The sequence below is a fragment of the Cyprinus carpio genome, chromosome B5 (assembly GCF_018340385.1).
Source record: "Cyprinus carpio isolate SPL01 chromosome B5, ASM1834038v1, whole genome shotgun sequence".
Taxonomy (NCBI): domain Eukaryota; kingdom Metazoa; phylum Chordata; class Actinopteri; order Cypriniformes; family Cyprinidae; genus Cyprinus; species Cyprinus carpio.
Window position 1 is genome coordinate 33,132,120 of NC_056601.1, and position 288,358 is coordinate 33,420,477.

Sequence of the window (288,358 nt, forward strand, 5' to 3'; positions counted from 1 at the left end):
CGAAGTCTTATAAATTGTAAAATTACTTTTTTCCATTCTAATAAATGTATTTAGTTGAAAAAGTTTGCAGTTGAGTAAAGTAACGTTACAAAGTAAGTACAAACCCCAAAAATAATAAATGCTGTAGTGAAGTAACAAATAATTATTTATTATTAGACTTGTATAAGACGATTGCATAACATTTTACAGTATAAACAATAAAAAGAGTAATGACCAACACGTAACGGCCGTTTCTCCCATGATCGCATGTTTACAATCCGTGCGTTGTTTGGAGCTATCTGTGCCAGAGAATCATTCATCCAAAAAAACGACTCGTGCATAAAATTGTTATATACTTCAAATTTGTGTAACGTCCACTTAAATGTCTTAATTACCATTATGAAAAATGTCGAGAGCAGGATACATAAATGGAGTATGTTTCCAAAGTTGAGTTTTTTTCGTCGCACAGTTGCTCCCATGCTCGGCGGTTACCCAGCATCCCGTGCTGGTCTTGTGTTAGTTCCACGTCCAGAGAATTCATCCAAAAACGACATCGGGTCCTTTCTAATCAAACGGGATATACCTTCAAATTTGTCAAACGCACTTACCCTGTCTTACTGTTTGAGTTTGTCTAGACCCGACATCTGGTAAATTAGAATTACTATTGCCGCCTATCACAGGTGATGAACGTACCTTTTGTACCACGTTTAATACAACACAAGCTCCAACCCAGGTGAACCATCCGACGCTCTTTGTTAGGTCCACTACACATGCTGCCATGTCCGTTCTCAACGGAAACACAAACTTTCGTGTACCGCCGTGTTTAGTTTGTGACCCTCTGTCATGAGACCTTCGCCAGTGCAGCCTATCCACATCGGAGAACGTCCCAACTTTAAACCACAATTTATGACCAACACAATCCTCCAACTTGAAAACACTAGCATTGATACCTTGACAAATGGCGGCTATACCCCTTTCGTGTTCCACGGTGGGACTTCACCTGACATGACATTGAGATCGGGAGGTCATTCCACAACTGGACAGTTCAGGAAAAGTCCAGTGGAGTGATTTTGAACCTCTTTTGTGAGCACCACAAGCGTCGTTCACGTGCAGTAGCGCTAGACTCTTCTGGAGGGTGCGGTAGATTGTAATGGAACTAGTGAGTTTAGGTAAGTTTGGCAAGCCGTGCCAGTGGGTCCGTTTTGTAGGCAAGCATCAGTACCTTGAATTTGATGCGAGCGGCTACTGGGAGCCAGTGTAACCTGATGAGGAGAAAGGAGTAACATGGGCTGTTTTTGGCTCATTGAATGACAACCCTCGCTGCTGCATTCTGGATCAGTTGTAGAGGCTTGATAGTACATGCAGGAAGGCCCCCCCCAGGAGAGCATTGAAAATAGTCCAGTGCTGGAGAGAACAAGAGCTTGGACAAGACGTTGGGTGGCTTGCTCTGACATGAAGGTCCCTAATCTTCATAAGTTGTATAAGGCAAATCCTGCATCTGACCGGGTCGTTGTAGCAATATGGTCTGTGAAGCTTAACCTGATGATCCATCACAACTCCTAGGTTTCTGGCTGGCGTCCTGGGAAGAAGTTATGGTTGACGACCCCAGCTGTATAGAGAAGTTGTGATGAAACGATGGGTTAACTGGAACCACCAAGGCAGTTCAGGATCTTTAGAAAGGATGAGGCTGAAGGTGGTGGTCATTCATTTCCAGCTAGAAATGTCACTCAGCAGAAGCGTAGAGTTTGAGGTGTCATCATCGTCGTAGCACATGAGATAGGAAAAGCCTATGCTTCTGAATGAGCAGATCCCTAAATGACGTCATGTAGATGGAGAAGAGAAGCGGTCCCCAGGACGCAAGCCTTGAGGAACCCCAGTAGCAATGTTGTTGTGACTTACGAACTTCACCCTCTCAAGACACCATGAAGGATCTATCAGAAAGGTAGATTAACGCCACTGGGAGTGCGGTTCCAGAGATTGCCCATCTTCTGAGGGTGGACAGGAGAATCTGGTGATTAACGTGGTGTCAAAAGCAGCAGACAGGTCCAGCAAAATGAGTACGAGATTTTGGAAGCTGCTCTTGCCAGTCGCAGGGCTTCAGTAACCGAGAGCAGGGCAGTCTCAGTTGGAGTGGCCACTTTTTGAAGCCAGATTGGTTTTGGCTGTCCAGGAGGTTGGTTCTGTTACAAGAAACATAGAGAGCTGGTTGAACACAGCTCGTTCAGAGTGTCTTTGCACATGACATGGAAGAAGGGATAACCGGGTCTGTAGTTTCTAGAAGTGCTGGATTAAGAGATGGTTTCTCTTTCTTCAGCAGTGTGCTTTACCCGAGCCTGCTTAAATGCTGAGGGAAATGTTCCAGAGTGATCAGAGGAGTGGATATCATTGTGAGTAAGTGAATAGTTATGACTGAAAAGAAATCGCTTGAAGGAGGTGAGTGGGGGTGATCGGATCCAGTGGCAAGTAGTAGGATGACTGGACAGGATTAAGGCAGTTTGGAAGACGTCCGTCTCTGAGAGTGGTGAGCAGAAGGAGAAAGAGTGAGCATTAGTCGTTTGTGAAGTTTATCCTCATGTTGCGTTGTGGAGAAATTGTGTCGACATGATGGTTTCTTGTCTATTTGTCTGAAGAAAACTGCAAAGGCTCGTCAGCTGTAAGAGTTGATGTAGAAATGAGGGTCGAGGCGGATTAAGAATAGAAGGAGAAGGTTTTGAAGAGTGTCAGGGGCGTCACAACAGTTTGTTAATCTTGTCGTGGTAATATGATGCAGTTAGCAGCAGTGGGGAAAAAAAGGACGTTTGCAGAGAAGGAAGAGAGGAGAGACTGATACACACTGAGGTCGTAGAGTTTCCTTGATTTATGCCATTTCCTCTCTGCAGCCCTGAGTTTAGAGCGATGTTCACGGAGTACATCGGACAGCCAGGGGCAGCAGTTAATGCATTTAAATTGTGCATAATGCACGACACCTGTAAGATGTCCGTGCGTGTTTGCAGAAGTAAATATGAAACACCTGCTCAGTTTGCATGTGTCGCCTCTAGACGGCAGTCAGTTTCCGTCTGAAGATCTGCTGCTGCTGCTGGAAAACACACAGACAGACAGACGGAGGATATACATGAAGAAAAATGAATATGAGAAAATGCATTTTATTGCTCCAGGCAGCCTGATATAAATCAAACAAACACGCGGCGTTATGAATGTGGCTCTTGGTCTATATTGCTTCATGTTTTGCTGAATGGGCCTGATGTTGTATAAAAAAAATACAAAGATAAAAAATATATATATATATGAGAAAAAAAATAAACACATCACAAATCAGATTTTGCGTTGACATTATGTGTGTGCGCTGTGTATATTTTAATGTATATATTAATACACACACATACATATGAAATGTTCCTGGATCAACATTATTGTCCAAAACATAGACCTAACCATAAACCTAACCCTACCAAAAAAATATAAAAAACATAATATAGCACCTAAATCTATCAATAACAATAAAACAGAAACATAAATCACTCTGTAAAACCAAAAACAAAACATTTTGCACTTGGTGGAATCACACACACACACACACACACACACACACACACACACACACACACACATTCTTAAATATAAGTATTTATATATAAATATACACAGTACACACACATATATAATGTAAACACAAACTTTGATTTTGAATTCCATTAATCGTTTTGACAGTTTGACAGCCCTAAGATGCACACATACTTGTCTGCCTGAACCTCTGATAAATTTTTTTTTTATCTTTTCTTTCTTTTAAATTGCTTAGGAAAAAGTAAATGGTAAAATCTTCTGTAACCGAGGCCTTTATTTTTTGGAAAACAAAACCACATTTCAACCTCCAAAAATTCCCAGGCAGCCCTGAAAACAATGAAACTAACACTGAGGGCATCAACATTCAAAGCTAGTGGATTGAAAGGCAGACTACCATCAAAACAATTGCACTCGGCAGAAAACAAAATGTACTGTGTTCAAAAGCCAAACTGACACCGTCTGGAAAGAGTCCAGTGAGGATGCAGAGAGACACTGCAGTGCTGCAGAGCCAAAACAAGCATCGTGAGAGAGCCGAGGAGATGTTCAAAGCACCGAGGAAAAACAAGCCTCTTTCTCCTACAACAAGAACTGAGAAAATCCATCTCCGGCTCCATGACTGTCACTCTGAATTAAGTCTATTGTCTCGGTTGTGGCGAGGTCTCAGGATATTTTTAACCAGTGTCTATCTCCGGTTCTCGTGGAGGGCAGAAAAAGATCTCTCAGGGGCCACAGCTGCAGAAGAACCTCAAGACAGAGGCGTCTGTAAGGATGTGTCCTCTGCCAGCTGGGCTCTGATTCCCAGCATTTAACCCCACAGGCAAGACGTTACCTGTTGTTGAAGCGCTGCTGCTGCTGCTTGGATCCTTTTTAAATCAAGTCAATTGGTCTTTTTCATTACACTGGAAAGTGAAATACAATCAGTGGTTTCCTAAACAGCATTCATGCATCTGATCTTGCGGCAAAAACTTTCATAATCTGACAAAATTCACGAACCCTGTTGAAAATGCAAACACTGAGGGAAAGATAAGTGCATTAATCAAAAAGTAGATATTAGAAATTCAGTCAAGAAAACCAGACAAAAGCAACTGAAAAACTGAAAATGTTGAGTCTCTTGCAGCATTCATATGAAACTGAACTAACATTTGCAAACAAAACACACAAGTGCCACATAGATAATAAAAAAGCTAGGATTTTGTCATTACAAAATTAACATTAACACAAAAACATGGACTAAAATGTAGTTAAACGTAACACTAAGGTAATCAAAAACAAGACACAGGCTCTTTGGACATCTGGCATCAACATGCTTTTTATAGACCTACTCAAACATTTTATAATTCTAATATATATCCTAATTTATGTAATTTACACACTTTTATTTAAATAAATAAATATACAAATATAATTTCAATTACAACAAAAAGTTTACAATACAAATACACAAAAGTTTCAATTTACACAAAAAGTTTACAATTTTAATATAATGTACAATTTAAATATACAATTAATTATATATTGGATATATATATATATATATATTAGAATATATATGGAGTATATATTTATATATTTTGGTAGCATGTAGACTACTTTTAAACTATTACTAATTTTTTTTTTTTTTTGGTAGCATGTAGACAGGAGGATCTAAATAAACTTATCACTGCATCTAAACCAACAACTTGGTTATTAGATCCTGTACCCAGTAAATTACTGAAAGAATTGTTACCTGTAGCTTCTCAATATTAACTCGACATTATCTATAGATCACGTCCCAAAAGCATTCAAGCAGGCGGTTATTAAGCCTCTTATTAAGAAACCACAACTTCCTTCCTGAAAAAAAGAAAAAAAAAGAATAAGAAGATATCTATGATGATTTTCAGTCGGGTTTCAGGCCCCATCATAGCACAGAAACTGCACTTGTTAAAATTACAAATGACTTGCTTCTTGCGTCAGACCTAGGCTCCATCTCATTGCTAGTTTTACTTGATCTTAGTGCTGCGTTAGATCATAGATCATGACATACTCATAGATCGATTACAAAACTATACAGGTATTCAAGGGCAGGCTTTAAGATGGTTTAGAGCCTACCTTTCCGATTGCTATCACTTTGTCTATTTAAATGGAGAATCATCTCAATTAAATCCAATAAAGAATGGAGTGCCACAAGGATCTGTCCTATGCCCTCTGCTATTTTCAATATACATGTTGCCCCTTGGCAATATTATTAGAAAATACGGGATTAGTTTCCATTGTTATGCTGATGATACTCTATACATTTCAACAATACCAGATGAAACTTCTAAATGAAACTTCTATTCAGATAAGACAGAGATATTACTTATTGGACCAAAAAACATTACACAGAATCTAGTAGATTACAATTTTCATCTAGATGGATATACTGTTACTTCCTCTACAGTCAAAAATGTGGGTGTTATAGTAGACAGCCACATGTCTTTAGAAAATCATATTTTCCATGTTACAAAATCAGCATTCTTCCATCTTAGAAACAGTATGTAAACACGAGATAAAGCAGCGAGTACTGACTACTCCTTGTTTAGTTGGGTGTCTGGCTCTCTTGAGGCCTGTAGGGTTGGTGGAGCAAAGCAAACAAAATGTGACAGAGGAGAAACCCGCACTAGCTGGAGGCTAACAAACGTTCTTGTCTTTGTATTAATGTCGCAACAAAGAGATTTCTCTATATTATACAGAGACCAAACTCATTCAGCGACTGTAAGAAGGAAGGGGACACCTCACTGCATTTGAATTAAAGGCCTGGTGTTAAAGTCAGCATGAAATCAACAGATCATATTTACTTTATGAATACAGTTTGGAGGTCTTATAGTTACAGAGATGCAAACAGGAAAGGGGGAAAAAAGGTGAGAACCGGGGGCATGCTCCACGTGGATTATTTTTTTTAAATACTTGTTTTACATGATCATTTGTAGTTAATTAAGGTATTTTTAAAATTATTATTACCTTATATGTCCAAAACTGTAATTTAAACAAAAAACAAACAAACAAACAACAACAACAACAAAAAAAACATTTTACAAAATTGTAGACTGAATATATTAGGTCAAAATCCCAGGTTATAAATGATTATTTAAGACAATATTGGTTGATTAGACGGCAATGCTGACCTAAAATGCAAAACGTTTGCCCTCTCTCTCTTCACTGTTCCTACATCTCAGACCTCACATACATCAAATATGACCCTTTTAAGACAGTTTAGTAAAGAGTAAACTATTAGAAAATACTATTCAAGAAAATACTATTCAAAACTTACTAGCAGTTGCCAAGTGGATATCAGTCTTACTTTTCCAATACAAATAAGACCAGTCTACCTTTTCATAACTGAATATAAAGTTACAAGTACCCTTGTAAGTACACAAGTGCTAAAAAAAAAAAAAAAAAAAAAAAAAAATATTATATATATAAATAAAATATATATATGGCAAATATAAGGTGCCTTTGAAAACATTTTTTCTTATTTACATAATTTAAAGAGTACAATGACCTGTCTACACAGGCAGCAACCTTTTATTTTCTAGCTGTGATATTAAAACATGTTTTTGATTTATAGTGCTCTACACAGATACTCAAAAGTGCTTCTTCAAGCAAAACACCAGTGAAAATCAACTGACTCCAATAATAAATTCTAAAATAAACCAAGCTATTTTTAATCAATAATTCACATTTATTGAATGAAATAACTGATTACTCATGTGCCGGCTTGAATGAGCATCACGTCCTAATGCATTCTGGGATTGCCTTATCTGTGAAAGATGCATGCAATGCTGCCTTAGAATTTGTCCAAAAGAAGCCATCTTAAAATGAAACAATTATGCTGCCTACCTTATGCGACAACATAAGTGCAGAAGACAAAATGATGAAAAGCCAACAAAAAGACACCAGGACAAATGTATCGTAGTTCAGTCTTTAATTAGAAAATCTACTTATATACAGTATACATGTACTGTAGCAAATATTGATTCCATAGGCCGCATGATAACCCCCCCAGGTCATCGGAATATTATAAATAAAGTTTTATTTGAAATGTCTATTCAGCTGTTATCCCCGTCACGGGAAAACACGCTCTCTCTTTGTCTATCCGTCAGCGCTGAACTGAGTATCAGTCATCGCTCTCCAGCTTTGACAGATGTAAAAAAAAAAAAAAAGAAACGAAATGAAACAAGATCAGTCAAGACAACATGGCAGTCGGAAACCTGAGTCAGAACAGTTTTGGATTGAATGAACACCCTGAATCCAGTTTAACAACAGCAGCGTTTGAAGTGGAGTTATAGAGCGAGAGTTTCAGGTTGAGACGGCAGACACGGATGAAAGGAACCTAGCGTAATAATGTAATCTTTAACATCTAGAAAGAAATGTGGCAGAGGCGGTCATACATTCCCATTGCAGCCCCAGAGGACAGTCAGAATAAACCAAAACATCCGTCGAAAAGAGACAGCGATTGGTTCGTTATAATATATATATATATATGCAATCCAAAGATACAATGCAGAGGGGAAAAACACATCACAGTAAAAAGTAGTTATTAATTTCATATTTGATCATTAAAAATCTGTCATTCTTTAACCTATTAACCTCCTCTGGTGGTAAAAAGAGTTTCCCGACTTAACCAGCGGACGTGTAAAATCTCGAAGAACGCATTTGTCCCATTGATCTGTAGCAGGCACTGAAGTACTATGGCCAAAGAGGGTTTGTCATCAGACCCTGAATGCGTTTGCTATTTACATTTTCGTAAAAAAAAAAAATTAATTGCGATTACGTGTCAGTGTCCGATGCAGTTTGACTTAACATCTTTGATACATACGGCAACAGCTAATACGGTTCGCTTGCTCTTTCTGGCTTGTAAGGTTCCGACTGCGTTCGTTTGGTGCGTGTTTATGTACAGTTGGTTTGTAGGCAGTGGAAGTAAGTCTGTGACGCAAACAGCAGCAAGTTCTCGGTCCTTGGCATTCAGAGTCCAGCCGATGGTTTTGTCTGGTCTGGGCGACGGCTGTGGCTTCAAACGTTAATATAATTGTTCAATTAGATTGTTGGTTGTTTTTGCTAGTACATTCGAGTGACAGCAGAGAGCATTAGTGCTCTGATATGATTAAGGACCGTCAGTCCAGGAAAGGCCGACCTTGAGAGGCTGATTTCTCCATCCGGATGAAAATGCATTTCCATCTAAAATTCTCGCCATCCTTCTATTCTTTATGTTTCCCGTCTATCTCTCTGCCTCTGTTCACGCAGGCCATTCGGTTCAGAGTCTGCTGATCGGTTTGGCCACTAGCTCTACTGGCCCGACTTTTTGTCCTTCTGGAAACTGAAGCTCGTGCGACGGTTCAGTTTGCGTTGTTTCTGGGCGAAGTAATCCGCCCTCGACGTGCTGGCACGGGACTCCAGAATGTAGTTCACCTGGCAGAGGAAGATGAAATGACACACTTCCTGTGAATTTGATCGAATTAATACACAAAAAGCAGTAAAAAACTATAAATCCTACCTTGAGCACAATCTCATTGACAGTAGCAGCATCACACTCGAAGTACAGGGCTTTGTAATCGTGGTTGCTTAGATATGTGAGCTTAAATATTGCATGACCTACAAAGAAAACCATAAAGATCTTAAAGTTACTTTCAGCAAAAAAAAAAAGAAAGCAAAGAAAAAAATTACCACCATGGTTCAACTTACATGTGCATGTGAGAAAATACTATTTGTTAAATTAAAAAAAAATATATATATATATAATGCTACAACTGTAATCATTTTTATTAATCAGAGTACTGAAGTATTGTCCATTATTTTGTTTTTTAGTAATTCAGCCCAACAGGGAAAACACAGTCTAATCAAAAGCTTCTTGCAATTTACACTGAATAGCAGGTGCCAATAGAATTTTAAATGTAGAATTTTTTTTTATCTTGATAATGAAGTTAAATAATTTAGTTAAATAATGATAAACTGATCATTGCATAAATAAATTAATAAATGCATAAAGAAAGAGAGATCTTATTTTTGCACCAAGAAAGCCTAAAACACCCCTGACAATAAAATAACCCAGGGCTATCAAAAATAAAATAAAAATATACACACTGTTCAAAAGTTTGGGGTCAGTAACATGTTTAATGTTTTGAAAAAAAAAAATCTCTTATGCTAATCAAGGCTGCATTTATTTGATCATAAATACAATAAAAACAAATTTTCAAAAACTGAATTTTAATATTTTAAAATTTGATTTATTTCTGTGATGCGCAGCTGAATTTTCAGCATCATTACTCCAGTCTTCAGTGTCACATGATCCTTCAGAAATCATTCTAATATGATGATTTCCTACTCAAGGCACATTTCTGATTATTATAAATGTTGAAAACAGTTGTGTTGCTTCATATTTTTGTGGAAACTGTGATACGTTTTTTCAGGATTCTTTGATGATTTTCAAACATAATTAACCTCAAATGTGAACTCTGGCATCTTTTTTTTGAACACACAGGACACACAGAAATAAACGGCCCTGCTCCAGAAACAAACGCTCAGTGACTGAGAGACTGGAGCATCTCCAGGCGTAGTCGGAGCATCGGTGTGAGCAGACTTCAGCAATCTGTCTGCACTTCATCAATCACCGTTAGCAGCACGCGTCTGGAGAGCTGCGCTCGTGGCCCTGTCATATCCGCTAAGAAGAGATGTCTGCATCACTTACCGATGCAAACCTTACAGAAAGGCTGCGTAAATAGATTTTGTTTTCGGTAACGGAGTTCCCTGTAAGTGTAATGTAATATAAATCCCTTGGTGAGTTTGCAGTGCTACACTGTATCTGTCAGTCGCCAGTGATGTGGGACATCAAAAGAGTTTCTACATAAACCAGAGACGTTTAATCTGAGGAGGCTAGAGAGGCAGTGCCTATTACTTTACTGTAAGTATACAAGAAAAATCATTTTTATTCCATTTTTAATAATAAATAAACAACAAAAAAATATTTTTTTTAAAGGATGCATTAAATTGATTAAAAGGGACACATTTCTATTTCAAATAAATGCTGTTCTGTAGAACAATGTTCATTAACGTATCCTGGAAAAAGCATCACCGTTTACACAAAAATATGAAGCAGCACAACTATTTTCAACACTAATCATAACAAGAACATTTTTAAGCAGGAAATCAGCATATTAGAATGATTTCTGAAGGATCATGTGACACTGAAGCAGGGTTATTAGTTAACTAATACTTAAAATAAATTTTAACTGAAATAAAATAAAATATAAAAAACTTGGTTGCCAGGGCAACATTTTTAATTTAATTTGGTTTGACTAAAATAAACTACAATAGAAAAAAACTATTAAGAATGACAAAAATACACACACACACACAAAAAAAAAAAAAAACTAAAACTTTAACCAAAATTAAAAAAAAAAAAAAAAAACGGGAAAATATAAACAAAAACTATAACAGCACTACAAATTAAGACAGGAAATTCAGCTTTGCCAACACAGGAATAAATTAAATTTTAAGAAATATTTTAAAAGAAAACAATAATTTCACAATATTAGTGTTTTTACTGTATTTTTGATCAAATAAATACAGCCTTGGTGAACAGAACAGACTTATTTCAAAAACATTTAAAAAACATATTGATATCAAAACTTTGAATGGTAGTTTATATAAATAAATAAGGATTTCATGCATAATTCACAAAAGTATGAGCAGAACTGACTTGGACTCTTCTCCTCCACCAGGTCACAGGCACACAGCAGATCCGAGTCGATGGAGATTGGCTTCTGTCGGATCCAGAACTTTGTGCTTGTCTTCTGATTTGTGACAGGATCGATCTCCACCTTTTCACCAGAAATTCCTGGAAAAGTGAGAAGGTTTTATCTTAAGAATAACTTACAGATAAATCTCAACTGTCAGTTTTTTTTAAAGTGTTTTTAAAGATGAACAGGTGTGTGGGTTTATTTTCCCTGTTATTTAAATATGAAAGGAGAACCGAGCCAGACTGACACTGATTCTGTATCAAACGCTGTGAGAGAGAGGGGTCTGGAATATTATTACAGGTCTATCTCAGAAGCACACACACAGTCTATCCATAATGGATGTGACAGCTGTCAATCATTCACACAACTTAAAAAAAATAGCATGCAAACATCAGTGTGCCAGAAAAAAAATTCCAGCCTGTCAATCGCAGTGAAATTCCTAAAGAGATTCCCTGGCTCACACAGGCTTCCTGCGCCTGGAGCGCTGCTGTAATTGGGATGGAGCTGTGACTGGAGCAACTGTCAAGTGTGCTGGAATTTTTTGTGTGTGTGTTTTCACAAAACAGTACTGTGTTTGATCTGAGGACCATCTGCCAAACCTTTGTTCATGAGTTGAGAAGTGGAGAAAGTGAGAAGTCAGGAGAAGTAAGCAAGAGAGACTCTATTATTTCTAGTATTTTGTGCCAAACTAAACTATACCATATAAAACAATAATATATATAAAATTGTACATTTACATGTATATTACAAAAATACACACACACACATACATACATATATATATATATATATATATATATATATAAATAATGATATACTTTTCTGTATTCCAATAGCATAATAGAAATTATTACTATTTATATAACTATACAACACACAAACATACATGTGTATATATATATATGTATACACACACACACACGTATGTTTGTGTGTTGTATAGTTATATAAATAGTAATATATTTCTATAATATATAATTTAACTAATACTATATAATACTAGTTAATACTATACAATAATAATATTTACTATACAGTAATGTAACTGAAAGAAAATTTTAATGGCACATTAAAATTTATTGTTTTTAAATTTGTATTTTCATTCTATTTTTTTATTTTACAACAGTGGCATACTTTCCTAAACCATACTTTTAGAATAATAATACTACACAATTACATACTATTATTATATGCTTCTACGCTATACAGTATAATACGATTTCTTACTACTAACACTACAGTAAAGTACTCTATTTCGTCTCACTGAATCTGAAGAGAGAACTCTTGTACTGAATCTGAATGTTGGTCTGTTTCGGCAGAAGTAGAGCCAGATATTTCATCAATGTAAAATACAGAGATCTGGAAACAGTACCTAGCTGCACGTCTGTGGTGAAGCGGAGCTTGTGGATCATGCTGATCTTGAAGGACTTGTAGTGGTGGCTGCTCAACATGTCCTGAACCGTAGTGATGTCTATAGGCGGGTCCTCCTCTGAGCTCTCCTCGCCTCGAGAACCTGCGGATGAAGACGGGACGGGGTGGAGATGAAGATGTGTGCATTAGGTGTGCATTTGTGCACTTTACATTTAATGTTGCTGCTGTTTTGCAACAATAAAGGTGATCAATAAAGTTCATCAATATCTATATGTTGTAAAAATGTTTATCAATGTGAGATGTTCAAAGATCATGCAACATCAGAAATGTAATCAAAACTCACTGTTTTCTCGGACCAAGCAGAACTCCATAGTTCCCTGGCTCTCCAGCGTACTGTCCAAATCCACCGGCAAATTCGGTTCGGTTTGCTTCTCCAGACGATACATGGGACCTGAAACGAATCACACAAGCGTTTGATTTGAGTCTGGTTTATTTGACTGCATTTGCACTCGGCTCACATGATCTACAAAATGCATTTCACTGCACTGGTCGAGCTCAAAGATCATTAAAAGCATAATAATATTCAAAGATCATGTCTTCATGCCATTAAGCCTTAGCGTTAACTTGATACATGAGTAAACCACACATAATACAGCTTCATTGTTATGCATTTTATCAATCATCAAACTATGCAAATTCTCTAAACAAATCATGCCTATAGGACCTCTAAGACTCTAATGAGAAATGCTTGCAGGAATCGGAATTTAGAATCTTTTAGAATCAGGAATTGATTCTAAAAACATTCTTAATGTCACATACAAAAATATAAATAATACAGATACAATTACAATAAACAGAAAACATATCTTTCTAATGCACTGTACTTGCTGCAATCGATAAACAAATGAATCTAATGAACCAGTTCTTTTACTGGCTCATTTTCAATCTTTGAATCAAATAAACTCACAGCTATCTGCTTGAATAAAAATGATTTACATTTACCTTTATTTATCAAATCGGCATATGAGAATGATTTCTGAAGGATCATGTGACACTGAAGACTGGAGTAATGATGCTGAAAATTCAGCTTTGCATCATAGGAATAAATTACATTTTAACTTATGTTCAAATTTTATTATTTTGAACTGCAAATGAGCATATTAGCCTTTAAGTGCCATCTGAAATTTTCATCTAAAATTAGCATTTTTCTCAGGCTCCTATGTTTATGTTCAGCTATATTACTTTAGTATCAATAAAAACAACCTATCAATTGCCATTAAAGTGAAATTTCCTGAGCCTGATTAAAAAATAAATAAATAAAAAATGCTCCTTTTAGAAGGAATTTTCAAATGGCACTTTATTTCACAATATTACAGTTTTTACTATATTTGTGATCAAATAAATGCAGCCTTGGTGATTTCTCAACAGCAGTATTGTTTTTTTCTTTCTTTCTCATAACATGAATCATCTCTACTATACTGACCTCGTATGTACTCTGAAGCTCTGAACAGTTTAATACTGTCATATAGAGCCCTTGAGAGAAGGCAGCCATCATAAATGACTTCAGGATGACCAGAGCCGTTCAAAAACAATCTGTTAGAGATAATGTGCTGGGATTTACAGCTTTAGGCTTCTCTTTATAACGTCGCTTGATTAATATTGCTCAGTGCAAACAATCTAATTTGACTTTTTATTGTCCAATCAGATGTTATCAACCCATCTAAGACCTAAAGACTGGTCTTCACAGAACTCTCTCTCTCTCATTTGGAGAGGTTTTTAAAGAGAAGTCAATAACTATTGCCTTGCAGGAACAACTGATGGTTATAAAACCAAAAGAGTGGCTGTTTATTTCTTGTCAGAAGCAGGGAGAAATGCCCCGAGGCAGGATTAAGTCTTTCCCTCGTTTTTTCTCCAGAAAAGAAGGGGGAAAACAATAGAGAGAAGCTGCCAATCTAAATAGGGCAAACACTCAGGGCAATATTTACCCTTTTGCAAATACCGTGGTTTTCCAAAATGTCACCAGAGCCTCCAAAGCTTACGACCTCTATGGAGAAAGAAATATGTTCACAACAGCCTCCAGCAGCACAATACGAGATGCATCAGAACACAAATGAAGCCGATGAGTGAATCAATTCTATACAACACTTCAGTTCTGAGCCTGACGTGCAGGAATCAGACTAGACGAGTGTTTGGAAGAAGGAGAGAGCACCTCTCTGAAATTTGAACACTGAAGAGCAGGAGACTGTGACTAATTCACAAACACACCATCTGACCTTTTACAAGCTTTCCTGTGACCCTGCGCTGATCTCAATGAGCTGAGAGGTATCTTCATCCGTCTGATCAATTAGTAAAGAAACAGCACACCTCTCACTGACAAGATATCACATGATATCAAATGATATTTAATATTTAGAGTTAAACCGGAGACCAGACGTACCATGTGGAGCTACAAATCCACTCATTTTGTGGTCATGAGCGTCATTAAAATACCGAGCCAAGTACTAAATAAAACAGCTGATACTAAATTCCCACAAATCCAGCGACTGCTGAAAATGTTCATCTTTGTATAATGTCTCCATGCATTCGCCCTAAGCACATAAAGCATAACAGTCACGGTCTGAGCTCATCTGTAGTTCACACACAAGCACACTGACCCCAAACCGCAGCCATCGCCGCCTCCCAAATGTCACCAACATTTACCCTGATAAGACCCACAGGATGCATTCAATCGCGCTTATCTCCCCCAACAGACCCACAGAGCTTTACAAACCCTGAGCCGCTCATAAAACTAGTCATATTTAACAGTGCGCACGCTTTCTAGTGTCCACACGTCCTACTGTTATATATTCACTCAGTTCAACTGAAGATCAAAGCAGTACCATTTTCCTTATTTATTTGACTAATTTTTAAATATCAGAACATGCATTTAAAGTTATTAAAAAAAATCTATAACATTAAATAAACAAAATTAAATTAATAACAATAAGTAAATAAATAAATAGGCATTTTAATCCCTGTTAATATGCTTTAATTATATTTTAATATTAATTAAACTTTAATTCTGAATTAATATAAATATTACTGTATATGACTAATATGCTTAATTAGATATGTTTTATTAAAATAAATATACATAATTTATATATGTGTGTATATGTATGCGTGTGCATTTAATCAATGTTTATAAGGGTTAATTACATTTTAATTTATATTTATATTATATTATATATACTATATTTAAATTTTTTCATTTTAATCATACTTTATATATTTAAATTTATTTTATTCACTTTTTCCAACTATTAGTATTGTAGTTAAAAACTAATTAAACAAACATTTAATTTATAATGTAATATTACACACACACATGAAATATATACATCTAATATTTTATTTAACACAGCATTTAAAAGAAAAAAGGTTTAGGTTAGTTTTTTGTTCCTTGTTCAGACCAGAAAGGACTAAACTAATACATAAAGGAAAAACAATTGCTTAAAAAAAGAGAAAGAAAATGGCCAAACAGTGAACGGCTGGTGCAGAAGAGAGTGGACAGAAGATTGGATCGGTCTCTTGTCTCCAGCGGGTAAATAAACAATCAATACTCATCTAAATGCAGATGAGAGCGCGGCCCGAACCGTCTAACGCTTCTCTTCTGGACCAACTACCCCATCACATCCACTCAAGACGTCTTCTGAGACACCATCTCAGACTAAAAGAGAAACAATCACCTGCAAGATGGGATGCTGGACCGGGACGGGGCAATGGCTCACTGCCCACGGGGCAATTCTGTAGGTTTATTTCCAATTAAATTCCCTCTGAGGGCTCTCTTGGGCTGCTGTCAAATCAATCCGTCTCTGATGAGGCTGTGCATCAAACACAAGTACTCTCAAACCACTGGAACTAAAGATGCTATTATAACTGAGTGTGCTCGTACTTTTAAGACCAAGCAGACATTTCTCTTTTTTTGAGGCATGTCTAAGATGTCACAAATCCGAAAAGAGAAACACTGGGTTTGTTTGTTTGCCCCAGAGACTGAGCTGGCTATTCCTCTGAACACGGTTCTCACAGAGACAGAGCATTTCTTTTTCTCTTATACTCCCCATCTTTGTTGTTTCTAGAAAAGCTGTCAAATACTTGCATGGTTTTTGCAGAAAGAGATGCCAATAGATTGCTTTTTACAACCCAAAATAGCTTCCGAAACAAGCTCGCGTTAGACTGTTTGTGAATTTCAAAGTGCTAAATGGTTTGAAGTGAAAGCAAATGTCACTGTGTTGGATTATCTTTAAAATTACTACAGACAGTTCAGTTGTACTAAAATAGCACATATTGTTGTCATGTGTGAGGAAAGTAACTGAAATATTGAGACTTGACAAAAAAGAAAAAAAAGGCATGTTTAAAAATCAAACATAAGAACTTTACAAGATGGCTTAATATATGATTTTTAAATACGATAAAATCGTTATAAATAGTTCAAAATATGTCAAAACATGACAAAACTTGCATAAACGAGGGAATTTTAAAAGTATGATTTCTAGACTTGGAAAAGTCACAGAAAATATTATTAAATATATAATATAATATAATATAATATAATATAATATAATATAATATAATTAATATATAATCCATTAATTTGAAATTAAAATTATTTTAATAATTCAAATATTTTAATAATTAACATGATTTTAATTTAATATATAATAATTATAATAAAAAATAAAATGCTTTATTTACTACAATTTTTATGTATGTATGTGTGTGTATATTGTATATATATATATATATATATATATATATATATATAATATATCGATATATATATATATAATAATACACATACATACATATATATAAACATATATAATATATATATAAAAAATTAGAGAAAAAACATTCCATAAAAAATAAATTATTTTTTATTAAATAATTTGAATGTAATTTATACAATATAAAAAACATTTAAGCAAAATAAATTAATAATAGATAATAATGTAATAATTTAGTAATAAATTAATAATTTATAATAAATAATAATTTGAACAAATAATATACAGTATAACAAAATGATTAAACATTAAAAATATTTACTACTATTTCAACCATAACTAATTTAAATAATGTTTAAATATTAATGCTGTCAAACAAATAATCAGAAAAAAACATGCACGTATATACAGTATTTAAGAAAAATGTTGTTTATAACTTAAAAAGATTTATATATAATATAAATTACATTAAAATAAATAAATACATGTAAATACAGTCTGTGTGTATTTATATATACACATAATAAATATACACAGTGCACACACAGTAAACAAAAACTTTTATTTTGGATGCGATTAATCGCAATTAATTGTTTGACAGCACTATTAAATATAGATATAATTTTTTTTTTATAAAAAGTTAATTAATAAAAATATAATTTTTTTTTAATCTCGGAAAACTGAGACCCCCCTGTCTTGGATTCACAAAGGCTGTGAACCGCTACGGACAGACAGTCAGTTTGGTGTTGATGAAGGAGTATGTGATCCATACTGATGAGGCTGTGTGGATACACATAAGACAAAAGCGAAGACTACAGCCTCTTTAAACTGACAGCGCTAGCCTCCAGCGTCCTTACTGAAGTGAACTTCTCTGGCTGTAGGCTGTGACCTCAGTGTGTGGTAAATTCAGGAGAGATGAGGCTCCAGTGGCTCTCCACGCGCCATCATTTTTACTGCGTTTCATCCATTTTCTCTCTAATATACTTTTGTTCCCGCACCATTGCTTTCCATTCTTTATGTGCACTTCTCCGTCTCAGAGTCAGTCTCCGGCTCAATCTCCTCTCCTCACCCCTCTTATCTCACGCTGCCCCGGCTCATCATGGCCGTCAAAGGGGCGATCCGTTACCGGTGACTTTTTGTATTAAAGTCTCTGGCCTTATCAGATTCCACCCCATTCAGCGATGACAAATTAGGACGGCACATTGCCGCGGTTATCAGGCCAAATCGCAGCAGATGGCTTCACTTACTTTCTAAGATTAAAACTGCACACACAAATACCAGTTCGACCGGCAAATCAAAGGCACCATTTGCTAGACAGCCAACAATACATTGTATGGGTCAAAATTATTGATTTTTCAATTACCCAAAAATCATTAGGATAAGTCAAGATCATGTTCCATGAAGATATTTTGTAAACTTGCATACCATAAATATATCAAAACTTAATTTTTGATTAGTAACATGCATTGCTAAGAACTTCATTTGGACAACGTTAAAGGTGATTTTCTCAATAATTAGATTTTTTTGCACCCTCAGATTCCGGATTTTCAAATAGTTGTATCTCGGCCAAATATCGTCCTTCTAACAAACCATACATCAATGAAACGGGTATTTAGTCATCTTTCAGAAGTTTTTTTTTTTTTTAAACTGACCCTTATGAGTGATTTTGTGGTCCATATAGCTATTAGACACAGCAATTAAAAATATAAAAATATGATTTTATATAAAAATATATTATATAAATTATATAAAAAAATAAGTATATTTTTACATAATAAATATATAAATGTAAAAATATAACTACTAAAAAATATAAAAATATAAAATTACATTTAAATAGCACTTTAATGTAGCTTACTTAGTTAAGGTTTTAAAATTACAAAAACTGAAATAAAAATAAATTAAAGCTTATTAGAAATATTAAAAATGAATAAAAATAACAAACTCAAGAATGTTCACACAAGAACGTAAAATTACCAAAACATAAACTAGAATAAAAATGAAAACTAATAAAAATGAAAGCTAATACAAAATATTACCATTTATTACTATAATAGTATATTATAAATACCATTATTTACCAAAATATATAATCCAGCATCACAGGATTAAAGGGTTAGTTCACCCAGGAATTTTTTCATACAACTCTGATTGGATTCTTCTGAAAGAAGAAAGTCATATACACCTAGGATGCTTTGAGGGCGAGTAAAACACAGGGTCATTTTCATTTTTGGGTGAACTAACCCTTTAAGAATATAAGCTTGAATATAAAACACATCCTCTTTTTCACATTAAGTGAGACATGAATCTTTGAGATGTCTCACCTGATCCTTTCTGGGAGCCCTTTCGCTTTTTGAGGGCCTTCTGCAGAATCTCCTTCATGGTGACTTTCAGGCTGTCCACTGGGATCAGGGAGAAGCCATGAGCGGCGTTTCTGTGGGCGAGGAAAGCAAATCATCAGTCATATTGAATACATCTTTAACGTTTCCATTAGATGCAAACTTCCTGTCTAACAGAGGCTCGACACTGAAATCACATCTTCAGACTCTCAGTATTCATGAATGTTTTTCACAGATAAACCTGAGGAAACTGAAACAGTAAAACTGTGAAATATCATAATTTAAAAACTGTTTTCTATTTGAATTTGTTCCTGTGATGCAAAGTTGAATTTTCATCAGCTACAACTCCAGCTTTTACTCCAGGTGTATGATCCATCAGAAATCATTCTAATATTAACTGTTCTCGACTCTTTAAGAGACATAACTTCCAGAAAGAGAGGAAATGAGTCATCTGACTGATTCACTCCATGATCCAGACCAATGACAGATTCATGACTGCTTCTGTTGATTCACCAAACAGATTTGCACCACTAAAGTATACAAATCAAAACCAATGTATTTATATTTTTGCAAATGTAGTTTGAGATTCAAGAGAATGACTCTTAAATAACAGTACCACCAGCGCAAGCAGCAAGTGGATACAATTGTGTCCGAAGAAAAGCTTGCACACAGATAGACTGCATAGTACTCAGAAGTTGGTGGCTTTCTTTAACAGAACGCATCCTAAACACAACAAGTCCGAGGGCCAGTCCACGAGTCAAACTTTGAGCACATGGACGCATCACTGCGACAGACTTTATCAACAGAACAACAACCCGAGGCCAGAGACCGGAGAGCGCACGCTTTCTGGACAGAGGACTTGCTTGTCCACTTCCATTTAGCAGTCCTGACCCGTCTGCCTCGGGCGAGAGCTTCTGACAGGCTTCACGTCAGGCCGGGGATCCGGCAGAAGAGGTCACCGGCCCCGATGGCCCACTGAGGGCCGAGCACTGGCTCAGTTCTCGCCCAGGGTCCTGCAGTGCCACATCATGAAGGGAGCATGCAGCTGACCCAGAGAGCTCTGAACACCAGCCCACGGCTTACAGATGATGAATAAAAAACAAATAACTACAGACAAAGACACGTGAAATGCAATGAAAAGTGCAAAGCAGCTGGGCCACAAATACAACAAATACAAAAAACTCAATTGGTTTATGCCATGGGCAAATGGCTACTTATAATGAAGTTATACTTCCGGTCAAAAGTTTGGCGTCTGTACGATTTTTTGTTTTTGAAAGAAGTCTTTTCAGCTCGCCAATGCTGCAATTATATGATAAAAATAGCAAATATTATTTAATGCCATAAATATATATTTATATACTACAGTGTTGTTAACTAAAACAAAATATTAAGGAATATTTACATTAATTAAAACAAAAGAAATGATTGCTGAAATTAAAAAACAAATTTCTAAAATTAAAATAAAAAATAAATACAAAATAAAAATAAAACTGCTTCTAGGACTTGTTTCATTAAGATACAGATTAAAATACAGTTAAATATTATTAAAATTCAAAATAACTGTTTTTTATTTGAAAATTTATTAAAATGTAATTTATTTCTGTGATCAAAGCTGAATTTTCAGCATCATTACTCCAGTCTTCAATGACACATGATTCTTCAGAAATCATTCTAATATGATGATTTGACACATTGCTTAGGAAACATTCTTAATATTACTGTTAAAAAACGGTTTCTTTTATTTTTTTTGGAAACCATAATATATATTAAAAGTAGTTTATTTGAAGAAAAAAATATATATATTTCAAAATTTATTTGAAGTATAAATCTTTTCTGTTAATTTTGATCAAATTAATGCATCCTTGCTGAATGCAAGTCTTAATTTCTATCAGTAAAAAAATCAATAAAAACGGTACTGTAATGTGTTGCTTTCACAGTTGACAAAATGATAAAGGAATAGAATAGTTCACCCAAATATGAAAAAAAAAAATCTCTAATCTGCATAACATCTCTTTATTTCCTAATAAAAATGTCCATGATTATTTGTTAATCGGTGCAAATGTCACACAACCTGAGCGAGTACAAGAAATCTGTGACGTATACAAACAAACTGAACTTCATTGTTAAATTCAGTATTACAGCCCAAACTATGGTTCCCTATCAAAGGCAGGACAATCTGGCAGGATGCCACTCAAATCCAATTAGCAACCTCCAATTAATAGAGGCCTCCTAATGCTCTGTCAGCCACATTAACTAAATAGCTGATTAGACATCGGCCCGAATGCACAGAAGACCAACAATCGAATTGAGAGCTCACAAAACAAAGATAAGAGCCTCATGGAGAGGCCTGTTAATGCGTCAGCCACATTAACCTAAATAGCTGATTAAGACATCGGCCCCGAATGCCACAGAAGACCAACAATCGAATTGAGAGCTCGACTTATTAAGCTGGCCAAGTATTTAAACCTCATTAGTTTAAGGGCTCATATGTGGGGAAAAAACTTCAACAAACTTCAGGACTGAGTGTTTAAGACTTATTAAGCTGGCCAAGTATTTAAACCTCATTAGTTTAAGGGCTCATAAGAGTCTTATCAGAGGCTGTGCACTAACTAGGCAAACTTCTAGATACAGGTGAAGAATAAAATAAGTTCAATATTTGACATGGTTTGTTTTACTCTTTGGAATTGTGTATTAAATCAACTATATACACTACCATTCAAAAGTTAGGGGTCAGTAAGTTCTTTTAATGTTTATGAAAGAAGTGTCTTCTGCTAACCAAGGCTGCAAAATATAGTTACATTTGATGAACAGAAAGTAAAAAAAATACAGCATTTATTTTCAAATTGAAATATTTTGTAACAATATAAATGTCTATACTGTGTATTAATAAAAAAAAAAAAAAAAAAAAAAAAAAAAACACTGACCCCAAACTTTGGAACATGCCATATATGTATTGTTTGTCAACAACAGAAAACTTTACTTGAATTATGTAAAGCATATTACGAAATTTGGATTTCCTTTAGATTTTGACCCTAAATGTATTCATTCTTCACAGTGAGACAGTAGTAGTAATTAGTAGTGATAAATTCTGAGTTAAGTGGCATTCTTACATTCGAACAAAGAGTGACTGTTTGGGCCCCAGTCCAGGAGATGAATACTTCTCGACCAGAGCCAGCGTACTGAAGCCAAACTTGTGTATGGGCTCGTTGGAGTCCAGCGGAGGGAAATCTGTGTCCACCTCCCCGTCATCCTCAGCGATGTGGAGGCAGTAAGTGTTGACGTTTTCACTGTGGAGTAAGAAAGGAGAAAAATTAAAGAGAGCGCGCTCAAACTCAAAGAGTGCTGCTGTCAATGAAAGCATGTTTGGTATTTCAATATAAGGTCAAATCCTGTTTTCCTATTAGCTTGTTCTATTTTTAAGCAACTAAGCATTTTAAAGACTCAACAGCGCGAGCGCTTCTCTTGCATTCACCACAAAAACAGATGTGCACAAACTGTAAACATATTTATGAGCACTTGCAAATAAAAAAGTCCTGACAGTCCTTAGAAAATTCAGTTATGAAATTCAAGGTAATCATAAATATCTTGATATAACAAACATCTTAATTATCATTTTAAGAAGTTTTATATTTGTCTATGAAAAAACAGGAATCGCATTACAGCTTACTGTTATTATTATGTGATTATTAAACTTCAAAAGGCTATAATTTCATAAAAGAAAATTGAGCTGCATGTTTTGAAAGTACAATTGTTCTTCAGGCTCAGACTTTCAGAGAATTTTCACAATCAATGAATACCAAGCATTTATGCAAATTATTGCTTGCAACAACTACTGCTGAAGAATTATGACAGTGTTACTTTATGGCGTTTATATATGAATATGTTATATATGCATTCAATGTATGTAGGTTCGCATAACTGATACAAAGATCAAACTGATTTTGCATTACAAGCTATACGTTACATTTTGGAAATATATGAATATTAGGTTAATAGTTCTTTAACAACCAAACAAACTAAAACCTAATTGAATAGTCATTACTATGGCTGCCCCCAAATAGTCGACTAAACGTTAGTCGATATGAAGAGGGCTGGGTCAAATACATTTTCATTAGGTGGTTAGTGGCAAAAAAAAAAGTCACGTGAAAAAATTACGCAATCAGGGGTTGCGCAGTCAGTGTATGACATAACATCAAAGCAACGAGAGATCAACGAGATCTCGTGCCTCGGCGGGTATACCAATGTTTTGAAAGTACAATTGTTCTTCAGGCTCAGACTTTCAGAGAATTTTCACAATCAATGAATACCAAGCATTTATGCAAATTATTGCTTGCAACAACTACTGCTGAAGAATTATGACAGTGTTTACTTTATGGCGTTTATATTATAATATGTTGTAGATTGTTTAAGAGTGTATATTATTTCTCCCTCACCTTCTGAATGAGCAGCTGGTAATAGTAAAGCACAGATATTACAAAATAAGAGTCCATGTGTACCTCAGGATTGTTTATAATTAAAAGTCTATAATATATTAAATTAAAAGTGTATAATATACAGTGCATCGGCATATAAATAATTACATAATTATTAAATAAAGTTTGAAGCAGAAATTTAACTTATTTTGCATTGTAATAAATTTAATATTTTTTCTTGTAAACGTCTTGTTTCCCTTTAAGGAAAAATACATTTTTTTTTAAATTTGCATTACGCCTGTTGCATTGCAAACCAACTATTTAAGTAACAACTATAATGTCTTAAATTTCATTGTAATGAATTTCATTCTTTCTAAAATAACTTCAGACCATTAAATCAAAACTATTAAATTAATTTTTGTAAGTTTTGTAAGCCAAGACTGTGATGTGCGTTTATGTAGTATGTAGTTATTAAGTTGAGAAGAAACATCTTTCGTTTTTGTCTGTGCAGAAGTGGTTCTGAAGACCTTTTTCTAAAAGCTCTGGTTTGGTGATAAAGGCCAACATCGCTCTCCTGACCCTAGACGAGAACAACAGAAACATTAAACAAAAGCACCCAGACACAATTTATGAGTCAGGGCATTTAAATGGGGGCTATTCATTGAGGGGCAAAATCACTGAGGACTTGTTGGGATGTAGCCTGGCACAGAATGAGTATGCATCAAAAGAGAAGCACTAAGAAGAGTTAACTTCATTGGTTTCATGGTAAGCCCTTTTGTTGTATGATTATATATAGTGTAAGCTGGCTATATTTGCCCAGGGCTTTGTTTTATATCAGAATGGATCCAGACTGATCCATCAGAAATACAAAACTAACAGCAGCCTCCTCCACAATTCATTCAGCGCAGATATGGTAAGCTTTTGTCTTTATGATATAGTTTTCATGCCTCGAGGGCAGTGCCTGCTTTGGTGTTTTAGTGCTTGGACGATGGCGTTTTAATTTGCTCTGACAGTCTGTCGAAATCCAGGCCTGAGCTGTAAAGACTAACTGTCATAGTGTTAATCAGACCCATGATCCTGCTCGGGCAGCCTGAGGAGATAACAGCAGACTCAGAGAAAATCCTGTTCCTCAAGCACCACAAGTTATCTTTTTTTTGTAGTTCTAGTAACATGCACTCCTTCTCAACATCACCTTCAAATTCTGGGCCATCCAAGACAACAAGCGACTCTTGAATATTTACGATCCTTGTATATCTTGTCTGGTTCTTAAAGCCTACCCTATTTGATGCGCAAATTTCTAATGCCTCTTAATTACCAACATGATCAAAATCAATTTATATGCATTCAATGTATGTAGTTCGCTATACTGATACAAAAATCTAACTGATTTGCATTACAAGCTATACGAATTTCAACGTACATTTTGGAAATATTAATATTAGGTTAATAGTGCTTTAAACAACCAAACAACTAAAACCTAATTGAATAGTCATTACAATATTCATTTCATACAATTAATAGAGAAAGCATTACAAATTTTTTTTTTTACAAAAAATAAATAATTAAATAAATAAATAAAAAATAAAATGCCTTTTAATTTAAGGCCTCAAGGCCATATTTTTTTTTTTTTTCTTTTTGAATCTGTGTTGAATCCGTTTTTTTTTTTTGGTCAAATAAGGTGCTGCACAACAGAACTATAATAGTAATATATTGCTATCATAATTTCTTCAAGTTAAACCAAATTTTTATTTTGGCAGTTTGCCATGAAGACTTTTGAGTTGCAGTGTTTTTGAGGACAATATGAGTCAGGTATTTTTTTTTTTTTTTTTGACTAACTATGACTTTAACTTATATTTTCTGGATTCTGTAGTTTTTATGATTAAACATAAAAGTATCACCAAAAAAGTGGCATTTATGGAAATAGTTCATAAAACAATTTTAAAAATTTACCAAAAAAAAAAACAACAAAAAAAAAAACACACTGCATTTTTGTCAAAATGCACAACAGAACTATAATATATTACTTTCATAATTTCTTCAAGTTAAACCAAACTTCTATTTTGGCAGTTTATCATGAAATCCTTTGATTTGCAGTATGTATTTGAGGATAGTTTATATATACAAATTTATCATCAAAACTGAGTCAAATGAAATTAATTCATAAACATTAACAACTTAATAAATCTTTTAAAATGAAATCAAAAGAAAACAATTTAGTGCTTCACAACAAAACTATACAGTATACTATAGTATACTGTACAAATAAAAAAAACTGATGAAAAAAAAAACTTCTTTAAAATTATTATTATAATGTCTGTTACTACTTTAGGAAGTACATTTTAGCATACAATAAAAATAATTTCTTTAAATAAAACCAAGCCTTTATTTTGGCAGTTTGTCAGGAAGACTTTGCAGTGTGTATTTTACGAGAATTCAAGGCATGTGTTTTTCCAACCCAATTTACACCTATATTAAGCACAGTCCACTTGTGACTGTACATCTGGATGATAATACCAGATGTCACTGACTACTCAGATGTCAAACTACTCAAAACCTGGATCGGCAGAACCATAGGAGTGAGGGAGATGGGAAATTGTTGGCTTGGCCTGACAGCGATCTGAACATCCTGAAAGAATCGTCTCTGAATTCAAAAGGGGCGTCCCTTTACCTTGATCCTTTTAGACAGCCTCCAGTAATGGCCAGAGCCGTACGGTGTTAGCTGACCCATCTAAACCCCACACAAGTCCTATATCTCTTCCACGCTACAGCCTGACCCTCCTCCAGAGGGAAAAGACTCATTGCTATGCCAATCAGGTCTCACATCAACCACCAAGACTGTCTGTGTGAGGCACCCTGCCCAAGAGGGAATCTTGCTCTTTTTCTGGTCTACTCTCCATTTTAATGGTCACCCTCTCCTCAATCTGAGGAAGTATAAATCTTCATATTGTACCACGTACCAAGGAGAAAATTCCTGAGCTATTCGGTCAGCAAACCTCGGAGACGTACTGAATGAGGAGATGAGAAAGAAACCCAAGGGAATCCCTGCCTTCGCTGGGAAAGGTCAAGACGGGCATTAGCAGCAGAGGTAGATGGGAAAGGAATATAAATGCCTCTGGGAAGGATCATTACTTGGAGGGTAGCACTTTCCAAGCAGGTTGATAACAAACATGTTTTATTTATGGCACCCTAAACAAGTATCCACTAAGCGGGGATCAACAGTTCGAGCATTTCACTCACATTTGCAACTAAAAATAGATGCATGCAAACTGTAAAATGTATTTAGGATACATGTGTGAATAAAAAGTAGGTTATTTTTCCGGAATTGAGATATGGCATAATGCAGTGTTATTTTAATTTTTTTAAATATACATTTTAAATTACATTTATTTTCATATTTTTTTTTGTTTTCATTTTAATTTTAGTTAAAGTATTGTGCATTTTTGTGTTTTTTTTTTTTTTTTTGAATAAGCCTGTATAGTTGTTCCCTTTGCAACTAGCTGATATAAATTAAGTTTACATTTTTATATTTTACTTTAGTTAACATTTATTTTAGTTCAAGTAACGCAAATGTTTTTTTTTTAAATTTGTATTAATTTTAGCTAACCATAATAACCGTATGTTTATTAAACTTCAAAAGGCGATGATTTAATGAAATAAATGTAAACGCCGTACATTTCAAAGTCAAAAGGCAGCACTGTTGCACGTTATAGTCGCAGATTCACATCAGCTGGCAATTAATGAATAACGTGCATCTATGTCAGACGACTGCTTATGTTCTACTGTTAATGAATTATGTCTGTTTACTTTGTGGTGTTTATTTTGTAATATGTTTAAGATGGCTGTAAGAATGTATATTTTTCCTCCTCATCTGTTGGAACGACCAGCATTTTAAAATAAGAGTGTGTATTTTGGGCTTGTCTGTAATTAAAAGTCCTGCATTATGCATAATATTGTTTCTGTTTACACAACTTCAATGTGTCTCTAAAGTTCTTTATGCACACCTAAATTTTTCAAATGAGAAGTGTCAGGCCATGCAGTAACCTTCTCTTTAACACTTCATGCACTGAAACACATGGATATATCAAATTCTTATATAGGATGCATGTGTAAAAAGCTTTTTTCTACTAACGTGAGCTTGGGTTCACGGCCCTCAGAGGTGTACTGCCAGCAGATGAGCCCAATAAGATCGTGGACCCGAGCGTTGGCCATCGTGACCACCGTCATGGGGTGAAGCTTTTCTTGGGTCGATTGCATTGAGAGGTAGACATCAATTTTTTTGGTTGCCGTTGTACCAACATGGCCCTGAAACAGAAAAGTGAAGGAAACGTTTATATAAGAAATTAAACTGAGCCTTGCTGCTTACGCAGTAGACAGGGGTTTGAATCTGGTTTGTGTCAGGTTCTGACTTCATTAATGATCTTTATTAGGTCATTTTGTTTCCCTTTCAATTTAAACACAATTATAAATGAAATTTTTTGTCATCTATAATATATCATAGATGATAAAAAAATTTACAGAATCAGAAATTTTATTATAAATAAAAAAATAAATAATAGGGCTATTGCTAATATCACTAATATCACAAGATTTCACTGAAAGTGAAAAAAAAAGACTTTTTGCATTCCTGATAATTTCACATCACAGAAAAACATGTGAGTGTAAAAACATGGATCTAAAGAGCCAAAGGGGGGTTAAAGAAAGGGATAAAGACAGCTGTAAGTGATGCACAATGACAAACTACACATAAATCTCCAAGATTGTCAAAAAATTAAAAACAGCAGTCTTTCTCTTTTCTGCGAAGGTGTAATAGCCTGGAGCTGATCCTAATGCAAGGAGACAGGAGAGAAACCTGCATGACACCAGGCGTTTCTGTTCTGTGTTTAAGAAAGAGCTTGCTTAAAGGGTGATGAAAACACTCTGTAAGCCATCCAAAAATGTTTTCAGACTGTTTTCATTCAATTCGGCCATTCACTTAAAGCTTTACATATTTTTCAACAATGTCTGTTAACGGTGAGGTCTGAAAATTCAGTATGGAAGTGATTCCTTAACCATGTTAATTGTTTTAATCATGCAAGAGAGGAAGCATTCAGCGCTGCATGATGACCAATTAATAATAATTAGGGTTATTACAGTTAACTAAAACAGAAACAATAACCATATAAAAAAGTAGTAATATACAAATTACAAAAATACCAAAAAAAAAGTATATATAAATATTAAAAAAAATAATAAGTTAACTTGCACAAGAAATAACTAAAAATGAAATACAAATTAATAAAAACTGTACAGAAATGTAAAAAAAAAAAAGATTAAACTACTAAAAACAAAAACACACAACAAAATTACTGAAACTAACTAAAAATGGAATATAATAAAAGATTATTTTAGCTAACTAGCCAAATTATATAGCACAAATGAAGGCAGATGGATGCTTGTATTTTATTTCTTTAGAATAAGGGACAGGGACAATTATTAAGAAAATCAATTCTGATCTCATGTTGACTTTGATAAACCTGACCTTTGAGAAATCCAGCATGTAATTTTAGAGGAAAAGTGCTTAGTGTGGACACAAAAGCGCTCACCTTGCCATCAAATTTGGAGTACTCATTGAAGGGGTTGTTGAGCTGCTGAGGACACTGTTCTAGCCGCAGCGAGAGTGTGGATTTACTGCCTGTGCTCCGGGGCCTGTCCCTAAAGTCCTTCTTTTCAAAAAGCGAGCTCAAGTCGTCTGCTACAAAAATCAAGACAGAAGAACAACATATTGAGAGGACAAAAAATAAAGACCTTAAAGTGAATGCAAACTTCTCTTTTGAGCACGACTACTGTACCTGATTGTGACGAGCTTCTCTCTTTCCACTGGATGTTTTTGCACTTGATCTGGTTCTGTCGTTCTTTCCTCAATCGCTCCAATCTTTGAGCTTTAAATGAAAAGACTTTCATCTATTAACATTGTCAGTGGTGTGACCCCATTACACTTCAAAGTGGTCAACGAAAAACATTTCACGCATATTAAGGGCTGAATTCACCTGGTGAAAAAATTATACAACAGGGTTTTGATACATGTTAAGTGATGATAAATGTTTTTATTAAATGCAGGTTATTATTAGACTGATTATTTAAATATTCAGTCACCTGTCATCTAACAAATCAATGTCAAACTTGATCCACTTTTACACTAATCTTGCTTTTCTTCGTCAATAATCAGCCAAAAAAAGTGTTTGGATGAAGCTCACAAACAAATGATCAGGTCACACACAATGTACACTATATTTTACATGAAGAAAATATTTTTTTCCTTTTTTTTTTTTAATTGTGACATTATTTTCAAGACAATAAAACACAGTTCCCCCTCAAAAAACCTCATTCTCATTACTGTTATGTAGAAAAGCTGCTAAACCTGTCTCAATCATTGTTTTTTTGTTTTATTTATTAAAATCAGCATGAATTCAATATACTTCAGCAAATACCACCTTGATGTATACTTAAACGTTTGTACTTTACAAATCTAATTTAATATCATATCACTATTTTTCCCCATTACAGTAATGAGAATTTTTTAATGTCATGAAAATGTCACAAAGAAAAAAATTAAAAGGAATGGAATTAAAACACTTGATTTTCTGACTATTACGAACATTCCAGAATGTCTACACAGAAGTACAAGACATTTTCCATTTACTTCATGAGGTCTACAGCTGATCTACAAAGTATTTTATTTTCCAAACACTTAAAAATGCATTTTAAACTATATGCATATATGCAGTTCGTAGACTATAAAAGATTGCATATATGCATATTGTTCAGTATGCATTTTATGTGTCTGGAACATATTTAAACTAGTCCAATTTGTACACTTAAAACACTTAAAAGAATCGGCCAGAGAGCACTTGGTTGGTATTCTGAGAGTACAAATATGCAGCACTTGAACTTGAAGTGTGTATGCAAATGTCACCCCCTTTAATTGCAGGGCAAAGGTTTCTCTTAAAGGGTTTTTCCTCTTATACTCAAGTCAAAAGTGTTTTGTTGATTCTGGAACTTCAACATGAGTGGTCTGGGACGTTCCACATGAAGGTTTTTTATTTTTAATTTTTTTGCATGCATGCATTATATGATATAGTAACCACAAAACATGAAACTTTTTACTCTATTTGCAAATATGCGAAGGCAAACACTTTGCCATTAACAACATTAGACATCTGAAGTAGCTCATACATAGATATTTTCTATTTCATAATGTATATGTTAAACTATTGCTTGCCTGACAGGAGTTTTGAAGTTTTACAATATTGAATACTGTTATTAATTACAAGATAATAGACAGAATTTTTTTATTTACTTTTTTTTTATATTATTTGTGTTTAACTTTGGTTGCATCAAAAGTGATTTTTCAGAATAACACATATATTACTGTAAAATGAAACAACATACTTATTCTGACAAAAAGTGATTGTTTAAAATGTACAGTATCATTTAGATTTATATTTTAAAATATATTATATTTTCTAAATTTTATTATTTTTTTTTTACCCCTAAAGGATACATATTAGTACCATAAAGATACCTATTAACCCCAAAATCTACATATCAGCCACATATCGGCCCAGAGAGAGCTTTTGTATACTTTTTTTTAGAGTGACGATTTAATCAGTATTCCTAAGGGTCTGTGGGACCTAGTTGGATTTCAACCCAATTAAAAAAATAACAACAACAACTATGTAAAACAATTAAAGTCATGAAATGATTATAAAAAAGTCTTCTATCCAATTAAAGAATGTCCTTTTGAGATTACACAATGAATTGATGAAATTCAAACGGAATTTGATTCACAGATAAGATTCATCAGATTCATATTGATATTTTCAGCACTGTTTCCTGTCCTGTACACTTGCTTACCAGCAGGCTCAGGTCTCACGAAACTGTCTTGTCGTCCTGGGCACAAGTCGTTCAGATGGTACATAATAGAGAAATATTTCAAAGATCCCCCTCCCCGACAAAAACATCCCAAAAAGTGCTAAGCCACATCCATTTCATCAAAGTCACAAAGCTAGAGTGCTAGTGATTATCAATCCCTAGCCCAGGATTAATGCGCATTTCAACAGCTGCCAAGACAAAAACTACTGACTGAAACTGATCGACTCCAGGAACAAACTTTAGCATAGGTATTCTTTACACTGACCAAAAACTGTTTGAACAAGCATAATATAATTAGAGCTTCACATTATTATGGCTAGTTCTGCTTTTATAATTGTGAAATTGTTCCCTTAGCAAAATAAAGCAAGTATAACTCACCTGTAATGTGAGAAACGGACTGTTTTCCTCTTTGAATTTAATTAGAAAATCACTAAAAGATATTTCAATATAAAACATTGTGTGTTTGCTGCGATCTACTGCAAAACATTGTCACATTTGTTGAGATATTCTCTGCAATATTAGTCCAATATCAAAACACTAAAACTACCTTTTGCTCATACTGATGATTTTGAACAGGATTAATACTGAAAAACAAGAAAGATTTAGATTTATTTGTTTAAAGAAATCATCAGATAAGCTTAAGACAAAATATCTGATTTTTAGCACTGGAAACAGGTTTGCAAATACAAGATCATCTAAGAGTACAAATCAATTTCAGTCAGTTTATATTAACAGCCAACAAGCACAATCAGATTAACCCTTGATCACAGAAAAGGAAAATCAGATAATAAAATAACAAATTCCCCCAAAGAAACATTTCATTTAAAATGGTACCAATTGAGATTTTTTTGCAATTTCTTTTTCATTTGTGTAAACATTTATCAAGCCCCAATACAGATCATTTTTCCTGCTCATTTCTGAGTGGCTGGTACAGTAAAGACTAATGTAGCTGCATTAACAGGAAAGCTTTAAGGGAAAGACGAAGCAGCAAAAATATAAAGTGTTTAAGTCCAGCCTAGCTTTCTGCTTTGTTTTGCTCCAAGGTTTCAGCTTATTGATAATCAGTAAGTAAGGAATAGTAAGGAAACTAACGATTCTGGCTCCGATTCAGATTCCACTTAAAGATTCTGGTTCCTTGAGGATTGCTTTAACAATTCTTTCAGGTTTTCTGAATAATCGCTATTTAGGAAGCAATTCTTTCAATTGCAATCAATTGCATTTAGGGCCTTCAGCAGCCTGTCATCAGAAGAGTTCAGATATAACACAAAAATCTAAATACACAGAACCAAAGAACTTCCTCGAATGTCATATTTTGCTAAATGAATAAATGTTTTAGATCAAAAACAAGTTGTGGTCTGGAGAGGTTATCGGAAAAGGATCCAGTTCTCAATTCCCAACTTTAATAAGCTGTGATTTCTGTCCATCTGCAAGCCATGCAGCAGTTCAGATGACGAGCAGACAAATGCAAATTGATATAATGATAACATGCTACACTTGTTGTTGTTTAACATCTTTAAAAGCAAGTTGTAGCTGTATTTCCAGTTAGGGACCTAATGGCTTCAAAGGTCACATTTCTCAGCAACATCAACCGAACTGCTTTAAGCAAAGCAATACAGATAGAAAACACGTTCAGAGAGAAAGAGAACAATTCATGGGCTGACACCACAGAGCAAACTGAAGCAGAAGCGTGCAAGGTTAAGTTTAGGCCGGCATCCCATTAGCAGATTTTCAACATTGTGCATCGGTTAGTAAACTCTGGTAGTGACCAATAAGCATCTTCTCACACTGAAAAACTGACGAGCCATTGTCATGCTCATATCTGATCCCTCTGCAAAATGCAAAGCCACATACTGAAAATGCTGAGAGCGCAGGATAAGAATGAGCACTCTTAAAGAAACAGTTCACCCCAAAATGTAAACTTTGCTGAATATGTACCCACCATCAGGCCTTTGGAGAAATGTAGCATTATATCGCTTGCTCACCAATGGATGCTCTGCAGTGAATGGGTGCCGTCAGAATAAGAGTCCAAATATCTGACAAAAAATCACGATAATCCACACCACTCCAGCCCATCAGTTAACATCTTGTGAAGCCAAAAGCTGTGTGTTTGTAACAAGCAAATCCGTTAAGGCATTTTAACTTTTAACTGTTGCTTCTGGCCAAACTTTCAGTTCATAACCCATAATAACACTTGCTCTAGTACAGGAGTCCTCTCATTTCAAAATCCCCCAACATATTTGTTTAGTTTGTTTCTTAACTATTTTTGCTTGAAAACGATGATTCTACTATACATATCTTTCTCCTGATTCAGACATGATGACTTTTTCACTGGAGGAAGCTAATAATAGATTTTGTGTTTTTTTTTCAGCCATATTTTTATTTTATCCTATTATAGCTGTTAAAAATGTCTTAATGATGGATTTGTATCTTACAAACACAGTTTTTCGCTTTGAAAGACATTAACTGATGGGGTGGAGTGGTGTGGATTATTGTGATGTTTTTATCAGCTGTTTGGACTCTCATTCTGATGGCACCCATTCACTGCAGAGGATCCATTGCTGAGCAAGTGATATAATGCTACATTTCTCCAAATCTGATGAAGAAACAAACTCATCTAGGCCTACATCTTGGATGGCCTGAGGTTGAGCAAGCTTTCTGCAAATGTTCATTTTTGAGTGAACTATTCCTTTAAGTTGTTCTACCATTTTCGATAACACACGGACAAATTGACGCACAATAAGGGAATAAAATAAGGCATTGATTAATCAATACTTGAAAGAGTTAAACCCTTGAACTGTTGTTCTGGTGAAAAACTACAGGGAAGCCTTTCAGGTTTCTGTGACAGCAGGTTTACAAACGGTTCTCATTCCAAATCTAGCCAAATGCTGTAATCGCACAAAAATTTAGGAATATACACAAATGTAAAAATAAAGCGTACACGGGCAATATTTGCTTTTCTAATCTCATTTAACAATCTTAACTCCAAGTGTGAGAAGGTTTTGGGCGTTTCGTCTTGACCTGTACCAACCACATCAGTAAGCTGGATTCAGGGCCCCGAAAGCAGCAAATTCTGAGAGTCAGACAGCTACTTGCCTGTGTTGGAGCGCCGTCGGATGCCAAAGTCCCAGCTGGAGGTGATGTCGACAGACTGAGAGAGATCGCAGGTCTGGCCGTCTCCTCCACCGCTGCCGTCCACAAACGAACCCCCCGACGAGCTTCCGCCAGCAGACGCCGCAGACGAATGGCACTTCTCCAGATCCACGTCGTGGTCGATCAGGACCATCTCGCACATCCCGGTGTCATCGCTGGTCACGTGCGACTGCCGGATGTGGGCCAGGATGATGGCAGGGTTGTCGAGGAAAGCCATTCTGAGCAGCAGCCCCTCACCCCTCGCCCCTCTGTCGCGCTCCGGTTCTCCGTCCGGATGTGCCGACCCTCAGTCGGAGTTAGAGGCTGAAGATTCCTCAGCGATGCAGCGTCTTCTTTTCCTTCTTTTTGGGGTTATTTTCTCCTCTCCATGGTTGGACATGGATGCCTGCCTGCAGGGTAATACAGACTAGACGTTTATCCATTAAGTCACAAATATTATAAGATGATTTGCGTAATATATATTCACCCTGTTAAAGCCTACTGCATTATATACTTGATATGCAAATTTCTCCACGATCAAAATTTTCACTACAAAATCTACTTCTGTCGTTTAAATGATAGTTTAACATTTTTTGTAATTAAAAGGTCTTTTAGTATAAACATCCACCTTCATCTTGTGGTTCAAGTCTTTTTGTTATGAAATCTTTACTGATTTTTATAAAGTAGCCCAAATGCAAAAATAAAGTTTATATTGTTAGTATTTCAAGATGAACACTATCTTAGGTTTACTTAATTACCTATACATCATTTTTTAGAAAAAGCATGATCATCAGGCTTTTGAGTAACGTTTATTTGTTCATCTCTCAATCATTATTGCATTGCATTGTATTATATGTTAAACTACAGACCTTTGATCATAAAATTAAGTAATTAAATATCAGCTTACTAAGATATTATTGGGAGATATAGTGACAAAATATATTTATATGCATTATAAGTATTCTGTTATATTGTTATAAAGTTCTGGCTGATTTACAAGCTATCAGAATGACATTTTTTGGCCAAATAAATAACAAAATCTGCAACAAATTGTACAATTCTGCTCAGTAAACTGTGCAAAAAAAGTTTTCACCAAACTGTTCCATTTTTAAACATATTATTTCATATGTCAAGCTTTACAGGAGTAAACAGAAATATAAATTAAAATAAATATTAGCTATCAATTCACATCATCACTTCTTTCAAAAAGTCAAAATGAAATCATTCAATCAACAAGTTTTACGACAAAAACCACGAGGGACACACAGGTATAACGGATAAACCAGTCTTCCAGGATCTATTACATTGTTCTTATGAGGATGTTTATGATATAAACACACAGTAAAGCAAACACACACAGTGGGTTAGTTACTAAACTAGCAGTCATGATCACCGGAAACCCAAACAACAACCTTCTTAACTAGACTACGACATAAGAAGGGACACCCATACCATATTGTTACACCACACGTTAAAACGTTTTAAAAATCTTGATTTGTAAACAATATGACAAGTGATGATGCTAAAATGCTAATTAGCCAGCAAGCTAACAGTTTCTGATCAATAACCACATAAAGCGTGTTCATAAAGTGCGAGCTGGTCACAAATGTACTCTCGTTGCTGTCTGAAATGAATAAGATTACGTTTGAATCATTTTTTGGATGAAACACGTGTAACTAAGAGCTGAGTGTACGCGCTGGCCAGGCCCTGCTAATGCTAATGCTAATCTGCTCGATAAACCTCCAACAGCAGCGCATCATTACCTTCATTCATGCCTATAACAGCGGCTCAAACCATCACAGACGCGCCACACCGTCTGAGCGAGGCACTGACTGTACTGTCTCATTTCATAATTATGGAGATATCGTCCCAGAAACAGAATAAATGTGTCTGTTTACTCTGTTGTTCCTGTGTTGGTGGTCCAGTAAGCTACTTCCTGCGGGTTTACCCCTCATACCGGAAGTACACCGCTCTGGGAAACACCCTCTAGAACGAGCGATGGACAAGACATGCGGCCAATCAAGACTCAGAGAATGTTAACAACAAATAAAGTAGATAGACAGACCGCGATTTAATTTAATTTAATTTAATTTAATTTAATTTAATTTATTTAATTTAATTTAATTTAATTTAATTTAATTTTTCCTTGTTCGTTTAAATGTTTATCTTTCCTTCTTTATTTATATAATTTCTTTCATGGAATAAAATCTGATACCTTAGATGTTACCAAATCAAGTATGCTTTTTAATTACTAACATTTATTTATTTATTTATTTATTTATTTATTTATTTGTTTGTTTGTTTTAGCGCATACAAATTTATGTATGATTGTATACAAAATCAAAGTTATTTTGTAGCTGTGTATAATATTTTATTTTTATGACGATGATGATATCAAATCGAATGCACCATGGATACAACTGTTAAAAAAAAAAAAAATAATAATAACAATAATAATAATAATAATAATAATAATAATGAAAATGTGCAGTAGTTACTGTAATGATCAGAAAATGTGTTTAACCAGTTAGATTGATTAGACCACCTGTTTACAGTGTTACTGTTTAAATTTGTTTGTTTGTTTTTATTTGATTGTTTATATATTTACACCTACTTGTTTATTAATTTATTTTGTAATTATTTATAATTTTGTGTTTTACCTGAACAGATCTATAAAAAATTTTACCTAAAAATCAACAATTCAAATTCAATTAGCCAAATAGATTCAGATCACTCCATAGGATGTGTGGCGTTTTCATTTTATTTATTTTTTCCTAGTCAGCAACAGTGCAATGTCCAGGTGCTAAATAGTTTTTGGTTGCTATTCATGAGCGTATAAAGATGGACTTTTAAAAACACACTGATAAATATTCGCCTTAGTTTAAAAAATGTGTCATGCGAAGCTTCGTATTAATAAATCATTATTAAGTTGCATTAACATGGGCAGCAATGTAAAGTGTCATTTTAAATCTAACTTTGTCCGAGCCTCGTCCAGACTCTGGACATATAATGTCTGTAATGGTGAGCACGGATGCACACTTGCAGACCCCGGGTGGGCGGAGCCGCCTGTCTGCGGGCTGTTGTGCAATGGGAACATCATCAGGAGGAGCTGCTGCGCACGAGGCGCACACAGGAATCTCACAACCCATTACATCTGCTGTAGATCATCCAGAAGAGCGCGAGGCGCGTTTAACAACCTGTCTGCGTTATTCCACAGCTCATCAACAGGAAGAAAGAACTCTGGAAAGCCAATGGCTAACTGCAGCTCTTATGCATCCCATTTTATCACTAATTTAATTTCTACTTGAGGATATCAAACATAGGGGGATTTTCTGAAGTTTTGCAGAAGCTGCCACTGGACTGCATGGAATAATAGTGTGAAGAAACATTGCAACGAGGTAAATGACGAACAGTAAAAGCATCAAAGTGCACTAGACGGTTTTTGATTTTGGAAATCAGTGGATCGTTTTATTAGAGCACTTTTTGTTTTCGCGCACCCTGGACTCTTGCGCATCCGTCATTTCCATTGCATTAATTCAGGAGGACGGCATCAGCATCTCTCTTGTGTGGATTTTAAAAGAAACCAGAGCTGTTTGAGTCAGAGGATGGAGGAGCAGAGTCATCTGATGCAGACCCTGGGCGGCGTGACCCTCGCCGGACACCCGGTGGCTTTACCGGTGCCTCATGACGGAACCGACGCGAGAAACAAGCAGGACATCGGAGACATTCTGCATCAGATCATGACCATCACCGACCAGAGCCTGGACGAGGCTCAGGCAAAGTTAGTTTTACACTGACACTTTACAATGCTGTCTCTGGTAGCGCAATTTATTAATAAGAATAAGGTGTAGCCTATTAAAAAGCAGCTTCGAACGACACACTTTTTCCTCCGGCCAATATTTATCAGTGTGGTTTTAAAAGTCTATTTCTACAGACTTGAGCACAAAAACTATTTAGCACTTGCACTGCTGTTGTCCAGGAAAATAAGATGCAATTCATTTTAACACGCCACGCTTCCTATAGCGGGGCATGTTGTCACACGATCACAGTGTGATATTAAACAGCCAATTGTAGGCTTTTCAGGGAAATGTAAATAGTAACATAATTATGAACAACAAAACAACTCGGTAAACAGGAAATAATGTACAAAGTAACATGCAAAAATCTTTTATGAATTCATTATAATATTGTAATATAATAAAATAAATGTTTAAAAATAAATACAAACATTTTTTAAATATTTAAAAATAGATAAAACAACAAAATAATACATGAGACAAGAAAAATGTGAACTGTAACATGCAATTAAAAACATTATAATAATATAATATAAAAAATTAATTACAAATGACATTTTATTTTAAATATTTTTTAAATAAACACGACAAAACAAAGCAAAGCAAAAAAAAATTAAAAGTAACATGCTAAAACATATTGGAAAAAGTATATAATGTTATATAATATTACAAAAAAAATAAATAAATTACATATAAAATATATTTAAAATATTTTTTTAAAAAGTATATAAAAATATGTCCTACATAAATTAAAATGATAAAACACAACTTAGCCCGACCTGAAAAATAGTCAGTGTTTATTTAGAACAAACAAAAACATTATTAGCTGCTAAAATTCAGTTATGTGTCTCAGTAAGTTGGTGTTTAATTGTATTAACAATGTAGAAAATATTCTATAGCTTATATACAGTGTCATTTGTTGCAGACCTCTTTTGTAGAGACCAATGCACCATACCACATTGATGTTGGTTTAAACATAACAATATGGTTTTATAAAAATGTCTTTAAAACAATAAAAGAAAAGTACTCCATAAATGCACCTGAAACATAATAATGTTCCTGAACTCGCATGGTGCTGTGAGGTGCAATCAGGTGGAATCAAGACGATACATTTAGTAGCACAGCAGAGGAACTATGAATGTAAAACACTGTTAATGGTATGTATGAGTGATTAGTTATTCTGAATCCTTCCTGTTTTTCCTTGAAAGAAAGCATGGGCTGAACTGTCACAGAATGAAACCGGCCCTGTTCAGCGTGCTCTGTGAAATCAAAGAGAAAACAGGTAAGTGCTCCTTTATGCCCCACACAATACGCTGCCATAATACACCTGCACGGATGATGCTCTTCAATACAGACTGCTGTTACATTCACAATAGCACCAGCAGTCCTGCAGAAGCTCTTGTTTATTACAGACAATAGTGTGTTTTACACTGACAGATGCTTCCTTACCAAAGTGTGAATGAGCTGTTTTCTGATGACGCATTTTATAAAGTTGTGGTTGATATCTGCAGTTCTACTCTGCAAAAATGCAGATTGATTGCATGTTAATAGAGCACTGTATATAATTAAAGTGGGCTGGAAATGTTTTTAATGGCATAGCAGAAACACAGAAGTTTAGAAATGTGCATCTCAGTAGATGCTGGGCTTTAAGTTTTAAATGCATATTAGAAATTTTAGGCCAAAATGTTATTATGAGAAAGAAATTTTACCTGATTTTTTTGGAGACATGTCAAATATATGGCCCAAATCCTATTTTTTTGGCATAGTTTGTATTTTCTGTAGTTGAATTCTTTTGATGGGCCTCACTGACTTGAGTTTGGAAAAGAAAGATAGTTTTTCATATATAATCTTCCTTTATTGTGTTTCTAAAAGAAGATTAAATTCATTTTACAACATGTATTTTCAATGTATTTTTATGTCTGGAAAGAGAAAAACACATATATTTGCATACGTTGTGCTGTTATAATTTCTGCAGATTTGTGCAACTTAGTTGAAATCTCAATTCACACCCTTTCCTATTTATAAATGACAATGATTTAGCTATATTATTAACCAAGCAACATATTTATCTTCAACCTATTGGTTTAGAAATAAATTCATTCAAATTAATAAATATTTGTATGTTAAAAAACTTAAAAAAAAAAATCTCACACACATTTCCCCATAATAATAAAAATAAAAATATTATACACAAAATTAAAAATATTAAAAAAAATTACAACAATTATTTATTTTTTTAGGCTGGAACAAAAAACATTTTGTCAGAACTTCTAGCAAATTACATATCATTAATGATCATATTTGTAAATCGGAAATAAATAGTTTTGTCCAGAAACTTCATCTTTATTTAAAATCATCGATTTATGCAGAATTGTGCACTTTATGTCAGAAAATGTCAGGCCTGAAAAGGTCAGATAGGTCAAATCAGCTTGATGATATTTCATTGGCTTGATATTGCTTTCTAATTAAACTTCTTTGTAAGTAATCAAATGCCTTGGAAAGTCATGGAAATTCTTTTGCTCTGTGGGGCAATTGGTTGAGTAAATTTAGTATAAAACATTATTTAGCCATGACAGCGCACTCTAGTGCAGTAAACATTCAGACATTACCATGATAGTCAGTAACTCCCCTTTCAACTCAGCATGCTGAATACACTCACAAAAGCAATTTTTGCAGTGCATGCATATTTGTAAATATGCATCTCTCATTCTGTAAAATCAATTGTCAGATTGAAGTACAGCAAAGCAATTGCTTTTGATTCATTAGGCTGATTTACAGTCATGCTTTATATTAAGTAAGCACTTCTGAAGTCTGCTGGGGGCATTTTAGTATTGACGCACTCTGACAGAGCTAATGAGTGAAATCAATCACGCTGAATATTATATATCTATTTGGGCAATAAAATTTAATTAGAAGCGACTATAAAGCATAACAAATAAATAAATATCAACATAAACATTGATGCTGGCTGTTGTGTTAGCAATAGAGATAATATATTCATGCATAAGTGATTTACTAGTAAAGCAGTAGTTGCATTTTTGCATTTACACGCAGGTTCACCCAAAATGAAAATTTGCTGAAAAATTTACTCATCTTCAGGTCATCCAAGATGTAGATGAGTTTGTTTCTTCATGGGAACAGATTTGTAAAAATATAGCATTGCATCACTTGCTCAGCAATGTATGCTCTGCAGTGAATGGGTGCCGTCAGAATGAGAGTCTAACAGCTGATAAAAACATCACAATAATCCACAAGTAATCCACACCACTCCTGTCCATCAATTAACATCTTAATAAGCAAACATCTGTGTGTTTGCATGAAACATATCCACCGTTAATGTGTGTTTCAACCGCAAACCATTGCTTTCGGCTAACATAGAAGCCCTCTGTCCATAATAATGCTTTCTCCAGCACCACTTAATATGATATTACCATGATCACAGTTTTAATATTTCTAGTATAATGGCATTACAAAACCATGAACATGACTAAAAAGTGACCTAAATCTGATTGTAGACATGCATCTGAAATATCAGTCTATGTATGCATATAGTACACATTCCCTGAGCATTTGCTGCAGTTCGTGTTCGTTTTGACTATAGCAATGAGTTGTGCAATTAACTGGGCTGCACAGTGGTTAAGATGCACTTGACTGTGGTGGGTGGATCATTACACTCTCTCGGCCCAGGCGGCTTGTGTTCAGCTTGCTTACCCCGTAGGCTGTGGAGGACTGTCAGAGACGGGCAGCATGGATCAGTGGCCTGGAAAATGGACACGAGAATGGAGTATAATTGATTTAAATCCCTGGCGTTCCTTCCCTGCTTATGTACTTCTATGTCGGTGTAGAGCTAAAAGCACAATGTACGTTTCTTGAGCAAATGTTTACTGTGCTCGCTGAGTAGTAGAACCAAAAGCATTCAACTAATGTCAATGCATTTTGAGTGTGCATGTTGTCTTTTATAAAGAAAAACAGCTGAAAACTTTACAAGCAAAACAAAAAAAAAAATGTGTGTAAAAAAATCTAGTAAAAAAAAACGATCTAGTGCTGAAAATGAAGATAAAAAGGATTGTGGAACTTTGTTTCTGAAGCATTATAGCCCAGCTAACAATAATAAGAATGTTATGCTGATTTTCTTGTTAAGTTATGAAAACATAACCTCTGAATGTTCTCTGAATGTTCTGAAACACGCCCAGTTTTTTAATGTTTCCTTGGTCATGTGAACGGTAGAGAGACATTCCATTTTATCAAGAGAACATTCCATTTTATCATTTTGCAAACATTATAGGAAAATACTTTTGAATGTTCTCTGAAACATCTAAAATGTATTTTTTTTTCTCTTATTTTTAATGTTTAGTTCAACGTTTTCTGAATGTTCTCTAAATGTTCCAAATGACCAGTTTCAAACTTTCTTTATTATTGGAATGTTAGAGTAATATTAATAAAAACGTTTCATTTTATGATTGTGAAAACATTATGAGAAAGTTACTTTTGAATGTTCTCTGAAGCTTGTATTAGCATTTTTTTGAAAGTTCTCTGAATGTTCAAAAAGTACAGTTTTTTTCTTGATGATATAAACATTAGAGAAACATTAAGGGAACGTTTCATTTGCAAAAATTATGGTAAGGTTACTCTTGAATATTCTACGAACCATCTGAAACTAGTAAGTATATTTTCTAAATGTTCTCTGAATGTTTAAAACATACAGTCTTTTAAATGTTAAAAAAAAATGTGTTAATTAGAACATTAGGAAATACATTAAAGGGTTATCTCACACAAAAATTACAATTCTGTCATCATTTACTCACCCTCAAGTTGTTTCAAACCTGTATGAGTTCTTTTTCTTGCTGAACACAAAAGAAGATATTCTGAAGAATGTGCAAGCAGTTGCCGGTAGCCATTGACTTCCATAGAAGTACTATGAAAGCCAATGGCTACCACCAAATATTTGGTTACCAACGTTCTTCAGAATATCTGTTTTTGTGTTAGTTCAAAAGATGAAAAAAACTCATGTGTGGAACAACTTGAGGCTGAATTAATAATGACAGAATATTCATTTTTGGGTCAACTCTCCCTTTAAGGGAATGTTACATTTTATAATTTAGCAAACATTATGAGAAAGTTACTTTTAAAAGTTCCCTGAACCATCTCAAACAAGTATATTAAGTAATAATTTTTTAAAAATAGCTAGATGAAAAATGTTCCATGAATGAGAAATATATAACATGATTTGCTAATGTTCTGAGAACATTATGAAAGACCAGATATAACTTTAAATTAACATTCTGTTAATGTTACTGGAAGAATGTTCTAATAACTTTGAGAGAACCTTGTCAGAACATTCTGAGAACATTCTCTGTTAATGCAATGAACTTGAGGAGAACTGATTTCCTACATTCACTTACAATCACCAAAACACCTTCATTTAAAAGCCATTAAACAAAAATGATGAAGTCTGTTGTCAAGACGACCTGAAAGACACTGATTGTGTTCTGTCAGCACAACCTCACACTCTTGACAGGTTAACTGAACTGAGCTAAAGTATCACTCCATTCATATTTCATTTCCCTAAAGTAAACGCTACACACCCCACCTCGTGTATTTTAATATTTTACACTTCCCCTGTGACGTGCATGCTATATGAGTACCATTTGTGATCTGCAGTCATCCATAATTTTTCCACATGGGATAAAAGCCTGAGAGGGAAGGGTCGTATATTTTATAGAGCGTAAATATAACAAGAGTCGGGCTGCTCAAGACATCACATGTGTGTGACTTTCACACAAGGTTGTTTCCTCTTTTTGTCATGCATTAGGAGGTTGTGTGTGTGTATTTTTCATTCATAGTAACGCAGGTGTGTTCTTAATTTTTTTTTTTTTTTTTTTTTCAGGTGCAAAACAGAAATTATGTTCAATCTGTAAAGAATATCCTTCATTTTGCTTGAGTTAAATCTTGTGCCATATTTATGACTTATTAAAAATGGAACTTATTGAAAATGTTAGTGCTATTATATTTTTCAAATAAAACATTAATAATAGAAAAGTTTTAAAATTTTAAAACTTCAATAATATCAACTCTTAAATCATAAAAAATTGAAATCTTGAAATATGAAACTTAAGATTTTTCATCTCAATAATGATTTTTTTATCGTATGACCTTGAAAAATGGCCTTTGAGGAAAAGAGGATAAGCTAACAGTCACTTTATTTGATAAAAATAGTTAAGAACTGTACTGTTTCTGTTTCTGAATTAAAAATATTTTTTACTACTACAAATACTTTGTTTCCACAAAAATGCAGTTGTTTTCTAAAATGCTTGGGATGACAGCAGTATTGGAGACAATGATTTGTGATTTATTATTAAAAAATTAAGTAGAAAAAGTGCAAAGTATATATTTTGGGGATTTTAACACTTTTTAAAATATATTTCTATTAAGTATATTGTTCATCACTTTGCTAAAATGACTCTCTTAGACTTTGCCTAATGAGAAGATGACAAAAAAACAACTTCATACAGCTTATATATGCAATCATTTGTGTAGTCGGCAATGATTGACAATGATTGACAGGCAGAGAACTGGCTCCAAGATTTCTGATTGGCTAACAGAGCAGTGTCAAAGAGGTGACTTCCCACAATACATGTTTCAGTGATATCTGGCAGGTAGTAGAGCTATTTTGTTTGCTAGCCCTGAAATAAATAAATAAATAAAAATGAAAACTGAAAACATTAAAAGTAAAAGCTTAGAGATAGATAGATAGATAGATAAACTTCGTTTTTTTGATGAAAAAATAAGGCAACAAATGGAAGCTTGAAACTTTTCTGCAAAGCACAACAGTAGTCTGCAATTAACAAATTCTTCAATATTTACTGAATTGTATTGCAATGTATATATAATATAACATATGCAGTATAAGGTAAATGCACTAACCATGTTATGTAATAGAGTTAAACACATTTATTATAGATGCAATAACATAAACCTCTGTATTCAAGGAATTTTGTATATAGCCTATGCAATATACAATGATTCAACGTCATGTCAAAATTTCACTTATATTTCGTACTTGTTTAGTTTTATGCACAATTTAGATTAGATTTTTTAATTAGTTTACAATAAAAATGTATTTCAGAGTTTCTTCATTTACTGAGAAACAAAAGTTCTGCTGTGTTTGAATCTGAGTTGGTCACCTGTGATGGTTTGCAGGTCCAGTTTAGACCAGTGTGTCGATATCATTTATGAATATGATTGAGATCACCCTGGTTTGTTAAAAAGAGGAGCTCATAAAATCTTTGCACTGGGCTTTATTTTCCCACGGTGCACTTCTTCTTTTCCCCTGTCTTTTATCATCGCAGCTCTTTTATATTGCTGTTTAGCAGGTTTGGTTTATCTATCAGTCGAGTCAATAGAGTCTCTTGGGATTCTCATAGTTGGAGTTGATTAGATAAAGTTTAAGGGCTTTTAACTGATATGCATGGTGCTACAACATGATAACATAGTGCTTATGCTGATAAATAGAATATTCTAAAGATTTTGCGACTATTTGAGCATTTTTTGTTTGTTAGTTTTAGCAGTGATTAATTATTATAGCTCATATCCAACATGTTAGTCTAATGGCTTTTTTAAATGACTATAAAATTATGTTTTTCTTAATAATATTTTATAAGAAAAATAAATTTTTCAACAAAACCTTTTATGTGTATTTTTTTGTCTTTTTTTATAAGAAAAATATATTTGTCTTCATAATCTTTTATTAAAATATTAACTTTTTTAATTAAATCTATATACATACACCAACCAAATAAATCAAACAAAAAAAAAAACAAATACACCAACAAATATATATAGTGAGACACCAAATGGTGAAATGGTTTTTACCTGCATCACCATATATATATATATATATATATATATATATATATATATATATATATATATATATATATATATATATATATATATATATATATATATATATAAATTGCAACTTTACTGGAAATTTGCATGCATTAACAGGATAAAGCCATGTTTAAATTCTTGTATTAATTTTGTTGACATATTAGAGTTAGGTTTTTACTCCAAAAATCAGAAAAAAATGCAAATAGATACATCATAATAAAAACCTAAATGTGTATTTTAGATGTTTTCTTTCTGCTAGTCTGAAACAAAACAAGTTTTGGAAGAAAAATAGCCGAAAAAACATTGGTTTTGCCTGCAGTGCCTTGCCTTAAAACAGTAATTTAACATCCGTTTCTCCCCCAAACACATAACTGCAACAAGTGAGATTAGAAGCAGACAAGGACACGGACAGCGTGCTATTACACGGCTGCGGTGTCATCAAAGCGGCCTGGGAAGGAGTCTCGCACTCTCCTGTCACGGGGAAAAAAATCAATAGTGCAATCCTCCCCATTCCTGTCTCGCTGGCAGTAATTTAAATAGAAAATCAAATGAGCGGCGAGCAGATAATTGTTTTATCAATATCCTCCTGCCCGCCCTCCTCGGGTCAGTGGCGCATGATCACCGAGCGCTGGATATGACGAGGACGAAATGTGAAATTGAACAGCTCGGCTCTCGTTTATCAGACCTGACAACTCGGAGTGACCGACTCACGGTACGGCTGGACGGCGCAGCTGCTCCCATCTGCTCAGACTCCCGCTTAAACATCTTAACATGATAAAGTGGCTGCTGTCGTCAGCGCTGTCATCGGACCAACAAGATTTGAATGTATTCTTGCTCAAATATGTCCTATAGTTGTACTGTAATGTGAAAGATTACAGTAATCAATGGACATGGCTACTGCACAATAAATATGGTTAAAGACATTTGGATCACACAACTATGACCTCTACTCAGCTAACAACACCACCATTAAGATATTCAAGAGTTGTTTGTTTTCAGAATGTTCAAAAATCCAGTTTTTAAAATGGTTACGTGAACGTTCCATTTATGGTTCCATTTCATCATTTTGAAAACATTATTATAGGAATGTTACTTGAATGGTCTCTGAACCAACTGACAAATATATATTCCAAGAATGTTTTGCCAGTATTCCCGTTATGAAAATGTTGGTAACACTTTATTTTAAGATGTCCTTGTTAAACATGTTACATTTAGGCTACTTACTATTATAATTACAATGCAAGTAACCCTAAGCCAGACGCTAACCATATAGCAACATGTAGTTAATTAATATTACTCAGTACTTAAATGTATAATTACACTGTAACAAGAACACCTTTAATAAAGTGTAACCAAAATATTTTTTTCTGAATGTTTTCTAAACGTTCAAAACATCCAGTTTTTTTAAATGTGTCAAAAAACTTGTTTCCTTGGTTATGTGAATGTTAGAGAAACCGCAAGGGAACGTTTCATTTGTAAACATTATGGGAAAGTTACTTTTGAATGTTCTCTACATCCAACTGTAATGTTTCAGGAAAAAAAAAATGTTCAGTGAATGATGTGTAAATAACATTTTTGTGCTAATGTTTTGAGAACATTATTAACTTTGAAGAAATGTTCTGTTAACATTACTGGAAGAACTGAAAAAAGAAAAGTTTACTTTTGCAGGTTTTTGCATGCAATCTTTAGCAATTTCTTTGGTATAATATTAAGTAAAATCTACCCAACTTTGTGAAATAATATTGAATATGAGTGAGTAAATTAATCTTATTTTCAGATCTAATACCATTGTAATTAAAAAAAACCTAGAAAAGCTCATTTTGTTTAATTTGAAAATAGGAATGTAGCCATTTTTGGGCAGATTTGGCAGAAAATTTTGAACAAATCAAAATTTGATATTCCACATAATTTTTCAGTAATTTCTGAAAAATTCAAAGATTTGAACAAATGCACAATCTTCCTCATGATATTCCAAGAATTTCGTATGTGTCACTTAAGAAAGATGGATGTAATTCAATATTTTAAACAAATACATGATATTCTGTATGATGTTTCAGGAATTTCTTGTATATTCTTAAGAAAGGAGGACAAAATTCAAGAATTTGAAAAGAAACTGTTACTTTAAAATCCAATAACAGAAAACACTGACACTTGGAAAGGCAAGGTTCATGTGAAATGATACTGGTTTAATGACATTTAAACAGTGATGGTAAAAATGCCATTCTTACTCTGTGATGTTCATGGGAATGTGTATTATGATTGATACCATGCTTATAAAAGAGTCACATGCATGACTTACAGCAGTTCGTGTCCGGTTTTGATTTGGGTAATGAAGAGTAGCAGTAAATCTTTGGCTCATACTAGTGTTTGTTTAAAGATGCTGATGTCTGCTCGATTGCTTTAATTGCTCTTCTTTACTCTTGACCCTCTTGAGGGGCTGTTATATATCACACACAGTCATAATGAATTAGTCCACTTCACACACAGCATATTTCTATATGATAGATAACACTCTGGAGAAACGACCTGTCTTCATTGACACCTCACAGAGGGGAGGCGAGAAAGACCAGACGAGGATGTATGGGTGTATGCAGGGAAAAAAAATGTTATCCAAAATCAGACTGAAGCTTTAGTGCTTTTTTTTTTTTCAAACTTGCCAAACTATCAATTCTGGCTGAGCTGCATTCAGTGGAGAACCTGTGCATACACATTCTCTAGTCATGAGCCAAGTGCAATCTGGAAGTTTTAAATTAATTTTTATTGGAGTTATTTAATCAGATTATGTTTATTAATAAAGTAAAATGTTTATTGAATATAATCTCAAGTGCTTGAAGGCATCTTCCTTTATTAAAATGAATGCAATAATACAATTCCTGATTAAAAACTCTTCTTTGGAAACTGGATTCATATGAAATGCCTACACAAAAAAACAAAAAACAACAACAACAACAACACCAAAAACAAAACAAAAATGTGACATTTACGGTAAAATACTGGCAGCTGTGGTTGCCAGAACTTCACTGTAAAAAATATGGCAACATTTTAGGTTATACAGACTTAAGTTAAATTCACAATAAAATACTGTATTTCATTAACTGATGTAATGTTAATAAAACAAAATTTTGAAGTACTAATATCTGTTTTGAACCATTGTAATGCACTGCTAACCACCAAAAACTGGTGGTGATAAGAAAGTCACATGATGAACCAAAGCTCATCACAAACAGCTTTTCTACGAGCTGAGAAGGGCAATACTTATATATATAGAAGGCCCACAGTGTCATTCACACAAACACTAAACCCCAACATGGTGACACACATGATACTGAAATAATGCAATAAACATTAATTTAACAACATTAGATGTAAGATTCAACCCTATACACAACTGATAAGACAAAAACTAAGAAGAAACATGTTATTTAAAAAAATCATGAAGGGAATTCTGGGAGTGTCAATTTACGGTTTGACACTGTAAATTATACAATGACTTTTTATTTTTCACTTCCAAAAACCGTATTTTTAACAGTATTTTACTATAAAATTACATTACACGTAATTACATTTATTCACCAAATATAGTAGGGAAACTTACTGTTAACCAGTTAACAGGTTTTTACTGTAGCATTTTTACAGTCTTTTACTGTTAAAATCCATTTTTTTACAGTGTACTTTGCTATTAATTTAATTAAATATCCTGTTTTACTTGTAAATGCATAACGGAAGTAAATGGGTTGTGAACTCCATTTAATGTTGACTTTACTCCTACAGGTCAGCTGGAAATGACTGTATGGTTCTTGGCTTGGCAGCATTTTGCTATTTAAAACATGCTCTCATGCAAATCCAGCCAAAAAAAAAAAGAGGATATTTTAGAGGTTTCATATATATAAAACAAATACTTGCATTATAAAGTTAAGTAGATTTAACTATTGACTCAAAATTGTGTGCAAAAACCTGCAAAAGAAATTAAGTATCTACTTTACCTTGCAACATAATATAGAATAAATGAAGTACATTTAACCTAATGGAATAGTTCACCAAATTTTGCCATCATTTACTCACCCTCATGTCATTCAAAATGTATGTAAGTTTCTTTCTTATGTTGAATACAAAAGAAGATAATTTAAAGAATTTTGTAGAACCAAACAGTTGTTGGTCCCCATTGACTATCAACCAAAAAAAAAAACCAGTTAAAAACAATCAAAATACCACAAATATATATATTATTAATATTAAAAATAATTTTTTTAATTAATTGAATTCATAATATATATATATAATTTATGTTTGAATTAATTTTATTGATAAAGGGAATTTTTTCCCTTGTTGCTATCCGAAAGAAAACAAAGTCTGACATTCTTGATCAAAAATTTCTCTAAAATACAAAACAAGAAATTCTCATTTAAATCCTTTCCATTTTCCATGTTTTAATTAATTGATTTTGATCTGGTTAAACTATCCCTTTAATAACAAAAAAGACAGTATATTAAGTTCACCCATTTTTCCATCTCAGGTGTAAATGCACGATTCAGTATTTTCATGAGGACGTTTTAAGAGCACATTGTTATTCAGTCTGTCAAACACACGCGGTTCATACATTTCAGATGAGGGCAGAGGAGTCAGGTGTGGTTCAAGCGCACACATACCCATTATATGGTGTGTTTGGGCTTTTCAAGCTCTTGTGTGCCAAAACCGTTGTGTACGTCTGATCAAAGCCATACGCTCCACTGGAGACAAGGAGCGCAAAACTTCACCTTGGCTCTGGTGCTTTTCTTGGCATCACCTAAAAGCAGTCTTTGTTCCTTGTTCTAGATGAAAGAATCAATCCCTGACAGCTACCATACAGGTGAGACAACTACAAGAGAAACCAAGACTGTTCGCTTCAGGGACAACACTGTTTATATTCGTGTTTGCTGCAGAAGTCGAATGCAGAGGGAGTCTTCGCAGCTGATTTGAACACAATTTTCAAGGAGCTCAAGCATTCATACAGTATGGCTGCTTACAAAAGATATCAAGAAGTCTCAATGAAAATGTTTCTTTATAACCTGCTGATTTACAAATAATAGTGTTTTTATAGACAATATGCCTTCATCTCTTTCCTTCATTGGGTTGTTGGAGAAGTTAAAATGAAGTCTACCTAGTACAATAGTTTAACATTTGTTTATGTTTCTAGCTTATTTTAAATGTTATAGCATCAGATCTGCAAATAAAAGTTATCTATTAACAGTGCATTTGACCAGGTTTAATGTCAATGCCATTTTTGCATCTTGTAACCAAATATGATGCACAGGAATTCTCTCCATTGATCTAACACATTATTCTCTAAAATTTGGGGCTGATTAACCCTTTCCACCCCAGACACAGAATATTTTACTTCTACATCACCATCTGGATGCTTCATATACAATAATATTACAATGCATATCATGTGTTCACTGTATGGAAAATACCAGTTCAGAGATTGCCTTAGATATTGAAGAAATTCATACAGGTTTGGAATGACCTCCTTGTAAGTATATCTACATTGTAGATTCTACAACAGACTGTGTTAGAGTTCACATTTGCACAGTGGAAAGCTGTAGTATTCAGAGGGTCCTTGAGAGAACATAAAAAAAAAAAAAAAAAAATGGTTTGTTCCCCTCCTACACCCAACTCAGAGGAGTCTTGGGAAATCATATCGATCGATAGTTCCTGTTCCAGAAAGATTGCTGCACACACACTAACGGGCGATGGACGTTCTCAGTGGCCTTCATTTACAGTTTCCATCAATAAATCTTCATGACTAAGCATGAGTGTCAGAGGTGAATTACAGTTCACATTGGCTTCCACCAAGCTTCACGGCTTGGCCTTTCTTCGGGAATGACCACTCCACATTTACCAGTTAATCTGGTTATGATTGAGGAAATGTTTTGAAATGTGACCATGCAATGCAAGCAGATTCTTAGAAAAATGCTGGCTAAAAACTGGCCAAATGTTGGCATTTTAACGAACATGATGTTACACAAACAGGGTTGTGCAGAATTCAGAATTAGTGCGAATTTGCATCAAATTGGCCAAAACGCATAAGAAAATGGACTGGAATGACAGGAAGAAGAATTTACTGAATTGCAATTTGAAGAAATTCAATGCAGGTGATGCATTCTGGTAAATGAAGCGTTCTTCCACTCTAGTGCACAAGTACTTAGTTGTTACTTGTATATATACATAGAGAGAGATAGACAGACAGACAGACAGATATCTATCTATCTATCAAGTCCAAAATAGTTTTTTTAAAAGGTGTATTATGGTAGTTTGATCATTGCATCAGGATAAAATGTTTCTCTTTGTGTTTTTCCAGTTGTTTTTAGACACAAGAACATGTCAAGTACGAACAGCTCCTAACATGCAGCAAACAGACACGTCGTGATTAGCGCCTCCTCATTAGCCTGACATTGGTGACTGTGTTTCTTGGATTTATGCTCCCTAAACGGGACATTAACAGAATACTTTAAGCGGCGCTCTCCTGATTAGCATAATTAACGTGCATTCCACTGAGAATCTGCCATCGTTAACGAGGTATAGCTGGCTAATGAGGCCAAGTGAGTGAGCTTATATCAGGGATCTGATTGGCTGGTGTGTGTGCGGGTTAGTTGTCCTGATTCATGCACTGTATGAATGTCCATCTTTGGCGGCTTCCCCATTTTCCCACCCATTTCAATTCAGTGTTTCTTTATGGAGTGTAAATCAATACATAACTAAATACTTTACTAAAGCAAGGTTTTTTTTTTTTTTTGGAAGCAAATTTCTCTGAATAGTTCCCATGTGTTTTTAAAACAGAAAGGGAGTAGTGATGGGAAGATCAAATCATTTTACTGGCTCTTTTATTCTATCTCATCTATCAAAGTGAACTAATGTTTATTCACATCACAATCTTGATCATATTCTGAATTAGAAAATCATAATAATAAAGATAAATAATAAAAATAATTTATGAGGTACATGAATTATTTGCCTCTAAGTTTTTTGTTTATTTAGATGTAAAGTCAGAATTCTGAGAAGTAACATCAGAATTGCAAGATATAAAGTCATAATTGCGAAATGTGAAGTCATAATTGTGAGATATAAAGTTACAATTTTAAGATGTAATGTCAGAATTGTAGGATATAAAGTTAGAATTGTGATAAATAAAGTCAGAATTGCAAGAAGCAAAGTCAAAATTTCAAGATGTTAAGTCAGAACTGCGAGATGCAAAGTTAAAATTGTGTTCTATAAAGTCTGAATTACAAGGTATGAAGTATTTATATAATTGCGAGATGTAACATCAGAATTGTAAAATGTATAGTCAAAATTGCGAGATCTATAGTCAGTTATACGAGATGTAAAGTCAGAATTGTGACATCTAATGTCAGAAATATGAGATGTTAAGTTAGATTTGCGAGATCTAAAGTCAGAATTACAAGATGTGAAGTCAGAACTGCAAGATGCAAAGTTAAAATTGTGATCTAAAGTCAGAATTACAAGATGTAAAGTTAGAATTGTGAAATCTAAAGTCAGAATTGTGAGATCAGGCTTCAATAATCATGGCATGTGTCTGAATTATTGCATGCTATCTATGATTTGTGTTCTCAGATTGCGTCTGGTATCAGTGTTTGGATTGGCGTGTACCAGTGAAGCATGCTTTCAGTGACACAAAATCGTTGCAGTGCTAAACCTGCTGTTTCTCTCATCAGGCTGTGTTTTGACAACATATAATATCTCTGCAAACCCCTTTGGAAAGGTTTCTGTGGGTCGTTTGCCTGCAGTGATAACAAGCGGTCACACGCTTTAGCCATGAAATGACTCCTCAAAGACAAAACGACTTTCGAGGCGAAAACGACTTTCGAATTGATCTGTCGCTATCGACAACATGCCACTGTGAGCTGGTCATTATTCACGTTGTTTTGCACAGCAGGTCCAAACGTCTGAGACTGCATTGAGAAGCTGGGATTTTTTCATTTAATACCTGGAAAGAAACAAAGGTTTAAGATTTAGAAACACACAAATCAAATTAAACTTATTCAACTTTTGCCCAATGAAAAACAAAGATTCTGTTCTGGTCACTAAAATAGAGATATTGATTTGTTGCCTTTGCCCAGACCGAAATGAATATACATTTTATTCAGATTTATTCACATTGTTGCTGATAACATATTTTGTAATGAAAAACTGTACTGCATTAAACCGTTAGGTAAAGTTAAAATGAAAACTAAAATGAAAAAATGTTAGTCCAAATGTTTTGCTATCGTATCTTAGGATCATGCAAGGTTTATAAACATTTCATAGCAATATGTCTACAAAATAGCCTGTTTGGGATGTTTCAGTAGTAATTACTGAATTATTAATAATTAATTAACAATTATTAAAATATTTTTCTCTATTCAAGCTTAACATGTAAAGACTATAAAGCCTGTTTCTGCCACTGAATAAAAAATAAAAGGTATTGTGACTATCTAGCAATTATGACTTTTTTTCTTAGATTTGTGAGATATGAACGTGCAGTTGCGTGTTATAAAGTCAGAATTGTGAGATAAAAACTTGCAATTCTGAGAAATAAAGTCAGTCTTTTTTCCTCAAAATTGGGATTTATAAAAAAGTTGCAATTAACTATTTTTTATAGTGGTAAAAATAGGAATCCTAAAAAAACAACTAAAACAAATCAACCTCATCCCTATTAACCAAAAGCACCAAAATTCAATTCTCTGTATGTACTGTACATGTGGAAGAACTGACAATAAAACAGACTTGACTTGACTTGACTAATACACTTTAAAATAAAATTAAAATATTAAAGTTAAGTATTCAAATTAATTTAAATTTCACAGATAATTGGCAAGTAAAGCACTGGTTATTTCCAGGGTGTTGCTATGGTGTTCCTGGTTGTTGCTATGGTGTTATAAGTTGTTCCATGGTTGTTGCTGTGTCTTTGCTAGGGTATTATGGGTTGTTTAAACAGTATTTCTTTGTGGTCGCTATGGTGTTCTGATTTGTTTCTAGGTTGTTGCTGTGTGGGTGCTGTGGTGTTCTGGGTTGTTTCTAGAGTGTTGCTATGTGGTTCTAGGGAGTTCTGGGCTGTTTCTAAGGTGTTGCAGTGTTGTTCCAGGGAGTTCTGGGTTGCTACAGAGCTTCCAGATTGCTAAGGTGTTCTAGGGTGTTGCTATGTCCTGCATTCTTAAGTCTCTGTAACCAAGGATTTGTGTAAAATGACTACCCTTCAGTTTGAGCAATAGTTATATTGACGCTTGACTAACAGTCAAAAATAAATGCATAGAACTGATTGATACAACAGCTCAAATTTCATCCAAATGTGCCAATATTAAACCAGTTTGAACTGAATATAAACGAACACTCTTGCATTTGATTGACAGATGCTTCACACTTCAGTAAGAAGACATGCATTGTGATGTAAATTCACACGCTTCGAAGCGTCTCTGAGAGCTTAACCACGGTGTGTCGCGTGTGGAAACCAGCAGCAGCCATTTTCCCGTTGATTTGTGATGAGCTTATGTGAGAATAATTAATGCCAATTATCTCTTAATTACAGTGATTAGAGCTGCAGCTGTAGGATCCTCATCTTGTAGTGAAGATAGAAACTGATGCGCTTTAAACGGTTAAAGTACCCACAGTGTGTGCGTGTGTGTGCGTGTGTGTGTGTGTGCGTGTGTGTGTGTGTGTGTGTGTGTGCGTGTATGTGTGTGTGTGTGTGTGTGTGTGTGTGATGCTTGTGTGTGTGTGTGTTTGTAGTGACATATCAGGACACAACTTTGTATAATGACATGGGTGATTACAAGGACGAGGGTGACTTATGAGGACATAACCCATGTCCCTGTTTCAAAACGCTTATAAACCATACAGTATTAGTTTTTTTTGAGAAAGTAAAAAATGCACAAAGTTTCCTGTAAGGGTAGGGTTAGGTGTAGGGTTGGTGTAGGGCGATAGAATATACAGGTCGTAACAGTTAAAAACCATTACGCCTATGGGATGTCCCACTTTTCACAGTGTGTTGTGCACATGTGTGTGTGTGTGTGTGTGTGTGTGTGTGTGTGTGTGTGTGTGTGTGTGTGTGTGTGTGTGTGTGTGTGTGTGTGTGTGTAAATAAACTGACCCATAAATGTGGGAGATAGTGCTAAAATGAGAAATATAGATTATTATTATTATTAAGTCACCTCAGGTCATTCACTTTTAGAAAAATCCAGTCTAATGAAAGGAGAACATGACAAACGCTTGTTTCATTTAATTTACATTAAAGATAAAGTATGTTATTTCACCACTCACTGTGGCACCAAAGTTCAACAGTTTAAAAAAATTAATTAATTACTTGATTAATAATGTTTCAAAACAGTTGAATAAATACTGGTGCACTCTGAAGCTTGGTTAATAAATAAATTATATATATATATATATATATATATATATATATATATATATATATATATATATATATATATATATATATATATATTAAATTAACATTTTTGTCCTTTTATCCTTTAATCATATCAAAAACAAAAAAACAAAAACAAAAAAATATAAAATAAAAAATAAAAAATATTTTTTTTAGAGAATAAATCATGAATTGAATGTATTTTTTTGCCCTAAGCCAAAATAGCTAAATTTCATACTATAATGTAAAAAAAATGTAAATGTTAATTAATTTTTTTTTTTTATCCTGTAAAAACATTATGAAAGCTATTAAGACATGTTTGAATATATGTTTCTTACTTATAAATAGTTAAAAAAAATTACATTTAACAAACATAGAAATAAAAGAATAAAATACAAATAAATCTTGGCCTGGGTAAAAAATACCACACTATTGAAAAAAAAAAAAAAAGAAAAAAAAAACTATATCTACACTGAAAGATATTGAGATTTGTTTTCAGAGAATAAATCCTATTTTTTCTCACCCAACTGGCATATAGTTGGCAGACAGGAAGGAAAGAAAGAAAGAAAGAAAGAAAGAAAGAAAGAAAGAAAGAAAGAAAGAAAGAAAGAAAGAAAGAAAGAAAGAAAGAAAGAAAGAAAGAAAGAAAGAATAAGTAAACAAACAAAGAAAGAAATGTATTCAAGTGCAATTTAAGAAATATATTTTTCTTTCCCAATTGGCAAATAGTTTTTCTAACTAAATAAATAAAATGTAAGATTTTGTTGTTTTTGAGCCAGACACATCACTCTAAACACTATGTCACATAACACATCTGAATGTGTGTTTATGGTAGTGGATATTTAGTTTTTCTTCTGTTAAGAGCCTCAAAGAAAACTCTTAATATTATTAAAAGATTTGATTCGACTGCCCTGGCAAACTTTCAGTGATTAGTTTTCTCAGAAAAGCTCTTCGTATCGGCCTTGAAAACACAAATTTGTTTCCTGGCAGAGCCTGTGATTTTGTCAAGTGTTCAGCTTCTTACACTCAGTTTGCCGCAGGATTTGTTAATATAGCTGGTGTTTGGCAGCAGGAATTAAAGCTTTAATCTGAGTGTATTTTCAAGCTATATTCATCCAAATTAACCAGTATGACTGAAAGACTAATTAGAATACAAATTCTAATTAGCAAATTATGAAGCTTAAACCCACACAAGCATGTTTTAGTAACAAAGTGTGAATAAATCAGGACAAGGCATCTATACTGCTCTCTAGAAAACCGCATTAAATGCCTGAAACTACCCAGCGGGCGTCTATTTTCTGACATAAGAAGGTTTAACGTGAAAAAAAAAAACCTCAGTTTTTTCTGTTGCTGTTGGTATAAGCCCACTTATTTTCGATCCCGGTGCTAATTAGGAGCAGGAGAGCAGGCTGTGGCTTTGAGAAAATTTTCTGAGCGTGTCGTGGGGGAGGGAACACCGTCTATTAGAGTCTTTATATATCAAATGTGCATTTCAGCGATTGGTTTTGCTCTGTGAAGAAATCCAAAACCACCCACCGCTCCCTCCAGCTGTACAGTAACTCGGGTTTAAAACTCTTATTTAAAACTGTCATTCCTCAGCGATGAGACCGGCTTTGAGCAGATTAAATTAGACTTGTAAATGTGGGGTTGTGAAGATTTCAGAGCTCTGGATTATATTTATTTTAGAGAGAGACCCCACTCGTGAAGGCTTATGCAAGTTATGATTTATGATTTATTTCGAGGGTCTGTTAAAGGAATAATTCACCCCAAAATGAAAAGTCTATCATTTATTCACCCTCATGTCATTCCAACCCCTGTATGACTTACTTTCTTTGTTTAGCAGAAAGTCCTGGCTTGATTTTCCTACAGTGAAAGTCAATAAGAACAGATTTCAATATCCAAAAATAACAAAAAACTAGTGAAGGATTAACTTTGAATTAATTTTCACTCAAAAAATCGAAACACAGAAATGGCAAGTAACACATTGAATCAAACATGACATTTTGAAGCAGAAAGACTGAAATAGTATTTTCTAGTAAAATGTACACCAATTACAACCTTGAAAAATCATTTTTACATTGCATAATAGTATTCATATGCCTCATTCCAAGTCTTCTGAAATTATACTTTGTATGTAGAACTGATAAAAATTTAGATTCAATTGGCTGAAAATCTGAAAATCCATATAAAAAGAAAATCAAAATTTAAAGATAAAGACAAAATGAAATCTAAATCCAGAAATTAATTACTCTTAGCATTTGATGACTCGCACAAACCTATAGAATTGCTTCAGAAGATATTAAATAAAGCACACATGTAATAAGGACTACTTTTTATTGGTGGTCATTTTTAGAGCTCATCCCAGTGGCAGAATAAAATGGGGTAACACTTTATTTTAAAGTGTCCTTCTTACACATGTACTTACTATTACAATAACAATAGATTATGCATAATTACTGTACAAGTAACCCTAAGCCAAACCCAAACGGGTATAATGATTCACTCGTTTTGTTGATGCATTGATGACAAATCATATACTTTAACATTTTAAAATAGTAATTTCCAGACCAAGAAAACTCATGGAAATAAATAAAATCATTTAAAAATATGGATTATTGAACATTTTATTTTATAAACATTTTAATGGCACATTGCATTCTTTGTTAAATTCCATGTGGCCAGTATGCACAGATTTATTATGTGGCTTACAATAAACAGTCTTAAGTAGTTCAATAGTGTCATTTTCTTTTTCTTACCAAACACAAATTAGTAGAAAAATGTACATAATCCTATGAATGCTTTTAAAAAACTACAGAATTACCATGAATCAAAATCTAATCATATTGGGAATCAGATCAAACTGAATCATTCTGAATTAGCAAAAATTGTTCCTGATTCGAATCAAAAACCTATGAATCATCAATCAAATCATTTTGCTGTCTACCCAAAGATTCACATCCTTAACTAAAACTAAAAATGTTCGGTAACTAAACTAAACTAAACTAAAATAATTAGAACTTAAACCTACAGAACTTGAAAGTAAATTAGAATGTTGCTTTGGCATTGAACTGAAAAAAGTTTAAGTACTAAAATGACTATAATTAAAATTGAAATAAAAATTAACTCTAAAAAATACTGGGTTGTTTCAACCCAGCTTTGGGTCAAATATGGACTAACCATCCACTGGGTTACATTTTTACAATAAATTGTTAACCCAAAAGTTGGGTTAGTCCATATTTGACCCAAAGTTGGGTTGAAACTTAAAGTGTATATAGAAATCTTAAAAAAAGTAAAAAAAAAATAAATAATAATAATAATAATAAAAATGACAAAAGCACATACCAAAACTACTAAAACCTAAACTGAAATCAAAACTGAAAATATAAAAATAAAAGCTAATTCAAAATATTACTATAATAGTATAAATAATACTGAATAACTGATAATAATACTGAAGTCTTTGTTTTGGCCCTGCGTGTCTCTAAAGCATAACGCCGCAGGAATGTCTCTTCAAAACTCTCTGACTGAAAAACAGCTCAGAGAAATACCTTGTATCCCCCAACAAACAAACAAACACACACAGACGCTTACCTTACACTCACATGCAAATTCAAATACCAATAAAAAATAAATATCATTAAAGGATAGTCTTTGTTTGACTAATCCAGATTAATGGCATTGAAGGATTAATGCACTTGTGCTTGAACTCATGTGACCCGTCGGAGCTTCCAGCAGTCAGTAGATCCTGCAAAAGGACATAAACATCACAAAGGTGGCGTGAGGTCATGGATTAATTCTGTAAGATCTCTGAGGTTTTAACAAAACCTGTCTAATCTACAGCAATCATCTGATAAAAACACACCACAGGTCCAAAACCTGCCATTCAACTCCTCATTTACAGCATTTTAATACGGCGTGATTCAAGAAAAAGTTTTCTTGTGCAGTTTTTTTTTAGTACAAGAGGCTAGATGATCACAATGTTTGAAAAATCTGCATCCACACAAAGAAAAACACTTTATGTAAATGTAATACATAAACTTGGATTCAATATTTTCTTTGACTATATTATATAAATATATATATATATATATATATATATATATATATATATATTCTTTTATATACAGGTCCGTTCTCAAAAAATTAGCATATTGTGAAAAAGTTCATTATTTTCCATAATGTATGATAAAAATTAAACTTTCCTATATTTTAGATTCATTGCACACCAACTGAAATATTTCAGGTCTTTTATTGTTTTTATACTGATGATTTTGGCATACAGCTCATGAAAACCCAAAACGTCCTCGGTCTCAAAACGGGATTACTGCATCGATCATGAAAAAGGTTCTCTAAACGAGCTATTCAAACAGTAATCATCCATGGATCGTGCAGTGCTATTAAACAAACAAATTGCTTGGCAACTCTAAACACCGAAGCCCGCCGCAAAAGATATGGGCTGAGAATCTGCTTTTTGGCCGCTTCGCCAAAAAGGTTACTTCGACAGCCTGGTGAGTTGTGCAGCCTACTCAAAAACCACAATCATGGGTAAGGGAACTGCGGACCTGTAACTGCCTGTCCAGACTTCACTCGTACTGCCATCATTGAACACCCTCAAGCGAGGAGGGTAAACGACACAGAAAACCAAGATTCTGAAGAACTAGAATAGGCTCAATGTTACCAGAGTGCCTGTATCAAGGCGTCTCCTCAGTAGGGGAAGTCTGTGGGAAGGAAAAAGTTGTGGCAAAAAATGCTTCACACAACGAGTAAGCAGGTGAAGCGCCTGGGACCCCTAGAGGAAAATCTACGCACGATGTGGACGGCGAGATCCAGCCAGCCGCCCTCACAAATTATTTCTGCGATAGTCCACACCATTAGACCATGCCCAAGACGAAGACACTGCTCTCGTCGAATGGGCGCTCTTACTCCATTTTGGGCTTTGCAGGCCCAAAGAAGAGTAGGCTACCGATTCCACAATCCACCTTGAAAGTCCTTGGGGGGTACCTGCGGAAGCAGTGGACTGAGTCTGAAGTAGAAAACATCCAGAGCCACACTGGCAAAGGATTCAGTGTGCTTTTGAACGCAGAAACCAGCGTGCTCTAGAAGCGCCTGACATGCCGGATACAGAGACGAAGCCTCGACTGGACTGTTGCTCAGTGGTCCAAAGTACTTCTTTCGGATGAAAAGCAAAGAGTTTGCTGTTAGCGACATGTCATTCAGAAATCAAGGTGCCAGAGTCTGGAGGTCCCAAGACAGGGACGTGGGGAGAAGGAAAATGCCCAAAAAATGCCTGAAGTCCACCGTGTCAAAGTACCGCTACAGTCAGTGATGTCTGGGGTGCCATGTCAGCTGCTGGTGTTGGGTCCACTGTGTTTTGGAGGCATAGAGGGCAGGGTCAAAATGCAGCTAGCTATCAGGAGATTTTGGAGCACTTCATGCTTCCATCTGCTGAAAAGCTTATGGAGATGAGGCTGCAGATTTCGTTTTTCAGCACGACAGAACACTGCACTCTGCCCACAGTGCCAAAACCACTGGTAAATGGAGAGTTACTGACCTATGGTATTACTGTGAACCGTCTGGCGGGTGGCCTGCCACTCTCCTGACCTGAACCCGCCCTAGAGAATCTGTGGGATATTGTGAAGAGAAAGTTGAGAGACTGCAAGACCCAACAGCCCACTTGGATGAGCTTAAGGCCGCTATCGAAGCATCCTGGCAGCCTCCATAACACCTCAGCAGTGCCACAGGCTGATTGCCCGGGTCCATGCCACGCCGCATTGAAGCAGTCATTTCTGCAAAAGGATTCCCCCGACCAAGTATTGAGTGCATAAACCAAAATGAACATAATTATTTGAAGGTTTGACTTTTTTTCACCATATTGTATTAAAAACACTTTTTCTTTTATTGGTCGGAGGGATTGCATCCTGCCTGAGCGTTGTGAAATATGCCCCAAGGGGAGGACCTTTTTGAGATAGGATGTTTGGGGTTTTCATGAGCTGATATGCCAAAATTCATCAGTATTAAAACAATTTGAGAGAGGATTTGTTTCAAAGACTGAAATATTTCAGTTGGTGTGCAATGAATCTAAAATATATGAAAGTGCTTAATTTTCTATCATTACATTATGGAAAATAATGAAACTTTTTCACTGACAATATGCTAATTTGTTTTAGAAGGACCTGTATATATATATATATATATATATATATAAGTGATAGTGATGAATATCATGCAAATAACAAAAAAGAAAAATATAAAAGAACTATAATAATAATGTGATTTATTAATATCAATAGTGATAGTGATGAATATCATGCACCTAATTAAATAGAAAAATAAATAAGAACAAAAATGGTCATTTTCAAAATCCTGTAAGATTGCTAATAGATTTCTAATTAGATCTAAAAAGAAAAAAAAAAGTAGAACCAATTAAAAGAGAACCCTTAATAAAACCCTTAATTCTAAACAAATTGGATTTTCAGTTTATCTTGTAGGAGCTTATTTGCTGTTTACATGGTTATTATTTGACCATTTTAGGATTGGTACCAAATTGTAATAATGTATAATAAAATATGGTTCTAGATTTGACAATAACATCAACCTAAATAAGACGCTAAAAATCAAGTATGCATTTTTTGAAACAATCAAAAAGCATACATACGTGCATCATTGTACAGTCGTCGTACACAGAAATCAGTGTTTTTTCCAAACAAACAGTATTAGCCTGTGTGGAGAGCCTGATGTGAGGTGTCAGGTGGAGAAGTTAAACTGGCAGCAGCTTCAGCAGCACACAGCTGTTTACTCACAATCAGACCTCTGTCTGTCATCAGCATCTAATTACACAGCCAAACAGAGGATTAGGACCATGGCAACCTCTATTGTTTTTATGTTTGATAACACTGTAGTTAATGTAGAGTTGAGTGTGCTTTAAAATTGCTGAACGCCGTAAACAAGGCTCTTTTCAGAGATATATTATATAAAATATAAATAAAAATAAATATAAAATACATATATAAAATACATATACATACATTACACACACACACATACATATATTTTCATATTTATATATGATTTATATTATATATAAATATGAATATATATTACATATATATTTTAAATATATATACATGTATGTGTGTGTATTTACATATAAATATACACAGTACACACACATATATTATGCAAATAAACTTTTATTTTGGATGCAATTAATCATCATTAATCGATTTGACAACACTAATGTGTGTGTGTAAATAAATATTACACACACACAAACAAAATGGTCATTTCAACACACACACACAACACAAACACACACACCACACACCACACACACACACACGTATGTGTGTGTAGGATTAAAAAGTAATATTTAATTTGGAATTTAAATTTTTTAAAGTATATATATATTTGTTGATTCTGATTTCTTCCATTGTTCTCATTTGTAAGTCGCTTTGGATAAAAGAGTAGGCTAAATGATTAAACGTAATGTAAATATATGGAATAATTCAAACATCACTACAGTCATGAATACATTCGTCTATATATATTGTTCTCGTTCATCCACTTCTAACCAATTATACTTCATATATATATATATATATATATACATGCACCTCTCTGTCGATCCTGTTCTCGTTCAGTCACTGTTAACTAATTAGACATCTGCTTAAACTGAGAGCCTCTGTCATATATATGCATTACATCAGAATTACTAATTTCTGAACCATCACTACTTTGCCTCAATTAAAAATTAAAAACACACCAAACAAAAACTAAAATGTAGACATAAAAAAAATTAAAATAAAAACAAAACAAAAGAAACGAGATGGAATGGAAATGAGATTAAGAGCAGAGCAAATGTTCATATGTTCATGCTTTCTCTCATATTCACTCCTTCACTCCTTGCGTTTGTTTGCCTTTGTCTGCTGTGCTTTAAATGTCATCTTGCATTGACCTCATGAATACTGTGTGTGTGTGTGTGTGTGTGTGTGTGTGTTTCTGTTTATGGAGGGCAGTGTGTGTGTGTGTTCATGTGTGTGTGTGTGTGTGTGTGTGTGTGTGTGTGTGTGTGTGTGTGTGTGTGTGTGTGTGTGTGTGTGTGTTTCTGGAGGGCAGTGTGTGTGTGTGTATCTTATTCTAGTCATTCTGAGCAGCTGTGGTGTATTTACAATCTTGTCCTCAGGTTTTCATCTTCAAAATCACTTAAAACTGCAGAACAATGGCATTGCACTTAATGTTTCCTCAGCAGAAAGTTTGATTGCTCTTTCATAGCTTGTCTAATGCACACTAATGTTTCTTTAAGTATCAACATTGTCTAAAACACCTTGTGAGAAAAACAGACACCAGTGAGACAATAGCTAACATCTAGTAGAGTAAAGAGCTTTGCAGCTCAGATTACCTACCCCTGGGTGAATTTATTGAGAAATGTTTGAGTTCATATTGAGATCTGTGACTTTTGATTGCAGATTTTAAAATATTTAGGCCTAAATTGAATATTTATGTATTTGAATTTCATATAAAATCCTGTATATTATGCAACATAACCTAATGAACTTAACGTGATGCATATTTCTGCACCCAAAAAATCATGGATTATTTTATTATCTGTACCTATTTTAATTTATTAACATAAACATGCTTTCAAAATGCACTGATTAAAATTGCTTGGAATAAGCATAAATCGGTTTGTGAAAACAACTTAATTTATTCAGCTATAAAGTATGAACATGATTCAGATATGGCTAGCTGCCGAACAAGTAATAATCAATCAGGTATAAGATTGAAAAAATTTGATTTATTGATGATAAATATATAAATCTGGTTATTGTGTGTTTAAAACATTGTTTATTAATACTATTATAGAAATCTTAACCGTTTCATTTATGTATGACTGACAAATATGCACCACATTCAGTTTATGTGCAGTACAGATGATTAATTTTATGCCATTCAAATACATATATCTGAAATATAGTCCAAAATGTTTTATTTTCCATGGGTCTGTAAACTCTTTTAGAGATCAGAGCAGTAAGAAAATCAAACACCAATATAAAACAAACCATAAAAAAAAACAAACACAAAATGATAAAACGATCAATATAATCCCACAAAATGTTAAATTGTGCTAATTAAAAATTACTTTACTTTACTTTACTTTAATCAAACACACCATTTTCACCTGCTGGACCAGAAAACAGGTAACAAAACAATCCCACAGATTGTTTAATTGTGCTAATTAAAAATATATACATAAAAATAAGCAGAGTTAGAAAGAAATTAAATAAACATTAAAAGATTCCATAAAAATGAAGGTTATATCTGGGCTCACACGAGCATCCACTCCGCTACCTTCAAAATTATTATTCTTTTTTTTTTTTTTATTATATAAAAATATATCAGTTATATCAGCAGAGTTAAAGAGTTTGCAGAATGACAAAAACGTGAAATTTAAAAAAATCCATAAAATTAAATGCATCTTATCAGCACAGTGCATTTTTTTCTCCTGTACTTACATATAAATCCATAAAAATGACATATACCTTATATATTATATTTTTCTCCTGCGCTGACATAACCATCCATTCTGCTGACTGCAAAATCAAAAATCAAATGTGAAGTGCCAAAAAAGTCTTTGGTGTGGAATTAAAGGAGGCCGCTGGAGCACATCTTAACGGCTCGCGGTGCTTTTATTCCACCCACCTCAGTGAAGAGACCTGCCACTGTCAATCATTCTCTCGTAGCCGCGCTGGCACAAACACACCTCGACCTCTGATAAACAGTGTGTCATAGCAGACTAGTGCTGTGCCGTGTGTTAATGGTGGAGGACGTGAGGGGCTTGCTGTTCTGAGGTGGGCCTGTCTAGTCGCTTGTTCAATGTGGAGTGATAAGAAGAAATAGCCCACTATCTGAAACCTGCTTTGGGAGGTCCAGGTGTTCAAGAAATTGTCTTTGCATGTCTGCTCTGCCTCACACCTTTTTTCATGATGTAATACATTGTCTGCATTGCTCATCTTATTTCTGCATTTTTATATCTAGTTAAACAGATTGTTTATATATATATAATATATTATATATATTATATATATATATAATATAATATATAATATATATATATATATATATATATATAACTGAATTAATTTATAGAGTATTGAAAAAATATAATATATGTGTGTGTATTGTATATTATTAAATTTAATTATTGAATAAAATTATATATACAATTGTAATTTACATTTTATTAAAATTATAATTCTATAAATATTATGATTAAAACTTACTTTTTTATTCAGCAAGCATGCTTTGTCTTTTTCAGGATTTCTTTTTTTTTTTTGATGAAAAGCTTACTGTGAAAAATGCTGTATTGCATTTTAATAATGCAATGTAAAAATGCAAATATATGCAGCTTTGTTGGTTTGCTGAAAATCTTACTGACTCTCTCTATATATATATTAGTGCTGGGCAATGATTAATCACGATTAATCACATCCAAAAAAAAAAAAAAAAGAAAAAAAAAGAAAACTTTTTTATATAAAATATGTGTGGTGTGTATTATATAAACAAAACCTTTTAGAAAAACCTTTCATCAAAGTTTCATCAAAGAAAAAAACGGGTATTGTTTTGGTTTTAGGACAACTTTAAAGAAACGTTTTGATCCACTTCAAATGAATATATACTGCATATGAACCTTTTCAAGCCTTCATGTTTAGGAGAAGACACACATGAAAATATCTGAATATTAAGATGTAGTTCTTGTCTGTTGCATATCTCTATTTAAAATGCCTGCTTTCCCGTTTGTGTTGTGTCAGGTCTCAGTATCCGAGGCAGTCAGGATGAAGATCCTCCGGATCCTCAGCTCATGCGTCTGGATAACATGCTGCTGGCAGAGGGCGTGTCCGGACCGGAGAAAGGGGGCGGGGCAGCGGCAGTTGCTGTGGCAACAGCAGCCGTGGGAGTGGGAGCTGATAACTCCATTGAGCACTCGGACTACAGAGCCAAACTTAGCCAGATCAGACAGATCTACCACACCGAGCTGGAGAAATACGAGCAGGTCTGTACACCTGTGAACAACCGGAAATCCATCAGAAATATACTGCTGTATCAGAAAAACGATTATCGCTAAAATCAGTCAGACATCCTGGCACTGCTGCTTTGAAAAGTAGCTTGTTACTGTTAAAATTACACTATACTTTATAGCTAAGATAATTACTTATTTCATGTATTGAAAACATACATAATGAGAAGTGTTATTTTAGTATTATTTATATATAATTATAGGTTATAATTTTTATTTTGAATTAGCTTTTATTTTTATATTTTCAATTTAGATTACTTTTTAGTAATTTTGTTATGTGCTCTTGTTTTTTTTTTTTAATGCGTTTTTAATATTACTATGTAGTTTTGTTATTATTATTTCTTTTTTAACAGATAGTAGTTTTGGTGTCTATTAGTTTTTTATCTAATATTTCTATTTTATTTAATTTCATCTATTTCAAATAACACAAATGTTTTAATAGCTTTAGTTTTATTTCGTATTTATTTAGTATTTATTTAGTTTAGTATTTTAGAAATTTTGCTACTTATTATCACTTTTTTAGTCATTTTTCACTAAGTTAGTAAGTTATTTCTTTGTTCTGAAAACGCATAAATACACATACTGAGTAGTGTAATTTTAGCATTATTTATATTCTATTATAATTTTTATTTCACTTTGAATAAGCATTTATTTTTATATTTTCATTTTAGTTTGATTTTTAGTAATTTTGTTATGTGAATTTGTTTACTCTTTTTTAACATTATATTTAGGTTTAATAATAATAATAATAATAATAATAATAATAATAATAATAATAATTTTTATTTATATAGTAACTTTAAAGAACTTAACAAGGTCACTTTACAAGAAATAGAAAAATATAATTTTTTTTCTATAAGCAAGACAATTAATACAAAACAATACATAACATTTAATTTATCTATTCATTAATTTTATTCCCAGATAATAGTTTTAGTGATTCAACTTAAACATTTCAGTTAGCAGCATTTCTAATTTTCATTCAAAGTTTTTCATTGAATATTTCTATTTTAATTTATTTCAGCTTCAGCTGTTTTAGTACTGTTAGTTTTAGTAAATGAATTTGCATGATCAGTTATGAGTAATTTGATTGGTCCACAGGCCTGTAATGAGTTCACTACTCATGTGATGAACCTGTTGAGGGAACAGTCTCGCACGCGGCCCATCTCACCCAAAGAGATCGAGCGCATGGTCAACATCATCCACCGCAAATTCAGCTCCATCCAGATGCAGCTCAAGCAGAGCACCTGCGAGGCCGTCATGATCCTCAGATCCCGCTTCCTCGACGCCAGGTCAGAAACACCTTCACAGTCATGCATTTGGCAGACTGTGTTATCCAAAACATCTTGCATAATATGTATTGCCTGCATCTTGCCAGTATATGTTTAGAATATTTTAGTATTACTTATATAGCATTACATGCTATTAATATTTTGAATGAGCTTTCATTTTATTTTATTTGCAGTTTAGTTTAACATTTATTAATTTTGTTATATGCTTTTGTCAGTTTTCTGCTGTTTTTAATGTTACTATTTAGGATTCTTTTTTTTTTTTTTTTTTTTTTTATCAAAACAAGTGCTTCCTTGAATGAGGTGCAATCAATAATACACCTCATTTGAATAGAAATTGTATTTAGTATTACTTATATATTATTACAGTTTTTATTAATGATCTGAATTGGCCTATTTTTATATTTTCAACATAGTTTTTTTTTTTTGTACTTTTGTTACGTGCTTTTGTCATTTTTTCATTTTTAAATTACTATTTTTTTTTTCAATTTAATTTTTAACTAGCTTTAGATAAAGCAGCATTTTTTTAATAAAGAATAATTGTTATTGATGGTAAATCCATGTTTTTACACATGTAGGTGTTTTTGCGAGTGTGGGTTTGTTTCTGAGTGTATTGGATGTGCTGAGAGCGAGGCGTGTGTGAAGGAGTGGGTGATGTGGTAATATTTTAAGGTCTTGTGAGTGTTTTCTTAAACTGGCAGAAGGAAATTTGCCAATTAGTGTTGGTTGGCTTGCAAGGGCACGAGTTACTTAAATCAATGAGTAAATTATGCATAAATCTGCTCATCAGAAAGTTATTCAGCTGATGAAATGCAAATGAAGCAGACAGCGATTGGTGGGCTCAGCGATGACATCATAAAGAGAATGTGAGAGATTGGCTGCTAAAGCCAGATTTAATCTAGTCTCATTGTTTTAAGCAAATAAGTGGCCCAAAAATAAGCTTTTATGCCACATCAGGGACTGTTTATTGGATAGAATCGAATAATTGTCTGACCTATAATATGTATACATGCAATAATTCATACTTTATGTATTGTGTATTGTGGCATAACATTTAATGCTTGCAATTTTCCAGTATATGTTTCATTATGTGAATAAGGTGGAATCTTTAATACACCTCATTTAAATAGAAAAGGTGTTCAGTATTATTTATATACCATTGTAGTTTTTATTAATATTTTAATGCATGCATTTTTATCTTATATCTTTTCTACACCACACATGTTATCAACAAAAAAAGAAAAGACTACAAAAAAAAAAATAAAACTAACATCACACTATACTATAACCAAAAACATAGATCTAAGATTTCATCATTTTCCAATTTCAACTCGTCTCTTTCAGTTAGCACATGCAGGTTTTGTGGTTGTTTTTGGATCTGATTGACCATAGCCCTCATCGGTCTAAGCTTATGCAACTCAGTTTTTGAGTGAACATCGCCAAAATGATCCGCAAATAATGTTTATTTATTTTTATTTTTTTCCTATGATCAAATTAAGCAAAGGATTTTCAGCACAGGATTTAAAAAAAAATCTAAATCAAGTGAGTTTATGCATAAAACTCACCAAGAATATTTTTCTGTCTCTTTTGGCATATATTTTTTCTCGATTTAACCATAAACACACTTAATTTTGATCTTTTTTTTTTTTTTTTTTTTTTTTGAAAGCTAGACGCAATATCTTTTGTCATTTTGCTCATCAAGTACTTGCATATTTTATATAATTTAAGATGTTTAGATATTTGTATTGAAAAATGAGACAAAAATGCAGAGGAAGAAAGCCATTTTTTGGAAATACACACTCCACCTGTAATAACCTTTAACAGTATATCAAGATGTTGAAATGGTTGAGGATCTTTCAGTACTCATGATTCCTCTTTCTCCAGGAGGAAAAGACGCAACTTCAGCAAGCAGGCGACAGAGATTCTGAACGAGTATTTCTACTCTCACCTCAGTAACCCGTATCCCAGCGAGGAGGCCAAAGAGGAGCTGGCCAAGAAGTGTGCCATCACTGTGTCACAGGTCAGTCCAGATCTCGGACGATACTGCGCACACGAGCCTTCAGCTGTCAAACAAGGAGACTCTATTCAATCTGAGCAAAATAACTACCAAATTTGTTAAAGGTGGTCTGTGACACTGTGAAGGTGCAGAGAATTTGGCTCAGTAACAGTAACATCTCAACATGAGTGTGAAGTGATTTAAAACACAACAGTGAGTGCCCAGTTTTCTGCCGCATGGATCCTGGAAGTATTTTTCCCATTGATTTTCTTTCAGAAAGTTTCTCAATAAAGTTCAAATCGACTTTAGTAGAAGGCTCACAACATCACAAGATTTGTTTTGCAAAACAATGTGTGAAAATCGAATGACAAAAGGTCTGTTTTTGTGTAAAAATGTGCACAAATGTACTTCTGCAGGAATTAAAGAGCAACCACCATAAAGAATTGCAAACAACTCAGTCAGTTCAGTTGGTTGTTAACACAACTACAGTCTTTCATGCTCCAATGCTACAATTTCCCATATTAACCAACATTAAGTAGGTACCTAGTTAGTCTCAGTCTGCACACCTCTGAGCAAGTTAACATTAGTCACAAATAAACTACTAGATACCTGTGCGCAGAATTGTATATTCTGTTTATTAAACTAATTAGTAGGCATATTACTAATAGTAGTCATATTTTCAGCTAAAATCCACCCCTAAATGACATAAAATGAACTGTACAGTAGTTGCATGAGACTGGTGGACAGTTTTATTTTACCATTATTTATATACTATTTTAGTATTTTCTTAGTGTTCATTTTATTAGTTTAATGTTTAGTTATTTATGTGCTTTTGTAATTTTTCTTTTTTAAATATTTTTTTTTTTAGTTTTCAGTTTGAATTAGTTTTTAATTTGATATTTTCAGTTTTCATTTTAATTTTAGTTAAAGTTTTAGTTCTTTGATATGTGCTTGTCATTTTACAATTTTTTTTATTCTAAGTATTTTTCATTTATTTTTACTTAAATTTTAAAGTAGTTTTTATTATGATTATTTATTATTGTTTTATTTTATACTTTTAATTTAGTTTTTTAAGTAATATTCTTATTGGCTTTTGTCTTTTTTATTAGTTTGTTTAAAAACATTATATTTAATTTTTTATTTCAGTAATTTTACTATTTCAACTTCAACATATTTCTTTTTCACTTAGTTTAACTTATTTATGCATAACATTCTATATATATATATATATATATATATATATATTATATAATTTTATTGTATTTATTTTTTTCAATGCAGAATCAAAAACAACCTCAGAGCTCATGGAAGCTCATGAAAAGTCCACAAAAAAACAAAACAAAACAAAAAAACACTCTGAAAGGCATTTTTACTTCCAGAACGGACTGTTGCGCTCGATTGAGATGGACACACTTTGTGAATAATCAGCCTGTTTTATGTTTGTGTAACGGGTGGGTGTGTACAGGAAGTCGTTACTGTAAAAAAGCCCCTTCTTTTTGTGCCCTCAGGGGAAGGGAAGCACCATCACTGTGTCACAGGTATGTCACTAAAACATTCGTCCGTCCGCTGTGTTGTCTGTCGATGTTGGTTGCAGTGGCAGCCGTGTCTCTGTGTGCTGAACAACAATCGATACATCATAGAGCCATTTATCCAGCAGCTGGAATTATTCTTTATGGCCATAAGACACACACACTCAGCCAGCCATGCATACATTTCCTCACAGCTGCTGAGAGTTACATGCTTTCCTGCACTTGGATGGTGTCTTCCGGCTGTCTTTTATTGGATCCTGAGATTATGACATCAGCGAGGCATTTTTATAGCACTTCTTGAACTATCCCGCCTCACATTGGCAGTTTAAGGCCTGTTTGGAAATATTTTATGAAGGAGCCATTGCTCGGGGTGGATGTAATTTTAATATGTCTGGGTTTGTAGCAACGTTAATGTTCTTTTGCAAAAGGTTGGTCCATTTACAATGTCTTACAAATGTAGGAGAATAACAGTCGCTGTGGAACACATAAAAATGCATGCATTTTTCCAAGAAGCTGTGAAGGTTTGGTTTGCAGCACATATTTCACTGGACTTTATGAATTATATAAAAGGTCCAGTGTGGGTGGTTGTTGGGGGAGAATGCAAAAAAAATAACTTCAAAACTCAAAAAAAGAAACTGACCAAAAAAAATGTAGTTAATAAAAGATTTTGAGGTTAAAAACAGATATAATATTTTATGATGTATATTATAATATTTCTATAATATCTCCTCGTGAGATTCATCCTCATTTACTTTCTCTCTTTCGTTTTCATTATGGAAGGGGAAATGTAGTTAATTTTAAATAAAAAAATGCCACAATACAAAAATGGTAACAAGTAATGGTCCAACTCATTAAAGATGTATCATTCTCTTCATGCAAAATGTCATTTCTTTTCTTCTTCTTCTTCTTCTTCTTCTTCTTCTTCTTCTTCTTCTTCTTCTTCTTCTTCTTTCTTTTTTTGATTCTGGGGTAAAAATATTTTTATAACATTTTATAATGTTTATTATAATATTTTCTTATGAGATTCAACCACAGTTGCCTCACCCTCTTACTTTTTTATTATGGGAAAAAATCTTTAAAAAAAAAATCAAAATCCCCTTAATCAAAAAAAACAATTAATTATATTTAGGAAAATATTTTTATAATATTTTTAAATGTACATTATAATATTTCCTAATGAAATTCATCCACACTAGCCTCTGTCAATTTCTTTTTCATTATGGGGGGAAAATGTGATTAATTTAAATAAAATAATGTTGCAATACAAAAGTATTATTGGTGCTTCGAGAGGCTTTATTATCTTTATAAAAATATCATTATTTTTCTTTTGATTTTTGGTTAAAATATATAATTTATAATAATATTTCATGAAGTATAATATCATATTTTTATAATATTTCCTCATTTGCCTCTCTCTCTCAGGTTTCGAACTGGTTTGGTAATAAACGTATTCGCTATAAGAAGAACATCGGTAAATTCCAGGAAGAGGCAAATCTGTACGCAGCAAAGACGGCAGTGACGGCGGCTCAGGCCGTGGCGGCCGCTGTACAGAACAGCCAGACCAACTCGCCCGCAACACCCAGCTCTGGTACACACACTATGGACGAGACCACCGGGGCTAATTTTCACAAAGAATATACATCAATAATCATGAAAATTACCTAAGAAAATCCTTTTTCAGCACTGGTTTCAAATATCAACATTTGTTGCCCAAGACAGTTATTATTCTTAAATGAATAGCCAGTCATCATCAGGGAAATGACCTAAGTAACCCGTTGTGACAACATGCCCTGCTATAGGGGAGTTAAATGAACTGTATTGTGTTTACTAGGCAATAACAGTGGAAAGGTACACATAAGAATAGAAAGTGTGACAACTAGCCCCGGTTTCTTTTTTAATGCAGATAGAGTTGATCTAGTGTGATTATTTGGTCATGAACATGCATTTTTGAAAGAAGTAATTAAAGAGCTTAAAAGAGTTCAGTACTGTGATTTTCTCTACAGGCTTTCAGATGAAAGATGAAGACTTTCAGTTGGATGCAGCAGAAGATAAAAATAATCTGTTAAACAACATGTTCACTGGTATGTTTTGGTCTTTAGTGTTTTAGTGTCATTTGAGATACTATTATTATTTTATTTATATTTAGAATTATTTTTCAATTATACTCTTAACAACTATTTAACTGCTGTTCTTCCCATTCAACTCTCCCTCACTGTTCAGCATTGTGTGTTTATATATGTGCATATACAGTGGCCCAAAAGAACATTTGAAAAATTATTTTAACAGGCATGTCACACTTAAAATGTCTGAAATCCTTGACATCACAGATAAAAATATCATCTGCAAACAATTAATGCAGCTTTTCTCCGATCTAACATCACTGATCATCTTCACAGACTCACTGTTTCTGTTTCTCTCCTTGTCTCTTCAGGTTCTTCAGGTTCGTATAGTTTGCCGGGTTCAGGAGATATGTTTATGAGCATGTCTGGTCTGAACGGATCCTACCAGCCGGCCCAGGTCCCCAGCACAGGACAGACACAGGTATCACACACACCAGCCGAGACACAATATATATAATATATATACAAAACATATAAAAAAATCTCAATAGATATAATCCAGCATCAGTCTTCAGTGTCACGTGATCCTTCAGAAATCATTCGAATATGCTGATTTGCTGCTCAATAAAGATTTCTTATTAAATATGGTTTTAATGGTGTACAGTGGTCCATGACTCTCTTACGCTGAATCTCTTGTCTTTCTCTCTGCAGGGAGACTCCATACGTCACGCCATCGGTCAGTCGTTGGGTTACAGCGATGGTCTGCGGGGAAACCCGCTTTACAGCCCGCATGGCTTGAACGTGAGTTTGACAGAGAAAAATTAAATAATTTTAGACAGAATCGCAGATGAGAATGCTTGGACACTTTTAACTAAATTCTGACGTCAAACAGACTCAAATCCACACTAAAAGCTCTGGTGCAAAAGTGCATTAAAGTCTGAATATTACTGTCACACATATGTAAAACACACACATGCCGTCTCATGTGGTGGGAAGGAGTAATCTCTTCGCAGCAGGTCTCCTGGAGTCATTCAGACAGACGGTGTATGATCAAACCGTCGCTCCATGAGCCGACAAAGACGACAGCTGAGATTATGTCTGGGAGAGGTGATGCACTTCTGTGAAAAAGCAAAGATAAACGTATGGATTCAGATTAATATTCACACGTGCACACAGGGCTGTTTGCTGGGATAGAAAGCAAATGCGTTCCATTTCCATTTTCCAAAATGCATCTAATAACACAACAACATGCACGGCTCTTGGCAGTATATATCTGCCTTCTTATTGAACCACGCTCTCTCTCTCTGAGAGAATTTGCAGTCCATTTCCTTATCACTATAATAAAATATGAAACTGGAATTGCCTGCAGCTTTGTACAGATGTGAATAGCGTCTTCCCAGATGAGGTCTGATAAGGCACACTTTATAATGGAGTCACAGCGCTAAAGGTTCATTTATCTATTGAGGCAGCCATGTCGACTCTCTAATACTGAAAACAATCATATCACAAAGAGAAGCAAAGGGCAGAGCGGATAGCTTCAGATGTCATGGATACTTACTAACATTTAATCTTAACATTTACACAACTGTCACATATTGTTAGCCACACTTCAAAAACAATGATTTCTGAACCAGTTTCTTTGAATAAGTGTTGTTTTCCAGTTAAAATATATCTAAAAATGAGATACATGTACATAATACTGCATTCGTTTTTTTAGACTTGTTTTCGAATTGTTAATTTAAGACTTGTTAATATGATTGTCTGGCAGTTTTGGCAAAAAAAAAAAAAAAAGATTACTAATAAAAAGTAATAAAAATATCTTAAAATAATACCAAAATAATTGTTTAAAATCACTTTTTGCAGTGTCTAATATTTTCACTCCACATTTTCAATGTAAAAATCTAGCTAGTTAACTCTATGTTAAATAATGTTCATTCATTTATGGTTACTCAGATAATTATGACCAAAATTAAATAAATTTTTAATTTTAAATTAGTAAGATTAGATGTCTTTTACAAAAATGAAAAGTTTAATCCAGCAAATGATTATTTGCTGGTGTGGTTTATAATGATTTCCCTGTCCAACCAAGTGTCCAAAAAGCAGACCAGGATGGTTTAAGCTGGGTTAAAAATTTTAATAAAATAAAATTTAAGCAAAATAATCAGTGTAGCCTGTCATACAGAGCATGAATGAATAATTCAAATGTATAGAGTAAGAAAAGAATAACATTCAAAAATGCTTTGTACAATTCTGTCAGTAAGACAATAATAATAATAATAATAATAATAATAATAATAATAATAATAATAATAATAATAATAAAAAGACCAAAATACTAGTTAAGAATAGGACTTTTGCAGAGTATTCTGTGTGCAACCCACATTTTCATTGTAGAAATCTAACTAATGTTCTAAAAAAACAAATACAAAAACAAACAAACACAAACCGCTTTATCCAGCATATGATAATTTACTGGTTTTGCCTGGTTTAAGGGGATTTCCCAGCTAACAAATACCCAAAAAGCTTCTATAACCATATGATCAGACCAGCCTAACCAGACCAGTCTGGTTTAAGCTGGATTTTGCTTCAGTGGTTTATATAAAAAGGATACAAACAGAGCGTCTTATCTGATCTTGCTCTTAAAAATCAATCGCAGCTAATGTTTCCATTCTGACTTTTCCGTGTCTCTTTCCAGGGTAACGGTGGCTGGCATGATGCTGTCACTCCATCTTCTGTGACATCTCCTATAGAGGGAGCAAACAGCGTTCACTCGGATACCTCTAACTGAACTTTAACTAACCCACAGGACAACCTACAGCACCCAGTAAAATCTCAGACGAGAACTCAGAGAGATGAGCGTGACAATGAAACAGACTCATACCTGCTTACTTTGACCAAAACAGCACCACGTTGCAAAAATCAACCGAGAGGATTGACGGTACCAGCTTTCTTTCCAAAACTGGTGATACCTCAATAAACATGTCCAACATGTACGATTGTTGAAACAATGGATGCTTTTGTCATAATCTCTGTGAAAATTTTGGAATAGGTTTTAATATGTATCAAGAATTAAATTTACTTGTAACACTGTCTTATTGCACAGTACAGTATGTTCATTTTTAAAGCCGATTTTTCTTGTGCAGATCAACAACATTGATTTTTAAATTGTATTTTTAACAATTTAACTTGATCATTAATGTTATTCATCATAAATATCACTGGCATTTTGATTTTACCAAGACTTTAACAAATGATTACATATGAAATCAACACTGCAGTCGTGCATATTCAGATTCAGATGTGGATGTCATAAAGAAATAGATTTTTGGCAATAATGTACAAACTGTTGAAGATGTGTACTGTATGAAGTGATTTTATATGCTTCTGTGGAGCCAAATAGGTTTTTTTTTTCAGGTCAAGGTTTAGAAATTCAATGTCTATGGAGAAATTGCATGGAAAATGTACTTCTGAGACCTTTTGTTCATCTATTGCCATAACAAATACTTACATAATTTATTAAAATTATTTGTAACATCTCCTACTTAGCATTGCTTTTAACAGGAAGACAATGCAAACCAATTTTTTTATTTGATAATGCCATATAAGTGACTAGACATAATCATCAAACATACTCTTTCTGTACATAAAAAATAATTTTTGAATGTTATTCTTTTCTTACTCTATACATTTGAATTATTCATTCATGCTCTGTATGACAGGCTACACTGATTACTTTGCTTTAATTTTATATTCATCAGTTCATTTGGGTAGTTTATAATTTGCAATGCTGTTTTGAGAGGTTGTAATATTTAAAAGGTGTTCTAATGTAGTTAACAGAATTTACACTGAGCAACTCTATGAAGAATAATTCATGTAATAATCCCCCCCCAAAAAAAGTGTTTCAATAAACATTTTGAATTGAAATGCTTACCGGCTCATGCACAACATTTAATTGGATGCAAATTTTTAGCTTTTTTCCCATTCTTACTTAATGGGTAAGTTGCACATACAGTACACTGACTGTCACAGATGTTTTCTATCTTGTTAAAGCAAAACCGCTTTTTTTTGTTTTCCTTTCTTTTCATTTTCATGCACTGGTCAATCTTGAAGTTTTAGGCTACTTTGCTTCAATAACATGTCTTTATTAGACTACTGAAAAGAAACATCCAAAATGCACAAGTATTTATTTTATTACACTTTAGTCTATATATTCCAATTACAATACATATCTTTAAAGGCCATTTTCTCTCAATTAGTTTTTCCTCCACTTCAGCAGTACTTACATACACCAAAACTTACAGTTTTATTCCAGTCTATATTCTGAAGATTTTTACTGAGGGGTTTGTTAATATGTCATTCCTGCTGATTTCTATTACATTTTACTCCTAAAACACAGGGCGAAATTGCATATCTTTAAAGGCCATGAGTTTCTTTCTCCCCTTCAGCAGCTCTTACAGACACCTAAACTTACAGTTTTATTCCAGTCTATATTCTGAAGATTTTTACTGAGGGGTTTGTTAAATTCATGCTGATTTCTATAACATTTTACTCCTAAAACACAGGGCGAAATTGCAAATCTTTAAAGGCCATGAGTTTCTTTCTCCCCTTCAGCAGCACTTACAGACACCTAAACTTACAGTTTTATTACTATCTATATTCTGAAGGTTTTTACTGAGGGGTTTGTTAATATAATATTAAGAATGATTTGTATAGCATTTTATTCCTAAAAACCTGGTGAAATTGTATGTTTTCTGGCTGTTGACAGTATTTTCTGATTCACGGAGAGATAAAAAGAGATATCAAAAATACCTTCTGTAAAATTCTTAAACTCTAATATGTTAACAAAGTAAAACAAGAATTCTGAATCAGGCTTTATCCAATGTTCAGATGGAAATGGTACAAGACAGACGTCAATGTGTTTTCCACCTCACAGAAAACAGAAACTAAATCCAATGTTTAGATTTCTGTTCTGGAATTGTATGCATATCAGTGAATTTTTTTATTAGATAATGCCTCATTTACATATTTAAACATACCAGTTCAGAAAACTTGTAATGCAAAACAATTGTCTTAATATTCTGTAATTTTTCATCTGGGGAAGAATGATGATATTTTATTTAAAATTTTATTCACCCGTTCAACTCTCATGTCTTTTTTTTTTCATTTTCCTAATCTGATAAGAATCATGTAAAACATCTAAAGGAATATCATTGGGTTTGCTTTGAATGGCATAAATGGAGAAAGATGCTTTTTGGCAGCATGATGGTGTAGTTACATTATCTAACCATGTTATCAAACAAAAAACTAACCATAACCAATAACAAATAAAACATAAAAAATAACAGCTATAAAACATAACATCCAAAATATTAAACAATTACCACACAAATATATTCGATTTTTAGACAAGGTTATATTCAAATAGAAAACAGTATTTTTTAACTGTAATTATATTAAAAATATGACTGTTTTTACAGTATTTTTGATCAAATAAACACAGCCTTGGTGAGCAAAACAGCCTTTGTTCAAAAACATTAAAAAGTTTTTTTTTTTTTTTTTTGTACACCAGCAAAGCATATAGTGCTCTGTAGAGGTATGTGAATTATGACGCAGGTCTGGTTGATGCACAGGTGATTTGAGTGAAGCATCTGTGAATAAACAAAAGCAACATTCAGATAAACTAAACCAGAATTTTACATTTACTGAATATTATCTGAATGGTGCTTTCTGGAATTCTTTGTTCTTAGGTTGTTAGCTATAGAAAGTCTGTTTTCATCATCTGACTGCCAGACAGTAGCACTTAGGGAAAGTAAAAATAGCAGCCTACATGTCTCCTTAACTAGCCACGTGACTTAATTCAGAAATAGAAGTTATGCTGCAAAGTTTAATACTTAGTATTAGGGGTTTGTGCAAATCCCTGTGATAAAATGTGACAAAACAATAAGAACAATAGCGATAGGCCTAATGATGCTTGCAAACACTAAAAAGAATACAAATGTTGTAATATCAATATAAAACTTGTGTTGTGTTGAGTTCAGTTTGATTAGTTAGCATCTCTATAAACCTCCATAAACACACACAGACACAGACGGCATCGTCAGCTTTGGCAAAAGGGGCTTCATTAATAATTCCACCTGAGTGGCAATAAATCTGTGGTGGTTCTCGATGAAGCGGCAACACGCGCTCATAAATCAGTGAGATTACAGGACGATATTTCATGATCTCACGTCTATTTCTGTCAGTCGAACTAATAGCCTCTGCCGATCCCTCACAGTGATAGCTCATGAATCCGAGATTTGTTTTCAAAATGTCAACGGTGCAATATGCAATCTCACTGACAGCGGCAAAATGCCCTTTAATTATTTATTTACCCTCTGCTGTCAGTTAAAGGGCTGAGGGCTGAAGACGAGAGGTCAGGCAGAAATGCTGCATTAATTTAGAAGTTTCTATGAAAAATTCCCGAGCGCTCGCGGCTTATCGAGATCAAAACAGCAGAGGAGGCTGGAATTGCCTATTGATGAAACGTCCACTGCATATGATCTTTTGTGCAGCTTAATTGCAATTCAACAGCCTATTTAGGGTGAAAGATTTGTTTGTCTGTGATGTGAATTGAGCTCAAGTTGTTGCCTTTGTGGAATTATGTGCGTCAGTTTTGACAAGCAGAAAAATAACCTTTAGCCAGTAGAGGACTACATCTGAGCTAAATTCACTACACAGCAGTGTTGGGGAAGATAGCTACTGCAAAACCACAGCTTGCAAACTCAACATAATAACAAAACTGACTCTATTAACTGGAAAAGTAGTTGGCCACTGTAAGCTAACAAATGGAAACTAAATGAAAACATTTGTTGACTGAAGTCGAAAGTATTAAAAAAACTGTAAAAATAAGGTACAATGTATTAATATCAAAGAATTTTCCAGATTGCTTTTTTTTTAACAGGTGTTTTACCTGTATTTTGAATTTTGCACTTCATTGCATTGTGTTTTAGGGTTAATGGTACACTACTTTTTTTTTTTTCAAAGATCGTAATAGTAATATAATATAATAAAATAATAATTTTTAGTTTTTAGTTTTTAATTTTAGTTTTAAATATATAACATTTCAAAGGGTTCAAGTGATGAAATAATTTTATTTTAAATATATAACATTTCAAAGGGTTCAAGTGATGAAATATTAAAATAACTAAAACTGAAATAAAAATTAATAAGATCTTGAAACAAAATAAATGTTAACTGAAAAATAAAATAAAATCAGGGTTATTATCATTAAAAAATAAACAAATAAACAAACTATAAAACACTGTAACTAACAGGACAAGGACAGACAGACAAATAAAAAAGAACAACATTTTGTGGGGTAAATAATAACATATAGGCTGTATATCTTGTTTTAAGGTTTTTAATATTAATATTTGTAAAATATTAATACTGTTTGCAGTGTATCGGCACTTCTTTTAGTTACTCACCAACACTGCTAGACATATCACTAGTGATCTGATCACCTTCTGTACAGTAAAAAAAAAACTAGCAGATTATCTGAACAATCCTGTGGCTACTGAACGTCTCTCTGGAATACAGATGCTACAAGCACACACACACACACGCACGCGCACACACACTCCAGCCTGAGGACACAGACTCTGGGAGTAGCTGCTCATTAGTGCTCACCATGCTGCTTATGACACCATTAAAAGTAAACAAAAACCAGGCGTTTTTCACTTTCCCCATGAGCTATAAAAATCGGCATCATACATACATCATACAAGTAAATGAAGGTGAAGGTGTCTGAGGTTAAAGACACCAAAGGCTTTCATAGCCATCAGAAGCATGCATATATGATGATGTTCACTAACAACTGAGTCACGTCTGCTAAGGTGAGCATCACTATTAATATTACTGCTGCTGAAACTTATATTCCTCATACCCAAAGAAAAGGTGTCCTGTTACATTTCTAAGACATTGGCAGACATTAAAATTGGAGACTGGAAAATAAGCCTGAATTGTAAGGGAAAGCAGCTCTGTAGCCAGCAGGCATCATAAAGGCTATGCAAATCACACTGCCTGTCTGCCTCGTTAATATTAAACATGGGTTATTAGACGGACCAAAAGCCTGACCCCTGGAGCAGCTCACCACACCTCCTGAATAATTAATGCCTCTGATTATGCTAATCAGGAGTGTTCCAGGAGAGCGGTGGGGATTTGCTCGGGGTGTGGGATGACTCGAGCCAGGGGATTTTCTTTTTATCTCCTGTCAACTCAATCTGTGTTATTTCACTACATGCATATATATATATATATATATATATATATATATATATATATATATATATATATATATATATATATATATATATATATATTGATGTTTAATTTGATCAGCTTAATAAAAGTCCTAAAGAAAAGGTTATTAAAAATCCACATTTTTATTGCCATTTGCAACAGAATTTTTGTTCCACTTATACACCTTATACACCAATATCCTCATAATTGGTTACTTTAAGTGATGAGGTAAAACCGTGATCATAGCATGCGGTGCAATGTTTAGCTGCCTGTAGAGCATTTTTTTACACCACGCATCTTAGAATAATTGATTTACTTACATATATATATATATATATATATATATATATATATATATATATATATATATATATATATATATATATATATATATATATAGTTATAATAAGCCAGATCCTAGTCACATCTACACACAATAGCAAAGAGCATTTGTTTACTGCTTGTTGTGTTTGTTTTGGTCCTTTTTACTTATTTTTTTATGTCTATATAATCCTTATTAATTTTTATTTCTGTTTTAGTTTGTTATTTTAATGTTTCAAGTTCATCTTAAAAGGAGACATCTTGCCTTTGGTAACAAGCTGAGAATTTAAGATTTTTATAATTTATTTTATTTGAATTAACATTTATTTTATTTCAAGTAATTACTTTTTTATGGTTTTTTAGTTTTAATTTATAATGTTGTCATAATAATTGTAATAAACCTGATAATTTCTTTTTATATTTTATTTCAGTTAACGTTTATTTTAGTTCAAGTTATTTTGAAATTTTCATTTCAGTTTTAGTTTTAGCTATTTTAGAAATAATGCCTTGGGAACTAGCTGAAATAAAATTATTTTAAGTTAATGTTTATTTTATTTCAAGTAATGAAAATGTTTTTTTTTCTAGTTTTTTTATGGTTTTAGTTTTACATTTATTTAATTATAATAACCCTGATTTTATGGATATCTTATCATTTCCTTTTTATTTAAATTTATTTCAGTTAACATTTATTTTATTTCAAGGTTTTATGAATTTTTGAGAAATGATGCATTGGCAACTACAAGAAATAAAATAAGTTTAAGATTTGCATATTTCTTTCAGTTAATGCTTATTTTATTTCAAGTAACAATAATGTTTTTCTATGGTTTTCATTTTAGCTTTCATTTTATTTAATTATAAAAACCCTGATTTTGGTCATACCTGATCATTTCTTTTTTTATTTTATTTTATTTTATTTTATTTTATTTTATTTTATTTATTTTATTTTATTTCAGGTAATGATCATAATAATATTTTTAAATTAAAACAAAAGAGAAAAAATACCCCTTCAAAACTAACTGAATAAAAAAACGTTTCAGATTTTTATATTTTATTTTATTTCAGTCAATGTTTGTTTTATTTCACTTTTAATTTTAGTTACTGATAGTAACCCTGACTTTAGTCACAGCTACACACAGTGGCAAAGGGCATTTGATTAGTGCTTCACACTGACCTCCACTTGACCCCTCATTTGTGCTGGATCTTTCTGCTGGTTTCTTCTGGGGATGAAGACCAGCAATGAATGACCTGCGGATCCCACGGAAGAAGATCCAATCAGTCACTGCTGAGCAGAACCGCCCTGTGAAACTCATCAAGGATAAAGATGGCCAGTGGCTCCTGGTCCTCCAAGAGAAAAACGGCCCCAGAAATGATACGATCAGCATCTGCCGGTAAGACGGCGCTCAAGGCCATTCTTTAGCTTCAATATCCTGAAGAGAAAGATGAAGATGATTGCCAATATAATGACTTTGCGAGGCTGGCGAAAAGATTAATATGAGATATACGGACAAAATATGAGATTTAGCTTCAGTTTCAGAAATAGCTCGAAATGTATTTTTTAGAAGCCTTATTCTTATGGATACTATCCTTGTCATTAGATTACACTCTTAAGAATGCAGGATCCAATAATAAAGTTATAGTTAATAGTTAATTTACTCTCCCACTTGTTTTTAAAGACGTGGAGCAGAAAATGACCAATTCTGCCCAAAAAGAGCACATAGAAATAGTTCATATGACTTATTCTAGCAAATTCACAAACTCAAATAAATCCAAATTACAATTAAGAATTTTTGACGCTTAAATCAGTGTTATTTTTGTGTCATTTTTTTTTTTTGAATTTTAGTTATTTTTTTTTTAAATAATTTTGCTGTGAGGTTTTTTTTGTTTTTTTAAATAATTTTGCTGTTTTTTTTGTTTGTTTATTATATGTCTACAAATATTTTATTAATTTTATTTCAGTTTTAGTTTTAGTTATTTTAGTACATCGAGTTATGTTAGGTTTCATATTAACATTTGTTAATGCACTGTGTGATAACATGAACATTTTTATTACCTTGTTTTTTAAGGTAATAAAAATGCTCTAAAAATATTTTGTGCATTGTTAAATAATTAATGCATTTATTAATGTTAACAAATGAGACCTTATTTTAAAGTGTTACCAGTTAAAACTAAATGAAAATGAGAAATGTTGCTATATAGTTATTTTATCTTATTTATTTTTTTCATTTTGTTTTACTTTATTTCATATTTTATGTAACATTTATTGTATTAGTTTCTGTTTTGTGTGGTTTATTTTTATAACCCTGCCTTGATTCACTAAACTTATCTTTTTTACAGGTTTGGGCAGTGGCGTAGCGGACGGGCCCGCAGGGCACGCACTGCGGGGGGGCCCCGCATTGTGGGGGGCCCCCCAAAAATTGACTCGAATAAATAATTAAAGCGTTTTTATAACGTGAACGTATAGGACTTTTATTTTGGTAGTCAACTGCAGCCTACCGTGTTTGGCGATAATGACCATATCTGTTGTCCTTGTTATCCAATCACGATTAAGAATTTCCGCAACTGTTTAGAGAGTGAAGCTTATGAGCGCAAAATGAGTAAAAGAAAATATGTCAGCGGAGCTCAAAAAAACGGACTAACCAACACCCGAAAAGAGCAATTAAATGCAAAACTACCGAAAATTTCATCCATATTTCTTCCAAACAGCGGGCTAATTAGCTGCGAGCATCAGCGAGCACGGAGTAACGTTACTCAGGAGTTTGCTAGCAGTGTCATAAACACGGACATTACTGCTCTAACGTGGGCGCGGCTGTGGTGAATGATACGCCAGACATGGACTCAGATGCTTCTGCAAAGATGTGAAAAGTTCTTAATAAAAAAATACGAAATAATTACTACTAATTAAATGCCACAGTACTAATTCACGATTTTGAATGAAAAGGTGAATCCCCCATCTAATTATGCGGTGAGGGGCCCCGCCTCCACTCTTGCGGGTGGGCCAACGCAGTTTGCGCTACGCCACTGGGTTTGGGGTCAGTATTTATTTTGTATTTTTTAAAGAAATTAATAATTTTATTCAGCTAGGATGCATTAAATTGATTAAAAGGTGGTAAATACATTTATATAATGTTACAAAAGATTTCTATTTAAAAAAAATGAAAATAATGGAAAAATAATGCTAAAAATTCAGCTTCGATCACAGCTAGAAATTACATTTGAAAATATATTGTAATTATTGTAATTGTAATAATATTTCACATAATTACAGTTTTTACTTGATTTTTAATCAAATAAATGCAGCCTTGTTGAGCATAATATAAAAATCACAAAACCACCAAACCCCCAAACATTATATCAGTAGTTCAGTTCAGTTTTGGTCTGCAGTACTAAGTGGCAGCTAATTAGTGCAGTATTAGCATTCATGTGTGTTCGGAGAAATTTAAAGGCCTTCTAGGGACAAGTTGGTCATAAACACTGATTCATTTCAGCTCTGTTTCAGCTGGGATGGATCTCATGCTTGTAATTGATTTTTTTTTTCTGCACTGTTATTACTGGCAGACTGTAGCACCTGCGAGTGCTGCTAATGTGCCATCTTCCTGTCAGATGCTACTGCAGCGATCACTGTTGCCAGCGTAACCGTTTCATAAAATTTCACGGCTCGCCATCTGCTCCAGCCAGACGGCAGCTCACCGCGCCTCATCAGCAGCTCAAACGAGCTTTAACACGGCTGATCTCAGGTGCTTCGTATCGGCTCTTCATACACACACTTTCAGACTTTCTGAGAGAGAGAGAGAGAGAGAGAGAGAGAGAGAGAGACAAACAGCAACTCCCTTAAGTAGATATTTCTGTAGGACAATGTTTGATTGATTTTATACAGCAAGGAGGCATTAAACTGATTAAAAGTGATAGTAAGGACATGCCTTATTTTACAAAAGATTTCTTTTTCAAATAAATGCTGTTCCTTTGCGCTTTCTATTCATCAAAGAATCATACAAGCTATGAATGGAGCCTCATCTGTTTATTATCCGTAGCTATCTAGATGTTCTTCAAGGGAAAACTTTCTGTTTGACAAAAGCTTCTTTGTGGCGATAGAAGGTTCTTCAGATTATAAAAAGTTAAGAAAGAGACGGTTCTTTAAAGAACCTTTGACTGAATGGTTCTCTGTGGAACCAAAAATGGTTCTTCTGGCATCAGTGTGAAGAACCTTTCAAGCACCTTTATTTTTAAGAGTGTATGAGTTCTTTGTTTTATGTATATATATACATATATATATATATATATATATATATATATATATATATATATATATATACACACATACACACACACACACACACACACACACACATTTTTATTTAACTTTTTTTGGCCCTGTTTTTTCTTGTTTTCTCCACAAATCACGTCTAATCCTGGGGAGAAAAAAAACTGAGGGATATATTTATTTATTTATTTATTTTTATGTAGTAATTAATTTTTTATCAAAAAAATCTTTCTGCATTTCACTCTTCTCAAACATGTTTCCTAATCTATCTTTCTAATAAACCTGGCAAAGTATGAACATTGTTGGCTTAGTGACAAATTGCTTGTTATTTTGTAAATCTCTTGTGGACGAGTGTCTACAAAATGAACAAATGTAAATGATTTTCTTGTTTTTAATAGTGCAAGTCTGAATCTGGCTCAAAACCAACCAGCATCGAGTATTCCAGAGAGCCATAATAAATAACTTAATAGGTGACAAAAAATGTGATGCATTATGTACAGTAAGTTTAATACAGACAGAGGACATCTGTATATTGCAGTTTACAAACAGTAAAAGTAATGGCTTCTTCTGCTGGCACTCTCAGCTTACAATAACACAATAAAAGCAGCTGATCCCACATGCCTTTCTTTTAATTATTCTTTGTCTTGTTTGTCTTTACCGCTGTTTCTCAGTGTTTTCTGGAAGAGCCTCGGGCTGAGCTGAATGATGAGATAGATGTGCTTGTAATAGTCAGGCAGCGTGAGTAAAACTAATGATTATGATTATGATGATGAATGGGGAATGAAGGGAGTAAAAACTGAGTTAGAGATGATTGTCCCATTCTGTTGTTTAACACTGGGACTGTATCTGCACTGATTTACACTGAATACATTATGTTCAGTGGGTTTTGGGACCTCGTTGTATTAACCCTTTGATTGCCATGTTACAAGAAATATTTACCATATCAAAGCTATCAGAAACTGCTTATTGCTAGTGATGTTACGTTTCAGCTCCAAATATTGTGTAAAAAAAAAGCCATATAAAAAAAGTCTAAAGCTTTAAAAGTCTAAAGCTTCAAAAGTCTTAAGCTTCATTAAGAACCACATGATATTTAGTTTAAAAAGATACATTGTTCCCCCCCAATTTTGTAATTTATATATGAAACGCAAAACAACAACACAAATAAAAAAACAAAATAAAAACAAACACATAATCAAAAAAAAAAATTCATTTAAAATTATATATATAAAAATATAAAATTATTTTTATATATTTATATATATATATATATATATATATATATATATATATATATATATTAGGGCTGTCAAATGATTAATCCCGATTAATCACATCCAAAATAAAAGTTTTGTTTACATAATATATGTATGTGTACAGGGTATATTTATTATGTATATATAAATACACACACATAAATTATATATTTAGAAAATATTTAGATGTATATACATTTATATATTTATATTCTTATATTTTATATTATATATAAATATATTTAATATATAAACATAACATATTCTTCTTAAATATATACATGCATGTGTGTGTATTTATATATACATAATAAAATATACACAGTATACACACATATATTATGTAAACAAAACTTTTATTTTGGATGTGATTAATCGTGATTAATCATTTGACAGCCCTAATATATATATATATATATATATATATATATATATATATATATATATATAATCATAATATAAATTATTTTTATATATTTATAGTTATTTTAGCGCCAGCCATTACAACTAAAATGAATACATAATTTCTAAAATAATTGTATTTCTTTAAAATAAAATAAAATAAAACAGAAAAAAATAAAATAAAATAAAATAAATAATAAAATAATTAATACATCAGTACTATTTTTTTAACAAGATCTGCAAAGCTTTGTTTGCCCATCACTACACTGATTAAATCTGTATACATAATATGTGCAGTTTACATTTTAAACAGTATTGTTGTCACATCACATGGTGCCATTTTGTTCAATGTTTAATTCTGAATGAAATGAAATCCTGATCAAATATCAATAAGTCCAGATTCAAAAGATTAGAAATAGTATTCAAGCAAATACATTGTTGGTCATCTCTGTATTTCTATGCATACAGACATATTGCTTACTCTGCAGAGTATTGCATGTACTTCTGAGAGACCTCATTTTGGCCGAATTCTAAAGCAGCATTGCTTGTATCAGCTGCACAGAAGGCAATCCCACAATTCATTGCAGCAAACTCAGTAAAAAAAAAAAAAAATCAATATAATTCAAATGTTATCAAATATGTATGTCTTACGTATTTTACTATTTTTTATATATCAGAGTATTGCATTAAAATATAATGATGAAAACTTTTTGTATGATGAGCGTCATTCAATATGCATGTAAAGTGCTTCATATTGGATCTGAAAGAAAAATCAGAAATTTTCCATGCCAGGTGACAGTACAAGTACTGTAGGCACAACCTTACCGTCTCAGATCAAACAGGTGTTTCATTTGCATAACAGCACAGCTTCCATGTGAAAATACATGTTCCAAGTCCTGCGTGTTCTTCGGTTACATTCGTCAGAATATCTTGAGCTTGACTGATAATGTGTCGCTATTTTCTTTTGATTAGAAAAGAAATAGGGTGCAGACAGCTTCTGGAGTTTCCTGAAGAGAATAAAGACAAAACGTTTTTTTTTTCATGATTTTATAGTAAAATAATGTTAAAATCATTACTTTATAAATAAATAGCATCAAACATTTTATAAATAAAATGCATAATAGCAAATATAATATATTATAAATAACATTAATCAGTTTATAAATAAATAGACTATGATAAATAATTTTATAAAAAATACTATGAATTACCTTCATTACCAGATGCAAGTCCATGCGTGATCCATAACATTTTCAAAGTTTTGTTGCAATTTGTATACATTATTATCATTATTATATTATTAGTATTAGTCATGCTTTAGTTATTGCATTGCTATAATTTGGTTTTGCATGCAACATGCATGCATGAGTTGCATGCAATGCTTTATGTTAAAGGGATACACCACCCCAAAATGAAAATTTTTTGATTAATCCCTTCCCACCATGTTGTTCCAAACCAGTAAAAGCTCTGTTCGTCTTCGGAACACAATTTAAGATATTTTGGATGAAACCCAGGAGGCTTGAGACTGTCCCATAGACTGCCAAATAAATAACAGTGTCAAGGTCCCGGAAAGTATGAAAGACATCGTCAGAATACTCCATCTGCCATCAGTGATTCAACCGTAACGTTATGAAGAGACGAGAATACTTTTTGTACACAAAGAAAACAAAAATAACGACTTTATTCAATAATTCCTCTCCTCTGTGTCTCTCCATATCACCGTATGCTGCGTATGCTCTTCTGTATCATCCACACCACAAAGATGCGCTGTTTTATTTCAAATCAAAGCTAAATATAAACAACGCATCCTTGTGACACGGATGATACAGAAGAGCATACACAGCATACGGTGATATGGAGAGACACAGAGGAGACTGTTGACAAATGAACTATTGAATAAAGTTGTTATTTTTGTTTTCTCCGCTTACAAAAAGTATTCTCGTCGCTTTTCTCAGTATGTTTAACAATATTTTTCTATAGAATCATCCACCTTTTTGGGCTGGTTATAAATAACCAAATGACTAAGAAAACAGAAAATAAACTGGAATTGATAACATTTGAATATTTGCACATTGTCTGCAAGCATGCTACACACACACATATTTAATCTCTTTAATTAAGTTGCTAAACGGTGGCTCCCCAAGACAGAGTATTTAAGCCAATTGCAGTATTAATAACCTCATTAATTGAAGAACATAATTGCCTATCAAGAGACTGGCTTCTGTGCAGTTTCAGAGGGGAAGGGTTAATTTTCTCAGGGAAACAGTCATGCATTATTTACATACGCCGATGAATAATACATTGTAGCGGAGTAAAAAATAAATTTCCCCCCACTCAGCAAACCTACAGAAAGCAAATGATTTTAATATTCATGGCTCGCGTGAAAAACAGCAGGCTGCGGTTGCGGGAAACAAGAAAGAGTGCGTTTCATCTCCTCCAGCTATAAAGAAAAGGTGCACAGGAACAAACTTCATTTATTTTGCTAAACAAATGACTGACCTGGCAACACTTGTGGTAGAAACAAAAGAAACATTAGAGAGATAAATGGCACCCGTGATAATGGGCTGTAGAGAAGGGTGAGTGCGCCTATTAGACATGTATATTATAATGGCAAAAATTCTCAGGAAAACAGTGTTATGAGGAATAAAATGAGCAGAGGGATTTATCATGTGCTCAGAAGAGGAAATTATCATGTAAAATCACACCAGCCGCAGTAACACAATCATTATTATACAGCAGTACAGGGTACATGCTAAAACAAATGCAATGTTTCTGGAATACAAGAGTCTGCAGAAAAGCAGTTAAGGGAATAGTTCAGACAAAAATGAGAATTCTGTCAACATTTACTCACTTTCAAGTCATTCCAAAACCAGTCTTAAACACAGAAAGACATATTTTCATTAGTGCTCATGTTGTTTCTTTTGTCTATACAGTAAAACCAGTTGTTCTGAAGCTCCAAAGGGAACAAATTATACCATAAAAGAATGCATTTTAGTCTGATTTTTTATTTATTTTTTATTTTTTATTTTTTTAATGTTCTTTATGAAAAATAATACTTTTTTAAAAGACAAAGAAAGCCATATGATCTTCAAAACAGCAAGAGTGAGAGAAAATAATAATTTTTTACATTTTTGGATATTCCTTTAAAGGAATAGTTCACTCAAAAAAAAAAAAAAAAAAAAGAAAAGAAATTTGCTGAAAATGTACTCCCCCTCAGGTCATTCAAGATGTAGATGAGTTTGTTTCTTCATCACAGATTTGTAGAAATGTACCATTTTGCAGTGAATGGGTGCCGTCAGAATGAGAGTCCAAACAACTGATAAAAACATCACAATAATGCACAAGTAAATCAACTACTATTTGGATTATCGATAGAGGACTTAAAAAAAACATGCAGATTTTTACTTCACAAGATGTTAACTGATGGACTGGAGTGGTGTGGACTATGGATTATTGTGATGTTTTTATCAGCTGTTTGGACTTTCTTTCTGACGGCATCCATTCACTGCAGAGCATCCATTGGTGAGCAAATGATGGAATACTAAATTTCTCAAAATCTGTTCTGATGAAGAAGTAAGCTCATCTAAATCTTGAATGGCTTGAGAGTCTGTAATTTTTGGGTGAACTATTTCTTTAATTCTCTGTTTTTAGATATGTTTTCACGAAGACACTAAATGCACTAAAAGCATAAAATGCTGATTTTTTAGTGAGTTTGTTTTGTGTATATGTGGTGGAGAGTCCTCCTCAGCATTAATTACCGCATATGACAAGCAACTTGACAGGCGTGTAGAGCTCATTATCCGAGCTCACTGGAAACTTCGCAATTTACAAGTGAGGCAGACCAACCATAGACCAAATTAATCTTTGCTCTCTCTCTCCTTCCAGGAAAACGTTCTAATATTCTCATTAATAGGCTTGCGTTCTGCACCTCATTATGTGTCAAACATTAACCAAGGATCCAAACGTTAACAAAGAGTGGAGGAATTCACATAAGCCTCTCATTCTGCTTTATGAGGATGTTCTCAACAAGGTCCTTTAATCTTTACCAATGTTTCCTCTGAAGGAGGATCATTATGAGCTGCTGTGTTTGATCTTGAAGAGAGAAGTATGAAAATGAGTTGTGAAAAAAAATGGTTGTTGAGCCTCAAGATAAAAAAGCAAAAAGTTTGCTTTGTTTTATATTCCTACATGTCATTTACATATTCTTAGTGCATGTGTAAATTACATCTGTGAACTTGAATATTCAGTGTTAAAATCTCTAGAAAATAAAAGAGAAATCTAATAAATACAGAAAAAATATTTTTATAACCACCCACAATGAAAACTCATTCATAGTTCTGATAGTACTGCAACTTTAAATTAATAAATCAATAATTTATTCAGAAAAAAAGCATATTAAAGACCAACATGCTATTATTTTTTTTTTATAATTTTTTTTTTTTTTTAAACAGACCACATAGCAACCCTCTAAAACACTCAGAAATGAAATCCAAATAATATCCAAACACTAAATAAAGTAACAGCACATCTCCTTTTTAGTGATTAATCTATAGATGCACTAAAAGACTGATTAATCCATATTCAGTCATATGCATAATTATGGTTGGAATTTTATTGCATTGCTAGATACATCCACACGCATGTCTAGTAACTAAATCAGCTCATGGATTAAAATAGCATTAGAATTCTCACACATATAGATCAGTGTATAACTTGTGCATATGGCATGAAGGAGAAAGGGCAGCTAAATTCTCAATTTCAGGGAAGTTTCCATATAAAACATCTGCAAACGAATGAAAATGAAGATGTGATAATCAGCATAATGAAAGGACTTTGTGAAGCGTAATCCTCTGGTTTAGAGAGCGCATGTCCTCCACACTACATTAGCACACTGTCAGAAAGCAAGAGACAGCAGCTAATGTAGGTCAGATGGTTTACAGTGGAAAAACTTTTATGTTTTGACTTAGCTTAATCAATAACCTCTCTAATCAAAAAGGTTCCTTGAACATATGGACATGTGTCCTCCACCTGTAGGCTTGGGAATTGCTTCCATATAGAGTTATTCAGGTTCATTTCCACAGAAATTATGCACATTATATTTTAGTCTGTAACCTGACAGGCCGTGGACAGTTTGAAATGCACTGGCCCACACAATGTCTAATGCATATGAATTTGTGCCCGGGGGTGAGCGGGGCTGAACAGACAGAGAATGGTCATGATGAAAGGTCAAGCACCTCCAAGCATTTAAATGCATGCTGACGGATAGACCATCCAAACTCACACACCAGATCAGCTGGAGAAAATTACTTCATTTTCTTGAAAAAAAAAAAAAAAAAAAAAAAAAAAAGATTCAGTCTGCATCCTGAAGATCATATCCTAATATCCTATAGATTTAATGACTGAATCATTATATATAGAGAGAGTTGAATTTTAAATTTTTTTTTGGATATATTTTAATTTTAATTTCAGTTTATAATTAGTTCATTAAAATAACCATGGAATACACACACACACACATAATGTATATTGTCAATAAAATACCAAATATATAAAAAATTTAGTAATATATTATTAATTAATTAATTAATAAATACTATCAATCATTATATATATTAATTTAATATGAGTAAAAGTTTATACATTTTTCTTCTTTTTTTCATTTTCATTTTTGTTTCTGTTTTAGTTATTTACATCAAGTTAAGCTAACTGAAATGCCAAGGTTTTTTTGTTTTTGTTTTTGTTTTTTTGTTTACCTAATGTCGCGTTATTTGACATTTATTTTATTTCAATTAATAAAAATGTTTTAATGGATTTAATTTTAGTTTCAGTTAACTATAATAACCCTGGAATATATGTATGTTGGTCAAATATGAAAAATAAATAAAATAAAAATATTTTTAAAAAGTTTTCTGTTTAATGTGATTGTATTTTTGTTTTTCTGAGCAATAAGCAAATATCATACATTTTCCTCTGATTTACAGAAGACACCCACTTAAATATCATTCAGTGTAACAATCTTGTCAGGCATATTTACAACAAAAATTAATTTTTGACACAATAAAAACTAATTACTTTCACCCCAAATACTAATTAGTTGTTATTTTACTTTTTTTTTTTTTTTTAAATTTTGCCACTATCCTATGTTTTGCCCATTTGTCAGTAAGAATTTGTTACTCATTTAAACCCCAATAAAATTTTACCTGCTCACTTATTCTTTTATATATTTTAATGTACAGGTCAGAATAAGCAAGTTGTTTGAATTTTTACATAACTATAAGTGTTACACTGAATGACAATGAAACATTATTTCAACCAAATTTTGACATTTTATTCTTCAAAAACTTATTTGAAACCTTAAATGTAGACACTTTACTTGCATTTAATGTGCTTTCGATGGACATAAAATCACTTTTGTAAATTTATTTTGATGCGGACATCTTAACGTCTTTGACCCATGCATGTATGAATGTATGTAAAGATTAATATCTTTATCAATATTTTTATGGAAAAATGAAATTTTACCTGCTGCGCTCTGTGCTAGTGCCAGTGAAGTGTGAGGCAGTATTTGGTTAGACAGCCATAACCCAACCCTCCCGTTCCTCACAGATTATCATTTATTTTCAGTTTGGACTGTCATTTTGTCTGGTTGATGGCTCCTCGTGCTCAGTCTCAGGTGCAGGTTGTTGAAATAGCACTCACAATTGAAAGTGTGATGTCAGATTTTATCACTCCGTGACTAATAGTCACATTTAAATGGTGGTGGGACATTCAGAGCTGGTGCATAATGCAATGACAAATCTTAATATTTGTGTATAAAACATCTATTGCATGCAAATACTGTTTACATATCCCAATACACATTAAGCAGCATAAACGTGTATATTTGTGCATTCTGAATATTGAACGATGAGCTCAATGGATCATATATTCACAACTGGCTAGACTTCTCTCCCTATCTGTCTCTCTTTCCATGTAAAGACCTTATAAAGAAAGAGAGAACTGTATGTATAGTGCTTCATATGAAGACAGAGCACTAACATTACTTGTCATAAGTAATTTGCTGACCTTTTCAAAAATGCTTGCATGAAAAAGTCAAATGTGGGTGAATGAAGCTGTACAATACCCTCTCAGCCCACGGCAAAAAACAGATCAGCCCCAGAGACAGAGCACTGCGTACTTGTTGTATATAATAAGAGTGTGTCTACCATAAATATGTATATTATACTGGGATGTTTTGCAGATTTTCCAAATACAACATAATATAGTTGATAATACATTTCAGTATCGCCATATGTTGTCATGTTTGTGTTTGCGTAATATGTGTTTTAATATATTTAAGTATAATACATCTGTAAAATATATTTTAATAAGCGATAATATATTATTAAACACATATATTACCAATTATTTTCTCCTAATTTTCTCTTTATGTATCTTTACAATATGCCAAAAGTGGAAGAATGTGCCAGTTTGGCAAGCTCGAGAGAGAATATTGCTTCTTTAGAGAGTGGACAATAAGACAAAGCTTTACTGTCATTCACAAAAAGAAGCCAAATCAGAGTTCAGCCGACACTGGCAATGGGCTGCAATGACCTCTGACCTCTCTGAGCCAGACACTGGAGGTGTGATTTATAACCCCATTACAGAGTGAGAGAAACCTCTCACACAAAGTGTGCTTCACTGTGATGCGTGCAAGCAGATACAGCAGCGTCAAGCTAACTGGCATTTAGTTAAAAGGACAAAACATTGTTTATGATCACATGGTCACTGCACTGACTAATTTAGTCTTGCTATATCACTAGTTTATATAGTCATACGTTTATATATGTAACAGATATAAATAAAATGTACAAATTATTATAATTCTTAGGATAGAAAGAAGCTTTTAAAACAAGCATAAATAAAAATAGGCTGCTGGAAGCCCTATCAGTCCGGCATGTGTCAGATAAACAAATAAGAAAACAACAAGTGCACCTACACAACCTACACACCAGCTGGAGAGTGAAAACACTATATATACACACCACAGCCTCTGCCAATCTCACAATGCTGTTTTAATATTCAGCTAAACAGACCATTATACTGCAGGAGATGAACAAACTTTTGCTGCTCAAAGTTTGTAGTCTGTATGATATTTTATGAGGAATTCAATACTTTTATTTAGCAAGGATGCATTAAATTGATCAGAAGTGACAGTAAAGACACATTGCACAGAAAATTTCAATTTCAAATCAAAACTTTCTTTTCATCGAAGAATCCTGAAAACTAAAATGTTTCACAGATTCCAAAATATGAAGCAGCACAACTGTTTTCAACATTGATAATAATCAGAAATTTTTCTTGAGCAGCAAATCAGCATATTAGAATGATTTCTGAAGGATCATGTGACACTGAAGACTGGAGTAATGATGCTGAAAATTCAGCTTTTTTTATCACAGGTAAAAATTACATTTTAAAATATATTACAATAGAAAGCAGTTCTTTTAAATTGTAATAATATTTCACAATTTTGATGTTTTTTCATTTCCAATCAAATAAATGCAGTCTTGGTGAACAGAAGAAAACACTTAAAAATGCAAGCATCATATTTCATACTTAATGATTTGATCGTAATGACAACTACTAGATTTGAACAAACTCCTAAAAATCTTAACCCACATACATTCATAGCATTCAGCATGACAGGACGCTAGCAACAGAACAACTCTATGCCAAGGACCGCTCAGAACACCTTAGCAACTGCATGGTATCACAGGTGCACACATTTTATCCATTCTCTTTTTATTTGCCCTTTTGGGATGTTTTCTTTAAACAGTGGATATACGTACAGTAGATAAGTTATGGATAGCAGACAGGCTGTCATTATTTTGGTTTTAGTTTCTCTTGTCTGACACACTCAGCTCAGTTCACAGACACATGATGAGTTGATTCAGCTGTTTAATAAGAAAGACATGAGATAACATGAGGAGACAGAGTGCAGCACTTCACACAGCTGTATCAATGCCACCCTCCTGTGGTCAAACTGCACGATAACAAGAGCCAAAGACAGATGAAGTCAAGATCTGAGCACACTTTCAGAGGGATTTTGAAAGACAGTCTTAACAAAAGAATGAGATTTAAGGTCAAGTTTAGTTTAAACCGTCTTTATTTCAATCCTTTCATATCTTCATAAGTAGCTAAGAATTCAGACTGAAAACTAGAAATAATGTGCAAAGCTCTGTATGTAGAGCAGAGGTTAAAAGTTATGTTCCTTAACTCATATGCAGTTATATTTTTCTGTGCAACACGATTTTTACTAGAATCTCTTTTTATATATGTACAATGAGAGTTCTACAGTATTCATTATTCAAATGACAACCATTGCAGTGTTGTTATTGATAGCAAAATTAAAAAAAAAAAATCCTTGGAAACTGAAACAAAAGAAAATATAAATATTAGCTATAAATAAAAAAAATTATAAAATTAAATATATAATAAAAATGTAAATATAAGTTTGACTGACTAAAACTAAAACTGAAATAAAATAAAGCTAAATAGAAATAATAATAATAATAATAATAAATAAAACTAATAAAATGACAAAAGTACAAAATGGCTAAAATTTAAACTAAACTAAAATAAAAATATAAAATAAATCACATTTAAATTGTAGCATAAATCTCATAAAAAAAGTTAAAGCTAAACTAAAATGACAAGCGTAACAAAATTATAAAAATGTAAGCTAATATTTAAATGAAAATGGAAAATATAAAAATAAATATAATATTTCAAAATATTAAATAAAACTATTATATTAATAATACTGAAATACCACTGGACCATTACAAAAAACTTTGCCATTCATCAAAGTTATTAAATTACTAAAACTAAAAGTAAAATAAAAATCAATAAATAAATAAAGCTAATAAAATAACAAAAATTTTAACTAAGCTAAGATAAGATATGATATAAAATCAAATTAAAAATAAACTGAAAACCGAAAATAGTAAATAACAGCTAATTCAAATTAATTATTAAATACAGAAATCTTTTCTCTCCTCCAAAGTTTGAAATCTCATTTGCAGTAACAAATTACATTGAAAAATAAAATAAAATAATAATAATAATAACCAATCAAATAAAAATACATTCATACAGCTGTAATGCCATAGATTTCCAGCCTAATGAAGGCCTAATTTACAGAAACTCTGCTGATCATCTGAATGTAGAACTTTGATTTCTTGATTTATCTAACACCATGCATCAGCACACACATTACACATCTGCAATGTGACTTAATCATTTATAATTTGGGGGAGCCCTCCACTGACTATCTGATGGCACTGCTAATGTAATTAAAGTGAGTTATCATGTCTGCACGGCACTCCAGATGGCTCCGTTCACAAGGCTTGTAGATCAGTGGTCAGTGCTGACAAGGCATTTATGTATTCAGCTAAAAAATATCCAACATGGGCTGATCTGTTCTCAACTTTCACATCAAATTTAAGATGACAAATTAGGCCGTGCATGCATGCAAATTACACAACTCCAAAGATATTAATATTGATTAAACTCCAGTGTGTGTTTAAAAAAATGAAATGCGCAGAGATTCACAATCCACATATACTGCTTTGGGCTCTGTTTACCTGGTAATCCTTCTTAAGAATGAACTGTGGGCTTCACTACACCAATCTCATTAGGTCTATGAGATCTGGGGCATCAAGAGCTTTCACTGTTTGTCCTCTGTGGGAAAAACCCTCTCTGTCAGTGAGATTTTATCTGAGACCCACAATCCCAATCCCTCACTTTCACACTCAAACGCACCTGGACATACTGAATTATATCAGGGTTTTACCCTGTGCAATCAGGCAGTGCTTATATCATTATCTGAACGCTTTAATACTCAAGATCTGAGACTTATAATATTATTCAGAGTGATAGTATCATTCAGAATATGGACCTTTGCTCATATTAAAATAACATATATTCAGTGGCACAATCAGACTCATACACATGTTTATGTATAAAAAAAAAATCATGCATAAATTGATATAGTATGAAATTAATTATATGTAAAGCCTTATTAGGAAAATATTAGAAGTATTATTTATTTATGCACGCTTATTTGTTTGTTTAAATGTATTACTTATGCATTTTAGTCACTTTAGTTTTCTTAATTTGTTCATTTTAATCTGATCTTTTATTATTTATTTATTTTTATATTCTTACACTGCTTTTCTCTAAAGGTTTTTTTTTTTTGAAAACCCCATGCCATATTTATAAATTAATTTTCATTAAATTCTTTATGTATATATATATATATATATATATTATATATATATATATAAATATATATATATATATATATATATATATATATATATATATATATATATATATATATATATATATATATATATATATATAAATATATATATTTACAGTACAGGTCAAAAGTTTGGAAACATTACTATTTTTAATGTTTTTTGAAAGAAGTTTCTTCTGCTCATCAAGCCTGCATTTATTTGATCAAAAATACAGAAAAAAAATTAATACTGTGATATATTATTACAATTTAAAATAATTGTTTTTAAATTTATTATACTTTAAATTATCATTTATTTCTGTGATGCAAAGCTGAATTTTTAGGATCATTATCACATGATCCTTTAGAAATCATTCTAATATGATGATTCATTATCAAAGTTGGAAATAGTTCTGCTGCTTAATATTTTTCTCAAAACATGTGATACTTTTTTAGGATACTTTGATGAATAAAAAGTAAAAAAAAAAAATAAAAAAAAAAAAAAGCTAGTTTTTTAAAATATAAAAATATTTTGTAATAACAATATACACTACTGGTCAGTAATTTTTTTCCCTTCTTTTTTTAAATAAAATCAATACTTTTATTCAGCAAGGATGTGTTAAATTGATAAACAGTGATAGTAAAGAAAATATTTTATTAGAATATATATTATTAGAATTTTTTTTTATTTTGAATAAATGCAGTTCTTTTTAACCTTTTATTTCATCACATATATTAGACAGCAGAACTGTTTCCAACACTCATAATAAATCAGAATATTAGAATGATTTCTAAATGATCATGTGATAGACTGGATGTTACATGTGACACTGAAGGCTGGAGTAATGATGCTGAAAATTCAGCTTTGCATCACAGGAATAATTTTTTTTTTTTTTTTAAGTATATTCAAATAGAAAACTATTTTAAATTATTTTAAGTTGTAATAATATTTCACAATATTACTGTTTTTTCTGTATTTTTGATCAAATAAATGTAGGTTTGATGAGCAGAAGAGACTTCTTTCAAAAACATTAAAAAATAGTAATGTTTCCAAACTTTTGACCTGTACTGTATACTATATATATAATATATATATTTGCATTAGCAATAGTATTGGGCCTAAACTATATATATATAAATTACTAATATTTTACCTTATGAATCTCGAATACTCCAGATTTAATCTAAACTGGGCTGTTTTGCATTAGCAATAGTATTGGGCTTTTATTCATAATATAAAACAGATATTGAATGGCAATGACAGTTACCACAGAAAACGCACGCGCGAACACACACACACACACACACACACAAAGCTACCCCCTACCTCTTTCCCTTCTCAGTTTCAGTGTCTGGTTAGAAATGGCAGCAACTGAGGACCCCTAAACCACTCTGACAAATTAAGGAGATATGCGTCGTTTAAAATGGATTAACTCATTAACGGGAATGTCAGCAGTCCAGTGTTGAGCTGTAAAGACAGACAGAAGAGGAACTAGAGGCGCATATCTTTTCAAACCGCAGCGTCTGTCAGTCTATCGGTGTGAAGTGTATTTGTTGGGGTAAGAGAGACGTCGATTAGCATTAGCGCTGTTAGCTTCGCTGCTGCTTTCGCCTGCCGCTGCTCCTCTCGCAGCCGAGCTTTCGGGCTCTTCCCGCCGCATTCCCTCCCGCTCCGCCCCGCTCTGCTCTGACGCGCTGCCGAGGCTTCTGCGGCCTGCTGCTACCGCTGTGTGCCGCGGGTCATGAAAAGCTGCTTTTGTCCGAAAAGGAAGGACGCTGTGCAATTTACAGTTAAGTCAATGTGGCGTTTAATGGTTGAAATGCTTTCTGCACACATTTCGAGAAGAATAAGGAATATTGAGGAGACTTGGGTTAGCTTGTTAGCTCGGCTAGGCTAAGTAGTATAGAATCTCTATGGAGTCTCCTAGCAACCTGCCAGATAATGCTAATGGCTAAAATTGGGCTTCTGCCAAATGATAAAACGCACCATAATGCGAATATTATTTATTCATATCATGGACTCAAGATATTACAACAACGTCAAGATAAGTGGCAAAAATGTTTAAAGAGGTGTGAATTGTTCAGCAGGGTGATAAATGTTGGGTAGTTAATGTTATTGTAAAGAATTGCTTTATGAAGTATTATGTTTGATTTGTATCTCGCATAATTTAAACAAAAGCAGAGATATTTGAAGATTATGGAGTATAAGAGTATTATTATGGTGGTGCATATTTATTTATTTATTATAGAGAACATTGCTTGTCTGCATGGACAATATCTAATCTGTATGTTAATTACATTTATGACATTTAGTATCAGATTTCTGTGTGCATGATTCAGATATTTGATATATCTATTATGCAGCTTCTGTTCAATGCATTCAAAACACAAAAAGTAAGTGAGTGTGCAAACAGAGATAATTGCATAAGAAATAACTGCTGCCTTATGATTTGGCTCTTTGAAAACGTTGAAATTTGATTTTCAGATCAGATTAACACTGAAGTGCCTAATGTATTTGATAAGGCAAGACCTGAAACTGTGTCATTTTGTTATCAAATACTCCAGCATTAGTTAGAATAAATGGCACATTATAACGGCCAGCCAGAGTCTGAATGCTGCTGTTGTTTGTGAGATATTTGGAGCCGTAGTGGGGAGATTCTCCGTATTTGTGGATGGATGTGTATATTTATTTCTATATCTATTTTTATGGCCTGGATTTATTCCAAATGTGTGTCACTGTTGTTGACTTATTTCATTTTGAGCAGCACCTGAGCTGTTTTGATTTTGTCTCGTAGATTTTGTCGTGATGTTAATGCATGTGAGTCGTTTCTCATGTTGGGGTTTGCTTCAGCCACCTGTGCAAACAAACATGTTTTCTTAGAGAAGTGGAGTAAACTTGAACAAGCAACGAAACTAACATATGCAGGGCATGTTTTCCTTCTGGTACAGTTGGGACAGTAGATCAGCTTTTTACTTGCCCTGTTAATATTTTCTCTGGCCCTGAAGCAAACGTTTTTGTCAACATATTTGTAACATTTATGTTTAGCAGCTGATTCTATCCAAAGTGACATACCAAAGGGTAACAAAAGCAGTTTGTCAAAGAGCCAAAATGTCAAAGAACCGAAAAGGGGAAGTCGTGGCCTAGTGGTTAGAGAGTTTGACTCCTAACCCTAAGGTTGTGGGTTCGAGTCTCAGCTGCTCCTGGTGTGTGTTCACGGTGTGTGTGTGTGCACTGCTGTGTGTAAACACATAGCACGAATTAAAAGCATAGCACACCATACTCGGCTGTATGTCATGTCACTTTCTACTTTATAAAAATATTTGTAATATACAGTGCCAGGTTTATTAGACAACTACATTTAAATGGTTTAATAAAATATAACAACTTTAATGTCTTTTACTTATAAATGTTTTGGATTTTCAAAATTATAACATTTTTTTTTTTTCTGGACTTAATTTTATTTAAATCAAACAAAATTTTTCATAAAAGGCATAATCAGTTATTTTTATTTATCCTCAAAAATGTAATCAAATGAAGATTAAAAATTTTATTTTTGGCAAACAAAGTGCTGCACAACAGGGATCTTCTGTTAAAATGAACAGTGATTTAAGAAAAACTGTGCCATTCATTCACACACAGTAGGGATGTGCTGGTACTAGTATCGGTACCGAACGGTTCCCGGGCAAATTACAAGTGGAAGTGATCAGTGGGGACTTTGGAGTTCCCCTTGGAGTGGGAATGCACTTTGGCGACAACATGCTGGGATGTTCCCATGACAACGCAGCACATGTCCGTCAGCAGATTCACTGATGGACACCGACATAAAAACAATATACATTTTATATTTTAAAAAGTTTTATATATATTAGTTTTTATATATTATAAAGCATATTTTAAAAACTTAAAAAAAAAATCAAATTTAATTTTAAACACAAAAGCTAACAAAAAAAAAAAAAAAATAAATACATAAAAACAACAGCGACATCTGCTGACGGACACGTGCTGCGTTGTCATGGGAACATCCCAGCTGAAGATAATGAGGAAATGTTGTCGCTCCTTTTGCCAAGTGCATTCCTAACGACTATTTAATTGCACGCAAGTGCCCTGCTCACTCCAAAGTCCCCACTCCAAGGGGATAGTGATGATTCCATTTGGAATTTGCCCGGGAACCGTTCGGTAAATAAACTACAAACTTCACATCAAAAACATAGAGACATGCAGATTTCATATCAAAATTGTATTTTACAGTTTAATATTCTCAGACCATAGTCCATATCACTGTGATTAATTGCACATCACTTCTTTTTATGTATTCATCTAAAATTCCAAATTCTTTGACTTTCTGCATTATAGAGTAAATTCCATTTTTGTGACTGGATTCGACTGCGTCTATGTTTTCCGCATCGTGGAAATCACAGGGCCCTTAATATGCACATCTGCAAACTGAACTGACAGCATAAATGCAGCAGTGCTCTGATTGTCTGAGTGAAGCTTATGTAAACTGGCCCAAACTTCTCTCACGCTGGCTCCGGGCCATCCTTATTGTTGAGCCCTGAAAAATCTTCCAGTCAGTGTGTTGACAGAGCCAGCGTCTGTGCCATCTGAGGCTGCTCTGTCCTCCTGGCAGATGAGTGATATGAAAGCAGATCTGCCCCTAATGTCCGAAGGGCATCTCAGAGCCTGTCCTGCTCATGTTCCAGGAAGGTTGCATCCATTCTTTGTTAATTGCCTTGGTGTACATTCGGTTATGAAGATGCAGCATATTTACCGTTTACACGTAGGCGGTTGAAATACCAGTTTACACCTGCATCGCATATGTTTACATACATTTTCATCTGTCTGAACAAGTTCAATCTGACTGCAGATTCCAAATGGACAGTTCATATGTACTCTAAACTTTCCAGTCCAATTAAATTACGTATTAAGTATGATACTTGCACTAGTTTTCATCAACTGGAATAAATCCAACTCGATTTCAGATTCTGAAAGTTCTGTTTGAACCCTAAATATTGCAGTGCGATTCATATGTTCATTTACATGTGCATTGCACGTATTCCAAACAAAATGCATGCATACATAGTGCAATTGTAATGGTCAATCTTGCCTTGATTGCATATCTAAAAACAAAGCTGGCTTTTATATCAAAGGAGCTTTTTTAGCATGTTCAGTCTCCTCCACTGACCAGTTTGTGAAGCACATCAAACGTATGTAAACACACATCTCAACTCTGCTCATGTGCAAGATCATTTCAATCCAACTGAGAATATAGTTGGACCGAGCGGCAACCTCCCGCTCTCTCTCGTGAAGCCAACAAGGAAGTGACTAAAACGGCAATTCAACGACTGGCCGCTTGAGGCTGGCTGCAAAAGGGAGTCAATCCCATAGACTCCTCATGTTAAAATGCCCAACTTTACAGCAGAAAAAACATGTTTACAGCATGGTTCAGAAAATGATTTTGGTCTATATAGCTAATTTTGCCCTTATTATATAGCTAATTTTTTAAATAACTCATTCATTTAAATTATATTAAGCCTTAAAGTTCTGCATAATTAAGGGCGTGGCCACTTGAGTGACAGATGGATTGCCGCTGCTGACACTGCCGTTGAGCTAGGTGGCCGTGGCTACAGCAACCAGCTCCCGCCTTTTTGCACATTTGTGATTATCCGGGAGAGTCGCGCGGTGACGCGCTGCCAAGATGGCAACGGCCTGCTCTGCACACTTTGAGCTTCAAAAACGCTCTTCAGGTGTCTACGAGTGACGTCACGGACACTACGTCCATGTTGGACTCAAGCATTTACATGCTTAATTTTTTTCCTGTTGATCAATTATTTGAGGTCTACACCATTACTTTCAATCCAATCGAAATTTCATTTGGATCGGGCGTAATTGGACCAATTAAGGTGTTTGCATTAAGGCTTGGTTCAGTCTGATTGCATGAACCTCACAGATGGTTGAGTTGTTTACACAAAGACTTTCTGATCCAAACTGAGCCATCAATCTGATTATAAACTGATTATTTGTGTGCATGCAAACATAGATGTTTACATGAAGACTTTTTAGTCCGCTTATCAATCAGCTTATAAAAATCTCACATTATCAAATCTTTTATAATCTTGGTTTAATCTAATCGGTAATAAGTGACAGTGCTGTTGGATGAGTAAAACCAGCACGCTCATTCTGCTGATTCTGGTTGTCCTAGGACGCCTTGCTGATTAAACTAATGGAGGGATGATGTGCACACCAGTAGACCAGCACAGCATCCGAAACACTGTGCTGCTGACTAGCAATGCTGGCCGTATAAATCATATGCATCATAAAGAGAGGCTCCATATATCAGAATATCAACGAGTTATGAATGAATGACCAGCTCAATAATAATAAATGGATGTTGGAAGCATTCCACCATTTACCTGTCTCCTTGGCTGATGGATTCTGCAAACCTCTTTCAGATCCAGACCACATTTCTGCTAACTTAAGTTTGAAATAATGATGTGGCTCGAATGAAAAAAAAAAAAATGTAATTTTAATTTTGTGCTGCATTAGGTAACAAGCCTCCACAAGCTTTCATGGTTGCGGTTGCCAGATTTCAAGAGTTTAAATCTGCCAATCAGAGCCTTTTACTTAAATTGATACATTTTCTGCTCAGTGGTTTACTTAATTTTCCCAACCTGGCAACCATGCCACTTAACCATTATCACGTAGCCCTCCATCGTACATTATCGCAGTCTTCACTGGTTTGAAGATTTACTGGCTAAGCTTTTTTTGGGTAAAAGCAGACCAGGTTGGGCACATTATAAGTCAAAAAGGGGTGTATGAAATCTCAGTGTTATCAGTCATTTCGGATGTTTTGCAGCCTTTATTCAGAAACTAATTATACAGTTTCCTTTTCTGTAAGAACTGCATTCCTTCCCTGTTCACGAATGCAGTCTGTTCCTGTTTGGTTTTCTCACTGTTGACTCTAGAGATCATAATGTCACACCTCTTTTTAACACTCTCTTGGCTCCGGCAGAGTTCTCACATGCTCTCGGTTTGATCTCGCTCTCTTTCTTCGCTGCTGTCTGCTGTTTGCCTTGCTGCAAGCTGCTTCCATGTGCACCAGCGATTTGTCACAGCTTCTTTGTGGCTTACTTGGAAGATCACGGAGGGCAGGCCCGGTTGCCAAGGTGCCTTCAAAGCGCTTAGCTCCATCCAAAGGCTGCATTTAATTTGTATTCAACTACACAACTACTCAGATGCTCAAACAAACCCTGACTCCAAATGAGTTGATTTGTGAAGTGTCTCCTGATGAAAACAAACACAGCATGATGGAGACGTTACCAGAACACCTCCAGAATGTGACTCTCGTGTGTTCATCACACACACAGTTTTTCTTCAGCTCTTGTTTAATCTGTTGTTCTGTGGTAGACATGCAAGTTCCCTGTTTACATTTTTGGAGGAACGTGCAAGTTCTTGTTCACTATATGCTTTCAGACAAGTCTGGAAGTGTGTTCTCTTATCTCAAAGAAAATAAAACAGACTTCGTTATCAGAATCTAGCTAATTGTAATTAGGATTTTCTTCGCTTGATGTAGTCAGTGTGTTAGACAGATTAGAGGAGTAGTTGATAAGGAAAGGCTATATAAAGTCTTGCTCGACTGGCTCAGTGTTTCTTCCCCACCCTCTTGTGCTTTTCCCACTAGACTCTTTTGTTTCTGTTCAAACATGTCTTGTACACAGTGGCTTGGTTTCATTTGTCAGTTTGTCTTCGTGTTTTGGCGGTGGCGTCATGTTTTATCCTGCTCTGTGTTGTTGCACCGCTGAGATGTATTTGGGTATCGGCTTGTGTAAATGTGAATTTTACAGTAAGTGCATTCTCAGAAAATAGGTACGAAAGCTGTCTCTGGGGAAGTATCTTTTCAAACCCCTAAAAGATGCATATTGCTTATTTAAAGGTATAAAAAGTACATATTAGTACCTTTTGAAAAACAGCTTTTTGTACCTTTTTTTCCTGAGTGTTTTGATGTTCAAACCACTTTTATATTGCTAACAACCAATATAGGCTATGTTTGGCATCGTTTTATGCTCTAAGAGAAACTTTTAAAGTGCTATCAATGCGGTTGAAGCCTTGAAATTGAAATTAAAAATTTAATCATGGAAAGTAGTTTACAAGCTTTTGCGCTTTTTTAAGTATATAGATGATTTGTGTGTTTGGCTGGTTTTAAACAATTTTATGGAAAAATGTGGTAATATGCTGATGCAAATGTTGTTGCTTATAATGATTCAAATCATTCGTAATATTATTATTATTAATATTATTATTTTCCCCATTTCCAAATCTTAAATAAATGTTAAGATTTATCGCAAACAAACATCAGTGAAAACACCTACATTTATTCCAATGTAAAGTTAATTTAATAATCACAGCTTTAAATTAAAATAAAAGCCTTTTAGTCTAAAATTAAAAGCATTTTAGTCTAAAAATAAAAGACTAAAGGGTTCACAAATAGTAATGTTTTCACTTGTAATTGCTTTCAAGTGAGACCTTCTCTTTTTTAGTCTCTGCAATTTATCACATTGCAGGTATAATTTAACAATTGCTGTTAGGTATAATGACAGATAAAAATGGCACTTTGAGTTAATTTTACTGAAAAATGGAAATCCCCAGTTCATTCCTATGGGATGGTTTTAGTTGTCAACCGTAACCAAGGAAGGTGGAGTCTAACAGAGAATAAATTCATCTGCTTTTGTAGACAAAACAAACACGGATCCGACATGTTCTGTCAAGTGGTTTGTTGTTTAGCGTGTCAAAGTTTTAATGCTCCTGTCTCCTCAGAATTCCTCCATGATGCCTGAGGTGCGGGACCTTTCAGACGCCCTGCCAGAGATGCCCATGGACCCGATCACTGGCGTAGGGGTTGTGGCCTCGAGAAACCGAGCTCCCACCGGCTATGATGTGGTGAGTGTCCGATACAGTTCACTCATACAGATAATGTAGAAAGTAAAACTCTTTGTTCCTCCAAAGCATTTGTCAAGAAATGACATCTGTTAGGAAGTTCTTTCTTTTTCCTTTGGGGTTTGGGTTAGTTCCTAGTATGCTGTTTCTACATGAGAAGCTACGGCAGTCTTTAAAAACCTAGTGAGCTGCCCACCTAGAATGTGTTTTTGTCATAGATAAACATGGGTTTTTTTAGGGCCGTTATGAGGCTAATGTTAATATTTTACATTTACCAGATGCTTTTATCCAAATGAGGAAAAGTTTGCGATCTGTAAGATTTATTGTTTTGTAAGAAATTAAGACTTAAGATGCACTGTATTTTTGAAAAGTGACAGTAAAATCTTGTGTGTTACACATGTTTAAATAAATAAATACTGTTCTTTTGAACTTTTTATTAATCAAAAAATCCTGTAAAAAATAAAAAATTGCATGGTTTTCAACTGTTTTCAACATTGATACTAATAAGAGAGGTTTCCTGAGCAGCATATTAGAATGATTTCTGAAGGATTTCAGGAGAAGTGATGCTGTATATTCAGCTATGCATCATAGAAATAAAATGATGTTTAAAAGTGTATTACACTATAAATAGTTATTTGAAATTGTAATAATATTTCACAATTGTACTGTAATTTTTTCCCCAAAAATCTTACTGACTTCATTCTCAAACTATATACACAGTTTACATACCAGAAAAATAACCCAGTGTGTACAGTATCAGTGTATGAGCACACTAAAATGCTGACTCGATAGGCAGCTCAGTAGGTTTTCAAACACTGTAATTCCAGCAATGTACAAAACAGTTAATATGTCTGTCATATTTCAGTCTCGTGAGGCACTTGGTCTGCGTTGATGGGTAAAACAGACTTATTTGAGTGCTGTAACATGGCAGGCCTTGTGGAATTGTTGAAATGTAATACAAGAATGTTGGATGTATTCCACTGGGGTTTTAGAGTTGGTATCAACCAAAGAGTAGATCTGCTCACAAACCAGGTTGATCTCAGTTGCAGAAAACCCCTGATCACGGTGGCCTCAGTTCAAAGCCGTTCACAGGAGAAACATGATCTGTATGTGGGGCGCTTGTTTCCCAGCACCTGACTTTTTAATGTGCACAGCTCTGCAGGCGAGATCTACGTAATCATACCACCAGGAATGTCAAGGGGACGAAGGAGACGTCTTTAAGAATGTGTTTGCGTACAGTCTCAGTGTTGTGCTCTATTGGAACATCTGGTTTGTTTTGTAAGATCTCCCTGAGACTGTTTTCCCAAAACCTTTTGGGAAAATGCCACAGCATAGTTTTGTGATTAATGATGCACCTCATTAATAGCCTGACGCGAACGTCACTTCACACCCTAGAAAGTACACTTCTGATCACAAGCCCAGCTTCTGACGTTTTGTGCCATTAAAGCATTTTTGCACCATTGCATTTGCATGTTTTTTGGTAGAAAAGCACACATCATCTGGATGAACTTTGGCAGCAGAAGAGGCAGCGGGGTTGTTGTGTTTCCTTTGGCCGTCCCAGTCATTGTCGTCACTCCAGCACAGAGCTTAACAATGCTTCCTGTGTGGATTGCGAGAGTGTGTGAAAGCGGGGTCTGTTGATAGCACCCATTCCACCCCCAAACGTCTTCTCAAATCACAGAAACACTGTAGTCTACACGCAAAGCATCAGAGGGAGAGAGTAATCTGTTGTTTCCAGCACTAACAGTGAGCTTCTTTCTGTCTGTTCAGTTCAGTATCAAACTACAGAAGTCCGAGGTTTGACCCTTGGGCAACCTCTAAAGTCTGAGCTCTTCACTGACTTTATTGACTCATCACTTATCAAATATCCTTCCAAGTTGAAGTGAATGTGGATTTGTCTGTTTACAGTGAAATGCCTTAAAAGATAGGCAAAAATTGTTTCAATAATCATCCAATTAAATTATACGTTGGTACAAATATTATGAATGTTATGAGGGTTGTAGGCCTGTGCATCACTAATGATTAATTTAGTCAATTAATGGTGCATTTAAAGCCAATTTTGGGATTATTATTTTTATAATACTTGGTAAAGTTTTATACCCCAAAAATTAATACCAGAATAAAACAATATTTTAGAGCCCTAGAACTATTATTAGTATTATTAAAGTATAATAATAATAATACATGTTGTTGTAATAATAATAATAATTATTATTATTGGTATTATTATTATTGCTTTGTCTTGGTATTTGGAATTTAAACTAATTGCATGATTAGTAACTTCTGGTTATATCTACAGAGAAATCCGCTGATACTGAGCAGGTCAAAATTTGTTCCTATGTTAATAACAAATGGCAAACAGAGTGGGATCTATATACAAACTCCATGAAATTAGTCCCAGTGTTGGAAAAATAAAGTTTTTCTTCTCCATTTTTTCACTGATGGAGTTTGGGTTCTTTGCCACTGACGCCTTTTAGCTTGCTTAGTTAATATTTGGCATTATTTCAACTTGATTGCACAGACACTGTTGGAAGAGAACTGAACTGAGCGGAATGATGACATCACTGAATCAGTGATCAACCATCACGGAAAAATTGATTCTTTGCTGTTGTCCTCATTTTAGAGCTGCTTTACAGCAGAATTGAATTTTGTTTACATTATTAAAACATTGGTTTTTTTTTTGTTTAATATTGTAAAGCTTTTTTGACACAATCTATTGTATAAAGTGCTGTATAAATAAAGGTAAACATTGGTGTACAACATGATATTTGGTGTATAAATGAGTGCATTTTCATGTCCAGTCCTTAGACCTGATGCTGTGTCATTTCAGATGGCAGTCTTTCTGTAACACTGGTGTCAGATCTAGCAGCTCAGTGTTTGTGGTGTTTGCCGAGCAGCTCGTGGGAAGCCTGTTGCCATGGCACAACTGATGGGCGGCTGTTTGTGTGGGCAGCTCAAGCTGTTAATTGAGCAATCATGCGTGTTGACTGCTGTTGAGATGGACATCAGACTGAGGACTGCACTGTCCAGCTAGCGCTAACCAGAATTTAGAGAACTTCTTTAAAAGTTTAATAGCCATTCTGAGAGCTTGATCTGCTGAGGGTAGGAGTTTCCTAGAAGCCCTTTGAGAAGCTAATTAAAATACATTATAAATGACCAGCCTACTTTGGAGTCCCTAATTAGGGACACTTTTTAGACTAAATCAGGTCTGTTTTCTTATGATTATTAATGTGAGTGAAAGTTTTGTGATGCATTGTCGTACTGCATGAATTAATATTTTTTTATTAATTCTTTAAGACGTTCTTTACTCAGTGACCTTTAGCAAATTGTGGAAAAAACACTCTTATAATACTTAAATCAAATCGAATCTTTTCATTCCTTTTAGGTTGCACAAACCACAGATGGCATTGATGCAGACTTGTGGAAAGACGGCCTGTTCAAATCCAAGGTGACCCGCTATCTGTGCTTCACCAGGGCTTTCTCCAAAGAGAACGTGAGTCATTTCTTCAGCTCTTGATCAGAGAATTGAGGAGGTTTCTTTGAAATATGGTTAAATTTTCAGGGCTCTAGACTAGGGCTGTGCGATATGGACAAAAAAAACCTATCACGATTTTTTGATCAATTTTGCGATTTCGATTTTAATCATGATTTTGACACACACAGACATGCTTTACAGTCGTAAATGCATTCAGTATGAATTTGAAACATATTTCCAAAAGAAAACCAATGAGAGCTTTATCAAAAAGTAACATGCCTCTAGAACAGACATAAGTCAAAATAATCACTAAGTAAAGATGTCAAACAAAATGTCTAGACAAATTTGGCAAAAAATAAATAAATAAACAAAAAATAAAATCCGTGACAAAGTATGTGTATTCTATTTTTTTTTTGGCATACATTGTTCATAGAGCTCATTGTAGCGGTGCCTCAGGTGTTGAAATAGATTTGTTATCCATTATACAGGTTCACACGTACTCCGTCTGCAGTGCGTATACAGTATGTGTATGCGAAGCAGCAGCGAGAGCGCGTTATTGTAACACGAAAGAACATTAAAATAATGCGCGAGCGCGAATCTCTCCGCTCGCAGCAGATTTCCTCTCCTTTGTAACAAAACCAGACACGCGTGCTCAGATACACGCTGCTCTCGCTCGGAGAGAGTGCGCGCAGTTAAAACATGTCTCCTCTCACTCACTCACAACTCTCTCTATGCCCATGCGCTAGATATTCATTCTTTTCGCACCTTTCGATTTCTAACCTTTTCTGTTCACATCTTTTACCGTGTGCACGTGCAGTGTGAAGCTCTGATCCATTAACATGGGCTCGTAAAAAATACGCATCACAGACAGAGAGTGTGAACCTGGAGTTAGGCATATGCCCAGTCTGTTCTGTTCTCGCGCTCCACTTAGTTGCGCTGCATTCTGATTGGATCGGATAGCATACTGCGGGAGGTCGGGCCTGTGGAAAATCATACTATAAAGCGATTTAGAAATCGTGCACGCTCAAATTGTGATTTTATTACGATTTCGATTAATCGCACAGCCCTACTCTACACTCATTCTTCTTAGTTCTCTTTTGTGACTAACTTTCTCAGTTGGTCGCGCAAGCACATAATTTGGTCGCAATTATATTTATTTTTTTGCTGCATCATGGGAACTATTATCATAGTTTATAGTTATATGGTAACGAAAGTGTTCCACATTCAACCTGTTCTTTTTCCTCAGTAGTAGGGGTGTAACGATACACGTATTCGTATTGAACTGTTCGGTACGAGGCTTTCGGTTCAGTTAGCATTACAAACCGAACGATTCGATTAGTTGGACTAATCCTATTACATTTGGAAAATAAAACAGCTTAAAGTGTGTGAAATTAAATGTTCTCAGTGCCACTGCACTCACAGATAGAGTTAAAAATTAAGTTACTTCAGTTTGAAGGAAGTTGAGTTGAGGAGCTCTCTGTAATGTGTCACAGGATCATGTCTTTTAGTTTTTTATATACAGTTTATTTTTGTTCATGAAAACAAAGCTGTTTCCGCTTGTGCCGTCCCTGTGGTGTTTAGTCTCATTCTTCTTTCTAGGACGAACCTCAAGCGAAAAAAAATTGATTTGAAAAAACAATGTTGCTTAAATGTTTATTAGTTAAATAGCTGCTGTTTATTGTAAAGTTTAGTCTTGATGATGTCATACAGCAGAGCATTTTGACCAAAAAAAAAACAAAACAAAACAAATCCTTTGGGAAAAAATACAGGATATCCTGTACTGAATAATGTTACATGGTAAGTATAAAGCCATGTAATAATGTAATTAAATAATGTTTTCTGCTCACATTCCCCTATATGTGCTTCCTGTATCTCTCCACAGAGTCATTTAGGAAATGTGCTTGTAGACATGAAGCTCATCGATATCAAGGACACGCTGCCCGTGGGATTCATTCCCATTCAGGAAACTGTGGACACACGTAAGCTGCAGTCTTCAGCTATTTCACCCTAAACACTACAGCTGCATCCTTAAAACCATATGTATTAGGGTTTTTTCTTTTCATATGTATTGTTATAGTTTAAATAAACCAGTGACACTCTAGACTTGAATTAAAAGGAGTTTGTTTTCCACTCATGTATTTCCTTTGACACATGCAGCCTGATATGTGCCGTTAAAAAGCTTGTGGATTCAGTTTCTGTCTTGTGTTAAATAATTAATCGATTGTGTGAAATGATCCTCTTTTAATTCCAGTCTCTTTACTCTTTCTTCACTTTCTTCAACATGCCCCGCTCCTCTCTTTCTCTCTCCAGAGGAGCCGGCGTTCAGGAAGAGGAGGTTATGTATTAAGTTCATCCCGAGAGACTCCACTGAAGCTGCCATCTGTGATATCCGTATCTTAGGACGCTCTAAACAGGCGCCGCCACAGTATACGTTCATAGGGTCAGTTACGTCACACAAAGAGTGTCCTACCAATATTTAAGAGCATTTTGTTAATATTCAGTGAGAAAATTAATTGTATTCTGTACTGACATAGGCAATATATCACACAATAGTTGTATTTGGGATTATTTTTATTGACAGTATAAAATTAAGAAAGAAGTCACCTCATTTTGCATGAATTTAAATCTTTTAAGGTGTGTGTAGACAAATATTGCTGTTATATTTATTACATCTACCATATTTCATTTATTTTTATTTTTTATATGATTATAATTTTTTTTGCTTCTGGCACACAAACATTTCTAAACTAACTTTGTACATACATATATATATATATATATATATATATATATATATATATATATGTGTGTGGTATATATATATATATATATATATATATATTGTGTGTATATATATATATATATATATATATATATATATATTATATATATATATATATATATATATATATATATATATATATATAGATAGATAGATAGATAGATAGATAGATAGATAGATAGATAGATAGATAGATAGATAGATAGATAGATAGATAGATTTATTTTTGGTAAATATAATGTGTTTTTTTTTTAGTTCCATTAATAATTTTTTCTTCCATCATGAATGATCTCAAAATATTTATATATTTTAATAATAATAATGTTTAATAGATACTAATATAAATTGAGTTCATAACATTCATTTCATATTTTTTATAATATTATAATAATATAATATTTGTATATGTTAATAATAGTTCAACTTTTTTGTGTGCGTGTTTTACCTGTCATTAAACATTTCTAATTTGACTTTATAAATTATGATTCCTAAATTATGAAATAATTATTTTAAACAACCATTTTAAATAACGTCTTTGCATTTAAAATCCCAATGTTTTACTTTTACTTTCTCTTAAAATGGTTTTAAAACATTTCTGAGCAATATTCAACATCTTTAATATATTGCCATGAGGCTGAAATTTATTAAGACCATTGTTTTTCAGCCTGCGATATTTGTGAATCTCTGGCTGTATTTTGAGATCTGCAAAGCACTTGCTGTCTTTTTTTTTTTTTTTTTTTTTTTTATTGGATGCATCTCTTTGGTGTTTCCGGGTGTTGGTGTGGTTCTAGTTTGGTGGAATGATTTTAATTCTGTATTTCCTCACAGAGAGCTGAACAATATGGGGATCTGGTACCGAATGGGAAGGGTGCCACGGGCCCAGGACTCTTCCCCTGTACAGAACAACTCCACCACCAACAACACCAATAACATCCAGACTGTCACCAACAACTCCACTCCAGCGCCGGTCTTGCCCAAGTACGTGTTTGTGATGTCTGAGGAAGTGTGAACTGCATTTGTTGCAACAGCTGCAGAATAGAAAGCGTGAGTGAGACAAACTGAGAGAAGGAAGAGGTACATTGAAGGTAAAAACTAGGGATGTAACGATACACATATTCGTATTGAACCATTCAGTACGAGGCTTTCGGTTAGGTACACAAACCTATTACATTTGGAAAATAAAAGAGCTTAAAGTGTGTGATATATAATGTTCTCAGTGCCACTGCGCTCAACAAGGCTGTCGAAAGACAATGATCTTATATCGACTGTAGCCAGAGACATTGTCAAAAACAACAGTTATTGAATTGAATTGACTGAGATTAAGACATTCACCGGCATAACTCTTGAACAAAGTTTGCACGTTGCTTGTATGATATCAATTGGCTCCCCTGCATGGTATAATCCTTGATCTTTCAAGCTTTAATTGTTCAACAGTCCTAAAGTTTTAAATATGGATGTTTTCTTTTTACAAAAATGCATGGATTCACTACAGGAGGCCTTTATTCACCCCCCAGAGCTGTGTGAGGCTCATTTTAATATGGATGGATGCGCTTTACTGTTGGACTGTTGAACACAAACACCTGCCCAAGGCATTATAAAGCTTGCAAGAGCAAGGACAATTGTTAATATAACTCCAATTGGATTCATCTGAAAGAAGAAAGTCATATGCACCAGTGCCTTGAGGGTGAGTTAAACATGGGCTGCTTTTCATTTTTGGGTGAACTAACCCTTTAATAGGCAGGTCCAGCACAGCATTCCTTATATTCTGGAATAAATTAGTTGTGGTCTGTTTGGAATTCCCATATAGTTCACAGCAGCGCTTGTAGTCATACTTACAGGCAAAATATTCAGTTCACTAGCTGAATCATAAGTCAACATGACATTGCAATTTACACTTCTCACACTGTCAGATCCTGAGGGATAAAACTGAATCCCGGCAAATCATGTTTTAATAAGCTCGTGGTTGTGCTGTCATAATCATGACGATTCAAAAGTTTGGGGTTGGTGAGTTTTTTTTTTTTTTTTTTGAAGTCTCTTCTGCTCACCAAAAATCCAGTAAAAACACTGAAATATTGAAATATTATTACAATTCAAAAAAGCTGTTTTCTATTTGAATATATTTTAAAATGTAATTTATTATTGTGATTCAAAGCTGAATTTTCAGCAGCTTCAGTGTCACATGATCCTTCAGAAATCATTCTAATATGCTGAATTTAATTATATATCTTATTTTTGATTATATATTTTTGCTGCTAAATATTTCAGTGGAAACTGACACATTTTATTTCAGCATTCTTTGATGAATAGAATGATGAGTAGAATGTTCGGCATTTGTTTGAATCTTTTGTAACATTATAAATGTCTTTTAATGCCACTTTTGATTAATTGAATGCATCTCTGCTAAATAAGTGTATTAAAAGTGTGTTCCATGATATAACTAATGAAACTATTTGGAGTGTTTTCACATGCTACACTTGTGTAAAATGTGTATGTTTTCTCCCATACTTTGTTTACGGGCTTGCCTGTGTCTCAGGGTTTTGTACGCCCCAGGCGTTTCTCCGACACAAATGGGAAGTGTCTGTTCCAGCTGTTTCCCTCTGATGGTTTCCTCTCTGTCTGTCTGCTCTCTTGATACTGTCCATTCATGGTCTTATTATATATAACAGGAAACAACTGCAGTTCTGCATAAGCAGAAATGCATCTCAATGAGGGAGTGTCCGTCCCATCTTTGGCCCTGAAACACGTCTGGACTATTTCTCACAGCATTGCACAACAATTCAAGGGTCGTATCATGGAAAACGACAGTATATATGACAGTAAATAACTTTATAATGTTGCAAAAGATTTTTGTTTTTTTACATTCTATTTATCAAAGAATCCTAAAAAATACAGAAATTTATGGTTTCCATATAATAATAATATTTCACAATAGAACTGTTTTACTGTTTTACTTAGCAGAAGAAACTTCTTTCAAAAACTATAAAAAATCTTATCAAAACATAAACTTTTGAATAGGAAACATTTTAACATTGTGTACAACAACTATCCCAGACAGCTATCTTTTCCAAATCACAAAGGGAGAATATCAGCAGTCAAAGATGACTAAATTCTATTCATATACAGTTGTTTTGTTCCTCATGATGTGTGGAGTTTCCCTTGCAGCTGCCAGCAGAACATATGCAGTACATACTGGAAACATCAACTGGGTAGAGCATGTGTCATGTGTGCAGTGACTTAGTCATGTTATGAGTGGGTTTAATGGTGGGTGTTTCCCATAAAGCCTAGAGCATTCTCCTGTTAATGAGTGAATCTGTGGTGAATGCACAGCTTTATTTAAGCGTGTTCTAGCAGCAGTTGCTTATGTGTAATCGCAAAAATTTAAGTTTCTAATGCATAATGTTTGTGAGGATATACAGTACGACATTCCAATGAACTAGTGGTTCATTGAAGCTTTGTATTATTGATTGGTTTCAGGTTGAACCAACCCTGATCAAATACGTTTCTTAGGGGGAATTTTCTTAGAATATGTTCTGGCCAAGATAAAATATAAGTATAGGATGAAAACTAAACTGAAAAGAGAGAGAATTGCCTTGACAATCAACTGAAATAAAAGTTGAAGTTTGAAAATTACAAACTGAAATAAAAATAAATTATAGCTAAAAATAAATAATAATAATAATAAATAACTAAATCTTAAAAAAAATCTAAATGAAAACTTAAAAAATGAAAAATATATAAATAATACTAAAACAAAACCACTGGTTGTTGTATGAAAAAAACAGCTATATGGAATGCAACATTTTTAATGTTTTATTTTTTTTTTTAATTAATGGTATTTTTAACTTGCCACGGCATTATAAAACACTACACTTCTGACGGGATGCGTAAGATGTGCACAATGACCAAAGACATTTTTCTGAGCGTTTTTTTTTCTTTGTAAGCTATCTAACAGCTAAAGCAAAGCAAGTTGTTTGGTGTGCTATTTAAAGAACCGCCACTAAAAATATCAAAACTATTTCTGACTTTCTTTAAAGCGTACTCCTGCTAAAAATAAAGCTTATAAAACTCTGAAAAATTGTGTATTTAAAGGTTCTAGCATCATCAGTCGAACAGTCTGTTTTATTAGGATGTAGATCTCATCCTGTGAATCTCTGGCTGTATTATGAGATTTTCAAAGCTCAGACACAACCTTCAGTCTTCATTAAGGTTATCAGTCAGATGACAGATTGGTAATGACATGTGGACTGAAAAACAGCTGTGATGACACACAAACCGCAGTGATAATAGTGAGGACTGAGAAGGAAGATACATTGAATATTTATTTGATTAAGTGCTAATTGTTTTCCTTTTGTGTTTGTTTGCAGGCACATATCCATGACCCTGCCGGCATGTTTCAGAAAAAGCACAACCAGACCAGACTTTGAACACCAGAACTCCAACCTCTATGCCATCTCTGGTACAGAAACCTGACTCAAACTGAACGCCTTCAGTATCACATGAACGTTATCCAAAACAACAGAACAAATAGAGAGGACTGTAACATGAAACCATCAATCAGTGACAGAACTCCAATCTAGAACTAGATAAAACATTTTGTCAAGACAAACTTTAGGTTAGATTGAGAAAGCCTAGCCTGAAAGTTTATAGCAGTTGTCAAAGCCTGAAGTTTGAAAATTTAGATAATGTTGAAAACATGTTTCTAGCATGATTAACAAGTAACTAGCATGTTCCTAGCATGACTAGCAAGTGATTAGCATGTCGCTAGCATGATTAGCGAGCTACTAGCATGACAGTAGCAACTTTCTAGCCTGATTAGCATGTTGCTAGCATGATTAGCAAGTAACTAGCATGTTTTTAACATGATTAGCAAGTAACTAGCATGTTTCTAGCATGATTAGCAAGTTACTAGCATGTCGCTAGCATTTTTCTAGCATGATTAACAAGTTAATAGCATGTTGCTAGCATGTTTCTAACATGATTTGTATGTTACTAGCATGTTGTTAGCATGATTAGTAAGTAACTAGTATGTTGCTAGCATTATTAGCAAGTAACTAGCATGTTGCTAGCATTATTAGCAAGTTACTAACATGTCACTAACATCTTTCTAGCCTGATTAGCATGTTACTAGCATGTTGCTAGCATTTTTCTAAAAATAATAAAAAATTACTAGCATGTCACTAGCATGATTAACAAGTAACTAGCATGTTGCTAGCATTATTAGCAAGTAACTAGCATGTTGCTAGCATGATTAACAAGTGATTAACATGTTTTGCTAGCATGGTTAGCAAGTTATTAGCATGCCACTAACATCTTTCTAGCCTGATTAGCATGTTACTAGCATGTTGCTAGCATGATTAACAAGTAACTAGTATGTTTTTAACATGATTAGCAACTAGCATGTTTCTAGCATGATTAGCATGTTGCTAGCATGATTAGCTTGATTAGCTTTGTTTATGTCTGTGTGTTGCTCGGCAACCACTTTGTTGGAACCACAGCTGTTTCTGAGGAACTACATTGTTTGATGTTTTTATTTAGATCATTACTCTTTATTTGCTCTGTTTTATTCTGTGAAACCTTACTACAAGTATGGAACAACCGTTTTATAAAAGCAATAAGCCCCGTGAAGCCGTGGTTTACAGTGAATTTATAACAGCTAAGGGGGTTTGTGCTAGGCAATGTGTATTATGTCTGGTGAGCTCTGGTTAATACTGACTTTTTGACTTTTCAGCTATGGATGGAGTGCCTTTCATGATTTCGGAGAAGTTTGCGTGTGCCTCCAGTGATGTGAGTCTGTTTTCAACCAGTCGTGTGCTTCGTATGAACTCTAAAAAAGACTCTGTAGACCACCGTACTGTTAGATTTTGAAAGATTTTAGGTACTCAAAACTAGCGTAAGAACTGATCTGGGCATTGAGGAGGGGTTTGTGGTGGTGTTAGTCTGACAGAGTCTCTCTGTGTTCCAGCTGCAGCAGGTGGATCTAATGGCCATCAGAATCAAATCGCTTGCAGAGATCGAGAAGGAGGTGAGGATCTGTTGAGTTTCGACCGTGACAAGTGCTAGTTTGCTTTTGTTTCCGAGCAGGTATTTTCGACCCGTATAAATGGTTATTGTGATAATTATCAGTAATATGTTTAATTATTTATTGGACATTGAGGGCAACAAGGCAGGGCAGTACAATCAATAATGGCTATTAATTATAATGGATATTTAAAGGGGTTTTAGAATGTAGTAAATGTTTTATGTAAATAAAGAGGTATTCAAATAAGTTATTTTCACATCAAATCTCCTCAACATTTTGTGTCTATTATGTGTTTTTTTTATGTTTATTATTCTCATGATGAACAAATCAGGGTTATTATAGTTTACTAAAACTAAAACCTTAAAAAAACTTAACAAGTAATTAACTTTATTATTACAAGTAATTTATTACAAGTTTTCTTGTTACTTTAAAATAAATGTTAACTAAATTAAAATATAAAAAGCTTAAACATATTTTAAGCTAGTTGCCAATGCGACGTTTATACAGTTATAACGTTAGTACAAAAATAACAAAAATTTATAAAAAATAAAAACTATATAGACGTATAAAAAAAATACAAAAAATTACAAAAATTTTAAATTAAATGAAAACAAAATTAATTTAAATGATCAAAAAACTATTCTAATATAATGATTAGAAGAAATATTGCATTTTGCCTAATATATAATAATTTATTTAATATTATTAGTTTTGAATAAGTTCTATGATGTTGAATTCAGCTTTAGATCTGTGGAATTGTGAGCTGTTTCTGACTGATCCACTAGAGGTCAGTGTGTGCTGTGAAACGCTCTCTCAGATGGTGTTTAACTCTTTCTGTCCGTGTGTGTGTCAGTATGAATACAGTTTCCGGACGGAGCACAGCGCCGCCGCCCGTCTGCCGCCCAGTCCCACCAGAACATCTCTGGGCTCCGAGGCCTAACGCTCATGCGCCGGAGGAAAGAGTTCTTCTGGCTTCTGAAGACCTGATCAGAGCAGAGACTCTCTGGAAGAACAACAGAAACCCACTAGTCCGACGGACGGAAAAATAAGGATATTGTTCGCTTTTTTTTTTTTTTTTTTTTTTTTTTTGCATACAATTAACAAATATTTCATGTGGTCAAGTTCAGTCTGTCTTAAGTTGATGCTGCTTTTACCTAAAGAGCTTTGGACGTGAGCGAATCTCCATCGCTACAGTGATCAAATCTAAACCACTACCGTGTTTCTTTTGTTATGTGACCAGTATTGCGTCTGAAGTTGTGTTCTGTTTTATTCTGGCTGCTGAACTGAGATGCTATTATAAGGGTCACACTTGAACAAACCCTTATTTGAGCCCCGAAGTCTGTGTTCGTGCATCAAATGCATAGAGTTGGAAGAGTTTTTTTTTTCTTTTTTAATTTGCTTGCTCTGTTTTATTTAGATGGCAGTGACTGCATGACTTCAGTTTGTTCTTTTGTTTGGAAATGAAGCCCAGTTCACTGCACTGTTACAGGACTTTTTGTGTTTGTCTGGAAAAAGAGATTAGAACAAAAACACTCCGACTCTGAACAAACCCTTGTACATAGACAAGCGATGATTCAGGAAAGCGTTGATTTAATATTGTGTCTTTGTAACGTCCCTCTTGAACTGATCGGTCACTCCAGTCACCACTGCTTATGTTTTACTGAGATGTTACTCTCTTTCAGTCTCGTGTTATGATGTTCAATGGTGCTCAAGTACTTGGATATTGTTTCTGTCAGTCCATTTGTGGCTTCTGACATTTATGGTGGTATTTTTTTGAGACTTCTTAATATTTCCACAGTCATATTTCACCCCAAGATTTGAAGAAATAAACAAATAAACCATAAAGACAACAAATAGACCATAAAGATGTGACATTTTAATGAGATTGAAACTTATTTTATGCACAAATACTCATTATTGTAATACGAAAAAAATCATGCCACTGAGTTACATCATCATAAGTTCTGTAAAACATTTATTTTAAATGATGTGCAGTTTTTCCATATCACATTAATTAACCTGGTAAAACTTTATTTAAAGCTTTTGTGCATAAAGCATTATAAAGGTATTCACAATGAACTTATTCACACTTGAATTTTTGTTTGTTATGTTTTACAGCATTATATTTTCTGAAGATAATGTTTGAAGGTTTGTTTGTTGTACTCATCAAATAATTAAAATTTTTGTAATCATACAATACATTATAAGGTGCATTACGAGGCATATTTAATGCATCACAACTACTTTTGTAATGCATTTTATATGAAGGCTTCAAAGTGATACCAGACATTTTTTTTTATTATTATTAATGGGAATTTGGCTAAGGTTAAAATGCAAAAAAAAGTACAACACTTACACTTTTTTTTTATGCAAAATATTTCTCATTTCCTTCTTTTGATTTTCGGGGTGAGCTGAACATTTCTTGACAGTTTTCGTGAGATTCTGCTGAATATCCAGAAAATCATTATCATTAGCCGTTCAGTTTTAGTAAACCATGCAATCCAGAAGCAGTTCACACAGTGATGTTTTGAGTCACGTGATTTGCTCCGTGTGCCACTGTGGTGGTGATTATTAGTGAAAGTACAGTGTTATTATTTCGGGGAGTTTCTTGCTGAAACGGCCATCTCTGGTGACAGTGTTCAGCTTGGAAACACCAAGTGTTCACCCAGATTCTTGGACACCTTCACTGTGAGACTTTAATCAAACACTCGGATGGGTTTTCGTTTTCTTACAGTGTGGATTTTAATGTTCAAGCAGCTATATTATTGTTACATGTTCTAACCACTATTTTGACTTTTATTATGTTGGATTTCTATTGAAATTATGTTTTTAAATCTGAAATTAACCACAAATCTGATATTCTCTTCATATCTGTGGCAGTAAGTAGACTATAAAAAAAATATTTTTCCGACATCAGTCAAGCCTGTTTTTGGCTCATTTGCAAGGTTTTTTCTTTTTTTTTTTGTCTTTTTTAAATATAATTTTAAATCCAAGAATATGTCTAACCTGTCTGGAAAACCAGTACCTGGTTTATACATCTAGGAACCCAAATTATAATTTAACATATCTGAAGTTGTTCAAAATTACACGCTGATGTTGATGTCGATTTTTAATTTCATTCATTTAACTGAAAGTCCCATAGAAATGCATGCATTTTTTTTTTTCATCTCTCTTTCATCTAATTATTTAATGATTTTATATGAAGACTAATTTAAATGTTTAGGAATGTATCTAGTATGTTTCCCGATATTTTTTTTTTTTTTTTATGTTATGTTGGGAATATTTTGAGTGTTTGGTCACATGAACAAATACAATAAAACATGTTTAGTTACTACACTGCGTAAATAATCTCCAGTTCAGTTTTATAAACCGTTTAATGTGTATCATCCAGTTCAAGTCTTTGTTTCGCCTCTAGACGAACCTGCTGTGTGTTTGTCATTTCCATTGTCCATTGATTTGAATCTTTCTTGTATAAATGTGATTACCATTGTTGAATGCTGGTTGAATTTTGTGTTTTATTATTCAAAAAAAAAAAAAAAACTCTTCATGCATTTTTTTTTTTTATCAACAGGGAGAGAAAAAAAGAAAGTTTGCTATCAGGTGTTGATATCTGTGCTGCTTTACTGGAAGCTCCACCAAAATCTTGTTGTAACAATGTAATTTTCTTGCAATGAGCTTTAAATAATAGTTCACCCAAAAATGAAAATTTGATGAAAACTTGCCATCAGGTCAGCCAAGATGTAGATGAGTTTGTTTCTTCATCAGAGCAAATTTTGAGAAATTTAGCATTACATTGCTCCCCAATGGATGCTCTGTAGTGAATGGGTGCCGTCAAAACGAGTCATCTGATAAAAAACATCCCAGTGATCCACAAGTAACCCACACTAGTGGGTGTCCATCAGTTAACATCTTGTGAAGAGAAAAGCTGCGTGTTTGTAAGAAACAAATACATCATTGAGACATTTTAACTGTTAGGCTTTATCCATAACATTTTTCATAACTTTGTCCAATGAAAAAATAATCTGGTCCGAATCAGGAGAGAAATCTTCACAGCTCAAGTGTCGTTTACAAATGAAATTATTGAAAGAATTTTGATGTTCGAGGACAAACGGGATGGACTTTTTCACTGGATGAAGCATTATTATGGATTATGGACTCGTATTTTGGCCAGAAGAGATGGTTTAATGTTAAAAATGCCTTAATGTTGGATTTATTTCAAACACACAGCTTTTGGCTTCACAAGATGTTAGCTGCTGGACTGGAGTGGTGTGGATTATTGTGATGTTTTTATCAGCTGTTTGGACTCTCATTCTGACGGCACCCATTCACTGCAGAGCATCCATTGGTGAGCAAGTGATGGAAGTTTTGGATCGGTTTCTTTGAGCCATAAACAGTCTTTGGCAGTATAGTCACTTTCAAATTTATTGCATATTAGCACAGTGTTTTTTCCTGGCACATCTTACCCCCATTCGTAAGTGCAAACGGGATGATTTCGCCACAGAGTAATTTATGTTTACTGGAAATCTGCCTCTGTTTTGGCTTCACAAACGCTCTGAGCTTCCTGTGGCCATTTGACAAGTCACTTTATTTAGATCCAACATGCGTACCAAACCACAGGGAAACTTTCAAGATTTCAAGCATAAAATCCCCTCAAATGCTGCAGATGGTTTTGGGCAATGTGTTACTGTTTGTGTGGCTTTTAATGACTTCTTAAGAGAATGAGAAGTTCAACAAGAAGCGCAGCCAAGCACAGTGATTGAGCATTTAAGAAACCACACAAAGGTTATTTAATTTTCTCTTTTAATCGTGACATCTTGCTTCTGGTTTATACTTCACTTTTAGTAACAAAATGTTAAGAGTGCAAACATCTCTTTTATGTAATTTACAGAAAAAGTATTGCATAATATCCTTTTTTTTCAGGTTTAATGAGGCATTGCGGTTTTGAGGCCTGTTTGTTTGTTTTTGAATTACTACTACTTGAATAATATATCATATGTTCTGCAAATATCTTTATGGTGTAGACCCTTGTGCACTATTACAAGAAGCCCCTGAAACTTGATCCTCGAGAGCTGGATTCATATCCAAAGCAGTATCTGTCGGTCAAATGAAATAGATACATTTATTGCAGCATTCATTTTAGAATTGGGATTCTGATTCAGATCATAATGGTGAAGAACAGACTGCAACGACCAGTAATTGAAGTAACTTCTTGTAGTACATTAGAATCACCATAGTGTTTTATTATGTAAGGTGAGCACCAATTATAATAAACTATTTAAGATGACAGTTTCTTTGTAAAAGTTACAGGTTTGATCACAGATGTACTGGAACTTGCTGAGCGTTGATGTTGAACATACTGTTGTGTTGGTGTGGCATGTGTCAAAATCTTTATAGGCATTATGGGTAACAATGTCCTTGACTCAATTAACTACTGTATTACCTCTGAGCACTTCTAATGTCTAGTTCTGCCGTCATGGAAAGAAAGTTGGGCTTCCTAACAGACGTTTACAGCACAGTCTGAAGACCTCCCAGTCAAATCAGCCTCAGAAGCGCGAGTCTTTTGAAGGTTGTTTTTCCATTAGCTTCAGAGGAACCTTTGCCACAGGACAATAAAACAAGTAAGGCTGTTAATAATGAAGCCAAACCATGAACAAAAAAAATTATTTAAAGCAAAACCTCTCAGCAAAGAGCTCTTATCAAATGTAAGAGTTGTCTCATCTGAATTGATTAACCTTTAGAACTCTCAGGGCTACAACAAATGGCAAATCAACATTTCTATACACTGAATTAAAAGATAAATGCAGTCTTCTTCTTATCAGTATACACCAAGAACTACTATGCAATGTCAATTTTATAATATGATTGATTTTTTAGCTTTAATCTGATGGCACAGTAATTTAAAGTAATAGTTCACCCAAAAATGTATGTATGCTGAAAATATACTCACTCTCAGGCCATCCAGGATGAGTTTGTTACTTCACCGGAACAGATTTGGAGCAATGTAGCTAGTATTACATCACTTGCTCATCAATGGATGCTCTGCAGTGAATGGGTGCCATCAGATTGAGAGTCTAAACAGCTGATAATAATCCACAAGTAATTCACACCACTCAATTAACATCTTATGAAGTGAAAAGCTGTGTGTTTGTAAGAAACAAATCCATTGTTAAGACGTGTTTAACTTTAAACCGGTGCTTCTGGCTAAAATATGAGCCCATAATCTTGAGCCCAAATATTGCTTTCTCTACTGAAAAAGTGGCCTCATCTGAATCAGGAGAGAAATATGCACAAATTATGTATCGTTTACAAGAAAAAAAAGAGAGTCCAAAATAGTTCTAAATAAATAAGTGGTGGATCTTGGTGTGAAACGACAACAGCGGATGGACTTTTCACTACAGAAAGCGATATTACGGACTCACAAACATGCAGCTTTTGGACTCAATAAGTTGTTATCTGATGGACTGGAGTGGTGTGGAATATTGTGATGTTTTTATTAGCTGTTTGGACTCTCATTCTGACGGCACCCATTCACTGCAGAGCATCCATTGCTGAGCAAGTGATGGAACGCTACATTTCTGCAAATCTGTACCCATGAACACACAAACAAACTCATCTACCTCTTGGTTGGCCTGAGGGTGAATACATTTTTTCAGCACATTTTCATTTTGGGGTGAAGTATTCCTTTAAAAATAAGGCTATGTTCAAAATGTTTAACTTTTAGCAGTCCAATCAAATTTAAGTTACGTGCGGAACAGCATACAAACACTAGTCTTCCTAGTTCTGAATTAAATAGTATGTGCACAGTTCACAGTATGTGTATTCTTTGTGTGTACATAGACTATCCGGAACCTGTACACTGGCTGTAATATGTAATATTAAACAGATCTCAGTGTAATGCGCTCAACTTGACCTTCCGTTGGCAGTGTGATGAATGAGCTACAGTAGGAGATTTATGCCACAATTTTTAGCAAATCTTTCTTTCTTTTTCATTTGTTTATTTTTATTTGTTTGTTTGTTTGCTTGTGTAGCAATGCCAGTGTTATGGGTTCAGTTCCTAGATGTAGAAATTTAAAAATGCTAAATAATTTTTATTTTCAAGCTGATAACTTAATACATGCATTGTTATGAGACAATAATGTGCTTTTCACTTAGTATTTTTTAATACAGTATGTACTCTGCATTTATCAGTAGGTTAAGTATTTTATTCTGTACATAGTCATATTTTTGTAAATATATCTAGTTTTTATTTTTAAAATGATTCTGTTTTGCATCATATGCCCAACACAAATTTGTTGTCGCTGAGGAAGGTTTAAGCTGAATCAGTTGCAGATCCTGATGCCGTACAAACGTAACCACAATAAACAGTTTAAGAGCTTGGTTTGTTTTCCCCGCTTGTTAAGTGTATTTACATGCAATATTTTCCATTTGGAAGAAAACGTGTCACATAAATGGAGATTACATGAATTAGCTTTAATATCGTAAAAGTCATTTGATCAGGGCTTTGAAGAGATGCGCTTCTCTTTCAGGAGGGTTTTTAATGAAGCTCATTGGGAGGTTTTCCTAAATTAACATTCATAGCAAACATCCTCAACTTAATATTTAGAGCTCACTGGTTTCCTCTCATAACTTGTTGGCAGATGAGATGGAAGTATTGAAGTCACAAAACCTGTTAGATATAAAACTGATAATGGCTTCAAGAAGAGCTCGCACATGTGCTGTGATTTGCTCGGGGTCTTGACTCAAAGTCTTGACTCAGCCTTGATAGTCATTAAGATTTGTTTGATTTTATTTTTATTTATGTTTTTTCATCTCCAGGTTTGTCATTCAGGGGCGTTTCCTGAGCATCACTAATAATGAGACCAGACTGGTGAACTCTTTTGACTTTCGACACAAATGTGCAGGTTGTGTATAGCTGTCAGACTGTTGGATGGTGCTATTAAAGCCACCTGAGTTTAATAAACCACTCTTATGAAGAGGATTTGCTCACAATTGCTAACTTCATTCTTATCAGTGTCACAGATATCAAATGACAGTGCTTCATGGCACTCTTTGGTCTTCCCTCAAAATTTTCAGCCCTTTCGAGTCATGGTTCAAATGACTTAAAACAGAAAAATGCATCCCAAGAGTTTTGTATTTCTTAATAATTAAGAATGCAATAGGAAAATTAATAATTAAGAATACAATATGACTAAATATCCACTTAGATTTCAGTGCAGATCTTTAGAAATTTTCATTGCGGTCAAACCGGAGAAACCCAGATTTAGTCAAATTTGTTTTCTGCAAACATTTGTGTCTATTTAGTGTCAATTAATTGCAGAAAAGTAGAAATTATAAGTAGTGTGAGATCAAAGTACAGTAGATCATAAATTTTGTCATTTCATCTGAACATAAACATTTATAAGATTTAGTCACTTGAAACTGTTTTGAGGATTAGAGAAGTTAGTGTTGCTATTTTTTTTTATGTTATAGTTATTGTAATAGGGTTATTATTCAGTATATCCATTAATTAGATGTACGTTTCAGACTCAGATTCAGGCTATTTGAGGGAAATCATATAATTTGCATTCATATTGTTGCAGTTATGACATCTTCGGTTATGGGCAATTAAATATGTAAATATCCATATGCCTGTATAAAAGTCATAGAATAAATTAACCATTCAGATTCATTACTTTTACTGGGATACTGCTTTGTCTGTCATTGGTCATTCAATTATTCAATCATCAAAAGACAATGTTAAATAAAATACTTGATATAAAAATATCAAAAGTAATTTATGGCCTTTATAAGGTAAGAAGGCTTCTTTGAATAATTTTACATTTTGTGCTGTGACACCTAACTTAGCAAATGTTTCTGTTTATTTCCTTTAATAACATATTGGTTGATGCATCATCATCCTGCATAAACTGAACTTATATCTAAATATGGTACAATTTAAAAGTTAATGCATGCACATTGTTCTTACGAGGGAGCATTTTACCCCATTTAACCTTAATATTGACAGTTGTTTAAAGTATTTTATATAGTCACATGCAGCTGAATGTGGAACACTGCCCTACAGTGCTATGCAAATAGCTATTAATTAGATAACACTGGTTGTATGTTATGTGGTCTGTTGTAGCGAGGACATAATGACATACAGAGATTGTAGCACAACAGGACCATTGACGCTAGAGGGCGCAAGAACACAATGTGATCCAACGCTTCAGCGTTCAGAGCTGTTCATGACAGACTATTGAAAACTGACAGTCGCAAGCAGTACTGATAATGCATTTAAAAGACTATGCATGGCATTTATCAATTGATTATATTATTATATTATGCATGCTTGCCGTTTCATTTTTAAGTTTTATTTTAAAAGCATTTAGCCTATGCATTCGTTTAAATATGGTTTAGACCAGAGCTTTTCTCCAGAAGTAGCAGAACAAAGTTTGTTCATACCGTTTATATAAAATCAGAATAAAAAGACTTTTACGTTTATTTCTAAATATAATGCTTATGGAAATATAACGAAGGGACTAGAAATGGCCTTAATAGAGTAATGAAGGGTTAATGCATTGAAACCCATTAAATAAGGGGTGTTCTTTTGTAGTACACTGATAAGAATGTCATAAAGCGTGCGTTAAATACACGCGAGCGAACAAAAATTGCGTTCGCTGGAGGAGGTTACCATAGCAACAGCACGCCAGCCTACGTGTGCGCTTTTCTTTTAAAGCGTCCAATATTCGCATAAACAAAAAATACTGTAATTATTTATTTACACGCATCACAAGTGCAGTATCGGTTGATTAGCCTACTGACAAATTCTAGAGGAAAAAAGAAAAGTCGCTGAAAAATTCGCACTGAAAAATGCTATAGAAGCCTTTTTTAACATTATTTTGTTAGCTAGACTAAGTTTATCTTTAAAGACATGAAGCAAAACTGTCTGAACTTTAGGCTGTTATACAAACAAGAACAGTATAGGTCTATCTTGGGAAATAAGATATCATTAAATTTTAAGACATAATGCGTTAAAATAGTGATAATTAAAAACAGGCACTGGTTTTAAATAATGCAGTTTAATTGGTAGAAATAATGTTATGTCATGTGTTTGCATATGTGCTGTGTGAATGAAAATAATAGTGATCTCGATCGCGAATAATTTTACAAAATTTAATTTTATAGGCTATTAAACAAAATAAACAGTCTACATATATAAATAAATCGTTTCTCTCAGAAGTGAAGGTGAAGGGGGACAAAATAAAAATAACCTAAATATCCCATATGTAGGCTATCTGGGGAAATATTCAGAAGAAAGGCATATTTCATCTACAGGAGACGTAAATCAGCCTGTCATAATTAGAGAAGAGAAGAATACTAATGAGGAAAGTAATAAAGATACAAACTCCCCCTTTATCTTTCTTTCTTGCTCCTCGCAGGTTTATTGCTCTGGATGTCAGATGCGAAACACAAAAGATTCTCCTTATGAATTTTGCATGGATATTATGCGCAGAGAGATTAAATCAGCCTCTATCTGGGTCTTTATTAATCATGCAGATAATGTCACTTCACGAAGATAAAAGCAGCGCAGTTTTCATAGCAGCTGCGCGAGAAATGAAATGATTCTTTGTTAAATATCTGACTCGAGAATATAAATAGATAGTGTCCCGATTTCACAGCTGAATGGTCTGAGAATTTATGACAAAGGCAATTAAATAAAACGCGATAAAAGGGAGAAAAGGTAAATATTCGATGTTGACTATTTTAAGATAAAAAGTTATACTATTTTTTAAGTCTGTATTCATTTACGTCATATAGAAAGGCACTTTCGTGATTGACATTAATTCTTGTAATAAAAGTGAATAGAAACAAAAACAAAAATATTTCGAGACACAATATGATTTTTTCCCCCCTGTTTGTTTATAGCCTATATGTTTATTATTTAAAATATGATGATGAAAGATTTTATTATATAGGCTAGGCTATAAATTTTAATTTAGTTTAGGCTATTAGACACAACTAATAATACTATTAACCATCGCCATCATTTCTTATAAAGAATTGTTTTCTTTGTTGTTGTTGTTGTTATCGCAGTTCAGCATTACATTGAAATATGTAACCTATATTCGCAAATATTGTGGTCGCACACCGTAAAAGGTGAAAATGTGTCGTTATTGCCTGAAGGAGTTTTTTTTTCTTTCTATAGCCTACCTGATCTGACCTCTAGAAATACTTCAGTTGGAGTCACTTAAATGGTTTCAGGAATATTAGCAAAATTTGACTTTTGAGTTTAGATATTTCTATTTCCATTTCCAAATTTATATATATATATATATATTTATTATATATATATATATATATATATATATATTTTTTTTTTTTTTTTTTTTTTTTTGCGAAACATTTTAATATAGTGCATGATGTCCAGATACTTTTTGCTGTCTGTTTGTCCTCGGAACATCTGGTGTTGTAGGCGGTTCTGCTGTGATCCAGCACCAATAGCATCACATGCAGCTCGGGAGAATGACGCGATCAGAGGGAGTTGAGCAGCTCCACGGACTCCTCAAGAGGAGCACAGGACTCGTGAACACTCAGTGAGGAGCTCACAGGATGATCAGAGCCGGTTCCCCGAGGATCTGACTTCTCTCTAAGGATCAAGTCTGGAGGAACCTCAGAATCGAGCGTCGCTTATCTGCTGAACACCTCGGGCTCTTTTTGGTCTCGTCGCGTAGAATAAGCAAAGCGAGACTAGTTTACTTTTAGTTTCTGTCTCGTCACGGTCCGTCTGCTGCTGCTGCTTCTGCTTCTACACTTTTCTTTCTGGACATTGCAACAGGTCAGTAGAGAGTCGCTGTCCTGCAACACTGAAGAGATGTTGGACGGAATCAAAATTGAAGATCAGTTCAGAACAGGAGCAGAGTCTTTGAGAGTGATGCTGGGTGAGTTTCACACCAACACACAAACAAATGTACATCGAAGTTACACACTTTACATTGTGAGTGTGTGTGTGTGTGTGTGTGTGTGTGTGTGTATATATATATATATATATATATATATATATATATATATATATATATATATCATCTTAAATATATTATGCTACATGTATGTTTTATAATTAATTATTACAACAATAACAACAATAACAACATTTCGCAATTAAAAACAGCTTCACAAAATAATTCAATCTTGCATGTTTTTTATCAGCAGTACTGAGTATGGAGTATGGACACTAATGTGACGTATTTGTGATTAACATTTAATCATTATCAGATTTTTGCTGGCGTTTCACCTGCAAATCATTTGTTATAGAGCGAAAATGAAATAGAAATACGAGTCATATTTTGTAACTGCCTCTTCTATGGGTATAAAAGGCATTTTTATCTAGTTTTAAATTTTTTTGTAAAATATAAAAACTTTGTATTAAATAATAGCAACATATGCAGAAAATATTACACAAATATTTCGTTTAATAGACGTATATTTTAAAGTAGGCTATTTGCGCGTTCATTCAAAATGAAAAAAAAAAATTAACTTAACTTTATCTTTCTTTCTTTCTTTCTTTCTTTCTTTCTTTCTTTCTTTCTTTCTTTCGAAGCCAGTAAATTAGATTTAATATTCTATAAAAAAACATAATTTAACAGATTTGTTTTATTACAAGCCTATTTGTATAATTATTTTCAAATACAATTTAATTTTGCATATTAAATGAAATGCCTGAATCAACCTGATTACGTCAATTTTAAAGTGTCAAAACTCATTTTAAAACAAAACTCATAATTTCCCACTCAGATTATGTTGATAGCCTAGTTATGGAAGTAAATATTTTTCAGTGTACTTTAGAAAAGGAGTCCTCCTCGCGTTTGTTTGTTTGTTTATGTGTTTTGGGTTTTTTAAATTGTCCAGTGGAAGTATCTGATGTGTGTTGGTGTGTGTTGTCTGATATCAGGTTCAGACTGCGTCCATCAGAGTGTGTGTGAGGGATGTCACAGACCGATCTCTGATCGCTTCCTCCTGCGCGTGAACGACAGCTCGTGGCACGAGGAGTGTCTGCAGTGCTCGGTGTGTCAGCAGCTCCTCACCATGAGCTGCTACTCCAGAGATCACAAACTCTACTGCAAACACGACTACCAACAGTAAGAGCTGATTCATTCATTCATTCCTTCTTCTCGTCGGTTGCGCGTCATTGCAGCTGCAGGCGCGGAGTTTGCGCTTTTAATAATCCAAACCCTTTGAAGAGAGGGCGAGTGTGTTTATTTAAAGGGAATATTTCGAAGCAAATATTTATGCATTTTTGTTTTACTTCTTTCCCCACAAGGATTTTATGGATAGGCTATTGCCTATAATTTTTTTATTGACATTTAAGGCCAATTTGTATTTTGATATTATCATTTTTAGTGTTTTAGCAAATAAAGATAACGCAATAAGAACAAGAATGCTTTATTATTATTATTGTTGTTGGCTTTTTGCACGTAATTAAAAAACAAACAAACACTGCTTTAAAATATAGGCCTAGATTCATTATTTGTGTGTTAAAGTACAATAAAAAAAAAATAAAAAATACGATGTAATGCTAAATAAATAACATAGTAACGAATACTACGAACGATCTAGTTCTTACTGTCGTTTTAGATTTGCAGGTAATGTGCAGCTATTAATTCGTTGTTTTTGTAAGTCCAGAGCTTATCTAGCTATTTCACGTCTTTATATATAAGGTAACAGATCGATATCAAGCTAACAAAATATGTTCTAAGAACGTTTTACTAACCCATTAAGTTATAAAAAAAATTTGATTAAACGTTAAATAGTCCCGTTTTTATTTGTTATGCGAACGTGAATGGAACATTCAATTGTATAATTTTGCAAACATCATTAGAATGTTACTTTTAAATGTTCTCTGAACATTCTGAAACAAGTGGTAACATTTAAAACATGCTAGACAATTGTCCAACTAAACGTTTCAGAAAAAAAAAAAAAAAAAACCTTCCATGAACAATGTATAGCCCAAATAACGTTTTTATGCTAATATTTTGAGAACATTATTAAAACGTTAATGGAAGGACATTTGTTCATTTAGTAAGATAAACAGACGGAGACACTGAGATAATTGTAGCACAATCGTAGATTTATATTTAATTGTCTTACACAATTTTATACCAACGCAAAATAAAAATTAACAAAGCAGTCAACAAACATATCCGTCCTCAAACTGTATGAAGTGGCTTTAACAGTGTGTTATTTGTCTCTTTTAAAGTAGTATTTATAAAGCAGCGATGAGGTACTTAGTGCTCTTAATTCACACCCGGCCTGCTTTTAATGACTCTCGTTTAAGAGAGATTAACAAGCACCACAGACAGCCACAAAACACACTCACACACTCACACACCTGCACGCTTAACTCGCTCTAATGACAGACGCGCATGAAATGAGCTCTTTATGAAGACGTATCTAGATGAAATAACTCATCCAGTATGCTGATATAAATCTGCAGTTTTTATATTATAGTGTTTATGTTTCTGTGATAGGTTTTTGAAAGCGAAAACAGTAGATATCGTGTTGGAAATGAAGTATGGTTGTCAGATGTTAGAGGGACCTGCTCATACTGTAGTTAATGTGATGTGTGTTTTGTGTGTATGTTACTGTCCACAGCACTGAAGGGACAGACAGTGATGTAATGATTTTCAAATGGAAACATCCTCTGAATATCGCTCTACACCTTGCTTGGTATGAGGAGAAAGTTTGTAGTTGTGTGTTTGACGTGTGGTGTGTGTTGTTGGGAAAGAAAGGAGATTTTCCACCATTCATGGTTCAATTTGTTTACTACTAAGTGAATGTCAGATATTCATTTTATCAAGCATCTTAAAGTAATAGCTGGAAAGTGTGTGATGTTTTGTGTTGATTTCACACTCAGATCATGACATGATATGGCACGCTAAAACTTAGTACAGTTTAAAAGCATATTTTGTCCAATAATAGCCAAGATCACAGCGATTATGAATATGAATCTAGTCAGTGTTACTAATTTTACAGGAGTTTCTTTTTAGCAGTTTAGCATGAAAATCCAGTATATTTAAGATTTCTTGTTTGTTTGTTTGTTTGTTTGTGAACTTGTTGCATGTTGCAGTAAATCATTTTATGGGGATTGTGATATTCTGCATGTTATAATGCATACATATAAAAAATATTGAAAAAAAATACACATTTTTAAAACTTTTATCCCACGTAGGCTAAATCTAAAATACCTTTGCCTGAAAAAAAAGTTTGTTTATTTATTTATTTATTTTATTTAATATAAGGTGTATGGCATATTTAGTATTCATATAATAGTATATATAAGATTTTGATCTCACATATGTTAATTTTATTTTTGCTATTTATTATAATTTCAATACATGATTTGTTTGTGATTTTGTTGCATGTTGCTGTAAAACAGTTTATTGTTGGGTATTGTAGAATATTTTGCACACACAATTTCGTTTTGACTAGAAATGCTCTAAAGAACAAGTTTTCCATTAACTCTGACATGGCAGAAACCCAATCCCAAAGGGGCTGTAAACAGAGCTATAGGCCTCTGTATATGAGAGAAAAAAATATTTGCCACTTTACAACCGCTGGTGGACCCTTAGGAAACATATACATACACACAAAGTGTCTTTCAAAACCCTTTAAAGGCTTTTTTGTGGCTTTGGTTTCTCTGCTCAATTTGTTAAACAATACTAGACTGTCAATGGTTTTGGTCTGGTCTAGCTGAAGTTTTCTGTTTTAAGATACTAAGAGCAGGAATTCCTCAACTCTCCTCTTTCTATGTTTAGATTCTGATGCTCAGAGAAATATCTCAGTTTACAGAAACAACAAACACGCTTATTAGCCCTTCAGAAATGATGTGGGAATAAGACTTTCGCTTCTCTAGCCTGTTCCATCATTGGACCCTGAAGTATTTGTTCAGAATTTAAAATCATTGCATTTACAAAATATCAAACACATGCAGTACTAAGAACTAATTTCCTTTTTCTACACTGTTTTTACTTATTTACTTTTAATTGGCTGCTGTGGCAATAATCTTTAGTGGGTGGATGCATGTAGTTGAACCTGTTGATATATTGCTTTTTAATGCATAACATTCATATATATTAAAACACACTTTATACAGCATGTATGTGTCCATATACTTTTTAGGGGACCAGATTACTGTGTTTAAAATGTTACACAATCCGTAGACATATTTTGAGTGATCACTTTTATTTTGTGTTGACAAGCAGATTCATGTTCTGCATGTACTAACAAAGCTTGACAAACATTTACATATCAGCTTTGCAATGAAAAGCTCATTTAAATACGGGAGAAAAGACAGTGCCATGTTGTACAACATAAACATTTACTCTTGGCGTCATTGGTATAATTCAGAAGATGCAAAAATAATTCAGACAAGTCTTGGAGATATATACAGTATTTTAATATTATCCATATTAGATTACGCAAACAGTTGTAAAAGAGTTTTATTGATTTTTTTGAAAACAGATATGACTTGAAGCAGGGTAATTAATGGATCAATATAAATGTAATAATGTCATGTTTAGGATTGTGCTTGTCTCCCACATGTACCTTATTCTTTTTATTTTAAGCTGTTTTAGTGGAACAGTGTGTTTGGTGAGAGTGTGCACTAAAGCATGAGCAAGAAACAGTTTGCTGGGCAAATAAAAACCAGAACATTTAGTCTGATCAGATAAGCTGAAATGTGCTGGCAGAATTTATTAAGAAACAATAACTAAACGAAGCGTGATTTTGCAATATCCTATAAATGTGGTAACAGATGTGTGTGAGCACAGGCAGGAGCTGTGTGTGTGTGTGTGTGTGTGTGTGTGTGTGTGTGTGTGTGTGTGTGTGTGTGTGTGTGTGTGTGTGTGTGTGTTCTCATCACGTGTGTGTGAGATCGTTCACTCTGCACACTGTGGCCTCCTTTGAGAGGGAGTGTGAAATACACTCAAATACACACACCCTCTTTCTTTCTTTCTTTCTTTCTTTCTTTCTTTTTTCTTTCTTTCTTTCTTTCTTTCTTTCTTTCTTTCTTTCTTTCTTTTTTGTTAGGCTGACAGTCAGGTGTAGTTAGTGTACATATAAAGATTGGAAAAAAAATTATTGAATTATTTTTTTTACCTTATATCTATATCCCATGTCTATCTATAGCCTTGAAAAATGATATATATTGCGTTCATCATAAGGACATTTTTATACATAATACATAGTAGTGCTGTCAAACGATTAATCACATCCAAAATAAAAGTTTTGTTTACATAATAAATGAGTGTGTACTGTGTTTATTTATTATGTATGTATAAATACAAACACAGACATGTATCTATTTAAGAAAAATATGTTTATATATTAAATATATTTATATATAATATAAAATATAATAATATAAATATATAAATGTATATACATGTAAATATTTCCAGTATACTGTATGTGTGTGTATTTATATATACATAATAAATAAACACAGTACACATACATATATTATTTAAACACAAATTTTTATTTTGGATGCAATTAATTGCGATTGATCATTTGGCAGCACTATTTTATACATAATGCATTTTGATTTACTTATTTTTGAGCTTGATCTGGTTGATGTTTGTGATCAGTCAGTATAGTGATAGTTGGAGAGTGTTATGTGTTTAAAACCGGATCAGAGAGTTTCATCAACTAAGCGACTTTTCAGCATTTAGATTTATTTTCTGTTTCTCTTGCGCTTGGATTATGTGGCATTGGATGCAGAATTTCCTTCTGGTGCTATTCTGAATCCTTATGTCTCTGTGTGGCTCCGTCTCCATTTGTCTCTGTGGTTTCTGGGCTGGAATGTCTGCTCAAACATCACCTCTCGCTGCTGCTGCTGTCACCCAGCTGTGAGGAGAGGTTGGCACTGCTCTGTCAAGTGTTTCCACCCAGGTGCTGTGTACCTGCAGGCCTGCTCTCGCACTCTCCTCTCACATTCTAGCCGTGCGCTCGAAGCATTTGAGGAGAAAGAGGCTCTCAGGAGCATGTGAGAGTCTGCAGACATGCAGAAACACACGCGTCTCAGCAGTGGCTCAATGTGGTGCGACTCACCAGCACATTCCCCATGATGACTTACAGCATTTGCAACCCACTTTTTTACCACTTCTGTGAGATCTTGCCGTTCTTTCTCCTGGGCAGCAATGAGATTAAATGGAGAACAAGGCTGCATTTATTTGATAAAAAATACGGTTATATTGTGAAATATTATTACAAGTTAAAATAACGGTTTTCTGTTTTTAAATACTTTGAAATATAATTTATTGCTGTGATCAAAGCTGAATTTTCAGCATCATTGCTCCAGTCTTCAGTGTCACATGATCTTCAGAAATTATTCTAATAAGCACACATTATAAAAACGAAACATTTCTGAACATTGCATTTATTCAAAATAGAAATCTTTTGCAAAAATATAAGTCTTTACTTTTTATCAATTTAACTTGTCCTCGCTGAATAAAAGTATTAATTTCCTTCCAAAAAAAAAGCATACTGATCCCAAAGTTTTGAATGTCAGTGTATATTGTTATAAAAGATTCCTATTTAGAATAAATGCTGTTCTTTTAATCTTTTTATTTACATCACAGAATCCTGAAAAAAGGGTCAAAGCTTCCATATATATCTATATTTAATTGTTTAATCACATGAAATACTAAAATACTTCCTGATATATTTATATAGAATGAATTATATAATTATTTTCAATTCATATTTAGGTAGAATGCGAGTCTCTGACTCAAGATCACAAATAACATATTTGTATTCTTTATATGGCTCTGTAACGTTGTGATTTCAGCTCATCTCTGACAGAGATTTCAGTATGAATTCAAACATTCATCATCAAATTCTCCCCAGATCAGATATTCTGTGCTGCCATCCACATTCATTTGATATCTTTTTCCGTCTCATTTGCATCTGTTTTTACTTCTCCAAAGAAGTTTAGGTGAACCATACAACAGAGTCAGAGTCTCTCTCTAAGAGCATCACATTTTTCCTCGTCACCCCCTAAACTCCTTCTTCTGCTGAGCAGCACCCAGATTCCCTCAGTCTTTCTTGTGGTCTCTTCTTCCTGTAATAGGATTAGCGGTGTGACCCCGGCTGTAGAGCTGCGCTCCACACTTTTATCACTGACTGTGACACTGAGCTCCCCGTCGCTTTGTCCCCACCGGAAGCCTGTTCCCTAATCCACTTATTCGTGTGGAGAATGAGGCCAAAGAAAGAGGCGACCAAATAATATGGAATGGAAGAGGAGGGGCTCTGGAAAAGCCCCCCGCGACTCCGCTCCTAAACTAAATAAGAGAACATGAGATTGATATGATGAGGCTTAAGACGCACACACGTTTGTTTAAGCTGCCTTTTGTTTTTCAAGACTTGAGGCACAGAATGCATTGAATGAGCAAATCTTTTAATGTCACTTAAAACTTTAAATATTCTTATTTTAAAGAGTTTTGGAGGTTTCGATAAGGACTTGATTATAAAAAGTCTTTAACCACAGTTTGGTTGTAGTTTCAAAACAAAAACAATAAAACCTTGCACTGTGAGTTCTAGATTAAAGCTTTTGTCAGTTCATCTCTCTTTAAGCATTTTATCACACACTACTGTGTTAAATCTGAGCATGCAAAGAAAACAACCATCAAACAAACTTGGTTCTAATTTTCAATCACTACAATTACCTTGCCTGAGTTCTGAACTGTATGTTGTCCCAGGAAACTGGTTTGCTAAATAGTTTTATAATTTATAATGTCTCTCGTATTACTCTGTGCTTACTTTGTGTTTGCATAATAAAATAAACAAAAATATATTTATTTATAATTTAATATCATTTTATATAATACTTTGTATAATTTTAAATATAATGTTATTATATATGATGTTTAATATAATATATAATTTTATATAATATTTGTTTATATAATAATATAATTTATTTAATATTATTAATTTATTTTTTATAATTTATATTTTTTGTGATGGTGCAATCCCTTACATATTACATAATTTGTAATATATTATTATATAATTTTAAATAATATTATTTATAATTTTTTATGTAATACCTATATCATTTCTGTATAATATTTATTTATTTATATTTTTCATGTATTATAATTTTCCCTAAAATTTTCTTTCTTTATTTGTATTTATTATTTATTAATTACTTTATTCTTTGTTGTGATGATGCAGTCCCTTACAAATTGTTTGTTTTAGCTACTAAAAAGCCTTTGAAAAGAGTCTAAAACAAACACTGAGTGGCGCGGACACATTGACATTTTTGTCCCATGCACCTGCTAAAACATCCTAGTGCTCGTAATTTGGAGATGTTTCTCCATCTGAGTTTCTTTTTAAGAATCATTTTCAATCATTGGTACTGTTTAATCAGGCACAGCCTTGGTCGTAAGATCTTTGTGTTGTTCTGCTGTCCTTCTGTCCTGCGTAGCAAATCGATCTCGTAGCAGGTGGATTCCAGCATCCATGGGTCTCTATTTACTCAGCCAACTACGGCTGGACGTCTGTTAAACAGATGGAGAGAGATGAAGCTCATTATCTGGAGCTCAGGTGCTCCACAGCCTCCCCCTGCATTGACCTCCAATGGTTCAGAACTAATGTGGGGCTGACAGGTGGTCTGCAGGAGACCGCTCAAAACCACATTCCCTTACTCTTCTGAGCTTCCTCAACCATGCCGTCCCACAACAGACGAGGCTTTCATCATTACAGAACAATATCAGACCTGCTGTTCAAAACACTTGGTGTTCATGCAGTATAATCGTCTGTTTCAGTGACGTGACTGTTTCTGTGTGTCTTTAGGAATTATCACAGATTCAACCAAATCATTTCTACACTACTGTTCAAAAGATTTTTTTGTTTTACAAAAACTACTTTTATTACAGCAAGGATATTTAAAATCTCTATTAAAAAAAAAAATACAGTAAAGATACATAAAGTTACACCTGATTTCGGTTTCAAATAAATGCTGTTTTTGAACTTTCTATTTATTAGATTAAGAATGTATCACAAAATTTCCACAAAACTATGAAGCAGCACAATTGTTTTCAACATTGCTAATAATCAGAAATGTTTGTTGAGCAGTAAATCAGTATATTAGAATGATTTCTGAAGGATCATGTGACACTGCAGACTGGAGTAATGATGCTGAACATTCAGCTTTGATCACACTTTTTTATTATATACTTATTACTTTCATGTTTTTCAAGACCTGTTCTCTGTTGATGTGTTTTTGCAATCATAAATATGATGGATGAGTGGAAAAAGTAATTAAAAAGACTGAAACAGATGAAAGTTTCAAAGGCATTTTGTTACTTTTGGTACTTGATTCGTTCAAATTTATTTAAGTTACCTAAACTATAAACCATAAAAAACTTTTTTTTATACTTGAAATAAAATAAAATCATACATAAACACTGTGATTTCAGCTAGTTGCCAGCAAAACATCTTTTTGTTTTATTTAGTTGAACTATATTTACTAAAATAAGTTACTTAAACTTAAAATAAAAAAAACTATATAGACATTAAAAAAATTATACAAATAAAACACACACACACAAACTATGACTTAAAATAAAGATAAATAAACGAAGCTTCTCTCATTTAATCTTAATATTCTGATGACATGAAAGTTTATTTAAAGAGTTTGTTCTCTAATCAGTGTGAGCCATTTAAATCCGAGTCTTTTATACGCACTGTTCAAACCCTTCATAACTCTCCTCAAATGAGGAGGCAAACAGGGGCGTCACGTTGTAAAAACCCAGAGCTGTGTTTTATTAGAAACCACAAGTTCTACTCTGTGTCCTGTCTATCAGAGGCATCAGGCCGTCCAGAGCCGTGTATCCGGGTGTAAATCCAGGATCCCAGGCACAGCGGGCCGCAGGACCTTAAAATACTCTTCAGTTTGTGGAGAAGGAGGGAGGAGGCGTAAGTTAACCACAGCCTGCACTCTGTTTCGGTACCGCAGCTGATCGCAGACCGTTTTTACCGTCCCAGCTGCTAAAACAACACTCGTGAGTAGTGGTCTGCAGATCGTGTTTCATGCCTCCCGTGCAAAGACCCACGCAATGCTTTCCTTGCACCAGTGCTTCTTCAGCTCTCCTGACCCTGCAGGAGCTTCACACAGAACAGTGCTGGGAGGGGTGTAGGAGGGTTTGGGATGCTTGGAGCTGAGAGTACCAGAGTGTGCCGAACTTTAAACTTCTCCATCGACACTCAACGCACCACAAAGTCTTCATTATACTCCATTTAATCGTCTTGGAGAAACAATTGAGAGTGAAAATAAGCCATTCAGAGTTCTTCTTTCATTCTAATTCCTTTCTAATTTTCTTTCTCTGTTTATGTTGTAAAATGAACACTAATCAGTTTTATTCAGTAAAAATTGACCGTGAAGAATTATAATGTTATAAATGATTTCTATTTCAGATTAATGCTGTTCTTTTGACATTTCTGTTCATCAAAGAATCCTGAAAAAATGCATCACGGTTTCCACAAAAATATGAAGCAGCACAATTTTTTTCAATATTTAGAAACGTTTCTTGAGCAGCAAATCAGCATATTAGAATGATTTCTGAAGATCATGTGACACTGAGGACTGGAGTAATGATGCTGAAAATACAGCTATGCATCACGGGAATAAATTACATGTTGCAGTATATTCAAATAGAAATCGGGTATTATGCATTAAAATAATATTCACAATTTTTACTGTATTTATGATATGAGTATACAGCAACAGAGTGAACCTGGTGTGATACAGGCTGCCAAGACCAAGTAATATGAGACTGGTTTGAGATCAATGGGTTTATCTGCTCTGTGATTCATCGCTTTGGGGGTAAATCTTGTTGTTCTAAGGTCTTTTGGCAAACTCTTCTCCCTGTTCTCCATGACCTTACAACACCTCGCAGTGAGTCTTTGTGTGTGAGGGGATTGCCTGGTACCGATGACCAGCTCAAAGTAGGGCATGTCTTCCTCCTCAGCAGCCCAGAAATAGCCTGTAACTTCCCTCTGCTAAATTTGAAGGTTGTGCGTCAAAACTGATGCATGCAATCGAAAGAGAGTGAACTTTTTTGACACCAGCACAGTCCTGAGTAAACCTCTTTAACCATCACTACAGGATGGTTTAAACACATACACGGGTTAATGGTACTTAACTAAATAGTTCATTACGAAGATTACACATAACTTACAGGTGTAGCAAAAAAGATTTTATTTGACTTCAAGGATCGATTGAATGTGATACATTTGTTCTGTTTCCTTATGTGTTTATTGCAAAAACATCATGTTGTCTGGTTTGCTAAGATGCTGAATGTGAAGTGGCTGCACAACATACTGCACTAATCAGAACTGAATTTAGAATTAATTTCCTCAATTTGAATTGATGTGTAAAACAGGTTGTAGAACTGCATTTCAAATTTGAATGCAAGCAAGAAGATTTAAAGAAATTAATGACTGTTATATTTAACAAAGAAATCAAAGTTTGTCAAGATTTGTTGATGATAGATAGATAGATAGATAGATAGATAGATAGATAGATAGATAGATAGATAGATAGATAGATAGATAGATAGATAGATAGAGATAGATAGATTTGTATTTAATTTTTGTAGTTTTTTATAATGTTTAATTGACTTGTTAATCAGGGTGTAAGAACACCTCATTCCCCAGAATGCATCACCTGTGTTGAATTTATTTCATTTGTAGTTCTGTAAATTTATCTTCCTTTCATTCCACTTTAACTTTCTGTGGCTAATTCAGTCTTATTTTGATATTATTTATATACTATTTATATACATATTTTAAATTAGCTTTTATTTTTTACATTCTTATTTTGAATTTAAAGTTATTTTTTGTATAATTATTTTATTTTATTTTATTTATTGAATTATTTTAATTATTTCTACTTATTTTTAATTGTGTACTCTTTACATTTTATTTATTTTTGTTTTTATTTTTATTTTGCTTCATTGTTTAAGTTTTTTTGTGTTTAGTACATTTTGTAAGTGTTAATACCTGTAAGTGTTTCATCTAATATTTATATTTTATTTTATTTAAATTAATGAAAATGATTTTTAATAGTTTCAGTTTTAGTTAACAATAACAACACTGAACCAATTTAATTCAAATTCACACTCATTAAATTAAAAAAAAAAAAATTTCAATTTGAATTTTGCGAAACCTGGTCAGCTCAACACACTTAGGACCCAAGTTCCAAGAAACTCCCTTATTAGGAAAAGTGATAATACACGTAAAGAAACCTCTTAACTTTAGGGCTTTCCAGCTCATAAATTCTTCTTTCCCTAAGGCCGTGGCACTTCTCTCCTCAAAGAAACCTGCTGGAGGCCACTGGTGGCCCCATCCCTCTCGAGCCGTGGTGCTTTAGCTGCTCGTCATCTCGCCCCGCTGGCAGAGGTCACCTGGGCTCTCCGCCGGCCGCTGGCCCTGCTTGGGTTTGTCTTGACTCAGTAGTGGGTCCAGGCTGGAGGTCTGGGAGAAGAAAGTGCTGCAGACTCCCTCCCCAGGCCGCAGCCTGTAACCCGAGCCCCGTTCTAGCCTTCTGCTCTCAGCAGGGGTTCAGCATCGTGCTTTGACGGAGGTGGATGGAGGCGCTTTGGGGGAGATGTGCGGAGACCTGCCACTGTGCGTGGCGCCTGTGTGATGCTCGGGGCTGATCTCGGGTCTGTGTGGCACATGGTTTGGGTCAGTTCTTTCCCACTATCTTAAGCAGCAGCATCCACATCAAAGCATCTTGAGCTGGGTCATCACATGCAGCTTACGGTATGAAGACAGTCTTGTCATAGCGTGATCTCTTAGCTGTTTTAAAGCAAGACACTACAAGCAAAAATGTGTTTCTTCATGCACTGATCATTTGTGAGATTTTTGGCTATTTTGTTGTTCCAGACTAGTAGAAAGAAAACATCCAAAACAGAAATTTAAGTGTTTATTTTATTACATTTCAAATTGCATCTTAAGATTTCAATTACTGTGCATATCTATAAATGCCGTTTTCTCAGAAAAAGTTTTTCCTCCACTTCAGCTGTACTTACATACACTGAACTTTTTTCCTATCTATACCTATCCTACCACTATCAGTTTTCTGAAGATCAGTTTTTCTATCATCTATATTCTGAAGGTTTTACTGAGGGGTTTGTTTGCTCATTCACACCGATTTTCACATTTTATTTGTAAAAACATTTTTAAAATAAATAAATAAATAAATTAGGTTTTAATGAGGGGTTTGTTTGTTCATTAACACCAATTTTCACATTTTTATTCGTAAAAACATTTTTAAAATAAATAAATAAATGAATGAATAAATAAATAAATAAATAAATAAGGTTTTACTTATTTATTTTTTATTTTTATTATTTATTTTATTTATTTTGTTTATTGTTTATTTGTTTATTGATTTTCACTTTTTTTGTAAAAACATATTTAAAATGAATGAATGAATGAATGAATGAATAAATAAGGTTTTACTGAGGGGTTTGTTTGTTTGTTCACACTGATTTTCACATTTTTATTCGTAAAAACATTTTTTAAATAAATAAAGTTTTACTGAGAGGTTTGTTTGTTCATTCACATCGATTTTCACATTTTTATAAGTAAAACATTGTTAAAATAAATAAATAAATAAATAAAGGTTTTACTTAGAGGTTTGTTTGTTCATTCCCACCGATTTTTCACTTTTTTATTAGTAAAACATTGTTTAAATAAATAAATAAGTGGACTTTTTTATTTCAACTTTGTTATACCTTTAAACTTTTAAGGGAATTCACTGAACATGGTAAAAATATTATTTGCAAATAGATCAAACGCATTGCGTTAAAGTAAATTGTAGTTCTTTAACTATTTTTCTTTATTTGTGACCTTTATTCCTTTAGTTTTTGCTTTTTGACAAGAAACCATGAAAAAAAATTAAATTCTTTTATCATTCTGTTATTTACATATTCAGATTTTGTCATTCCAAACTCAAATGCTATGTTTCATTAAATTTCTCATGACCGTGTGTTTACTTTTATCCATTTGCCCCTATTGTTTTCCCATTTTTTCCCTCCAGACGTCTCAAATTTCTGTAACCTATGCTAATATACACTCAAAAGTCCCTCTAAAGAAGACTGTGGTCATTATTACAAACCAGCTAAGACCAGCAAACCACGTAAGGCTGGTTTTCTTAAGCATACTTTCATGCTTCTGTAACTATATGTACACATCAGCGATCATCCCGTTGATTCACTGTACAACATCCATCCATTTTTTTAGACTGAATAAACACCACAGCTTTGACAGTGCGGTTGAACTTTGCTCCCCAAGACGGATAATTCAATTTCCTTTTGTTATTGTTTTTATGCTGATACAGTATCCAGTTGCTTCCTTGTCTTGTGTCTCCCAAAAATATTTTCCTTTGACCTCGCTGTAGTTTATAGCCTCCGGCCCTCGCCGTGTCTGTCCCAGATTTATGCTGTTGTTCTTCTGTGCTTTCTTGTCATTATAAATCGATAATGTTCCACTCTCATGCTCTGTGCACCTCAGTATTACTAGTATTCCTCACTTTTAATCAAGTTTATTTATATTCAGTCCAGTTTCATTTTAGTTTGATTCAGCACCGCTCATGTGTCAGATTTAGCCTTTGACCTATCTGGACTGGAATCCCTTGAAACTGTTAAGAACTTGTTCTGGTCATATTTATAAAAAAAAAAAAAAAAAAAAAAAAAAAAGCGTAATAAATGAAGCAGGTGATTGTTATTTGTTTGAATTTTTTTATTATTATTAATTTTAAGTATAATATTTTTTCATTATTATTTATTATTATAAAAACACTTTATACACAATACTCTCACAACACAAAAAAAAAAATCAAAAAAAAAAAATTAAATAATTGTGATGAAAATAATGTCACAATGATTTGAATTGAAACTAAATTAGAGAAAATAACTATTTAAATATATTAAATATATTTCTTTCTTTCTTTCTTTCTTTCTTTCTTTCTTTCTATTTTGCATGTGAAATAAATCCTGAACATGCTCTTGACCGGTGTTGTCAGAATCAGTGTGTGTGTGTGTGTGTGTGTGTGTGTTTTGCTGGCAGCACTAGGGTGAGAACTGTGACCGTGCCGCAGTGAGTTGGGTTATAGAGTTGGAGTGTGACCGCATGATATTTTCTTACCGTGCCACATACCAACCACAGTGTGTGAGACAGTGAGTGTGTGTGTGTGCTGACTCACTATTTCAGTCATGTTCACTCTCACTAAATTCAACACAACAGCAGTGAGGATATATTCCCTTGAATCTGGTTGCAGGAATGTTTTGAAAAATATGTGTTTGGGGGCATCTTTAGAGAGTTTCTCATGTTTGCATTGTTTTATGCAGTGAAATATTGCCAGTAATACTAATCAAATCCTTCTGTTTTTCACAATGGTAATGGGTTAAGGCTAGAAGGCATACAGCAAAAACTACTGGGCATGCGCACATCAATATAGTGTAATTTTTCTCACATTGTACAACAATAATGAATTCATATTACATTGTTTTTTATGACATTTAAGCACATTTCCCTCACATGCAGAGCACAAATTTTGAGTATGGAGGTCTCCATACTTGGGCTGTGTATATATATATATATATATATATATATCTATATATATATATATATATATATATATATATATACATATATATATATATATATGTATATATATAGACATTTTTTATTCATTTATCAAGCATTATTGTAATGCCAATTATGCACATTTCCTCCCATCTTTTTTAATACTGCAATGCATTTTCCTTTTGACTTAAGGTTAAATTTTTTCTTAATGTTGATTCACATTACTGCTATACTGTACATTACTGTAATAAAAATATACTGTAAAAATATATATATTCAAAATCATTAGAATGATTAACATACTATCATGATGCATAAATATTTAACAATTTAAATATTATTATTTTTTTGATAATACTTTTTTTATATGATTAATAATATACGTTTTTTTTTTTTTTAATTCATAAAGGCTATCAATCTATAAAACCAAAAAAATCCAAATAGTTTAGGACTGAGTGCATCTGATGAGTGAAATGCAAGCGCCCATAAACATCCTCTGTCATGGGCCGCTCCTCGACAGACAGCTAAGCCTCCGCAGACTCTCCCCCCCGATGGGACTTCCGTCCCGACGTCTAGAGCAGGGCAGAGTGGCACTTAAAGTGTCCGGGAGAAACAGCCGTTTATGTGCTAGATTCATAACTGCTTTAAGGATCAAAGTCTGATCAGAGCGAGTGTGTGAAAGACACACAAACAGCAGCCCGGCTGACACTACTGCACAGATTTATGGGTATCTCTGGGTGGGAGAGCATGTTGTGGACAAAAATAACATTTGTTGAATTAATTTTTTTTTTTTTTTATTGCCAAAGCACCAAATAAGATCCAGACTCGAAACTGGGACAGAGAAAGAGAAATGTCAAGCAAAAAGACTTTTATACATCTACCATGTGTTTTTAGACACATATATTTTTGTAAATACCTGTAAGTAAGCTGATAATATACAGTATATTTGACTATATCAGTGTGCCATTATATTACTGTACCATGGTGCAAAAATTATTTTATCACATATTATTTTATTGTATTCTTTGATATCTGAAGAGAAAGTAAACATCCGACGACAGTGCATCTTTACAGTAAATCTGATGGTTTGAATGTGTGTGTGTTTGTGTGTTTGTGTGTGTGTGGTGGGGGGAATGGTGTGTTGTTGTAGTGTCAAATGAACACTTCACTCCAGAGCGCTGAGATTTGACAAGGAAAATTTGTCACCTAGGGCTCATGGGAGACAAGACGCTTTATTTCCAAAAGCTAATATTGTGGAAACACTATGTGTGTGTGTGTGTGTGTGTGTGTGTGTGAGTGTGTGAGTGTGTGTGTGTGTGTGTGTGTGTACTCTATGACACTGCAGTGGGGGTAATATCAGCTGGTGGGTTTGCACTCAGAACCCGGGGGACACAGATCTCTGAGTTACATCTTCAGGGAGGGTTGAACACACACACACACACACACACACACACACACACACACACACACACACACACACACACACACACACACACACACCTGAGAAATGATGTGCACAAATGATGTGCACCAATAAGCGTACAGGCAAAGGTAAATCTATCTATCTATCTATCTATCTATCTATCTATCTATCTATCTATCTATCTGTCTGTCTGTCTGTCTGTCTGTCTGTCTGTCATTCTATCATTATGTCTATTGTTCTATCTATCATTCTATATTTCTATTGTTGACTGTGGGCTCCTGTAGGAACCCGAGCAGCCATTTAGCAGTGTTCAGATGTCTGCGGCCCTCAGGGAAGCTCTTCCTCCCAGACACTCTCTTTATTAACTTTCTGCCTCTTTGTGTGTGTGTATGTGTGTGTGACAGTGATCTGGGGGAAAGACATCAGCCCGTCGTGTAACAGTAATTACACCATTGATATTCTTCTTGCAATAACCCAGCGGTGGCCCATTTGCATAAACTCACTAGCGGAGAGACGAATGCCTGTAATTTCATTCAGACCCCCACACACGTCTCTGTCTCTCTGTCCCTCGTCATGTCTCCAGGAGCAGTGTGACAAAACTAGAGACACTGACCTGACTGACGTCTGTGCATCACACTTGGCAGGTTACAGCACAGGTACAAAAACAATAACTCGCTCACGCTCACAAAGCAATGCATCCTGGGAAATGTGAAAACTTCTGGCTTCCGTGTCATATCACTCACACCTGAGGAGCTTAGAAGCAGGCACTTTTTTTCGCTCCTTCAAAGTGCTTGAGAGCACAAAGGGGCCGTTCTCGCTCGCGTTAGCACGATTGAACCTGTCTGCACCTGACGCAGCGGGGAATCGCACGCATAGCTCTGAGGATTAGATGCTCTCGGCTCACATTCGGCCCGCATGCGCCGGCGGAGAGCGCTGGGATCATTAGAGCCGTGACACAGGCATTTTCTAATCTGGACCCAACGTGAGGCCAGGGTCCCTGAGGCAGAGGAGAATAATGACAGCTCTGAGAACATGACTAAATGATAGAAAAAGAAAGAACAAACCGTTTTTGGTTAACAAAGTGTGGGAATATTTGATTTTTATCTACAGTTTGGGTATAGGTTTGAGGAAAATGTGTCAGGATTACAAAATGATCAAACAAGAAAAAGTTGTAGGTGAACAAAGTGTGTGTGAATATGTGTGTGTGTGTGTGTGTGTGTGTGTGTGTGTGTGTGTGTGTGTGTGTGTGTGTGTGAATATGTGTGTGTGTGTGTGTGTGTGTGTGTATGCATGTATATAGTTATTTTAGTACATCAACTTGGCAACTATCTTTAGTAAATAAAAAAAACTTTTTATATTTTATTTTTATTTCAGTTATTTAGTTCAGGTATTCATATGTTTTAGTTTTTATTTTTAATTTTAGCAAGCAACTATATATAAATATAAATAATGTTTAAAGCGTGCTATATTTATTTGCTAATTTGTTTTTAGGTTATTATATTTTTTTTGTCTGCTATATATAATATATATATATATATATATATACTGTATGTATATATACTGTATATAAATATATATATATATATATATATATATATATATATAGATAGTTATTTTAGTAACATAAAATGAAAATGAAAATAAAGATAGAAAAACATTTTTTTACTTCAGAATTTTTGTAAAAATATGAGTGGTGCTTCCCATGCTAAAGTAGCTTTCACAGTATTGGGATGTTGAAGGTTTGCTATGTGGTTGCTAGGAAGTTTGTGTTTGTGAAACATTTGTGAAACACCTGTGTGAACTTGAGGACTTCAAAAATCACCAAAACACAGTTAATTCAAAGACACTGAAGTCAAGAGAAAAGATCCTGCAGTATTTTAGTGTCTTATCTATTGACATTCAGACAGTTTCCTCTTTGGGGTCTCTGTATGGAGTGTGTTTTTGTTGAGTGTGTTTTTTTTAAGTGTGCATGAAACTCTTATCAGATTTAAGTGAGTGAGTGCTGTCATCCATGTCTGTCGTGGTTAGCGCTGTTCAGCGTTATGATATCTTTTGACAGAGACGATTAAGTTTTTCATGCCAATAATGCCATTACAGTCAGTGGTGCTGTTAGATGCGTTAGATAGAGCCGTGTCATTTCAGCGAGTCCTGGGTAAGAGATCCATCCTTTCACAACAGCACTGCACTTAAACCTTTCATTCCTACATGGAAATGTTTTCCTGTGAACGGGAGAGAGCAGAACTGCTTCGAGCTGTTTCCCTCGTTGGCCGGTTTTCGAGCCACAGGCGGTTGGGGATTTGCTTGTGTTGGACTTGCATGAGTTTCCACTTCTTGACGTTACTGTCATACTGTACATGCTGTACATGCTGTAAAAGAGTCTGTAAGTCTGTAAAGTGTCATTATGTCTACACGAGGGATTTTTTTGCTTTATAAAAAGCTTTTTTAAAATGTCATATACTGGAAAAGGATGCTTCTTGCTTGCTTACTTGCTTACTTGGTGATCATATATACTGTGTATGTGTATATATATATATATATATATATATATATATATATATATATATATATATATATATATGATCACCAAGGCTGTATTTATTTTATCAAAACTACAGAAAAAACAAAAATATACTGAAGTGTTATTAAAATTAAAATAACTGTTTTCTATTTGACTACAGTATATTGTAAAATGTAATTTATTCCTGTGATCAAAGCTGAATTTTTTAGCATCATTACTCCAGTCTTTAATGTGACATGATCCTTCAGAAATCATATAATATCATATAATATAATCATTCAGTAACATTTCTTATTAAAAACAGGTGAAAACAGTTGTGCTGCTTAATAATATTTTTGTAGAAACCGTGATACATTTTTGTTCAGGATTCTTTAATGATTAGAACATTCAAAACAGCATTTATTTGAAATAGAAATATTTTGCCACATTCTAAATGTCTTTACTCTCACTTTTGATCAATTTAATGCATCCTTGCTTAATGAAATACTAATTTCTTAAAAAAAAAAATGAAAAAATATGAAACTCGTGTGTGTGTGTGTATATATATATATATTTACACACACACACAACCATTTATTTTGTATATATTAATAAAATGTAAATTTATATATATATATATATATATATATATATATATATATATATATATATATATGTATATGTATATATGTATGTATGTATGTATAGATAGATAGATAGATAGATAGATAGATAGATAGATAGATAGATAGATGTTTATGAGTTATGTTATTGATATTAGACAGATATTCGTAAGAAGACTATGAATATATATAAGCCCAAGTATTGTGTGTCGTTCTACTTGAGCTCTTCTTATAGCACTCTTATAAATATCTGGCTAATTTTTCCTTTTCCTTTTTGCTGGTGGTACTTGCATGAATTTGAGTGGTTATGACAACTGGAGTGAGTCGAGTGAAAAACAGACTCAAAGAGACTCTTCTCAGAGTCGGGCAGCGCTCACATCCACAAATCCTTAACAGATGTGTGTGTGAGCGTGTGCCAGGTGGATTTCACTCCTAGATACACTGAAATAAAGCGTCGCTTTCTCATTACACCTAAACACTTGCATTCCATACAAAGATTTTTAGTTTCTGAAGAAGCATGTGTTTAAGTGCGAGTCTTAAATCAGTCTAAATCAGATCTTCTGTCTAGAAACCTGTTAGAGACATTGGTTCAGGATCCAGAGCTGTAATATAAAGCATGATGGCAGCTGAATTATCGCTCTGTTCTGTTTTGAGAGCATAGAAACGGGAACCTCAGCGCAGTGTGTTCAAAATCACACACGTTTGCCAGAACAGTATATATGGAGAAAATAAGAGTACGAGGCAGAAGAGGGGAGCGAGGGAGGCACAGACAGTCATCTTTTATTAGGTCTGTGGGTGTTAAGAGCGCAGTGAATAACGCAGTGTGGTTTATGGCCCTGGCCCCGCAGTATGAGAGCCCATATTGTGCACGGAGGCGGCCGGACTGAGATTCCTTTTGGCCCCTGTCGCGTGTTTTCTTTCCCGGCTTTTCATCGCACGGATTATGACCCCACCACAATTATACTCACTTCCAATCTCTGTTCAAAAGAGCCACGTATGGAAACAGTTCTGTGAGTGAGCTCTGCTTTCTGGCTCTCTGTATACATGCACTGAAGAGAAAAAGGGATTTACTTTGAAGCAATTTTCACCCAGAAATTGCTGGTAAATTTCACAAATAATTAAAAAGAAAGCAAGTACACTCTCAGTCAAAAAGTACAAAGGCTGTGGTACCTTTTCAAAATATCTACGAATATGTACATTTTAGCTACTGATATGTACCTTTAAGATGTATTTTTATTGCAACGTACTTCACTGTTTTATTTGCAATTTTGAAAAGTTTTTTTTTTTTTTTTACAGTGTGTTTGACTAAGTATTTGTAGTGCACTTTGCTCTTTATATTGAAATATGTAGTAATTTGTTTAATTGTTATAATTGTTGTTGCATATTAAAGTTTTTAAATGATTCTGATTTACTGTTTGCATGTTGCATAAAAATGCACAGTACACGCATTATTGTGCAAAACAGTCCATTAGATTAAACTACATTTGTCTATAATTTATTTAGTTAGTTCATTTTTCATTGAGTTCATTGCAATGCATTTCATGATTATGTTCTCTATAGAGGATACCTGTGATTTTCCCTAGAATTTAATTTAATTTAATTTAATTTAATTTAATTTAATTTAATTTAATTTAATTTAATTTAATTTAATTTAATTTAATTTAATTTAATATTTGAATTTATTTAATTTTATTAAATTTATATTATTAAATTTATTTTATTGTCATGTATTTTAATGAATTTTTTTAAATTATTTATTATTATTATTATTTGTTTTCTTTTTCTTTTCCCTCCAGCATTAAGTATCTATATTATAGCAGCATTATTTTCCAGCGTGGCACATCCTCAGGGCGAGGGCCGGTCCAGGGCCACAGGTTCACCGAGGTCTAATAAAACCCATAACCTGCCGGTCATCTCTGATTATCTGCTGGAGATCACTGTCAATAATTAGATAACTAAGACATACGGAGCGAGAGAGTTATTCTCATCGTTTGGCTCCCCATGGGAAATAATGTTTATTACTTCTGCCTGTCCTCCATCTGATTGTTTTGAATGAGAACATGTTCACAAAGAATATTACTACAATAGACAATAACAATTAAAACAATTAAGTTAAAGCCCTTGATTGTTAAAAGGAAAGTTCTGGGTTCAATAAATGTTTAGCTTTATTGACAGATGCTGTTCATAGAGCTGATCTTGTATTGAACCTGGTACTTTTCCTGAATTTTCTGCATTGATCAGCCATAATTCACAAAAAAATCAAGCTGATGATGTTTCCATTGGCATGTTATCTGGGAGTTGTTTCTTGTCTGGTTTTATAACGCATTATTTGAATCTTCTGTCTGAGCTTTCCGCATGATTGGTCAATATGTGAGAAATCTGTCAGATGACTCATGTCTATCACGTCTAGCTTATCGCTTGTGAAAAGAAAACTGTGCCAAAAATTGTGTGTTGTCAGGTTCAGATGTCCCACAGTTTTGTTGACTGTCAAAATGACACAGATCTTTATTTGATTATCAGTCAAAACATGCAATATAAACAATAAACATCATCTTTCTGTAACTTTAAGCTTTAGCCAACAGTTACTGTAGGCTACAGTACTTGGTGAAATATATATGTATTTATATATATTTTTTTATTATTATTTTATTTGTGATAATAATAGTGTTATTCAGGCTGAGCATTAAAAAGACATATTCATCATTCCCTTTATTTTAATTAAGGCAGTTTTAACTATTCTTCAGGTTTAGAATGATTGCACGACTTGTAGACATTTAGTTTAGTTGGACTGCTGGTTTTCTCCCTTGAATTAAATGCATCTGCTTATAATCTCATTTTTACATCACTTTGGATGAAAGTGCTAAATAAATGTACATGTAATGTACATTTTATGTACAGATGATTGCATAGGTTTACACCACCTTGCAGAATCTGTAAGATGCTTATCATTTATTAAAAAAAAGTAAGAGGGATCATAATTTTTTTTTTTTTTTTAATATTACCTAATTAAGCCATTTCACATAAAAGGAGCTTATATATATAAAATACACAAGACAAAATAATAAATTAATTTACACAAATGCCATATTCATGTTTCTATAGCTTCTAAAGGGCAATAATAAAAAAAAGGATATTTTTATTTCAGTTGTTTTAATTCTTTATAAACTTAGAAGTATCCAAGTTTGATTTACATTAATATTATTTAATTTATATAATTTATGACATCATTTATTGTATCATAAAAAAAACATCACCATAATGGGAGATTATCGTTATTTAACTGTTTATTTTTGTTTTAGTATTTTTTTTTATTTTCATTTTTAATTTTTAAAAAATATATCTATATAGTTTTTATACATTTTTCAGTTTTGTGTTATTTTAGAGCAGCTGGTAACACTTTACTATAAGATCCCATTAGTTAAAATTAACGTTAGTTCACTGAAACACAGTATGTTAATTAACAATAGTTAATTGAAATACAAATGTTCATAATTAGTTCATATTAGCTCAGGTTCATTAAATAATATTAACAGATGCAATTTTTGAATTGAATAATGCATTAGTAGTTGTTGCGTTATGTAACATTAACTAAGATTAATAAATGCTTTAGAATTGTTTTTTGATTTTAGTTCATTTTAACAAACTAATGCTAACAAATGGAACACAATTCACAATTGTTGCATTAGCAACTAGCTGAAATAAAATCTAACCATCTTTAATAACTAGTCCGGATAATTGACTGTGGACCCAGGCAATGAAATTCATGCATTAACATTAGATGTTTATTCTTAGAATACAAAGAAAAAAATAAATAAAATAAAATTGAAAAAAATAAATAAATAAATAAAATGCATTAATACAATATACTAATTTTTTAAATTTGGGAAATATATTAATATATTATATAAAAAATATATTAATATTAATATAAAAAATGTTTTAATATTTTCCTTTATTTCAGTTCTAGTTCTAGTGTTAGTTAAATAACGCTGTCTCACACACACACACACACACTTCCTCTAGCAGTGTTGAGGGTGTGTGTATTGCGTGCACGTGGCTGGGCTCTGTCCTGATTGAATTAGACACCCGTCTGTCATCATCCTCTCAGCCGGCAGCTGTGAGCACACGCTCCTCTGAGACGCCCCTTTGTCCCACCCACACAAAAGACACCCTGGCACAGAGAATAAAGACGCAGCGGCGCTCCTGTCACTCCGCTTGTGGCTCATGGTTAATGCAGGATGTGTGTGTGTGTATGAGTGTGAGTGTGTGTGTGAGTGTTTGTGTGTGTGTGTGTACTTGTTTATGCTACATTGTGTGTCCCCACAAGGATAGTAAAACCTGAAATATTTGACATTGTGGGGACCGGCCTAAAAAATTATTAAAAATAGTAAATAATGTTTATCTGAAAGTGTTACAATGCAAACAGGTTTTCTGTAAGGGGTGGGTTTAGGGTTAGGGTATATATGTATATATCAAATCTGCTTGCAAAATGTGAACTATATTTTTGCCCAGCTCTGAACAGATCAACATATGAAGATATTCTAAACATTAACATCATGATTTTCTGTAAAGCTGCTTGAAACAAATTTGACAAAAGAAAAGTTCTGTTGTGAGATCATGTCCGAGCGTGTATGCGGTGTGTAGTTTAAGAGCGAGGTGGTGAGGGTCACCCATGGGAGTCATTCAGACTTGAATCTCTGTGTGTGAACTGTGAATGTTGTGGGTGGGGGAGCAGGTGAAGGACTGCCAGAGGGAGACAGTGGGTGTCAAACACCTGCACCCAGTTCAGCCTGAGGCCTGATGCTCACACTGCCCGCAGGAGCCAAGCGTTCAGAGCTTTGACGTGTTTTTACCGCTGAGCTGAGGAGAGGAACGATGTCAGGAGTCATCCATGGGTCTGTGCCGTCAGCCTTTGTGCTGGAGATTTGCATACGGCTGCTGGTTATGTTTGTGCAGCAAACCAGTTATTTCTCAGTTATGTTTGCTGTAAATACCAGCTTCATCTCTTCTTCAGTTCCCCAGGTATGGAAGCCGTTCCTGCCTCAAAGTAAAAAAATTAAAAGATAATTGTGAGTTTATATCTCACAATTTAACTTTGTATTTTAATTAATTATTTTTTATTAATAAAAATTATTTTATCTTTATCTGTAATTAAATTTATTTAGATTTATTTAAACTTTATCCCAAAAAGGTTTTTTTTTATTTATTTATTATTTTATTTTTTTAATGCATATCCACCAACTGGATTTTATTTCCGTTTAAAACCCATATTAAGACCTTTTTATTATTATTTATTATTATTATTATTATTATTATTATTATTATAAAATTTTATTATTATTTAATTTATATTTATTTATTTACATTTATTATTTTAAACAATCTTAGAATGTTATTTTATATTTAAATTTTATTTTGAATTTTATCCTTTTTTCTTTTTGATTTGAAATGGAAACAAGCTTAAATAAAAATAAAGTTGATGCATTAATTTTTAATCTTTAAATCTTTTTTCATATTGAGAAGGAAACAATCTTCCATATTTAAAAGGGAAGAAATGTTTTTCTTTCTCTCTTTTTTATTTTTATTTATTTATTTATTTATTTATTTATTTATTTTTTACGTTATTTAATTTGATATTTTGTGGAGAAATTTTGTTCTGGGTCTTTGCCAGGGTGTTGCTATGCAGTTGTGTTATGAGTGGTTTCTAGGTGTTTTTTTTTTTTAAACACTTTTCAGCTTCAAGAAGTCTTAAGAAAAAGTTTTAGTTAGCTTTTTATAAATACAATAGAGTTATTATTGAGATCTGTTTCATTTGTATAAGTTGGGGTTTATCGTTGCACTCATTAAAGTCTGCCTGTTGCTGTGATGTAAACAGTGTTGGTTGGACACACACACACACACACACTGATGTTGTGCTGTGTGAGTAATGAGATCAGCACGTGGAATTCAGCTCAACCTGTTTACTGATGAACGCTGGCCGCATCAAAGATCCACTCAAATGTGAAGGAAGTCTTGAGAAATCTCTATCAGCAGATAAAATGAGACATTTGCATGTTTCGGCACGCAGCACATAGTTCAAAAACGGTTTCGTTCTTCCTTTCCTGCTGTTGTTGAGGGTTTGTTCTTTATAGCGTCTGAGTCTCGCCGGGTTATAGTGCTTGTGTGGGAGAGAGAGAGTGTTTTATTCGTTTGTCTACCATGCGTCATTCAAGCCCACGAGTCTGACCTTCATCTAATGTTTCAGAGCCTCCATGTGTTGTTTGCTTTAGTTAAGGGCTGTTGTTATAGAAACCATATTTGTATTTTTTCTGTTTGTGAGCTTTTTTCTTCTTCTCTGGTTGGAAACATCAGAGGAAGTTCTATATCCAAAGTCAAAATGAAAAAAAAAATAAAAAATAACTACAGCATACTGGATATCACAGTTCTGAAGCGTAATGGCAGTTTGTTTGTTTGTTTGTTTGTTTGTTTTTAATTATTAGTTTGTTTGTTTTTTACAGTTTATATATATATATATAAATTTAATTTTAGTTAAAGTATATTTTAAATATATCTATACTTTATTAATTTTATTTAATAAAGCAGGGCAAATCACCTGCTTACTCTTGAGTTACGTTAGTTATTTTTCTGTACATTAAGTTAATATAAGTTCATATTTATATTTTATCTTTTTATATATATATTTTATATGTTATATGTTTATATGTTTTATTTATTTAGTTTTTTTTATTTACAGCATTCCCTTATTTGTATTATTATTATTATTATTATTTAACATTTTTCATTATTATTTGTTTTGAATTTTTATATTTTGTTTTCTTTTTCATTTTAGTCAAATTTTTTTGTAAATGTGTGTGTTTTTGTCATTTTCAATAGTATATATATATATATTTAATAGATCTATAGTTTTTATTACATTTATTTTCGTTTTAAGTATTTTAGTATATCAAGTTTAACTAAATGAAAATTAATAATGTTGCTTTGGCAACTAGCTGAAATAAAATATTTTTCATATTTTATTTGATTTCAGTTAACATTTATTTGTACACTTTTATGGTTTTAGTTTTGGTGAATTATAATAACCCTGTTATGCGGTTGCTAGGGTGTTCTGGGAGGTTGCTAGGTGATCTGTAACTGCAAAAGTTTGTGTGTGTCTTTCTATTGTTGTTCTTCTAGTTCTGTTGGACTGTAGATGATCTTTTCTCATGGTTTCTATGGTAATCTTCACTTTTACTGTCTGAGCGTCTGCTCTCCAGATCTCTGTTTGTTTAGTGAGTTGAATCACCTCCTTCTAAAGGGGCTGGTTTTCAGTAAAGCACCTGCTTCTGCTAACCCTTTACTGCAGGTCACAGCATTCCCTTATGTTTGCTCATGTTTATATTTATATCTTTACTATTTATAGTAACATTTATATTTATACTCTTAATTTATATTTATATTTTTATATTGTTATAATTGTATATATTGTATATTTTACATTTTATTTTATTTTAATTTATTTTATTTAAAGCATTCCCTTATAAAAAATCAAAATGACTTTACTATTTATTTTATTTTATTTTATTTTATTTTATTTTATTTTATTTTATTTTATTTTATTTTATTTTATTTTATTTTATTTTATTTTATTTATTTTCTTTACTTACTACTCCATTGTGAAAATGTACTTTGGCTTTGCTATTTATTCATGTTTATATTTAGTGTATAATTTTTTTTTTTTTTTTTTTTTTTTTTTTTTTGTAGGTCTATATCTAGTTTTAAAATGTTTAGGCTACTATTTTAAATAAATTGTAGTCTGAACTAGAACTATACATTTTATAAACCCCAGTTAAAGGATTGTTTTTGTTTGTTTGTTTTTTTTGTTCATTCATATTTTTTTTTAATAAGAGCTTTTTTCTGTATCTAATGCTGATTATGGCACATACAGTGGTATAGATGCACATTTATTGTATGCACATTTTACATAAACACTTAAACCGACTCTTATAAAGGTCTCATAATTTTTCTGATTGGTTGAAGCCTCTACTGCAGTAGTCGCCACAAACCACAGAAGTTCTCTGAGCTGGACTTTCCCCCGTTTCTTTCAGTCTGCAGGATTCAGCCTTCATCAGGATCCAACATCCCACAATGTGCCAGCGCTGCTATGGAAACGTGCCGCTCTGACAATGGCCTGTGCTCCGCTTGGCTCTTTTGTTGTGGAGTCAGAGCCGAGTGTCTGAGTGTCAGCGCACATCCAATATTTACTCTTAAAGCTGAGACAGAGTTGGCTCTCGGCTCTCTGTGCTCCAGTGTTTCAGCCTGAGGACCAAATCAGACAAAAACTTTTTCAGTGTGGAAAATAATAGTGCATTAGTGAGATGTATGTCAGTTCATGTGTTTCTTAAAGCAAAAGAAAATGAGGACGATGATGTTACGTACTTTTAAAATCTTTTGAATAATTAAGAAATAATGTACAGTCAATAATAGTGTAAAGTACATCTTGCCAAATATATAACATTTATTAAATTTTATTTATTATTTAATAAATAAAATAAAGCAAATGATACAGTACAATGACACAAATACAGTACAAAATAAGAATTTTGTTTTGATAATTTTATATCACAACAAAATTACATTTATACATATATAAAATATTAATAATATAATTGTATAAAATAAAATTACGATAATTTATATAATTATAATTAATATTAATATTTTATTAATATTATTAATATTATTTATTTTATATGAATATGAATTTTCCCTGTTTTATATATATATATATATATATATATATATTATATATATATATATATAATATATATATATATATATAATATATATATATATATATATATATATATATATATATGTATATTTATATATATATATATGTATATATATATATATATATATGTATATATATATTGTTTGTGTGTATATATATATATGTGTATATAATATATAATATGTGTTATATCTATATAGATAGATATACATATATATATATATATCTATATATATATCTATATATATATATATTATAATATATGTATATATATATATATATATATATATATATATATATATATGTATATATATATATTATAAATAATAAATATATTAATATATTTCCCAAATTAAAAAAATTAGTATATAGTATTAATGCATTTTATTTATTTATTTATTTTTTTCAATTTTATTTTATTTATTTTTTCTTTGTATTCTAAGAATAAACATCTAATGTTAATGCATGAATTTCATTGCCTGGGTCCACGGTCAATTATCCGGACTAGTTATTAAAGATGGTTAGATTTATGATGTAAATGTTTGTTGACATATATATATATATAAATTGAGATTCTTTTAAAGAGAGAATCGAATGAATAAGGAGTTTTAAGGCATCAATAATTAATTAGGCAGATATTTCGCAGGCTTCGTTCGAGCAAACATTCCAGACCTCAGGTCTAATAATCTAAGGATTACCAGTGCTAATTAAAACTCAAACAAACATCCCTTTGCACAGCCAAAGGTCTGTAAAACGGTGGGAAAACACACACGCTGATGTGGCTAAAGCTCCTCTGAGAAGGGCTGATGGGGGTCGAGGTGAGGCACTCGAGACTGGCCGTAATCTCTCAGCCGGGTCACCCACAGATTAAGGGCCCTTGTTAAATACTCTCCAGTGCAGTCCTCCTTTCACATGCTCGAGGACCTCCTCTTCAAAACACCCCATATTACTGTTTGTTTAGTCTCTGTGGGCCGAGCACGAGGGTCAGCGGTAATTTAAAACCGGACTGTGAGCTGATCCAGCCTCGGGCGTAAAGACTCACCCTTGTTTAACATTTGTGTTTCATTGCTGTTACTTCACGCTTGCTAAACTGGGGTCTGTTCCAACAGCTAGTGAGCTGCCTACCTAGGCAGCATTTTAAGGCATTATAAGTACTAAGACAGTTCCTGATGGGAGACATAATTATCCTTCTAAATACATATTTTTTTTAATTCAAAGGCGTAATCACATCTATACTTTATGGAGAAGCCAATTGCAGAATGCATGAGCTCAGTGTTAATTATAAAGCTACTTGTAATTCTACTTTATAAAATATAATATATAATTAATATAAGCATAGAATATAATTCTAAAAATTATTATACATATTTATATGCATATTAACACACACATATGTGTGTTTATATGTATATTAATATGTATAATAAATTATGTAGAGTTTTGTGATATTCTCAAAATTGTTTGTATATTTTCTATTTTCTATATAATTCTAATTTATACTTTTTTATTTTTATTCATACATCTATTGAAGGGGCCAGATCCATTTATATGTGTTTATATGTATATTAATATGTATAATAAATCGTTTGCAATTATTTATATTCAAAGCGACTTTTATCCAAAGCGACTTACAAATGAGGACAATGGAAGCAATCAAAATCATCAAAAGAGCAATGATACGCAAGTGCTATAACAAGGCTCAGTTAAATTAATGCAGTACACACAGCAATTTTTTTTTTAAATTACAGTATATAATAAATAAAAAGAAAACAGATAGAATAGAACTTGACGATGGCTAAGGACTCAGATTGAGTTGGGCAGGTATATAATCTATATATTAAAAAATAAATTATATCAAAAAAAAAATATATTTTTATAACATAAAATATCTCTGCTGTGTATTTTTTTTATTTTAATTTTTTTTTTTCTGTAAATGTGCATTTGAGCAATACATATCGAAAAGAAATGTATATTTGTATTCTTAGTCATTTTGATAGCTTAATAATACTTTAACTCTGCTGAAGCACTTTGCTTTTGTATAATTCACAAATTATGTAGTACAGTATGTATCATGTCTATCATGTAGTTCCGTTTGGGTTGTTATGCTCCCTATGTAGGCGATAAACAGCTAGGCAGCTCACTAGTTCTTGGAACAGAGCCTAAAAGCAAGAGCTCTTCACTTCAAGTAGCGTCCACTTAATTAACTCTCCGTCATGATCTCTTCACTTTGATTCTCTCCAGAAGTAGTTCATATGGTGTATACTGGACAACAATGGCCGGCACATCTGCTCCGGAGGCCGCGCTGGCCTTTTGACATCTGCGTTAAGCCAGAGATTAAGCAACGCTATAGATCTTGAGGGAAATCTGGCTAGCACTCATGTGCTTCTACCAGGCTTTATTGGTTTGCACAGATGCCCCTCATGTAAAATAAACCCAGTGTTCTTTGTGTCAGCCAATGGGACGCTTCGGGAGGTGGGGGTAGTGGCAATATCCTCCTGTCAGTCATGTGCTGGCCTCTTTCTGATTGGTCTGTGTTCAAGCAAAGCAGCTGCAGGCCCTGGACAGCAATTAGCAGCCGCGTTACTGCAGCTCTGGGTATATTGTCAGATCACTCACTTTAGTAGCGAATAGAGTCCCGCTGAGCTGCTAAACAGCGACGTCTGCTTTACATCAGCCAAACCAACATGGAAACGGGCCACTCATTAAACTGCTTCAGAGTTAGGGGACAGGAGGACTAGGTAAACACTTAGGTTACTAAGTTAATAAGGGAGGAAAAGTATGGAACTTTATATGTATTTTTTAAAAGTATGTAACTTTTTTTTTTCTGAAAATATTTATTTATAGCTGGTCTACCAACAGTAGACAGCATTTTTGGGCATTAATATATGCCTTTGATGCCAAATAATACTATCTAAACTATGTAAGACCATTATTGATTTTTTTTATTTATTTTCTATAATTGATTATTTGATTAATATAACAAATAATTTTACATAGATTTTTTACATTCTTTATTATTATTATTATTATTATTATTATTATTAAAATTCAGCACACTTACCCCAAATTTTATCATTGCTTTGATGCAAAATCCTCACTCTAATGTATTTATTGATTGTTTTTTTCTATATATATCTTTTATATAATGATATATATTATATATATTTTTATAATATATATATATTAATTTTATGAATATGCCCATGACACCCAATAATGCTGTCTAGCAAGGCTATTTAGGACTAATTATAATTTGTATTAATTTTCCATATTAATTTTATTATTATAACTCATTCATTTTTAATATTAAGTTTTTACATTTTCAAATTCAGCACATTTTCCTCATAGATTACCATTGCTTTGGTGCAAAAATGTCTTTCTCATTATTTCACCATTATTTTTTAAGTTCCATAAGTAACACTTAGTACTATGATGTATATTTACAACTGTAGTTTGCAAATGTATTTTTTTATTATTTTATTTTGCACTATAGTAATGTTTTTGTATTCTGCTTAATTGTCTACATTATTTACATTTAATTTAATTTAATTTAATTTAATTTAATTTAATTTAATTTAATTTAATTTAATTTAATTTAATTTTATTTTATTTTATTTTATTTTATTTTATTTTATTTTTGTTAGTTTGCCTACCTCTAGTGTTTTTGTGTTTCAGTGTTTTTGGGCATGAATATGCCTGTGATACCCAATAATGTTGTCCAGCAGGGCTTTTGAACCGCAGCCAATAAGAAGCTGGTAGAGAATGGACTCATTCAGTCCTGTGGTCAGATCTGGCTTTGATAACGTGGCTCGATACTGCACAGATGCTGTGGCCAGGGTTTCTTCTACTACCTACACAAAACCTGGACTTCTGAGAGACCATATTTAGACCATGAGCTAAGATCTGCTCTGGTCTGTAAGAAATTACCCTCTAATCAGCTTCTAGGCACTTCTATTTCCTAATAGACGCTGAAAATGAAGCTTCCAGTAAGGAGTAACTTATTTCATTGTAAAACTTTTTAAGAATATGATCTTTAGAAGACCATCTGTTTCAGTGCTTAAAGATCTGAAGAACTCTCTAAAAGACTGTATAGCTCAACTCAGGAAACTTATACAGCCACAGATAACTCTTGGTAAGTTGCTAAGGTTTTATTCTGAAGTGTAAAGCAAGTGTAGCACAGTGTTTTGTGTGTGTGTGTGTGTGAGTGTGTGTGCGTGTGCAAGTGTGTGTGTGTGTGTGTGTGTGTGTGTGTGTGTGTGTGTGTGTGTGTGTTGTCTTTTGTATGCGCGCTCCATTATTCGCTCATACTCTGTTTGCTGTTGTGGTCGAGCTGAGTAAACTTCAGTCTGAATAGAGCTGCCAAACTCAGGAAAAGCAGCTGTCCAAACACACACGCACACACACACACACACACACACACACACACACACACACACACACACACCTCTTCCTATCATTCACTGCTATTGCTACTTAAAGGGACTTTTGTAGCATTTAATTTTGTAATTTAACACATCTCTGCCTCAATAAATGAAGAAGTTCCCATTAAAGCAATGATAAAATTTGGGGGAAATATTCTTAATTTGCATCCAATTAATAATAATAAAAAGTGTGTTAAGTTAATTACTTATATTAATTTATATTAACTAATTATATTAATAATAATAATAATAAATAATGGTCTTATTGGGTAATAATTAGTAATAATAGGCATATTCTTGCGAAAAACATTGTCAAAAAATCACAAAATAAAAAACATAATATATAAAACATAATAATTAAAATATGATACCACTGCGTGTATGTATACAGTGTTACAAAATCATAAAATATGATGCATATTTTTTAAAATATGATACATAATAAAAAGTAAGTGATCAAATATATAACAAATGTTCTATATTAATTATTTATATGAAATATATTTTAACATTCATTTTATTTTAACATTAATTGTTTTATACTTATTTTTTTCATGCATTTATTATATTAAAAAACAACCACATAACCACCAAAACATTATATATATTTTAAAAAAAACATCTTTCTAATTATTTTAACATTATTAAGTAACACATGCTACCATGATGTGTATTTTTTGTATGTTTGTTCATTTATTTATTCATATGTTTAATCTCTTTTTGCACTATTAAAAGTTTTTTTTTCTTAGCATTAGGCTTAATATTCCCCATCGAAATTAAAATGATTTTTATGTTTTTATGTTGCATGGACATGGAGATTTTATGATATGTGACCTTGGACCACAAAATCAGTCATAAGGGTCAATTGTTAAAAAAAATTGAGATTTATACATCATCTGAAAGCTGAATAAATAATATTTTCATTGATGTATGGTTTATTAGGAGGATAATATTTGACTGAGATACAACTATTTGAAAATCTGGAATCTGAGGGTGCAAAAAAATCAAAATATTGAGAAAATTGCCTTTAAAGTTGTCCAAATGAAGTTCTTCGCAATGCATATAACTAATCAAAATGTAATTTTGATATATTTACAGTAGGAAATTTACTAAATATCTTCATGGAACATGATCTTTACTTAATGTCTTAATGATTTTTGGCATAAAAGAAAAAGGTCACATGTTCATCCATATCTAATTTTTCATGGTCTTTTTTGAAAGATAACCCTGACACGCTTCCTTTTCGCTTCTGTGTCATGGTCTTTTTTGAAAGATAACCCTGACACGCTTCCTTTCCGCTTCTGTGTTTACGTTTAGATCTTAATCAGGAATTTAGCATGTCTGTGAGCGATTAGCATGCTAATACAGTATGTGTTGAGCGGTGAGGGATGAGCCCTGGACAAACACTAGTTCCCATTACTACAGCCGTCTCTCTGCATTTAACTTCAGTCTCACTAGACACAGCTAGTGCTACAGTAATTCACACAGCCACTGCAGTAAAATGAAAGCAGTCTACATGATTAACAGTGTGGTTGTTGTGATATTATCAGCCTATTAAAGCTAGTTGTAATTGAGTAAAAGAGACAAGAAGCATCATGTTCAGAGAGCTTGATCACTTATTATTTATTATGCAACAATATTTGAATACCTGTCTAATGATTGTCCTAGGGGTTAAAAAGGAAATTAATGTTCATCATAGATATAAATATGAGCATCAAAGGGCAATATAAAAAGACTGGTTAAAAAGGACATAATGGCATCAAAGGGCAATATAAAAAGACTGGTTAAAAAGGATATAATTACTTTCTAATGACGTACCAGTTACAATTGAATACATGTGTCTGCAGAGACTGGCGGATTTGAGAGGATTCCTCAGGTGAATTTATTTATGCATTTATATATCATAAGTCTTTTTTCTCCTAGACAGCAGTGAGTATCCTTCACTTATTTAATAAAAAAAATAGAATAAATAAAATTGTATATTATTTTTAAAACTAAATTTTAACTATTGTTTTTTCATTCTTTTTTTATTAACTGTATTTATTTATGTGCTCAGATTTGCCATTCAAAAGTATAATTGCATTTTAATGCAAAATTATTACATCTGTTGCAGTATTTTTAAAATACTATTAAATGCATATTTAATTAATAAATTATTACATTTAGATTAAAAAAATCAAATTTTTGTTTTAATTGTTAGAAATATTAGTACATTAATTGAAATATTATTATTAAAGGCCATTAAGACCATTTCTCTTTTGTAAAGTATATGAAATGAATGTAATGTGCTCAATGTGCTAAAGTCTTGCAGAGATGAAATCAATCATTTCTCATCAAATCCTGCAAGGAGCGAATGATCTGAGCTGCTTCACATTCATTTTGTATTTCTGTACTCTATCTATATGAATTTGTGTCTGTTTGTTTCTAGAAACTGAGACAAAGTTGCTGCATGAATTAAAAACGTAATTCTCTGAGCAGCACATTTTTCCTGAATATCATATTTTCTTGTATATTTTGGCACCTGTGTTGAATTGTACGTGCTGTCTTCATGTTTCTAAAGCACTTAAAGCAGATCTTAGAGATGTTGTTGGGAGTAATCTCTGGTCTTAGTGCTGGGGTTTGGAGATGTTTGCTGGTTCTCCTTAAGCCTGTTCAGACGCGGATGTGCTCCGCAACTTTGGTGGCTGCTAACGAGGGATAAATTATTGTTTGTGTTTGTTACATTTCTGATCTATAGCAAACAAATACACAGAGAAGGATAAATAAACTCCCCCACACACATACAAACATGAGTATCACATCCACACACTGAAGATCACAGATTTGAAGGATTTTCTAAGCATGATTGACTGAGCGTGAAGACTTTCTCTTCTTTAGGCTGTTTTAATGCTATTAAAGAGGGATTAGTTTCAACCACTGCACTGCGTCAATCAAAACCACACACAGTTAGACATAAAAGAGACCAAAAACACACATGCATCTTCTTCTTTGTAAACTTCCTATATTATTAGTCAAACAATCCCTTGTGTGCATAATTGTATTTAATGTGCACTTAAAAGCTAGGTGTACTTAAAAATCTTAAAAGTTTATAATTAAAAAAAAAAAAAAACTGATAATATAGATATATAACAGATAATATAAAGTTGATGAAATAAAAGACCACTTACATTATTTATTTATTTATTTTCAAAGTTGTAACTAATGATTATTGGAGAACATTTTACAAGAAAATATTTTGATTCTTTTCTTCAGAATGTCATGTTTAATTCTGTGTTATCTGATATTTATTTTTTCTAATTGTTTGTTAAATTTACTCATAATTTCTGCATGAAATTTGTCCACACCATTTTTTTTCACTTTCATGACAATGCTTCTTAACACACTTAAGTGCACCTTTACAAGTGCAATTTGTAACAACATTAAACATTTTATATAAATCATTGTTTTAACAGTTGCTTTAAAGAAATAAAGTCATTATACGTTGACTATAATGTAAAGTACTTCATTATAATTGTTATAATTTATTTTGATTTCATTAATACATTTTATTAAAAAATTATATTTTAGTATATTTCAAAGACCATATTTCAAAGACAATAGAAATAATTATGAATTTACACAAAAAGTTGCACTTAAGTCCTACTTCGGTAGGTAAAAAAAAATCAATGAATTTAATATAAACTTAATCTATGATGTATTTTAATTTAATTGTAAATACCATACAATTAACCGTCTGAAATCATTTCATTCAGTTTGCACTTAAGTATATTCTTAAGTATGTTATTACCATAATAAGTAAGTACTCTTGTTCAAAATATAATTATAAATAAAAATAAATAACATTATATTAAAAACAATCAAATAATATTAGAATATAATATAATATTTTAATAAAACAAGCATTAAAAGTGTACTTCTTCACAAGAGATCACTAGTAGGCCTACTTTTGGTCATAAACCAGTTGAAACAGTTTATACTCAGAAATTATTAAATTTCACAAAAAATGCAAAAAGAAACAGCAAGTAACACATCAAATTTAAACAAGAAAATTTTAATTTTCAAGAAAAACTGACAGTATTTTCTTGTCAAATGTACATAACTTTGTTTTATTTACAACTTTCATTTATGCAGTGTAATGTGTTAAACTAGCTTGTGCATGTGGAATATTGTTACAATTTAAAATAACTATTTGCTATTGTAATATATTTTAAAGTGTGATTTATATCTGTGATGCAAAGCTGAATTTTCAGCAGCTTCAGTGTCATATGATCCTTCAGAAATCATTCTAATTTGCTGATTTTGGACTTTTTTTAATTTTTAAATGTTGCTGCTTTATATTTTTGGGAAAACCATGATGCACTTTGTATTTTCAGGATTTTTTAATCAAAAGAAAAGCATTTATTAACTTTTTTTTATAACATTATAAATGTCTTTACTGTCACTTTTGATCAATATGATGCATCTGAATAAAAGTAGTAATTTCTTGAATTATTTTGAACGACAGTGTTTATACAAAGACAGACATGTCATACATTGATAGAAGAGCTAAAAGAAAAGAGTGGAAATGTGCGAGCTCATACTGAGATCTTTGACTTTTCATCTCAAACTTGGGATTCTGGCAAATTTCAGCAGAGTTTGAGATCTGAAAACTGAGGTCTGCTGAGGGCTTTTCTCTGAGAAGCAGGAGACTTCAGCAGAAGTCAGTGCTGTCTGGGAGAAACAATAGAGATTTTACAGTGATCTCTCCTGTGATTTTCTCTTCCTGTGGGTCCGTCGCTGAATATTGACTCCTGTTGAAAAGTTTTTTTGTGCGTCTCACCTCATGATACCATCATATCTCGAGGCTTATTAAAAATCTCTTTCAAAGTCATAATCCGGAGCGTCGGGTGTCAGTCACACATTGATCTGTGCGCCTGTGATATTTATGGATGAACTTTATTGGTGTGGGAGAAGACCGAGCTCTGAGGGAAGATGTGCTTAATGCTTCAGAATTATTGAGCTTTGCAGCGAGTCTCACGTCAGGGGGTTTGAGTATTAACCCAAGAAAATGACTCGCTCTTGAGCTTTGCTGTTTCACATTATACTTCATATGATTAGGACACGAGGTCCTGCTGTGTGTCATATTCAGATCTGGTTTTCATTTATTTGGTTTAGCACTTATTTGTGATTGATTAGCTAAAAATGTATGATCTAGCCTACTTTTCCGCTACTAAAGTTTGGTGTCTACAATTTTTTAATGTTTTTGAAAGCAGTCTCTTCTTCTCTCCAAGACTGCATTTATTTGATTAAAAATACAGTAAAACAGGAATATTGTGAAATATTATTCAAATTTAAAAGAGCTGTTTTCTATGTGAATAGATTTTATTTAAAATGTAATTTACAGGTGCATCTCAAAAAATTTGAATATTGTGATTTTTTATTTATTTTTTATACTGATTTTTGAATTTCATGAGCTGTAAGCTCTAATCATCAAAAAAATCTTTGAAATGTTTTACTTTACATGTAATAAATCTAGAATATATGAACGTTTCACTTTTTGAAAGAAGTTACAAAATATTGACATGAAACCACTTTTGCAATACATTTCCTAGATTTCTATTAGGTTAGCTATTAAATTATTGGCTAATATTATTGGTTAATATCTATGCACCCTTGGTTACATCAGAATAAAATATATTATATTTATATACACAAGGGAATTGTGCACAATAAGACCAGAAACATGTTTTAAGAATTTAAAAAGCAATAAATGTCTGGTTTGTTTCTCCTCATCAGGTTGTTTGCGGCCAAATGCAGCGGCTGTCTGGAGAAGATCGCTCCCACTGAGTTTGTGATGCGTGCACTAGAAAGTGTGTATCATCTAGGCTGCTTCTGCTGCTGCGTGTGCGAGCGACAGCTGTGTAAAGGAGACGAGTTCGTCCTGAAAGAGGGACAGCTGCTGTGCAAGAATGACTACGAGAAGGAGAAAGATCTACTGCATTCGGTCAGCCCGGACATGTCTGACTCCGGTGAGAACAATGCTTTCCTCTCCTCTCGGCTCAGCTGCTCTCCACAGAACGGTGATATTAAAATGCTTGTTTCTGCAGATAAAAGTGAGGATGAAGAATTGGATGTGAAGCCAGAGAAAGGAGCAGGAGGTCAGGGCAAAGGCGGCGATGACAGCAAAGACCCGCGCAGACCCAAGAGACCTCGCACCATCCTCACCACCCAGCAGCGGCGCGCATTCAAGGCCTCCTTTGAGGTGTCGTCCAAACCCTGCAGAAAGGTGAGACCTTCCTTCAGAAGATTTCTAGAGGGAATACAACCAAATTAACTTCTTGAATGTGCAACCTGTGCTTATCTACCTGTAGAGGAACATTCTTATCCAGTATTATACAAGACTCTATGGACTATCTGATACATATTGCATGTAAAAATAGCAAAACTATAAACCATCTGATGCGTATTGCATGTGAAAATGGCAGAAACTCTGGACCACATTATGCGTATTGCATGTAAATATGGCAAAATCATCGATCATCTGATGGGTGTTGCATGTAAAAATGGCAAATGCTTCATTCCACTGTTCCAATGTCTGGGTATGTGAGACGACTTTAAATGAAGTAATATATTAATGTTCCTGTTATTTCAGGTCAGAGAGACGCTGGCAGCTGAGACCGGTCTGAGTGTTAGAGTCGTCCAGGTGTGGTTTCAGAACCAAAGAGCAAAGGTGAGCATGTCCTGAGATCTTAACTGATCTTAAATAAGTTATTTATGTTAATGTTTTTATTTATTTATATTATTTAAATATATTTATTTGAATCAAATTTACTTAAATTTAATAAAAAAAAAAGTTTTTTTTTTTTTTTTTTTTTTACATTTGCTACATTTTTTGAGTGTAAAGTTATTATTAACTAAAAATGAAATTTGAAAAATTCACTAATTCAAAAATGATTTTGTAGATTGAAATAAAACTGAAATAAAATATAAATGTTAGCTGAAAAACTAAAACTTATTTCAGGTAGGGAAACATTTCTGATATTTGTTTAGATTAATATGAAGATCTAAAACAACTGAACTGAAACGAAAAATAAAAATAAAAATAAAAATAAAAATAAAAATAAAAATAAAAATAAAAATAAAAATAAAAATAAATAAACCAAATTAGTAAAAAAAAAAAAACTAAAATGACAAAACCTTATAACAAAATTGCAAAAATTTAAAAAAATAACTCAAATTAAAATGAAAATTGAAAGTATGAAAATAATAACTAATTTAAAATATATATAAAAAATGAAAAGTAAATACTAAAGTAACATAGAGTGATCCTGAACCCTGGTTTGTAAACCCCTGGCCTAAACAACTCTTTAATAGTTCATTGCCCATAAAATCATTTATGATCTTAAAATGGATTTAATACTTGGCTGTTTCTCTTTTTTCCGGTCAGATGAAGAAATTAGCACGCCGACAACAGCAGCAACAAGACCAGCAAAACACTCAGAGACTCGGACAAGGTACTAAACACACACACACACACACACACACACACACACACACACACACACACACACACACACACACACACACACACACACACACACACACATACACACACACACACACACACACACACACACACACACACGCACACACACACGCACACACACACACACACAGAGTCTCTCAACATATGCTGGTCTTTAGCTGTTTTAACCCTCTTTTTTGTTTGTAATAACTCATCTAATGGTGTGTTTTCTGCAGATGTGATGTCAAGCCGAATGGAGAATCTGATGAACTCTTACACGCCGCTGGCTCCGCCTCCACAGCATCAGTTAGTCTCCATGGAGACCAGCGGATACAGCACAGACCCGTTCCAGCAGGGCCTGACCCCTCCACAGATGCCCGGAGATCACATGAATCCATACGGTGAGCTTTCTCTGGAGCAAAACTCACGTCCTGATGCTGTGATATTGACCAGAAGCGGCTGCTAATGCCACGTACGGGCCCAATAAAAATAAATGTGCCATTAAACTGTCTTCACCCTTATGTAACAGTGTCAATTAGTTTTTGAGAAGCCTATAAAATTACCTGCGGCACTCCCGAGAGAGCGAGCGTGGATCTGCGGCCTGCAGACGCACACGTTTACACATTGATGATGAGTGCGTTTTGTCCTGCTGCAAGTCGACGCAAATGAGTAGTTTATATGCTCTTTTATGTAACGGTTTATGGGCAATTACAGCTTTGAAAAGCAGCTGAGAGTCTGGTGGCTAATCATATTTCTATGGCGTATGGTAAACTGCGTCCTTGAGGAATGAACAAACTCTTTGCACTAAAAGCTTCAATTCAGTGGGGACCATATTTGTTTATTAGCTGTGCTTGCTAAAACTTTTTCTGTCACTGTTAGAGATTGATTGATACTGTATTTTCATCTCATGAATATTATTGTATATAGTAGTGCTATTATATTTATAAAAAACATATTTTTCTCACTTGAGAATGAATGTTGGTGAAAAATGCTAGTTTATGTGCTCATGAGAATATATTCTATAAAAAACATATTTTTGCCTCAAATTGAAGTGATTTTTCTCACTTGAAGATAACTTTCTCTAAAAACTATTACCAAAACAATAACATCTTATGTCTGTCTCTAAACACTATTACTGTAACACTACCATTCAAAAAATTGGGGTATTTTTTTTTTTTTTTTAAGAAATTAATATGTTTATTGTTAATGATCTTTGGAAGAAGGGAAAGAATATAATATTTAGCATAATTTAATTTTGTAAAGTATTTTCTTCAAATTAGCAGTACATGTACGTACATTTATTATGACAAGTTAACAGATGGTTACTTTCTATATTGAAACATTCTTAGTGATTTTAAATAAATATTGTGTAAAATTTTAGTTTTTATTAAGGATTTCATGTTAATTATTCAATTCAACTGAATTTTATCACATAAAGATAAAGTTTGGGGTCTGTATGATTTGCTTTTAAAGAAGAGTAAAGACCTTTTTTAATTTTAGAAAAGATTTCTATGTAAAAAAAAAAAAAAAAAAAAAAACTTTATATTTATCAAAAATCCTTAGAAAAATGTTTCACGGATTTCACAAAAATATTAAGCAGCACAAATTGAAAAGAAATATTTCCAAAATCAGCGTATAATGAATCCTGCATGGTTTCTACAGTAAAGCTGCTGAAAATTCAGCTTTGCATCACAGGAATAAATGACATTTTAAAATATATTCAAATCGAAAACAACAATTTTAAATGGTAATAATATTTCACAATATTACTGTATTTTTGATCCAATAAATGCAGCTTTAGTGACCAGAAGAGACTTTTTTCAAAAATCTAATTGAATTTAAAAATCAAACCGATCTCAAACGTTTGAACAACAAACCCCTCTCACATTTTCTTCAAAAATGCTATTATATGTGACTAATTTTTTTTGTTGTTGTTGTTGTTCTTCAGGAAACGACTTGATTTTCCACGACATTGACAGCGACACGTCTCTGACCAGTCTGAGCGACTGCTTCCTAGCCGCGTCCGAAGTCGGATCCCTCCAGACCCGCGTGGGAAACCCCATCGACCGCCTCTACTCCATGCAGAGCTCCTACTTCGCCTCCTGAAACCAAACCCTGAGACTAAACAGCTGCAAAAACTACCTAACAGCCAGTCAAACCTCCAGTAAAAGGCCAACTAGAATCCCGAGGCTGTAAGGACAACCAAACCAAACCAAACGACTCACGCTACAGATGAAACCAGACCTTGGCTTTGCAGAGGAGGTCTTGAGTCTAACCAGGTTCAGAGATGTGCCTGCCAAGCGAACGTGAAGATGGGATGAGATGGTTTTCATCTAGACTTTGAAGGGAAAGAAATCCTAACCAAATATTTCTAGAGGAGCTGCAGGACACTTACTGCAGTGTATCGAACCAACAAAACAAGTTTAGACCGTAAATAGACAAATGCAATACATGCAAAAAGTTGAAAACACTGCATACAGTACAACAATGTTGTTGTTGAATATGGATTTCAGATGTTTCAAAAGAAACTCAAGCCGAAACAGCTGTGTGTTGATAAAGACGACTAGCTATTTATTACGTACATGTGCCAAGTAAACCTGCAAAGCTTTATTTATATTAAGACAAATTGTGTTAGAGTAAGTACCATAAACATCTTTATGTAAGTCTCTGGAAGAGGGTGTAGTATTACTGTTGATGTTTAAAGATGTATATGTTTATTTCGCTGTGCTATTTATTTGTCGTTTGCATTCTTGGACATTGTAGAGGATGCATTATTGCTCAAACTTGCTGAATTTACCAAAGTTTGTTGGTACTAAAAATAAAGAAATTTTAAAACATCTTTAACTTTTCCATTTTTCTTTTTAAATATTATCCATGTCACACATATATGGTTCATTTTGGCCTATAAATATGCTGTAATTTTACATAATTTTACAATTTTGTAAAATTTGAAATGAATAAAAAAATGAACAAAGAATAATGATAATTGAAAAAAAAAAAGCTGTAGTAGGAGATGATGTTTGTAATTAAAAATAACTTGTAATTTCTATTTTAAAATATTGTGTTTTTTTGCACATACATGATTCACTTTGGCCTCAAAATATGCTTTAATTTCACATTTGAGATATTTGAACTAAATTAAAACTATTGAAAATAGTTTCAATAACAGATGGTTTATATAAAAAATCTTTTAAGTTTTAATCTTTTCTTTTAAAATATCATCCATTTCACATGCATATAGTTCATTTTGGCCTCAAAATACATTTAAATTTTACATTTGAGATACCTGAAATAAATAAAAATAAAAAAATAACAAAGAAGAGTTCACTTTGGTCTCAGAACATGCTTTAATTTTACATTTGATATATCTGAAATTAAAAATAAACAAAGAATGATGTGAACACTAGCTTCAGTAAGAGAAGGTGTCTGTATTTAAAAAAAAAAAACAACAACTTGTAATTAAAAAAAATTCTTTTAAAATATTGTCTATTTAACACATACAGTTCATTTTGGCTTCAAAACATGCTTTTATTTTACATTTGAGATAATTTGAGAATAATGTGAATTGAAAATAATTTTATTAAGAGATGTTTGTATACCAGTCACTGTTATTCTGAACTTCAGCAGGTTTCCATGTCTGATGAGATCCACATTACAAAGAAACTTTAATGAACAACACTGCTGAACTTTGACCCCGAAAGCCCCCATGTGGGCCTTCAGCGCTGCATTTTTGAACCTTTAAGAGGCTCTCATGCAGAGTGTTTTCTGCCCGTGAACACATCGAGATCTTCAGCCTCTGCACATTCCTTTTCCAGTGTTTACAGTGTTTATAATCAACAAATTTATAATATACATTATTTCATAATAACAAATTATTATATTTTAATGTTATATGAACTTAGAAAAACTGTGGTGTCTCTCACAGAGTATTTGACACTGCTTCATTATTTTAATTATTCATTTGTTTATTACATTTTTTATTTGTTCATTTTTGTTTATTTTAACGTTCAGAGATATTTGTATGGTTTAATCAATAATTTTTTTTTTTTTGAAAAACGCCAGACGCAAAAAAAAAAAAAAAAAAAAAAAAACTGTACTGTACTGCAAGGTCAACTATTTATTATAAATATTGATCAATTGACTTTGATTAAGAATGATTTTAGAATACACTTTAATTTTGTCCAACAAATTTGGTTATTTCCATCATGTTGCTGACATAATAACCATATTTGCATAAATAATTATACAGTTTGTTCCTAATGTTTTGTAAGCTGCTAAAAGGATCTTCGTAAAATTCAGGAAATGATCTAAACAATTGCAAACTATTACAGTTTAGAAGTTGACACATAGTTTTAACAGAAAATATCAGCGCTGTTTTCTTAAAATGTTAAAAACCAAGCACTGTTAGGGAAAAAGACTATTAAATTCATATAAAATACACAAAGTGTGATAATGATTCAACCATTATTCTAGTTTTTAAATCTATCAAAAGCATCTGATCTTGACCTAAAACATAAAAGTTTGCATTTATTTTATAGAATGAGACAAACACTCATAACTGAAGGTATAACAAGCTGTTTCCGTGGAGTTTATTGAGCAAATTTGAATACGACAGTGACACACAACTTTGATCTTTTAGTGTAATTATTGTAAATTATATAAGGTCATATTTACCCTTCACCGAGCCAATATCTTCCTGAGTTTTTGTGTCTCAGCATGATAGGAATAACCTTATTTGTCACGCTTGGTTTAAGGCAAACAAGCATGTCATTGACTAATGAACTATCATTTGCAGACTGCGTTAAACAAAGAGTGCACACATTCACGAACGAGCTTTACATGCATTCAGCTGGAAATTACAGTACAAGACAGATGTCAACGTGTTTTCCGCTTCACAGAACACAGCAAACCTACACAGGTCATACCCAGGCCAGACTGAGATTCATGAATGTCAGACTCTTCATTTTGACAGTGTTACAGCATCATATCATATAGTTTTTATCATTGTGTTTTTTTATGAATTATTTCATGCAACAAAAATGTTTCATTTCTTAAGGTCTTTGCACACTGCATCCAAAATTTTCGGATGCATTTTATTTATTTTTTTTCATATTCATCATCGTAACACGCAGAAACGGCCCACTGTGTCAAAATGCTTGAGAAAAAGGCGGAAAATCGAACGTGATCCATATGTTTCTATGACAGACATAAGTTTCGGAGGCAGTGTGTAAAAATGATTGACACAACGTGTGTTCGTGTTTATTTTTTAAAGTGCAAAAATTTTGTACGAAAATGTCAGATTCAGTGTGCAAAGACCTTTACTCTTCTTGTTTTTGTTGGTGTGCCTTTAAGACTTCTGCTGTACATACAGTAAACACTCTCTTCATGCGAAATGACTAGCAACATGTCTTGGATTTGCTCTGTTTAATAGCCTATAGTTTTTAACTTAATATAGTAATTCATAAAACAATCCATGCTTAAATGTGTTCCTTTTGAAACAGGAAGTTGAGGAGAGACTATCAGTTTTATCATCACAGTGATGATTTTGCTATGTGTCTGTGTTATAAAGTGGAAGAGAATTCTCTTTTTAGAGAGCATTTGATTGGACGAAACACTTGTGAGTTCTAGATGATGTCATCAATATAGCAGTCCATTTTTCTGGAAGGTTAAGAGAATAAAATTTGAATGCATACTGTATGTGCTACAAGTTAACTTTAGGAGCAAATAGATGACCTCAAAGCTACAGAAATGGACTTAAAAACGTTGTTTACGATAACAAAATAAAGGAGTGTCTATTTACACTAAGTGCAAATAGCCCGACCTTTTTGGCAGAGGCTATTTACACAAACTCTGGCCACCTACCTGTGGTAGGGTCAACACTGCAAAAGACGCCCATTAAACACCAGCTTTAGTTGCATACTGTAGGTAGTAAAGTGAGTAGCAATCATTTTATTTGATGCAACTGACCCGAGTTCGAATCTGAAATCGGATTAGACAGTGCCTCATTTGCATATTTAAACATACCATTCAAGAAAGCACGTAAAACAAAATGTAATGTCTTAAAGAAAGTATGGTGATATACTGTATATTCATCTCGTGAACAGTTTACGTGGCAATAAATGTGTAAAACACAACACTATTTGCAGTAAATAACACACCTGTACAAACAAATACCATCTATTGTCTACTTTGTACATTGTGTATTTTTTAAAACACATTTTTTGAATAATGCTATTTCTTATTTACTCATTCTACTTTTATGTGTCTTGTCTTGTCGTTGTCATTCTGTTGCACTGTGGAAGATTCTGTCACCAAAACATATTCCTCGTATGTGTAACCATTCCTTGCAATAAAGCTCTTTCTGATTCTGATTAGTAACAAATCTTACCCTCATCACTTGTGGTGTAAGAGTAAAACAGATATGTGAGCATTCAGGTTGTGTGGCTGCATTTGCAAGTGTGGGAAAATGAATCTATTTTGTTTCTTTCAGAGTCAGACCAGCGCCCCGGGCTGCAGGTGGAATGAACCCAGCGCTCAGTGACTGTCCCGGTCATGCTAAGTGCATGGGAGGGTTTTAGTCTACTTCACTGTAATGGTTTTAGCTCTTATCGCTGTAGTTATCTGATATCACAGGTGCGAAGACGTGTGGCCGTCCATCATGGAGCCATCGCTGTGGCATGAGGCCCCTGAGGGCGACTCCGCTGACGTCGCTCCGACACGGCCGCATCTGATTGGCTGAGCAACGCTTGTCAATCCTAAAGCAGCTTACTCAACGAACCCTCTTAGCTGTAAGATGTCTAGAGAGGAATAACTGCCATACTTCTCCACACCTGCTGAACTATGGGAGGCGTCCGGGCGAGAAAATAAATGGCAGCTAAAGAGAGTGAACAAAAACAAACTTGATCTTTTGACCTCTTGAGTTCAAAAGACCTCTTGAGACCATGAGTTTTGAAAACGGATGCTGAAGGCCCAAAACTCTAACTTTACACTCACTTACAGAAAAGTCACGGTGTTAATATGAAAGCATTTTCCATATTGTTTTTTTTTTTTTTTTACTGCAGTTATTGTGTTTTAGGGTTGAGGATATTCTGTCAGGACTTTTTCCATTTCTTTACAGATTTTGTCTGACAGTGTATTTCGCAATGCACTGCAAAAACAACTGTTAGAAAATAAAAATAATAAAATAATACAGTTTATGAGGTTTATGTTTTAGACAAGTGAAACAATCTGTCAGTGCAACACGGCAAAATACACTCATGTAATCTTATAAGACTCTTACACTGACAAAAAGTTGGTGTAGACTTACTTTTCAATTTTCATTAGAAATTGCAAGTTTAATTTCAGAAACTATTAAAAGGAAACAGCATGTAGTACAACACACTGAAATTCAGCATCGCGTTAGTTCAGTCAGGCCACGTTAGTCACGCTTGCATCAGCCGACAGTCAGCTGTTCCTGACGTGTACCAATCCAGTCTTGAAACCTATCACATGCGGTCTATTTAAATTCCCATTCTTCAGCGTCTCTTCTGTCGCATCACTGCTTGCAATTAACTCCCTCCTCCAATCTAACTTTGTTCTTTCTTTACAGTCTCTTCATTGGAAGCAGTCTCTGTCACATTTCGTTTACAACTCATGTAATTGTGAATTGTAATTATGTATGCATATAACGGTTCTGTTCTGTACCCCAGGGGGGTTTGTCTTGCTGTCCTCCCCGCTCTGTCCAAGCATGGCTGCATGGACAGGCGTGTGGAGTCTTGCCCAGAACATAACCATACCGCCAACACTAACTGTATGCAATATAATTGTTATAAATATACTTGACGGAAGTGGTCCTGATTGAACTAAACATGAAAATTGGTTAAACTTTAATAATCTCAAAAAAAAAAAAAAAAAATTTTGTTTTTGAGCTCAAAATTTATGAACAATACAGCTGTAAATAATAATAAACATTTTAATGTCTTAATATATAGGTTAAAATATTATCATTACCACATTAAATTGAACACAGGTGTATTTCTCTGCTTTGTTTTTGTCATGGTGCTGCACTCACGTTCAACACGAAAAACTGGCAATTAATTTAGAAGTATTCCAGGATTATTAATTTTTTTAATCAAAATTCTTTAAACATGAGATTTATTGGGGATATAGTTTTAATTCAATCAATTAAAAGTTCTAAGTATCACATTTCATTTTGTTGGATCCCTTTAATGCCAGCTCCTGTTGATGACATCATCTTATAGGAAGTGACATCATTTTGGAGGGAAAACTATAGCACAAACAACAGGAAGTGTCAGAAATGGATCAGATGAACTTTTTTGGTGTTAGTTGGTTTGAATCACTCTGAAACATTAATTTCTGTTTGATAAAGTTATACAAATCCAGTTGATAATGAAATCTGCTGTTCCTCCATCCATTATAACTCTCCGTGAGGATGATTATGAGGACGGTTTGAGGAACAGGATGCTGTGCTGTTTCAGCCGTGTTTGGTCAGCTAACTGTAGCAACTACCGTTTACAGGCCTGAGGGCAAGTGACATGCTAATGGTGAGAGTCTCGACCTTTGACCTCAAACAGCCTTTCATCAGGTTAGACCAACGACACCCGCTGCTTTAATCAAATACACTCAGAGCTGCCCTTCCCAAGAGACCAGAACACAAAGAGCTGATATTAGCCATTGGCAGATTTGTGTAATGTTTCATAACGCTGTGATGTTTACGTTTAAATTATTTTTATTTTGTCATAAGAAAAAAATTAATTTGATTTATGATACGCAGCTATTAGCATATTAACATTACTGACAAAAAAATGGAACAGCTAATTTTTCATTCGCTCACATGACTAAAAGACAATAAAAATTAATCTTGCAAAATTTGAAAATTAAAAACATTGAGAAAATTAAGTATATTTTAGGACTATGTTTTGCATTGTGACATTAATTCAGTTTTATGAGAAAATATTCTTCACATCTTTATGTCAGGATGTTATCAATATTATAAAATTCTTATTATTATGATGTTTCTCATTAGATCCTCAGAAATGACTTGAGTGTAATACGATGCTTTTTAATTAAAATTAAAATCAGCAATTAAATGTAGTTAATGCTGTAACTTTCTTCCTTCCTTTCTTTATTCTTTCTTTATATATTGCATTACAGTAATGAGAAGGCAAGTTATTTCATTTTGGTAATAAGAATTGTGTTTAGAAATGTGTTTAATTTTCATGAAAATAATGTCACGTTGCAGTAAAAAAAATCTTAATAGTCCTAAAAAAAGTCATTTATTTTCTTTAGGGCAAAACGTAATTTCTTTCTTTCTTTTGAATTAGAACAATAAATACTAGAAGGTATCAGTATTGGAATATTATTTTTAGATTGACTCTGTAATTTCAGCACTCTGCTCAGTAAACGAGCTTCATGAAGTGTTTGTTTCATTTTATAAAAACATTTCAGTTTTTTTGGCCGGACGGTACTCTACGCGTTTTCCAGCGAAGTTCATCTTTTAATTAAGTTTGGAATGAGAAAGAGAACCAAAGTGTGAAAAGTTAAACCTGGCTGCCCGGGAAATGCTAACAGAGCGACAGCAGAGTCTTTGTATGAGAGAGATTACTGGTTATTTGGAGAGGACAGACAGTATGTTACAGTATCCTACCTGCACTTTCACCCTCAGCCGCCTGAAATGATGTTTTTGCTCATGCAATCGTATGCTATATTGTGATCTGATCACCTTTCCTGTGTTTTTGTGCAGCCTATATAATCTAAAGAGTTTTATTAGGTGCCTTAGGTATTTTTAGGTAATTTTATTAGGTACCTACAGAAAGCCTGAAGCATGCTCTACATGAATTATTTTATTTTATGGTCCATTTTCTCTTTCAGGTCAACTAATGTCAAGGTGGAGCAACATTTGAAGAGATTCTTGCAGAACAAGTCAGTAAAAGTGAGTTAAACAGTCAATATGTTCATAGCTAAATCCATAATCTGGGTTTAACAGTTCAGATATTTGTCCTGTCAAGTTACACATTTTAGTGTATAAGTAAATACTTGCATTCAGGCCTTACCCTGACTATGTAGAATTAATCAAATTAACACTTGTTCAAAAACCTGGTTTGAAAACTTGCACTTATAGAGTCACAATGATGCTAAAAAGACACTGATAGACTACTGATCAAAAGTTTGAGGTTGGTTAAAATGATAATTTGTATCATGCATTTAATTGATGACAAATACAGTAAAACATGGGGATATTGTGAAATATTATTACAATTTAAAAAAACTGTTTTCAGTGTGAATATATGTTAAAATGTAATTTATTCCTGTGATCAAAGCTGAATTTTCAGCATCATTACTCTAGTCTTCAGTGTCACATGATCCTTCAGAAATCATTTTGATGTGCTGATTTGCTGCCAAAGAAACATTTCTGAATATTATATATATTGAATGAATATATATATATATATATATATATATATATATATCATATATTGATATATATAATATATATATATATATTATAATATATATTAAATATATATATATATATATTCAAATTGATTTGAAATAAAATATATTTTTGTAACATTTAAAATGCAAACTGTTACTTTTAATAAATTTAATGCATCCTTGCTGAATAAAATTCTTATTTTATTTTAATTTTATTTAATTTTATTAATTTAAATAAATACTTTTGGAATTTAAATATTATTTTTATTTCTTTCTTTTTTTTAGATTTCTTAAATATGTTATTACTTTATATTTATTTATCTTTATATATTATATTATGTACAAAGATAGGACTATCCATACTGATCATTAACAGTATAATATAATATGAATATTTATATTTTTTGCAACAATGTAAATGTTTGCACTTTTAGTTTTGACCAATTTAATAATAAAATATTATATTGTATATATTATATATTATATTAACATAATGCAATATTAGTGAATATAATAATAATAATAATAATAAAATAAAAAAAAAAAAAAAATTTAATAATTTATAATAATAATAATAATAATAATAATAATAATAATAATTTCTTCCCAAAAAAAATAAAAAACTTTAAATGGTACTTCATGTAATAAAATGTGATTTAATTTAATAAATGAAATGAGAAATGCTAATAAAAATCAGCATTTTATACAATATTCATTCAATACAAATCTGCATTTTATACAATATTCATTCAATACAATATTCATACACTAACAATATTTGAATATAGAAAGTGATTCAGATTCAGAATTTGTTTTATTGTCATTGAACTTACATACAGTACAACAAAATTACAGACTTGCCAACGTATCCAGCTGAAGAATAGTTAAATATTTAAATAAAGAATAATTAAATAAAGGCCATATTGGATGTAAAGAGATGGAAAAAGGTGAGTACAGTTATCGGCTATTCCCATGAATAAAAAATTTGCATCTGCTGCCTAAATGTTTTTCCCTCCTAGTAATGAACAGGACCCTCATAATCAGAGACAAGATATCAAATAGACTAATTGTTCTGTATTGATCATCAATTGCTGATGTGTTTGGATGTTGATATTTGGTATCATCAGTCTGTGGAATGCTGGGAAGGGTTAAAGGGTTGGATGTCGGGACCCGAGGCGCCTCACGCCTTGCTGATGACCCCTGTGCTGCGAGTCGTGCCCTAACCTCGCTCCTAGCGACAGCCACCTTTCTCCTGAGCAGAAGAAGCGGTCCATCAGTGACCTGAGAAGCTACCGAGAGCCTGATGTCTTGCTGGGAGTCTGCTAATCATTATACTACTACAGTATATTACTGTACTTCTTGAAGCTCACTTTAGGCAGTTACAGTATATTCTTTTGCTTGAGGGTTAGATTCAAAGATAGCTGTTTACTCAAGGATTTTTGTAAAAGTTTTTGACATGTAGTCCGAACTGTGAAGGTGCGATTTATGAGCATTTTACCACCCCTGACATAAATACTGGTATCATCAGACAGTTTGTCTTTTGGAGAGTTTCCTGTATTTCACTACAAATTGCCCTGCCAAGTTCAGTTCCACCCGCTGTGGGTTATTCTTTGAAGAATACATGATGGCTCTTATAACATTTTGTTTGTTTAACATTTGCTGACTTGCTGCTTAGGAAAAAGGCCTTAATATTATTATTATCCATGTTGAAAACAGTTGTGCTTTTTCAAATTTTTGTGGAAACCAAGATACAATTTTATTTTCAGGATTCCCTAATGAATATAAAGTTTTTTAAAAATCAGCAATTATTTGAATTTTTTTTATAAATGTATTTTCAGTCACTTTTGATCAATTTAAAAATAAATAATATTAAAAATAATACAAAATAATAATGATTGTCATCAATAATAATAATTATAATAATAATTCACAATAGAATATAGATAACATATCAAATGTTGAAAGTGAGACATTTTGAAATGTCATGCCAAATATTGGCTCATTTTGGATTTCACGAGACCTACACATTCCAAAAAAGTTGGGACAGGTAGCAATAAGAGGCCGGAAAAGTTAAATGTACAAATAAGGAACAGCTGGAGGACCAATTTGCAACTCATTAGATCAATTGGTAACATGATTGGGAATAAAAAGAGCCTCTCAGAGTGGCAGTGTCTCTCAGAAGTCAAGATGGGCAGAGGATCACCAATTCCCCCAATGCTGCAGCGAAAAATAGTGGAGCAATATCAGAAAGGAGCTTCTCAGAGAAAAATTGCAAAGATTTTGAAGTTATCATCATCTACAGTGCATAATATCATCCAAAGATTCAGAGAATCTGGAACAATCTCTGTGCGTAAGGGTCAAGGCTGGAAAACCATACTGGATGCCCGTGATCTTCGGGCTCTTAGACGGCACTGCATCCCATACAGGAATGCTACTGTAATGGAAATCACAACATGGACTCAGGAATACTTCCAGAAAACATTGTCGGTGAACACAATCCACCGTGCCATTCACCGTTGCCGGCTAAAACTCTATAGGTCAAAAAAGAAGCCATATCTAAACATGATCCAGAAGTGCAGGTGTTTTCTCTGGGCCAAGGCTCATTTAAAATGGACTGTGGCAAAGTGGAAAACTGTTCTGTGGTCAGACGAACCAAAATTTGAAGTTCTTTTTGGAAAACTGGGACACCATGTCATCCGGCCTAAAGAGGACAAGGACAAGCCAAGTTGTTATCAGCGCTCAGTTCAGAAGCCTGCATCTCTGATGGTATGGAGTTGCATGAGTGCGTGTGGCATGGGCAGCTTACACATCTGGAAAGGCACCATCAATGCTGAAAGGTATATCCAAGTTCTAGAACAACATATGCTACCATCCAGATGTTGTCTCCTTCAGGGAAGACCTTGCATTTTCCAACATGACAATGCCAGACCACATACTGCATCAATTACAACATCATGGCTGCGTAGAAGAAGGATCCGGATACTGAAATGGCCAGCCTGCAGTCCAGATCTTTCACCCATAGAAAACATTTGGAGCATCATAAAGAGGAAGATGCAACAAAGAAGACCTAAGACAGTTGAGCAACTAGAAGCCTGTATTAGACAGGAATGGGACAACATTCCTATTCCTAAACTTGAGCAACTTGTCTCCTCAGTCCCCAGACGTTTGCAGACTGTTATAAAAAGAAGAGGGGATGCCACACAGTGGTAAACATGGCCTTGTCCCAATTTTTTGGAGATGTGTCGATGCCATGAAATTTAAAATCAACTTATTTTTCCCATAAAATGATACATTTTCTCAGTTTAAACATTTGATATGTCATCTATGTTGTATTCTGAATAAAATATAGAAATTTTAAACTTCGACATCATTGCATTCTGTTTTTATTCACAATTTGTACAGTGTCCCAACTTTTTAGGAATCAGGTTTGTATATATATGTATACACACACACACACAAACACACACACACACACACACACACACATATATATATATATATATATATATATATATATATATACACATACTGTATATATATATATATATATATATATTTTAATTCATTAAATAAATAAAAACATAATCAATTCTATTTAATTCATTAAATAAATAAAAACATAATCAATTCTATATTCAAAAGCACAAATGTTAGTATAGAAACAATATAAATAAATATACATATGTATATTAATAAATAAATAAAAATGCATATAGTTTAATTTATTATATTTACTCAGAATTCACTAAAAGTGAAGATTGAAATAAATACATATACACACACACACACACACACATATATATATATATATATATGAGCAGAAGAACATGTATATGTAAATAAAAAAAAAATAATAATGAAGAAAAATGTGAACAACCTAGATATGTTGCTGTTATTTTGATGAAATAGGTCATAGGTTTGATTTCCAGCTGCATGAATGCAATGCAAGTTGCATTAGTTAAGAGCATCTCCCAAATGCATAAATGTAAATGTACATCTTAATTTGTCCTCATTTCTTTATTTTTGCAGTCAGCACAGCACAGAAACGTTAAGTAAGTAATACCTCATCTCCATCAGATGCAGCCACGTGTGAAGTAATCGTGTTTCAGCTCCATATCACACTGAGCAAAGTGTGTAGGCCTACTCTCTGTAGTTTACATAGCTTCAGCACAGATCTGTAAACTGTGTTGTGAGAGATCTGTACGATTATTTGCTCGCTTGTTATGAAACTCCGGTTGGAAGGACCGACCCTCCGTCCATAAAGCTATAACGGGAGATTACACGCAGAGAGCTTGTTGGGTTTTCCCCCGAGAGCTGTTTGCTTTAGCACAATATGGAGCTATCATAACTTTAACAACCTGCTTTATATGTGATTTTTAATTTCTCATATCAGCCAGATCTACAGAACACACAGAGAAGAAGAGCGCTGTATATTACGAGAATAGTTTACACAATGCCCTTATCCTTAATAGCATGTGTGAGAGACTCTGATTGTTTTTGTATACAGTACGTAGGTGAATTAAATAGTACATTGCAGATTTAATTAAATGCATACATTATACATAATCTAGATTTTTAGACTAGAGCAAAAACTAAGCTGTATTCACTGACACTCTGCAAAGCAATGATATTAACAATGCTCGCCACTTATAATACTTTTTAAAATAGAAATTATGTGAAATTATATTTGATATTATTAAATTACAGCACTCCCATTGCTTAAACTTTGATTCTTAGAAAATAGTACAAAATACACTACTGAATTTTAATTAAGATTTCTATATATTTTTAATAGTCTTTAATAATCTTAATAGTCTCTCATGCTCACTGCATTTATGTGATAAAAATACGGTAACAATTCTGAAATATTATTGCAATTAAAATAACTGTTTTCTATTTTAATGTTTGTTAAAATGTAATTAATTTCTGTGATGCAAAGCTGAATTCTCAACATAATTACTCCTGTCTTCAGTGTGACATGATCTTCAGAAATCATTCTAATATGCTCAAAAACCAAAAAACTAAATAATAATAATAATAATAATTTAATTATTCCAAACTTTTTACCAGTAGTGCAAATGCAATGCAAGTCACTTAAGCATTTATCAAATGCATAAATGTAAAATAAACCTTTTTATATAATATTTTTACTGTGAAATGTGTTTTAGATTAGAATAAATTCATTTTTTAAAATTAGAACAAGTAATTTAAAAATGAAATGGACATAATTCTTTTATTTATAATTTTTTTTTAACTTCTCTTAGTTTTCAAATCATGCTGGCTTCAAAAACCGCGAAAAAAAGTCACTCTCCTTCACCGAGATCAAGCCCATTAGGATATTATTGTCTCACCCTAATGGCATTTTTCACATTTCATGTGAAAGCTGTGGTGAGGGCATGGTTTCCCTGAGGGCGTTGAGAGTGAGAGTGAGCGCTGGGCTAAAACATCAAGTGGAGGTTAAGGTTAGGCCGTGGGTTTAAGGGCAAACTTTGATCAGTTTGACAAAGGCAAGCATCACTATTGCTGTTGCTCATGCATTAAACCTAAAACTTATGCTGCACTGTTTTCCTAAACTATTTTGAATACCAGAGCCATTTTAACAGACCACAAATGACTTGAGGATCCTGAGAATGGACCACCTTAAAACCACCCAGAGCATCCTAGCAACTACAGTATATTATGCTGCACTGAGTTTTACACAAATGACTCACCATTGTGCTTGAAATGACAATAACAGAAAAAAAACAACTGTTAACAACAATAACAAATTAATAACAACTGTTTTTCAGCTCAGTTCGTCTGAACAGCTGCATGTCATTAGCTCTGAAACCTTCACCCCTGTATTTTGTCATGTAGCATGATTGAGCTAAAATAGAAATTTCTTTGTCGCTTTTCATGTGTGGTAATTGCATGTGAGGGTATTTCCACCCATTATAGAGCTGCAGCATGCATTTTGGACGTAATGTTTGTGGTTACTGGGGATTTGTTTTTCTTAAGGCTATCATAAGACTGGTCTGGAACCATCATTTTCTGCTCCAGGCCAGTGGAAACGGTCAAACGCTCAGTGCTTCTAAAGCCTGGAATACTCTACATGACTTTTACCAAGATTTTTGCCCTGGTTTACAGTCTGGACAAAAAAAAACTCAGTCTCCTTTGTCAAATTACTCACCCTTATGTCGTTCTGAACCTGTAAGACCTTCATTCATCTTCGGAACACAAATTAAGTTATTTTTGATGAAATCTGAGAGCTTTCTGCCACTCCTTAGAAAGCAAGGGTACTACGATCAAGGCACAGAAACATAGTAAGGATGTCGATAAACGGTCCATGTGACATCAGTGGTTCAACTGTAATTTTACGAAGCTATGAGAATACTTTTTGTGCACAAAGAAAACAAAAATAATGACTTTATTCAATGGTTTCTTCTCTTCGGGGACAGTACTCCACCATTAAGTGAAGTAAATGTAGCCTATTCCAGTCTTTAATTAATCTGAAGTAGCCTGGAATCATTGGACTTCTTTTGTCTTTCTTACAGTACCTCAGACCTCACAAACAATAATGATGGATGTGGCTTATTACAATCTGATTTCAAGGTTTTCAAAAATAATAAGACTGTAAAAAATTATTGTAATTTAAAAAAAAAACTGTAAAAATGCTAGGCCTACGTTAAAAAAATGTGACATTCATGTAACTTTACAGTAAAATACTGTTTGATTTAGTTTTTTTTTTAGATTTAGTTGTAATTGATTGTGATTGCTTTTTTATCAGTTATGTACATCAGGGTTTTATTTTACTTATTGCACTCATGTTGTAAATGAATGTTTATTACATTATTTTTTAGGTGATGTGTTTGTTTTTAATTTGACTCATAAGTTAAATAAAACCAAAAATGTTGCTACTCTATTTTTTTACACAGAGAAACAAAGCCATGCATGTTTGGAATGATGTGAGGGTGAGTACATTTTTGGTTTAACTGCTTTCCATTATTGAGTTTATTCTTTTAAAAATGCATTTCTTCATTTGCATACCTCAGTCAGGTTACGCATTGGGAGGTTTTGTGCACTACATATTGGCCTCTCCATTGTGATTCAAAGGTGAAAGAGTTTGACTGTATGAGGCAATATCAGCGTGTATGTGGGTGCTGCACGGACTGTGGCTTTATGAAGCAGACTCAGACTTTATTGTTGAGAAAACCCAGATCTGTCTTACATCCGTCCTCTTAAACACTTGTGTAAAAGCGGTTTAATGTGTCCGCTGGCAGAGGCCTGGTGTGACCAGTGTACCGCCCGTCTGATATTCTCACATGTGGTCAGTGTGATTAATGAAAGTGGCCCTCTTTTGCTCGCAACATGACCGTTTCCTCCAGTAAAAGGAAATGTCACAGTAACCTTTGATTCAGTGACATTCCCACAATAACTCACTTTGCATGCAATATCTTTTAAATTTCCTCAAGACATTAACACTGGGCATTTTTACAATGTGTTGTTATGTTGAGATATAACATCTCAGCGCTGCATCTCTGGTTTTTCTCTTTTGAAAGCAAATGAAATCTTAGTTTGCACCTTGATTGTCAGTTTTACTCACTGTCAAGGTTCAATTATTACTGTAGGATCCTATATAGACCACTGAGAATGAACCTTATAAGGGATATAAGTGTTAACTGTAAAACTGAAACCATAAAGAGACATTTTCATTACTTGAAATAAAATAAAAAATAACTTAAATAAAATCCCAAAAATCTATCCTATTTTATTTCAGCTAATTGCCAAAGCAACATATCTCATTTTTGTTTAATCTTACTTGAAGTATACAAAAAAAAAAAAAAATGTAATGCTAGTAAGAAACTATATAGACTATAAACAAATAAATAGGACAAAATTACTAAAACCTTCAATGAAATGTAAAAAGAAAATATTAAAATAAAATGTAATTTTAAATTTTAATAAAAACTGTAATAATAAATCGAGTTGGGGTACTTTTAAACATGCCGCAGACTGATTATTCCCCCCGCGGGCTAAAATTTTGACATTGCTTGTATTGAAATATTTTATATTGATGTTTTGTGAGAGAAGGGCACTGGTAGGGAGCCTGTGAGATTCTTTATGAAAACATACTTTGTTTATAATTACTATACAGTCATTTTCATGTTGGAATTGTGTATAATGCTGCTTAACAGTGACTGTAAAATATGTATTTTAGGCATGGTAGTGGCATATTTCAAATTTTAATATTTGTGATAGGGTCACAGTTTTGGGCCATTAGACTAGTTCTTATGCATAGATCTGGGAACCCTGATTGTAGAAATCCTGAATATTTAACCAGATAAAATCTGGCAATTTCACCGGAGGATCAAGGTAGACATATTGATTTATCACTGGGAGGTCAAAAATGCATGTACAGATGAAATGTTCACATTAATATCTATAATATGCATTTAGAAAATAGAGGGTGATTTTTTTGTGTGTGTGTGTGCCATGTGAAAATTCTTCTAAATCTCCAAAAAAAAGAAAAAAAAAAAAAAAGAAAGCCATACAAGAATTGAAATATCACGAGGGTGAATGAATGATGGAATTCTGTGTTATTAGAAGCCTATACTGTTTTAGTTTTTTAGATTTCAGATTTCTTGATTGCTGTCTAAACAAGTTATTTAAAACTGTTTCCATGTCAGGCCGCTGACGAACATCTCTCTCACTAACTAATGTGTTGAGGACAGGTGTCAGACATGTTGAAGGTTCAGCCTCAGGAATGATGTCATCCAGCTTTAACCTCATGAATGTGGGATGTCTGGCTCTGGGTTGAGTTTCAGAGCCAGCCTCACGTCCACACTAAGCCCGTCTGCATTTTAAAACAATAAACTAATTAACAAGAAGAACAAAAGAGCAAGTGGCAGCTGAGAGTCAAACAGAAGTTATGGAAACTTTGTGACGACAAGAATTTTGTGACAATATTCTGGACTTAACCCGTCCCTATACTGTAGCTCTCACATTTGATTTTCTTTCTTTCCTACAGGTGTAATTTTTTATTACAACAAAAATGTGGATATTAAGTGCCAAATCCACAAAGTACCACAAATTGAAAATGTTAAAAAAAAAAAAAAAAAAAAAATATGGCAGGAGAAGCATTTTTGAAGTCTGGCAAGGTTCTCTCCAAGTTATAAACAAAAATTCTTACAGTAATGTTAACATAATGTTTGTTCAGAATATTCAAAGAACATTCAAAAGTAACATTCCCATAATGTTTGCAAAATTATAAAATGGAATGTTTCCTTGATGTTTGTGTAAGCAAGAATTAAAAATAAATAAATATATATATAAAAAAATAAAATAAAAACCTGGACATTTAGAGTTTTCAGAGAACATTCAGAAATGCTCACCAAAGTATTTATTTGATTTAAAAAAGTTCAGAAAAAGACAGTAATATTGCGAAATATTATAACAATTCAAAGTAACTGTTTTCTCTTTGGATATATTTTGTATTTTCAGCATCATTACTCCAGTCTTCAGTGTCAAATGATCCTGCAGAAATCATTCTAATATGCTGATTTACTGCTCAAGAAACATTTCTGATTATCATCAATGTTGAAAACATTTGTGCTGCTTCATATTTGTGTGGAAACTGTTACTTTTTTACAGGATTCGCTTAAAAGAACAACTTTTATTTGAAATAGAAATCTTTTGTAACATTAGAAATTAAGCGTATAGCATTAGTTCTGGCAGGTCACATGAGTGTTAGTTGATCAGGAATACGACACCTATCGCAGAATTCCTATAGAAGCTCTATTCAGTATTATTCAGCAGTTTTTTCGCTTGCTCAGGAGCAAATTACCCTCCTCCACCCCCAGCTCCTCCTTTCGCCCCAGGACTTGGCTTTCTGATATTCCTCGTTGAATCAGACTCCTTTTATTTTGAATAATGTGCTACACTTAAATCATTAAGTACATTCTGTTCTGTTTATACCCTTGGAGGTTATTATTGCTGGCTCATTGATGACAGGCTGCATGGATGGACAGTGAGTTATTTCCCAGAACAGAACCATACTGCCAAACCAAATTGTATGCTAAGTGTGTCAATCATTTTGACGATAATGATCCTGACAGAACTGTCCTTAGTGTCACATTTGATCAGTTTAATGCATCCTTGCTGAATTATTAATTTCTTTCAAATAAAAATAAAACCTACCCCCAAACTTTTGAATGGTAGCCTACATTGTATTATACATTATAAACAAGTTTTCTGGACCGACTTTTCAGTAAATTCACACTTTCTGTCAATCCAGTTCAACTTCCTGTGCGTTTTGGCCAATTGGATTTAAATTCACACTCATGAATTGAAAGGGAGCCTGTTTCTGACCTCATTCTCTGAGTTGGGCACAAGCTCCTCTGATTGTCATGATCCTAGCTTGTAAAATTAGCTTGGATCACGGCATCGTCTGCATATGTCCATCTGATTTAACCAGTCTTACTTAGGAACGCTGAGGTCAGGGTGAGAAGCACATCTATCCCAGAATGCTTGTGCGTCTGATTCAGATGCGCGGCTCTGATTTCAGGCGGAGGATTACGTCTGTCTGCCCGGATGAACCACACCTCGCTCTCTCATAACATTTAAACACTTTCCCGGCTGGACCCACAGTATCCGACAATCCCATTGTCTGTTCCTGCTCTGTCAGGAGCACAATTATATTTAGCGTCATAACCCAAAGACTTGTGGGATAGACGGCTGATCTTGTTTGCCAGTATTGGAAGTATTCCTTGCGTGTTTGTGTAATTCCAATTAAAAACAGTCATACATCTCGACCGCCAGCTTCCTTCACAGCTGCTTATTATTTGTTGTGGAAAAAATGAGGTCTGAATTTAGCAGGCCTGGACTTTCTTTAAAGCGGTCACTGAGTCAGAGAGCAAGTCACTTAATTGTTTTGAATGGGCACTTGTAGTAATACTAATACTTGTAGGAATAGTTCACCCCAAAATGAAAATTTGCTGAAAATGTACTCACCCTCAGGCCATCCAAGATGAGTTTGTTTCTTCAGCAGAACAGTTTTGGTGTAATTTATTATTCAATCACTTGCTCATCAATGGATGCTCTGCAGTGAATGGGTGCCGGCAGAATGAGAGTCCAAACAGCTGATAAAAACATCACAATAATCCACAGCACTCTAGTTCATCAGTTAACATCTGGAGAAACCAAGTGGTGTGTGTTTGTAAGAAACAAATCCATAATTAAGGCATTTTCAAGCCATCACTTTTGGCCAAAACACAAGTCCATAATAACAACAAAAAAAAAAAAAAATCCATCTCCTGTTATTTCTCACATCAAAATCCACCCACATATTAGTTTAGAACAGTTTTGGCTTGTAAACAGTGCTTGATCTGTGCAGATTTCTCTCCTGATTCAGACAAGTTTACTTTTTACTGGAGGAAGCAATATTATAGATAGAGGAGCAACGGTTTGAAGTTAAAAACGATTGCTTGTGGATTATTGTGATCAGCTGTTTGGACTCTCATTCTGACGGCACCCATTCACTGCAGAGCACCCATCGGTGAGCAAGTGATGTAATGCTATTTCTCTAAATCTGTTCCAATGCTCATCTACATCTTGAATTGCCTGATGGTGAGAACATATGCAGCAAATTTTCATTTTTGGGTGAGCTATTCCTTTAAGTATATTCTTTCAAAGTAGGAAATGAACTTCTTTTTCATTGGTGTTTGAGCAGAGATTGATGAAAAGCATGAGGGTGGGCACCAGCAGGTGTGGGGCGACACCAGAGGGTCTCCGTGTCCCACCCCCTAAAAGAAGAAAAGCGAGGGGCTGGATGAACCGATTCATGGTTAATCAGAGAGACGTCTGCCAGAGTCTCGGTCTGAATGAGGGCGATGGTCCTGCACACGCCCAGATACATGAATATGGACAGACTCACCCAGAGAGAAATGAGTTTGCACTTTCATAGCTCAGGAGATTTAATGAATATTAATTTAAGTTTCTGCTGAAATGAGTAGTTATCGTATAGTAAGAGTATTTAAAATGAAGCTTAAATTACTTGAATTTGTAGAATCGGTAGAATAAGATGAGGAAATATAAAATTCATTTTGTGATCTCTGACTTTTGATTTGAGACTTTGAGACGTTTCTGTGACTAAGATGGTGATAATGTTAGATTACGTTTAACTAATTCTCTTGTGCTTTCTTAATTTTATTTATATTTCTATTAATTTTTAATTTGGTTTTATTTTAGTTTCAGTCATGTTAATTTAGTGATAATACTGGGGTCTTATTCTTAGGAGAAACATCTGAACACTGTAGTATTATTATTATTAGAGTTACTATTTTGAACTAGCTTTTATTTTATATCTTCAGTTTTTATTATAATGCTATATTAAGTTTTAGTAATTTTGTGCTTTTGTCATTTTTATATTTAGTTTTTGAATTGAATACATATTATATTTAGTTTTCTCAAGAATCAGCTGAACAATGTTATTTTAATATTATTTATAAACAATGTTATCAAAATAATATTAATATTATATATATGATATCTTTAATTTCTTAAAAGATCTAAATCTCAAGAATCAGCTGAACAATGTTATTTTAATATTATTTATATGATATTTTTGTGTTCTTTAATGTTTTAAAAGAGCTTTTTGTATTTGTATATATTTTTTGTATTTAATTTATTTTTATTTAAGTTTTAGATTTAGTCATTTTAGGACTTCAATTTGCCATCTAAGAGAAACAACTGAGATATATATATTTGAGATTTACCCTAAATAATGTATGTATGAAGAATAATAGAACAAGTCTTGAACCCAATGCAACTAGTTCTTGAGAAGAGAAGCTAAAACCATCAAATAACTTTTTTTGTTTAATAATGAATAAGTCATTTGCAGAAAACCAAATCTGTATAATCATATGTGGAGGATGTCATTTTTTCCCCTAAATATTTTAGTTCGGCCTCCTCTAATGATTTTTCAGAGACGGGCGCTGGTGTGCCGGACATTGATGAATGTGCAGCTTTTCATCTGCCGCTCATACATCATTGTGCATCAGTCTACAGCTTTACAGTGCAAATCTTTGGCCGTCCAGTGGGACTTGGTGAGGACAGAAATGCATACACACACGTTCAGCTAAAAAACACACAAGCCTTTGACTAAACACAGTGCTGAAAAGCATCAGACACCTGACGCTGCTGCACTCTCGCTGCCATTGAGTGTGCTGCTGTTATGGCTCTCAGAGGCAGATAGAGACGTTTCCAAAGGGTCAAGAGCAACATTAGACACACAGTTTACACGTTTATAGACATAAATGATTCGGAGAGTCCATGCGCATGCTTAGTGGTTTCGGCAGCGGGACTGTGAAAGAGGAGATGCTCTGAGATGTTTATGTTCTCTTGATCCAATCTAATGAAGCGACTGCATACTTTCAGATTTAAGATCTTAGCTTTAAATTAATGTGCGTGTTCAAGGAAAAGTATATGCTTTAACTTAAAATATTTTTCAAAACGTTTGACTTCATCCTGAGACATTATAGAGATCTTTTCTGAAACTCACACACAATAATAAGGTAAATGGAGTAAAATCCGTCCATCTGTATTATTAGCTGAGAGTACACTGCAGCAGCTGCTGTGAGTCATTAGATGTCAGATGAAGCTCATCTGTTCAGATGTGATGATGATGGCAGATCTTTGTCCTCTTTTCTTTTTCTCGCCTGAATCACAATAAGTGGGTCACTGTGTGAATAAACTGCAGCCTGAGGCACGACATCATGCCACAATAACACACCTGCCAACGACACACACAATCAATGTGCAAAATATCTGCAAACACAAGATACATGCAACAACAGCCTCCCTCTATCTGCACACACATTATACACACACACACAGGCATGTGTCTAATTGTCTGATCTAGATAGACAGAGAAATGTGTTCACAAAAGAATTATATTTATAGTGTGCACACACACACACACAATTATTTCTTTGTGTTGAACACCAACACAAATGATGTAAACATACAAAGTAATTTTTTTTCTGAAGCAATAAATCTTGTGACTACTTTACATTTTATAATGATCATTTGTAAATCAGCAGTGCCAAATATTGCTGCTGTATATTTTCCCATATTAAATTACATTAAAACTGAAGTCATTTTTTTCTTAACTTATAGCTACTATAGATTATTTCAAATACTTGTATATATATTTTTTTTTGTTGTTCATTCATATATATATTTTTCCCCCTGAAGCTATAAATCTTATGTGACCACTTTACATTTTAAAATGCTCATTTGTAAATCTGCAGTGCCAAATATTGCTTATATTAAAATACATTTAACAAAAATCATAAGATTTATTTTTTAGCTTGTAGCTAGTTGTATACATTTTCAGAGCGTTTTTAAAATTATATTTATTTATTTGTGCTATACACATTCTCACACACACAAACCTTTAAATGTAAATATGTAAAGTATTTGTTTTTACTTTACCACTTTACCACTTTACATTTTTGTAAATCAGTATATATATATATATAGCTATACTTTAGTTAATACAAGATTTAGATTATTACTTTATATTAAAATTTGTTCTTTGTTTATATAAAATTTTTCATCAAATATAAAATAAATTATGAAATATTTCATTTCTGTTTTCTAAAATATATATATCTTACCAATTTCCTATACATTTTTTATTTATTATTGCCATATTTCATGAAATATTAAGCTTCCTTCACGGATAAGAATGTAAATTGCTGTAATTTGCTGTTTGCTGTGTAATCAGATAGCTTGTAATTATTTCTATCAGAGTTAATGTAAAGATGAAAGAGTCAGAATGCCAGTGGCTGACATGAGCTTATTAATATTCATGAGGACATCCTTCATTCAGTTCAGTCATTGCTCCTCTCGCTGTTTAACAGCGCCATCTGCAATCTTGTGTTCCCATTTACCTCACCATACACATTATAGTGAAGTTTGTCTTAGAAATGTTGTTAATGCAGAATATTATAGTATTTTAATTGAATATAAATTGTTTATCTGGCAAACATCATATTGACTATTCAAAAACTGCTTTAGATGACATGAAGTTATTCACGGCAGCATCTGTTTTTCTAGTCCCCTGTCCTCAGATCCATGAAGAATCATCACGCCTGCAGGAAACGATCAATCTGTAGTCAACTTTAACAGAGACACTCGTCAACAGCACTTGTGTCTTATCATCACATGACATCAGTTTAAAGCACATTTGTTAATGGAGCTTGTCATCAGATGGTCTTTTGCCTGAAAATTATTTAGCTCACAGATAGCAGGCTGATTTTACTCTACAAGTACTCAGAAACAAACCTGCTTTAGGGTGGATCCTGAGTTCTGGAAGTTATAAAGATTATTGAAATGTTTCACTTATAGCCTTTGTCATTAATAAAAAAAGAAAAATACAATGTGACTTTTTCGAGTTTAGTGTTTAAAAGCATTCCGACAGGCAAAGAGAAAACTCAAATATAAGACTTTTGTGTGTGTGTGTGTGTGTGTGTGTGTGTGTGTGTGTGTGTGTGTGTGTGTGAGTGTGTGTGTTTGTGCGTTGCATGTTTTGATTCCCAGATTTTCTTTTAGTGATTTTAATATTTTTCTAAAATGTGGAAAATATTTAGTATATAGGAATTCATTATTTAATTTTTTTTTTTTTTTTCCAAATGTTTTTTTATTCCTTCTTTAAAAACAACTCAAAGTGACAGGAATGTTTCTTTTAAAAAATCACCTAATTTATTTAATCTCCTTTTTATTTATTTGTATTATTTATATATATATTTTTAAACACCCAAAAAAGACAGGAAAGTTCTCTTAAGAATCTCAGAGTTTGTTTATTTATTTATTTACTTTCTTACTTTTTTTTTTAAACATCCAAAGGGACAGGAACGTTCCCTTTACAAATCACCTAATTTATTTAATCACTTTTTTAAATTTATTTATTTTTCTTTTCTTTTCTTTTCTTTTCTTTTCTTTTCTTTTCTTTTCTTTTTTCTTTTCTTTTTCTTTTCTTTTCTTTTCTTTTCTTTTCTTTTCTTTTCTTTTGGTAAAAACATCCAAATTCCTTTCTTTCTTTCTTTCTTTCTTTAAAAACATCCAAAGGGACAGGAAAGCTCTTCTTCTTCTTCTTCTTCTTCTTCTTCCGTCTTCTTCTTCTTCTTCTTCTTTTCTTCTTCTTTCTTTCTTTCTTTCTTTCTTTCTTTAAAAACATCTAAAGGGACAGGAAAGCTCCTTAAAGAATCACTTTACTTTGATATTGTATATGAACACATAAATCCTCAAAATCAAGAAGAGAAAAAGCTACTTTCCACTGTATATTAATAGTTCTGGCAAATACTTTTGCATGAGATATTATTGTGTGTTAACTCTGTGCAACATTGTAAAGTTAAATTTAAAATGTGTTTTAACCACTGCAGAAACGCTTGAGTGCTGCCAGCAGACTCAGACAGGCTCGGCTAGCTCCTCATAAGCAGGACTTCCTTTCTAGCTGTGAGCTTGATCAGACTCCCATCAGGAATTCCAGGCATTTTTCTGCGGCGTTCCTGGAGTTCCTCGCGACAGAAGCATGTGGATAGTCCGCGGGCGGCGTGTAAGCGGCTCCACACCACAGACCCCCTCCGTTCCTCCTCAGCCTCGCTGTCTCGCTCTCATGCTCATTCCCATCCCCGGTTGCCAGGGCAGCGTCCAGAAATCCCTGCTCTCCTGTAATGAGTCTGTGAGCGCCGGGATCAGCTGGGAGCTCGAAGGGCCTTCTTGGGTTCATTTAGGGGGCAAAGGTGAGGCGTAAAACTTGCTTTGGGCTTTAAAGTGTTTGATTGTCCTCAAGTGTCCCATTATTCCAGATTATTTATAATTTTATTTATATTATTTACCTAAAACTCTATTTTGGGAGAGAGCATTTTGAGCATTTTTTCTATTCAGGAGAGAGCATTTTGGCACAATGATTGAAAAAACCACTGACCTGTTTGTATTCAATTCGATAATATTCAATAAAATAAAATAGTTTTTGTATTAATCATTTTGTGCAACAAAATTTATTTATATTGCTCTTTCCATATCTTTATTTATCATATATTTATAGAATTTTAAATATTTATTCGATGTTCACCTTTTGATTTTCTTATTTTCACCTGCTGGATAATAAAAACTTATATGTATGCATGCATGTATATATATATATATATATATATATATATATATATATATATATATATATATATATATATATATATATATATATATATATATATATATATATGTATGTATATATATATATATATATATATATATATACATGCATGCATGCATGCATACATATAAGTTTTTATTATCCAGCAGGTGAAAATCAAAAGGTGAACATCGCTTAAGGTAAAGTTGTGCAGAATGTTACTCACCAAAGTTTAATGCTGAAGCTTATGAACTACAGTAGTGGTAATAGTCAAATGCATGAAAAATACTAAAATGTGTGTCTATTGGCCTCTTTAGGAAGAGTTGTTGTGGTTGCTTTAATTTTTCACTTCTACAGACTTAAGTAACTAACTTTCATGAGTTACTTTGTTTGGTTGCTTTTTGACTGACGGAACTGAGCAGTGAGATCAATATGGGTTCACAGGCCACAGGATGACATTATGGGAAAGCAAACGTTCTGCCAATGATAACGCAGGGAAACGTCAGAGCGTCTAACTGTGTGAGCTTCATTAATTCCCTCAGTCCAGCAGCAGAATATCAATAGCCATCTGAGAGGTGCGGACGCTCTTCAGCGGAAAGATCTGCCAAAAACGTATTAACAACGATTTGTGGAGGAAAAACTGTTGTGAATTCTTATCAAATCGGCCAACCTTTCCCAAATCCACACAAAGGCCACGCCGCAATACTGAACTAATTTTTCACTTAAGGCACTTGCGAATCAAGCCAGCAAAGGTCGGCTCCCAAGGCAGCGCAGAAGAATGAAGACATTAAATGTGCTCTATGTATTGATTGGTTTGTTATTAGTTGGGGAGAGAGGAGAAGAATCAAGGCAGAAAAGTTGTGTGATGAACACCTGAGGTCTAAAGAGCATTCGGCAATAAAAGCAGGATTTGGATCTGCGGCGGGAAAACAACTGTTGACTGTTGATACTGAACTCAACATGGAGGCTTCCAGCTTGAAGTCCTTTAGTAGGACATCTACAAAGAGACGATCACTGATAAAAGTGGGAAAGCAAAAACGAAAATTCTCTTGTATATAATGACTTTTATGGTGTAAAAAATCTTCAAAGGGGGAAAAAAAACGTATTTAGACACAGATCTGATTTGGTCAGAATAAGCTGCAAGGTGGAAAAGATCATGTTTGGAGGCAGATATGGGAAATTATTCACTGCTAGACCTAAGACTTTTCATATAAGCAAATTAAATGAGATTAAACTGAGTTTTGCTTAGGCAAGTACCACTCATATACCTCCATGTGATTTGTTTGCATGTATAATAATTGTATAAGGGATTGATTTATTTATTTATTTATTTATTGTATACTGTTAAAAATGTTTTTTATTAAGCTTTTTTATTTTGCCTGTTATTATAGTACATCAAGTTAAACTGATTAAAAATAAGAAATTTGTCTTTGGTGAATAGCTGAAATAAAAAGTTTATTTAAAAAAAATATATATTTTAAATAACCTGTTCATTTGATTGCATCTATTGTCATCATCTGTAAGTCGCTTTGAATAAACAAGTCTGCTAAATAACTAAATGCAAATTATATTGTTAATATTTAATTTTAGTAAATTTTATTTCAAATAATGTATTTTTTCTTTTTTTTAAGATCCTGTTTTAGTTTTTATTAACTATATACCCTGACAGAAGGCAATACAATTATATATATATATATATATATATATATATATATATATATATATATATATATATATATATATATATATATATATATATATAATAAAAAATTATAATAATTCATTAAAAACATTATTAGGCTGCATTTGTTTGATTAAAAATATAGTAAATACAGCAATATTGTGAAATTTTAATTAACTATTTTTATATTATATTATAAATTATTATAATATATTATTATAATATTATAAAAATATATCATTATAATATTATAACATAAATTATAACTTTATTTTACAATAATATAATAATTATATTACAATAAAAATATTATTTATTCATGTGATGGAAAACACACACACACACACTGTTTTGTAGGACAATACAAATAATCTTTATTTATTAAGTTTTTCTTTTATTTTATTTTTTGGTTAAAGTTATTTGTTAACTTAAACGAGAGACATGAAAAAGGAATTCAGAAATCCAAATGAAAGATTGATATGATTCCAGGTGAGCTGGGAACGCTGTTTGTGAGAGAGTGAGAGACAGAAAGCCTGTGGTCTTGTGGTATCAGCATCCACATGGTTTGAATTTCTCCAAATCCCACTAAGAATCTCCTCAGACAGAACAGGTCGACACGGAAATCCAGATGAAGATACTGCAGGGGACAGAGTGGAATCCAGACTCTTATTAAAACATGCATTATGTGCTGCTGGGATTACTGCAAGCTTGGATAAAGGAAACATTCTTTTGTTTGAGGAAAAGCAATGCAGATAAAAAATAATGATGGAGAACAGATTTATGACTGATAACTCAAGCATGGTCGCTGCATTTCTAAACAAATGAATATGTCATTTAAAGGGTTATTTCATATGCTGATCAACATCATTACAGAAATATGCCTGAATCATGATGAGCTGAAGTCTCTTCTCTCTATGTTAGGCTGATGTGACAGCACTGGCCTCCCGACCTCCTCATCCTCCACTAAAGCTTCTGCTTAATTCAATTAAACTCTTAACTGCGTGGAGAGTCTGGGTAAATATTATCGTAAACTTCTCCACCTTCCTACAGCGACAGAAATCGTCATGTTCACATGAAATGCTCCCGTGGTGCTCACCAAATAATGTTCAGTGTTCAATTCAGATCTTGAAAACTTAATCATGCCGAACTATTTTTTTTTTATTATTTTAATTTATTAATCTATTTTTTTAAGTATAAATATGCCTATTTTCACTTGCAAACACCAGATTTTTTTTTTTTTTATAAATGAACCTCTTGATAATTTCTTGACTTCCAGCTATATATTTTTTTTTTATTATTATTTGTTATTATTATTTATTTATTTGTTTTTGAGGTTTATGTAACTTTTAATATGAGACCCTGGACCACAAAACCAGTCATAAGGGTACATTTTTTGAAATTGAGAGTTATATGTCATCTGAAAGCTGAATAAATAATCTTTCCATTGATGTATGGTTTGTTAGGAGGACAATATTTGGCAGAGATACAACTATTTGAAAATCTGGAATCTGAGGGAGCAAAAAAAAAAAAATCTAAATATTGAGAAAACTGCCTTTAAAGTTGTCCAAATGAAGTTCTTAGCAATGCATATTACTAATCAAAAATTAAGTTTTGATATATTTACAGTAGGAAATCTACAAAATATCTTCATGGAACATGATCTTTATTTAATATCCTAATGATTTTTGGCATAAAAGAAAAATCTATAATTTTGACCCATGCAATGTATTTTCGGCTATTGCTACAAATATACCCCAGAGACTTATGACTGGTTCTGTGCTCCAGGGTCACAATTATTTTTTACAGATTTGTGCATTTTCTGAACTTAGTTTGGTTTGTCTGAAGTCATGATACAGAAATTAGTTTTTATGTATATACAGCAAAATGTTTATTCAAGATTTTTTTTCCCCCCATTCACCTGCGTTTGCTCCCCTTGAATGTTCTTCTGTTTGCAGGAAGATGCAGTATGATGTATGTCCTGTTGCTCTGCTGGTTTAATGAAAGGTGAGTTCTTCAGGCCCGAGTCACGTTTGCCTCCAGCCGCCACTGCGCTGGGGGCACAGACAACAATCCCAGGATTCTGTGTGCTTTTGTCCGGAAATAACAGACACAAACCGGGGGTCAGACGCTGAGCTCTGGAATTTAGATGAAAGACGTGGTCTGCTGCGGCAGGTGGGGATGCTTAGCTTTAATCAAAAGATGATTGCTTTTGTTTGACTTCTTGTCTTTCAGTCTTGTGCTTCAGGTCAGACATGCCATGTGTTTTTATGTGCTCCGTTCTGAGCTATGACTCCAGTTCGACAGGTGAACCCGGGATCAATGTTGCTATTGCAAATTTAATTTCTTATAATTTGCAGTGAAAATTATAATTTGATATAACAAGACAATACACTAAATTCTATGGTAAAATATCAAATATATATTTTAATGTTAATGTTTTAATGTTTTGTGATGAAATTTATGTACCGTGTACCTGTTATGTGGGATTTTGGTAGTACATATTAATGATTACAGTAATAAATATTAAAATGTATAGTCATTTTTGTCAATTACAACTGCTAGTATTATAACATAAATTTAACCAACATTTTTTTTTTTTTTTTAAAGAAGTGCTCACCCAGGCTTCATTTATGTGATCAAAAATACAGTAAAAATTGTAATATTATGAAATATCATTATTATTTAAAATAACTATTTTCTTTTAAAACATAATTTATTTCTGATTATTATCCATGTTGAAAACACTTGTGCTGCTGAATATTTTCATGGAAAAGAGCAGCATTTATTTGAAACAGAAATGTCTTTACTTTCACTTTTGAGTTTAATGCATCATTGCTGAATAAAACTATAAAGTCCTTTAAAAAATGTAACAAGGGGTGCAGCTTTTGCGCTTACATTACCATACTCGAATCTGGGCAAGATGTGGTTTTTATCACACGCATGAGATTTGCTGCTTGTAATTGCTAGTGATCATCAAGTGCTTTTAGGGGAAGTGACATTTTCATAATGGACAAAAAGTATTTTTTTTTTTATCTGTTATATCTGCATGTACATATAGCACTTGTATGGCTTGAGTTCACAGGTGAATGTGTATTTCTTTCCCAGCGCTGTGTCCCATGACCCCAGATCTTCATCTAAAGGCTCCATATCCCTGACTGAACATCCAGTGAGGCCTCTCTAGATCCCTGCAGATGTTCCTGTCTCTATCCTCTCGATCCAGGGCTCTCAGGTCCAAAAGTCTTGGCTATACTGTAGATCTGCTCCAGGTGAACAATGGATTCTAACTATATTTTTAGCAAATTCAAAAAAAGCATCTATACAGACAATTCACTGCAAATTCCAGCTAAAATGAACAATATAGCAGTAAAAAATTTTTTTTTAAAAATCTTTTATTCCTATTCACACAAATTATTATTATGGGGCAGATTGTTAGTTGATAAATACTTATTTCCTTTGCACAATACTATGTTATGACCTCAAAATGCTTTTTTTTTTCATGATTTGTAAACTAATACATTTTTGGCGTTTGCATCACAGCTCCATTTATGATTTGTTGGCAAAAAAAAAAAAAAATACACTCAAAAAAACTTCTTTAATGGCATCTACAGGTTTCATAAGTAAACTTTCCATTGCACAAAATCTTCTTTATAGTGGAAAAAGGTTTTTTAGATTATTCAAATACTCTACACTTAAAAATAAAGTGTAGAGTATTTGTATACTCCACAACATGGTATGCCACACACTGCACTTTAACACTTACAGTTCAACACCGAACTATTCAATACAATAATCTACCTGCTACCACTGGATATGGATGTGCATACCATGCACATCCATAACATTTCTGTGTCCAGCCCAAGTACACTCTGTTGCACCTTAGCATATTTTCATGCGTATATATGTCTACATAATGTAGAATGTGTACATTCTGTGTATAGTGTATAATGTGTAGTGCTTACTGTATGTATGTACATATTGCGTAAATGTGTAGTGCTAACTGTAAGTATGTCCAATAGTACACTGTGTGTACTGACTATATGTATGTGCATATTGCACATTTTCACCTGTTGAAGTCTGTATGGTTATATGTTAACTATTTCTGCAACAACAATATCACTCACCAAAGAATATCACCCACCAAGGCAAATTTTCACTTGACAAGATACAATAAAAGTGACTTGACTTGACTTAAATGTGCTTTATTGGCATTTATGGTTCCATGAAGAACCTTTAACATTCATGGAATATTTCCATTGCACAAAAGGTCCTTTAAGATTATTCAAATTTTGAGAACTGTTACTTGAACGGTTCTTTGGGGAAGCAAAATGTTTTTTTCTATGACATTGCTGTGAAACCCCTCTATTTGAACCTTTATTTTTAAGAGTGTTCATACTTGTTCCTTTAAAAACTATTCACTGAAAAGTTCTTTGAGGAACCCGAAACGGTTCTTCACTGCAAAAACTCCCTTTTGGAACTTTTATTTTTCATCATTTTGCAGAAAATGTGACCATAGGCACAAACTTCCAATGAGTCTGGGTTGGGATTCCTCTAACCGCCCTCACCAAAGCTTCTGCAGAATGAAGAAAGAAGAAAAGACTTGCCCACAGGTCAATAACATTTGTGAAGCTCCAACCTGAAGTCTATGAAGCTTTCGCCAAAGTAGTAGGTTTCAATCCAAGTTCTCTCTGTGCCAAAAGCCCCAGAGTTCCTTCATTTCAGAGCTTCCCGAGTTCCCGACCCCAAGCCCATCTCCACCTTGAGCTCACGTGAGACAAGGCCCCTGGTCTTATAAAACAGGCTTTTGTTCTCCACGGCTTGGCCCGGGTCTCTGAGGATGAGAGATGCAGTTAATACCCAGGGAAGTTGCCCTAATCACCCGGCGCTATTACTGCGGCCAATATCAGAAGAGATGACAGACTTATTGATTCCAGAGCCGCAGGTGGACACAGGTGACTTCCCCCCTCCACGGCCTCAGGTTTGATCTCCGCTCGGCTGGGCAGGAACAGCTCCGTCTCACCTGCGCCGTGGCACACAGAGTCCATCTCAGACCATTAGCTCCAGAACTGAGCTTAAGCCCTCAATTGGGCCTGATGACTCCTGAGTGTACAGCTGACTGAGACGCTGCTGCAGTCTGGGGATGGTCTGCTCGACGTGTCTCTACAAAAGATCTAATTCTTCTGAATGTGAGGATTTAAAGGTGCACTCTGCAATTTTGTGCTAATTTTAAAAAAACAAATGTTACAAAAAAAAAGGAGAAAAAAAAAGTTAGTTAATCTGTTAGTTAACTTACAGTGAAAAATATATTTTTAAACAAAAAAATTACAATTGTGAAATTTAGTGTATTAGAAAAACGTAATAGTGAAAATTTATATTTGATATATCAAGGTAATGCATTATATATCACTGTAAAAATCGATTTAAAAAATGTTTTTGATGTGATGGTTTTAATGTTATGATGGTGAAAATGATGAAAGACAATGTGGTGACCAGACAGTCCAAACATTATGAGTACAAGTGAGAAATAAAATATATATGCAAGCAACCATTTCCCAGAAAAGTCTCAATAATAAGTGGTGAATAAATGGAGAAAATAGGAAAAATAGAAGGAAAAAATGTGCATTTAAAAGTTGTATAATGACTGTAAACCTGTATAATTGACTGTTGTCCCATTTCCAACATACAATAGGCCATACTAGTCAAAAGTTGGTGCTTTTTTAGATTTAACATTAAAATAAAGTCATCCAAATATGAAATATCAAAGCAAAAATGGTGACCAAGAAAATATAAAACATGCAGAACAAATGCAAAAATAACAACCTTATCTTTTTCCTAATAAACACACCACTTCTGCCAATCCAAAAAATCAACAAACAAATTTATTATGAATTTTACAATATTACTATCTTCAAAAAGTGTTTTATTTGTTTGTTTGTATGGAAATTTATACACTGGCACAATAACGTCCACAAAACTCATTTCAGAAATTTAAGTGAAAGCCTTTAGATCAAAACATCATGAGAGACATGCATTCAGTCAAGTTTCTCCATAGCTGCGATAGTTTAATGCATCTTGCACCACTTCGCTTGAACCTTTAGTAACACAAGAAATAAAACAATAAAGAAAATACATTCAGTAGTCTCCTTCTTCTACACTAGAAAGTAGATGACAGCTTCACGAGGCACAGGTGTTTCTGATCAAATCACTGTGCAATAGTGCCATAGTTCTCCATAAGAGGTGTTAGTGACTGAGTTCTGGTCACCTAAGGATCAGCAGGATCTAGCGTGAGCAGTTTGGCTGAGTGTGCACGCTAAGTGTTGGCAAGGTCTCTCTTGAGCTATGCCATGTTTTGTGCTTCGCTCACTGTCTGTCAGTATGGGTGAGATTGCTGGTAGGAATATAATCATACACTATTGTGCTTCCCTGAGATCTATAATGGAAGCCCATTGAGTTTTCTGTCACCGCTGGCCTTGATAGTGTGTCCATCAAAATATTGATTCAGTGGGATATGTAATGGCACATTGATTTTCTGCTGAAGGTGAGGAGTGATGGACAGAAGCCTTTTCGTTTTTGCCGCACGACTCAATCAAACCTCTGGACGCTCATTCTTTGAGTTGAGGGAAGGGATTTTTATTGTTTTATGGCTATCGAGCTTCAGAGAAGGTTAAAGTTGGTATAATATTAATCTTAAAACTAACTTTGACAATCGAGAGACAGAATCTGACTTCCCCAGAGAAGAAGTTTATTGCTCATCAGGAGGATTCACTGAAATATCAACTTGGTCCTAGTTGATTCTCCTAAAATTATTTAGCAGAAATAAAAACACAAGGAAACAGTTGATGTACAGTAAAAGTGTAGACTTATAAAATGACCGTGGATTGCAGCCAAGATCATTAAGTTCAGAAATGTTTGAGTTCAATGGGGATCTGACTGAGTCAGGGTAAAACTCAACCCATTAAAAAAAATTATAATAATAATTATAATTGAAATGTTTACTGAAATAAAATTTTATATATAGATATATATATATATATATATATATATATATAGATATATATATATATATATATATATATATATATTTACACACATACAGTATCACACAGAAGTGAGTACACCCCTCACATTTTTGTAAATATTTTAATGTACCTTATCATGTGACAACACTGAAGAAATGACACTTTGTTACAATGTAAAGTAGTGAGTGTACAGCTTGTGTAATAGTGTAAATTTACTGTCCCCTCAAAATAACTCAACACACACCCATTAATGTCTAAACCGCTGGCCACGAAAGTGAGTACACCCCTAAGTGAAAATGTCCAAACTGGGCCCAAAGTCTCAATATTTTGTGTGGCCACCATTATTTTCCAGCACTGCCTTAACCCTCTTGGGCATGGAGTTCACCAGAGCTTCACAGGTTGCCACTGGAACCTCTTCCACTCCTCCATGATGACATCACGGAGCTGGTGGATGTTAGAGACCTTGCAACCCTCCATCTTCCATTGGAGGATGCCCCACAGATGCTCAATAGTGTTAAGTTCTGGAGAAATGCTTTTTTTTTTTTTCCTCAACTGGTTGCCGCCACACACGCTTGACACCCTCTGAACCAAATAGGTTTATCTTGGTCTCATCAGACCACAGGACATGGTTCCAGTAATCCATGTCCTTAGTCTGCTTGTCTTCAGCAAACTGTTTGCAGGCTTTCTTGTGCATCATCTTTAGAAGAGGCTTCCTTCTGGGAACGACAGCCATGCAGACCAATTTGATGCAGTCTGAGTACTGACAGGCTGACCCCCCACCCCTTCAACCTCTGCAGCAATCATACTGTACGTCTATTTCCCAAACACAACCTCTGGATATGACGCCAGGCACGTGCACTCAACTTCTTTGGTCGAGCATGGCGAGGCCTGTTCTGAGTGGAACCTGTCCTGTTAAACTGCTGTATGGTCTTGGCCAGCATGCTGCAGCTCAGTTTCAGGGTCCTGGCGATCTTCCTATTGCCTACGCCATCTTTATGTAGAGCAACAATTCTTTTTTTTTCAGATCCTCAGAGAGTTCTTTGCCATGAGGTGCCATATTGAACTTTCAGTGACCAGTATGAGAGAGTGAGAGTGATAACACCAAATTTAACACCTGAGACCTTGTAACACTAAAGAGTCGCATGACACCGGGGAGAGAAAATTACTAATTGAGCCCAGTTTGGACATTTTCACTTTGGGGAGTACTCATTTTTGTGGCCAGTGGTTTAGACATTAATGGCTGTGTGTTGAGTTATTTTGAGGGGACAGTAAATTTACACTGTTATACAAGCTGTACACTCACTACTTTACATTGTAGCAAAGTGTAATTTCTTCAAAAATATTAACATTAAAATAAATAATAAAATATACACAAAAATTATAGTTTATTACTCAAATAATTGACAAACATTATAAATAAATTTTATTTCAGTTTTATATAATTAAAATATATTGTATTTCAGCAACATTTCTTACTCAAATAAAATTAAAATAATTAAAGCTAAAATGACTATTAAAATAATAAATAAAAACTAATAAATAAAATTAATATAATCATTAAAAATGACAACAACAACAAAACTTTAAAAAAAGAAAAGAAAAAAATGGAGCAGTTTGTATAGGGTAAAAAAAGGTTAAAAAATGCAAATGATATAAGCCACCATTTCACAAAGCTTAATGGCAGCAGTTATATGAACATACATCCGTTGAACATATATCAAATTAATAAATAGTCACCTTTGTCCTCATTCCAGAAAGATTGGATATAGTGGGTAACTGAGTAATATTCAGCGCTTCTGATAGCATTATCGTTCTATATTTGAAAACTAAATGAGTTCAGTTACACTCTGACAGCTGGGCGATTTTAATAGACATGGGCTATATTTCATAACAACTGCAGTGATGTTAAAAGTCAACATGGACAGTCTCGCCATATTATATTTATATTGTTTATATTAGTTTCTCCATGAACGAAGAATAGCCCAAATGAGGCTTTTTTTGTTAGTTATCTGTTTAATTTTTAAGCAGTTGAAAATAAATAAATAAATAAATAAATAAACAGATAAAATTAAATTAAACTGATCACACATTCAAGGACCTGCTCTCGTTTCACACTTTCGGGCCAAAATGTCTGTTGCTGTAGCGCTGCGCTTATCCTATAGCGCCACCTGCTGAGCGTTTTTAAAAATACATCAATTAATATTTTTTAATTAAGACCACAGCAACCTACAAAACCCGAAGAGCCTGTCTGAACATGTTAAATAATTTAAATAACACCATAAGGCTTGCTGTGGTTGATACCTCAAGGGAATATCCTTACTGAAGGCCTTTAGGAGTATAGCCTAAAAACACTTGAAGCTTGTCTACTTGTTATAGCAGATTAATACTAACATTTAAGAAGTAATTAAAAACAAATAATAATAAATAATAATAATAATAATAATAATAATAATAATAATAATAATCTTAGCACCTATTCTGAATATTTTGTTGTTGTTGTTGTTTTATTGATAATTTACCAATATTAAGTCTTCAACCATGACCACAAAGCACTATGAGTAGCCTAGCTTTTAGTGTATTTTATTTTATTTTATTTTATCATTTTATTTTATGTTTCGCACCTCATTTGTGTATATAAATTTAATTTATTTTAAGTTTAGCCTATTGTAGTTTACATCTCGCTCCTCTTTTTGTGGTATTTTCTTTTATTATTTTCTTTTCTTTTTAGAATAAATTATGTTATTTTATTTTATCACACCTCTGTGTCACTGTTTTTGTTGTCTACAGTATAGCTGCACTGAAAACACATGTCAATCTGGCACTCAGCGGAAAGTAGGCGTGTTTGTTTACATTTCTTCCTGCGCCACGCGACTGTGCGTGATGACGTAAGCTGTACGCAGCGCTCTGGCTCTCGGAAGAGAGAAGGCACGTTAGCTTTCAGAAAACCGGACTAAAATGATGCAAAAACCGGTAAGACGGAACTTTTTATTATATCGCGAGTGAGGCAGAAAACTGTACTAATATTTACGCGTCTCCTTCATGACCAACAATGTCTCTTTCGCCTGTTAACATCTATAAAGTCTCTTGATATGCTAGCTAGCAGTATAGCAGGTTAGCCTGATCTCTGATACACTAACTGTGAATTTTGACAGTTAACTAGTTTCAAAGATATGTTTCTTCCTCCGACTATCAACATAGATTTGTTTTTAAGATTATATATTATGTTTATTTCCATGTGGAAGATTTTGCCGCCAGAAATGATGTCATTGTGGTTTTTGCAGTCTCTTATACTCACAGTGCTCTCTTTCATCTCACCGCATAACATCTATAATTCCTTACAAAAACGTCGCCATGGAAACCATAGTTACCGCCAAAATACCATAGTTACTACATGTAGTTATTGTTACTAAAATCTCGATAAAGTACAACTGACCTCCTGCAATCAACAGTATGACATTTACTATATACGGACTGTGTTACTATAGTATTTGTATTAAATGGTGCATTTTTGCGGATAACATAGTTAAGCTTATGCAAATTATTATTATTATTATTATTATTATTATTATTATTATTATTATTATTATACACATTATTTAATTAATTAACTGATAAGATTCCTAATAGACTTATGGCCTATCAAATGAAATGAATACTGTGTAGTATGTAATTATGTTTAGTATTGTTGTTATATAGTTTTGCTGGTCTTGATTTTATGAACAAAATAAGTAACAAAATGTGTGCTTAAAATCAAACTTTGAGAACAGGGAACTGAACGCAACGGTGGTTATTTGTTTTGTTTTTTTTTTTTTTTTTTGTCGTACAAAAAAAGAAATCAAACTTTGAGAACAGGGAACTGAACAGAAATATTAAAATAAAACAAATACAAACTTTGAGAACAGGGAACTGAACAGAAATATTTACATAACATAAATGCAAGAACAACAACAGACATCTGATTTTTCTGCTTAACACATAGATAACATTGGGATAAATATTATATGTGATCCTGGAGCACAAAACCAGTCATAAGTAGCACTAGTATATTTAGCAATAGCCAAAATTATTGATTTTTCTTTTATGCCAAAAAATCATTAGGATATTAAGTAAAGATCATGTTCCATGAAGACATTGTGTAAATTTCCTTCCGTAAATATATCAAAACTTAATTTTTGATTAGTAATATGCATTGCTACGGACTTCATTTGGACAACTTTAAAGGTGATTTTCTCAATATTTAGATTTTTTTGTACCCTCAGATTAGTTGTATCTCGGCCAAACATTGTCAGATCCTAACAAAGCATACATCAAAAAAGCTTATTTATGCAGCTTTCAGATGATGTATAATTATAATAAATATAATCTGATCTTATATGACTGGTTTTGTGGTCCAGGGTCACATGCAAAGTGATATATTAGCACCGAGTTTGACCAGACAGTGAAGCTTATTTATGTTGCTTTCCAATTATGCAATCATTTGCATTTTGTAATTTGCATGTAGCATGGTTTTTTTTTAGTTTAGATGATTTTGACTAGTAAGCTAACCTACCCTGCCTTTATCTCAGAGTGTTTAGATTCTGTGTAACCATGGAGACTGATGCACACTCCTTCCACGTGGAGTTCCCGGATTTTTCCTGCTCGCTCCTGAAGAAGCTGAACCAGCAGCGGCAGAGAGGGCAGCTGTGTGACCTCATCGTGTCCATCGGCGGCCATCAGTTTCGCGCCCACCGCGCGGTTCTGGCCGCCAGCTCTCCGTACTTCTGCGATCAGGTGCTGCTGAAGAACAGCGCCCGCGTGGTGTTGCCAGACGTCATGCATCCGTGCGTTTTCGAGCAGCTCCTGTTGTCGTGCTACACGGGAGGGCTTTCGGTGCCGGCTGAAGAAGTGGTTTCCTTCTTAACAGCCGCGAGCTTCCTGCAGATGTGGCACGTGGTGGACAAATGCACTGAGCTTCTGGAAGTAGGGAAGAAAAACCGGATCGACCATGGATCGTCTCCGAAAGGTGATGGTTATACCACTGATAGTGAGGACGCTGGTCAGACTGCAGGTCAGGGAGAAGATCTAGCCGATTTAGATCCTGCTTTAGGTCCAGCGACGTTAGAAAGCGCCGGTTGTTCATCCCCAGATGATCCGAGCAGTGAGAATGGCTCGGACGCAATGGAAAACCAGTGCTCTAGACCGGCTTATGTGCCGCCGAGCATAATGGGACACAGAAAGAAGGTGCATATTAAATCAGAGAGGCAGAATCGAGATGCTTGCGGCAGCTTGTTTGGCGGCGTAAATGATTCAGACGATCCAAACATAGCAGAGGATTGTTTTGACGAGAAGCTGGTGGAGTGCTTGGATCGAGACTGCTCTTATGAAGAGCCGTTAGACTTCTACGGGACCTCCATGGAGAGCTTTTCGCAAGCCTCGGATGAGCTTTCCAACCCGACGTCCAGGGAGAAGCTCCAGCTCGAAGGAGGTGCTGATGATTCTAAAGGGGAGACGGCGGTTGACGACGGCTTAAAGGAGCAGACCTCTCACTCAGGCTTCGCTTCGGTGGTTTACAAGCTCTATCCGTGCCAGTGCGGCAAAAGTTTCACGCACAAAAGCCAGAGGGACCGGCACATGAGCATGCATCTGGGTCTGAGGCCGTTTGGTTGTGCCGTTTGTGGCAAAAGCTTCAAGATGAAGCATCACCTGGTGGGCCACATGAAGATCCACACGGGCATCAAACCCTACGAGTGCAGCCTGTGCTCCAAACGCTTCATGTGGAGAGACAGCTTCAACCGACATACCTCCACGTGCGCAAAGGCCCATCAGACCCGACGGGCCTCCCAGAGCTGCTAGAGAAACCTCTGAGAAACCTCAGCATGGAAGCATCCTTGACCTGAATGCCAAACTAGCCACTGTACACAGTAGAGTTATTTTAAACAAGCACCTCAGTTTTGAACAGAGGCCTTCTGTTCAGTTCATTTGTTCAGGTGTAAAGTATCGGTCAAAAGTTGGGAATAATTGCATTTTTGGTAATGTTTTTAGAAGAAGATTCTCATGCTCACCAAGACTGCTGTAAATTTGTGAAATTTGTGTTATGTATTAATCAAAAACCAATACAGAAATAAATTGTGAAATATCATTTTATAATATTATTACAATTTGTAAGTTTGTTTGAATATGTTTTAAAATGTAATTTATTTCTGTGATGCACAGCTGTATTTTCAGCATCATTACTCCAGTCTTCAGTGTCACATGATCTTCAGAAATCATTCTGATATGCTGATTTACTGCTCAAGAAGCATTTCTGATTATTAATCAACGGTGAAAAAGTTTTTAATATTTTTGTGGAGAACGTTATAAATAACCATTAAGATTATTATTATTATTATTTTTTTAATGAAATTAACAAGCATGCATTAATATAATAAGATTTATATTTCAAATAAATGCTTTGAACTTTCTGTTCATTAAAGAAATCCGGAAAAAATGCAATACAGTTTCCACAAAAATTATAACTGTGTACAACATTGATAACAATACCATTATTAATAATTGAGCAGCAAATCAGTGTATTAGAATGATTTCTGAAGGATCATGTGACACTGAAGACTGGAGTAATGATGCTGAAAATACAGCTTTGTTCATAAGAATAAATTTCTTTTTTTATGCATTACAATAGAAAACTTTTTTCTTTTTTTTTTTACTGTATTTTTAATAAAATAATGCAGCATTGGTGAGCAGAAGAGACTTCTTTAAGACAACATTTAAAAAACATGAATTATTTCAGACTTTTGACCAGTCTTCGATCTCCTCATAGAGTGATATAAAGTCAACACGGACTCTTCTTAATGGATGTTGTTGTAGTAAAATGCCATTTCATGTTGACTTCAGTGTCATTCTAAAGTCTCCGAATGATATCTGAAGGAAAAATATGAGCACATTCTACACAAGAGCCTTGAATGCTGTCGGAAAATTCAGGTTTAAAGACTCACTAAGCGCTTTGGAGTTTTAACAAGGTTTATCTTATGTAAATAGAAATATTCCCCGATGCAGCATTATGCTGGATATCATTTGCTTTATTTGAGCTGGATTCAGTGTTTGGCATCAACTCTATTGTAGCCAGAGTGTTTCCAATAGGATTTCACAGAGAACAGCGCTGCTTTCAGCTGCTAATCTGTTCTAATCCATTTTATGCTCTAAAAGTCAACAGATTTATTAGGAGGATTTTAAAGGGAAAAGTCAAATAAATTCTTACATAATGCTGCATTGTTGGCATTGACATTTTCATCTCCTTCTGGAAACAGTGTTTATGTATGTGATGTTCATTTTGTCAAGTTTTTATAATGTGCCATAATTGTAAAATATTATAAATGTCATCCCTGTATGGGCGAATCTTATGAAAAATATCTCCAGGTCATATCACACACACACACACACACACACACACACACACACACACACACACACACACACACACACACAGTATTTTGCATAAAGATATCGAACCTTATTAAGCACATTTATTATTGTGATTTGTTTTACTGTTTCATTTCTTTGTAATTCTCAGTATTTTAAATGGGGATTCTCATTACAGTCTTATTACTGTAATACAGTAATAGAGATGAATCCTTTTTATTGTCGCAATTTTTTAATATCTTATGATCGTTTTGGTAGTAAAAAAGGCTTTTTCTTTATGCAAAATATAACTTTATATTGCCATCAATTAATGTTTTTCTTTTGGGGGGGTTGAAATATGACCATGTGCTTGATATGTTTTTAAACTTCATCTGTATAGTATTGAAGTAAAGTGGATTTAAGAGAGAAATATCAAAGCACAGCCACCTGTAAATATCAAATATCAGTGAAATGAAAAAGAGGACACATCTTTATTGTTTTACTTCACAAAGCCATTTCATGCAAATGTCAAAAGAGCACAATAAGCAAATGATAAAAGGGTGAAAGGGCTGTAAAACTCTTGTAGAAAAGCAGCAGGGTGTTTATTTTCTGAATCTAATGTACAGGATGGTCGGATGTCTGGCTTTCAGTAGTCTGTTACAACGGTCTGTTTGTGAATTAACTGCAAACCTCTGTTACAACGATACCTCAGATGCTGTGGTATTCAGTAGTTTGAGATAGTGCATGGAATTTAATTAGAACAAAATGTAAGCTAATTCTATTATAGTTTTAGATCAAATAAATAGGGCTTTTCTTAGAATATTGAATTATACCTGAAAGTGTTGTAAGCTGGTATAACACTCTAAAGAGCATTTCAAACACGTGGTTTTGGCAGTTGCCAAGTATTGGTGAATTGTAGTATGTAAATATTGTTTGGATTATGTTTTTTTTATTATTATTATGAATGTGCAAATTTCTATATGCCTCAAACAGAACAAACAAGTGACAATCATGTAAGTGGAAACAGAATATATGAAAGCTAAGTAATCAGTACGGTTAAAAACCACTACCTTTTGGTAGTCAAAGTCAATCAGAATATTTATGGAAAATAAATTCAGCCATGTATTAAATTATATATCCATTCTTTGTCAGTTTTTTTTTTTTTCAATAAAGGTTTAAACAATTTAATACATGGTATTTGTGTATGTATCTTATAATATAATGTGGTAAAAATATATGTGATTTTTTTTAATTGGAAACAGTTATATAAAAATATATATTCTCAAGTGACCAAATTTTCTTAAGTGACAGGCAGAGCTTTAGGATGACGGATCACTACCTCAACAGGACTGTCATGATATCTGGTTATCAGAAAACTTTTATTTCCGGACGGCACCGTTTCTGTTGTGGTTTCTTCTTATAGAAGAACTTTGTGAAACTTTGTGAGATTTGTACAAAAATGTGTTTAGCAATAAATGTTCTATTTGTACTGGAGATCTTGTTTTGTTGCACGAAGAACATTTCATTTTCTGTTTGTGTTTGAGTTGCAATTCAGGGTTTCAGACACTAGATGGCAGCCGACATAATATGCTCACATATTGTAAGTTTTAAAACATTTAAGGTACTTTGATGTCACACACACACACACACACACTCATCACGTGTGTGTGTGTGTGTGTGTGTGTGTGTGTGTGTGTGTGTGTGTGTGTGTGTGTGTGTGTGTGTGTGTGTAAGCAAACAACTGAAAGAAGACATAAATAGAAATAAATCACGTAAATACAGAAAATATTTGGCTTTTATTTTAAAGAGTATCTGGAGTTAACGTACTGTTTGTAAAGTTTACTTAAAAAGCATCATAAAAATGGATTCTTTATCAATTATTTTAGATTTGTTAGTATGTAATTTATTTAAAACTATAATAAGATTGGTTAAATGTTAAAGTGTTAAATTACAGAGGAAGACATCACTGTTGCTCAGATGCACCTGCGAGTCCACTTCAAATTCACATAGACCCGGTTCTTCAGCGCGATTGGCTAGCGCTTCGTGGTGGGCGGGGTTATGTGTCGGTATAACGCATGTGATTGGGCAGTTGACCTGCCTATTAGATCAAAGGAACCTACCTGACACTTCCTGCCCATGAATGTTTCGCTTGTTTTGGCAGTATGATATTTGTGTATCTCTGCCATGTTTGTGTACATCTCTTGCAAATGTCTTCACATTTATAAACACATAACATAGCTCTGACGCTCTGGGATAATAACCTGACGTGCTGTATTGGATTATATGCGCAGTTGAGCTCGTTTAATGGATGACTGGAGGCAAAACGTGATTGTTTCTTCTCATTGATCCGGGATAATACAGTGCGGGGATAGAAGGTAGGCGAACCAGATTTTGATTTGATTGATTTTATGGATGAGTCCAAGGAGTGAGTATTGATTAGGAACACGTCATGCATTAAGAAGGGTTAGTAAAGGTGAAAGGTTACAGCCCTTTCATGTTGCCCGTATGATCAGACTCAAAATCCTGAGACAGCAGCAGCTCGTTTATGGCCATGTTGTTTGTTTATATTTCTGAGGCAGTTATAATGAAATATGTTGTTTTGTAGTATGACATTTTGGATAATTTCTAATGTCAATTAAATAGTAAGTATTTGTATATGGTGTGGCATTGTTAGCTTTTATTGTAATATCTCTGAAAGCACAATGTCACTGTTTTAACTTTTGGAGGTTGTTAATTTTTTGGATTTTTATTGTAAATATGTGTTTATGTACTCAATAATAATAATAATAATAATAATAATAATAATATATATATATATATATATATATATATATATAGATATAGATTAGATAACTTTATATTATAGAGTAAAGTACAGAGCTAATGAAATGCAGTATAACCAGAAGTAAGAATATATAGTGTTTATATACATATAAACTATGATTTACAGAATGTACAGTGGGGTTGCTATATACAGTATTGAGCAGAGTATATACAGAATATAAATAGGAATGCAGTGGGGATTGTATGTACATATGAAACCAGAGCAATGTAGGATTATATATCCACATTATGAACAGCAGCAAACGTTTAGGAACATTGGTAATAAATACAGTTGGATGAGTGTGCATAAAGTATTGTTCTAAAATACACAGTAGTAAATTATATTTTATATATACTGTGCTTGTACAGTAAAAATAGTTTACAGTGCGATAAAGTAGAACAGTAACATAGTAGTGCAATACTTGTAAAAGTTTTGACCAGTGCAGTAATAAAGCATTTAGATTGGTGGTGTGGTGTTCAGAAATATCGGGGAAGAAGAGCTCTCTTATAGAGCATAGGCTTTTATTGGAAAATGGTTATGGTAGAGTTGATGTTTCTTGCCCTGCCCAATTGTGATAGATGTTCTCATGGAAGTTAACTGGGTGCCGGTGACAAATTTCTGAAGGTAATAGCATGTTAACCACAATGTCGATTAATGCTCTAAAATAAATTTCTATATTTTCTTAAGAAATATGTCTTTTTGACCATCTATTATTTTTAAAGGAACTAAACTAATGAAATTGCTATTGTTGAATCACAATCATTCCATTGTTGGTAGCACCCAATTTACTTTTTTTTCGTTTTATTATATTATACTAAACACACCTTCTAATGTTTTAAGATATAATATAAATCATAATTCCATATTTTACACTTGACCACAAAGCACAAAAACATACCTAACCACAGACCAAAAAACAATGCCTAGAGCACAGGAAATCATTATAACAGTAGCACACATTGTGTGTTGTTGTAGCAATAGTCAAAAATACATTGTGTCAAAATTATTATGAAGTAAATATTTGATTTTTCTTTATAATGCCAAAAAATCTAGGATATCAAGTAAAGATTATGATGTTCCATGAAGATATTTTGTAAACGTCCTACCATAAATAAATCAAAACTTTTTTTTGCTAAGTTATATGCATTGCAAGTCAACAATACATTGTCAAAATACCATAAAACAATAAAAACCAAAACTTTCTAATTCAAATTCATATCAATAAAAACTTTATAATTCAAATTTACAACCATAAAAATGGCTATTTTGCATAGCAATTTTTTTTGGACACTTTTTTAAAGGTGATTTTTCAATATTTGATTTTTTTTTTTTCAGCCATTTTTCACCCTCAGATTCCAGATTTTCAAATAGTTGTATCTCAGCCAAATATTTTCCTATCCTAACAAACTATACATAAATGAAAACCTTATATATGCAAAAAAATAACCTTTATGACTGGTTTTGTGGTCCAGGGTCACATATGTTGTAATATTAATAGTTGATGCAAATGCCACATGCCTCTTTGGATTACGATGTTTTTAAAACATTTAAACAGCACATGTCTGGTTGGTCTGTTCAAGTGTTCCATTGTAAAGATTTAGGCCATTTCAGTATCAAAGCATCTTTTTGTTGTTGAAAAAGCCATTGTTTCCTCAGATGCTGAGATGCAGTGTCTGTTATACTTGCTATGCAATTCATGCTCTTGCGGTGCAGGCAATGTGAGACGTGTGTAACTGATCAGGACGAAACTTGGAGTAAGTGAGAAGGAATTCAGCAGCTCTGCTCAATCGAGATGCTCATTCCTGATGGCAGAGAGCCAGAGCATTCCTCCGTTCAGGAGCCGGTGTAGTATTCGTGTGTTGTGGCGTCTGCTACTACGCCACATGAATGCGGGTTTAGTTGACCGGGACAAACGTGGATAGCCTTGTCATGAGCAGATGTCATGAATGGTAGTGTTTTATCTAGAAAGATTCATAGTAGTAGCTACACCTACAAAGGCAGATTCAGAAACTCTCATGTCGGTCCAAACCTGTTCTTCCATTGAACGCAAACAAAGATATTAAAGTATTTTCATAACTGAAACTAAGCTCCAAAAATGACAAAAAAAAAACACCATCAAAGTCATCCACATGACGTGCACACTTCTAAGTATTACCAAAATCATTGTATATATTTTGTAAGCAGTGTATGCGCCTCTGTTTTGTTTGTGTACATATGCTTGTGAAAGTGAAACTAGAGAAACCAATGACATCGTATAAACAATAGTGTATTAAAGGAATGAAAATTTGCTGAAAATGTCATCACCCTCGAGTCTATTCGAGATGTAGATGAGTTTGTTTCTTCATCAGATTTGAAGAAATTTAGCATTTGCATTACACAAAAGTGGATGCTCTGCAGTGAATGGGTGCCGTCAGAATAAGAGTCCAAACAGCTGATAATAACATCACAGTAATCCAATATTGCAGCTTATTGCACAATAAACACACAGCTTTTATCTTCTCAAGATGTTAGCTGATGGACTGGAGTGGTGTGGATATCTTGTGTATTATTGTGATGTTTTTATCAGCTGCTGTGACTCTCATTCTGACGGCACCCATTCACTTCAGAGCATCCATTGTTGTGTAATGTAATGTTACATTTCTCCAAATCTGATGATGAAACAAACTCCTCTACATCTTGCATGGCCTGAGGGTGAGTACAATTTCAACAAATGTTCATTTTTGGGTGAACTTTTCCTTTAGGTGAATTTTTGAACTGTGTAATGAAAAACAAGTTGACCGTAAGTTATTAGCAGTTCCAGCATAAAAACAGTTGTTTCTCACTGCATCAGGAAGGAAGAGTACATGCTTATATGTGTGCAGTTCTGTCAGAGCACATATTTGTACATCTTGAGCTCCTTGTCTGTCTGTAGAGTTGCAGTCGAGCAGTGGGGGGTAAATGAGGGCGTCCCGGACCCCTGCAGCTGTCTGGACGTCTGACATTACACCAGCATTGATCAGGAAACTTCTGCCAGCTGCTCATGTTCACAAGACTGTATTTATATCTCTCACACACGCTCATCACGTAGCACCCACTGTCATTTCTGAACTTTAACATCTGCATTCACTCCAGTGAGCGTCATTGACAGATATACTTTAAGGCCTGTTTGTTGTCTGTTAGCACTGAACTTCCTTGGTTTTTAATAGTGCATATCCCAAAAGATTATGGTAGTGTAATTGTACGTCTTTTTTTCCATGTTGTTTACACTGCCATTCAAAGGTAAGACAGCAAGATATTAAAGGGGTCAGTAAGATATTTTATATCCATTTTATGTAATATGCATCACTTTTATTCCACAGGGATGCATTCAGTTGATCAAAAGTGACAGTAAAGACATTTATAATGCATTAAATAAATGCTGTTCTTTTGAACGTTCTACTTGCCAAAGAATCCTAAAAAAATAAAATGCATTACAAAAATGCATGTTTTCAACATTGATAATAACAGAAATGCTTCTTGAGCAGCAAATCGGCATATTAGAATGATTTCTGAAGATCATGTGACACTGAAGACTGGAGTAATGATGCTGAAAATTCAGCTTTGATCACAGAAATAAATTAAACTTTTAATATTTAGTTATTATAAATTGTTATAGCATTAGAGCTTTTACTGTACTTTTGATTGAATAAATGCAGCCTCTGTATTACAGACCCCATAATGTTTGACCCTAAACACACTTTTAAAAGATTTTTGGTCACACTTTATTTTAAGGTCCAATTCTTGCTATTGATAAACCATTTTTGCTTCAATAAACTCCTAATTTGCTTCTTAATAATAGTTAGTAAGGTAGTTGTTAGGGTAGGAATAGGATTAATGATGTAGAATATGGTCATGTAGATTATGTGCTTTATAAGTACTAATAAACAGCCAATATTTTAATAATAGGCATGCTAATAATCAACTAGTGAGATTTGGTCCCTGTACTGAAGTGTTACAGATTTCTTTTTTCATACAAACATGCATTTTAAAGAGTAAGGTAAACTTAAAACTGCACTTTTGATTAAACGTACATCAGTAAACAGCTTGGAACTTAAACAGGAAATGTAAGTGTGTTGTTGGTCTTTCCAGTTTGTACGGTAAGTCCCTAAAATCCAGTCTGACCATCCTTTGCTTACAGTACGAACCACAAACTGTCTATATAAACAGTCATTCAGTGTCATGGCCTCCTCTGATGAGGGTATATGATAGTATTAGCATGACTGTGTTGAAGAATCATGACCGCGTTTGTTATTTCAAACGAACAAACTCTGGCCCTTTCAGTGCTCATAATTATATAGTGCCGTAATAATAGGTCTAATGTTATATAAGACTCCTCCAGTCTGGATCAGCTTGAGCCCAGAAACTGCCAGCAACACCATTAACAGATGCTGTTTAATTAATTCTTTAAAAAAAACATATCTTTGTCATGCATAATATGAACAACGATTCAGAGATCAGTGATCAAGAACTGCGTTATCTTACAGCTTCCTGTTGAAAGCGTCGAGTTAAGCTGACATCGAATCAGTGGGGCTCGTTTCCAAGAACTTGATAAATTAAAGATAATGTACTTGAAGCGCTTGCCTAAAGATCTCTTGTTGCATGTGTACAGTGAGAAGAGATTCTGAGCAGTTATAATCTTTATCTCCGTTCTGTCATACTGTAGATTGATATCAGTCAGGCAGATCCTAACTGAAAGGTGCAAACGATCTGTTTTCAAATGTATTTTTACTATTTTGAGGTCAGTTTGTTAATTTAATTAATTATTAACATTTAATGTTGTTATATTAATAATATATGAACATGTTAATATTAAATATTTCAATTAAAGAAATGATTATTTTTAAATAGCCTACTTTTATACAGTATATAAATAATATAAATGTAATATAAATAAAAATTAATATAGATCCCTCTAAATATGAATATTGGCTTTGGCCATTTAAAAACACACATCAGCGGAGCAGTAGGTTTAGCTATTTGCAGCTTGAATTGATATCTGTCTGAATGTTTTATATTTTTTTTGCTCTTTGGCCCGCTGCGCTCCTATTTTTAGGTGTTGAGCCGTCAGTTCAAAGGGGAGTCCGTATAGATGAAGTTCTCGCCCTCAGAGCCACACAGCATTAAAAATACACAGCATCTGTTATCAAAGTGTGGGAAATATTAGATTCTGACCCAATTATTTCTTTCCATGGCTGTATTTGTATGGCAGCGAGCATGTGTGAGACATTTGAGATGCGAGCACCTGCTCAATTCTATTCTGGTTATAATTGGAGCCCTGTTGCTGCCTGACATAAATGTGACTTATGAGTTTATTTTAAATGTGCAATACAGTTATTTATTGTTATTGTTATTTATTTATTTTATTTTTTGTAGAATTAAAAAGGAAAGAAAAAAGATTTGCAATTACACACTTTGCAAATACAAATGAAAAAAATTTAAATATGTATGTGGAATTTGACAGGAACCAAAAGATCAGATTATTATAGCTAATTAATCACTGTAACATCAGAACAGAAACTCTGCGTTTGTTTTATCTACACTTGAGTTAAAAATAAAAGTCAAACTCAGTTTATGTTTATGTATATAAACTAACATTCAAAAGATTTTGAAAGTCTCTTATGCTCACAAAGGCTATTTTGTCAAAAATACAGTACAAACACTTAATATAGCAGATACAGTAAAAACTTAAATATTGTGCAATATTATTAAAGGGGTCATGTGATGTTGCTAAAAAGAACATTATTTGGTGTATTTGGTGTAATGCAATGTGTTTATGCGGTTTAAGGTTCAAAAAACACATTATTTTCCACATAATGTACATTATTGTTTCTCCTCTATGCCCCGCCTTCTGAAACACGTTGATTTTCACAAGACTCATCGTTCTGAAAAGCGAGGTATGCTCTGATTGGCCAGCTATCCAGTGCGTTGTGATTGGCCGAACGCCTCAAGCGTGTTACGCCCCTTAACATATTTTGATGCCTTGTCCGGACGGAGAGACGAGACATAAACATAAAACCCTTTATAAACATGATTTTTAGTCGTGTCTTCGTTTGGAAGGCAGAAACAAAGTAGTTTCCCTTTTTCAACTGAACAGCGTCACACACCGCAGCCTTGAGTGAGCAGAGGCCAGAGGTCTAGAGTGAGCCGCGGTCTAGAGTAAGCTGTGGCTGGCTTGAGTGAGTAGAGGCGGGCAGCTTGAGAACGGCGTGGCAGGCGGATTCTACGAAGGAGCGTACCTTGTGCGTGCGGCAACCACATGCGACGGCCCCGGACTGGACTCTGCTTCATCCACGGTGAAAGCCCATTCTGTGATCCACAGTGCAGAGTTGATGTATTTCCTCAGCGACCAGCACGGATCAGCTCCAGGCATGACGAAGCGGATATCGTCCTCTTTCGGAAGGCCAAACAAAGTAGTTTTCCTTTCACAGTGAAACACACAGCGTCTATACGACATGGTGCCGGCGGCAAAAACAATACTACAACCAGAATAAAAGTTACACCTTCTTTCTTTGCGTGAACATCTGGGCCGCGTTATACAAATCTTCCCACATAGTGACGTAGAGATGTGGGGGCGTGTTAGAACAAGCCGTTTTAGGAGGATGTGGACGAGTCTTAACTTTTATAAAGAATATCTCTATTTGGATTTGAGGCTTTTATTCTTTGCAACTTTACAGATCTACTTTATGCACCAAGAGCTTGTAACACTCCAAAGAGAAAGGAAAAATTGAAATCGCATCATGACCCCTTTAATAACTGTTTTCTAGTGTCAAATATTGAAAATGTCATTTATTCCTGTGATGAAAAGCTGAATTTTCAGCATCATTACTCCAGTCTTCAGTGTCACATGATCTTCAGAAATCATTCTAATATACTGACTTGCTGCTCAAGAAACATTTCTGATTGTTATGAATGTTGAAAACGGTAGTGCTGCTTCATTTATAGAAACCATCAGGTTTTTACAATTCTTTGATGAATAGAAAGCATTTATTTAAAATACATTTAAGTGTCTTTTCTGAGACTTTTGATTCATTCAATCCATCCTTGCTAAATTACATAGACATTTCTTTTAAAAAAATCTTATTGACCCCTAAACTTAAATTCATAAATGTATGTATAGTTCAGACTTTAGTCTGATTGTATGAATCAATTTGAAACCTTTTGAAAACTAGATGATATGAAACGTTAATTGAATTCTATATTATTGTGCAGTTAAACAATGAAACTTGTCGTTGACTGTAAGAACAATGCTGAAGTTCTTCCTCACCTTAGCTTGTTTGAAACATGTCCTGCTCTGTATTTTCATATTACCCCATCACTCTCAGAAAAAAAGGTACAAAAGCTCTCACTCGGTTGATCATTTTTCAAAAGCATCATCTTTGCACCTTATTTAACCCTAAAGGATGCATTTAAGTACCTTAATATTAGTACCTAAATTGTACATAGTATTTCTTAAAAAACCTGCCCACTGAGTGTCACAATCAGCTCGTTCTCATTTTTACCTCCCTGCTCTCCTGTTTTCCCCTCTAACCCTCCTGATGCTTGATCTGGCGTGTTATATGACACTGGATCCATTAGAAACGGCTGCACTGATGTCATGCACTGAATCTCAGATCAGCTCTGCGGTGCATCTGAGGACGAGTCCACCGCCTCAGTCTGACTCCATCAGTACTCCAGACATTTGAGAAGCTCAGGGAAGATCTCTACTTCTTTTATCTGCACAGCTTCACACCTGGGCCTTTGTTTTGTAATAGGTTATGATGAGCACAGTGCTTATCCTTACCATCTGATGTGTATTAGATGTATGGCAGACATACAGTATGTGCATTCTTAGTATTATTTATATTTATTAATATTTTGAACTAGTTTATTTACAGATTTTGAGATTTTCCATTTTTTGTTTAATTAATTGCTTTTGTAATTTTTACTATATATTTTAAGTGCATTTCTATTTAGCTAATTTTTTTTATTGCAGTTTTAGTTAAGCACTCAAACTCATGTATTTCAATTTCAAAAGGCAACATATCTCATTTTTTTATTAATTTATTTTATTTCCATTTTAGTAATTTTATCACTTATATGTATTTCAGTTAGTAGTTTTTATTTTTGTTTTAGTAATTGTAACACTTAAACATTTATTTCGGTTAGCATTTCTAATGTTTTATTTATTTTTTTACATTTCTGTTTTAGTAATTTTAGCGCTTAAATTTATTTCAGTTAGTTTCTAAGGCATTTTTATTTCTGCTTTAGTATTTGAAGCAATTAAACATATTTATGTTATTCGTTTCCAAAGAAACATTTCTAATTTTCATTTTCTGTTTAAGATTTCCGTCTAATATTTGTATTTTAATTTATGTCAGGTAACAAAACATTTTTAATAGCTTAACAGTAAACCAATTAAACTACCATTAATTTACATTCTGCTTATGCAGTGTTTCATTCTTCTTAGCTAACATATTTAGTATAAAGACCGCTAAACTTATATATATATTTTTCTATTTGTTAAGTTACTGATAAGTTGGATAGTGTACAGTCAGGCAGTCATTATCGCAAAATAAAGCACTTGAGGATGATACAGAACAGCTCGGCTCCATGTCTCGAAGTCCTGATCGCTCTGTCAGATTTGATGATAACCTCCTGACTGCACATTTTTCCCCACATATTCTTTCAGAGAGTCTCAGATAAAACTTTCTCCAAGTATGACATCCAGGGTGAAGTATCCCTGCTGCGCTCATGGTTCTGTTTCCCCCGGCAACCGTCAAAGCCCATTCAGAACCTCACAACCGCAGCCAGCCGGCCCACATTCCAAGTGGTTTGCTGTTGCCATGGCGATGGTCCCTTGGAGCCGAGGATTGTGGGAGGGATGAGAAAAAAGCGCTTTGTTGCCAAGTATGATCCCTGGGAAAAAAATTCACACATCGGTTCTGCTGTAAATATCTCTATTGAGGGTGGATGCCTTATACTAATGTCAAATTCAGTTTTCATATTATAAAGTGTCAGACCATCATCCATCTGGTTTTTAATGCTCAGTGTACCAGTTTGTACTTGGTTTTAGTAAATGTTTAGGGGTTTTTATTTTTATTTTTCCCCGGTTCGGACCAGCTAATATGCATGCAGATTCTAGAGCTGAACTTGACCTGTGAAGTTAAGAGTTCATTCTCACGGTTGACTAGCGAGAAATACTGCAGATGACAATGTGTGAGTTTCCTGCTCTGATCAGACTGAAACTCACATGCGTGACGCAGGATGTAGATGTAGAGCAGTGATATTAAAGCAGCACAAACTTCACTGGCACTGCACTTAAAGTAGTTGCCAAGGCAACATTTTGAATTTTCACTTATATTTTAGAATGATTAAACAGCAGCTTTGCCAGTTTTCAAATATATTGTATTGTTACAATGTCAGTAATGTGTTTAAATGGTATCTGGGTGTTATCTATGTTTTTGTATCCCAGACTAGTGCATTCAAGTTTTCCTACATTTTTGACAAAAGGAAATGATGCCACAGCCATTTTCCCCTTTTCTTAATTCAGTTAAAAAAAAAAAATCACCTTTTTACTTTATTTAAAAGTCTGTCTTGTCAGTGGTGAATTACCCATTTCAAATCATTTTATAATTAAATATTATATACCGTTGAGGTTGAAACTTTACATATACCTTACGGAATCTGCAAAATGTTCATTATTTTACCAAAATAAGAGGGATCATGCAAAATGTATGTTATTTTTAGTACTGTCTTGAATATGATATTTAAAGATGCATAGTCCACAAGACAGAATAATAGCTGAATTTATAAAAAATGACCACATTCACTGTGTGTTAGGCTATTACCTGGATGAGCCATGACTTTGATGATTTGATTTTTTTTTTCTGATAGTTGTTCATGAGCCTCTTGTTTGTCCTAAACAGTTAAACTGGCCACTATTCTTCAGAAAAATCCCCCAGTTCCTGCATATTCTTTGCTTTTCAGCAGCTTTTGTAAATTTCTCTTATTTTGTTTAAATATTTTTTTTTTCTTCATTTAGTATCGTCCTTCAGAAGCTACTTTCCCAGAAGACAAAAATTTACCCTGATCCTCAATTTCAAGAAGTTTTCACCCCCTGGCTCTTAATTTTATAATATCTGAAAAATTTTTTAGACTCTATCCACCATCTTAGACTAAACTTTTCACTGAGCTCTTCAAAGTGCATTCTGGGATTACATTATCCATAAAAATATAATTTTGATGCTGTCCATAGACTTAAAAGACAGATAAATATTTGGGTTTTCCTGTTTCCTGTTTCTAGTTCTCATTCACAGGCTCTGAATAATACAGAAAATGTGCTATCTTTCTACCTGATGAACTGGTTCTTGTAGAATTACTGTCAGAGTTACTTGAGCCTGTTTTGTGCCATACTAGTTATTTTCAATGTGCAGTTCCTTCAAGTATGGTATCTAAATGCTAAACTAGCATCTTTAGCGTACAGGCTGGATTGAGTCTGTATTGGAATCAATCATGTCTAGAAACATTTCAGTATCATATGAGTCATAAGAGACTTTTTATACATGCTGTACCAACTTTCAGTATTGGCCAAAAAGTCTTTATTGCTGAATGCGTGCATGAGGAGGACAGATCCTGGGGTGAGCTTAATTTAATAGCGCTGCAGACTGAGCCGTATAATTACAGAACCTCACAGCTGCTTTAATGAACATGAGAGAGAGATGAGGGATAATTAAAGAGATCCAGGGTGACAAAAAAGGGTGTGATTGAAGTAACACCTTACCAGGATCCCAATTCAGTAACGTGTGTGTGTGTGTGTGTGTGTGTGTGTGTGTGTGTGTGTGTGTGTGTGTGTGTTTTAACATTACTTACCTCCTTATTACCTCACTGTGACTGGTCAGATCAAGTCTGAACACTGAATATGTGTCTTTGATGTGCATGTGTCTGCTTGACACAATAAAGTTGTGAAAGTTAATTTGTTCTTTGCAGCTTAGTTTGAAGAAATCTTTGGACTGGGCAGGAAGATTTTGCTCTGCAGAAAAGCAAACTTTTCTAATTACCAAAACATACACTATATCAAAATACATTTCAAGGTTACTGAAAATTCAAGTGTGCAAATAAGTGAAAATAACAAAATATACAGTATTTAAAAATTAGGAAAAATTAAGTGGTTGCATGGTGAAAATATACAATAAGAAGAACGCTATCAATTTAAACTGCTACAGGTGTGGAAAGATGCATGGGTATTATTTGCATTATTTTAACAATATTTAGTTTTTACCTAAAGTAGCTTATACCCTGTAAAGACCATAATGATCAAATAAAGACATGTCCACATCCAAGCATTTTTATACAGTCAGCTTGGTCTTTTACAGTAAATTTAGTTCACAAATAACTGAGAGTTGTAACGTATGATATTCATAAACAACAGTCATTACTAAAATTCTTACTTTTTCGCTACATTTTGATTCAGACGTGAAGACTAACTCTGACTGGATCATTGAATCATTTAGTTGTTGATTCAAGAACAGCTACAATCAAATCAGTTCAGTTCTGGAATAAATCATTCAGTGTGATTTGCGAACCGATACAGCAGGTTCATTATAAAAACAATTGTCTTGTGACCAATTGGAAAATGCTGTTGCTGGGGATGGGTGGCAATTTCTTGAGCTCAAAATAAGGAGGAACAATTTATGTAAAAGTATGGTGGTAGTATGTTTTCCAAAGTAAAAATACTATGGTATAGTACAGATACCACCACTGTAACTGAATAATCTTTTGATATTTCCAAAATGTTTATTGTGGTGGAAGTGACAGTTGTGATATGTAAGCACTGATCATAAATAGGTTTTGATATTAACTGATTTATACAATTCAAATATTGAGTGGTTTATTTAAATATTTAGATTACCATACTTCCTTAAAAGTCAGTTTGAAAAGCAGCTGAATAAAAGAAGTCTTTGTTAAAATAAGTAATAAGTTTATTGGTAAATAACCAAAGTTTACAAAACCGTTTTAAGCCTTCATAAAATGAGAAAAATATAGAAGTAAAAGTTTAGTTTTTAACCAAAATAAAAAAGCAAAAAACTCTTATTCCTTGAGCCTACTATACTATACTATACTATACTATACTATACTATACTATACTATACTATACTATACTATAGCGTATCACCATATGCTATACTGCACAGTACTATTTCTATACTATCTCTATTCATACTACACAATACTGTACTGTACTTTACTGTATTATACTATACTATCATGTATCACTGTATGCTATACTACACATACTATACAATAGCATATTATACTACACTGTACTGTATTATAGTAAACTATACTGTAGTATAGTATATCACTGTATGCTATGCTATACTATACTATGCTGTACTGTACTGTACTATACTATACTATACTATACTATATTGTATCTATACTATACTTTCTTGTATCACCTTATGCTATACTATGCATACTATACTATACCATGCTATACTACACTGTACTGTAGTATAGTATACTATACTTCATTATAGTAAACTATATTGTAGTATAGTATATCACTATATGCTATTCTATACTATGCTGTACTGTACTATACTATATATTTATGGTGTGTATATATATATATATATATATATATATATATATATATATATATATATATAATATATATATATATATATCATATATATGGTATACTATACTGTAGCCTACTATACTTTAGTATAGTCTATCACGTATACTATACTACAAAATACTATCACTATTCTATATTATTCAGCGTTATACTACTATATTAAAGTGCTATATTGTGCAATTGTATAGTATATCATTATATACTATACTACACAATACTATAACAAATACTATGCTATGCTATGCTATACTCTATACTACAATAGGTGTACTGTATTTGCTGAACATTTTGGCTTAAAGATTGAGCAGATGTTCATGCTCGATTTAAACCCTTCAAGTAAGGTTCATTCTTTAAGCCTGTATTGTGAAAAACAATAATAATCGAGGCTCCCACTCAATTGGAGTGGACTAAGTGAAAGCGGGAGATAAACTAAAGTGCGTCTCCTTGGAAACACTTAATAGCTTTCACACCCGCTCTCAGTCCAGGTGGCGTCTCAAACGGGTGATGTCAGACAGACTGAGAAAGAGAGCTCAACTGCTGCGCTGGTGATCCTCTGTAATGCTGATGTGTGAGATGATATTATCACTGACTCATTGGGGATTACAGTGGCTGATATTATCGGAAATGCTTTCAGATTATAATCAGACAGCTCTGGTGTGAGAGAGATGGAGGGTTTTGGGGTTGTGGTGTTGAACGGGTTACAAGTAGGAGCAGAGAGAAATGTGAGCCATCTCAAATTCAGCTGAATCGAGAAGCCTTTGTGATTCACCCTTATTGTGTGCCGCCCAGGGTCACACTGGAAAACTGAGAGTATTTAAATCCATACTGTTTTCACTCACATTGTTATGTTTATCCTATAATTTGTAATGAATTAGGTTATTTTAAATAAGAAAAAGCATGCAAAAGACCTCTCGGATTCACACAACACATATGATTGTATTATTTAAATATACAGTAGATAAATATACTTTTCCATCTTACATGGAAATGAGTTGAATATTGATGTGAATTAAGTGATATAACATTAAATGGATGTTTGAAACAAAGCTCTTACTGTACTGTAAAGTACTGTAGTACAGAGTTATTTGTAGTTGTGCACTGCCATCTTGTGGTATGGCTGAGTGTTGTTGTTTGTATATATTGTATATATTAAGTATATTGTTTGTATTTTTTTGTTAGTAGTTTATTTTTAGTATATTATTTAGTATGCAACATGAAAGGCACATCACAGCAATCACTATCAAGACATTTTTTTTTAATTTAATTTTGAAATTAAAGTATGGTATTTAAATCATTAAATGTATACTTTGTTTTAATAATGCTGATCAGTGAACAGATTTGATCATGCATTAAATACACTACCATTCAAAAATATTTATTTTATTTTATTCGTTAATAAAGATGCATTAAATTGATCAAAAGTAAAGACATCAAAGAATCCTGAAAAGAAAATGCATCAAGATTTCCACAAAAATAATGTAGCACAACAGTTTTTTTTAAAATTGATGATAATCAGAAATGTTTCTTGAGCAGTAAATCAGCATATTAGAATGATTTCTGAAGGATCATGTGACACTGAAGACTGGAATAATGATGATGAAAATTCAGCTTTGTATCACAGGAATCAGTTTACAATGTACTGTATTCTTAAAGAAAACAGTGATTTCAAATTGTAAAAAAAAAAAAAAAAAAAAAAAAAATCCCCAAACTTTTCACTGTTTTGTGGGCTCTCCATAAAGGATTTTATGGATTTTAAAAGTTATGTTGTGCAGTCAGATCAGTATATTGATAATGAGCCAAAAATGTGTGGATTTCACATTGAAAAACATTCATAAGCTATTATAAGAAACTCATATGGCCACTAGAGGTCATCACAGCTCCTCGGAGTGCTTTGACCTCGGTAACAGGTCAAATTAGGCTTTAGTCTTTTTATGCAAGAGGCCATAATATGCACTTTCATAGTGGTTTATATGTAAAATATCAGTCAACCATTCTTGCATCTACAACACAATTGATAGCATAATAAACACAATGAACTAGATTTTCTTTAGAATTTCTTGAGAGGTGAAACGTTCATCAGGCTGAAGTTTATTGTATAAGTAAACTTGTTTATTTCAGAAATGCTGGTGATCCTTCAGGCTCATATCTGTTTGTTGATGCACGTCGTGTTGTGAAATGTTTGTATGCAGAAAGTCAGAACATCGTAACAGCTCTATAGTTCAAATAGAGTTATATGAGATCTACTTGATAAAAACTTGCACAGCTGGAGCTGAGATTAAAAAGCTTTCATTTACAGCAACATGTCTGTTATTGTAAATGCAATTTCCCGATTCTCAGACCAAAGTGGGGTCGTATTGCTAATGGATTGTCTGTTTTAGATCTCCAGCTGAGTGTGGAGAACTTTCCCAAAACCCATTAAGTGTTTTGATCACTGTGTGAGTGATCCGCGAGGATTTCCATTGTAAAAGTCACATTCTTTCCTATTTGCTGCGCTCTTTCCCGGCCCGGGCGGTTCATTGGTCAGTCAAGTATGCTGGGGCTTCCTCTGGCCATCTGGGAAAGAGAGCAAACTAAGTCCCTGTGGAGTTCCTTAGATGTTTAGCATAAGTTTTTCTTATGAACACACACACACACAAACCACCAGTCAAACGATTGAACCCACTTCATCTGTAACCACAAACTCCCATGAAGCACTGCATTTGACATCTGAGTCAGATATTTTATACAATGTATGTATCTTAATATTTTGATGTCTCTCTGTCTGTCTTCAGGTATGGAAGATTTGTCACATGTGGGGTCTGGCTGAGGGCCGCTGTTGCCCGGGCGTCTCTGCACCCCATTGGCTGATTCTCCAGTATGTACCGTAGAAACGGCCTATCAGATGGCACCAGCATTAGCTCCGCCTCCTCCGAGGTAACTGCTCCTCCTTTCTTAAAAATTCTAATATAATATTATTTTGAAATTAACTGATGAATAAAGATTTACTCATCACTGGGAATAAAATGTAGTGTACTTATTTCAGCAGTATGACAGGATAGGATTTATTTTTAGTGTTGGAACTGTGATTAATTATAACCGTATGGTTCTTTAGTGACGCATGTACAAGGTTATTACAGCTAACTAAAAACAAAAAAACAAACCCTAACTGAAATAAAATATTTAAAAAAATAAATTATTTTATTTCAGGTAGTTGGCAAAGCAGCATTTCTCATTTTCATTGTAGTTTATGTACTAAAATATCTAAAACTGAAATAAAAATGAATAAAAGCTATACATAGACATTTTCATTATAAAAAAGCAATAATTAATAAAAATGACAAACACAGCAAAAATTACAAAAAAATTAATATTAAAATACACTAGTAGCACACTGCTTATGTACACATGGAATTTATATATAACTATATATGTTAACACATGCAATGAATTAAAAATCCTTAACTTGTTAAAATAATTGAACACAAATAAGCGCTGAAGCACGCAAAATTGCATCATTAACATAAATTACATCACACAGTAGATGATCTTGGGAGTCGGGAGAAGGATTTTATCACTCTGAGCATTAACAATGGCTCAAGCACCTGTAACCCTGGTAGGCAGAAATTTATCAATATATTCTATTACGATCTATCTCTAACACTAGTGTTCTCTATTCTTTTTCTATTCTATTAACTTGTTTTCTATTTTATTTATTATTAAAAAATAATGCATTGATGTGAATACTGTGTTAGACTAACTGGGACTTGTTGCTCTTTTGTTGGTTTGATTGCTTCTATTGTCCTCATTTGTAAGTCACTGGATAAAAGCATCTGCTAAATGACTAAATGTAAATATAAATAATGTACGATACTTAATTTTTAAAAACGTAACGATACCAGCCTTTCGGAATCTCCGCAAAGAGCGTCAGGCGTTTCCATTTACAACATGCGTTGTGCGTTGTAGCCAATCAAAGACATGTTTGTTGAGCACGTCAATGCAATGTCATAACCGCTAAATGAATTTGTTCAGGAAGACTTCGTGGGCTGTTTGTTAATTCTTTTTTCGCTGTAGCTATAAAAGTGCAAAGATTCCAATGTGCAATTTTTTTTGTAAGGCACCATGTTTTTTGTCATTCATTGATTGACTGAAAAGATTCCGTAACTTTAAAGTCCGATAAAATTCATGATAGTCAAACCTTGGTTTTCCATTGTGCAGTTTTATGGTAATACCACAGAACTCAGGCTCAGCTCTTATTTTATTTTATTTTTGGACTTTTATACGTCCAATGCATAAAATACATATGCCCATACGCTCACAGATGTGTCCTCATGCAGATACTGTTATCATCAGATCAAAGATCATTTCAATCGAGATCCAGGAACGTTTTCATGGTTTTTCCATCGCTGGCAGTCGTCCCGTGAGAAACATATACCATGTCTGCCATCAAAAACCTCACGCTAACCCGACAACTTTGCTTTTCCATGGAAAGAACTGTGCTGACTTTTTTTAATGATGGGTTCAGCTGTGGCTGATGGTCAATACTTGAGGGCCACAGCAGAAGAAATGAGAGATAATATCAAGTCATTTTCACAAATGAAACCCCAAGCAGCACAACAAGCCCAGGGACATTTAGGAGGACAGTAAATGTGGTCAATTTTGATTCTTTAATTCATTGTTTGTATCCCTCTCTCTCTCCTCTCTAATTGTTCTTGGATTTATGAGCATCTGTAATATTGCATGCTTGACATGTTGGTATCTTCATATCGTTTCTTTCTCATATTCAGGGAAGTGACAGCTCCGTGTCTGTGGACGGCCCGAGCGCTGACTACGCGAAGAGCTACGATGCTGTCGTTTTTGATGTGCTCAAAGTGACGCCAGAGGAGTTCGCAGTGAGTAAAACTGTCAGCGTCGAAATTGATGCGTTCTCTGGTGGAAAACTGAGACGGACTTTGGTTCTACATCGTTTGTCTCGTCCTGTCATGATGCATTCTTATTCAGAGCAGTCCTGGTCATTCGGGACCTTTCCGTTCGGAAACAATAGCTCCGGTCCAAACCGAGCGAGCAGCATCCTGACTGACAAGCTCTCGATAGTGAGCGACTCCTCGCACCACATCCCTGTGGCGGCAATGAAAGGGAAAATACTTGAGGAACAAAGGCTGTTGAAAACGTCATTGCTCACTGTTGTGCTCTATGGAGTTTGATGTTGCTAAGGGAACATGTTTTAACCAGTCTTAGCTGATCTCCCTGTTTGTAATCTGGTTTTATAAGGGTTTAGGGCACTTTTCAGTTGGTTAAAACGAGCAAAGACAAGATTAAATCAGCTAACGCCAATGATCCAATTTAGATGGGCTAGGCTTTTATTAATACATTTTTTTTTCTTTAATCTTTTTCTTTTCTTTTAATCTTTTCCTTTTTTGTATGAATCTGAGACCAATTAACCTGTTGTTTTTTTCTTTTTCCTCAGCAGAATCAGCAGAAATATTGTAAAATTATTTTATTATTATTTTATATAATAATAATAATAATAAAATGCATTAAAATGTATATATTCCTTTCTTTTCTTCTTATTTGTTACATTTTAATATTGTATATATTATATTTAGTCTTTATTTATATACCTTTTATTTCACCTTAATAAGCAGAAAAAAAAAATAAAAAACACACACACACACACACACACATATATGTGACCCTGGAGCACAAAAGCAGTCTTAATTCAAATTGAATGGTTCAAAATTATCGATTTTTCTTTTATGCCAAAAATCATTAGGATATTAAGTAAAGATCATGTTCCACGAAGATATTTAGTCAATTTCCTACCATAAATATATCAAAACTTAATTTTTGAATAGTAATATGCATTGCTAAGAATTAATTTGGACAAATTTAAAGGTGATTTTCTCAGTATTTAGATTTTTTTGCACCCTCAGATTCCAGATTTTCAAATAGTTGTATCTCAGACAAATATTGTCTGATCCTAATAAACCATACATCAATGGAGAGATTATTTATTCAGCTTTCAGTTGTTGTATAGATCTCAATTTCAAAAAAGTGACACCTAAGACTGGTTTTGTGGTCCAGGGTCACACACATATATATTTGACTATATTTTGGTTGAAAAAAAAATCTAATTATGTAATCTTTTTTTACTTGTTATATATTTAAAATCTGTACTTTTCCTTATATTGCACTTTAAAGTGTGCTATATAAATAAATTTGTCTTGAATGAATTATGAGTACATGTTTAATATTTAAATCAACAGAAGATGCATGATGCTGCCTTAAATAGAGATATCCATTCCATAATGTTCCTATTTTCAGAACAGTATTTGCATCTGGATTGCCTTAATGACACCTTAAAATGCTGTCTAGGTAGGCAGCTCACTAGGATTTGGAACAGAGCTGATGATAAATGATGCTTAATAACTAATCAGAATAATTTACCGAATGCTGGTGGTGATTAAAATAGGACTGTTTCCTGTGAGTTGGCCTGATTGTGGGATTTGAGAGAGTCTGTTACCTATAATTCACTTGAATCAAGGTCTTATTTAGACTTCTAAGGGACTTGAAGGACCCTGTGGAACCGAGTTCCCTCGTTGTGGTGATTTTTATGATGAATTGTTTTCATTCATTTTGTCCATTCCCATAATGTACGCTGTAACTCAGTGCTGGAAAATGAGCTCATGGCTGTGATTGCTCACTCTCGTTCTGAGCGACGAAAATGTGATTTTATTTTTGTCTGTGTTTTTTAGAGCCAAATTACCCTGATGGACGCCCCTGTGTTTAAGGCCATACAGCCAGAGGTAAGACAGAGGTCACATTTTCTGAGCCAGATACCATGGAGACTAGAGAAAACACTTCGTTTCATTACATTGTTGCATTTTTAAATATTTATATATATATTGTTTGTTTGTTTCAGTTCTGGAGTTCAGTCATGCTAAAATGCATTATATTGTCCTACTACAGTATATTTTATTTTATTAAATTTTTCAGTCATGGGTGATAATTTGTCACATTTTGTATATTTTAAAATTTAAATTAATTTAAAAAAATTGTTATGTATTTATTTATTTATTTATTTTGGTCTCTAAGAATATTATTTATTTATTTATTTAAACAAAAAATGTGTTTTACAAGTTGGTATTTATTTATTTACAGTTTAGTTTGATTTAGTTTTGGTTTCAGTCCTGGATGATGATTGGTCACGTTTCCAGAAACTCTAAAATACACTGTATTATTGTAGCATTTATAACTTCTTTATACTTTATATTCCCACTATTATCCATTTAACATGGAAATTGTAATGCAGACAACGTAAACATTGTATCCGCATGAACATTTGAGCAGTATTACCTCACTAGGCGCATTTCTATTACAGATTTGCAAAAAACTTTGGCGATATTTTATAAATGTCGATATAAAAGTATTGTGAAATGACGGCGTTTCCATTAACCAATGTTATGCGACTAAAACGTAACATTTTGCCTCTCGCGATAGGTCATGGCAATGCATTTTGGTGGGATTTTGACAGATTTTGGCTATATTTATTCAAAGGAAGGGTATGCGTGTATCTTTAGAGAAGCAGCACAGAGAGCCGCTTCATGGTGCGGCTGGAATAAACAGACGTGTGCAGTGTAAATTGTCTAAGCATTAATATTAGTGAAAACCCCTTATACTGGAGAGCGGCCACTTATGAAGTGTTTCTTGGAGGTTATTAAAGATTGATCATATGACTTTTTACATACGCCATGTGAACTGTTAATGTGAAAAAAACGTTTCCATTGCAGTTTCATGAATTATTCCTTTTTCACATTACCTGAAAAACCACCTCATGCGAGCGTAAAAACTTTTTGGCGATATATGGGCATTTTTGCAAAATTGATGCGTTTACATTAATCAAAATTTCACATCTCAATTAAAATTTACAATATAAAACATACTTAAACCAACATCTGTCCCAAATAAGAGGAGCGTGTCTTTGTTGAAAATGTTGCATTTCCTTTCATGTTAATAATATAATGCATGCGTAAACCTACTTCTTTGATTATTTATGCTACTATCTTGATCCCAGCACTAATATCTAACAGCCATTGTTTTGATTGAGGAACAGCGGCCGGTAAACTACACACACCGAGTGTTTAGACAGTCGTTTGCACCACAGTGGACACGCATACTTTGTGAATTAGAGGCCATGGCAGAATATTCTAACAGTCTGGCAGTTTTTCATTAGGGATGTTTATAGGCTGTTTGGGGAAGAGAATAACATTTCTGTATCAGTTGATTATCTTTGCCGCCGTAAGTGACCACGAGAAGGAGGTCCAATTTTTCCTCGGAGCATGATATAAAACTGTTGGAAAACATGCCGCTGGCGTACAGCGCTTGATGGATGAGACCACCTGTGACCCGCTTTCATTAGTTTTACCAGCTCCCCTTTTACTAGTGCTCACTTCAGGCTGGTTGTGAAGCACTGCTGTACATGCAATGTTTTTGACTGGTTAGTGGTGTCTGAAAAATCCTAGACATTCAGCTAAACCCTGTAAATCCTGCTGTATCATTTGATATGAACATTTCTAATGCTTCTAAATGATAAACATGATCAAAACTTGCTGGAAATGCTGCTTTTCACAATCTACTACATGCCTTCTGTCGTCTGATTGATAATTGATACATTTTAGCAAGTAAAAGGCCTTTTAGTATAATTATAAAAATCGTGCTTCATGTGTATTTTTATTGTGGAATCTTTACTGATTTTATAAAGTAAAAATAAGAATAGCTTTGATATTGTTAGTAATATTTTCAAGATGATATTTCAATGCTTACTGGACTGAAGCAAGGTTTACTTGATTATCCATACATCATCTTTTAGAAAAGTCACGTTCAAATGTGAGTATCAAATATGATCATCAGGCTTTTGAGGAATCTCTCAATCATCATTGTATTGCTTTGCATTATATGTTTAGAAACTAAAAAGCTTTGATCATAAACTACGCATATAAATATCATCTTACTAAGACACATTATTAAGAGATATGGAGTGAAAACTAATATTTCTATGCATTTTATAAAAGCAGTGTGCTATAATGTTATAAAAATCTCATTGATTTACATTACAAGAATCTGAATTTTACCTTATTTTTGTGCCATATGAATATTAGCATTTGCACCAAATTACATATTTTTGCTTATTTTCAGTGCAATGCAATTCAAAACAATGATGATTGATTGAGAGATGAACAAATAAACATTCGTCTGATAGATTATAATAGATTTTATAGATTTTCTTTTCTCTTTGAAACCTGGGGTGCGTTTTCCTAAAGCATCGTTAGCCAACTATGGCTGTAAGTTCCGTCGTTACCAACATAGTTAAGCACTTCTGTTTCCCGAAATCATAGTTCGTGCGAACATTGCAAGAACATTACAGGGAACAAAAAATAGTAATCAGGTGCCATGTTCAATACAGCAGCATCTTAGAGATCCTGAATCAGTTAAATAGTAGAAGTTATCCTCTACATGTGTGTGATGTCATTAACAACGGCCTTATATTGTTGAACTAGTGTGGTTCAAATTACAGAGATGCGACCGACCGTGTTCAGGAAGCAGTCATGACTAGTTATGATGTTGTACGGGAAATGCACCCTTGGATGGGGGTGGGCGATTTGACCAAAATCTTATATCACCATATGAGAAATGTTATACCTCGATAACGATATATATCTTGATATAGTTAATTTTTCTTTTAATAAGGTTTTTTTTATGATATTTAGATTTGATACCATAGAATTTTCATAATCCTTGTCACCAATGTCAATATCAAACTAATACAAGAAAATAATAATAAAAAAAGAAAGAAAAAAAACAAGCTTACAGGAGATACATAAACAGTCAGTGATGAAATAAGAACAAGAAACTAATTACAAGCAATAGAACAAAAACTACAATAAATAAGAAATACATTGTGTAAATGAATTAGTCTTCACTGTGTAAGTTATATCTATCTATCTATCTATCTATCTATATATATATACTGTATACTGTATACGCATAATCATTAGAATTAGCATTATTTATTTATTTATTTATTTTCTTCTTATTCTAGTTACAAAAGTGATTTAGTCAAGAGCAGTGAGAGATTTTCATGAATGGCAGACAGGACGAATATTGGACAGCTTCCCCTTTAAGACCGAAGTCCGGATCCAATATACTGTTACATATGCGCTTTCTCTCGCAACTGTTTACATTCCCTTAAGATCTAAATGACTGTGTTTATGAGGATACTTGCATTTGGACGCATATAAGTGTTTATGCAATCGTTCAAAGCCAATAAAGTGGCAAAAATGCTCACGAGCTCTAATAGCAGCTGATGCGCAGCTCACGCACTCCTCTCACACAGAAACAGAGACAGCGCGCGCATATAGCTCTGTTGTTTGTGTTTCAGCAGACTAAAATCAGTTGGTTTAAACTGCAGTGCTTAAAAACGCATGCAGACATTAAGTTTTCGTGACCACGCGCACAGCAACGTGACATGAGCGCCAGCGCGATCATGCTGTTGTTCACTCGTCTGCCTGCATCCCCGTGTGTGTAAGCCTGCCGTCATTCAAATAATGAAAACTTATTGCCATAAACAATGTATTTTGTGGAACCACGAAATAAACGATAGCGCACAATATGAATCAATAGACTTTTAATTTCCATCTGATTTATATCGTCTTATCGCCCAGCCCTACCCTTGGATGATGATTGGTCACATTTCCAGTCACACTAAAGTGCACTCTATTGTCCTGCTATTTCTTTGAATCATGTATTCTCCATTTAACATGTAACAATTGTAATTCAGACCCTGAAAACATTTTGTGTGCAAGGACACATGCATGATTTGAACAGGATTACCTCAACAAACAATACATGCAAACTTTTTTTAATATTTTTTTTATTATTTTGTATTACTGTTTGATATGGAAGCCCGTTTCCGCCACGGAGTAAAAAATAAATCAAGGTATTTTATCTAACAATTGCGAGTTCATATCATGCAATTCTGACTTTATAACTCGCAATTCTCAGTTTTTTCTTGCAATTGGGAGTTTACAGTATATCTTGCAATTCTGACTTTCTTTTTTCTCAGAATTGAGAGTTGTAAAGTCAGAATTGCGTGATATAAACTCGCAATTCTGAGAAAAAAAAGTCAGAATTGTGAATTTTTGCAATTTTGACTTTATAACTAGCAATTGTGAGTTCATATCTCGCAATTCTGACTTTTTTCTCAGAATTATGAGTTATAAAGTCACTGTTATCTTGTTTCATTTTGGCGGAAATGGGCTTCCATAGTTTGATATGCCAGGCTTTACATGGTTAAATTATTTCTTTATTGCATAAATACTGTGCTGCTCTAAGCGCTGAGGGAACGCACAGGGTGACGTGATACATGAGAAGAACTCGCACATGTGAAGCCGATCGCCCTGACCGTACAGGTTTAGCACATCCTGTTACACACTCATACATTTAAGTTAACACAAATAAACACAAGGTCTTCGTTTCGGTCTGTAAAGTTTAAGACGGAAACAAGTCTGAGGTTTTGTGCTCCTCATCCACAAAAACGCATGCAATCTGAGACGAGGTCTGTGTGAGATTTAGGTATTAACACATTGTGCAAGTTCTGACGGCTGTTCATCACTCTTTTTTCTTACTTTTTTTGGAACGAGATGCTGTAATGTCTGCTTCTCTGTGTGTGTTTGTAGTCACATTTTGAGATGTTCAGTCATTTGGGTGTTTGAAAGTGTGCCAGAGAAATGTCTTTCCTTACGGCATCGTACAGGCAATACGTGACTTGTGCATGTGTATATATGCGTCGAATATACAGTACACTATAAGAGATGCGAGTGAGCTATAGTTGTGTGGATTTGACTGGACGTGTTTGCTGAGGTCAATCAGCTACATCTGGAGTCCAAACTAAAGAATTGAGGCTGATTACCTCAGCGCTGTGTTTATAGCTAAACATAAACGCGCTTCGTCATTTCTCTCTTGAATAGCGGAGAATTATGATGCCTAACAGAGAATTTGTAAACCGACTCGCTCCAGCTTTCATCTGTCTGTCAGCGCGCCACAGATTCAAGCTTTCATTAGTTTCGTTCAGCGACTGTGTGTTTAATGCATTCAGGCTTTAAAGTGAATAGAATGTTCCAGATTATGATGTGTAGCTCAGTTTATAAAATCAATAAAATGTGTTGACTGAAATGAAAGTCTATGGGGGAATCATCTGCCCAATAGTGATTCATTTTTAGCTCATAATGCCCCTGTTGAAAAATCTTAAACCAGCCTTGGACTGTTTGCTGGTTTTAGCTGGTCTTGTTGGCTGGTTTTGAAGCGATATTGGGCTAATTTCAGCTGAGGAGGCCAGTTTTTTTTTTTTTTTTTAATGAAATAAAATATAAATATTAGATTAAAAACTTAAAAAAGAAAAAAAAAATCAAATGTTGCCTTGGAAACTAACTAAAATAATAGTTGAAGTCGAAAGTACTAAAATCTGAAATGTGTAAAAATAAATAAATAAAATTGAGAAAATCACATAAAAATTGCTATAACCAAAGTAAAAATAATTTCTATAAATTGGTGTATATAAATTATTAAAAATTTTAAAAATAAAAATAAAATGTAATTACAAATATTTAAAAACAAGCCAAAATACAAATTATTAAAGATTGGTAAAAATATATACAAATATTTAAAGCCAAATAAATGATATGACTAATCATTCAGATTTTTTTTTTTCTATTATAATGTAAATATCTAAAAGTATATATATAAATATTTTAAAAACAAGCCAAATATAGATATAATGTTTTTTTTATTTGATAAAAAAAAAAATCTGACATTGCACATTCAGATTCTATTGTGAAAAAAATGTAAATCTTTCAGTATCATTCAGATTCTATTGTGGCTTGTTTTTAAATATTTTTAATGACATTTTATTTTTACATTTTCAATGTTTCTTTAAAAAAGTTCAAGTTACACTAAATAAAACTAAGAAATGTTGCTTTGGCAACTAGCTATATATTAATTATTTCAGTGAACTTTTTTTATTTCAAGTAACGGAAATGTTTTTATGGTTGTAGTTAACTTTAATAACCCCGGAACCTATTTAACGAACTATTTTACTATAAAAGTATGAACACATAAATGTGAAAACTCTCTTTGTCCAAAAAAGCACTTTTTCCATTCTTAATTCTACGAGAACCTCTTGATTACTGCATTTTTGTGGGTTTTTAGCTGTAATTAGAGTTCATTAATCTGTTTAATGGAAACTAGATTAAGAAAGCACTGGAAAAACACACAAACAGCAGTTTTGGCAGGAAGACGGAGTTACGTAAAAGGAAGGAACTTTCTGTCATGTCTGAAACCACTGGATGCATGTTATTCACCGTCGCTGTGAATAATCATGTTTTTCTAGAGTCTGCTGTGGTGGGTTAGTTAGCATCACATTATTCATCTTCATTATGTTACTCAATGTTATCATGATAGTTTTGACGATTGTCCTGAATTCAGATGTAAAAGCCGCTGGGTTCGCTGCTTGAAATGGCCCATAATTCCTTTCCTGACACTTTTACGCCGTCCCTCGGAGCAGTGTGACCTCTGGCCCTCCCGAAAGCAGACTGCCCGCTGATGCAAAGGAAAAGAGGGACCACCTCCAGCTGGGTCTGCTTTTGCCATCATTGCCTCCTCGTTTGCTCGTGTAAAGTCTTGGCTGAAGTGTGTAATCTGTAGGTGTTTTTGGCCTGACTCTAAATGAACTTTCACTGATAATTCTCCTGCTGTAAAAGAAGTTGACGTAAGGTCTGACCGTCCCGCAACCTCTGACTTTCGCCACTTTCCATGAGAGATAATGAATTTGACTTTAACTAGTATAGTGATACAAACAAAACTATGATCTACTATTATCAGTTGCGATTCCACTTCTTTACCTACACATTTCTCACATGCAAATTAAAGCTATTATTATAAAATGTGATGAGAGGTATTTGCATTTTATTACATTTTTGTAAAAATGATGAAATTACATGTTCTCCTATAAGTAAATAAAATTCCAGATTTTCCAAAAAGATAAACATTTTACTTATTTTATATGTATATAGAATAAAATCTAAATATATATATATATATATATATATATATATATATATATATATATTTTAGATTTAGAGAACGTATGGTGTGTGTGTGTGTATATATATATATTTAGATATGTGTTAGAATATATATGTGTATATATGTATATATATATATATATATATATAATAATAATATTATATATATATGTTTTTTATATATTGTAAATATATATAAAATATGTCATGTTTTTTTTGTACCCAGAATTGTATTTGTTGTACTGAATTTAATTTGTGATAATTAATGAATTATTCTGATTGATAAATTTTTTCCAGACAGAATGATTGTCATTATTACAGCAATGAGATCAAAATTGAATTAAAATATAAAATATAATAAAAAACATATAAAAATAATATATTAAAAATAAAAAAAAAAATATACAAAATAATAATAAATAATAATAACTACAATAACTACAATAATATGAATGTATGATCATGAAAATTGGGTTTATTATATGTTATATAATTAAATTATATAAAATTTCATCATTCTAATTCAAAATTATGTTTAGTATGTTTTTTTTTCTTTTAAATAATATAGCATATTTTATTAATGAATAATTTAATTTTATTAAATTTATGCAAATGAATACATACAGTTATATCATTTTATAATTTTATATCTTGAATTTTGTTTGGTAAGTCTGATTAAGTAAATAAACTATGCAGGGCAATAAATGACATGTTTAAGTCATGGTTAATAGCAGTGTTCGACTTTATTTGATCGATCACAAAAATGATTTCACTGTAGAGCTGGATTATAGCTGCTTGTGCCTCATCATGTGAGACATAAATGCCACGGAAATGTTAAAAACCACAGGTCCTCGACTTCAGTGCTGTTGGGACAGGAGAGACTGTATTGTGGCCTTTCAGAATACCCACAGTGCCGTGCATCCACTTTAGTGCCAGGCATTCTGGGAATGAAAGTAAAAAACTCGACCTTTGACCTCTCACATGTTTTCTTTTTAAGTGGTTGGGTGTTTTTCAAGTGTTCACTGTGAGCTCTTATGGCCACCTGCAGAGCCCAGGGCTCCTTCACTTCATCAGACCCTTTTGTGTTTGTTTTTTTCTCTTCATCACACACTTAAACATCCCCCCACCCAAGCAGTTTTGGAAAATTGCATGAAGATTTTATTAATGTTACATTTCCAGCAAAACCTCAGTACGAGAGGTTCTGGTTTAATTGTGCATATCTCATAATTCATATTACGCATGTGTCTCTCGTTAGACAGCTTATGTTCAGCTCCAAATGTTTATTTCTTTCATTCAGTGCAGACTAAAGTATTTTTTTTGCATCTTGTGTGGAGCACCTCTTGTTTGTACTGTAATATAAAATGTGGTCACTGGAAGACAGCCATGAGCAGCAGACCTGTGACTCCACATGATTTTAAATTATTAACCCAAATCTACACTTTAGCTGATTAACTATACTGTCTTACTTAAAGAATGGCTTATTGTCATTGAAATTATTAATGTGATGATAATAAGGAAAAAAATTGTGTTATGTGTGTGGGTGTATAATTTTCTATTTTTTTACTATTTTCTAATTTACTTATTTTTTTTTATAATTTATTGATTTATTTTCTTTTTTTTTCATTTTCTTATATACTCATTATTTATTTTCTTATTTTGTGACTTATTTACTTTTTAATTTTTCAAACTTATTTTCTTATCTTTTAAAATGCATTTAAGTAATTTATGTTATTATTTTGTATTCATTTTCTTCATTTCTTTATTGTCTTATTTTCTTATTAACTTATTTTCTCAACATTTGTTTGTTTGTTCGTTCATTTTCTTGTCAGGGAACTGTAAATTTTAGGGCTGTGAGGGATGGAAGTACAGTTTGCTTAACAAGTATTGTTGTGTACCTAATGTCGAATAAAAATATTCCTTTTTCCCAAAAATGCAATTTCTTTAAATGGACTTACAAAAATAAGTGACAATTGTCATGAGTTTCGACCCTGACTAAAGACTATAGGCCCTGTGAGAGACATCTGGAAAACGGCAGATGATCGTTCTCTGTCTAATTGTCTTTTTTGCAGTGTCAGTAATCATTTGTGACAGTGTATAAATAGAGGATAATTGCGAACACATTAGTTTAGCTGAACTAGCGGGTAAGCTGCAAATGAAGTAAACTCACAGAAAGTCTGTCACATCCAGTTCACTTGGGGGTTTGTGTGTTGAAAAAATAATTCTGACAATCTGCATAATTATAGATTGACTGAGGAAACTCGAGATCTTACACAAAGCTGGAAGAACATGAAATCATCACTTAAACAGGGTTCGGTTACACTTGGTGCTCCACAGTGAGATTATTCTGCTTCCACTCTAAAGCCTGCTTTCATTCAAAGGCACTGTATGCTTCTTATTGCCAAGTCATTAAAAAAAAATAGAAAAAAAACAGGAGGTTTAAAAACTTCAAATCTTAACATTGAAATTAAGTCTAAATTGACTGTATTTGCTGGCTTAATTGTGATTGTTTGTATCTGTTGTGTCGTAGGAGCTTGCTAGCTGTGGCTGGAACAAAAAGGAGAAACACATTTTGGCTCCTAATGTTGTTGCCTTCACACGGAGGTTTAACCAGGTAAGATGATTGGCTTTTGCTTTGTTTTTTTGTTTTGATTTTTATTTTAAATGTTCATTTTAATTTAAAATTTAAATAATAATTAAATTAATTCATTTTTATTGTATTGTACTCATTTATTTAATTGCACTGATTTTTAATTTTTATTTATATTTTATTTTTATTTATATTTGTATTAAGTTCTGTAATTAAATTTTATTTAATTAATTAATTATTTATTCTGAAAATCCAACAAATTATGAACAAATAATATTATATATCATACTATTATTTTATCATCCAGTCTAGTATTGCATATGCTTAAAAAATCAAATTGTGTGTTTGTATATATTATATATATTATATATATATATATATTATATTATATTATTATATCAGTATTATATTCATATTATTGTGTGTTTGTATAGATGTATAACTGTGTAGCCCTATTAAGTCATTATCATCCAGTCTAGTATTGCATATGCTTAAAAATCAAATTGTGTGTTTGTATAGATGTATAACTGTGTAGCCCTATTAAGTCATTAAAGCAAATTAATTAAATCGGCTTGTAATCGTGACCCAGTATCAGACTGAAGCAGATCATTTAATAAACACTGATCTTGACTGATACTGATATGATGGCTGTATTGTTCGTCCCTAGCTGTCAATGCCGCACTTATTCATTTATATATTAATTTAGTTTTCCAGATGTGTGTTTTTGGCTGGGATGTAGCTGATATAGTGCCAGCAGACTGCGAACTGTGCCACAAAACCATTATCAACCTGATGACCCACAGCTTTAGGACTTAATAGGTGCTGGAAATACTGTTAACAGCTCTCACACGGACAGATGTCCAGCCTGGTGCTCCTTTCCTCCTCAAGCTTGGACTTTTCCACCTCTTTCTTCTGTTTAAGGAAAAATACGGATGCGTGGTTTTCCAAGCGTTACTGTGCTGTTACATTTAGACAACATTCATCTTGTCGTCTCGTATGTTGTTGACACAAGACACATACAGTTTTTACAAATTTAAAAAAAAATTACATACCAAACAAAAAAAAATCGAAAAAAACTTACTCACCCTCAGGCCATTCAAGATGAGGATGAGTTTGTTTCTTCTCACCAGGCCCAGATGAACAACAGCGAATGTATTCACTTGCTTTCAATGGCTCTGCAGTGAAAGGAGAGTAAACAGCTGATAAAAACATCACAATAATCCACAAGAAACATCCGTCAGTTAATGTCTTGCCAAAAGATTGTGAAACTTCCAACCATTACTACTCTCCCTATGAGTCCATAATCATAAGATGCCTCAACCAGGAAAAAATGAGTTTGTTTCTCACATCAAAATCATCTTTAGATGTTTTGGCTTGATCTGTGCAAATTTCTATCCTGATTTCTATCCTGACAAGACATCTTTTGCACTGGAGAAAGAAAGCAATGTTATGAATAGAGGACTCCTATAAAGTTAATGGGTGCCGATTTGTTCTCATAAGAATGAGCTTTTCACTTATTTGGACTCTTATTCATCCATTGCAATGCTGTGGATTAATTGTGGATTATTGTGATGTTTTTATCAGCTATTTGGACTCTTATTCATCCATTGCAATGCTATGCTACATTTGTCTGAATCTGACGAAGAAATAGAATCATCTATATCTTGAATGGACTGAGAGTGAAACAAATTTTCATTTTTGGGCGAACTATTAATTTAATAATTAATTAATTGTTTTGAAATGCATCATGTAAATGAACACACTATGATATATAGTTTTTTCCATATAGCATGGGGTGACAAATCAACTTCACCCCTGTTTTGTTGCAGTATTTCTGCCAATGGGCTCTTTTTTGTGTGTGTTTATGCAATTGTATGGAGCTGTTTTTGTATGTTTTGTTCCCCAATAACCGCCTCCAAGTTCCCCAGCCTCTAGCTCCAGTAGTAAAACTCAACTCTCACGCCTCGTAGGAATCCGTTTTGTTCATGGAATTAATTTTGACGTTTAAAATGTTGTTTGTTATTCAAACTTGGTGATGCTGTTGGATTAGAACACTTAAGAAGCCATTAATTATAAAACCAAAAGGAAGTTTGGTTTTCAGGATAATTAAGAAGCATTTGGCCATAAATTAATCTTAACTAAATTTGTGGTTTCAATGTACTGCTTCCAGTTCTGCTTGTTTATGAAGTTTCAGCCTGGAATGAATTTGATTTTAAATCTGTCTCTTTAAATCCGAAACCTTATTAGATTAACTGGTGTGTCCCAATTTTTCATATTCACGGTTTTGTGAAAGTGCTATAAAAGTGTAAAGAAGACAGTAGATGACCCACTTTTACTTTTATGGCACATGTTTAATGAGGCGATTTGTGTGTGGAAATTACATAAAAGCATCAAGTTCCCAGCTGCACATTTTCCATTTGAAACGGTCTTAGCGTGTGCAACTCACCTCAGTCAGTCTCACAGAGTTTCTTCTATCTTGGCTGTCGACGGCGTTGGGTTTATGACATCATTAAGCCGAACATGATGAGCAGGCTTCCAGACCTTCGGAAAGATGGAGCGGCTTTGAGACACATTTCTTGGCCACCCAAGAGTGCGCCTCGCTTTAAACAATGTCTGTCGTTTGATGTACTGTAACTTTAGCCCCAAGCCCCTATAGTTCTTGTAAAGACTAGAGAGAAAGCAGTTTTAGTGATAAATCAAGTATCGCCATTACTGTTGCTCATGTTGGGTATTGATTCGAACAAATTCCTAACTCTGTTACACATTGGCTTGTCACTAATCTGCGTCATTAGTGCCATCAGGCTGACGAGTTTTGCGTGCTAAAGCAAGGCTGCATAATTAATAGAAATAAATTTGGACTGCAAACAATGCAGCAAACCTGTTTTTTTTTGTTTTGTTTTTTTTGTTTTTTTTTTAAATCATTATTATATTGTATTGTATTTCTTTAATATTAATTTTTTTTATTTTACAGTGAAATGTTACAATAGTATTTTTTTTAGTAATTCTTATTTTTATTTTGTATAAATAATAATAATAATAATTATTATTGTTATTATTATGGTTGTTTCCATACTGATGTATAATCACAAAATTTGGGGCAAATTTTTGAATGCCATTTTTAATCACCATCTCATTTTATGTTATATGGTAAAAAATGTTAAATCTAATATAATATAATATAATAAATTATATTATATTATATTATATTATATTATAAATGTATTTATATTTTTTTATATTATATTATATCATTAATTATATTTATATAAATTATAAATATATTATTTTATGATATTATACAAAAGTAATATTTATTTTGTTTTTCGTTTTTAATAATAATGATAATTACAACAACCATTGTTGTTGTTGTTATTATTATTATTATTACAACAATTATTATTATTATTATTATTATTATTAGAACTATATTATTATATATACTATATTATTATATATTATTATTTAATTTTGGCCAAATTGTGCAGCCCTACAAACTGATTTTTTTTTTAAGTCATCTTTTAAATCGCAGTCGCATTTTTAACAGAAAAGTCCTGCATCCCTACTCAAGAACCCTACTAAATGTCTAATCGAGTTTGTCCATGTAATAAATCAGCTCTATATTTTTACTGAAATCAGGTGAGCAGGAACTGTACATGGAAACATTGTGCTCCATCGTCATGGCAACTGAGCAGAAACTTCGCCCCTCAAGACATTGTAGCGCTCTTGCCAGTTTATCATTTATGGAGCAGAAACAGATCCTTTCAGAGCCATTTGAAGGTATTATGTGTAGAAATGAACCAGATGAGGTCACACTCCTTCATGAAGGGGGTCGCAGTGTTACGCTTTGGTAAAACCCACTTTACAGCCACTTTGGACAAAGACCTGTCATCTCTGAGCCAAGAAATGTAAGTGCTGCAACCCGTTTCTCCACAGGTTTCTATACCAACCAGAGCTCTTATAATGTGTAAATGATTTGATAATGAGCTATAGGCTGTGACATCATTGCACATGGTCTAGCTAGCGAAGCGGTGTTCATATATTTTAAGCTAACATGATATGCCTGTCCCATTCCCTGGAAAACTTGACTTTTTGGCCTACATTTTTGAAGCTCATTTTCTTTAGATCATAACTCAGTGACTATGACTCAAGCGTTGCGTGTATATCTTAATAAAGATGACACTGAAGTGTCTGTTAACATTTAGAAAATGAAGGAGGAGGAGGTTGGAAATTATGTTGGGATTTGCACAATGTTTTTTCAGGATAACCAGTGCGATTTATCTTTTTAAAATGATGACATGCGGGGGATGACATTAAATAAGCCAATGAACGCATTTTTCTGGCTTACACTGTTTTTGTTTTTTTTTTGTACATTTTACTCATGGAGCCACATTGAGATCCCAATATCTCTGGAACTGAACCATGTATGGTCTTAAAAAATTGAGATACCAAAAGAAAAGTTTGTTAAGAACCAATTCCAAAAGATATTAAGAAACATTTAAAGGCATGCCAACTTTGGAAAAAAAAAAAAACAAACAAACAAAAACTGTTTGTCACTGTCATAATAGTGTATAATGCAACAAAGACTGGTAAAGAAACCAGATTTTACTAACAGCCCCACCAATCCAATTTTCCTGCCCATATTTGCCTCCACATTTCCAAAATTGTAATTTTGTCGCTTCTCTGCAAAATAGTTTATGTACTTTAATACTTTGGCTTTTATCACTGTTTATGTATGTCTTTCTTGAGATGAAATATTAACAAAATCAGAGGATTTTAGCCAGAAGATTTCTTAAATTTGGTTGATTTGAGACAGAATGACCCAGTAGTCACTCAGTTTCACTACAAATATTAAGTCTGTAGTTTAATACTTTACTAATGGAGCCACACTAAGATTCAGGTATCTCTGGAATTGAACCATGTGTGGTTTTAAAAAAATTGAGATTGCAAAAGAAAGAACCAAAATCCAAAGGGTATTAAGATATATTTAACATTTCTTGAATTACAGACATGCCAACTTTGGGGGCAAAATGTGCTTTTTTCCCAGTATTTGAACTGTCACCAGTGGCACATAATGTTGCAAGGATTGCTAAAGTCAACAGATTTTACTAACAGACCTGCCAATATCTGTGTCAAAATATCAGTAATGCTGCCATATTCTTATTTGGCTCCAAATTGCAGGTTAATTGTCACTTTGACACATACAAAATAGCAGATTACTCTTTAAACATTCATATATTTTGGCCTTTGTCACCATTGTCAAACAGCACGGCCTTCACACAACATTCCCATTTAATAAATAAAGATGTCTGGTGAAGTCTTGAGTCACGGCCCCTCATACGAGTGTCTTGTGTGCACATGATGTGTGCAAATCTATTTGTTTGCATGCAAATTTCCCACGTAGAGCACTTTAAATCAATCACTCGGGTTCTGTCTAGTTAGGATGCTCATGCTGTCTATGTAGGCAGTAGACAAGGCAGCTCACTAGGATTTAAAACAGAGAGCTTGTGTATTCTGAGTCTAAACCTACTCGCTTGCTTTAATGCGTTCTTTGAAGGATGAAAGCCGGGGTTAAACTATGTGCCCTTTTTCTCCATCATGTTGTGGAAGCTTTGGCTTCCTGAGGGTCGATGGAAAAGACATCACTTGCTTGGACGGTTCAGTCCATATATTCTTTTTGTACAGATATATTTACTGTTCCTCAGGGAGTTCTGCACCCGTTTGCTGGTTGTGAACAAATCGACTGGTTTTAGCCTATATTTTTTCCTCTGATAAAGCAGCAAAAGACCAGAGAACTTGACTTCAAAGACTTGAAAGTGACTTAAACTCAGATGTCCCTGCAGTTTTTATTTATTTGTATTTTTTTATTGTGTCTAAGGAGATTCCAATGCTGTTGCAGTCAGTACACATTTTATTGTAGGATTTACAAAAATGTTACAAAAACAACTTGGAAATTGCTAGTAAATTTCACAGATAAATACAAAGAAACTGCATTAAATTAAACAAGACAATTTTAAGTTGAAAGACTCGTAGTGTTTTCTTGTTAAACGTTTTACAATAATCTTTTTCATTTAAAACTCGCAGTATTTTTATAGTGGACCTGCAATGACCGGCTTTGTTCAACCGTGCCAATTTCTTTCAAATTATTTGTCAGACATGAAATAGTTTCTCGAGTTTGATTCCCCTTGCGTGAAATATAACCGAAGCTGCTTTTGAGGAAATTGTTGAGGTTTGTTACCTGACTCCCGTTATGTTTGAAATAGTTCCCTGAGGCCGAAATCTTAAACTATTTACTACGGTCCGAATCACTCAGGCTTCATCTGTTTTCTAATTTTTTTATTTTCTTTTTTTATTTGGCATCCGCTTGCGTTGGCATCTCTGCCAAGTGAAGTCTGTGCACGCTGCATTCTGTGTTTGCCGTACAATTATAATCAGAGCGGAGTGTCTCATATTTCAGTCATTACATAACAACACTTTTCCTCCATCTCATTTCCAGCATTTTTGTTTTTGTCTATCAGAAATGGTTTTTCCACAAGATATGGTTTGCCTCCAGTTGAGTCTCCCTTTAGTGAAAAAAGTCATGAGTTTAAACCGCAGATGAAAACTTGATTTATTGCTGTCCTGTGACATGACCTCAGCTGACCTCTGCTTTTCTCTTTCATTCTTTTTGAGTCTGCTTCTTCTCATTTTAATGCCCATTGGCATCATAGTGGTAACTTCTGTGCAATCCAGAACCACAAACCTTTTATCATATGACATGCTCATTGTTTTCAGCTGCTTATTAAAGTATTTGTGAGTCTTCTCTTGCACAAGTTTTGAAACTTTTTCTCATCTCTTCAGGTGAGCTTCTGGTTGGTACGGGAAATCCTGACCGCTCAAACCCTGAAGATCCGTGCCGAGATCCTGAGCCACTTCATCAAGATTGCAAAGGTACATTAATGAACAGCTGTTTACGAAACCATAATCTTATTGCATGGAAAAGAAACATAAAAGATTGCTAATCCACCAAAGGCTGTTCTAGTACATCGTATACAGTATGGTGGTCATAATAAACGCCACAATGTCAATGATGCCAGAAGAATATTCTTTGAAACTCTTCAGTCATTTGTGCAGCAACTACATTTCCCATAATGTAGTGCGACCTTAGAATTTGTTCATAACTAGGACAGCATTTCTGATACTCTGTTCTGTTAATAATGCCTATGTAGGCAGATCACCATAATTAGGAACAGATCTAAAGAGAAGCTTTTACAGTGAATCTGGTTTAGATATACTATAGAAATGTTACACTAATGATGTAGAGTGTTCTAGAATAAAGCTGAATGTGTATTAGTCTGTCCAACTTTGACCGTTCACCTCATTAGTGTGCACTAGAGAGGGATCTGCTTTGAAATGAGGTCAATTGGCAAACTGAAAGATTAACATCAAAATGTTGCTTCCAGTTAAAATGCGACTCCTCTATCTGTAATACTGCTTTCTCCAGTGAAAAAGTCATCTGGTCTGAATCAGGAGAGAAATCTGCACAGATCAAATGCTGTTTACAAGCAAAAACAACAAATAAGTGGGTTGATTTTGATGCGAGAGACAACAGAAGATGGAGTTTTTCACTGGAGGAAGTGTTATTGTGGACCTGTATTTTGGCCTGAAATGATGGTTTAAAGTTAAAACCGTCTTCATGATGTTTTTGTTTCTTTCAAACATGCAGCTTTTCACTTGACAAGACATTAATTGATGGACTGGAGTAGTGTTGATTACTTGTAGATGAAAAAAAAAAAAAACTGTCATTTCTGGGTGAACTCTTTCTTCAAAGCTGACGTGCAATTTTCTCAAAGTAATTTATTTTTATCACAGTTTAATATGCAGATACTAAAACATTGTTATTGTTTTTGGAAACATTCAAGTGGCACAGAAATTGCACGCTTCACTTTTAATGCAGTTGAACACACAGCGTGAAGAGTTTGGTTTCGTTTTTCATCTTAAACTTGATAAGTTCTCTGACAAATGTTTGTGCATCCTTCATCTGGATGAAGACAGCAGTTGATGAGCCCTTCGCTGTACTGTCTTCATCTCAGTAAACTCATCAAAACAAGCCACGTCAGTGAAGCGGCTGGAATATCATCCTTCAGAAATCTCAGAGGAACACTTGACAGAACAAAAGCTGAAAAAAAACCCTCAGATTGTAGTCATCATGTGTGATGGAGTCGATCTGGGCGTGCCAAATATGCTGAAGGGAGCACAAAGCAGTTTCCATCATTCTAGAGTTTGTTGGGTCTTCATTGTGGGAGTAATGATGAAAGCAGGTCCGTATCTTACTGAAGGTCACTGTCTTTTAGTGGACGGCATCCAATCGGAGAGCAGTTAAGGGAGTTTTGAGTGTGGGCGGTAGCTGTGACATCATCTAACCTAACAAACAGACAGTGTCTGCTTCACTAAAAATGCATTTTTCTGCATTTCCACAAATTGCAAACCAATTCAACCTTTATGAAGAAATTTTCATTACATACTTTTAATGGCAAAACATGGTGAAGTGCAACCAGTAAAATGGAAGCAATTTGCATATAAATGCAAACAATTATTTTCTTCTCCCGTATTTTTGTCTTGTTTTCCGTTACAAGTATCTAAACATTCTTAAGTCAAGATACAAAAATGAAATAACGAGTGAAGTCTCCTTTGTTTCTATAGCAGTTACTACAGTACATAGTGTTTCACAGCAAGTCTCACAGTTATAAAAAGTAACTTTACATTTTTAAACAATTAAAAAAATCTGTCAGTGAAATAAGATTTTTTTTTATAGAATTTTCAGCAAACAAATACATGCACACACACGTGTGTGTGTGTGTGTGTGTGTGTGTGTGTGTGTGTGTGTGTGTGTGTGTGTGTGTGTGTGTGTGTGTGTGTGTGTGTGTGTGTGTAAAACCAGAAAAAATATCTGACAATGGGGTCAGAAAAATAAACTTGTTACTCTTTGAATTAAGATTGTTTTTCTTGTTTTAAGTATAAACTTACTTGCATTGGACTAAAAGCTGCTGGGTATAAGCTGGGTATAACATCTTCCCCAAATATTTTGTGATTTATATGTGTGTACTTTGGGATCTTGGGTTTGGGTGTTTTTTTCCCCACCTTGTTACAGTTGTGGTGTTTCTAGTCAAAAATGACCAGCCTACAAAAAATGTTTTTAAAATTCTTGTTATGCTATATTATCATCAAATATTGGATTCAGTATTTTTTGTCAGCTTGTTTTTTTCAATTAGCACAGGTTTTGTATTAGTTTTATTTTTAACTGATTGACCGTAGGCCTCTTTGATCTAAACTCATGCACTTCAGTTTTTGCCAAAATTATGCACTAATAATGCATTTTCACTTAAGAACTGTTTGACAAAATATTAAAACCAAGATTTGGTGATAATATAGTGCAATGAGATATTTACAAGCAATTTTTTTTTTATCATTTTTAAACCAAGAACACTAAATTAGGTAAAGAATTTTCAGCACAGCACAAGGGTTAAGTACTTTTACTTCTCAAGTAAATGTTTCTTTAAAAGATTTATGATGATTTAGGAATGTTCAGATATTTGTTTTGGAAAACCAGATGAAATACTGAGGAAGAAATCTTTTATTTTGGCAGTGTTGACTCTCCTGTGCTTTAAACGCCCTTTTGTGGTTTGTGCATTGAGTTTTCTGAAGTGTGGATCAATTCAACACTTGCATTCTGTGTCTGCAGAAACTTCTAGAGCTGAATAACCTTCATTCTATGGTGTCGGTGGTGTCGGCATTGCAAAGCGCTCCCATCTTTAGACTGAGCAAGACCTGGGCGGTAAGAAACACCCTCAACATTTAATTCCAAGCTGACTGAATGACAAAATCCAAACCTGCACCCTAAGGGACACTGTTTTCTTATTTACTTTATTTAATAAATCAGACTGTCCTCAAGAAACAGTTCACAGTTCACTTTCGGCTCACTTCTGGGAATGGTTTTCTCTCATCACAGACCTCAAACCTTTGGCTGTTTAATCATAATGTCTGAATTATACAAATGTGTTGCTCATATATCACCATAATTACGCTTTCCCCACTTTGCCCACTTAGTCCTGTAATTATTTTTCCCTGCTCACTTTGAAACGGATGGTTTTTAATACAAACGTCTGTCATTTAAAATGGAAAGTTGCTCTTTAAAATCGAACTTTGTGGAAAGAAACGTGGAATCCAAAAATAACACTTTTCTCACACAGCTATATACTATACCAAATTAAAAAATTGTATAAAACAAAAAAATGTAGAAACTGGGATGAAATCTGAAAGCAATCCGAAACCACTGTTTGAAATGAGTTAGAAACTAGGATGAAATGATCCACTGTTTGAAATGCACTATACTTTTGGATGGTAAGATCAAAAGTTATGTAGAACACTGGGATGAATCCGATCTGACTATATCCATTTTTTTTTGACGACCCGCTTAAACCATCTGTTAAAAGTGACCCATGCATTTTTGCATTTACACTATACTTGAAACAAAAGTTTGGGGTTGCACGAAATACAATGAATGCAGATGCAAATTTTTACAGTGTTTTGAAAAGTCAACTTCATTCTCGTACGGCGCGGCGGAGAAAAAAAGGCGCTTAATGCCTCCCTATTCTGGTGAAATGTCTAAAAACGGATTTATTTCTGTAACAACCCTGCATTTTTGCCTGCACTGCTCTATAATGACATGAAAATATTGCTCCACAATTCGTACGAATTTTACTGGGGAATATCCGACTTTCTACATGGCACACGCAAATGCACGTATCCGATTCATAATATATTCACATATGAATCAGGCCTGAATCCGATCTGAGAAAATCGGAATCCAGCGGTTTTTTCCTGCAGCATCATTACCGATCTACATGAGAGGAAAAAATCTTGGGTCAGTTGTCCACATGATTATTCTCACCAGGCTGCACAACAGAAATGCTGTATTTGAAATGATTACAATTAAACAGAGTTTAATATCAGTTTTATTCCTGTGCAAAAGAAAAGCATTTATTTGAAATTGAAATTTTTTGTGACATTTTTTAATATTTTTACAGTTGCTGCTTCATTTTTTGTTGAAGCAGTTTTAAAAGAAAAGCATTCATTTGAAATTGAAATTTTTTGTGACATTTTTTAATATTTTTACAGTCACCTTTGATCAATTTAATGCATCCTTGCTGAATAAAAGTAATAATTTATTTTAAAAAAAAATATGCTGTAGGCTACCTTTGAACAATAGTGTAAACTGCATCAGTTTGGTACAAAAGCTAAGTAATGTATCACACAAAAGAAAGATTGACTGAGGCAATTTCACTGTATTTTGCAACATTTTCTTAAATGTGTTTTTGTTTTGCAAGACCATTTGTATTTCTTGGATTTTTATCCACTTGCATCAGATTAAAACATAACCGGGATTGTCAGACTGTCGTTCTTGCACAGTATTGCTTTAAATCATGTTTGGTCAAAATCAAAACGTCCCATTTTGGTGTCTGCATCAAATTAAATTTACTAAAGTGATTTTACACACATTAAATTAAAATAATGTGTCTACTTTAATATGTAAAATAGCTTTTAATCAAAATAAAATGTCAAAATATTTGTAAATCAATGTTCATCTTCATTCACCGTAAGATATAGATTTATGTAAAAATGAAACAACATGCTTATTATGACCTGTACTTATTAAAATGTATAAAAGAAAAGTGGTCATATTAAATGTGACTATATATTAAATGATTAAGAACTTAATGGTATAAATTTAAAATGACAGTAAATTAGTTTTGGGGGCTTTGGGGCACTGAATATGAAGTCATGCATTATGTTGCAGTTTTCAGCTGGTCAGTAAAAAGCTTGCCAAAACCAGTTTATTTCTCACATATTGTGCTTAGTGAGCCTCCGTTTTGGAAATTTGACTGCTTGATAATGACCAGTTTAGTGACGGATGCCACTATCGATCAGGATGATCATGACAACAGAAGGGCTTCACCATTCAACTTTTTACTCCTGCATAGAACTGGAAACATGATTTTTTCATCCTTTTTGTTTTGTGTGCCACTGCTTCTAGTAGAAGTCAAGAAATGACTGTTTAAAGCCAGATTACTTGGTCCTGCCTGCGACATCCAGTGCTTTTGTTTGAGTCTGGAAGCATAGAGGAGCTTGTGAGGTTGAGGACTGAATGTCTGGTGCGTGCTTTTTGCCGTTTGCCGTTTGCCGTTGGATCCTCTTACACTTCATCTCTGATGCCAGATGACCACTTCCCCTAACAATTAACAGATGTTTGTAATGTGGAAAGAAATGATGCTCTTAGGATGTGTTCATCATTAGACCAGCAGATGAATAATTTCCTGCACTTTCATCCAATGGACAGTATGACCTTTGAAGAACTAGAAATGTATTTTCCACTTGATTCTGGTCGCCCCTCAATGGCTGTGTTTTAAAACCTCGTTGACTACTGCCTATAAAAGCACCGTCCCAAATTAACTGAAATTAAAACCTTTTTAAGTGGCCCTTGAGTTTGTGCGCCAATCAGAACTGAATTTAGAATGCATTTTAAATTCCATTTCTGTTTCTGATTTTGAATTTGAGCTAACAAACCGGAAGCAGAATTCAAATTTTGCATTTGAATTTAAGGAAGTGCAGTTAAAATCAGTTTAAATTCAAATCAAATTTAAAATATATATATATTACTATAAACGCAAAGGTTTTCAAATTAGCTTGATAAAATTAAAAAAAAAAAAAAAAAAAAGTTTAAAGAACTTAAAGTGTTTGGCTTTATGAACAGAATTCAATCGTTTAGGGTCATTAAGATTTTTAAATGTTTTTTTTGATTTGTTTATTTATTTACTTAAAACAGCAAAACCAGTAATATTGTAAAAAAAAACTTAATTTATTCCTATATTACAAAGCTGAATTTTCAGCAGCCATTACTCCAGTACATTAATAATAAATACATAATAAATTCAATAAGGATTATTGAAGTATGATTATTGAAATAAAATAAATAATTTTTTCTGTAATTATTTGTGAATTTTACTAGCGATTTTTTTTGTATTATTTCATTACATAGTATATTTACATATAATTATAAGTATACTTATAAAATTAACATTTGTCTCACTCCATCTGCCTTTTATTTTTTATATTGTTTATTTTATGATTACTTATATGATTTGATATTTTAAAGTTTTCTAGTTATTATGGAAGCTTGTTTCTGCAACTGGTTTTTTTCCCCTCACAATTTAAGCTTTTTTTTCTGAATTGCAAGATATAAACTTGAAATTGCAAGAAATAAGTCAGAATTCTGAGTTTATATCTTACTTTTTTTCTCATATAAAAAGTCGCAGTTAGGCTTCCATATGTTATTGCCTTAAAATTTAGCCAAAAGATATAACATTACACTGCCTGTGTTTTTTAAATAACCCTCTGCTCACTGGGTTTTGTACCAATTTGGATCCATTGGTCTGATCAATAATGCGTCTTAAACTCTGTGACTCTTCAAAATGCAGTGTTTTTGCTGTTCCGTTAATGATTTTTTAGCTGCAGGTTTAGTTCTCTGTGTTGGCAGTGGATGATGCCAAGATCAACTCTGCAGGCAGGTTTATGGCCCTGTCCGTGCACCCTTAGAGGAGCACCAGGGACACTTTGTCCTTTAAAAGCCGTTCCACAGCCATGGAGGAGGTCCGTGGCGCCGGAGGTTTGGCTTTGGTTGAGGTGACGTGGATGGGAGGGATTCGTTCATGTGCAGCTTAAGAAATATGAACATATCTGTTATAATGTGAAGCCCAGATTTATATATAATATGCAAGGGATTGCACATAAAATTTGATGTCAAGGGAACAACAACAGAAAATGACTTAGTGATTAATTGTTATTCAAAAGCTCGAGGCTATGATGACCATTTACAGTAGATAATAATGTCATGCAGCAAATTCTTTTTGTTATCAGTATGTGCAAAGGCTAGCTTCACTGAAGTTGCTGCTCATGCTTGCACTATGATATCACTATTGATATGATGCAACAGGTTTCCAAGGGAAAGTAATTAATCTGTCCACATTTGCAGGGAAATTCCACCCAAAAATAAAAATGATCATTAAATCAATTCAGCAAGGATGCGTTAAATTGATCGAATATAACTTTAAAGTCATTTATAATGTTACAAATAGTTTCTATTTCAAATAAATGCTGTCGTTTGAACTTTCTATTCATCAAAGAATCTGAAAAAAAAGAATTTTTTTCTTTTTTGCGCAGTTAATCAGCACATTATATTGATTTCTTTTGTGCAGTTAATAGCAATTCAATTTTAATCAATTGACAGCAGTGTTATTTTAGTTTTATGTGTATACTATTGTAGTTTTTATAAATATTTTGGATTAGCTTTTATTTTATATTTTTTCAATTTTAGTTCAATTTTTTTATTTAGTTTTAATAGATATTATACGTGTTCATTAAATATTAGTATTTAGATTTAATTTATTGTTATGTCAGTTCAGTTTAAGTCATAATTTAGGTTTTATTTAATTTCATTAAATAATTAAATATTTTTATAATCGTTTTAGTTATAGTTAACAATAATAAGCCTGACTGGCAGCCCTCCTTTAGCTTTTTAGCTCAATATCGCGTCTGGTTTGGACTTGCGTCTTGATTTGAACACTAACGGCTCGTGTTAAACTGGCTTGTAACTCGTCACACACCATGTGTGCTGCATGAATGATACCTCAGCCATCCACAATGGTGAATAGTGAATTTTGGCAAGCATTACTAAAGAAAACAGGAAAGTATTACATGGTTAGCTAACACACTTTACGGCCCATCTGCAGGTATGAGCTGGATGTGATTTGACTGTTCTGTATTGAAAGCAGCCCATGTCTAATTAGTCTTAAGGGACCAGTAGCACTTGTTCTATCCCCTAGTTTCCAGCAAGCGATGTGTCTTTCCTTGCACCTGCTCTCTCAGCCAGAGACCTCCGGATGCTTTTGCCAGGTCTTGCACACATTTTCCTGCTCTGTCACTCCGTTATTGTGCTTTATAGCACAGAACAGGAGCTTTTTCAGCAGCTTTGTTGCAAAAGGGTCATTTCAGTCCCTACTGTTGTTTAAAAAAGTAATGTCAAACGCAGAAGAAAGATTATCCAGTGTTCTCCGGTAGGATTAGCCTGTCGTTCGAGAGCTTTTCAGCAGCTGGCACTGAGAAAATTGACATGAATCATATATTGAGTAAATACTGGCTGATATTCGATATTAGGCATGCTGAAACTACCTGAAACATGCTATATATCCACTTTCAACACCCTAAAGCCCAGAATAACCGTTTTTTAAAACCGTAATTTCAGTGAGCACTGACTTTTACCAAAATAAACTCTGTTAGCTGCATTTCTGGCTTCATTGATGGGGAACGTCAGAGTTCTGTGGACATTAGTTTTATTTATGTATTTTTGCATGCAAGAAAATCTCACTCACAGGTATAGATGGTCCCATGGTTGTAGTTAATTCATCTTGGGTTTTGATCAATGTATGCTTTGTATCCCATAAGCTCCAGTGATTTCCTGGCAGTCCGGTCGACGATCTGCAAAGTGGCTTTTGTTGGTAGAGCAACATTCAGTGCAATACTTGTGTGTAGTGTTGCATCAGAGACTTCAGAATGTCAAGACAGTGCACTTATATTAAGGCAGAATAAGTCTCGCTTTCTAAATTAATTGGCCACCGAGTGAACAGACTTTCCTCACAAGGTACTTGGTTGCAACCAGAGATATGTTCATAGCATTCCCCCACATTTAGTGCTGCCATGTACTGCAGTGCAAGGAAACATCAAATTCTCTAAAAGTGTGACAAAACGGCGATGGAACTGCTGTAACAGCAAAGAAGCAGGACTTTTGACGTTTCTTTTCATTTGTCCAGTGAATCTTTTTTTTCTTTTTTATTAAAAAGTTTGATTATTTGAAGTTTTCCTCTTATGGAAGCATGTTTCTGATGGATGGATGGATGGATGGATGGATGGTTGGTTGGTTGGTTGGTTGATTTGTTTAATTCAAATTCACGAACTGAACTGTAATTTAAAAAGCTTTCTCAATTCAGTTCTGAATGGAAACATATGCAAAGAGAAACAAACAGATGATTTAAGAGCAGTGTCATCATGATGATGTCAGTCTCTCTCATCTGGACACATCTGTGAAAATGCGGTTTATTTGTGGACAACTGCTCCACATTCAGCTCCATAGTTTGACACACAACTGCTCCCTGAGCAACTGGACTTCCTGTCAGGCAGATGTCAGGTGGTCAGACTTCTCCACACTGACCGTCCACTCGTCCTCTTTCCACGATCACACAAAGACCACATTCTACAAAAAAATTGAGTGCCGAAAAATTCAGGTAGCGACAGCTGCATTTACAGAAATTCTGTGCAGTGTAGCCGGACTGGAGTGGAACTGAACAAGTAGTTGTTAATGACGTATTTTTAATATGTGTCAGAGTTGTGTCTTTCTGTATTTGCAGTGTAAGAAATCACATGGTACATTTGGACTCATAAGTGTTGCCAAATCTTGCTAGAAAATACAACATATAAGAGCATAATAAACCCATAATAAACTCGAATCCAAATGCGTTATTTTCAGAATAAGCTGTGTTACCACAACTTGCCTAATTTATTAACTTCATAATTTGGTTTGCTTTAGGAGCCGAGCCTGAACAACGAACACGAAGACACTTAATAAGCGTCACTTATAATAAGTGGACATGGCAACCCTTTAAGAGTGCGCTCTGTGCAGTAGCCTTCCAAACGTAAACCAAATACGATGGCTTTGCGGACAGTGGTTTAGTTAAAATCTCCAAACATAATGAGTCTTTGGTTGCTGTTAAAAATAGCAGGTGCTAAATGCGCGAGAGTTAAGGTCTTTGTCAATTTCTCATCCGAAATTTCTGCATGTTAAAAAATAAATACGTCCACACATTGTCAACGCACTGCCTCCAAAACTCTCATCTGTAAAAAAAAAAAAAAAAATTGGATCAGGTTCTATTTTTCTCCTTTTCGCATCAGTAGTAAGCATTTTGATAGGAAAGGATGACACATATGATAAAAAAAAAAACATATTTCAGACTCAGTGTGCAAGGATCTTTAGATTAAAGTTAAAGAAGTTAGTTCTGTTAAATTAGATTCACTACCGGATTTAAATGCGGTTGGAACTTACGAGTGTGTACTATACATGGCCTTAGTCTCAACGTCATCATCAGATTTAAAAATTCAAATCCTTTAAATTCCACTTCCCATCATTCTAATTTCAATTTCAAATCCAGTCCTGCATGTTGTAACCAGATCAATTCAAATCCACACTGTACGGGAATTGTAGTGGAACTACTTCTTCAGCTCTGAATTTTGCACAAGCCTGGTTTCCGAGCAGAAAGCTTCTCTTGTATCTGATCTTATAATCGGAGCGATGTTTTCTTGGACCTGAAAGCACTTTGGCTTTTTAATTGACAGACGATCAAAGCTTGATTTCAGAAGCCTGGTTTGTTGTATTTAGACGTTACACTGGCTGTTAATCCATCTAACAGTGTTTCCATTGATCATCTCGCTGGCGTGTCCGCTTTCATGTGTGATGGTGGAATAAAGGCCTTTCTGCCAGGATTCCTCGTGTCAGTTCTTCTCTGCGTTAAACGTTAATGATTACGGTGGTAACAGGCGTCTGTGAGGCGTGTAATGACATAAACCATTTGTTCTAGTCCGTTAAATAAAAACGCATGCAAATTTTTAAAAGTCATTGCCTTTAATATCCTGATATTTGGACACTGTCAAAGAATGTGGCTAAATCTCACGAAGCCTGTCAAAAAATGTTCCAGTCATATTTCAGCCTGAAAACACGTGAAAAAGAAAATTGCAGAAGAAAGATGAAGACATTTTTTTAAAGGTTTATCATGAAGAGATTAGGTCATCTCTGAATGTGCTGTAAATTTAACACACATTTGGGAATGCATTATCCGCTGTTTACTTTACACATCCGTATGATTTCCAACATATTTTTGAATAGAAGATTATAGTATTTCACCTATTCTGCCAAAATAAAATCCTGAAATTTAATTGTTAAAAGCTGGAGGGTTTGAACGTTTGAACGTGAAGGAGACAAATTACTTTTATAACTTGTAAAATATTTTTTTTTTATATAATATTATCTTCACGCATTCATATTTTTTTTACAATATAATTGCAACTATATTAATTATATTTATAATGATGCTGAAAATTTTATGTACTGTATATACATTTTCTTGCCTAATTTCCTGAGATTAAATCGTATTGAAACAAAGAGTTTTATTAGCTGATTTTAGCCCAAATAGTGATATAATCTGATATTTAATTAGATAGTATATAAATATAATAATAACCCTAATATTTTAAAATATTTTAAGTCATATTGTTTATTGTTATTGCATTGTTTTTGCTGTAACTGTAACTTTGCTGTAAATCATGCTATTCCAAATTCCAAATCAGAAATTAAATCATTTGTCATCTTTTCTGTTCTTTTCGTTTGTGGTTACATGTGTTGAAATCATTTGTGTCTTTTTTTTTCAGTATGTTTGCAGTTCATGTAAGCATATCTGACGATTCCAAGCAGCGAGGCCTTGTGTGTGTGTGTGTGTGTGTGTGTGTGTGTGTGTGTGTCTGTGTGTGTGTGTGTGTGTGTGTGTGTGCGCGCACTTGTTTCCTATACCGTGCTTCCTCTTTCATTGCAATCCATCCGTATTCTCAGAGGAAATCATACGCCATCACTTCCCCACCTCACGCACTCATCCATCACATTTTCCATCTCAATCAAATCTGCTCACCACAAATGTGAAACATGACACAGTGTCTTCCGAAACATCTTATCCCAATGCCAACTATAACACCAAGATGCTGACTATCCCGATTTCATATCCCATTCCTCGTATCCCATTCCATATTCCACTTTATCGGCTCACTCGAAGTTTCCATGCTGGGTGAGTTGAGTGACTGTATGTCTTTTATAGCTTCGGTCCTCAGCTTTCTTTAGCTTTGCTTTCTGACGTGCATCTAGCTTAGTCTGAAATCCCATCATAAAAATGTTCCTATGCAGCCACTTAAAGGATATTTGCTGGCTTGCTTGTTGGGAAAGGGTCATGTCATTGTGGAGTGATATATTAGCAGTCTGTCTGCACTGTCTGAACATGAACTGAAGGAAATTTCCTCTTGTGCAGTAGTTTTTTCCACCAATCCCACTGTGCGCCGTTGACAGTATATCCATGTAATTGACATTTCCACCTACCAAGTGAAGACTTTATTTTCTTACACTTAGAGGCATTTGGACAGTCATACCTATTCCTGTTGCTCATACTGAAGGTTAGTAATTAAAACATACCTATCAATGGTTTCTTCTAAAAATGTTAAGGTGCATTCCTGTAGAAATGCCAAGGTCATGGGTTCGATTCCTAGAGAATGCATGAACCGATATAATGTAAAATCTAAAATAATTGTTTCTCTGATCAGCCATAACCATTTAATCTGCATGTATCTATCATTATCAGTAAAATTCAGTTAAAATAAAATTCAGTCACTTAAATGTATTCTTTTAGAAGATACTATTTGTACACTTTTTTCATGTATGTAAACTAGCTAAATAAATAAACAGCCAAACAGTATAGAATGATTTATTTATTCAAAGAGATGTATTTATTTGTTATTTAGCAAGAATGCATTAAATTGATCAAAAGTGACAGTATAGACATTTAAAAGATTTCTATTTCAAATAAATGTATTTTTTTCATTTCATTATTCTTTAAGTTCATCAAAGAATCCTGAAATCCTGATGTTTCCATAAAAACATGAATCAGCACAACTGTTTTCAACATTGATAATAATCAGAAATGTTTCTTGAGCAGCAAATCATCATTTTAGAATGATTTCTGAAGATCATGTGACACTGAAGACTGGTGTAATGATGCTGAAAATTCAGCTGTGCATCACAGAAATAAATTACATTTTAAAATATATATATGAGACTTCTTTCAGAAACAACTTTTGAACAGTATTGTGTACTTAAATTGTATACCTTTTGCCAATATCATGTATGTGTTAGCCTTTTTTTTTCTTTTCAAATATATGCGTTTGTACAGCAGTTGTTTGATTGAGTGCCTTGACTTGCGCCTTGATGTTTTCTTGTCAACGTCTTGAGCTCAAGTGCTCCACAGCTCTGTGTTTTGCCCACAGTTTTCTGCAGTAGTCAGTGGAATTTCAAATGTGTCTATTTCTTCCCATCATGAGGTATTTACCACTGCAAATGTACAAGCCTTTAGCATTGTCCCCTTGAGCCTCGTAAACCAATGAGATCGTGGCTTCCATGAGCTCATGGCGTGACCAGCCGGAGTCATTATTAATGAGGCACATGTATGGAGGCGCGAGCGTCTCCTGAGTTTTGCACCACATGCCCGCTTTGGCTTTGGAGTTGTTGGTTGTATTTGAAACAAGCTGGGTGGGCAGAGGTACAGTATAAACTATTAAACCTATTGGGAAATGCAAGCCCAAATGTTTAGATGTTTTGCAATATTCCGTTTCTTTTTAGATGTTGTAGCACTTGCACAGTGGAGAAATGTTTTTTTACTGTCATTTAATTCGTCATCACCAAACAGTCTCCAAAAGAGACATGTTTGCGTTCACATGCCTGCATGGAGTTTAGTTCTGAACCAAGACGGTTACCAAATATTAGCTTTATCTTCAGGACAGTTTGTCCCAGATTTAACGTAAAAATTATTGACTATGCTACAGATCTTAAGGGCTTTAACCTCCAGAAACGACATGCATTTGTGTTTTCAGAGAGTGTAGCGCAGGTCAAACCCCAGGGCATGACTGCTAACAGCTGTGAGGCCTAAAAGAAGCATCAGAAAACAATTGGTCTGATGGTTTCCCTCCGCAGGTTGTTCATTCACTCGGGACGGGCTGCTAGAAACCGTTTGTTTGCATTTGCTCGTCGTGTTGAGAAGGTCCCTCTACCAGCTGTGCATTGAAACGCTGTTTTAACCATTTATTTCTTCTTGAATTTTGTGACTTTCTTATTAAGGGTCATGAATGTGCGTGCAATGTTTTTGGAAAGGCTGTCCGAATATTGCTTACATCGATTGTGTTGGGGTCAAATTGGCCTCTATTGGTTTCCAAGCAATTTGCCAATAATCAAGGCTTTGAAAAACAGCGAAGAGTCTGGTAAAAATCAAAAAACCTTTTATTGTAGCTTGCCAAACATAAAATATGAATTGCATGAGAGCTTATGAAACTTAAAACTCAAAGCGTATTTGAAACTGAAGACTTGTCTTCTGAATCATCCAAGAGGAATTGAGTGCTTCTTCATCTGTTCGAGTTTCACTGTCAGAAAGAAATCTGTGAAAGGATGGTTTGTTGGATCTTAGTCACTTGTTTGTCGTAGCACTGAAAAGTGTGAGAAACCCATTTTACTCTCATAAGGGTTTGAGATCTAGACATAAGAAGGCAAGAACGAATAGCAATAAATACAAAGTACAAATAATGTTATATATTAATTATACTTAGTTGTGGTTATTTTCACTTCATTGTGCAAATAGTCACTAAAATTAATTAATAAAAAACTTATTATTATTATCATTAATTATTCTGTCCATCTCATCTGATAACTTTAACATTAAAATATATTTGAAAATAATTGCATATTTCATATTGTTTTTAAGTCTCTGAAAACCTGCAGTAGAGTTGTTGTTTGTTTGTTTGTTTTACATGATCCTTTCATGTGTTTCGGTGTTAATTTCTGCTGAATTGCATGTAAACCATTTGGGGGTCAATTTGACCCACAACACAAGTTCAGGAAAGGAGGGTTAAATCTTAAATCTTCTGTAATCTGCAGTCCTCAGCCACTCATTTCCATTTAATGAATGTAAATTGGCATCAAGCACCAAAATACATGCTAAAAAATAAGTCCATATAAGACCCGTTGAGCCTTCAGATGTTCAGATCTGACTGTTGATCTATGCTGGGGGGGGGGGGGGTGTTGGATTTACTTTAAACTATTTCCACTCAGAAATTGCTATTAAATTGAACAGATAATTAAACCGAAATGGCAAGTAATCAACTTTCCTGTTTTCCTTCAGCTGATCAGCCGGAAGGACAAAGCCACGTTTGAGAAGCTGGACTATCTGACCTCCAAAGAGGAGAACTGTGCCAGGATGAGAGAGTACATCCGCTCCCTCAAGATGGTGCCCTGCATCCCTTACCTGGGTGAGTTCTCATCTGTCTGCTCTCTCTCAGTCTCTCCAAACGTAAATGAACCGGAAGAATGATCTCTTTAAGATCTGACTGAGCGAGGGATCAGGGTTTGTCTGGTTACTGCCGTCCTGTTTGCCTCTGCAGGTAGATTCTGTAAATACATTGTGTGCTTCTACAAATCTCAAGTATTTCTTGCTGGATACAAGTATTAATTTCTTTGAAAAAACACTCACAAAACATTTGAATGGTTGTGTATGTGTTGATAATATTTAATTGTATTGTGGTTCGTTTCATTAATGCCTGATTCTTTTTTAGAGATTTATAAAAGCTTGAAACTGACTTTGTATGTCTATATTTATACTTATAATGCATCTCTTCTGGACATTTGAACGTACTGAGATCATTGTTTCATACACACATTGAACTTAATTAATTCATGAAAAGATTCTGATGCGAAATGTCACATTCAGTTCAATGCAGCAGTTTACGTAAGAATATAGAAATGTGTTCCGTTCATGTTTCGTGGGGCCAGATGTTTGTACTTAATTGTATTGTTTCATTAAAGGTGTGGAAATCTACAAGCACTGTTTTCTCAGCCTTTAGGTTTCTGATTTTGTCTTGGAGCTCTTGTTTTAAAGAATATCATGACAATTCTGGTAATTTTACAGAGTTTCTAAAACATAATGATAGCATTCCTTGGAACAAGTACTCTCAGCGTTTAAATATGAAACATGCAATTCAGATTTTTTTTTTATTATTATTATTATTTTAGGCATGTGTCAGTGTTTTCCCACGCTCTCTCACTCTAATGCACATTGAACCCCATTGTTTGTGCTCTGAACTCTATCTCTATCTATCTCAGAGAGATCACAGACGTACGGTTCTCATTACCACACAGATTCTCAGTTAGTCTGGAGACTCAACAATAAATTGATTCCAAACCCTCTGTTACAGGGATATCAGTGAACAGGGACAACTATGGAAACTATGTCTCATATTCCTCAGCTTAGTCATTTACAGCTCCTCTTCTGATTTAACTCAGACTGTGTGAAGATGGAGGGATACACATATTAAAAGCTCATATCAGGTACTCCGGGTATGATTTCTAGACATGTTACAGGTGCTGTTTCTTTAGGGTTGTCTAAGCATTTCTTGGAGAGAATGTACTCATGTAGTGCACCAAAACTATTAACTAAACAAAGTATTATCCAGGTGCGATTCTGCAATTTTAATTTTAGGGTGGCTACTAAAAAGCCTAAAAGAATGCACCAGAAAACAAGGGACGTTTAGCTTGAGAACTGACGAACTCTGCACAATGCTATGCTTTATACATAAACTTAGTAGTACCTTCATGTGTTGATGTGACCCAGCACATGGTAGTCAGAGTATGTGCTTGTCCTAGTGCCCTTGAAATGCCCTGTCGTGCTGAACAGTCAGCGTGTTGTTCTCTCTTTTATGTCCATTACTTGCAGTCATGGGCATCTGCTTACAGTAAACATGGACAGAATGCCACGGAAGCTCTCATTATCTGTTGCACACTTCTATATTATCTTAAAACCTGTTTATTAAGTTCATCCCAAAATGAAAATGTGCTGAAATTTGTAGGTGTAGATGGGTATGTTTCTTCATTCCATCACTTGTTCATCAATGGATCCTCTGCAGTGAATGGGTCACAATGAGAGTCCAAACAATACCAAAATTTTGTTTAGAACTGTTTTGTACTTTTTTCACATCTAAACGGTAATGTGCATATTTATCTCCCGATTGAGATGAGACAATGTTTTCATTGAAGAAAAATATCATTCTGACGGCACCCATTCACTGCAGAGGATTCGTTGGTGAGTAAGTGATGTAATGCTAAATTTCTCCAAATCTGATGAAGAAACAAACTCATCTACATTCTGGAAGACCTGAGGGTGAGCAAATTTTCAGCAAATGTTCATTTTTGGGTGAACTATCCTTTTAAAATATGTTTCTGATCTTGATTCAACAATGCATATTATTGTAAGGACTTTCCCCTCTGATCACCTGTACTTTTTACAATTTAGTTTATATCTGATTAATAAAATCAATTCCACTGTTCTATTTTTCCTGAATAATATCCTGTTTCAATTGGAAATGCTTTACATTTCAGAAATAAAATGGCTTGCAATTGCCAATTTCAGTTCATGCTTGACTTTAATATATTTTCCAGTCATTTACAAGGCTTTCCTCATTTGGAAACTAATGTTAATGACCCCGTTTTCATTTATAATGAATGATGTCTGAGCGGCAAAGGTTTGGGTCTGTTCTCTTGCTCTCAGAGTCTCCCGTAAGGCCCTTTAGAGCCTTGAGTTGCTTGTACAAGTGAAAACATTGAGGTTCAAGCTCAGTCTTTCTATCGGTTTGTGTTTATAATGTATTGTAGTCTATAGGGCAAGACTTGTGTGTGTGTGTGTGTGTGTGTGTGTGTGTGTGTGTGTGTGTGTGTGTGTGTGTGTGTGTGTGTGTGTGTTCTTGCAGCTGAACACAAAAGAGCTAGTCTCTACTCCGTCGTAGCTGTACATAATTTATTGGAAAATTCTGTAAGTACACAACACAACCATACTTTGCATTACAAAAACACTCACTCACAGTTTCTATATACAAATGGTTTCAAAATGACACTCAGTCTAAAGGACCAGAGTGAAATCATTCAAGGACATATGAATGCAGAGCACAATGTTGCACTAAAACAATAATATACAAGACAGACATGCTTTGCATTTGTGATTTTTGCAGAGGCTTTGCTTTTGTGATTTAAATGTGTTCATTGAACCCAATCATGCCTTTTCAGTTACAAATGAGTGAGAAAATAGATACATACACAATGACTAGGTTAGATTTACCTCTGAATGTCAACAGAAATGCAATTTTTTTTTTCTTTTTTTTCATGAAAAAATTCTATTTACTGTAGTCCACTTCAAGGCACAATTGTAATGTACTGTACCAATTCACGTCTCCTAAGCTACATTTATCTAGTAAATAGGTGCATAGACAATGACTCGGCTAGATTTACCTCTAAATTATGACAGAAGTTAAATTTTTTCATCAAAAATACTGTTTTAGATGTCCATGGGCACAATTGTAGCGTACCCTGTATTGGAAGTCAATGCTAGAAACAAGTCAAATTAGAATCTTTATGTTCAAATGCCTCAATTAGTACATAACGGGTCATGTTTTATAGCACTAATGTAAACTCAAAATAACGGTTCTTCAAGGTTAGACTTCTTACAGTGAGAACAAGTTGACCGCATGCCTGTTAAGATCAGGTCGCATAAACATACAGACCATCTGAAGCACACTTGTAAGGATGCACACGATGCTGTTCAGTTTCCAAATCATGTGGAACCTGAGTTGCCAGGTTTGTCTGACTGAAGTTTTTCTAGTATTTTCACTTGGTCTTCAGTGTCCACAGCACCTGGACACCATTGGGAAGATTCCCAAGAAGACGTGAGTTGTGTCTCCTTCATGAAGTCATTGCACTTTCTTATTTCTGGATTTGCATATGTGTGACTGCATATTATGAATTCGTAACAAAGTAAACAATCAATAATTAACAAAAAAAAAAAACATTAACATTGCACTTTTTACAGTTATGACGCATTAGACTTGCGTTTTCCTTCACGTGACGTTCTAATGGAAAGTGTTGGGATTCGGTCGGATCATCATAGTGACCTTCTTCAAGGAATACGATCCTCCGCGGAACTCGGCCCAGTAAACTCCATCCTGGTAGCGGCTGCGGTAATGGCCACCGCGGTACCACACGCCGTTCAGGTTGGAGTGGGCGCAAGCGTTGTACCACCAGCCACCCTTCTGATAGTGGGCACAGTTTCCTGTATGAGAGGAAATTAGGTTTTTGAGTAAGTGAACTCTAGTTGTGTTTCAAATGGCACACTATGCACTTGTGTGCTCAACCATGTAGTGTATGAATTTTATACATTTATTTTGTCATTCATCATTTGAGTCTTATAGCCCCGCCTCCTCCACTACAGAATTAAATCTGTGACTTTTGAGTGCATGAAGCATCCAACATTCCACACTTACTTTTTTTTCGGTTAATTAACTGCATCATCAGGGTATTTAAAGTGCATTTTTTCTTTTTGGAATTTTCAGTGTGAACTTGCACTATTTTTCATTGGCTTTTGGAATACTGCAGAAAATAATAAATAAAGGTTTTTTTCATGCAGGATAATCATTACAAATAAACACCTTCATGAATTTTGAAGCTTACAGTAAATAAAATCGGCAAAAGTAAATAACTGAACGTAGGCTATAAACAAACTACATCATTCAAACTCACAACCGCAAAATCACCACCATCAATCTTCAAAATTGTGAATTTGTTTAAAATTGTGAAGTTTGAGTTGCAATGGTTTTCAAGAATGCGATTACAAAACATCAAGAAAATGAAAATTAATAGACAAAAAAAACAAAAAGCTACTGATCAAAAACTATTGTAAACACAAGTGGGGTGTTACTGATCAGATACTATTGTAGTTTTTATTAATATTTTCAGTTTTTATTTGAGATTTTCCTTTTTTTCCTCCTTCTTCTTTTTTTTTTTTTTTTTTTTTGAAAGTTTTAGTAGCCTGTGTGTGTTTTTGTTATTTTCAGTAGTTTTTTTGTATGTATGTAGTTTAATTATTTTAATTTCAGTTAACATTAATTTTAAGTAATGATTATTTTATAGTTTTAATTTTATTTTCAAATTTAATCAAACTACACGGTAAAAAAAATGTTGCCTTAAAATTTTAAGATTAGTCAACTTAAACATTAAATTGTACTAAGTGACAACTTGGATATTTGAGTTGACTATACTTAAAATTTTAAAGCAGCACAAACACTTTTTTAAGATAAAAAAACCTTTTTATTTATTTATTTATTTTAATACAGTGTATAATAACTCTGTTACTGATGTATTTTATACTGTAGAATAAAATTTGAAAATATCTTAAGCTTGTGTTAACCACAGACATTATTTAACCAAAACACTTTTGGGAACATGCAACCGATAATGCAATAATAATGCAAGCTCAATAATGCAAGCTCATTTCCGGGTTTCAGGAACCTGACAGTTTTAAAGCCCCTATTGGACAGTAAGCCTGTGTAAAGTAATTGGTTGTGGTGCTCGATCAGTGCTGGTTTGATACCTGTGTACGCGTCGTGATCTCTGTCCAGGGTCGTGAACTGTTTCCCGTTGTGCCAGGTGAGCGAATCCCCAGCGTTTCCATGGTAACGGCCCACCCGCAGCTTGTAGAAATCTGCCTCTGTCTCCAAGCGGAAACTGGCGTATTCTGCAAACGTCTTCCTGCCTGACCAGTCCTCCAGCGTCACCAGCAGCTTATAGTTGCCCTGATTGGTCAGCCAGTAGATGTTCTCCAAACCAAGCCAGTATTCACCATCGATGTTCCCAAATCCTTGCTAAGAAAAGACAAAAAAGAGATTGTTAATCAAACAGTTCCAGCTCGAAATAATACAAAAAAATGTATATATTAATATACATTATACATTTCTTTAACCCTCTGATGCATGATGTCCACTGCAGTGAATGGTTTTCAAAGATGGTTTTTAAGATTGCAGGATATAATGTTACCTCCTTAAACATAATTCTATATCACTGCTGTCTTGTTTTTGTATATATTTATGATATATGGGATACATTTTTAGTGTTGTCAAATGATTATGATTAATCGCGTACAAAAAAGTTTTTGTTTGCATAATATATGTGTGTGTTCTGTGTATATTTATTATGTATGTATAAATGCACACACATGCAGTATATATTTAAAAAAATATTTGCATGTATTTACTATATTTATATTCCAATAATTTTTTTATAAATATATTTAATATATAAACATAACATATTTTTCTTGTATATATAAATTCATGTGTGTGTATTTATATATGCATAATAAATATACACAGCACACACTCATATATTATGTAAACAAAAACTTTTATTTTGGATGCGATTATTTGCTCATTTATTTACAACACAAAATATAGCTGAAGAAAGTAATGATCCATGAAGTACGACTGACATATTTGCCGCTATTTTCTGTTACTGTACAGAGATGTGAAGTTCTCTCAAAATACATTATTTTGGGGAAATATGGGTGTGTGTGTGTGTGTGTGTGTGTGTGTGTGTGTGTGTGTGTGTGTGTAATCCTAAGACAAGAACACATGTTGCTTTTAGGTTTTAGGACAACTTTGATGAAAGGTTTTGATCCACTTCAAATGTTGACTAGAGTATAGTACATTTTATATTTAAAATTACTGGTAAAATCAGTGAAATGCAAAGTCTTTTGTGGCGTATAGTTTTCACTCATAAATAGTCATGCTCGTTCTCGTTTTATACACTCTTTGTCAGATCTTGAATCCTGCCAGACGATGAAATTTAAAAGAACTCCAGCGATATGACACACATGTGTTTGTATTTAGCCGTCTCAGCATTAGGAGCCATTATTCATTCAGAGGAAGCAGGTCTGATCACAGTATCTAAAACACCTGAGAACACACTGCATGTAACTAGCTGATGGCAGACAGAAATGACACATTATGTCACAGACAAGCCAGCTGAACACCTAGTGTAGCGTGAGGAAACAAGAACAGAACTTATTGATGCATGTGATAAATCACCAGCTAAGACTTTCACTCCAGATGGCTGTTGTGTTACTCATTGTTTAAAGAAATAGTTCAACCAGACAATACAATTCTGTCATTATTTCCTCACACCCACAAGTCATTTCAAACCTAAATGCGGTTAGTTTTTCCATGCAACACAATGAAGTAATTTTAAAGAATCTTTATGCAACATTCAATTTTGCGTTCACATTCAAAAGTGACATGGCATGTTGAGATCATTAATGTCAAAGGAATTTTATCCTTTTCACAGATGTTCATTATAACCTGAATAGAAATTATTCTTCAAAACTGAACCTTTCATAAGTTTCATGAATGCATCTTCACTCACTAGTAGTTTTAAAAACGTTGTGATCAGCAATATTAGTAACACTTTAAGCATTTATGTATATAATGCATTATAAAATAAATTTGTACAAAATATATAATTTATTTATTTAATGGAATTTAAATGTAATGCATTTCAAAATTGTCATTTTAGTGCTTTTCCGAATTCATAATGTCATTAGGACATTTCCCTTCACAGACTCTTCTGGTCCTGATTTCAGTTCTGGGCACTGATGACGTCAACAGTGTTTCCATCAGACAGTGTTTTTGTGGGAAAGCCTTGGCCCTTGTTTGAAAACCTTACCCATCTTGCATAACCAAATTTCTTTGACGTTTGAAAGTGACGTTCTGGATGATTTCAAAAATCCCAAAAAGCCGCAGTTTTCTGTGAGACTGACTGGTTAAGACAGTTTGTCGTGGAAGTCTCTGAATGCACGCATGGCAGGGTTTCAGAACGATGTGTGTCTTATTACTTTTAACTAACTGTGACTAAGGGAAGTTCTAGGGGAGTTCCTGCTGTTATCCAATGATTGAGATCTGAAACGGTGCATACAATTTTATCAGTGCTAAGTGATGACGTATTTTTGCATGATAACATCGTCTTCATTTGCATGATACATTCCCTCATAGACTTACACTAGGGGTGTGACGATACACTTAGCTCACAAGACAAGACTACTGGGTTCACTAGAACAAGACAAGATGATATTTACACTATTTTTAAGAAATCACCAACTGCAAAACAATGCAGGTGCATTTTGATGTTTTGACTAATCATCTTGTTATGAATGTCTCTTCAGTTCTACAGTTTTTCGTTCAAATATGCAGATTCATTTAGTAAAGTGAATTGCTCTGAGATGCGCAACAGTTCTGGTGGCTTTGTTTGGAGCGATTTTGTTTGTACTAAAACGACTCAAATTTAACACAATAGTAACTTTTCTTTAATTGGACTATTTTATAAAATCAACGTACATATTTTCAGTATTCAAGAAATGTCGTCACATTTTAATATTGCGAGATCTTGTCACACCCCTATTTATTACACTGTAAAAATGTTGTTTTTTTTTAAGTTGTAAAAAAAGATTATTACAGCATGTTTTACAAAAAATACTATTTCAGGTTTTCAGCTTTAAAAATTATTATTTCCATCGTAAAATTTACTTTCAATTTCTGAGTGAAATTTTTTTCTATACCTTTTGTTTTTTTGTTGTTTGGTTGTCGTTAATACTAAGGAATATTTTGACATTATTTTGTATTACAAATTATTACAGTATGTTTTACAAAAAAAAAAAAATTAGGTTTTCAGCTTAAAATGGTTATTTCCATCGTGAATTTTTTTTTATCAATTTCTGAGTGAAAATTGTTTCTATACCTTTTTTGTCATTTGGTTGTTGTTAATACTAATGGATATTTTGACTTTTGTATGGAAATCAACAAAATGTTAGAATTGAATCAACACTGAAATGAATCGAGCTGTAGAGCTTCTTCGTAGATGAACTACAGTAAATTTGCTTCATAAGAACTAAGTTAAGTTCACAAGAACTGAAGAAGTGCTTAATTGAGTCAACAGTGAACTATAAACTGAGCTGAATAATTGCACCTATTGTTTTTAGTGCTGCTTTACAAAGAACTTTGCAACATCATCTGAAACATAATCATCTGAAACATCTGTAACATATAAAGCATTATGTAAATAAATGTGACTTGACTTGGAGCTTAATTTGTACTGAACCCAGAATATTTGTGTAAAAACATGTTATGTAACTTCACACATTAAGGTTACACTGTATGTTATTTCACCTCAAAATCTGAATATAAACTTCTTTCTGACCTTATACGTCTCCCAGTTTCGGAAGAAGTTGACCGATCCGTCCATGCGTCGCTGTATGACGGTCCAGCCGCCGGGGTCGTGTCTCTGGTCACACCAGACCTGCATCAGTTTGTTGGTGTTTTCCGGCTTCACCAGAAACATGCCGCTGTTGGCGTGTCCTTCCTCTAGAGCCTGCAAACAGTCTTTGAACGGCCCTGTTTTGGAAGGCAAACACATGCGATATTTAAGTCATTGTTTTCTCTACAGCATCTCTGAATTTAATGTCAAAATCAACTCAGATGTTGTTTATAGCTGCTTTAGATTATATATGACCATCGCCTGCCATGGATCCAGCTGTTTTTGTGGACAACTGATTAGGTTTGCTTTTCTAAGAGAATGGAATTATGAAAGAGAGACACTTATTGATGAGCAATGCCTGGCCAGGACCTCCAAGAGCTTGTTTGTTTCTGTCCGTTGAGTTTGATGTGTCCCAACTGTGTTGTGACTGTAGGATTGTAGAGTTTCTTAGGTGTCAAAATGTCAAATTTACTCAACATATTGAAGGCATGAGCCTGTAAAATAAGTTTGTCATGCAGTTTTTGTCCTCACTGACCTCATACGGTTATGCCATGCACTTATGCAACCATTGTAGCAGAGACGTTGTTTTCTCATCTGGACTCAGTAGTTTCCAGCAGCACATTTGAGGCAATGCTGTTTTCATTATGACTGCATGTTCTCCACACCTTTTTGGGCAACATACCAACTGCCCTAAGGAGATGGAAAATCATCTAGAAAATGAACACGCTGGCTCTGCTACTGTCTGAACCCATCCTGCCTCCAGCGTCCCGGTAAAGGATACTAATGAGTTTGCAAACAAGCTTTAGTCTCAGAGCCAAATCACACCTCTGTTCTCAGACGGGATCCTTCAGGTTATTGTTTCCATGTTGTCTGGCCTCTTTGGGGTCTTTCTGCCAAAAGTCGGAATGTTAAATGTTAAAAATGTTTTGTTTTTTCATTTGAAAGCTAATGAATTTGGTGGAAGATGCTTGGATGAGGGCAGCTGTTGAAGTAAGATCGCAGCATTTGGTACCTCTTACAAAACAGACACCGATTGCATTCAGATTTACACAAAAGAGGCTTGTTTTGTCTGCCATGGATACATTGCAGGACATCTGATAGTGATTGAGCTGCATTGCCAAGATGATTTATACAAAAACAAGCAGCTGTAAGAAATGTATTGAACTGGATTAAAGGAATAGTCCATCCAAAAATTTGCTAAAAATGTGTTCACCCTCAATCCATCCAAGATGTAGATGAGTTTGTTTCTTCATCAGATTTGGAGAAATGTAGCATTGCATCAGTGTCTCAGCAATGGATGCTCTGCAGTGAATGGGTGCCGTCAGAATGAGAGTCCAAACAGCTGATAAAAACATCACAATAATCCACTCCAGTCCATCAGTTAACATCTTGTGAAGCCAAAAGCTGAGTATTAGTTAGAAACAAATCCATTTAAACTTTAACCTGTCGCTTCTTGTTAAAAAATGAGTCCATAATCCTTAATAATGCTTCCTCCAGTGAAAGTCCCTCCCCTTTTCTCTCACATAACAAAACACAAAAACACATATTTTTAAAAATTTTTAAACGGTGCTAAACCTTTCCAGATCTCTCCACATATCCACCCTGATTCACAAGTTTACTTTTTTACTGGAGAAAGCAGATAGAGGACTCATATTTTAGATGGAAGCTATAATTTGAAGTGTCTTTATAATGGATTTGTTTCTCACTAACATGCAGCTTTCGGCTTCACGATACATTAACTGATTGATTATAATGGAGATAACTTGTGGATTATTGTAATATTTTTATCGGCTGTTTGGACTCTCATTCTGACGGCACCCATTCACTGCAAAGGATCCATTAGTGAGCAAGTGACGTAATGCTACATTTCTCCAAATCTGTTCCAATGAAGAAACTAACTCATCTTGGATGGAATGAGGATGAGTAATTTTTCAGCAAATTTCCATTTTTGGGTGAACTATTTCTTTAAGTGTGAGCATGCAAATTGTATGTCATCAGTGAAGAGTCAGGTCAAATTGATATCATACCAATTATGAACCATATCTTGCTCTATTAAAGTTAACGGATTATAGCGAGACGTTCATCCATAAGTCAGCCACTTTAGAGAACATTGATTGAATTTCTGTCTCAAATTATCCTTCACCCTTTGTCACGCTTGTTGATTCTCCCTCAAAAGGTAATAGAAAAATACAATGGAATCTCTTCAGACGAATCTGATTCGTCACAGTTTTTGTTCTCATTAGTCTCGGCCTTTTCTATGACTGCTGTTTTTGACATTACGATTCAGATTAGCAGTTTTCTTGCTGTCTGCTGCTGAATAATCAAGCATTAGGATCTCCAAAGGGTATGACAAAGAGCCTTCTCATCTCATGAGTAAGAGCTACTCGCAGTCTGCTCTGAAATCAGATTCTCTTTCTGAGAGCACCTTCTGTATTCTGTATAAGATTTTAGACGATTGTTCATCATCTCTATTTTATGCATAAGAACATTTATTTAGTGCAAGTTGTCATGCAAAACCTCATTTGCACTAGTGTTCACGTTAAATGCATTGCATAAACAGGACATATAATCTCTCAGAATAGTTTTCGCCAAAATATATTGTAATAAAACAAGCTTTTTAAGGTATAATTACTTTTTTATATATTATGCATCAGACTAGTTTTGAGCCACCAAAATGATTTGCATTGAAAGTTTTTTTATTTTTCATCCTCAAATATTTTCATATGCTGTATTGGATAAAAGCATCTGATAAATGACAAATGTTTTACATTTGTGCATTTAGCTCCTGCTTTTATCCAAAGCGACTTAAAAAAGGAACAAAGGTATCTTGTAATGCATATTTTGCGTATCATTATGTAAAATATATGTTTGCATTTGTAAATGGCATAACTCATCTGTTGCATGTGGAAAATAAGACTAAATGTGCTGTGCATATGATAAAGTAGTAAGTTGTGTTACTGATGCAGTGTGGGATGTTTATTAGAACGGTGTCGTCAGCTGACGCATTACATTTGTTAAAACAAAGCATATTAGCAAGCTGCAAGTGTTTGTTGTGGGCAAAAAATCTTGCTAATAACTTCCAGAGGCGTGATTTAATGGCATGCTATAAAGACAACAGGGGACTGGATATACAGTAGTATAGAAGCATACTTCTGCCATAGGATAAAAATATAAAAAAGTACAAATAAAAAATAAAAATCACACAATAGTTTTTGTCTTTTTTCTTAGAATTGTGAGTTACTTTTTTATCCCATGTTTTAACCTAACATGCATTAATAATATACCATGTGTGTGTGTTTTGATAATATTATGAGGGAGAGATTTCAGGAAAGTGAGAATTGATACATAATCACAACCATGTACCGTCACCCTGTCATTACTGCATTTCATATATAGCCACATTTAAAGCAAACAATCCCCAGTTACCACAAAGAAATTGCCATATAGCAGAATAGTAAACAACACTTAATCAACATCCTTCCGTCAAACCACAGATTTCTCTGCTGAATGGTGTCTGGAATCCCCCATTTAAGGACTTTTTTTTAAGTGCTTCGTGTCTTTGAGGGTTTTCCTCCCAAGATTAATGTGCATTCTTAGTTCAGAGGAAATGTGTTGCCAAATTATTGTGTTGTAATGGGACGGAGGCCAAGCTCCGAGTGATCAGCGGCAGGGAAATCCACGAGTTGCTTGCGTGGCTGAACTTTTAGGCTGTTTTCTTTGGACGCGCTGATGTAACCAAACCATTTATGCATGTCCATACTTATTAATCATACTCGGTGTGCAAAAGACAATTAACCTTATTAATCCGCTGAAATGCTGCAAGAAAAGGAAGGTCGCTGGCTGCGTTATGTTTAGATGTTTCTCATTACTCACCCTGATCCTGTTGCGTAGGCTATTCATAATGTTTTGCAGAAGTGTGCGTTGGGAATTAACTTGCGTCATGAATTAACATTTTCTATAATTTAGGCAGAGCTTAAAGTTTCTTTGAGTATTTAACTATATACTTAACGTACAGCATCTTTTTGTTTGGAAAGTTTGGAAATGGACCAGGAGGAGTTTTGGACATTATGAGCAGAAATCCATATTATTGTTGTTATAATGGATTAAAGTCACTTCCAGTTATCATTGCAACAATACTGTCTTTTTGTTTATGTCACAAATTGTGCCTGACAGTCTGATTATTGATTAGCAATTAAATTTAGTACACAAAAAACTAATAAAAAGCATTTCAATATTCAGCCTCTATTGAAAATAACCAGCTTAAACTAGTAGTTTTTGGTCTGGTTTAAGATGGTCTTAGCTGGTTTAGCTTCTCAGACACCTTCTAGGGAACCAGTTAAGACCAGCGAACCAGCTTCGACTGGTTTAACATCCTGAGACCCTGCATCCTCACATGAGGACATTATATTTTAGTGAATTTCTCTGAGAGTATACATACCATCTGGATGTCCTGTACAGAGCACATTCAGGGCTTTTCAGAGATACCAAATGTTTGGGAGTTTCACCATGGCCACTCCCTCTCCTTGGTCTTCAGAAATGTCTGATATTAATTTAGTGACACTCTTATGGAAATATGATAATATTTTTTAGTTATCATTTAAATCTGACTAATTATTAAACTGTGTGTCATAAATCAACATCTCAGGAAAATGTTATGGGGTTTCAAATCAAAATATGACTCTGTTACAAAACAGGGCGTTGATTAGACGTCATATGAGGGCATTTTTATTACACATTTTGGGAGAGACAACAAATTAATAGGGAAAGAAATTATATTTCAGTATTCCTATGAAATATTATATATTATTATGAAAATTAATTACTCCCATTATTACACTTCTTTTTTCATTACATGTTGCCCCAAAAACACATTCATATGCAAATTAGATTTAGTTTATAGATTCATTTTATTTATATATATATATATATATATATATATATATATATATATATATATATATATATATATATATATATATATATATATATATATATATATATAAAATGAGAAAACTTGTTGTTATAGTTGAGAATTATCTTTATAAAAAATAAAAAAAATAAATAAAATAAATAATTTTAAAAATACATAAAAAATTAATTTAAACAAAGAATGTTTAATTAAAAAAATATAAAAAAAAATATGAAAACTAAAAATGTTTTGGTGATTTAAAAAAAAAATCAATTGTTTGTGCCTATGCATGTTCATTCATGTCTTTTTATTATTATTTTTTAATTGAGTCCCAATGTCCTCTACCAAGGACGTAGCATAACTTATGAATGAAATATCATTTTTTTAATGCACTAAACAGTGTAATGACATGAAAAACTACTAATTTTTCCTAAAATGTTTTGCTGGATCTCAAGAGGTTAAGATTAATTATTTATTTAAGATTTATTTCAGCAGGTTTTAAGATGTTTTCTTGATTTATTTTTAAAATGTTTGTTTTTGTGCTGTAAATTAATGCAAAGTCATCACAAAATTGAGGATTTATGCTAATATTGTTAAAAAATTCTACTTTTTCTAAGCTTTTGGAGGGGGCATTGTATATACTGTATTTCAATAAAATTGTTTTTGTTCATATAATGTAAGCCAGTGGGTCCAAAACAACATTCAACCTCACTGATTTTTTTTAAATATCTTTTTTATGTTCGACATAAGAAAGTCATATGGGTTTGGTTTAGTACATGATATTAAAAGGAAAGTTCACTGAAAAATGAACATTTTCATCATTTACTCACCCTCATGTCATTCCAAACCCATAAGACTTTGGTTAATCTTCAAAACACAGAGATAATCACTTTATATGATGAACCGTTTTTAATTTAGTTTCATTTAGGCACCCCTGCTTAGGTTTCCATGTTTACCATATGTGATGCGCTCTGCATATGTGTGTTTATATAAAATTTAAAGTAAATCTGTTCATCATATGAAGCGATCGTATCTCATCACAAGTCTTGGATTACACCAATCTGATTTGTTTTATGATGCCTTTATGGCCATTTTTGGAACTTCAAGTTTTGGCTGTCTGGACTTTCAGTCGAGAAAAAGAAAAGCTATTATGTTTCATTAACCCTTGTGCATCCTTAGGGACTTTTATTTTTTCATCATTATGCCTGCTCTAATGCAAAATAGCAAATTTTTGTGTATTTTTTATTGCAGTTTTAATATTTCGACCTTAAGGAGAAAAATATGTCCACTGAAACCCATAATACTGTATATATGATATGATACTGTAGTTTTTCAATCAACAGTGGC

General features: G+C 33.7%; 7 protein-coding genes and 1 long non-coding RNA gene across 17 annotated transcripts in view; 6 read left to right on the forward strand and 2 right to left on the reverse strand.

Moving 5' to 3' along the window:
* Positions 1 to 7,468: 7,468 nt before the first annotated feature.
* LOC109075098 (target of rapamycin complex 2 subunit MAPKAP1-like) lies at positions 7,469 to 37,181 on the reverse strand. Of its 4 annotated transcripts, none has more exons than XM_042723215.1 (13): positions 36,986 to 37,181; positions 35,187 to 35,632; positions 32,076 to 32,111; positions 30,011 to 30,100; positions 29,765 to 29,910; positions 28,312 to 28,484; positions 22,881 to 23,057; positions 19,756 to 19,865; positions 13,009 to 13,116; positions 12,667 to 12,807; positions 11,255 to 11,392; positions 9,053 to 9,150; positions 7,469 to 8,967 (listed from the first exon to the last, which is right to left on the reverse strand). In XM_042723215.1, exons 2-13 carry the CDS (start codon positions 35,458 to 35,460, stop codon positions 8,845 to 8,847), a joined length of 1,614 nt encoding a protein of 537 aa, XP_042579149.1. In that variant the 5' UTR covers positions 35,461 to 35,632; positions 36,986 to 37,181; the 3' UTR covers positions 7,469 to 8,844. The 4 variants fall into 4 exon arrangements, with proteins under 4 accessions (XP_042579149.1, XP_042579148.1, XP_042579151.1 ...); XM_042723214.1 differs by having other exon boundaries at positions 29,765 to 29,913; positions 36,986 to 37,180; XM_042723217.1 differs by lacking the exon at positions 32,076 to 32,111 and having other exon boundaries at positions 36,986 to 37,180.
* Positions 37,182 to 38,305: 1,124 nt separating this feature from the next.
* On the forward strand, positions 38,306 to 79,402 carry LOC109084756 (pre-B-cell leukemia transcription factor 3-like). Of its 2 annotated transcripts, XM_042723218.1 has the most exons (11): positions 38,306 to 39,003; positions 40,228 to 40,301; positions 68,120 to 68,361; positions 69,487 to 69,677; positions 71,559 to 71,694; positions 73,179 to 73,208; positions 74,622 to 74,787; positions 75,203 to 75,280; positions 75,631 to 75,740; positions 75,971 to 76,060; positions 77,955 to 79,402. In XM_042723218.1, exons 1-11 carry the CDS (start codon positions 38,828 to 38,830, stop codon positions 78,045 to 78,047), a joined length of 1,386 nt encoding a protein of 461 aa, XP_042579152.1. In that variant the 5' UTR covers positions 38,306 to 38,827; the 3' UTR covers positions 78,048 to 79,402. The 2 variants fall into 2 exon arrangements, with proteins under 2 accessions (XP_042579152.1, XP_042579153.1); XM_042723219.1 differs by lacking the exon at positions 73,179 to 73,208 and having other exon boundaries at positions 38,307 to 39,003; positions 77,955 to 79,401.
* A 22,962-nt stretch (positions 79,403 to 102,364) lies between these two features.
* On the forward strand, positions 102,365 to 124,130 carry LOC109093240 (multivesicular body subunit 12B-like). Of its 3 annotated transcripts, none has more exons than XM_042723220.1 (10): positions 102,365 to 102,847; positions 109,870 to 109,992; positions 113,375 to 113,482; positions 115,347 to 115,443; positions 115,775 to 115,904; positions 117,075 to 117,224; positions 120,611 to 120,702; positions 121,975 to 122,030; positions 122,209 to 122,268; positions 123,119 to 124,130. In XM_042723220.1, exons 1-10 carry the CDS (start codon positions 102,800 to 102,802, stop codon positions 123,203 to 123,205), a joined length of 951 nt encoding a protein of 316 aa, XP_042579154.1. In that variant the 5' UTR covers positions 102,365 to 102,799; the 3' UTR covers positions 123,206 to 124,130. The 3 variants fall into 3 exon arrangements, with proteins under 3 accessions (XP_042579154.1, XP_042579155.1, XP_042579156.1); XM_042723221.1 differs by having other exon boundaries at positions 102,366 to 102,616; XM_042723222.1 differs by lacking the exon at positions 102,365 to 102,847 and adding an exon at positions 108,880 to 108,898.
* A 9,616-nt stretch (positions 124,131 to 133,746) lies between these two features.
* LOC109094783 (LIM/homeobox protein LMX-1.2-like) lies at positions 133,747 to 177,967 on the forward strand. The gene is made up of 8 exons (XM_042723223.1): positions 133,747 to 134,183; positions 135,194 to 135,380; positions 173,414 to 173,646; positions 173,725 to 173,903; positions 174,270 to 174,347; positions 175,065 to 175,131; positions 175,379 to 175,543; positions 177,091 to 177,967. The coding sequence occupies exons 1-8, from the start codon at positions 134,117 to 134,119 to the stop codon at positions 177,246 to 177,248; spliced, it is 1,134 nt and encodes a 377-aa protein (XP_042579157.1). The 5' UTR covers positions 133,747 to 134,116; the 3' UTR covers positions 177,249 to 177,967.
* A 5,446-nt stretch (positions 177,968 to 183,413) lies between these two features.
* Positions 183,414 to 202,301, forward strand: LOC122137382. Its single transcript, XR_006154809.1, has 3 exons — positions 183,414 to 183,685; positions 185,013 to 185,073; positions 202,001 to 202,301. It is a non-coding gene; the product is annotated as an uncharacterized LOC122137382 (long non-coding RNA).
* Positions 202,302 to 214,245: 11,944 nt separating this feature from the next.
* Positions 214,246 to 217,516, forward strand: LOC109094784 (zinc finger and BTB domain-containing protein 43-like). The gene is made up of 2 exons (XM_019108488.2): positions 214,246 to 214,419; positions 216,015 to 217,516. Exon 2 carries the CDS (start codon positions 216,037 to 216,039, stop codon positions 217,279 to 217,281), a length of 1,245 nt encoding a protein of 414 aa, XP_018964033.2. The 5' UTR covers positions 214,246 to 214,419; positions 216,015 to 216,036; the 3' UTR covers positions 217,282 to 217,516.
* A 3,402-nt stretch (positions 217,517 to 220,918) lies between these two features.
* LOC109067049 (ras-specific guanine nucleotide-releasing factor RalGPS1-like) overlaps positions 220,919 to 288,358 on the forward strand; it is a 123,625-nt gene continuing 56,185 nt past the window's right edge. For 2 of the 4 annotated variants that reach the window (XM_042723224.1, XM_042723228.1), the window contains exons 1-8: positions 220,919 to 221,198; positions 237,059 to 237,200; positions 239,051 to 239,155; positions 241,019 to 241,069; positions 250,929 to 251,012; positions 257,826 to 257,915; positions 260,707 to 260,799; positions 273,107 to 273,233. In XM_042723224.1, coding sequence (XP_042579158.1) covers positions 237,144 to 237,200; positions 239,051 to 239,155; positions 241,019 to 241,069; positions 250,929 to 251,012; positions 257,826 to 257,915; positions 260,707 to 260,799; positions 273,107 to 273,233 — 607 coding nt within the window. In that variant the 5' untranslated portion in view covers positions 220,919 to 221,198; positions 237,059 to 237,143. Of the gene's footprint in view, positions 221,199 to 237,058; positions 237,201 to 237,804; positions 237,880 to 239,050; positions 239,156 to 241,018; positions 241,070 to 250,928; positions 251,013 to 257,825; positions 257,916 to 260,706; positions 260,800 to 273,106; positions 273,234 to 288,358 lie in introns of those variants that run through there. The other 2 variants (XM_042723225.1, XM_042723227.1) reach the window with 2 other exon arrangements.
* LOC109067054 (angiopoietin-related protein 2) overlaps positions 275,750 to 288,358 on the reverse strand; it is a 17,176-nt gene continuing 4,567 nt past the window's right edge. The window contains exons 3-5 of the mRNA XM_042723229.1: positions 282,046 to 282,239; positions 278,393 to 278,663; positions 275,750 to 277,075 (exon numbers count right to left, since the gene is read on the reverse strand). Coding sequence (XP_042579163.1) covers positions 276,876 to 277,075; positions 278,393 to 278,663; positions 282,046 to 282,239 — 665 coding nt within the window. The 3' untranslated portion in view covers positions 275,750 to 276,875. The remainder of the gene's footprint in view (positions 277,076 to 278,392; positions 278,664 to 282,045; positions 282,240 to 288,358) is intronic.

What these genes read in the sequence shown, in the direction of transcription:
- LOC109075098 (XM_042723214.1), bottom strand. Translation starts at nt 35,460, where the DNA reads ATGGCTTTCCTCGACAACCCTGCCATCATCCTGGCCCACATCCGGCAG. An exon ending in ACTCCAAATTTGATGGCAAG is followed by an intron (nt 28,485 to 29,764) that starts GTGAGCGCTTTT and finishes TTTCTGTTTCAG; the next exon opens with GGCCATGTTGGTACAACGGC. An exon ending in CTGCTTGGTCCGAGAAAACA is followed by an intron (nt 12,808 to 13,008) that starts GTGAGTTTTGAT and finishes CTTCATCCGCAG; the next exon opens with GTTCTCGAGGCGAGGAGAGC.
- LOC109084756 (XM_042723218.1), top strand. Translation starts at nt 38,828, where the DNA reads ATGGAGGAGCAGAGTCATCTGATGCAGACCCTGGGCGGCGTGACCCTC. An exon ending in CTGGACGAGGCTCAGGCAAA is followed by an intron (nt 39,004 to 40,227) that starts GTTAGTTTTACA and finishes TTTCCTTGAAAG; the next exon opens with AAAGCATGGGCTGAACTGTC. An exon ending in TGAAATCAAAGAGAAAACAG is followed by an intron (nt 40,302 to 68,119) that starts GTAAGTGCTCCT and finishes GTGTTGTGTCAG; the next exon opens with GTCTCAGTATCCGAGGCAGT.
- LOC109093240 (XM_042723220.1), top strand. Translation starts at nt 102,800, where the DNA reads ATGAAAAGCTGCTTTTGTCCGAAAAGGAAGGACGCTGTGCAATTTACA. An exon ending in TCAGGAAACTGTGGACACAC is followed by an intron (nt 115,444 to 115,774) that starts GTAAGCTGCAGT and finishes TTCTCTCTCCAG; the next exon opens with AGGAGCCGGCGTTCAGGAAG. An exon ending in TTGCGTGTGCCTCCAGTGAT is followed by an intron (nt 122,031 to 122,208) that starts GTGAGTCTGTTT and finishes TCTGTGTTCCAG; the next exon opens with CTGCAGCAGGTGGATCTAAT.
- LOC109094783 (XM_042723223.1), top strand. Translation starts at nt 134,117, where the DNA reads ATGTTGGACGGAATCAAAATTGAAGATCAGTTCAGAACAGGAGCAGAG. An exon ending in GTCTTTGAGAGTGATGCTGG is followed by an intron (nt 134,184 to 135,193) that starts GTGAGTTTCACA and finishes GTCTGATATCAG; the next exon opens with GTTCAGACTGCGTCCATCAG. An exon ending in CGTCCAAACCCTGCAGAAAG is followed by an intron (nt 173,904 to 174,269) that starts GTGAGACCTTCC and finishes CTGTTATTTCAG; the next exon opens with GTCAGAGAGACGCTGGCAGC.
- LOC109094784 (XM_019108488.2), top strand. Translation starts at nt 216,037, where the DNA reads ATGGAGACTGATGCACACTCCTTCCACGTGGAGTTCCCGGATTTTTCC.